The 288,358-nt window shown below is 42.9% G+C and overlaps 4 protein-coding genes and 3 pseudogenes across 4 annotated transcripts; 3 read left to right on the top strand and 4 right to left on the bottom strand.

The window, feature by feature from the left end:
* Positions 1 to 14,462: 14,462 nt before the first annotated feature.
* On the bottom strand, positions 14,463 to 16,859 carry LOC140197045 (alpha-1,4-N-acetylglucosaminyltransferase-like). Its single transcript, XM_072256975.1, has 2 exons — positions 16,851 to 16,859; positions 14,463 to 15,065 (listed from the first exon to the last, which is right to left on the bottom strand). The coding sequence occupies exons 1-2, from the start codon at positions 16,857 to 16,859 to the stop codon at positions 14,463 to 14,465; spliced, it is 612 nt and encodes a 203-aa protein (XP_072113076.1).
* Positions 16,860 to 25,952: 9,093 nt separating this feature from the next.
* Positions 25,953 to 76,155, bottom strand: LOC140197046 (alpha-1,4-N-acetylglucosaminyltransferase-like). The gene is given in 3 exon segments (XM_072256976.1): positions 25,953 to 26,555; positions 30,443 to 30,705; positions 76,092 to 76,155. Coding segments are annotated over 3 exon segments (930 nt in total).
* Positions 76,156 to 87,589: 11,434 nt separating this feature from the next.
* Positions 87,590 to 88,158, top strand: LOC140197047 (alpha-1,4-N-acetylglucosaminyltransferase-like; annotated as a pseudogene).
* Positions 88,159 to 91,942: 3,784 nt separating this feature from the next.
* On the top strand, positions 91,943 to 105,822 carry LOC140197048 (alpha-1,4-N-acetylglucosaminyltransferase-like; annotated as a pseudogene).
* A 42,453-nt stretch (positions 105,823 to 148,275) lies between these two features.
* LOC140197050 (alpha-1,4-N-acetylglucosaminyltransferase-like) lies at positions 148,276 to 237,850 on the top strand. The gene is made up of 5 exons (XM_072256977.1): positions 148,276 to 148,327; positions 176,628 to 176,902; positions 225,491 to 225,505; positions 236,917 to 237,186; positions 237,791 to 237,850. The coding sequence occupies exons 1-5, from the start codon at positions 148,276 to 148,278 to the stop codon at positions 237,848 to 237,850; spliced, it is 672 nt and encodes a 223-aa protein (XP_072113078.1).
* On the bottom strand, positions 187,406 to 211,449 carry LOC140196942 (alpha-1,4-N-acetylglucosaminyltransferase-like). Its single transcript, XM_072256887.1, has 3 exons — positions 211,380 to 211,449; positions 193,551 to 193,819; positions 187,406 to 188,008 (listed from the first exon to the last, which is right to left on the bottom strand). The coding sequence occupies exons 1-3, from the start codon at positions 211,447 to 211,449 to the stop codon at positions 187,406 to 187,408; spliced, it is 942 nt and encodes a 313-aa protein (XP_072112988.1).
* On the bottom strand, positions 212,738 to 213,308 carry LOC140196943 (alpha-1,4-N-acetylglucosaminyltransferase-like; annotated as a pseudogene).
* Positions 237,851 to 288,358: the final 50,508 nt, after the last annotated feature.

Here is a 288,358-nt window from a genome sequence, read left to right on the forward strand (position 1 = left end):
TTTATCTTTTTTGAATACATGGTTACGTATTTTAAATAAATCTAAGATGGCCGTCGTTAGTTCGGTGTTAACTATTGTTAGACATAATATGAAAATATTTGGAATTTGTTATTTATGTACCTTTCGTTATGTCTTTCTAGTGGTGGCAATGTATTACTTTGTAAGCAAGGGCTGCTAACTGCAGACAGGGGTCAAGGGACATTAGAGCAGCATGCCATTTGTCTATTGGGCGGTTTCCGGGCCTTTGGGGGAGGAAGGTGGGTCTATTAGATTAGTTTTTTTTTGACTGGGCAGTCCTGTGAGTTCTTTTTGTCAATTATCTCGTTTTTCTTTCTGATCGAGTCATGCTTTGTCCTTTCTTCAGATTTCGTTTGAGCCTACGTATTAGCTTACTTTATAAAAAATTTAAATTAAATTTTAAATATAGATTTTAATAAAATTAATATAATATCTTGGAATCTGAATGGTATGAGCCAACCTATTAAGTGCAGAAAGATTTTTAAGAAATTAAAAACACTTCATGCAGATATTATTTTTGTGCAGGAGACTCATATCAGTAGGCAGGATGAAAATCAATTTTTTTTTATTTTGGAAGGGACCCTTATTTCATTCTTTATCAGTAAGTAAAATAAGAGGGGTATCTATTTTTATTAATTCTAAAATCCCTTTTGTACATTTCAACATGGTTACTGATTTAATTGTTACTGGTCTGTTATGTGGACAAAATGTGGCTTTGGTGTGTGTTTATGAACCTAATATAGATAGCCCTGAATTTTTTAAGAAGCTATTTTGTGTTGCTGAATTTAAATGAATGTAAGTTGATTATGGGTAGTGACTGTTTGACAGATCATCCACAAATCTGTCGCTTCCTAATAAAGCTGTGGCTTGTATTAATCCTTTTTTTATTAGAATACGGTCTGGTCGACACTTGGAGATTTATGTACCCTAAGATAAGAATTTTTCTTTTTTTTCACATGTATACCATAAATACTCAAGAATTGATTATTTTTTGTTGGACACGCGTTTGGTGCACTCTGTTGCTGATCGTGCATATGATGTCATTGCATTGTCGGATCATGAAATTAACTTTGAAGTTTTCTGATAATATACTGAAAGTACCTCAGTGGAGATTTAATGCTACATTGCTACAAGATTCAATGTTTGCAAGTGTTATGAAAGAGAAAATTTCTCTATTTTTTGAATTAAATACAACTGAGGGAATGTCAACACACATCAAAGTTGCTGGTGAACGCAGCAGGCTAGGCAGCATCTCTTGGAAGAGGTGCAGTCGACGTTTCAGGCCGAGACCCTTCATCAGGACTAACTGAAGGAAGAGTGAGTAAGAGATTTGAAAGTTGGACGGGGAGGGGGAGATCCAAAATGATAGGAGAAGACAGGAGGGGGAGGGATGGAGCCAAGAGCTGGATAGGTAATTGGCAAAAGGGATACGAGAGGATCATGGGACAGGAGGTCCGGGAAGAAAGACAAGGGGGGGGACCCAGAGGATGGGCAAGAGGTATATTCAGAGGGACAGAGGGAGAAAAAGGAGAGTGAGAGAAAGAATGTGTGTATAAAAATAAATAACAGATGGGGTACGAGGGGGAGGTGGGGCATTAGCGGAAGTTAGAGAAGTCGATGTTCATGCCATCAGGTTGGAGGCTACCCAGACGGAATATAAGGTGTTGTTCCTCCAACCTGAGTGTGGCTTCATCTTTACAGTAGAGGAGGCCGTGGATAGACATGTCAGAATGGGAATGGGATGTGGAATTAAAATGTGTGGCCACTGGGAGATCCTGCTTTCTCTGGCGGACAGAGCATAGGTGTTCAGCAAAACGGTCTCCCAGTCTGCATCGGGTCTCGCCAATATATAAAAGGCCACATCGGGAGCACCGGACGCAGTATATCACCCCAACCGACTCACAGGTGAAGTGTCGCCTCACCTGGAAGGACTGTTTGGGGCCCTGAATGGTGGTAAGGGCGGAAGTGTAAGGGCATGTGTAGCACTTGTTCCGCTTACACGGCCTCCTCTACTCTAATCTATCCACGGCCTCCTCTACTCTAACGGCGCAGATTGGGAGACCGCTTTGTTGAACACCTACGCTCTGTCCGCCAGAGAAAGCAGGATCTCCCAGTGGCCACACATTTTAATTCCACATCCCATTCCCATTCTGACATGTCTATCTCCGGCCTCCTCTACTCTAAAGATGAAGCCACACTCAAGTTGGAGGAACAACACCTTATATTCTGTCTGGGTAGCCTCCAACCTGATGGCATGAACATCGACTTCTCTAACTTCCGCTAATGCCCCACCTCACCCTCGCACCCCATCTGTTACTTACTTTAATACACACATTCTTTCTCTCACTCTCCTTTTTCTCCCTCTGTCCCTCTGAATATACCCCTTGCCCATCCTCCGGGTTCCCCCCCCCCCACTTGTCTTTCTTCCCAGACCTCCTGTCCCATGATCCTCTCGTATCCCTTTTGCCAATCACCTGTCCAGCTCTTGGCTCCATCCCTCCCCCTCCTGTCTTCTCCTATCATTTTGGATCTCCCCCTCCCCCTCCAACTTTCAAATTTCTTACTCACTCTTCCTTCAGTTAGTCCTGACGAAGAGTCTCGGCCTGAAACCTCTTCCTAGAGATGCTGCCTGGCCTGCTGCGTTCACCAGCAACTTTGATGTGTGTTGCTTGAATTTCCAGCATCTGCAGAATTCCTGTTGTTTGGGGAAATGTCAAATTTAGTTATTTGGGACACGATGAAATCTTTTCTTAGGGGACAGATAATTTCATACTCAGTAGGTTTAAGAAGGAAAACTAATCACTTTTGGTGATTGCTAATAGGATTAAAGAAATAGACAAAGTTTATTCGGTAATGCCTAGTGAAGATCTCTATAAGGGAAGGGTGGAACTCCAAATACAGCATGATTTGCTTTTGACTTTTCCCATTGAGCAGCAACTTCTTAAATCTAAAAGCCAATTTTATATACATGGGAAGAGGTCAGACAAATTATTGGCTGGTCAATTAAAGGCAACTATGGCTAAAAGACAAATCCTGAAAATTTGAAGACCTGATAGAACTGAAATGGTAGATCTTTATGAAATTAATAAGGTATTTATGGATTTCTACTCTAACCTTTATAAATCTGAATTTTCAGAAAGTATTACTTTTATGAATAGATTTTTGCCAAAATTGAATAAACTTAAAATTTCTATCCAAGATATGAACACATTAGATGCACCTATTGAACAACAGGAAATAGTAAGGGCTATATCCTCTTCCCAAACAGTTAAGGTTCTGGGACCAGATGGATATACAATGGAATTTTATAAGACTTTCACTGAAATACTTACACCTTATGTATGTCAATTTTTCACTGATTCTATATCCTCTGAGAATCTCACAAAAACTTTTTATGAAGCATCAATCTCACTAATTCCTAAAAAAGAAAAAGATTTATCTGAATGCGCTTCCTATAGACCAATCTCTTCACTGAAAGTGGATTTTAAAATTCTTTCTAAGATTTTGGCTAATAGATTTGAGAGTATCTTACCTAGTGTGACAGGGTCCTAAATTACCCCTATGAACTGTGCTGAATACCCCTGTGAACTGTGCTTTTGAAAAGAGAGAGAGAGAAGTATTTAACACCAACATGTTGTTTTGAAAAGAGAGAGAGAAAGGAAGGACGAGAGAGAGAGAGAGAAAGAGAGACGAAGACTAACTTTTGGAATGTCACTTTAAGGCCCGAGAACAACTTTTGGATATCTGCTGAGTTGGAGAGCCGAGCAGCTCGTAAGTCACTATGGTAACCGAGGGTGGCGTTATTTGATGGTCAATAAGGTTATGATTTTTCAGCAACGTGTTTATACTTCCAAGGACATTTGCCTGCTCATACATTTCTTACACAGACAAAGGAAGGAGGAGTTATCTGAATGACAGTTGGTACTCAGTACGGTGAGATAAATAGGAGGTCAGATGATACAGACCTCAGACACATGTTTTGGACACTGAATGAGCTTTGTTGTGCCCGCAGAAAAAGTGGGTTTTTGGAGGTTTGATCAGGCAGATCGATCAGTGGCTCTTGCAGTGAGGAAAAGGGATTGACCGGTGGTGAGTTGTCTATGTGTCCAAACTTTGCCTGAGTTGATAGCTCCTCTACCATAGAAAAATGGTCCCCTTTGTTGTGGTCACAGTCGGTGGCTTTTAAAGGATATCGGAAGACAACGAGAAGATCGACGGTGTCAGCTCACCTGAAGACTCAAATCTCTCCATCTCTCTCGCTCTCCATCACTACACAATTCAAAACCATGAACTGAACTGAACTTTACACATCATCGTAAGACTGTATATTTTGACCCCTAGACTTGAAGAAGCTTGGTTTTCCATATATATTTCCACACTTACTGATTTACTTATTTATATATAATCATTGCTAACCTGTTTGATTTATCTACATTTATATTACTGTATTGCGTAGATACTGATAAATATTATTAGTTAATCGCAATACTGGACTCCAAAGTGTTTTCCATCTCTGCTGGTTCTTTAACCCATCACGGGGTACGTGACAAAATTGGGGCCTGTATCCAGGATATGAACAAATTGGTCTGGAGGCTTGTTTGAATTGATTGGGGAAAATCCCTTTTGATTTACTTGTGTGGATATACAGCAGAAATGGACGTTGGTGTTGAGAAGCTTCTGCTGGAACCAACTCCTGAAGTGTTGGATGGTGCTAAGAGGGTTGTGCTGTTGGGAATTTCTCAAAAGTTAAGACTAAAGGTGGCCACTAAGATGAGGAAAAAGCGAGTGGTGCTGCTAGAGCTGACAGTCCCATGGGAAGATAGCTTGGAAGAGGCCTTTGAAAGGAAGCTCTCCAAGTACACAGGACTGGTCAGCAACTGCCAGCAGGCTGGATGGAGAGCGAGGTGTCTCCCAGTGGAGGTTGGTTGTAGGGGATTTGTAGCCCATTCTTTAGTTAGAGCCTTCAGGATTTTGGGCATCGAGGGAGAGAGGAAGAGGAGAGCCATCCGCAGTACCACCGATGCGGCAGAGAGGGCCTCAAGATGGCTGTGGCTCAAAAGAGGGGAGCCATGGAGTCATAAGTAGCTAGCCACCTGGACACAAGCTGGGGTCTGATCAGCCCTGGCTGGGTCACCTGGAGGAGGTTGTATGATGTTGAAAGACCCGAAACACCCGATGATTCCAGGAACATCACTGAAGATGCGTCCAGAAGCATCAATAGATGTATGTATACAGCAGATGCAGATGATAATAGCCCAGCATTATATAGATAAGGGAACATTTGATAAGGAGGCGTTAGAGTTATTTGCTGAAGGTAAGGTACATACTGAGGCTGAGGTTCAGTGGAAATTGAAATTGAAATTAAAAGAGGTCGAGACTAAGGAAGCAGAAAGGCAGAGAATCCCTGAGGCTAGAGAAGCAGAAAGACAGGGACAGTTTATAAGGGAGATGTGGCATCTGAGAAGTTTAGTGTCAGACCCTGATGATTTTTACAGCTTGGAAGGGCTTGTTTTGTGTGATGAATTTAAAAGTTCTTTTTGATTTCAGAGAGTTAGGTCCTAAGTTAAAGGACAGGATCTCCAGGTTTGTGATTTCAGGACTGCCTCCTGTACCATGTGCTCGTGAGACTAGTAAAAGGAATATTGTACAATTTGACAGTTGGTGTTAGAGGGATGGCGTGAGATTTTTAGATCATTGGACTCTCTTCCAGGGAAGTTGGGTCCTCTAAGATGAGACAATTGGCATCTGAACTGGAGGGGGATTAATATCCAAGCGGGAATGTTTGCTAGTGCCGCATGGATGAATGAACTAGAGTGCCAGAATATATAGTTGAGAGCTTATGGAGACAGATGGTGTTAAGATATCAGGAAATGTCAGACATCAAAAAGTTGAGCATGGTGCAACTAATGTCCTGAGCTGCATGTATTTCAAAGGAAGACATTTTGTAGGAAAGGCAGAAGATCTCAGGGTGAGTATTGTGAGGGGATCCAGGAGTGCCCCTATTAATTCTTTGAAGAGAGACAGGGAGAAACATTCATCATTGATGATTTGTTTGGAAAGCAGACAGAGAGACGAAGATTAACAGTTGGACTGTCACTTTAAAGCATTGGAAGTAACTTTGGAGTTTTACTGAGTTTGGATTTGGAGACAGCACCGAGCAGCTTGAAAGTTGCTATGATGACCAAAGGCAGATTGTTGATGTTATTTTCAAGGACTTGTTGCCTGCTTGTGCATTTCTTCACAGACAAAGGAGGGAGGGACTCTTTGAATGACAGGTGATGCTCAGCCTGGTGAAATAAATAGGAGGTCAGATGATACAGACCTCAGACACATGATCTGGACACTGAATGAGCATTATTGTGCCTTCAGAGAAAGTGGGTTTTGGAGGATCGATCAGGTGGATCGAACCAAATTGCTATTCCAGGGGTGAAGAAGGGGTTGACTGGTGGGAAGTTGTCTATGTGTCCACCCTTGCCGGGGTGATAGCTCCACCACGGAAGACCGGTCCCCCTGGTTAAAGTCACAGTCGGTGACTTGTAAGGGATTTCGGAGGATGACGAGAAGATCGACGGCATCAGCTCACCTGAGGACTCAACTCTCTCTCTCTCTCTCTCTCTCTCCCCATCGCTATTCAACTAAATACCACGAACTGAACTTTACTCAACATCGTAAGACTGTATCTTTTAACCTCTAGACTTAAAGAAGCTTGGTTATCATACATATATATTCCACACTTACTTTTATATATAATCATTGCTAACCTGTTTGATTTATCTACATTTATATTACTGTATTGCATAGTTACTAATAAATATTAGTAGTTTATAGCAATACGAGACTCCAGAGTGGTTTCTATTTCTGCGGGTTTCTTAATCCCCGTCACGGGGTATGTGACAAAATTGGGGGCTCATCTGGGATATGAACAAATTGGTCAGGAGGCTGCTTTGAACTGATTGGGAAGAATTCCTTTGATTTGGTTGTGTGGAATATCAGCAGAAATGGATTTTGAAGTTAATAAGTTTTTGGCAGAACCAACCCCTGAGGCGTTGGAGAATACTAAGAGGGATTTGCTGTTGGGAATTGCTCAAAGGTTAAAACTAAGGATGACCACTAAAATGAGGGAAGTTCAGATACAGATGTTAATAGCCCAGCATTATGGCGCTAAGGGAATGTTTGATGAGGAGGCACTAGAGTTGTTCGTGGAAGGTGAACCTACTGAGGATGTGTTTCAGCTTCGGTTGGAAATATTAAAGAGGGAACATAAATTGAAATTAAAACAGCTCAAGAGATGAAGGGTCCAAGAGGCTAAAGAGGCAGAAAGACAGGGACAGCTCAAAAGGGAGAAATGGCAACGTGAAGATCACGTGGCAGAAAGGCAGAGACTGTTTAAATGGGAGAGGTTGCAGCAAAGAGGTTTAGTGTCGGACCCTGATGATTTTTACAGCTCGGAGGGGCTTGTTTTGTGTGATGAATTTAAAAGTTGTGTTCCTGATGAGGTAAGGACATACCCAGTGGCAGAGGATGCCCCTACCCTGCAGGGGTCTGTTAAGAAAGCAGGCGAAGAAGTTTTAACCCATGAGGTTGAGTTTACTCCAGAAAAGAGTTGGCCAGAGAATAGCTGGGAGGTTTGAGATGACCTTGAATTTGAACCTGGGACAAGCGATGACAGCCCAGAAGAGGCAGTTGTTCCGATTGAATGTGTTCAGGTTGTTGAAGTACCTGTGGGTTCACAGGATTCTGAACCTTATGTTGAGGCTCAGTTGAAGTCTGAGGTGCCCGACCTGGGTGAAAAGGAATGCAGTTTTAGTGTGTCAGATGATCTTGGTTCAGTGAGTAAGGGATTAACCTTGGTAACAGTGGAATATGAGGGTTCTCAGTCATTTGTAGTAGACTGTATTTTAAAAGCTGGTGAGGTCAATGTTGCTGGAAGTAATGGCAAAAGTGCTGTTCCTGGACTTTTGGATAACGTGATGGAAAAGGTTAGATTGGTTGCGTGACCTTTGACCCTGCTTGCAGGACAAAGGCCTGCTGAGAGTGGATATGCCGCTCTGTTGGATTTTGTTTGGATGTTTGGAAGTAAGCACCTGCAAGATCAAGCTGTTATTCAGAGTAATGTTGTGGAGAGGAAGAAGTGTTGTGGTTTTGGAGTGGAAGTTGCTATGGATACAAGTTGGTGTATAGGTCGTAATCAGCTGAGTAGTTTATTTGGTCTCTTTCATAATGTATACTTGATTCTGATCAACCTGATGATGGTACTGAGTTTGATAAACAATGGAGGCATGTTGACAGCTCTCCAAGATAAGAGTGTTTCAGCAATTCAGTTGATGAACAAAGTTGCTATTGAGACCTGTGATAGAAAAACCAAAGATTTAAATTATTATAGCAACACACATCAAAGTTACTGGTGAACACAGCAGGCCAAGCAGCATCTGTAGGAAGAGGTGCAGTCGACGTTTCAGGCCGAGACCCTTCGTCAGGACCCAATTTAAATTATTATGATGTGTCACAGGCTTTTCTACCTTCTAGATTTCAGCAGGACATAGAGGGAAATGCAATTGATAAGGGTAATGTGCATAAAAAAGTTTTGTCTTTGTTGAGAAAGAAATGTATTGAGGAACAGAAGCGAGATTCTGGAATAGTGACTTTAAGAGAGATGGCTCTCACAGGAGAGGAGGTTCAGAGAGAGTCAGTGGGATGTCACCTTAAAGATGGGATGTTGATGAGGAAGTGGAGACCAGCCACAGTGCCTGCGAGTCACTTGGTGGATCTGGAAGGTTACAAGGCTGAAATTTTAAACATGGCTTACAGTATGCCTTTAGGTGGGCGTCATTGTGTGAGAAATGAGGAAAACTGGAATGAGGGGGTTCCCCTCTTCTTGCTTAGTGGTGGAGTTTCGATTCAGAAGGCAGTGAAAGGTAATTTGTTGGAACCTGTGTTCAGTTACAAGCCAAAAGGACCTTTGACCCTACTCAGAGACCTCTGGAAGGGAATTAGTAAGCTTTGTGACTTTGCCAAGGAAAGTTTACAAAATGGTCGAGTCAAAATAAGACACTTGTTCACTAGAATTGCAGCTGGGAGAATTATTGTAGAACAAAATGGTGTCGTGAAACCTGATAATGGAATGGAAAGGCATGTTTGCCTACTGAATCTAGACTCACCAAAATGTCAGAATTCCATTGTTTTGGAAAATATTACTGATAAGGTCCACCAGTTGGACCTAAAACCGAAAAAACAAGTAAAAGGACTAACTGGTGTTTTGAAATGGTGCACAGGTGCAGTGCATCACGTCATTATGAATTTAGCCCAGCTTATGAAATGGCATCTTCACAGAGTGAACTTTGAGAAAAGTAAAATGGTTGAACAAGGAATTAGAAACAGCAAAAAACAAAGAAAGAGAATGGATGACTGTATAGATAGAGTGGGGAAGGCTAAATACCTTTTTAAGATGGACATGTTAAAAGGATACCGGGGTGTTCCTTTAACAGAGAGGGTTAAGAGATACCAGCATTTGTGACACCGTCTAGACTGTATGAATACAATGTTTTACACTTCGGGATGAAAAATGCTCTAGAAACATTTCAAAGAATAATCAATTCTGTGATTGGAGGGTTAGAAAGCACAGGGGTTTATATCAATGATCTAGTGGTCTGGAATGACACGTGGGAAGAGCATATTGCAGTTGCAGAAAAACGGTTTGACAGACTTTCCAAGGCCACTCTTACTGTGAACCTCACTAAAAGTGAGTTTGGCCATGCCACAGTTACATATCTGGGTTATGTGATGGGCCAAGGCCAACTGGCTCCTGGACAGGCCAAGCTTCAAGTGATTGCTGAAGTTCCTGTTCCAACTAGCAAGAAAGCTTTGAGAAGTTTTTTTAGGGATGGTGGGGTATTATAGAAAATTCTGTAAGAACTTTTCTGACATTGCTCTCCCCCTAACAGAGCTCTTAGGGAGACTGAAAGGTTTGCATGGAATGACCTTTGCCAGGAGGCATTTGAACGGTTGAAAACCATCCTGTGCTCAAAGCACCGGATTTCTCGAAGCCACAGATGCTAGTGATGAAGCTGCTGGGGCTGTACTATTACAGAAGGGTGCGGATGATATTGAACATCCAGTAGCTTATTTCTCAAAGGAATTTAATGTGCACCAGAAAAATTATTCCACAGTTGAAAAAGAGTTATTGGCACTTATTCTGGCCTTACAACACTTTGAGGTTTATATTTGTCCTGCTCAAAGACCTCTTGTGATTTGTACAGATCACAATCTGCTGGTATTTTTAAATAAAATGAAAAATAAATATAGAAGGTTGTTAAATTGGAGTCTAGTATTGCAGGAATTTCATTTGATAACCAAACATGTAAAAGGTACTGATAACATCATAGCTGATTGCTTATCCCGATGTTAAGTTGTAAACTGTAACCATTTTTGCTTTATTATCTGATGTTTTTTCCCTGTATTGTTTAAAACCCTGTGATGGACATTTTAAAAAAGTCATCTTCGACAATTTTTTTCCTGAGGAAGGGGAGTGCGAGGGGATCCAGGAGTGCCCCTATTAACTGTTTGAAGAGAGACAGAGAGAGACATTCATCATTGACGGTTTGTTTGGAAAGGAGAAAGAGAGAGAGAGACGAAGATTAACGGTTGGACTGTCACTTTAAGGCATTGGAAGTAACTTTGGATTTTTACTGAGTTTGGAGTTGGAGCCAGCACCAAGCAGCTCGAAAGTTGCTACGGTGACCAAAGGCGGATTGTTGATGTTACTTTCAAGGACTTCTTGCCTGCTTGTGCACTCCTTCACAGACAAAGGAGGGAGGGACTCTTTGAATGACAGGTGATGCTCAGCCTGGTGAAATAAATCAGATGATACAGACCTCAGACACATGATCTGGACACTGAATGAGCATTGTTGTGCCTTCAGAGAAAGTGGGTTTTGGAGGATCGATCAGGCGGATCGATCCAAATTGCTATTCCAGTTGGAAGGAGAAGGGGTTGACTGGTGGGGAGTTGTCTATGTGTCCACCCTTGCCGGGGTGATAGCTCCACCACAGAAGACCGGTCCCCCTGTTAAAGTCACAGTCGGTGACTTGTAAAGGATTTCGGAGGATGACGAGAAGGTCAACGGCATCAGCTCACCTGAAGACTCAACTCACTCTCTCTCTCTCTCTCTGTCTCTCTCTCTCTCTCTCTCTCTCCCCATCGCTATTCAACTAAATACCACGAACTGAACTGAACTGAACTTTACTCAACATCGTAAGACTGTATCTTTTTACCCCTGGACTTAAAGAAGCTTAGTTTTCATACATATATATTCCACACTTACTTTTATATATAATCATTGCCAACCTGTTTGATTTATCTTTGTTTATATTACTGTATTGCGTAGTTACTAATAAATAGTAGTAGTTTATAGCAATACGAGACTCCAAAGTGGTTTCTATTTCTGCTGGTTTCTTAATCCCCGTCATGGGGTACATGACAGGATCAACTCATGGAATTATGATATTGTAGCCATTGTGAGATCTGATTCTGGAGGGGCAAGATTGGCAGCTCAATATTCCAGGATTCTGTTGCTTTAGGTGTGATAGAGAGGGGTTGGATGGATTAAAGGATGAGTGGTGGTGTTAATAGTCAGCAAAATGTCACGACAGTACACAATCAGGTTAGATTCTATCTTGCCATGTATTGACTGAGTCCCTCATACTGTAAATGGACTAGATGGGATAGAGTGTGTCAAATGTGTTCAGGAAAGTTTCCTTAGTTAGTATGTAGAAAGTCCAGTGAGAGAGAGTGTGTGATACTTGATCCACTATTAAGGATGAGACAGAGCAGGTGACAGAAGTTTACATCTAGTGATCCTGACGGGAGGAGAGAGAGAGAGAGAGAGAGAGAGAGAGAGAGAGAGAGAGAGAGAGAGAGAGCAGCGTGCCGCGCGTGCGCAGCCCTCCGGTGAAAAATGATATCGTATCCATTAAATAGGGGCCGTGGACAATTCTGATTTGATGGAGGTGGACTTGAAAGCACAAAGGAATATCTGGACAAATTTCTGAAACGCTTGTCGCTGCTGTCATTACTGCGCGGTTGGGAATCTTCTGGAGGGAAGGCCTCAAAATCTCCGGCTTTGCCTGCTGTTGGCGACCAAGATTGAGCTCGAATCGTTCGGACAGATATGGTACTCAGTACTTGGTGTCGGAGAGCTGATTCGGAGGCTCGAAGTTTTCGGATGACTCAGGGGTGGATTGTGGTCGGGCATGGCAGGGAGAGTTCTTCTTCCTTCTCCTGTCTGTGTGAGATGTGGGACATTTGAGAGACTTCGAACTTTTTACTGTGCTCATGGACTTCTTCATCAAGTTATGGTGTTGTTGCACTGTGGTAACTATATGTTATAATTATGTTGTTTTGTCAGTTTTTTCTGTCTTGGTCTGTCCTGTGTTTTGTGATATAACACCGGAGGAAATAGTGTATCATTTCTTAATGCATGCATTACTAAATGACGATAAAAGAGGACTGCGTGTCTTCATAATCTAATTATAATGATCAAAGTAACAACGGAAAAAGATAGTTCTGATCAGTGGGTTGAAATGTCTAAATTGATGAAAAGCCAGCTTTGATGATATCCGAAAGGATCTTTAAGTGAGGATTAGGACAGACTGTTTTTTGGCAAATGTGTACTTGTTAAGTGAGAGGCCTTCAAAAGTGACATTTGAAAGTATAAAGTTTGTATGTGCCTCACAAGCCTGAATGAATTATTTGAGGATGTGACAAAACATTGATGAAGGCAGAGCAGTGGATGTGATGTATATAGATTTTAATAAGGACTTTGACAAGGTGTTCCATGGTAGGGTAATTCAGAAAATCAGAAGTAATGGCTTCAGAGAAAGCTGACTGTGTGGATTGAAAATTGGCTTGTGCAGAAAATGCGAAGGGCAGTGTTTGATGGAGCACAATCTGCCCCGTGTGTTCCACAGGGATCTTAGTGATTTTTATGAATGACTTGGGTAAGGATGTGAAAATGTGGGTTAGTGAATTTCCAGATGACATCATTAGCCCAGCAAGTCTGCACTTCCCTTCACCGTATTCCACCTGCCACTTCTTTGTCCATTCTCCTCAATCTTTCCAAGGCTTCTGCTTCCTCAACAGCTTCCTGACACAAACTTGGCAACAAACCCTTCATTTACATAATCCAGTTGATCAAAACATTAATTCAAAGCTAGCAGTTCCAAATCCAACTCTTACATACCACCACTCATCACTGGTAACTGTGTGAAGTCATTCATTTTGGGAGGACAAACTTGAAAAGCAGAACACAGGATTAATGGCAGTATTCCTGACAGTAAGGAAGAATAAAAGGAACTTGAGTTGTTAAGAAGGCGTATGGTGTGTTGGTCTTCATTATTTAGAGGTTGATTTCAAAAGCCAGGAGATAATGTTGCAGGTCTATTAAGGTCTGTTTTGCCAGCACTTGGAGTATTGTGTTCATTCCTGCTCGCCGCATTATCAGAAGGATATGAAAGCTTCAGGCAGGGTGGAGGGGACATTTACCACAATGATGCCAGGATTAGAAAAGATGTCTTATGAGGATAGGTTGAGTGAGTTAGAGCTCTTTTCTTTGAACAGATAGAGAATGAGAGGTGACTTGATAGAGTTGGACAAGAAAGTTAAGAGGCATAGATCAAGTAGACATCCAGAGACTTTTGCTCAGGGTCGATATGGCCAGTACAAGGGGGCATTTCTTTAATATATTGGGGGCAATTCAGAGGCAAGTTTTCTATATAGAAAGTGGCAGATGCATTGAACACACTGCAGGGTGTGATGGTAGAGGCAGATACATTAAGGACATTTAAGGGAATTTTAGATAGGCACGTGGAGGAAAGAAAAATGGACTATGTGAGAGGGAAGGGTTAGATTGTTCTTCAAGAAGGTTAAATGATTGAAACAACATTTGGGCCAAATGGCCTAAATTGTGTTCTATAGTTTTATTTCAATGTTCTATGTTCTAAATCAACAAGGTATGATATAATGTGACACCCTGATCCAACTAGGCCATGAGGAAACATGGAGGTGAACAAGGAAGACAGATATTACTGGAAGATCCACCAGAGGCTGTAGGAGATGATTAATGCTTGTATGGCAATTAAGTTGTACAATAATGTTACAAATTAAATTTAGAAGTTACATTAATCAAAAATTACAATCTATGGTAAAAATAAACAGATGTCCTACAGAAACTCACACTGGTTTTCAAATAGTTCAACAATATATAAGTAATCTTCATCAATGTCGCTGAGACTTTCACTGCAATCAGTACATCTGACCAGATGGTGTAGAGGACTTTGAATTACCCATTATTTTCACACACTGCATGCAAACTGCTATTCGAACAATCTGTCATGTTTGGAAAATCTGCTGTTAATTATGTCACTCATTGTGCAATATCAGGTCTTAAATCAGGATCTACTATTGCTGGATTGAATTAAGTTTTTGTATGTAGTTGGACAATGTAACTGGAAAAAATGTTCAAGTAATGATCCACTTCCAGCAACAACTTTGCTTTTCTTCTGTTTATTCATAAAGTTCCAGACATGCACACCATACGAATCTGAAAAGGCCCGTTCTATATGCTCTTTTTCCCAGTGAACATAATACCTCCCCCATGCTGGATATGGGATTGGATAGAAACGATTTGTGATCCATATAGAGATGCCATTGCACTCCTTGCCAATGAAGGTGGCTAGATTATTAATGTCACACCATCTCTTCAGCATACGGGTAATCAGTCGAGGACCCTGTTGACCCCAAAGATCTCCATTATAACGGGCCACAAAATCTTCCATGCAATTCCACAAAAAGGTATGGTGCTTATAACAGAAACCGAGTGCCGCATTATTGAGAGTTTCTGGGTTCTCCGGACATGTAAAGTTCGCAAACGGTATAGACCTCAGTGATATAATGTCAGTATCCAGGTAGATTCCTCCATATTTCCAGATCAACGCTAACCTGCAGCCATCAGCAAGTACGTGAGTCCAATACCTCTCCTTTTTTGGATTTACCTGTAGTATAAATGACAAGGAGAAGTTTCATGCATTAACCTAATTTCCTTTCCTGCTAAACATCATTTCTCTATCTCTACATCTATATGATCAGTGGGTCTTTGCATTAGTTCCAACTGAAATGTCTTGTGCTGTGCCCCTCCGTTTCCACATCTTGCAGTTTTTTTTCTGCACTGAGTAGCTCCTTACCTCGTGCTCATGGTCTCCACCGCCCTACACATACTCATGGCTTTTTCCAGCATCAAATCTTTGTCACGGAGCAAGCTTTCTCTGAGAACATCATCTGCCATTCCACAAACTATTTTGTCTCCAACTAGTGAGTCTCTCAACTCTCCAAACTCACGGGACTTACTCAGTGTGGGAAGCTCAGCTAAGTATTGGTCAAAGCTGACACCTTGCTTCTGTTCACAGAAAAATAACTTCTCATTCGAATGTGATGTTTTTACTTGGGACAAAATACTCCTTAAATTTTGTCATCAGAGTGTCCAATGTAAAGACTGTCCATCAATTTGAAAGATGTCGTAGATGTCCAAAGCACCTTCACCGATTACATGTCAAAAGATAGATGCTTTCCCCAATAACACTATTAAAATCATTTTTATTCTCACCACTGGCTATCGATGGATTATCCAAAACACTAAAATCAACAAAAATATTTGTTGCCTCTTGTCAATCTGGTTCAGCCTCATTGACAATTGATATGTTACCTCTATCTTGGAGCTCTGACCAGCGACCATTTAGCATTTGGGAATATTGACCAGTGACGATTCGTACATCAGAAGTTTGAGAGGAAGAGATTTCAACCAGGTCCACTGACCAAGTAGAAAAAGGCAGCAGTGGATCACCGCAGCTTATTTGAGCTCTGACCAGTGACCGATCAGTGTCTGGTATTGATTAGCAAGAGCAAATTAAAAGAATGCAGAAGCATGTGCAGCAGTCGTCTTTGGAGTGGATAGAGTTAGAGAAATCTTCAAGGCTTCAGTGAAGAGAGGCTTTAATCAGAGAAGGCAAAAATACAAAGCTCTAGGTAAAGTTTTTTTTTCCTTCCCTTCTTTACATCTGCTCAGTTAGAACAGTAGAGATACCAGGCAGGTTGTTGAATGCTTATCTTGCAGGATGTGAGAAAGCAGGGAGATCTCCAGTGTCCCTGACTACGACAACTGTGTGAAGTGTATCCAGCTGCAGCCTCTAAAAATCTGTGTTACCGAGTTCGAGCTGGAACTGGGTGAACGACAGATTTTTGGGAGGCTGAAGGCATGATAGATGGGACATATAGAGAGATAGTTATAACCAAAGTGCTTGGCACAGGAAACTGGGTAAGAGTTAGGAAGGGAAAATGAGTTAGGGAGCAGGGTACCCCTGTGGCCATCTAGCTCAACAACAGTTTATTAATTTGAATATTGTTCGGGGGGGGGGGGATGGCCTAACAGAGGAAAATCTCAGCAGTTTGGTCTATGGTATTGAGACTACATCAAAAGGGAAAAGGGAAGAAGAGGTGTGCTGTGGTAATAGGGGATTTATTAGTTAAGGGAATGGATAGGTGGCTCTGTTGGCGATAACAAGATTCCAGGATGGTACATTGCCTCCTGGGTGCCAGGGTCTGGAATATCTTGGGTTGAGTCCTCAGCATTCTTAAGTGGGAGGGTGAACACTCAGACAATGTGGTCCATGTAGGTACCAATGACATGGCTGGGACAAGTGATGAAGTTCTGCATAAAGAGTTCAGGACATTAGGTGGGAGCTTAAAGGGCAGGACCTCCATGGTTGTGACCTCAGAATTGTTACCTGTGCCATGTGCTAGTGAGGGAAGAACTAGGAAGGTTGTACAGTTGAACATGTGGCTGAGGAGTTGATGTAGTAGAGAGGACATAAAATATTTGGATCATTCGGCTCTCCTCCAGATAAGGGGGGACCTGTACAGAATGAACAGTTTGCACCTGAACTGGAGGGGCACTAATATCCTAGTATGAAGGTTTAAACTAGAGTTTCAGGGGGATGGGAATCAGAGTGTCAGAACAGTTAGTGGAGAGGTTGTGGAGACAGATGTTGGTAAGACCTCAGACAAAGTCAGGAATTAAAAGGTTGAGCATGATGCAACTGGCATCCTGAGATATGTATATTTCAGTTGTAGACAGGCAGGTAAGCTCAGAGCATGGATCAACCTGGAATTGTGACATTGCAGCCACTAGTGAGAATTGGCCTGCAGGAAGGGCAGAACTGGCAGTTCAATATTCTGGGGTTCCGGTTCCATTGACGGAGCAGGTGGGATTAAAGGAGGAGGGGTGTCATTAATAGTCAGGGAAAATGTCATGGCAGTGCTCTGTCAGGACAGACTGGAAAACTTGACTAGGGAGAACTAACCAACAAGAAAGGTCTGACCTCATTAATGGGGCCACTTTACAGACAACCCAACAGGCTGTAGGATTTCAGGGAAAAAATATGTAGAGATTGCGGACTGTTGCAAGAAGCATAAGGTGATTCCTAACTTTCCATGTATTGAGAGGGGCTTGCATATTGCAAAATGAGTAGATGAAATAAAATTTGTCACATGTGTTCAGGAAATTCTTCTCAATTAAAATGTAGAAGTCCAATGAGGGAGTGTGCAATACTTGATCTGCTACAGAGTAGGTGACAACAGTTTGTGCAGGGAAACACTTTGCATCTAGTGATTATAATGCCATTAGTTCCAAAGTAAATATGGAACAGCCACTAGGATCCTAAGACTTCAATGGACCCATCATTCCTGACAGACAAAAGAAATTTTATTCAGTTTTTGTTAATCAGTAGATAGAAAGTGGAGAGTGACTTTCATAATGTGTGACTTTTCCATGAACAGAGCTGCAAAAATATTAGTGAGTGAGATTATCCCCAGGTGGGCCATGCTGGTGCAGATTGACAGTGAGAATGGAACACATTTCCCTGTAAGATAATGAAAGGAACTTGTTAACTGTTGGGAGTCAGACAGGAGGACCAAATTCCCCATCAGCCCCAGAGCTCAGGAACTGGAGAGAAAGAACCGTACGGTAAAGCAGGTGCTTTACAACTCCAAAGGAAAGAATACTGTACTGAGTTAAATGTGAAGATAGAACATAGAAGGTACAGTACTGAAACAGGCCATTTGGCCTCAACCATCAGACACTTGAACAAAAGGGAATACCTACACTCACTTGCCCATCCATTGAGATTTTTCCCAACAATACACACAAAATGCTGGTGAACGCAGCAGGCCAGGTAGCATCTATAGGAAGAGGTACAGTCGATGTTTTGGGCCGAGACCCTTTGTCAGAACTAACTGAAAGAAGAGATAGTAAGAGATCTGAAAGTGGGAGGGGGAGTGGGAGATCGGAAATGATAGGAGAAGACAGGAGGGGGAAGGGATGGAGTTAAGAGCTGGAAAGTTGATTGGCAAAAGGGATACCAGGCTGGAGAAGGGAGAGGATCATGGGATGGGAGGCCTAGGGAGAAAGAAAGGGGGAGGGGAGCATCATAGGAAGATATAGTGAGAGGGACAGAGGGAGAAAAAAGAGAGCATTTTGTGTGTGTTGCTTGGATTTCCAGTATCTGCAGATTTCCTCATGTAGATGTTTCCCAATATCTGTTTCCCAGGGTAGAAATGTTCTCATACCAAATGGCATGCACTGAAGGTGAGAGGGGGTTGGTTCGAGGGGGATGTGACGGGTACAATTTTTATTCAGAGGGTGGTGGCTGCCTGGTATTTGTGAGGCAAATACATTGGAGGCTTTTAAGAGATGTTTGGATTGGCAATGGATGTGAGGAAGAAGGAAGGATATGGATATTGTGTCGATAGGGGTGTAGCCCCCTGGTAAGCCTCAGGCTCGCTCAGCTCAGTTTTGTCTAGGGGGAGCAGCCTTCGGCCCCGCCAAACTGGATAATCAAGTTTGTGTAGATTCTGTGTGATGTACCCCACCACACCAAATAACAGACAGTACACCAGATACGATTAAATGATTACACCTTATACATCTTACTGGAACTATGTAATTAATAGAGAGAAAATATAAAAGCAAAGCAAAAGGTGCCAAACTTATCAAAGTTTAACCTCTTCATGCACACAGTTGGAGCTCAGTTAATGGAGTCTTCTTTTCACCATTCGATCCCCTCCGACCTCCTCCACTCGCCGCCAGGGACCAACCACGGTGATCGACCAAACGCTCCACACGAGTATGTCTTTGTCTCCTCTCCTCGCCAAAGGCCCTGAGCCTCGGACTCCCACTCGGGGTCCGTCCCGCCACCCAGCTTACCTCATTGTGCCTCCTCTCTCTGTCCCCATCTCTGTCAGCCCCAAAGCCTGCGAAACAATAGCTTACAGACACACAAGAAAGAATAACATCTATCCTAATTGGTTAACAAATGAATACAATGCTCTTATCAGTAATATAACCCAAACAAGCCGCGAAAGAAAAGCACTTTCTCAGCAGTTAACAAAACAAAGAAGCCATTTTCATTAGCCTTAGCAGTAACATAAAAGAAGAAACCCCTTACAGGGGGACTAGTGTTTAGGTGGTTTTGATTTGCTTTTTAGTGAGTTCAGTTCTTGAACCTGCTGGAATTAAGAGAATTGTTGAAAAAAAGAGAGAGAACAACCAATTACAGACAGAGAACACCAATTTCTGAATGAAAATGTGCCACCATTCCCTGTTTTGGAGATCGGGTAATGGGCCAGGGGATTGATTGGAAATGATTGGGTCCCCTTTAGAAATGACATATGAAGGTTTATTTATAACTCTAACATGTTTGTTTAAAAGAAGCAACCGGAATGAGACTGAGACTTTGATTGTAGATTAAAGTGTATGATATGAAACACTAACCTGCACTTCTCGCTAACAGGATGTACCACTCCAAATATTAACAAATTAGTCCCGGCCATGCTCCATTTTCCCCGAGAACAAAGTTGATAAGCTGAACAACACTATAGGTTGCTATTCTTTCAATCCTACAAATGATGGGTGAAGGGCAGAGGATATTTTCTTGTAAACGTGGACAGAACACAGATCACACTTGTTGGGCAAGGCCTATAAGCTATGGATGGTCCAAGCAAAACTAAATTAACCATGTATATTGCATCTGTATACGAGTACATAAGGCAGCAACTTGCAGCAGATTGATGTTTTGAGCAATGGGCAGTCACTGATTGGGATTAATTGGCAGGAACAAATGAAAATAAAGCGGGGGAAGAGGAGTGGCCATCATTGGAATGGACAGTGTTTGAGTGGGGTTTTGAGGCTTTAGCTCTTTAAGGGCTCAACAAGGGGAGGTTTTAGTCAGAGAAAGTGAAAGGCTGCACATAGTTTTTTTAACCAAAGTTTATTTATTGTTTTGACTTCTTTATATTTGTTCAGTTAGTACAGTTGAGATCTCATTCAGGAGAGTTGAATGCTACTCTTATCGGATGTGGGTAGGCACTCGAGGGGGACTAATACCTGAGCGGGAAAGTTCGCTAGTGCTGCACGGGGGATGAGAACCAGAGCGCCAGAACAGAGGTAATGGAGACAGTTGGTGTTAAGACTTCAGAAAATGTCAAAAATCAAAAGGTTGAGCATGGTGCAACGAATGTCCTGAGCTGTGTATATTTCAATGGAAGACATTTTGTAGAAAAGGCAGAAGATCTCAAGGTGTGGATCAACACATGGAATTATGATATTGTAGCTATTGCGAAATTTGGATCAGGAGGGACAGGATTAGCGGCTCAATATTCCAGGGTTCCGTTGCTTTAGGTGTGACAGACAGTGGTCGGGTGGATTAAGGAAGAGGGGTGCTGTTAATAGTCAGAGAAAATGTCACACAATGCACAGTCAGGATAGATTCTATCTTTCCATTTATTGACTGGATGGGATAGAGTGTGTCAAATGAGTTCAGAAAGTTTCCTTAATTAATCCTAATGAGAGAGTATACGATACTTGATCCACTATTAAATATGAGAAAGGGCAGGTGACAGAGGTTTGTATAGGGAAACACTTCACATCTACTGATTATAATGATCAAAGAAAAAGATAGTTCTGATTCGTGGGTTGAAATTTCTAAATTGATGAAAACCCAGTTTTGATGATATCAGAAAGGATCTGGCAAGTGAGGATTGGGACAGGCTGTTTCCTAGCAAATGTGTACTTGTTAAGTGGGAGGCCTTCAAAAGTGACATTTGAGAGTATAAAGTTTGTATGTGCCTCACAAGCCTGAACAATTATTTGAGGATGTGTCAAACATTGATGAAGACAGAGCAGTGGATGTGATGTATATATATTTTAGTAAGGACCTTGACAAGGTGTTCCATGGTAGGCTCATTCAGAAAATCAGAAGTAATGGCTTCAGAGAAGCTGACTGTGTAGATTGAAAATTGGCTTGTGCACAGAATGCGAAGGGCAGTGGTTGATGGAGCACAATCTGCCCCGTGTGTTCCACAGGGATCTTGGTGATTTTTATGAATGACTTGGGTAAGGATGTGAAAATATGGGTTAGTGAATTTCCAGATGACATCATTAGCCCAGCAAGTCTGCACTTCCCTTCACCGTATTCCACCTGCCACTTCTTTGTCCATTCTCCTCAATCTTTCCAAGGCTTCTGCTTCCTCAACAGAACCTGTGCCACAAACTTGGCAACAAACCCTTCATTTACTTAATCCAGTTGATCAACACTTTAATTGAAAAGTAGCAGTTCCAAATCCCACTCTTACATACCACCACAACTCACTGACAGCCGTGTGAAGTGATTCAGTTTGGGAAGTCAAACTTGAAAAGGCAGAATACAGGATTAATGACAGGATTCCTAACAGTAAGGATGAACAAAAGGAGCTTGGGACCCAAGTCCATAGGTCCCTCAAAGTTGCATCACAGGTTGATCGTGTTGTCGAGAAGGCATATGGTGTATTGCCCTTCATTACTCATGGGTTAATTTCAAAAGCTCGGAGGTAATGTTGCAGGTCTGTAAAGGTCTGCTTTGCCAGCACTTGGAGTATTGTGTTCATTTCTGTTTGCCTCATTATTGGAAAGATATGAAAGCTTCAGGGAGTTTGGAGGTGAGATTCATCACAATGACGCCAGGATAGTTAAAAGATGTCTTATGGGAATAGCTTGAGTGAGTTAGGCCTTTTCTCTTTGGACAGAAGGAGAATGAGAATTGACTTGATAAGAGTCGTACAAGATGATAAGAGGCATCAATCAAATAGACAGCCAGGGACTTTTGCTCAGGGTGGACACGGCCAGTACAAGGGGACATAACTTTAACGTACTGGGCGGAAAGTATATGGTTGAAAGTTAGAGGCAGGTTCTCTATACAGAAAATGGCATATATATTGAACACACTGCTAGGTGTGGTGGTAGAGACAGATATATTAAGGATATTTAAGAGAATCTTAGTAGGCACATCAAGGAAAGAAAAATGAAGGACTATGTGGGAGGGAAGGGTTAAATTGTTCTTCAAGTAGGTTAAAGGATTACCATAGAACCATAGAACCATAGAAACTACAGCACAGAAACAGGCCCTTTGGCCCTTCTTGGCTGTGCCGAACTATTTTCTGCCTAGTCCCACTGACCTGCACACGGACCATATTCCTCCATACACCTCCCATCCATGTATCTGTCCAATTTATTCTTAAATGTTAAAAAAGAACCCGCATTTACCACCTCGTCTGGCAGCTCATTCCATACTCCCACCACTCTCTGTGTGAAGAAGCCCCCCCACTAATGTTCCCTTTAAACTTGTCCCCCCTCACCCTTAACCCGTGTCCTCTGGTTTTTTTCTCCCCTTGCCTCAGTGGAAAAAGCCTGCTTGCATTCACTCTATCTATACCCATCATAATTTTATATACCTCCATCAAATCTCCCCTCATTCTTCTACGCTCCAGGGAATAAAGTCCTAACCTATTCAACCTTTCTCTGTAACTGAGTTTCTGAAGTCCCGGCAACATCCTTGTAAACCTTCTCTGCACTCTTTCAACCTTATTTATATCCTTCCTGTAATTTGGTGACCAAAACTGAACACAATACTCCAGATTCGGCCTCACCAATGCTTTATACAACCTCATCATAACATTCCAGCTCTTATACTCAATACTTCGATTAATAAAGGCCAATGTACCAAAAGCTCTCTTTATGACCTTATCTACCTGTGACAACACTTTTAGAGAATTTTGTATCTGTATTCCCAGATCCCTCTGTTCCACTGCACTCCTCAGTGCCTTACCATTAACCCTGTATGTTCTACGTTGGTTTGTCCTTCAAACGTGCAATACCTCACACTTGTCAGTATTAAACTCCATCTGCCATTTTTCAGCCCATTTTTCCAGATGGTCCAAGTCCCTCTGCAGGCTCTGAAAACCTTCCTAACTGTCTACTACACCTCCAATCTTTGTATCATCAGCAAACTTGCTGATCCAATTTACCACATTATCATCCAGATCATTGATATAGATGACAAATAACAATCGACCCAGCACTGATCCCTGTGGCACACCACTAGTCATAGGCCTCCACTCAGAGAAGCAATTCTCTACCACCACTCTCTGGCTTCTTCCATTGAGCCAATGTCTAATCCAATTTACTACCTCTCCATGTATACCTAGCGACTGAATTTTCCTAACTAACCTCCCATGCGGACCTTGTCAAAGGCCTTACTGAAGTCCATGTAGACAATATCCACTGCCTTCCCTTCATCCACTTTCCTGGTAACCTCCTCGAAAAACTCGAACAGATTGGTCAAACATGACCTACCACTCACAAAGCCATGTTGACTCTCCCTAATAAGCCCCTGTCTCTCCAAATGCTTGTAGATTCTGTCTCTTAGTACTCCCTCCAATAACTTACCTACTACTGACGTTAAACTCACCGGCCTATAATTTCCCGGATTACTTTTCGATCCTTTTTTAAACAACGGAACAACATGAGCCACTCTCCAATCCTCCGGCACTTCACCTGTAGACAGTGACATTTTAAATATTTCTGCCAGAGCCCCCGCATTTTCAACACTAGTCTCCTTCAAGGTCCGAGGGAACACTCTGTCAGGTCCCGGGGATTTATCCACTTTAATTTTCCTCAAGGCAGCAAGCACCTCCTCCTTTTCAATCTGTACAGTTTCCATGGTCTCACTACTTGATTCCCTCAATTCTATAGATTTCATGCCAGCTTCCTTAGTAAATACAGACGCAAAAAACCTATTTAAGATCCCCCCCATTTCCTTTGGTTCCGCACAAAGCCGACCACTCTGATCTTCAAGAGGACCAATTTTATCCCTTACAATCCTTTTGTTCTTAATATACTTTTAAAAGTTCTTTGGATTATCCTTCACTTTGACTGCCAAGGCAACCTCATGTCTTCTTTTTGCCCTCCTGATTTCTTTCTTAAGTATTTTCTTGCACTTCTTATACTCCTCAAGCACCTGATTTACCCCCTGTTTCCTATACATTTCATACAACTCCCTCTTCTTCTTTATCAGAGTTGCAATATCCCTTGAGAACCAAGGTTCCTTATTCCTATTCAATTTGCCTTTAATCCTGACAGGAACATACAAACTCTACACTCTCAAAATTTCCCCTTTGAAGGCTTCCCACCTACCAATCACACCTTTGCCAGAGAACAACCTGTCCCAATCCATGCTTTTTAGATCCTTTCTCATTTCTTCAAATTTGGCCTTCTTCCAGTTCAGAACCTCAACCCTAGGACCAGATCTATCCTTGTCCATGATCAAGTTGAAACTAATGGTGTTATGATCACTGGAACCAAAGTGCTCCCCTACACAGACTTCTGTCACTTGTCCTAACTCGTTTCCTAACAGGAGATCCAATATTGCATCCCCTCTAGTTGGTCCCTCTATATATTGATTTAGAAAACTTTCCTGAACACATTTTACAAACTCTAAACCATCTAGACCCCTAACAGTATGGGAGTCCCAATCAATGTATGGAAAATTAAAATCCCCTACCACCACAACTTTATGTTTCCTGCAGTTGCCTGCTATCTCTCTGCAGATTTGCTCTTCCAAGTCTCGTTGACTATTGGGTGGTCTGTAATACAATCCCACTAATGTGGCCATACCTTTCCTGTTTCTCAGCTCCACCCATAAGGACTCAGTAGACAAGCCCTCTAATCTGTCCTGCCTGAGCACTGCTGTAATATTTTCCCTAACAAGCAATGCTACTCCCCCACATTTCATTCCTCTGCCTCGATCACATCTGAAACATCGGAACCCTGGAATATTAAGCTGCCAGTCCTGCCCCTCCTGTAGCCAAGTTTCACTAATTGCTACAACATCATAATTCCACGTGTCAATCCACGCCCTCAACTCATCCACCTTCCCCGTAATACTCCTAGCATTGAAATATATACACCTCAGAAGATTGGAACAACATTGGGGCCAAATGGCATATATTGTGCTGTATTGTTTTATTTCAATGTTCTATGTTCTAAATCGACAAGGTAAGATGCAATGTGATACCCTGATCCAATTAGGCCTTGAAGAAATGTGGAGGTGAACAAGGAAGACAGATATTACTGGAAGATCCACCAGAGCCCACGTGAGATGATCAATGATGATCATTCACGTGAGATGATCAATGCTTGTATGGCAACTAAATTCTACAATAATGTTAAAAATTAAAGTTAGAAATTACATTAATCAAAAGTTACAGCCTACATAAACATAAGATGGCCTACAAAAGCTCACACTGGCTTTCAAATTGGTCAACAAAATGTAAGGAATCTTTTTCAATGTCACTGAGACTTTCACTGCAATCAGTATCTCTGACCAGATGGTGTAGAGAACTTTGAATTTCTCATTATTTTCACACACTACATGCAAACTGCTCTTCGGACAATCTGTCAAGTTTGGAAAATCTGCCAAGTTAATTATGTCACTCATTGTGCAATATCAGGTCCTAAATCAGGATCTACTATTGCTGGATTGAATTAAGTTTTTGTATGTAGTTGGACAATGCAACTGGAAAAAATGTTCAAGTAATGATCCACTTCCAGCAACAACTTTGCTTTTCTTCTGTTTATTCATAAAGTTCCAGACGTGTACTCCATACGTATCTGAAAAGGCCCGTTCTGTATGCTCTTTTTTCCAGGGAGCAAAGTATCTCTGCCATGCTTGGTATGGGATTGGATAGAAACGATTTGTGATCTATATAGACATGCCATTGCATTCCTTGCCAATGAAGGCGGCTAGTTTATTAATATTGCACCATCTCTTCGGCACATGGGTAATCGGTTGAGGACCTTGGTGACCCCAAATAACTCCATTGTAATGGGCCACAAAATCTTCCATGCAATTCCACAAAAAGGTATGGTGTTTATAATGGAATCCGAGTGCTGCATTATTGAGAGTTTCTGTGCTCTGCGGACATGTAAAGTTAGCAAATCGTATAGATCTCAATGATATAATGTCAGTATCCAGGTAGATTCCTCCATATTTCCAGATCAACGCTAACCTGCAGCCATCAGCAAGTACGTGAGTCCAATACCTCTCCTTTTTTAGATTTACCTGTAGTATAAATGAGAAGGAAATGTCTCATGCAGTAACTTAATTTTCTTTCTTGCTAAACATCATCTCTCCATCTCTTTTTCTCTTCTTGATGCTAAAGACAGTTTTTTATCATAAGTGAAATACTACCATTGTCATACATAGTATGACCATGAGAGTACTGTTGGCCAGAAAGATCTACAAATCAATGAACAGAAATGAGGCAAGGATTATGGAAACAGACAGAGAAGATGTCTTTATTCTTGCCAAGTGGCTGCACAAAGAGACGCAGCCATTTTGTGAGATTGTCCTTGCAGCCACTATTTTGTGAACTGTTTTGTAAACTGGTTCTTTCTCATCAGAGCTTAAGCAGAGCAAATGAACGTGAACACAAGGAGTTTCTGCTAATGATCTGCAAAACCTGAGTTCATTCTCAGATAAAAGTCATTTATTATGTAAAGTGGCATGATTGCAGAAGGAAACTGTAAGCAGCCTTTGATTGGGTTGTCTGGATCCTAAGTTTGACTGATGTAGTTGGACACATTTGAACCAGTCTGAGTTGGAAAAAACAAAGTCACCTGAGGCACAAGGCTGAAGTGAGAGCAATAAAGCTAAACAGCTGTTGTCTTTGGTCACTCAAGGATGAGCTTCCAGCAATCAACATTTGGAGTTTAAATTCCGCCGCTGTCTGTAAGAAATTTGTATGCTCTCCCCCATGACCATTTACAGTTAGGGTCGGTGAGTTGTGGGCATGGTATGTTGGTCCCAGAAGCGTGGCAACCTTTGTAGGTGTTCCCCTACACAAATTTAATTAATTTGAATTGACACAATGATTTCACTGTATGTTTCAATTTGACAAATAAATCTAATCTTTATCTTTAAGTGCATCACTTGAATGTTTCAGGACTGAATTCCAGCTGCAGTCACTCTGCCAACTTTCCAACTGAGCTATAACTTGCTGTAGCCTCAGACAACCCTCCTCAGTATCACTGATATCCCTGACCACTCCAGTCTTATGTATCATACTGTTGATCTGATACTTACATCAAAGTCATTGCTGTTAATCAGCAGAAGTCCCAGAATCGATCCTTTTCACACACATCTTATCAGAGAAGCAACCCTCCACTTCTACCCTTTGCTTCCTAACACACAGCCAGTTGTAAATCCACTTTAGCACGAAGGACCTTCACCATCTGGGACATGCTTCCTTTTCCTCATTATTACCATCGGGGATAACAAGAGCATGAGGACCCAAAATCGATGTATTCAGAATATCTTCATTTCCTCTGCAATCAGATATCTTGCACTGTACTGCTGCCACAAAACAAATTTCACAACATACGTCAGTGATAATAAAGCTGATTCTCATTCTGACCTTCTCCCTGCTCCAATCTGAGGTTCCTACTTGCATTAAGACCACTACAGGAAAGTAAGGCCTTCCTTAAGAGGTAAGTAAAATGGGAACCACAAGAGTGCCGAGAGTCGACAGCACGTGGTGCTGTATAATACAGGCTGAACACCATTGACCGATCAGCTATAAAAAAGTATACAGAAGCCTAAAGTCCCACACTCAATGAGGCTTCTTCCCTGCATCATTAAATTTAATTGCGAATGATACTGGAATCGTTTTTTATTTGTGACATATACCATAAACAGAGAAAAGTAAACCTTGCATACTGTACATGAAGGTGAAAACATTATCAATGTACTGAGGTGTGTTCGTTGGCATCTGTCTGTCTCGAAGGACAACGGGTGATGATCCTCATCATCACAAGCCTGGACGAAGGTATGTAGATTCTGAGATGCCCAATCGTCAAAATCTCCCTCTCGGTCTCACCAGTGCAGACCAAAGGAAAGCTTATGAAGCAATATGATTGGCATCAGCTTGGCTGCAGGAGATTCCAGAAGGATGTTCAATGACAACCAGCTGCCTGAGGACCTCCACTCCAGCTTTTCTGTCTCGTTTACTCCTGTAGACTTTGTCTCTCCCAAGGTTGCCCACAAGACAGTGGGGCTTTTTACACATAGCTGGGGAAACTGAGACATATCAAGATAAAAGAATATCAATACAGAGTAAGGTGTAACAGCTACGGAGAAAGTGCAGTGCTGGGAAATTATAATGAGCAAGCTCATAACGAGGTAGTTTGTGAGGTCAAGACTCTAGCTTGTCATATGCAGGAAACTTTTAATAGTCTTATTGCAGTAGATAGAAGCTTGCACTGAGCCTGCTGGTTCAAGCTTTCATGGTTTATACCTTCTGCATGAGGAGAGAGGGTAGAATGGTGAATATTGGGCTGGCTGCTTTGATTATGCTAACTACTTTACTGAGACAGTGAGAAGTATAGCAATGTCCATGGAAGGGAAGCTGGTTTCCATAATGTGCTGAGCTGTGTCCACAACTCAGGCCAGTTTCCTGCGGTCATATCTACAGCTGTTTCCATGTGAAGCCTTTATGCATCTAGATAGAATGTTTTCTCTGGTGCATCAGTAGAAATTCATAATGGTTGATGGAGTATGCCAAATTTTAACAGCCTCTTCATATAGAGATTTCTGAGCTCTCTTGGTCATGGTGTCTACGTGGTTGGGTAGGACAGGCTATTGGAGATGTTCACTTGTAGGAACTTGAAGCTTTTAACACATCCAACCTCAGAAAAATGTTCCACAGATACATTAAACTCATTGTGGAAAGGACACGTTGCTGTTGGCAAAGTTTTTTTGTGAGATAAATTGGAATGACTGAGAAGATTTTCAGAAAAGATCACCTGAGATAAATGAAGAATTATGTGTAACTGTTAATGATCTGTCAAGAAAGGAGTTTGAAATGGTTGATGTTTCGGAGACTTAAATCAAATGGCTAAGGCAGCTGGACGTTACTTCCCGCCACTAATGGTGTCTTCGAGGGTTGACCCCTGAAGGCCAATGTTATTTTTTTAATTAATTATTCATCTTGTAATTGTTCTGCTTGCCTTGATCTTAAAAGCCTAGTTAAAAACTGAGTAAGAAAGGAAATTGAAAGATGGAAGGTAATCAAGATCAATTAACTTGCTTGGCCCTGCCCCTCTCTTTCCCCTCAGATCTACTCAGGTCCTCTCATACACACACACTAACTTCTTTCCAAATCATCTCCCATTCTCCATCTCTATATCACCCAGTTAATTTCTGCTCCCTCACCTCCTTCATCTGTCCATCACCTACACACTGGTTCCTTTACCCACCTCCATCCTACACATCGCCTCCCTTTCTTAACTATCTCTGTTACTATCCTCTAACATTTATTCCCACCAGTAATCTTTTTCCATCTCACAGCACCTTTACATAGAGGAAAAATTTCTGCTCTTTGGTCATGTGAGAAGGGAAATCATTATTTATAGAAGTTTCTTATCTATCTTCAATGTGCCCAATTACTCCTTCCAGGTCAAGCAACAAATTATCTGTATTTCTACCAATTTTAGTGCACTGCATCAGAATTCTTGTGCTTTCTACAATGGAGAATCTAAAGCCAGGTTAGGCAGGTGACTGTTACAGGTAAATCTGCCAGTCTGCAGTTGAGACCCAGAGTGTCCAGTTTAAATTTTTAGTCATTTATTTTTTCTCCTCTTCCTCTGTACAGCACAGCCTTGTCTCAAAATACACCCCCTTCCTTTCCCTTTGATGTCCATGAGCGTGTCTGCCCTCCCTCCAACATCTGGCCTGTAGTAATGTGCTCAGAAACAACACATTGGTACAAAAGTACACAATAGGTAAGCAATGCTTGTCGACGTGGCAATGCCTTTCACTGCATTCAGTATTTCTGATCTGGATATTGTATTTCCCAGCATTCCCACACACACACTACATTCATTTAAAAACACTTAATTTGTGTCAGACACTGAGTTTACCAAAATAAATCATATATTTCTGTTGATTACCTTTTGGTACCAGCCTTTCAATGGAGTGTCTTCAAACAGTTCAGCGCCATTCAAGGGTAGAATGGTGACATTCCTCACTGAGGAGAGCAAAGGGATTCCTTTGTACGCAGGCTGTGGATACTGGCTCAAGTTGCCACTGAATCCCTTCATGAAGTAATAGATTGGTTTGTCTGGGTTTCCTAGAGCTGCAGACTCCACTGAACACACCGCTAATGGTGTTGGCTCTACGTTGTCAGTCGACTCCACAAACACAATCCCAGGTTCTATGTTTGGGAATGGAGGATCCGAAACATTTATCCCAGAAGTGTTTTTCACTGGAGATATTCCAAAAATGTAACTTTGAATTAAATAGTAGCCATCCATATCCCAGCCCCTGTACAACGCACCTACAACTGCAAATAGTAAGACAAAAAAAATCCCTTCTGCCTGGACATCATGACGTGGAGCTGAGATGTTTTGCCAAGTGTCACTGCAAAACAAAGATGTATGTTCTGTTTTCAATATTGACCACATGAACTAAAATATATTTAGATGTATAAAAAAGGAACACAAATTAATCGCGTCATTAATGCCAGCAATTGTTCTTTAACAAAACACGTTAAAAAGAAACTGGAAAACAATGAATGTTCAGTATTTACTGTTCTGAAGTTATGGACCCAGTGACAAGGTTATCATGAAAGTTATCAGGAATAGGATTTGTAACATAAAAGTAGGCAATGCCAGAAACACCCAGCAGGTCACGCAACATCTGTGGAAACAGAGTTCAAGGTCCATGTTCAAAACTCTTTGTCAGAGATGCAGTGAGAAAAAAGAAATTAGTTTGAAGTTTCAGAAAGTGTAGGAGTGGGGTTCATGGATTGGAGAATGGAAACAACTTTCCTGAAAAAAATATGTGGGGCCAAGATATTGATCCTTCCTCTCTCACTCTGACCTACTCCTTCCAGAAACTGCAGCCTTCTTCTCACAAAGAATACCAATGAAATCATCCTTTTGCTGACAAGGTGCCTCAGTTCCAGTTCAGTGAACTGTTTGCTGATTTGCAGAAGCCAGGTGTCAGCTCTCAGACATTACACATCCATTGGATCATGACACAACCAAATCATCAATCCATTGTTCACAATCGCCAAGGACACTTCTCGCTTGCTCTCTCTCTATTTCTCGCTCTCCACTTTCTCCTCTCTCTCTCTCTCTTTCTCGTTCTTTGTGTGTGTGTGTGTGTGTGTGTGTGTGTGTGTGTTTGTGTGTGTGTGTCTGTGCATGTCCGTGTTTCTGTGTATGTGTGTGTGTGTGTGTGTGCGTGTGTGTGTGTGTGTATGCCTGTGTCAGTGTATGTTGTGTGTTTCTGTGTGTGTATGTGTGTGTGTGTGTATGCCCATGTTTCTGTACAAGTCCGTGTTTCTGTGTGTGTTGTAGCCGTGTCCATTATAAGATTGTAAATGTGATCTCTGATTCTGTCAGTGCATTAACTGTGATGAGTGCAATGACATTGTGGATTTTTCTTGAACTGCTCCCAGATGCAGGATGCATCACTGGCAGAGACTTCAACAGTCACTAATTGCCATCCTGTCTTGATCTCGAATCTGTTGATCGTGCTGACAGTCCACGTGCAGAGGAAATACCTTCTCATTTCAACTTTTCCAAGATGTCAGGAAAGTGTCTTAAAGACAACTCTTTTTCACAGTTAGCACTACACTGAAAATAACACACAAAATTCCAGCTGAGCCATGGCATAAGGGACAATTCTGCTGAAGATTTGCTGTCATGATGCCACAAATGGCTGGCATTGGGTCTCTATCCATCACCCCATGAGATTACCGAGGCGAAACATGATATTATGCTAGTGAGAACTCGAGTACCACTCCCTACCTGCACTGGCAAAAAATGACTTGTTAACTGTGAAGTGTGTGTTTGTTGCTTGAAAGGCAAAAGAGTGCAGATGATGAAAATCTGAAATAAATCATTGAACTCAGAGAAGATCAAAAATAGAGATGTTTCAAGTTGCAGAGCCGAGTGAGGGGTGGAGAGGACAAAGTGAGTGATAGTGATAGGGTGGAGACCAACAGAGACAGAGCTATATGAACCGTGGTAATGTGAGCCGAGAGGGTGTTGGTGGCTGGTTAATCACAGCTGATCTCAGTGAGGACGTGTAAGTAGAAGAAGAGGAGAGAGATGGGGAGAGAGGAAAGCGTGCAGGAACGAGGAGACACAGAACACAACAGTTACTGGAATCTGTCAGGAAAGACAATGTTGGAAATACCCTGTGTGTACGTCAGCAGTGAAGAGAGAGGATCTGAGTTAATGGACTGATGACCTTCCATCAGAAATGCCCAGCTCTGCCACAATTGGAAAACTGTTCAGTTGTAAATTTAATTCAGTGTTGCATCTTGCAGCCTATAATATGACTAATCAGAAGATTGTATGATGTTTCTGTTTTTTGAGCTAATTTTTCGGCTTCACTGCAAAATACAATGTGTTGAACTATGCACAGTTGGGGAGTCGTGACACTGTGGAGGAATGATCTCAAGAAATGAGATCAGTGACAATGGCCAAATGCTTAGTGGCGGGGTAATGGCCCAGAGGAGGTGTGTGGTGATGTCTCAGGGCTACCATTCAACTTCTGTAAATTCAAGGTTATCTTACCAAATAACAAATAGACCAGTAGAATTGATGATGATTTGGGGATTGGTCTTTTGCATCTTACTTTCATCCATCAAAGCTCACCGTCAGCTCAACCCTCATTCTCTGAGTAGAAATGTTACTCTGCTCAGTGGTTAACATTGAATTGAGAGAGGGTTTAGTCAGCAAGAGTAACTATTTCACATTGGTGGTCAGTATTAAATGGATCTATAAAGAATAAGAGGCCAGAAGGAATGAGATGAAGGTTCTGGAGGAAGGAAAAATTGTATGCAGAATATAGTAAACACTGGTGGCAAAGGAAATAGGTGTGGAGTGGGGTGCAGTGGGAGAAGAACTCAACACAAGTACGTCTTGGAGTTTATTGATATGAGGAACTTTGGGAAATGAAGCTGAAAACTCTGGTAAATTTTAAACATTAGAGAAAGTGAAAGATTAGAGGGTAGTGAAGTCGGAGCAAACAGGGAGACTGAGAGCAGTGACAGGGGTGGGCGAATGGGAGTCAGTGTTAACACAAGGTATCCAACTCCAGGAAGCTTATTTTGATTTGTAAACAGTTGTGAATTTTGGCATCTCAAATGAAGGAAGAAATGACTGACAGAGAATGGAATTGAGGACTTGCGCAACTCAGAGAGAGTGACAAAAAGTTTCAGAGAGAGGCCAAGGTCACAACATGGTCACGTTTGAGCCTTGGGACTCAACAGTGATTTTGGATGAGCAACTTTTCCCTCTGGTATCAGTTCTGGCCATTACAGGGTTGTAGATTTGTGCTTGTGGAAACATGGTCTTCAGCCCACCGAGTCCCCAGTCGGCTCATCATATTTACCCTCCTTCAGATAAATCAGCTGCAAATAACAAGCCCTCAACACTGGCACCATCTACATTGTTCACTCTCAGTCTCCAGCTGACCACATTCCTACACTCCTCCCCTTTCTATCCAATTTCAAACATTACTTACATACCCATGTGTTTGTTCTTCTAATGAAAATTACCTGTTGGAAAGATCAAATCTGTTGCATCTCCACAGCTGAATTGCAGCTAAAGCAAGCACCAGATTTCACTGATGTATCAATGCTGGCTTTATCTGTGATCTACAGCAGATATGACTGACGGTGGAGATCAAATTGATAACTCAAGGAATTTCTCACAGGCTCTATCATTGCCACAAACAGACAACAAAACAGTGAAATTGAAATATTGTACCCCAGAAGTTTCAGGCACAGTTTGGTATTAGTGAGTAAATAAGAGTTTTCATTTGTATTTCAAATCTTGACATGAAAGAGAATGTTGCAAATACACTGCGTGTATGGCAGCGGTGTAGATAGAGGATCTGAGTTAATATTATGCATGGATGATCTTTCATCAGAAATGCCCATCTCTGCCACAAAATGGAAAACTGTCTGACTGAAATCTTAATTCAATGTTGCATCAGTATTACTTCAATACTCCTGATCTTTCTAATTTCTTTAATACTTTTAATGAGAAACACAATGAAAGCAAAACCAAACAAGGAGACCGCTTTGCTGAACATCTACGCTCTGTCCGCCAGAGAAAGCAGGATCTCCCAGTGGCCACACATTTTAATTCCACATCCCATTCCCATTCTGACATGTCCATCCACGGCCTCCTCTACTGTAAAGATGAAGCCACACTCAGGTTGGAGGAACAACACCTTATATTCCGTCTGGGTAGCCTCCAACCTGATGGCATGAACATCGACTTCTCTAACTTCCGCTAAGGCCCCACCTCCCCCTCGTATCCCATCTGTTACCCATTTTTATGCACACATTCTTTCTCTCACTCTCCTTTTTCTCCCTCTGTCCCTCTGAATATACCTCTTGCCCATCCTCTGGGTCCACCCCGCCCCTGTCTTTCTTCCCGGACCTCCTGTCCCATGATCCTCTCGTATCCCCTTTTGCCTATCACCTGTCCAGCTCTTGGCTCCATCCCTCCCCCTCCTGTCTTCTCCTATCATTTTGGATTTCCCCCTCCCCCTCCAACTTTCAAATCCCTTACTCACTCTTCCTTCAGTTAGCCCTGACGAAGGGTCTCGGCCTGAAACGTCGACTGCACCTCTTCCAAGAGATGCTGCCTGGCCTGCTGCGTTCACCAGCAACTTTGATGTGTGTTGCTTTAATATACTAAACTTTTTTTTCTTAATGAAATGATTTTTTGTGCTTTTTGTTTTTGTGATGTCTGTGCATCAACACTCAAAATTGATATTTCACTGTTCCTGATTGCCAAAATGTTTTTGTTTGCCAAGTGTTGTGAAAACAGATCAGATAATCATTTAAATTTGAATCTATCCACAGATTTCTCACTAGTTGATGGTATCCAAAGAAATCATTGATGAGAAATGAAACACATTTTCCCAAAATTGAAACAAATCGCAACATAATTACAAAGAAAATACAGTAAAATTCATTGGCACCTACCTGTCTTAAATGGGATTCACTCACGCTGTTTTGTGCGAATGAAAGGGTGTTCTGCGAGTTGTTTGAATTTATACCTGAAGATTTGATCTTGTTTGTATACTTGACACACCCAGTGTGCTCTGCTTGGAACTCAAGTAAGGTGAAGCCAGCTAATGGTGGAAAGTGAAAATCATAAACAAAGCAACAGACACAAAATGCTGATATACTCAGCAGGTCAGTCTGTATCTATGGAAATGAATAAACAGTCGATGTTTCATCCTGAGACCCTTCTTCAGGACTGGAAAGGAAGGACGGAAGATACCAGAATAAAAAGGTGGGGGGAGGGGAATGAGACTAGCTAGAAGGTGATAGGCGAAACTAGGTAGGTAGGAATGACAAAGGGCTGGAAAGGAAGGAATCTGATATGATAGGAGAGAGGACCACAGGAGAAAAGGAAGGAGGATGTGACAGGCAGCTGAGAGAAGGAAAGAGGACGGAGTGGAGAATAGAAGAAGAGGAGAGGAGAGGAGGAGGGAATTTTTTTTTACCGGAAGAAGAAAATGATATTCATGCCATTGGGTTGGAGGCTATCCAGATGGAATATAAGGTGTTGCTAGCAGCTCAGACATTTCCAATCAACAGAATTTAATGAGAACTGGGAATGTGAAAATAGAAAACGGGAAAACAGAAACAGGATTTGGGAATGAGAAAGCAGAAAATGGCGATGCAAGACCAGTTACTCCTCTCCACAGATGCTGCCTGACACATTGGTTCCTGCAGTATTTAGTGTGTTTCCATAGTGATAAAAGGTCATTGATCAGAAACACTAACTCTGTTCCACTCTACACAAAAGCTGCCAAACCTGCTGAAGATTTCCAGCATTATCTCTTTTATTTCGGATTTCCTGCATTTCAAGTTTTTCAGGTTGATGATCACATATAGACTGTTTTTGAAAAATGCCAATCATTTGGGTAGATTGGAGCCGAGTGTTCGAGATGTTCATACCCCATCCCTTGAGTTTATTTATCTAGCCTTGTCTGGAACACGCAATCCAGGGTTTGATCCGAGCACCAAGATACTTTTCTATATGACCTGGACTATGATATTTCATCTCCATTAAAAATGACAGTATTAAATAGGGATGTTTTCACCTTGAATTCCATATAAAGTCCATCAGTCTTATTGAGATTAACCTCAAGGCCAGTCTTTGTACAGTTTTCCAAGACTGAGGATCCTGACCAAGCCCTTGTGAGAATCTCTTGGAGGTGCAACATCATCAGCAAAGGTTAGAGCTGTACATGACATATTGACAGCTAGATGGAACCAGACCCATCCCTATCTGATGAACATAAAAGAATGTCCAAAACTATGTTCAATAATATTGGGGAAAGTGGGTCTCCTTGATCTACTCACCTCAGAATAAGGATGGGTCAGTCCCAGCTTTGCCAATCTCAACAAGAAAACTGGAACCTGTATTTAGGTCTGTGATGAGGCCCACAAAATGGGACCAACCCCCATCTGGCCCAAAGCATTAATGATAAAGTTATGGCTGATGGAATCAAAAGCCTTCAAAAGGTCAATAAAAACTGCAGCTGGACTCTAATGGTTCCTCTTGGTCCGCTTCATTAAATTGCTTAAAGTAACAATATTTTCATTAAAGCTGGGTGTTGCTACAATGAATCCCTTCTGATGACAGTGAAGGACAACTGTGTCCGTCAAGCACTACATAGGTCAAAGGTACATTTATTGTCAGAGAAATGTATAGAATATACATCCTAAAATGCTTTTTCTTTGCAACCGTCCACGAAAAACAGAGGAATGCCCCAAAGGATATATGACAGTTAAATGTTAGAACCCCAAAGTACCCCCAGCTCCCCTCCCTCCACCGAAAGAAAAGCATCAGCACCCGTCACCGAACCCTCAAGCGTGAGCAAAGCAACAGCAAAGATGTCGACTTGCGGTCCTCCAAAGACTATTCATTCACCCGGTATTCGATGTACCACAGACTCTCTCTCTCCCTAATAAGGGAGAAAGAGATGTCTCCATTTCACAGCGAGAGGGGAGACATAATAAACAACTCACTGCTTTCCAACATTAAAAGTCCGTTGCGTTGCTTTTTCCGAGCTCTGTGCCCAAAGGTCTCGGGTCTCTGGGCACACAACCTTCGATCTTCTATCTTCCATGACACACTGATCTCCTGCTCAGACACTGACCTCTGATCCCCCCAACTCCAGAGCCACGAAATCTCGGAGGGCGAGTGGAGCTCTTACGCCGTACCCTTGGCGTGCCGAATAATGGCCAGTCGTGAAACCCCGAGAGCGGATCCCATTCCCACAAAGAACCATATGCAGCATGTAACTCCAGGTCTGGTCTTCAAAAGAACCCTGAAAGGGAAAAACAGAGATATTAAAAATGGACATAGAGCTGTTTCCGAAGATGCAAGCAAAGGAGTTGCCATTAGGCGCCATTGTCTCCCTCTAAGCTTGGCCAGAATCTTCAAGAATAATCTCAAAAGAATGGGACCACTTATTACTGGATGATGCCAGTTTTCAACAGATTTTAATTTTTCACTGAGTCGGACTTTGGAAGACGATCTTGCTCTATTTTATTCGGGTGGGTACACTCTCCATTTAAGTTCAAGAGGAAAACATCATAGATCATTGGTGCCCCCCTTCTGAACAACCCGAACAACCTGTATGGAAGTAATGGCATCTAACAGGTTAAAACCCAAAGCCTGATAAACACAAGGACTGAAGCCCCTCAAGTCTGCCTTATTGTTTGGTTTTGCAAAAATTGACATAAAATAACTTTCTAAATCTTCAGTCCCGATGGGACAGTCAATCTCTGTCAGAACTCTGATCAGTTCTCATGCCTTTCATTTCTCACATTTTTCTGGCACAAGTTCTCACATTTCTCTGGCACAATATTAAAAATAACCTTTCCCCTCAGCTTTTCATCTCTTAGAGTTTGAGTTCAGATTATTCTTCTTAATTATTTCTTTTTGTTCAGAACATTTGGGGCTTTTCCTCTGTCTTTAATTAAAATACCAGCAGCAAATTCTAAAATCTTAAAAATTCTGATCTTGGCGGCGACAAAACATGTGGATAGAAGGATTTGAACCTTGCCTAAAAGTTGTGAGTTTGAGATCCTTTCCCCACTAAAACTATTGAAATAATCATTATTATTACCATTGTCTATCGGCAGATTATCCAAAACACTAAAATCTACTAAAATATTTGTTGCCCCCTGTAAATGTGGTTCTGCCTCACTGACAGGTGATTTCTCATCGACATCTCACTGGCCTTCTGCTCACTGCGAAACTTTTCACTTAGTTGGATGTATTCCACATGTGAGAGGTTGAGAATGAGCACAATAACTAACCAGATTATGTTCTCAAGAAGTCAGAAGAATTGAAGATCATGTCTTTGATACAGATATTGTTCTCAAGTTGCTTAACAAGTCTGCTACATTATTGATGATTCCTCTGCAGGTCAAATTGAACCAAGGGTCAAAGTCAATAAATAATGATTTGGTCATTCAGGAGGGCAGGAAATTTCAATGGTTCAATGGTTCCATTTCATATCAGAGAATGTATACACTGTACAACCTGGAATTCTTACACTTCACAGACATCCATGAAATAGAAGGAAACCCCAAACAATGAATGAGAGAAGAATATAAGAACCCCAAAGTCTACCCCTCCCCATGCACAAGCAGAAGCAAAGCATAAACCCTCCTCACTACCCCTCCCCCCCACTTGTTCCAGCAGGCAGTCTCAGCCCCACCACCCACCATGCAGCCAATAGCAAAGTCCCCAGAAAGACCAGGATCAAGAGTCAATCAAAAACCACAGTTCATAACTCAGCACTTCGACATGCCACTGGCTTTCTCTCTCTTCCTAACAAGGGAGAGAAGGATATCACCCTTCCACAGTGAGAGGGGAGACCAGTAGCTCACTGTTTCAATGTTACTGTCCGCAGCATCATTTATTTGAGTTCACCAACTCAAGTGCCAGCAGAACTCCACCCCCTATCGCAAGAGAGAGACAACGGAAGATCGCTCAAGTGCAGAGGCCTCCGACAGCCACATCTGCTGTCTCAATGTTCTGATCTCCCATGACACTTCATTTCGCGTCTCCAGCATTGGATTGATTCGTCCACAGGGCCGTAGAACCGCACCCCACAGGCAAACATCTTCCAGGCAGCTCCTGGAGATATCAAAAATGCAGCAGCATGGTGAGCTCCAAGACCAGGAACATACCGCCATGAAGAACCACAGTTTGAACACATCAGTAGATTACAGACTCCAATAGAATCCCAGCCACCTTGACAAAGAAAGAAATGAAAATTGTTTAGCCGGATAATGGTAGATCTTTGGAATTACCTAACTTCTTAACTTCTACAGAAGCACAATTGAACCCATCCTGGCCAACTGTGCCACAGTGTGGTATGCCAGCTGCACAGCCGCTGAGCGACAAGACCTGCATCGCGTGGTGAAGGCGGCCCAGCGAATTGTCAGGATGGAGCTCCCAGGACTGGACACCATCTATTCCAGCAGACTCAGGAGGAAAGCAATCAGCATAACCAGAGACACCATGCACCCTGGCCACTCCCTGCTTGACCCACTGCCGTCCAGCAAAAGGCTCAGGACACTAAAAGCCAGAACAAATAGACTGAGGAACAGCTTCTATCCCAGAGCTGTGGCCTCCATCACACCACTCCCACAGAACAATGACTGAAGCTGTGAGCACACAGACGCACACACAAGGACTCAGATACTTGCACTAACGGCACTTTGTGCATCACTGTGATATTCTGGTGCGGCTGAAACTTATTTTCTGCCTCTTGTCTATTTAATATTGTTTTTCTATTACTGTCTTGTTTTTATCTACCACTTTATTTAATTGCCTGAGAGGAAGCCAAACAGAGTTTCATTGTACCTATGTATAATGACAATAAAGATCATTCAATTCAATTTAGTTCTTGTTCTGAACATCTTCAAGACATTTGTTAGATTGACACATCCTTAGCAAGCGGATTGTACAGGAGAGTAAGATTAGTTAAAGTCAGCCACGATCCCATTGAGAACAAGGGGCTGAATGTTGTATTCCTGCAATTTGTTATGATCATTTGTCTTTTTATTTACTCTCTTAAAGGATAGACGTTAAGTGAAGCCAGTAGAAATCTACCAGAAATCCAGATACAGTATATGGAAGGTAATCTTAAGAGTGAAAAAGAAATTCCAAGTTAAGTTAAACAGAATTGGATGCACATCAGCTCTAGTTGGGTTTGCAGGCCATTACCTCCTACAAGACAAAACATAACATCGTAAATGATGTGTTGCTTCACTCCCAGATGAAGCAGTGCCTTTTTAGCATGCTTAAAAAGCGAGAATAAAACTGCTCCTGTGAGAATCCCTGGAACATCTGGTGACCTTGTGATATCTATTTCAGAAGCCAACAGCAGAACATCTTTTTGTAAGGTGTCAGCCCATATGGTGTATCTGGTATGGCACTGAAAGCTTGTGCCAACCATCTGGCGGGAGCGTTCAAGGGCGTTCTCAACCTCTCTCTGCGACAGTTGGAGTTTCCTACCTGCTTCGAAAAGGTGCTAATCATGCCAGTGCCCAAGAAGAGCAGGGTGAGGTAACCCAGTGACTATCACCCACTTGAACTCACATCCAATGTGATGAAGTGACTTGAGAGGGTGATCATGGCTAGAATTAACTCCTGTCTAAGCAAGGACCTGGACCCACTGTAATTTGACTACTGCCACAATAGTTCTACAGCAGGTACAATCTCATTGGCTCTCTATTCAGCTTTGGAGTACCGAGACAACAGCAATACCTACATCAGGCTGCTGTTTATTGATTACCCCTCAGCTTTCAACAGCATCATCCCCTCAGCACTAACCAACAAACTTCAAAACCTGGGCCCGTTTACTTCTGTCTGCAGCTGAATCCTTGCCTCCTCATTGGGAGACCGTAGTTGGAGCAGATTGGAAGTAACATCTCTTCACTGTCGATCATCATCAGTGCACCTCAAAGATGTGTGTTTAGCCTGCTGCTCAACTCTGTCTACACCCATGACTGTGAGGCTAGGCACAGGTCAAACACTATCTATAAATTTTCCAATGATGATACAGCTGTTGATGGCAGAATCTCAGATGGTTTAATATCACCAGCATACATCATGAAATTTGTTAACTTAGCAGTAGTAGTATAATGCAATGCATGATAAAATAGAAAAATAAATAAGTCAATTACAGTAAGTATATATATGTATACTAAATAGTTAAATTAAAAATAGTACTAAAAACAGAAATAATTTTTAAAAAGTGAAGTAGTGCTCATGGCTTCAATGTCCATTTAGGAATTGGATAACAGAGGGGACAAAGCTGTTCCTGAATTGCTGAGTGTGCCTCTTTCCTGATGGTAACAATGAGAAGAGGGCATGCCCTGAGTGATGATGGCCCTTAATAATGGACACTGCCTTTCTGAGGTACCACTCCTTGAAGATGTCCTGGATAATACGGAGGCTGGCACTCGTGGTGGAGCTGACTAATTTTACAACTTTCTGTAGCTTCTTTCAATCTTGTGCACTGTCCACCCCCATCCCCCCCGTACCAGACAGTGATACAGCCTGTCAGCAAGCTCTCCACGTAGGAGTTTTTGAGTGTTTTCGGGGACAAACCAAATCTCCTCAAACTCCTAATGAAATACAGCCGCTGTCTTGCTTTCTTTATAGCTGCATCAGTACGTTGGAACCAGGTTAGATGCTCAGAGGTAATGACACCAGGAACTTGAAATTGTTCACTCTCTCCACTTCTGATCTCTCTATGAGAATTGGTTTATGTTCCCTTATCTTACCCACCTACTCAGGAAGCGAGCCGAATGAGTCATAAATGTAAAGTCTTTCTTCTTGCACCTTTACGACATATTTAATGGCTCTATGTATCTATTTATCACTTCACTAGCACATTGCATGGTAGGAACCCTGAGCTTACAACCCTGCTATTTATCTTTTTACCTAGCTCCCAAAAATCATTTTGCAGAACCCATCCATACTCCTGTCTATGTCATTAACACCTAAAGGGACCTCAGCTCCCAGGTGCTCTCCCTCTTTTCTCAGAATGTTCTCTAGCCGCTGTGTGACCTGACACCAGGGAGGCAACACACCATTCTGGCATCTCGACTGAAATCCCCTGATTGGCAATTATGCACAGGCTTCCGAGTTGTATACTGGATGTAGCGGACGTTATACCCCAGGAGACAGAAAAGGCATATAGGAAAGCAATGTCACAGTGATCTTGGGGAACTTCAATACACAGGTAGATCAGTAACAGAAATCCTGCAGCACAATACTGGCCCTTCGGCCCACAAAGCTGTGCTATCCGGTCTGGAGCAGAACACAGGAAAACAAACTTGTGGGATGGGATGGCTTTTCAGAGCAGCTTGTGGTAGAGCCCAGTAGGGAACAAACATTTCTGGATTTGGTGTTGTAAAATAAGACAGACACGAATAGGAAGATTCAGGTAAATGAAATGTCTCATCCTGTTTATCATCCATATCCTTCCATTCCTTTCATGTTCTCTACTTATCCAAAATCCTCTTCAACTCTATTGAATTGCTGGTTTCATTACTAACCCTGGCAACCCCTTCCAGACACCTCCCACTCTCTATGTAAACAACTTGCCCCCACATCCCCTTAAATTTCTCCCATTTGACCTTAAAAGTACGTCTTCTGGTGTTTGAAATTTCTACCACTCGGGAAGAGTTTGGACTTCTACTCTAGCTCTATATCTCTTAAGTTTAAAAACCTCATTCAGATTTCCACTTAGCCTTAATGTTTCCAGGAAAACAACACAAATTGTCCAATTTCTCCTTATACAGTATAATGCCATCCGATTCCCTCTCATCCAGGCAGCATCCTGTCAACCTCTTCGGAGCCATTTCCACAATCTCCACATCCTTCCTATAATGGAGTAACCAGATCTGTACACAATACTCCAAGTGGGGTATGACTACAATTTATAAAGCTGCAGCGTGACTTCTTTACTTTTATACGCAACACCCTGACAATGAAGATAAGCATGCCTTACTCTTCTTTACTGCTTTATCTGTTTTCTAGCCCAGGTTAACCTAATAATATCTTGAATTCAAAATCTGAAGTAAGTACAAAGTAAAATTTATTATCAGAGTACATACACATCACCACATAAAACCCTGAGATTCTTTTTCTGCAGGCATACTTAGCACAGTAACTGTAAACATGACGAACAGTGAACTGTAGACAAACTGTGCAAATGCAGATATAAATAAATGGCAATTAATAATAAGCAAGAAATAACAATATAACGGAGTGTCTAAATGAGTGTAGTTCAAGGGACTGGTGGTTGAGGGGTAGTAACTACTCTTGAACCTGGTGGTGCAAGTCCAGCAGCTTTTGTACCTTCTACCTGATTGCAGCAAGGAGAAAAGTGCATGGCCTGTGTGGTGAGGATCTTTGATGATGGATGCTGCTTTCCTACGGCAATGTTTCATGTTGATGTGCTCGGCAGCTGGGAGGGTTTTACCTGTGATGTACTGGGCTGAATCCATTACCTTTCGTAGGATTTTCCGCTCAAAGGCCATTGGCGTTCCCATACCAGACCGTAATGCAGCCAGTCAGCACACTTTCCAGCACACATATATAGGTTTTTCATGACATGCCAAACCTCCCAAGGAAGTAGAGGTGCTGTCGTGCTTTCTTTGCAAATTTATTTATATGATGGGTCCAGGACAAGTCCTCTGAAATAGAGACACCCAGGAATTTAAAATTACTGACCCTCTCCACCTCTGATCCTCTGATGATTCCTGGCTCATGGACCTCTGGTTTCTTCTGAGGTCTACGACAGTTATTGACATTGAGTGGGAGATTATTGTTATTACATCACTCAGACAAGTTTTCAATCTCCTTCCTGTATTTTGATTCATCACCCCCCTTGATACAACCCACAACAGTGGTGTTGACAGCAAACTTGTATATGGTGTTGACAGCAAACTTGTATATGGTGTTGGAACTGTACTTAGTCATAATGTCATAGGTGTAAAGTGAGTAGAGCAGGGGGTAAGTACACATCTCGATTCTGAAATGGTTCCACAAGATGGGAAAATTGCAAATGTCACTCCACTCTTCAAGAAGGGAGAGAGGCAGAAGAAAGTAACTATAGGCCAGTTAGTCTGACCTTGGTGGTTGGGAAGATGTTGGAGTCGATTACTAAGGATGAGATCTTAGGGTACTTAGAGGCACACAATAAAATAGGCTGAAGTCAGCGTGGTTTTCTCATCTGTTATAATTCTTTGAAGAAATTACAAGCAGGGTAGACAAAGAAGTATCAGTTGATGTTGTGTACATGAATTTTCAAAAGGCCATTGACATGGTGTCACACATGAGGCTTCTTAAAAAGCTGCGAGCCCATGGTATTACAGGAAAGATTCTGAGATGGATAAAGCAGTGGCTGATTGGCAGGAGGTAAAGAGTGGGGATAAAGGGAGCTTTTTCTGGGTTGGCTGCCAGTGATTAGTGGTGTTCCGCAGGGGTCTGTGTCGGGACCAATTCTTTTTACATTACATATCAATAATTTGGATGATATAATGGACGGCTTTGTTGCAAAGTTTGGAAATGATATGAACATAGATGAATGGGCATGTAGTTTTTGAGGAAGTAGAGAGGCTGCAGAAGAACTTAGAATGGGCAAAGAAATGGCAGATGGAATCCAGTTTAGGGAAATGTATGGTCATGCACTTAGGTAGAAGAAATAAAAGGGGTATTTTCTAAATGGAGAGAAAATACAAAAAACTGAGGCAGAATAGGACATGGGCGTCCTTGTCCAGGGTTCCCTTAAGATTAATGTGCAGGCTGAGTTTGTGGTGAGGAAGGCAAATGCAATATTGGCATTCATTTCATGAGGACTAGAATATAAAAGCAAAAATGTAATGTAGAGACTTTATGAAACATTAGTGAGGCCTCAATTGGAGTATTGTGAACGGCTTTGGTTCTTAGAAAGGATGTGCTGAAACTGGAGAGGGCTCAAAGGAAGTTCACAAAAATTATTGCAGGACTGGATGGCTTGTCATATGAAAAGCGTTTGACGGCTCTGGGCCTGTATTCACTAGAATTCAGAAGAATGAGGGGCGAGCTCATTGAAACCTATCAAATGATGAGCTGCCTGAATAGAGTGGATGTGGAGAGGATGTTTGCTATGGTAAGACATTTTAAGACTAGAGGACACAGCCTCAGAACAGAAGACTGTACATTTAGAATGGAGATGAGGAGTTTTGTAGATATCTATGTTCTATTAATGAGAACGTGGAAAGTTGGATAACTTCAGTATAATTCTCAACAGCATTCATGAGGAAGAATGCTCCCTCGTGTTTGTTCTGTAGGACACAGATGCTGACTAAACAAAAATATCAACAGTAATAATTTTTCACAGGTTGTTGTAGTCCATAAAGTCTTTTCAACCTCTGACACATCATGCAATAACTGTACTGGTTCATCATTATCATTTGGAAAGTATTGTCGGTCTGATTACACTGGGGTGCTGTGTGACCATAAAGATCTGCTGTTGCTGCCTCATCAATGGAGTCAGCTTGTCTGTTCCACCCTACCCATTAGTGCAGATAAATAGATTGATACTTCATAGATCCCAAAGGAAATTGCAGTGCTGCAGTGACATTACAAGTGCACAGATATACAAATATTAGAAGAGCAGTAAGAAAGAATAAAAAATAAGTTGCCTCAGTCTAACAGGAGGGGCTCAACACTTCCCCAGCTATAGGTTGACTCATTAAAGAGCTTAATGGCCGAGATTAAGAATGACCTCATGTCGCTCTTTGAATCAGTGCAGTTGTCTTAGCCTATTACGAAAAGTGCTCCTCTGTTCAGCCAAGGTAGCATGCTGAGGATGAGAATTGCCAGGATTGTCCAGAATTCCCAGGGTTTTCTGTTTGAGCTGCATTTTATAACAGCAATTGCAGTAAGAATTGAGAAGCATGAAAACGTTCATATTTAGTTCACTGAGTTTCATCAGAGCTCACAAGAGGTGAAAAAGCCATGTAGTTTTCTGAATTGTCCGTTATTATATGTTACTCCTATGGCAGAACAAGATTCAGTGCACTGGCTGCAGGGATGCTGGCTTTTGTTACGGCCAAGAGGTTCAGCTGCTTGAGCAGAACAAGAGAGAAGCTAGCTCTGCCACTTCAGCTGTTATATGATGTGCAGACACTGCATATCCACTGAAATTTTCCACTAATTTTTTTTCCAGTACCAGATAGGAAAGAAAAGCTGTCAAAGAAAAATTACATGTGGGCTTACATCAAGTGGCATTTTACAACAAGCAGAATTAAAATCATACAATTTCTTAAGTTTAGTTTGGGAATAGATTATTTAAACTCTGTAATCTATGGTGCTGGTGGTGGTGAAGGTGGATACTGTTATCAAAGTTGCTTTGACCCGAGGGCATCTTCGAGCCCAGTGGCCAGGCTGTCTGCAAACGATAATATGCCCTTCGTGGACATCCCCATGTTTACCCCTGCAGTGTTCACTGCCCATTTCTGTGTTTGTCAGGATGAAAGAACTGTATTTTGAATTTATTTCACATTTAGAATAATATTATCTGAACAACTATGTTGTTCAAAATAAAAGCTACTAGTCACAGGTGGGTCACATGACTGATATGTGTATAAAGCAGGTAATGTTAAAAGTTGAAGTTTACCATGAAATTTTAAGCAAAAGGTAATGATCAGCCAAATTGTGGTCACTGTAAATTTTGTTAAATATAAAACAAATATATAAACTAAAATAATATTCATATTGTATAGGAGAGCTGTCACAATACCATTAAAACAATGTACAATATTGCCCAGGGGCTATGTGGAGCAGTGTGGAAGTCTCACACAATTATTGTTCCCATTCCCCTTAATATCTTGATGTTGTAATTATTTTTGCAATATTGTAAAGCATTCTCAATTTCACTTAAATCTCATCTCACGCAAATAACAATATATTTAATCTAGGTTGTTTTACATTTATTAAGGCATGGTCCTAGCTTCTAGTTAATCCAGATACTTTTAAAAATATTTATGCCCTCTGCTACATATTCATTAACATCCTTGTCTTCTGTCTGACACACAATTTTTATGCCAATCTCTGATTTTTTACAAATCTCATCTTGCTGTTTTTACATTTCACCTCTACATTGAACAATCACAGGTCACCCTGCGGTCTTCGAACATTTTCCTTTCTCTAACAATATGTCTGCAGATATTCACCTTACCTATTCCACCATACACACAACACCTCCATTCTATTCGCCAAAAGTAGAAGCTCCTGGTAACCAAACAGTTTAATTCCGATGTGACATGTCAGTGAATGGCTTCCTCTTGTGTTACAATGATGCCACCTGCAGGATAGAGGAGCAACACCTGATATTCTGCCTGTGTAGCCTCTAACCTGATAGCATGAATATCAATTTATCCTTTTGGTAAAAACAAATTTCTCTCCTCCTCCCCTCTTCTTCTGTTCTGCTCCTCTGGCCTCTTATCTCTTCTCACCTGCATATCACTTTCCCCTGGCTCCACTTTCTTTCTTTCTTTTTCAATCTTTTTATTAATTTCAAAACAGAAACAAAACATAGCAATAACACAAATAGTAGGAGATATATTGTTACGCTTAAAAAAGTAATTGCAAAACGAAATAGTGTAAATTAACAAAGCTCCCAATCATATAGAACTAACAACGGATAATACAAAGAAAAAAAAATACTGGAAAAAAAACATGAAAAAGAAAAAAAAACAAAACAAAAAAAAACCCCATCCCCAAAGAAAAGCAGAATTAATCAACTAAACTAAAAGACTTGGGCAAAACTAACCACTTAAAAATGGGAAAGAAGAAAACCTTAGTGTCGACGACTCCATTCCTCTCAACCAACAGTACAGAAAGATAAAACAAGTTTGGAAATGATCAAATTACATCAAATGAAAATGCTGAATGAATGGCCTCCAAGTTTTTTCAAACTTAATGAAAGGGTCATAAACCGCACTTCTAATTTTCTCCAAATTCAAACATGCCATAGTTTGTGAAAACCAATGAAATACAGTAGGAGGGTTAATCTCTTTCCAATTCAACAAAATGGATCTTCTAGCCATTAAAGTAAGAAATGCAATCATCCTACGTGATGAAGAGGTTAAATTATTTAAATCCATCATTGGTAATCCAAAGATAGCAGTAATTGGATGAGGTTGTAAGTCTATATTCAAGACAGTTGAAATAATATCAAAAGTATATTTCCAATATTTTTCCAACAAAGGACATGACCAAAATATGTGGCTCCACTTTCTCCCATGGTTCACTCTCCTCTCCTATCAGATTCCTTCATTTCCACCCCTTTACCTTTCTATGCACCTGGCTCCACCTATTCTCTTCCTCCTCCCTTTTCTTTTTCCTTTCCAGTCCTGAGAAGTGTCTTGGCCTGAAATATCAACTGTTTATTCATTTCCATAGATGTTGCCTGACCTGCAGAGTTCCTCCTGCATTTTGTGTGTGTTGCTTTAGATTACCAGTATCTGCAGAATTTCTCCTGTATACAATATACTCTCAAAACATTTAATGCTTTCTGGTCCATCATGTACAAACAGCCGTGTTAGCAGAGTCCTTTCGAGGTCTGGGGCAGAGGACTTTCATGTTAACATTCAGACACACACATTCAGGGTACGCGCGTGCATGCATGCGCTCACACCCACACACACACACACACACACACACACACACACACACACACACACACGCACAGACACACACACCTTGGAATTCCTTTACTTTAATAACACACCTACCAAATTTTCCTATGCTTCATATGGGATTCCAACCCTGCTACCAGCAACACCATATACAGGAATCCTACCTGGGCCTACGGCAGTACCACGCCTGGGATTTCCACCCGACGCCCAGGAACACCTCATGCAAGACTCCAAACTAGCACTCAGATACCTCATCTCTTTTTTAATGCTGCAGATTTCCTCTGTCGGTGACTAAGGTGGTGTAACTTGACGTCTCCTCACAGGGGTAAATTTGTGTACCACCAGCAGACTCAGTCCCTTGCTCAAATATATAAGCAGTCTAGGATTTCGGGCAATCAGTTATGGGGCTGAATTCCTTTCTCCCAATTAGCAAAGCCAAAGGTTAGCCATCTCTGTAGAACCTCCAACTGTCAAAGTAACTGCTGCTGCTGATAGTAAGATAAAATAATTGAGCGCAGAGCACACGGAGTCTTGTGACTCCAGTAGACTTTTTATTTACTTGTGTACAAGGAGAACAGCATGACCCCTGTCACCCACACTGTTCTGAAGACTGAACAGAAGTCTGCTATTTTTATACAGAATTGGCTTATCAGTTACAGATGCTGATCATTGTAAATTATATATGTTTGAATTTCTTACTCGCAAGATCAATTTCCTTTCACAATAGAGATGTTAAAGTGAATTGAAATAGTGGGATAGAAGCTGAACTTGAACCTGTGGTTTTGGTCTCCAGCTATTGTATCTCCTGCCCAAGGGGAGAAGAGAGAATGACTGGGTTGGGAGGAGTCCTTTGTAACGCTCAATACTTTCCTGTGGTAGTAGGAAGTTTGGACAGACTCAGTGGAGGGGAAGCTGGTTTTCATGATCGTCTGGGCTAACTCGCTGCAATTTCTTGCGGTCATGGGCAGAGTTGTTTCCATACCAAGCTGTCGTACAACCGGAATGAATGCTTTCCATGGAGCATCGATTAAAAACTCTGAGAGTCACGGGGATATGCTAAAATTCTTAGCCTTGTGAGGAAGTAGAGGTGCAGGTGTGCTTTTGTGAACATGGTATCCATCTAACTGGGCCAGGACAAGTTTTTGCTGATATTTTGAGATGGTATTGGGGTTGCTGATGGTGAAGTTCTAAACTCAAATGAACATAAGCTCTATCAAATATAAATAGTGATATGTACCCTCACTAAAAGATTTGGGAAGCATGTGTCTACTTTCTGTCTGTCTGTAATGCATTTTATGTTACACAATTATTATAGGTAATCTATCACATGGTTTGAGTGCGATAGAAGGAAATGAGAACAATGACATATTCATGCTTTGTCTTTAGTTCTATTTGGTCCAGTTGAGAGTTAGTGCAGTCAGGATAATATTTTTATGTTGATCGCTATCAGTAGTTCAGCTATCTTCTCTATTACACTATTAAAAATGCTAGATTGGGACCACATCGTTATTAGACCACCTCTTTCTCTTTTTAGTTTTGTTGTACTTTTATCGCTACAAGTTTATTCATTTTTGCTGGCTTCCAAATAAAGGATTGAATCTACTCTTTTGAATTTTGGAACTTTGTTATTGTGGATAGAGCATCTACAGTGTCAACCCCTGAGTTTCGTGTCTGAGCAGTTTTGCATCATTTCAAGTAGCCGCTACATTTTCTCAACAGAATAAATAGCTATGCCAAATGAACACCAGTCTGCAGCCTCAGACCTGATGGTGAAATTGTAATCGTGACTCTGGGAAGCCAGAGCAGCTTGTGGCGAGTAAACGAGCTTTTGTTGACTCGTGCTGTGTGTTTGTGACTTGAACACTTCTTTGAATGGTTAGTGCCACTGGGCCATTGGGAACCGTTTGCCTGAGGGCTCATCACTTTGTTTTATCGAAGTGCTGAAATATTCCAGTTACCAATGTTTGAATTTGAAGGCTGTTTGCTCAGTCTCTGGCTTAAGTGCTGTGGATACATGGACAATTTATTTATTGACTACGCTTATTAAGTCAAATATCACTGGTACATTCTGCAAATGTGCTGCAGGTGAACAAACAGTTAATTGCAAGTTGTGCAATAAGGATAAAATAGCATGAGTGAATTAAAGCATGAAGTAGACCCTTATATCAAGGGCAAGAAAAGAGGGATTAAACTTACTTTGAAAACTTTAGCAGGTAGAATTGAAAATCTTCAAAAGGAAAATAAGACAAATATGAGCAAAATTAAAACTTTAATACCACAATTTAAGGATCTCATGGGGATGAGAGACTTTTCCTTTCAAGAACAATCTTATTTGGAAGATTTGACTAGCCTCTGTTAAGCTGATGCTCAGCAACATCACATGTTGTTGTCACTACTTCCCAAGTTTGAGCAGGAAAAACCGATCCAGTGTTTTTCAAATATAAGACGCCTTTAGGGTGCATTCATAGGGGATGTTAAACAATGGTTAGCTCAGACAAGTTATATTGAAGGTCATGTTGCTGTAACAAATGAAAATGTTTCTCAAACTGCAAGGCATGTTTTGACAACTCATACAGCAGCAGAGGATTAAAAGGATGATGTGAAACCAAATGACATTTTGTCAAATGTTAGTGCTCCAAGTCCTGCTGCAGGTAGAGCATCTTCTGTAGTCATCTGCACACATTAAAACCGAGGTTGATTTAGCTGAATTAGTCACAAGTCAGCAATTATTGAAGGACAAGTATGTGCTCGAAGAGCTATATATCAAGGAACAGCTACAGCAAAGGAAAGAGCAGTTTGAGTTGCAGGAAGAGATTGACGCATAGATGGCCAAAGTTAATGTGATACGGATTTCAAGTGTGGCGAGATCTAAAAGTGCTCCAACAAGACAGTCCTATGGTATGAGTTCCAGTATTGATAAGGCACAGAGAAAAACAAAAACATTCAATCTCAGTGTTAATTCATTTGTTCCTCAGATGTCTATGAAACATGAGTAATACCCCCAGGAGATAGCTCAGGGTGTTCACTCTCATGCAGGATGCTCTCTGAACCTATTTCGTGTCCAGCAGCTCAAAGTGCTCACTGTGGCATTAGCTTGCAACATGGAAACACTCTTGTTTTATACAGTACAGATCAAAATAATACTATTGATATCATGAGGATGCAAAATGAACTAATAAGCTTATTGAACAGGTGAGAAGACAGCTGAAACGTTTCAACTCAAGCAAGGCTGCAGGACCGGATGGTGTCAGTACCAGGGTGCTCAAAGTTTGTGCTCCTCAGCTATGTGGAGTACTTCGCCATTTATTCAACCTGAGCCTGAGGCTCCGGAGTGTTCCTGTACTGTGGAAGACGTCCTGCCTCATCCCTATGCTGAAGACGCCACGCCCCAGTGGCCTCAATGACTACAGACTGGTGGCATTGACCTCCCACATCATGAAGACCTTGGAGGGACTTGTTCTGGAGCTGCTCCAGCCTGTGGTCAGGCCACATTTAGATCCCCTCCAGTTCGCCTACCAGCCCCGACTAGGAGTTGAGGATGCCATCGTCTACCTGCCGAACCGTGTCTACGCCCACCTGGACAAGCCAGCGAGCACTGTGAGGGTCATGTTTTTTGACTTCTCCGGTGCGTTCAACACCATCTGCCCTGCTCTGCTGGGGGAGAAGCTGACAGCGATGCAGGTGGATGCTTCCCTGGTATCATGGATTCTTGATTATCTGACAGGCAGACCACAGTACGTGTGCTTGCAACACTGTTTGTCCGACAGAGTGATCAGCAGCACTGGGGCTCCACAGGGGACTGTCTTGTCTCCCTTTCTCTTCACCATTTACACCTCAGACTTCAACTACTGCACGGAGTCTTGTCATCTTCAGAAGTTTTCCGATGACTCTGCCATAGTTGGATGCATCAGCAAGGGAGATGAGGTTGAGTACAGGGTATGGTAGGAAACTTTGTCACATGGTGTGAGAAGAATTATCTGCAGCTTAATGTGAAAAAGACTAAGGAGCTGGTGGTAGACCTGAGGAGAGCTAAGGTACCTGCTTCCATCCAGGGGGTCAGTGTGGACATGGTGGAGGATTACAAATACCTGGGGTCATGAATTGGCAATAAACTGGATTGGTCTAAGAACACTGAGGCTGTCTACAAGAAGGGTCAGAACCGCCTCTATTTCCTGAGGAGACTGAGGTCCTGTAACATCTGTCGGACGATGCTGAGGATGCTCTACGAGTCTGTGGTGGCCAGTGCTATCATGTTTGTTGTTGTGTGCTGGGGCAGCAGGCTGAGGGTAGCAGACACCAACAGAATCAACAAACTCATTTGTAAGGCCAGTGATGCTGTAGGGATGGAACTGGACTCTCTCATGGTCGTGTCTGAAAAGAAGATGCTGTCTAAGTTGCATGTCATCTTGGTCAATGTCTCCCATCCACTACATAATGTACTGGGCGGGCTGGCAGAAAGTACTCCTGAGACTCATTCCTCCGAGATGCGGCACAGAGCGTCATAGGAAGTCATTCCTGCCTGTGGCCATCAAACTTTACAACTCCTCCCTTGGAGGGTCAGACACCCTGAGCCGATAGGCTGGTCCTGGACTTATTTCATAATTTACTGGCATAATTTACATATTACTATTTAACTATTTATTACTATTTCTATTACTATTCTATTACTATTTACTAATAGTAATATTACTATTACTATTTCTATTACTATTTATTATTTATGGTGCAACTGTAACGAAAACCAATTTCCCCCAGGATCAATAAAGTATGACTATGACTATGACTCTGACTATGAATATGATACAACAATGCAATAAGCCAAAGTGTGAACAAAACACAACTCTAAGCTGAAAGAAGCATCTTTGACACCACTGTGACTACTGTGAGAAGTAAAGTTAAAATTTAACCTGGAATTGATGGAAGAGAAATAGTCTCATCAGCCAAAGGGTTTCCTCTGTTCTGTGAGGGTGAACACACATTGGATTTGTGCCTTCAGTTGGACAAAAGAGCTCATAGAGAGAAGATTGTCTTCCTAAAGAGAAATAGTATCTGTCCTGATGAAGGGTCTTGGCCTGAAACGTCGACTGTACCTCTTCCTAGAGATGCTGCCTGGCCTGCTGCGTTCACCAGCAACTTTGATGTGTGTTGCTTGAATTTCCAGCATCTGCAGAATTCCTGTTGTTTTAGTATCTGCATTGAGTGTTTGTGCACAGGACACAAAAGCAAGTACTGCAGGAAGCGTCTTTATGCACTTTTTCCACTTCGCGGCAGAAATGGTTAATCCTCAAATGGTGAAAGTCCTCAATTATTCAGTGCAATCTCAGTTTTACTCATCACTCCAATGCTGGCTGGTGTTTTGAATTTTCTAACTGTTGTTTTTCACATCGGCTGTATCTCACAGATCTTCCAATTATTTTCTCCTCTCCTCGGTCCTTATCGAACTTTATTTCAGCAATCATTAATTGGCATTTACATTCTCGCTCAGCAGGCAACATCTCCTTTTATGTCACGCAGTCTCACTTGGTCTCCATTCTGTTGTAGAAGTGAGTAGTAGACTTAGAGCAGGGAGTAATGTATTCTTGGCTCACAGCACTACAGAGATGTGGGGGATGTGCATGTAATAGAGAGATAAATTGGGTCAGGTGAGGTGGTGTGGACACACATTTGGTACAAGGCAGTGAAAATCTGTCACAGGCTCAATGGGCCTGAGCCACAAACTGCAGGCTGAAGTGAACGATAGTGAACTCATACCTTGCTACTAGGCTAGAAACAGCTTCATAAAACTCCAGGAAAGAAGCTTGCCATTGTACATATAAGGTAAAGGCAGAACTGCACACAGATCACAAGGCACGTATGTACACTGCACAAAGCTTACTTCATCCTACGTAAACACGGTGCATAGGGATAGTTGGGATGCGGGGGGGAGGATGTAATAAAAAGTTTGGATTAGGGATCATTTATTCCAGGATGTGTTATCCCTGTTGATGCCAGCTTGTAATAAAGAGGAAATTTGTCTAAAACACACAAAGTGATGGAGGAACTTAGAAGGTCAGGCAGCAGCTAGGGAGAGGAATAGTTGATTTTTTGGGCTCAGAATCTTCATCGGGATTAGAAAGGACAGGGGAAGAAGTGAGATGGGGATAAGAAGGAATTCAAGCTGAAAGTTATTAGGAGAGACCAGTTGTGAATAGGGGGTTGGTAAATGAAGTATTAAGCTGGAGGTGATCGGTGGAAGAGGTAAAGGGCTGAAGAAGGAATTTACTAGGAGTGAACAGGGAACCATGAAGAAAGCAAAGGAGGAAGGGCACCAGTGGGTGATGGGCAGTGCAGGAGAAGGGGTGAGAAAGGTGAAAGGGAGAGGAGAGAGAAATTTCTGGAAGTTGGAGAAATCAATGTTCATGTCACCAGGTTGGAGGCTACCAAGATGAAATTTGAACTGTAACACCTCGAAGCTGAGAGTGACCTCAATATGACTACAGAAAATGTCACAGCCTGACATGGCGGAATGGGAATGCAAAGTTAAATTGAAATGGGTGTCACAGGGAAATCCCTCTTTTTGCAGCTTATCGGAATCTGAAACAGAATCAGGTTTATTATTGCCGGCATGTGTTGTGAACTTTGTTAACTTAGTGGCAGCAGTACAATGCAATACATAATAATACAGAAAAAATAAACCGATTATGGTAAGTATATATATGTATATTAAATAGTTAAATTAAAAATAGTGCAAAAACAGAAATGATATAAAAATAGTGAGTTAGTGTTCGTGGGTTCAATGTCCATTTAGAAATCAGATGGCAGAGGGGAAGAAGCTGTTCCTGAATCACTGAGTGTGTTCCTTCAGGCTTCTGTACCTCCTTCCTGACGGTAACAATGAGAAGCGGGCACGTCCTGGGTGATGGGGTTCCTTAATAATAGATGCAGCCTTTCTGAGGCACCGCTCCTTGAAGATGTCTTGGATACCACTATGGACTTGTAGTGAAAGTGCCCAGTCTCTGTCATGTCTCACTAATGTAGAGGAGACTGCACTGGGAATTCTGGATACAGTGGATGACCTCAACAGATTTGCAGGTGAAGTGTCACTTCACCTGAAAGGACTGTTTGGGCCCTAGAATGATGTTGATGGCAGATGTGTATGGGCAGGTGTAGCACCTGTCCCACTTACAGGTACAAGTGCCAGGGTGGAGGTCAATGGGGAGGGATGAGTGAACAAGGGACTCATGTAGACTGCGATCCCTGTGGAAATTGGAGTATGTGGGAGTGGGAAGGTGGTGAGAAAAGATATGCGTAGAGGTAGGATACCATGTGGAGAATGATGTGTTGAGTACAGAGTCTAATGGGGCGATAGGTACATACAAAGGGATCCTCTCCCTTTTATGGCAGCATTAAAATAGGGGGAGGGCAGATGTGCAAGAAATAGAGGAGTTGCAGGTGAGGACGGCCGTGATGATGGTGAAAGAGAAAGCCCATTCTTTGAAGAGGACATCTCAGATGTTGTAGAGTGGAAAGCTTCATCCTGGGCACAGATACGACTATACCTTCATCAATGTGTTTAGTCACGTCCTCAGAAAATTCAATCAGGCTCTTAAGGCATGACCTGCCTTTGACAAAACCCTGCTGACTATTCCTAATCATATTATGCCTCTCCAAATGTTCATAAATCCTGCCTCTCAGGATCTTCTTCACCAACTTACCAACCACTGAAGTAAGGCTCCCTGGTCTATAATTTCCTGAGCTATCTCTCCTCCCTTTATTGTATAATGGAACAACATTCGCAACCCTCCAATCCTCCGGAACCTCTCCCGTCCCCATTGGATGCAAAGATCATCACCAGAGGCTCAGCAAACTCCTCCCTCGCCTCCCACAGTAGCCTGGGGTACAACTCGTCCAGTCCTGGTGACTTATCCAAATTGATATTTTCCAAAAGCTCCAGCACAACCTCTTTCTTAATACCTATATGCTCAAACTTTTCAATCCGATGTAAGTCATCCCTACAATCACCAAGATCCTTTTTCATAGTTCTTATGTTCCTAAGTTTTTATTGAATACTGAAACAACGAATCTCCTCCAGATCCATACACACTTTTCCACTGTCATAATTGATTGGTCCTATTTTCTCACATCTTATCCTCTTGCTCTTCACTTACTTGTAGAATGCCTTATGGTTTTCCTTAATCCTGTCTGCCATGGTCTTCTCATGGCCCCTTCTGGTTCACCTAATTTCTTTCTCAAGCCCCTTCCTGCTAGCCTTATAAGCTTCTGGATCTCTATCATTATCTAGTTTTTTGAACCTTTCATAAACTCTTCTTTTCTTCTTGACTAGATTTACAACAGCCTTTGTGCACCACGGTTAATGTACCTTACCATCCTTTCCCTGTCTCATTGAAATGTACCTATGCAGAATTCCATGCATATATCGCCTGAACATTTGCCACCTTTCTTCTGTACATTTCCCTGAGAACATCTGTTCCCATTTTATGCATCCAAGTTCTTGCCTGATAGCCTCATATTTCTCCTTACTCCAATTAAACACTTTCCTAACTTATCTGTTCCAATCCCTCTCCAATGTTATGGTAAAGGAGATTGAATTGCGATCGTTATCTCCAAAATGCTCTCCCGTTGAGAGATCTGACACCTGACCAGGTTCATTTCCCAATACCAGATCAAGTACAGCTTCACCTCTTGTAGGCTTATCTAAGCATTGTGTCAAGAAACCTTCTTGAACACACCTAACAAACCCTACCCCATCGAAACCCTTTTCTCAAGCGACATGCAGAAATTAAAATCTCCCACCACAACAACCCTGTTATTATTACACTTTTCCAGAATCTGTCTCCCTATGTGCTCCTCGATGTCCCTATTACTATTGGGTGGTCTATAAAAAAAAAACAGCAGAGTTATTGACCCCTTCCTGTTCCTAACTTCCACCCACAGAGACTCCGTAGACAATCCCTCCTTTTCTGCAGCTGTGACACTATTTCTGATCAATAGTGCCACACCCCCACATCTATTGCCTCCCTCCCTGTCCTTTCTGAAACATCTAAAGCCTGGCACTCAGAGTAACCATTCCTGCCCCAGAGACATCCAGGTTTCTGTAATGGGCACAACATCATAGCTGCAAGTACTGATCCACGCTCTAAGCTCATCCGTTTTGTTCATAATACTCCTTGCATTAAAAAAGACAATCTCAAACCATCGGTCTGAACACATCCCTTCTCTATCACCTGCCTATCCTCCCTCTTGCACTGTCTCCAAGCTGTTTCTGTTCGTGAGCCAACCGCCTCTTCCTCTGCCTTTTCAGTTTGGTTCCCACCCCCAGCAATCCTAGTTTACACTCTCCCCAGTAGTCTTTGCAAACCTTCCCACCAGGATATTGGTCCCCCTTGGATTCAAGTGCAACCCATCCTTTTTGTACAAGTCACTCCTGCCCCAAAATAGGTCCCTATGATCCAGAAATCTGAATCCCTGCCTCCTGCTCCAATCCCTCAGCCACACATTTATCCTCCACCTCATTCTATGCCTATACTCACTGTCATGTGGTACAGGTAGTAATCCCGAGATGACTACCTTTGAGGACCTGCTTCTCAACTTCCTTCCTAACTCCCTGTAGTCTGCTTTCAGGACCTCCTCCCTTTTCCCATCTATTTTGTTGGTACCAATATGTACCACGACATCTGGCTGTTCTCCTTCCCACTTCAGGATATCGTGGACATGATCAGAAACATCTTGGACCTTGGCACCTGGGTGGCAAACTACCATCCGTGCTTCTTTCTTGCATCCACAGAATCGCCTGTCTGACGCCCTAACTATAGAGTCCCCTATCACAGCTGCCATCCTCTTCCTTTCCGTACCCTTCTGAGCCGCAGGGCCAGATTCTGTGCCAGAGGTGTGGCCACTGTTGCTTCCCCCAATTAGGTCATTCCTCCACCAACAGTACTCAAACAGGAGTACTTATTGCTAAGGGGGACAGCCACGCAAGACTCTCTAGTATCCCGCTAGCCAGGCGTCAGAGAACATTTCAGGAGTGCAGTGTTATGTGTCTTACTGGGGCTGCACGAGGACATACCCGATCAAAACTTTTCCATGGACGGCTTCCAGACCGTTCAGGCTGACCGGAAGTGCACTGAGAGCGGTAAGTGTAAATGAGTTGGGGGCTTACTGTTCTGGTTAACAATGGATGGTGCAATCCTGGTCATACTACGATCGAGGAACGTGTTTGTAGACTGGATATTGAACTTTTTGCTGTTGGTCTCCGGCCATATTCCACCGAGATACAACACTGGGCGCCACAGGAGGTTGTTCCTGCCTGTGGCCATCAAACTTTGCAGCTCCTCCCATGGAGTGTCAGACACCCTGAGCCAATAGGCTGGTCCTGGACTTATTTCCATCTGGCATAGTTTGCATATTGTTGTTTGATTGTTTGTGGTTTTTGTATTGCTATATTTATGCTCTATTCTTGGTTGGTGCAGCTGTAACAAAACCCAATTTCCCTCGGGATCAATAAAGTATATCTATCTATCTATCTATCTAGTACCCTTCCATCTCCTGACTGTTACTCACTTATCTGTCTCCTGAGGCCCCAGTATGACTACTTGGCTCTAGCTCCTCTCTATCAGCTCCTCACTTTCCCTGATTGACAAAGGTCATTGAGCTGCAGCTCCAGTTCCCTAATCCGGTCCCTAAGGAGCTATAGTTCAACACAACTGGCGCAGATGTGGTTGTCCAGGAGGCTGGGAGTCTCCCGGACTTCCCACATCTGACACTCAGTACAGAACACTGGCCTCACATGCACACATGAAGTTCTTTGAGAGGGTGGTCATGGCTAGAATCAATTCCTGCCTTAGCAAGGACCTGGACCCATTGCATTTGGCCTGTCACCACAAAAGGTCTACAGTGGATGGGATTGCATTGGCTTGAATCACCTGGATGATACTAATACTTTCATCAGGCTGCTGTTTATTGAGTACAGCTCACCATTTAACACAATCATTCCTACAGTTCTGATCAAAAAACTCCAAAACCTGGGCCTGGATCCTGGATTTCCTCTCCAGAAGGTCACAGTCTGTGTGGATCAGAAATAACATCTCCACCTCACTGATAATTATCATAGTGTACCTCAAGGGTGTGTGCTTAGTCCACTGCTCCAGAACGAAGGAGATGTCCTCCTTCCTACAACGTCAATGCTGTCATCAACAGCATCTCTTCCATTTCATGCACATCTTCTGTTACCCCATCCTCCCGCCACACTACCAGGGATACGGTTCCTCTTGTCATCAGCTGCCACCCCACCAGCCTCCGCATCCAGCACATAATTCTCCGGAACTTCTGCCACCTCCAATGGCACCCCACCACCAAGCACATCTTTCTCTCCCCTCACTTTCTGCTTTCTGCAGGGACCAATCCCTATGCTACTTCCTTGTCCATTCGTCCCTCCCCACTGAATATTGATTTCTTGAACTACCAACAGTGCCCCCTCCCCCCACTTCCCTTTATCATTCCCTATCCCCTTTATCACCTTATCTCCTTGCCTGCCCATTGCCTCACTCTGGTGCTTCTCCCCCACTTTCTTTCTTCCATGGCCTTCTGTTCTCTCCTATTGGATTTCCCCTTCTCCAGCCCTGTATCTCTTTGAATAATCAATTTCCCAGCTCTTTACTTCATCTCTCACCTATCACCTTGTGTTTCTCTCTCCCCTCCCCCCAGCTTTTAAATCTACTGCTCAATTTTTTCTTCCTCTTGGCCTGAAACATCAACTGTACTTTTTTCCACAGATGCTGCCTGGCCTTCTGAGTTCCTCCAGCAAATTTTGTGTGTAAAACAGATACTGCACAAATAGTCCAGGTCAGTCAGTACCTGTAGACGGAGTAATAGGGAGCTGAGGGTCCAAGTCGAAAGGTATTTGTAAGAATTGGCGAAGAGAGAAAAGAAATTAGTTTTCCTTTCAAAGAAAATATCAAAATGGCTAATATCTTGGCTCCACCTAATCAGAGATTGATTGAAACCTTCTGAATGTTGAAAAGCATAATGTGAACATACGGATAATATTTCCACTGGTGGGAGAGTCTAGGACCGGAGGACACAACATCAGGATAGAAAAGGCCCTTTGAAACAGAGATGAAGAGGAATATCTTAGCCAGAAACAGGATGGTGAATCCGTGGAATTCATTGCTACAGGTGGCTGTGGAGGTTAAGTCATTATCTATATCTGAAACTGTGGTTGATAGGTTTTTGATTAGTCAGGGTGTTAGAGGTTAGGAGGAGAAGTGTAGGGGTGAGAGGGAAAATAAATCAACCATGATCTAATGGCAGAACAGAGTTGATGGGTTGAATACTCTAATCCTGCCCGACCTGGACTGTTTGTGGAGTGTTTATAGTGGTGTGGACTTTGGTTGTATGGCATCAACTCACAGCTTTCACTGGACATTTTAAAATAGCATACAATTTATGCTTAAATTATTTTTTCCTGTCAATATTGTGTCTGATGCTACAGTATATGCCTATACTGCTGCAAACAAATATTTCACTGCAATCTGTTCAGAAATATGTACGTGTGCACATGACAATAAACTTGATTTTGAGGGAAGAGCGGAAACGTGGAGTGCAGGGTAGACGGGGTAGGTTTGGTGGTGTTGGTGAAGGAACTGTAAGCAGGGAGAGGTCAAGAACATTGCTGATCACATTTTCTCATAAGGCACATCTCAGCTTTGCTACTCAACAGTGAATTCAACAATTTTAGGTGCTCAGTCATTCATAGTGTTTCAGAGATGTTAATTCTGATACAAGACTATAAAATTAATTCGTTGTTTCAATTTCCGCAGCAATGTGTGCTTTGTACCTCACAGCTTCAGTTTTGTGTTTTCCCCTTACACTCCTCTCCCTCGATTTACTCCTCCTCCAGACAGATTCATTATGATAAACAAGCCCTGACTCCTGGATTAATGTATGTTGTTCAGTCTCTCTGTCTCCACTGAATTGCAAACATTCCATTAATTCTTTCCACCCTCCTAATTCACAGCAATTTCAACATTTCCAGGTTCAGAAGTGTTGCTTCCAAGTCAAACAGAATGGCAAAGTTTCGTGTGAAATCTGCGCTGAGATCAGCAATGATCCTGTTTTAACTAAGGGCAGAAATGAACTGGAGAACTTGCAGAATTCAGCAAAGGGAATATCATTGGAACAATCTAGGCAACAAAAGAGTGAAAACCCAAAATATTTTTCAGCAGCAGTTTTACATTCAGTTTGTTGTCAGTGAAGAAATCAGACCTCTCTGTCTTTCGCAATCATTGGTGCTGAATCAAGTGTCAGCCTTAGCTCAGTCTTTCGTGCTCTCAACTCTTGAGTTAGAGGACAAAGTTTGCTCCTGGCACTTTAAAGTTTCCATGCCACCGCAAGGGACCATACTCAGAGCAGTCCTCTGCTTGCTATCACTTGGGACATTGTAAAATCATGGAAAAGACAATTTTCTTTCCTCCTCACTTCTTGCTTTTGATGGTGTCTGTCAGTGAAAGGCATCAAAGGCAGTTGGTACTTGCTTTTTATCCTTGATTCATGCCTAATAGTTTTCTCCTGATCTGCCTCTCCTCAACTGATTGATATTCACTTGGCAGATCAGATGGGGGAAAGAATTATCTCTGAGATTAAAAGACCTCACAGTGTTTTACTCCCATTCAGCTATATGAAATTGAATGAGTTACATTTTTAACAGTTGTTTATATGTAATATTATTTCAGTATTTCTGATCCTGTTGATTTACTTTTAGTGATAAACATACTTGGAGAGAAAAAAACAAAGCTATTTCCATTTTATGTACACCCTCTAGCTGACAGCATCAAAACAAATCAAGGTCTGACAAATAAAACATATTTTTCCAAATAATATGAAAACCACAACATAATTACAAAGGGTTGTGTTAAAAAATCAATGCTACTCACCTGAAGTATTTGGCTGAATCTGTGATGCAATTCTGTGAGTCTATTCTAGGGTGTGGTTGTATGTTCAAGATGGGGTAACAAATTTACACATTAAACTTACATTTACACATTAAACTGTGAATTTATTCTCCATACATACTAAACAGTGAATTTATTCTCCAAGCACCAGGGTGCAATGCTACCAGGAAGGACTGTATAACAATAAGCAGTCACATAAGGCGACAATCATAAAAGGTTAATAGTGAAACGAAGCTGGTGAGGAAGGAATAAAATAAGCTGATGGAAGAGCAGTAACCTCCAACACTAACTCTATTTCCCTCTCTGTGGCAGTTGTCTGACTTGCTGAGGATTTCTAGCACTTTTAATTTTAAATTGGGATTTCTGGTGTCTGCATTTCTTAATGCATTTCAAAAAATGGAGATATCACAAGTTCAAAAAGGCCAAAGACAGGAATAAGCAAAAGGATGTGATCCCCTGGAACCAAGAGTGATTCAAAGTTAGAAGAGAGGATCATTGAGAAAGGAATTAGTAATCATTTGTGAAGTACAAAAAATGAAAATCAAAATATGCAGATGCTGTAAGACTGAAACCGAATAGTTAGACTCCATCTGTTGAAAGAGAAACACTCAACACCACTTGTGATTCAGACAACATAGAATATCGATCATTACAGCGCAATGTTGGGCTGACATTGGTGCTTTTCACAAATTGGTTAACGTATTGAAGCTGAGCTTAACTACATAGTTTTGAGAAGTAAAAGACTGACTGAGGCCTGCTGATAAATGTGGTGAACATCGAGCTGTAGTCAATGAACAGCAGACTGATGTACTTTCATCCGGATGTTCCAGAACAGAGTAGAGTAACAGTAAAATTGTGTCTGATATTAACCTGTTGTGGTGATAGGCAATTGAAGTGAATCAAGTCTGGAGCTGATTAGTGCTATAACCAACCTCTTAAAGCCCTTGATTACAGTAGATGTGCTGTACCGTGCAAAAGCCTTAAGCACATGGATATAGCTAGGGTGCCTGAATGTTTTGCAAGTACTATATTTGTTAATATGGAGCAGGGATCGAGTTTGTAAATCTGGAGCAAACAATGAGACATGGATAGGATGGTACGGTACAGGAACCGTGGTGTACGAAGGCTGTTGAAAATCTTGTCAAGAAGAAAAGCAAAGCTTACGAAAGGTTCAAAAAACTAGGTAATGATAGAGATCTAGAAAATTATAAGGCTAGCAGGAAGGAGCTTAAGAATGAAATCAGGAGAGCCAGAATGGGCCATGAGAAGGCCTTGGCGAGCAGGATTAAGGAAAACCCCAACGCATTCTAGAAGTATATGAAGAGCAAGAGGATAAGACATGAGAGAATAGGACCAATCAAGTGTGACAGTGGGGAAGTGTGTATGGAACTGGAGGAGACAGCAGAGGTACTTAATGAGTACTTTGCTTCAGTATTCACTACAGAAAAGGATCTTGGCAATTGTAGGGATGACTTACAGCTGACTGAAAAACTTAAGCATGTACATATTAAAGAAGAGGATGTGATGGAGCTTTTGGAAAGCATCCAGTTGAATAAGTCACCGGGACCGGATGAGATGTACCCCAGGCTACTGTAGGAGGAAAGGAAGGAGATTGCTGAAACTCTGGCGATGATCTTTGCATCATCAATAGGGACGGGAGAGGTACTGGAGGATTGGAGGTTTACGGATGGTGTTCGCTTATTCAAGAGAAGGAGTAGAGATAGCCCAGGAAGGTTATAGACCAGTAAGTCTTACTTCAGTGGTAGGTAAGTTGATGGAAAAGATCCTGAGAGGCAGGATTTGTGAACATTTGGAGAGGCATAAAATGATTAGGAATAGTCAGCATGGCTTTGTCAAGGGCAGGTCATGCCTTACAAGACTGACTGAATTTTTTGAGGATGTGACTAAACACGTTGATGAAGGTAGAGCAGTAGATGTAGTGTATATAGATTTCAGCAAGGCATTTGATAAGGTACCCCATGCAAGGCTTATTGAGAAAATAAGGAGGCATGGGATCCAAGGGAACATTGCTTTGTGGATCCAGAATTGGCTTTCCCACAGAAGGCAAAGAGTGGTTGTAGATGGGTCATATTCAACACAGAGGTCAGTGACTAGTAGTGTGCCTCAGGAATCTGTTCTGGGACCCTTTTTCTTTGTGAATTTTGTAAATGATCTTGATGAGGAAGTGGAGGGATGGGTTAGTAAATTTGCTGGTGACACAAAATTGGGGGTGATTTGGATAGTATGGACGGCTGTCAGACGTTACAGTGGGACATTGATAGGCTGCAAAGCTGGGCTGAGAAGTGGCAATACACATAAAAGTTGCTGGTGAACGTAGCAGGCCAGGCAACATCTCTAGGAAGAGGTACAGTCGACGTTTCGGGCCGAGATCTTTCGTCAGGACTAACTGAGAGAACAGCTAGTAAGAGATTTGAAAATGGGAGAGAGAGGGGGAGATCTGAAATGATAGGAGAAGACAGGAGGGGGAGTGATGGAGCCAAGAGCTGGACAGTTGATTGGCAAAAGGGATATGAGAGGATCATGGGACAGGAGGCCTAGGAAGAAAGAAAAGGGGGAGGGGATTCCAGCCCGAAATGTCGACTGTACCTCTTCCTAGAGATGCTGCCTGGCCTGCTGCGTTCACCAGCAACTTTTATGTGTATTGCTTGAATCTCCAGCATCTGCAGATTTCCACGTGTCTGAGAAGTGGCGGATGGAGTTCAACCCAGATAAGTGTCCGGGGGTTCATTTTGGTAGGACAAATATGATAGAAGTATATAGTATTAATGGCAAGACTCTTGAGTATGTGGAGGATCAGAGGGATCTTGGGGTCGTCATCCAAAGGGCACTCAAAGTGTCTACGCAGGTTGACTCTGTAGTTAAGAAGGCATACGGTGCATTGGCCTTCATCAATCATTAATTGAGGAGGCGACAGGTAATGTTGCAGCTATATAGGATCCTGGTCAGACCCCACTTGGAGAACTGTGCTCAGTTCTGGTCACCTCACTACAGGAAAAATGTGGAAACCGTAGAAAGTGTGCAGAGGAGATTTACAAGGATGTTGCCTGGATTGGGTAACAGGCCTTACGAGAATAGGTTGAGTGAATGAATACTTATGGTGAATACTGAAGCAAAGTATTCATGAAGTATTCATCCTTCTTGGAATGACGGAAGATGAGAGGTTACCTGATAGAGGCATATAAGATGATGAAAGACATTTATCGTGTGGATAGTCAGAGAGTTTTTCCCAGGGCTGAGATGGCTAACACAAGAGGGCACAGTATTAAGGTGCTTGGAAGTAGGTACAGAGGAGATGTCAGGGGTAAGTTTTTTTACACAGAGAGTGGTGAGTGCATGGAATGGGCTGTCGGTGATGGTGGTGGAGGTGGATATGATAGGGTCTTTTAAGAGACACCTGGATAGGTACATTGAGCTTAGTAAAATAAAGGGCTATGTAACCTTAGAAAATTTCTAAATAAATACATGCTCAGCACAGCACTGTGAGCCGAAGGGCCTGTATTGTGCTGTAGGTTTTCTATGTTTCTATGTTTGAAAGGAATCAATGAAAGACCGCACCAACTTGGGTGTCTAATTCATGTGCAAGAGACAACAAGTGGGGCAAATAAAAAAAGAAAGGAATAATAAGAATAAATAAATAAGCAATAGATATCGAGAATGTGGAATGAAGAGTACTTGAAAATGAGCTGATAGGTCATGGGAAATTACATTGATGGAACAAGTGAAGTTGAGTGAAATATTTCCGTTTGGTTGAAGGGCCTGATGGATGAGGGGTAATAACTTTCCTGACCTGGTGGTGTAAATTCTGAGGCTCCTGGACCTTTGTCCTGATGACAGCAACAAGAAGATAGCATAACCTAGCTGGTGGGAATCTGTGATGATGGAGGCTGCTTTCCTGCAAAAACACTTTGTGTAGATATGCTCAATGGAGGGGTGATCTTTCCCCATGATGGACTGGGCCATAGCCACTGCTTTTTTAGTAGGATTTTCCATTCAAGGGCATTGGTGTTTCCATACCAGGCTGTGATACAACCAGTGAATATGCTCTCCACTACATGTTTATAGAAATTTGTCAAAGTTTTAGATGTCATGTGAAGCTTCACAAGCTCCTAAGGAAGTAAAGATACTGCCATTCTTTCCTCATAATTATAATTATGTGCTTGGTCCAGGACAGGTCCTTTGAAAGAATAACACAGAGGAATTTAAAGTTGCTGACCGTCACCATCTCTGATGAGGACTGGCTCGTGGACCTCTGGTTTCCTCCTACTGAAGTCAATAATCAGCTGCTAAGACTTGCTGACATCAAGAAAGAGATTGTTGTTTTGGCACGATTCACCCAGGTTTTACATTCGTCTCCTCTATGGTGATTCCTGACCACCTTCGATTCAGCTTACAGCAGTGGTGACATCAGCAAAGTTAACTATGGCATTGGGGCTCTCTCTCTCACTCTCACGTTCTCTCTCTCTCTCTCTCTCTCATGCTCTCTCTCTCGTGGTCGCTCTCACTCTCTCGCGCCCTCTCGCTCTCAAAAAAATTGGTTTCCAGGACATTGTATATAATTTTCGGGCATCAGGGAGCCACTATTAATATGCGGGAGACTCCTGGAACTTCCAGGAGAGGTGGGATGTCTATATATATTAATGATCTGGATGACGGGGTGGTAAATTGGATTAGTAAGTAATAGTGAGAGTTCGGCATGGACTAGAAGGGCTGAGATGGCCTGTTTCCGTGCTGTAATTGTAATATGGTTAAATAGTTATAAGGATGCATTGAGGACATGGTCTTGAAGCTAATTGATTATCTTTGAGTGGATAACAGTATTGAATGCTGAGCTGTTGACCATAAGGAGCATTCTGATTCAAAGGATTCAAAGGTTCATTTATTATCAAAGTATACAACTCTGAGATTCTTCTGCAGAAATCAAGAAAGAAAATGACATCACAATCATCAACCCCCAAAGCCCCTCCACATGAAACAGAAAAAGGTCATTAACCCCCAATCCACCCCTGCACAAAAAAAACTAAAAGGGCAAAAAACACAAAATATAAAAAACTATAAGACTGAAAAGAAGTCCACAGACCATAGCCCAAATCGATATCCATATGCAAAACACAGAAGACCTTGGTAACATTCTCCAGGGACAATGACAGGCCACACATGCTCCCCTGTCCAGCAGCAGAGTGATCCCACCAGCAATCAGAAGGCAGGCAGCAGGTGCTCACCTTCCACATTCACCTCGATGTCTCAATCTCCCTCGTTGCTTTAATTGGCAAACAGTGGAAGCTTTCATTGACAAAATAGAGTTGAACATTGGAGCTGAAGTATCCTGGCCTCAAGGGCTGTGCTCTCTGCCTTACAGAATCCTCTTAGAGTCAGCAAATTGCTGGATCACCTAACTGGTCTCCAAACAGCAAATCACAGGCTCCAACAGTTCCAGGAACATATTCAGGATGAAAAGTCAATGTAAAAAACACAAAAGAAGTGAAACAGATAGTATTGTGGTCTATCCAGAAGATGTCGACCATGGGAGCGTTGTCAACAGGTGCCATCTTGACAGAATGTATGCATTGTGGCTGCCCAGATGTTCCAGTGTTGAGTGACGAGCCAATGAGGTGGCATCTGTTGTGGGCCTATTGTGCAGGTAGGCAAATTAGAGAGTAACCTGCAGGAGCTGATGTGTTTCATTACCATGGAAATAAGTGCTACTGGACGATAGTCATTGAGGCAGGTTACCACATTCGCTAGCACTGGTGTAATTGAAGCCCGCTTGACTCAAGCGAGTACCTCAGACTGCCAAAGCGAGAGGTTAAAGATCTCAGTAAACAATCAAACCAGTTGTTCAGCACAGCTCTTTAGTATTTGATAAGGTGCCTCATTTGGGCCGTGTTCTTTTCTTGGGTTCATTGTCCTGAAGGCTGCTCACCTGTCAGCCTTAGAGACAGAAATCACAGAAGTCACAGATCATCAGGGGCTGTGGCAGTTTGTGATGGTTCCTCCATGTTTTGATGGTCAAAGTGATCCTAGAAGGCGTTGAGCTCATCTGGAAGTGAAGTCCTTGAATAACTCTGACCTGGCCCTCAGCAGATTGCAGATCTCTTAGTTTATCCAGGGCTTCTGGTTGGAAAGACTCTGAATGATTTTATCGGGACAAACTTATTTACAACTGTTTTAATAACATCCATAACAATCATGAACTAGATAGGGTGGATGTGGAGAGGATGGTTCCTATGGTAGGGGTATCCAGAACTAGAGGTCACAGCCTTAAAAATGAGGGTGCCCCTTTACAATAGACGTAAAGAGCCAGAAAGTAGTAAATCTGCAGGAAGCTCTGCCATAGACTGTGGTAGAGGCCAAGTACATACATATATTTAAGGAAGAAGTTGATCGTTTTCCAATCGGTCAGGGTATCTAAGGATATGGCGAGAAGGCTGGTGTATGGGATTGAGTGGGATCCGGGATCAGCCATGATGCAATAGTGGAGCGGACTTGATGGGCTGAATGGCCTAATTCTTCTCCTATGTCTTATGATCTAATCGTCTTATGGTGCCTTCAGGCAGATCCACAGATGAGTCCTTGAACATGGCCCATTCTGACAACTTGAAGCAATCCAGTAGCTGCTCTTCTGCCACCCACAGCCACTCCTTTGTTGTCCTAATCTCCGAAGGTTTGCTATTTAGCCTCAGCCTGTATGTAAGTAGGAGAAGAACAGTCAAGGGATCAGATTTACCAAATTGCAGTCTGGGTATGAAACAGAGCTATTCCTACTTTTGACAAAACCATCATATCCGAGCACCACTGAGAGTTTATCATGAAACACACACCCCCAGCTTTTGGCTTTTCCAAATCAGCAGCTTGGTCCATCCTGTGAATCAATATGCTTTGGGACTGATTGCTGTATCTGGTGTGCTGGGAGGAATTTATGTCTCATTCAAACACAGAACACAATGATCTCTCATTTCGCTGCAATACCGCGATCTTTTGTTAGGTACTCAATTTTGTTCTTAAGCAACTGCAAATCTGCTAACAAGATGCTGGGTAGAGGGTATCTCATTTCTCTGTGTTTCAGTCTGGCTAGGAGTTCCCATCCCCCACCCACTGCCTTGCTTCCGGAAATGGTGATGAACTTTCACCTGCTTAAAGGTGCCATACTTGGTTCCTTGAAAGTTAAGTCTGCCAAGTCCTTCATGAGATCATGAAATCTGTAAGTCATCAAGTAGATTTAGAAGCACATTGCTTAATGGGAAATTTCATGCTGCAGGTTGCAGTGAGAGTAATTCAAAAGAGGTATATTTAGAAGTACTATACGTAGTCCGCAGAATGTCTTCAAGGTTCATGCGCACCGTCTTTCCAGATAGAGTTTTATATTTGATATAAATACAATTTAAATTATTCTAACATTAAGCTAAAATACACAAATAGAGGATGAATATTTAAGATCAGAAATAAATTTTGTCCTTCAGGGACCAAAGCTTGAAGACATTTCATTGGTGGTGAGTAGTAAGACAAGTCTCTTCCTGAGCTGTTCGTTATAATTTTACCTATTATTAACCCTTTTAACCTCTTTACTTCATAGATCCTTGGCAATATCACTCAAATCTTTAATTACAACTTGAGAAGTTTTCAAAGATGCATGATGAGAGGGTTATGGAGACCTATGGTCCGGGTGCAGGTAGATGGGTCGAGGCAGAAAATAGGTCATCACAGACTAGATGGGCTGAAAGGCCTGCTATGCTGCTGTTCCCTAAGACTCCATGACTCAAAAAAAAACAATGTTCCAGATTTCCAGTTGTTCTAATCTATTTCCCAAAAGTATCTCTTTCAATTTAAGTACACAATCGGCATCATTTTTCTCCAAACTGTGAACAGATAATTGGCAATTTGTTTATTAATGTCACTCATGATATCATGAACAGTTTTGTTTTCAGGCCCTCCATACAAATCATTCTATATGTACTATATTCAGGTAGTCAAAAGGAAAGCAGCAACACTATATAGTGTTACAGTTACAGTGAACGTACAAAGCAGGTTGACAGATGAAGTGAAGGCCATTATAAGATAGACTGAGTGATCAAGTGCTCATCTTTTTGTATAATAAGTCTTTTGAAGAGTTTTATACCAACAGAATGGAAGCTGTCCTTGAGCCTGGTGGATGCATGTTTAACAGTTTTTGAGTCTTCTACCCAATTGAAGGTGGAAGAAGAGAGGTTGACCAGGATGGGATGGGTCCTTGGTTATGTAGACTGCTTTCCCCAAGCCTGTGTGGAATGTGGGCCCATCTGTCTCTTTGTCTGTCTCTATCTCTCTCTCTATTGCTTTGCTCAAAAATTCAGAACAAGATTTATCTACTCTTATTATTGGCAACTAGTAATTGGTTCCTTGTTGTCACCTGTACTGAAAGACAGTGAAAAACTTTGTTTTGAATACAATCCATACAGATAATTTCAAGCCATAAATACATTGTGTATTACAAAGGGAGATGCAAGAACAGCTTGTTGGAAGTTCTGTTTCGGTTTCAGTTTCAGAAAGGATGCAGGAAGGTAGACAGTAACGTGCAAAGACAAAACGAAGTACACTGTGAGGTCAAGCTTACATCTTTATTGAACAAAAAGCCTATTTATGAATCCTATAATAGCAGGATAGAGGCTGTCCTTAAGCCTGTTGGTGTGTGGTTTCAAACTTTTGTATCTTCTGCTCAATCAAAAGGGAGAAGAGAAATTGACTCCGGTGGGAGGTGTCTTTGATTATATTGGTGTTTTCCTTGAGGCTGAGAAAAGTGTAGGTAGAGTCATAGAGTTATAGAGAACTAAAGCACAGAAACAGGCCTCTTCGGCCCATCAAGTCCATGCTGACCCATTATTCTGCCGAAACCCATCAACCTACACCTGGACCATCGCCATCCACAACCTTCCCATCATTGTACTAATGAAAACTTCCCTTAAATATTGATGTTGAGCCCTGATCTACCACTAGTACTGGCAGCTATTTCCACACTGTCATCAATCTCATGTCCCCATTAAACATTTTACCTTTCAACCTCAACCTATAACTTACAGTTTGTAGACTCACTCAACTTTTGTGGAAAAAGTTCACTTGTATTTGTCGTATCTATACCCCTCATAATCTTGTATACCTCTATGAAATCTCCATTCATTCTCCTATGCATCAGGCAATAAAGTCCCAACCCATTCAACCTTTCCCAATAGTTCAGGTTATCAACTCCCAGCTACATCACTGTAAATTTTATCTGTACTCTTTCAATCTGATTTGCATCTTTCCTGTAGGTGGGTGATCAAAACTACACACAATACTCCAGATTATGCCTCATCAACATCTTATACAACATTAACATTTCATCCGTCTCCTCTACTCAGTACTTATATTTATTGAGGCCAAGGTACCAATAGCTCTCTTCATGACCCAGTAGACCACTTTTACTTTCACTTATGGATCTGTACTCTCATGTCCCTCAGTTCTACTGTACTCTTCAATCTCCTACATTCACAATGCAAATCTAAGCCTGGTTTGTCCTCCAAAAGTGCAACACCACACACTTGTCTGCATTTAATTCCATCTGCCATTTTTATCAATTCATTTTCCAACTGGTCTGGATCCCACTGCAAGCTTTGACAGTCGTCCTCACTGTCCAGATCACACACCCAGTCTTGGTGTTATATGCATATTTGTTGGTCTGGTGTACCACATAATCATTCAGATCATTGCTATAGATGACAAACACCCACAGATGCAGTACTGATCTCTAGTCACAGGCCTCCAGTCAGAGAGGCAACCATCTACTACCATTCTCTGGCTTTTGAGAAGCCAATGTTAAATCCAGTTTACTACCTCACCTTGAACTCTGAGTGACTGAGCCTTATTGACTAATCTCCCATGGAGGATTTTGACAAATGCCTTACTAATATCCATGTAGTCAACACCTGCTGCTTTCTTTCATCAGCTTTCCTGGTAACGTCATGAAAAATTCTATCAAATTGGTTAGGCATGATCTACAATACATCACACAAAGCCATATTGACGATCTCTTATCAGTCCTTTTCTAAACAAAGTCTTATATATTAAGTCCTTTAGGATACCTTCCAACAACATACTCACTTCTGACGTCAGGCTTAACAGCCTTTAATTTCCTGACTTTTTCTTAGAGCCATTCTTGATCAACAGAACTACTTTAGTTATCCTCCAATCCTCCAGCACCCCAGCTATCACAAAGGAAGTTTTAAATACCTGTGACAGGGCCTCTGCAAATTCCACACCAGCCTTCTACAAATTCAGAGGAAGCCCCTTGGCAGGCCTTGGGAATTTATCCATGCTCGGTTGCCTCAAGACAGCAGGAAACTCCTCCTCTGTAATCAGTATAGGATCCAAGACCTTGCTGCTGCTTTGCCTCATTTCTCCATTTCATGTCTGTCTCCAGAGTAAATACGGATGCAAAATATCCATCTAACATGTCTCCTATCTCATTTGTCTTCATGCATAGATGACCAAGCTGATCTACAAGAGGATCAATTTTGTGATTTGATATCATTTTGCTTTTAACCTAACTGTAGAAGGCTTTAGGATACTCTTTCACAGTGTTTGCTAGAGCCCTCCTGATTTCCTGCTTAATTACTCTCTTGGATTCCTTATATTCTTTCTTGGATTCCTTATATTCTTCAAGTACCTCACTTATACATTGCTGTTTATCCCTGCAATACACCTCCTTGAAATTCAAGTTTAACCACACCTGAATACCCATGAGTACAACCAAACAAAACAATGTTTCCCTGGGGCCAAGGTGCAAAACACAGTATCAACAATCACACAGGAAGCACAGATAAAATAGAGAGCACCGATGAGATATCAGTAAAATACAGTTACACACAAAAAAAGCCCATGTCCCTGAGTCCACGAATGTTGCAGCAGTCTGCAGTTGAACAGAACACATCTTGTCCACTGCCAGGTGAATGCTAGGGGTGGGGGAGCAACATGACTCCAGCTTGGATACTGTGCCACATTGTTCCCGGCACTCTGATTGAGTGCACCAACTCCAATGCCTCTCTCCTGGACAGCTGTAAACAGTTGACAACGAGGCTTGACACCTAGTCATTGCTATGACCAAGACCAAACACCTCTCTTGTGGTCTGCCCCTGTAATCTGTCAATAAATCACTGAATTGATTTTGCAGCATTCCCCATTAACGATGTCCAACAGGATCTTGCAATCACAAGAAAAGTGACAGAGATGTTCACTTGCTGTTAGACTGCACACCACCTTCATACTTCAACTTCTCCAGAAGTCTCTTGACCCAGGCAGCAGCACAATCCACACCCTCAGTTTCTCTGACAATGAGCAACTTGCTGATGGGGTGGATCTGCAGTACTTTACATTCCTAATGTCTAGCAAGGTCTTGAGATTGTAAAAAATGTTTACAGAAGATAATATTATTTTTGATTGGGTGAGTAGAAGCCACTGCGTCCAAATGCGCCGGAGTCTTACTCAAAGGGAAATTAACCAGGCCTTCCATATCTCTTGAAAACTAAGATTCCCTAAATCTGTTAGCCTTGCCTTTAACCTGAGAAAAAATCCTTGGATAGAAGTCAGTTTCTGTAATGGATTGAACAGTGTTCACAACCCTGCATTTTATTATGGTCTTTAGCAATGCAGTTGCCATACCAGGGTGATGTATCTGGGTAGGATGCTTCATGTGATGCATCTGTTAAAAGTTGTGAAGGTCAATGAGGATGTGATGAATTTCCATAGCCTTCTGTAGATTATAGGTGTTGTTACACTTTCTAGGGCCAGAGCATTTACAGGATTGTACCAGGACAAGCTATTTGTGATTTTACATTGAGGAACTTGAAGCTCTGGACCATGTCCAGCTCAGCCCCATTAATACTTACAGGGACATGCATTCCACCTCAAGTCAATAATCAGTTTTTTTGTTTTGCTGACAATGAGGGAAATACTTTGAAATGACACCATGCAATGAGACTTTATTTTACTCATTAGACGTCTGTGGAAGGGATTGCTTCTGTGACTATTGACAATTAAAGACTTAGATGTGAATATCGGAGGTGTGGTTCATATGTTTGCAACTGATATGAGAATGGGTGGTGTGAGTGATGTGGAGAGGGGCTGTCTAAGGCTACAGCAACTGGTAGATCAGTTGGAAAGTTGGACAGAGCTATTGTAGATGGAATTTATTGCTGACAAGTGTGAGCTGATGCATTTCTGGGAGGTTAATCAGGACTGGGCATGTACAGTTAATGGTAGGGCACTTGAAAGGGTTGATGAACACAGGTACCTTTGGGTAGTGTCCTCAGCTCCTAACAGCTGCAGAACAGAGTGATGGAGAACATAAGGTGAAAGTAAATAGATGAAGAACTGATATTCTCAGTGTCCTATGGAGCACATATCTGGAAGACTGCATGCAATCTAGCCACCACATGACCAGGAAATATGTGATGGTGCTGGTGAGAAGATAGAGGGGATCCATCTGTTTGGATTAGAGTATTTTTGTGATCATCAGAGATTAAAAAGGCTGTTTTACTTTCCCTGAAATTGATTATGTGAATAGGAATCTCATGGATTTATACAAAATCGCAGAGTTGGACTGCACTCTATTAGTGACTGGGATTCATGAGAAAGAGCAAATGAAAATAAGGAAGAGGCAAGTGGAGTGGCCTTTGTGTGAGTGGGCCAATGTTTGAGTGGCTTTGGCTCATCAGGCTTGGCCAAAGTAAGTTTCTTCTTCTTGTTTATTCTCCATTCCTCATTTGTTGGGGCACAGTAAGTGCAGTGACATTTCTCCGGGAACTGTGTTATCTTCTTTCTGTGCAATGTGTGGGATTTCTGGAATACCTCCAGGCTCCCGGATAACCACATCTACATCAGCTGCACTGAGCTGCAGTTCCTCAGAGAACATGTTAAAGAACTGGAGCTGTATCTCAATGATAATTAGCTTATATGGGAGACTGAGGAAGTGATAAATAGGAGCTACAGGGAGATTGTCACCCCCAGATTGCAGGAGGCAGTTAACTATTTGACTGTCAGAAGAAAGAAGGGAAATGGACAGTTGTGCAGAATACCACTGTGGCCGCTCCACTCAATAATAAATGCAATGTTTTGGACATTGTTATGGGTGAACAACCTGCTGGGAGAGCCACAGTGAACGGGTCTCTGGCACTGAGTCTGGTGCTGTAGCTCTGAAAAGAAAACCAATGAAGAGGACTGCAGTAGTGAGAGGAGATTCCATAATTAGAGGAACAGGGATGAGATTCTATGGACACGATGGAGACAACAAGACGATAAAACCATGAGACATGGGAGCAGAATTAGGCTATTCAGCCCAATGCTCTGCCACTCCACCATGGCTGATCGTGGATCCCACTCAACCCCATACACCTGCCTTCTCGCCATATCCTTTGGTGCCCTGACCGATCTGGAAAATATCAACTTCTGCTTTAAATATACCCATGGACATCCTCCACTGCAGTCTGTGGCAGAGCATTCCACAGATTCATGACTCTCTGGTCAGAAAAATTCCTCCTTACCTCTGTTCTAAAAGGTCACCCCTCAGTTTTGAAGCTGTGCCCTTGAGTTCTGGATGCCTCCACCATCGTAAACATCCTCTCCACATCCACCATATCCAGTCCTTTCAACTTTCCATTGGATTCTTGAGATCTCCCTCGCAATCTCCTAAATTCCAGTAAGTAGAGGCTCACAGTTGCCAAACGCTCCTCATATGTTAACCCCTTCATTCCCAGAATAATTTTCATGAACCTCCTCTGGACTCTCTCCAAGGACAACACACCCTTTCTGAGATATGGGGCTCAGAACTGTTGACAACACTTCAACTGTGGTCTGACTAGAGTCTTATAAAGCCTCAGCATTATATCCTACCTTTATATTCTGTTCCCATTGAAACAAATGCCAACAGCGTATTTGCCTTCTTTACCACAGATTCAACCTGTAAAAGAATCCTTCTGAGAGTCTTGCACAAGGACTGTCAAGTCCCTCTGCACCTCTGACGTTTGAATCTTCTCCCCATTTAGGTCACAGTTTGCACTATTTTTCCTTTTACCAAAATGCATTATCATACATTTCCCAACACTCTATTCCATCTGCCAATATTTTGCCCATTCTTCCAATTCAACTAAGTCCTGCTGCAATCATATTGCTTCCTCAGCACTACCTACACCTCCACCTATTGCTGTATCATCCTCAGACTTTGCCACAAATCCATCAATTCCACTATCCAAATCATTGACAAACTGTAAAAAGTGGTGGTCCCAATACTGACTCCCGGGGAACACCAGTAGTCACTGGCAGCCAACCAGAAAAGGCCCCTTTATTCCCACTCGCCATAACACCATAGCTTCCCTGTAACACCATAGGATTTTATCTTGTTAAGCAGCCTCATGTGTGGCAACTCATCAAATGCCTTCTGAAAATCAAAGTAAATGACATTCATTGCCTTTCTTTTGTCCTCCTGCTTGTTGCTTCCTTGAAGAACACTAAGAGATATATCAGGCAAGATTTCCCTTGACAGAAACCATGCTGTCTTTGACTAATTTTATCATTGGTCTCCAAGTACCTTGAAATCTTCTCCTTATAATAGACTCCAACACTTTCTCAACCACTAAGGATAGGCTAATTAGCCTATAATTTCTTTTCTTTTGTCTTCCTCCCTTATTAAAGAGTGGAGTGATGTTTGCAATATTCTACTCTTCCAGGACCATGCCAGAATCAAGAGATTCTTGAAAGATCATAACCAACGCATCCGTTATCTCTTCAGCAACCCCACTCAGGACCCTGGGATGTTGTCCATCTGGTCCAGATGACTTACCCACCCTAAGACCTCTGAGTTTGCCTAGCACTTTTCCTTTGTAATAGCAATGGCACTCACGCCTGCTCTCCGATACTTACGGACCTCTGCCATACTGCTGGTGTCTTCCACAGTGAAGTCTGTTGAAAAGTACTTATTAAGTTCATCTGCCATTTCGTTATCCCCCATTACTACCTCACTAGCATCATTTTCTAGTGGTCCAATGTCAACTCTCACTTCCCTTTTACTCTTTATATAACTGAAAAAAAATTTAGCATCCTGCTTTATATTATTGGCTAGTTTGCCCTGAATGTTTCATCTTTTCCCCTCTTGTCACTTTTTAGTTGCCTTTTGTTGGATTTTGAAAGCTTCCCAATCATCCAACTTCCCGTTCACTTTTGCTACCTTATATGCCATTTCCTTGGCTTTTATGTAGTCCTTAACTTCCCTTGTCTGCCATGGTTGCCTACCCCTACCATTTGAGAACATTTCTGTGGGACTTATCTATCCTGTGGCTTTTGAACTATTCCCAAAAACTTCAGCCATCTCTGCTCTGCCATCATCCTACCAGTATCCTCCAATCCACCTGGGCAAGCCCCTCTCTCATACCTCTGTAATTCCCTTTATTGCATTGTGATACTGATACATGTGAGTTATGCTTCTCCCTCTCAAACTGCAGTATGAATTCAAACATAATATGATCACTGCCTCTTAAGGGTTCCTTTATATAAAGCTCCCTAATAAGATCTGGGTTATTTCACAACTCCCAATTTAAGATAACCATTCCTTGAGTCGGCTCAAGCACAGGCTGATGTAAAAATCCATCTTGTAGGCATTCAAAAAAGCCCTTCTTATGATTCAACACCAACCTGATTACAATTGTGTCATTCCCCTTATTACCTGCCTTTTTCGGCTCCCTTTTCAATCTCAACCCCCCATCGTGGCTACTATTTGGAGGCCTATATATGATTCCCATAATGCTTTTTCACTCTTGCAGTTTTTTAACTCTACCCACAAAAGATTCAACATTTTTGGATTCTACGTCACCTTTTTCTTACCAACAGAGACACACCGCTACATTTGCCTTCTTGCCTGTCCTTTCAATACAAAGTGTTACATCCCTTACCAACAGAGCCACACCACTGCCTGTGCCTTCCTTCCTGTCCTTTCAATATAAAGATCAAGCTGCCAGCTGTGGCCTTCTTTCAGTCACGACTCAGTGATGCTCACAACTTCATACTGACCAATCTGTAATTGCACCATGAGTTCATCCACCTTATTCCACTTATTTCAGTAACACGAGTCAAAAAGGGTCCCTACCTGAAGCATTGAGGCTTTATTCTTTTCCGTAGATGATGCCTGACCTGCTAAGTTCCTCCAGCATTTTATGTTTGTTACATTTATTTAATGTGATAACCGATTTCAATCCATGCTGACACACTTCATCCAGTACTTTGAACTCTAAATTTATGGACCAGTCTTCATGTGACAGGTCACCCTGCCAAATTTAAATACACTGCATCTGCAGAATCATGTGGATTAGCCTTCAATATGAATGACCTACTGAGTTCCTCCAGCATTTTGTGTGTGCTACCTCCTGTAGTTCCATATTGTCTTCAGTTTTAAAATAAATAAGTCATTTTGGCTGATTTCTAAAATCTGTAGCACCAATATGAAAGTACAAAGACAGGATCAAGAGTAGGACATCTGGAGCTGGGAGAACATGAAAGTGTCATGTTCTGTGGATGTATCAGTGATGTAGCTAGAAGGAAGGATGAGGTCCTGCAGGTCAAGTACAAGGAGCTATGTAAGAGATTAAAATGCAGAATCTCACCTATGTAATAATTCTGGGCTACAACCACAGAAACTGTCAATGGATGTCTAGCTGAAGAGATGCTGTAGATCAGCCATCCCCAACCACCGGGCTGTGGACCGGTACCGGGTCGCAAAACATGTGCTACCGAGCCGCGAGGAAACCTTTCCTCATTCCCCGTCAAGCCCACTGTTGAGCCATTACGCATGCGAGGTCATTACCCGTGCGTCATCCATGTCAGCGCGGGAAGGAGATCAATTCCTTGAGCTTTCAAATGACGGCAGGCTGAAAAGTATGTTTGACGTAACATCTCTGCCAGCATTCTGGATCAAAGTCAAGGCTAAATATCCTGAGATAGGCACGAAAGCACCGAAAACGTTGCTTCCATTTCCAACATCATATTGCTGTGAAGCGGGGTTTTCTGCAATGAATGCAACAAAAACTAAATTGCGGAATAGACTGGATATAAGGAACCCTCTGCGAGTATCGCTGTCTCCCATCACCCCTCGATAGGACCGTCTCGTTGCAGGGAAACAAGCCCATGGCTCCCACTGATTCAGCGATATTGGTGTGTTGCAATAATTTTATATGTTCATACAAGGAAAATATGCTCTGTATGTTTAATATCCAAACGTTACTTAAAATGTTATGACGTTATTGACTTATAAGTGACGTATATAACCATATAACAATTACAGCATGGAAACAGGCGATCTCCGCTCTTCTAGTCCGTGCCGAACGCTACTCTCACCTAGTCCCACCGACCTGCACTCAGCCCATAACCCTCTATTCCTTTCCTGTCCATTACCTATCCAATTTTTCTTTAAATGATAATATCGAATCTGCTTCTGCCACTTCTACTGGAAGTTTGTTCAACGCTTACTTCAAGCTCCCCTGTCCTCCCCTGATAATTGACTTATCACTATATTCATGCGAGGAAAATATGCGCTGTGTGTTTAATATTAAATTCGTTAGATAAACCCTTTTAGAAATGAAATTGAGTGTATTAGCCACTTATCACCAATATTCCGGTCGTGATTAACACCACCCCCGCCCCCCCCCGAACAGAATCGCCAAAAATGATTTACAGAAAAAAAGCGGCAGGTAGACGCATGCGCACTGCTGCCCGTGCACAGCTTCATGGTCATTGTAGTCTTTCTCGGGGTAAACATAACGTATTTGACTGCTACTTTTGTCCGTTGGCAATCAACCTCCCCCTCCACCAACCTAGTCGGCCGGACCGCAAGAATATTGTCAATATTAAACCGGTCCGCAGTGCAAAAAAGGTTGGGGACCCCTGCTGTAGATGAAAGGGCTTTAGACTATTGGGTCATTGGGATTTGTTCAATTGGTGATGTAATCTGTGGAAAATTGTTTTCCTTGTGGAGAAGTTGCTAGTGCTTTTGAGGAGATTTAAATTGGTGGGCTCATGTGAAAAGATCAGCAGTTTGAGATAGCACTTGCTAGTGAATCTAGAAGGCAGAGAGATAGGTTTGTAAACCAAAGCAAGCAAAGCTCTTACCTCAAAGTAAAGAGTGTTTAATAGTTCATTTGTTAACCCAGTGAGTGCAGGCTGTACAGGTGCTGAATTAAGATGCAGGTGAGCTCTCTATCTGGGACTTGAACTATCATGAAGTGGAACGGTGGCTCATTGTCCCCAACTTCAGCATTTGCAAATGAGGTAGACAAGAGATTGCTGAAAAGATGAACAAATGAAGCTCTGTGGATTGAACTGATAAACAAGAAAAGAAGGGTCTTTGTATTGCATGATGATCAAATCAAAGGGAAAATCTGTACCTCCTACCTCATGGTAACAGTGAGAAAAGGGCATGTCCTGGGTGGTGGAAGTCCTTAACAATAGACAACATAGAAACATAGAAACATAGAAAATAGGTGCAGGAGTAGGCCATTTGGCCCTTCGAGCCTGCACCGCCATTTATTATGATCATCGCATATCATCCAACTCAGACCCCTGCACCAGCCTTCTCTCCATACCCCCTGATCCCCGTAGCCACAAGGGCCATATCTAACTCCCTCTTAAATATAGCCAACGAACTGGCCTCAACCGTTTCCTGTGGCAGAGAATTCCACAGATTCACCACTCTCTGTGTGAAGAAGTTTTTCCTAATCTCGGTCCTAAAAGGCTTCCCCTTTATCCTCAAACTGTGACCCCTCGTTCTGGACTTCCCCAACATCGGGAACAATCTTCCTTCATCTAGCCTGTCCAATCCCTTTAGGATTTTACACGTTTCAATCCGATCCCCCCTCAATCTTCTAAATTCCAACGAGTACAAGCCCAGTTCATCCAGTCTTTCTTCATATGAAAGTCCTGCCATCCCAGGAATCAATCTGGTGAACCTTCTTTGTACTCCCTCTATGGCAAGGATGTCTTTCCTCAGATTAGGGGACCAAAACTGCATACAATACTCCAGGTGTGGTCTCACCAAGGCCTTGTACAACTGCAGTAGTACCTCCCTGCTCCTGTACTCGAATCCTCTCGCTATAAATGCCAGCATACCATTCGCCTTTTTCACCGCCTGCTGTACCTGCATGCCCACTTTCAATGACTGGTGTATAATGACACCCAGGTCTCGTTGCACCTCCCCTTTTCCTAATCGGCCACCATTCAGATAATAATCTGTTTTCCTATTTTTGCCACCAAAGTGGATAACTTCACATTTATCCACATTAAATTGTGTCTGCCATGAATTTGCTCACTCACCCAACCTATCCAAGTCACCCTGCATCCTCTTAGCATCCTCCTCACAGCTAACACTGCAACCCAGCTTCGTGTCATCCGCAAACTTGGAGATGCTGCATTTAATTCCCTCATCCAAGTCATTAATTTATATTGTAAACAACTGGGGTCCCAGCACTGAGCCTTGCGGTACCCCACTAGTCACCGCCTGCCATTCTGAAAAGGTCCAGTTTATTCCCATTCTTTGCTTCCTGTCTGCTAACCAATTCTCTATCCACATCAATACCTTACCCCCAATACCGTGTGCTTTAAGTTTGCACACTAATCTCCTGTGTGGGACCTTATCAAAAGCCTTTTGAAAATCCAAATATACCACATCCACTGGTTCTCCCCTATCCACTCTACTAGTTACATCCTCAAAAAATTCTATGAGATTCGTCAGACATGATTTTCCTTTCACAAATCCATGCTGACGTTGTCCGATGATTTCACCGCTTTCCAAATGTGCTGTTATCACATCTTTGATAACTGACTCCAGCAGTTTCCCCACCACCGACGTTAGGCTAACTGGTCTATAATTCCCCGGTTTCTCTCTCCCTCCTTTTTTAAAAAGTGGGGTTACATTAACCACCCTCCAATCCTCAGGAACTAGTCCAGAATCTAACGAGTTTTGAAAAATTATCACTAATGCATTCACTATTTCTTGGGCCACTTCCTTAAGCACTCTGGGATGCAGACCATCTGGCCCTGGGGATTTATCTGCCTTTAATTCCTTCAATTTACCCAACACCACTTCCCTACTAACATGTATTTCGCTCAGTTCCTCCATCTCACTGGACCCTCTGTCCCCTACTATTTCTGGAAGATTATTTATGTCCTCCTTAGTGAAGACAGAACCAAAGTAATTATTCAATTGGTCTGCCATGTCCTTGCTCCCCATAATCAATCCACCTGTTTCTGTCTGTAGGGGACCTACATTTGTCTTTACCAGTCTTTTCCTTTTACATATCTATAAAAGCTTTTACAGTCAGTTTTTATGTTCCCTGCCAGTTTTCTCTCATAATTTTTTTTCCCCTTCCTAATTAAGTCCTTTGTCCTCCTCTGCTGAACTCTGAATTTCTCCCAGTCCTCAGGTGAGCCACTTTTTCTGGCTAATTTGTATGCTTCTTCTTTGGAATTGATACTATCCCTAATTTCTCTTGTCAGCCACGGGTGCACTACCTTCCTTGATTTATTCTTTTGCCAAACTGGGATGAACAATTGTTGTAGTTCATCCATGCGATCCTTAAATGCTTGCCATTGCATATCCACCGTCAATCCTTTAAGTGTCATTTGCCAGTCTATCTTAGCTAATTCATGTCTCATACCTTCAAAGTTACCTCTCTTTAAGTTCAGAATCTTTGTTTCTGAATTAACTATGTCACTCTCCATCTTAATGAAGAATTCCACCATATTATGGTCGCTCTTACCCAAGGGGCCTCTCACGACAAGATTGCTAATTAACCCTTCCTCATTGCTCAATACCCAGTCTAGAATAACCTGCTCTCTAGTTGGTTCCTCGACATGTTGGTTCAAAAAACCATCCCGTATACATTCCAAGAAATCCTCTTCCTCAGCACCTTTACCAATTTGGTTCACCCAATCTACATGTAGATTGAAGTCACCCATTATAACTGCTGTTCCTTTATTGCACACATTTCTAATTTCCTGTTTAATACCATCTCCGACCTCACGACTACTGTTAGGTGGCCTGTACACAACTCCCACCAGCGTCTTCTGCCCCTTAGTGTTACGCAGCTCTACCCATATCGATTCCACATCTTCCCGTCTTATGTCCTTCCTTTCTATTGCGTTAATCTTATCTTTAACCCCACCCCACGCCACCCCACCTCCTTTTCTTTCATGTCTATCCCTCCTGAATATTGAATATCCCTGAACGTTGAGCTCCCATCCTTGGTCACCCTGGAGCCATGTCTCTGTGATCCCAACTATATCATAATCATTAATAACAATCTGCACTTTCAATTCATCCACCTTGTTACAAATGCTCCTTGCATTGACACACAAAGCCTTCAGGTGCTCTTTTACAACTCTCATAGCCCTTATACAATTATGCTGAAAAGTGGCCCTTTTTGATGCTTGCCCTGGATTTGTCGGCCTGCCACTTTTACTTTTCTCCTTACTACTTTTTGCTTCTACCCTCACTTTACACCCCTCTGTCTCTCTGCACTGGTTCCCATCCCCCTGTTGTGAACTAACCTCCTCTCGCCTAGCCTCTTTAATTTGACTCCCACCCCCCAACCATTCTAGTTTAAAGTCACCTCAGTAGCCCTCGCTAATCTCCCTGCCAGGATATTAGTCCCCCCAGGATTCAAGTGTAACCCGTCCTTTTTGTACAGGTCACGCCTGCACCAAAAGAGGTCCCAATGATCCAAAAACTTGAATCCCTGCCTCCTGCTCCAATCCCTCAGCCACGCATTTATCCTCCACCTCATCGCATTCCTACTCTCACTGTCGTGTGGCACAGGCAGTAATCCCGAGATTACTACCTTTGCAGTCCTTTTTCTCAACTCCCTTCTTAGCTCCCTATATCCTCCTTTCAGGACCTCTTCCCTTTTCCTACCTATGTCATTGGTACCTATATGTACCACGACCTCTGGCTCCTCACCCTCCCACTTCAGGATATCTTGAACACGATCAGAAATATCCCGGACCCTGGCACCAGGGAGGCAAACTACCATCCGGGTCTCTGAACTGCATCCACAGAATCGCCTATCTGACTCCCTTACTATCGAGTCCCCTATCACAACTGCCCTCCTCTTCCTTGCCCTACCCTTCTGAGCTACAGGGCCAGACTCAGTGCCGGAGGCACGGCCACTGTCGCTTCCCCCGGGTAAGCTGTCCCCCCCCAACAGTACTCAAACAGGAGTACCTATTGTTAAGGGGCACAGCCACCGGGGTGCTCTCTATTACCTGACCTTTCCCCTTCCCCCTCCTAACCGTGACCCACTTGTCTGCCTCCCGTGGCCCCGGCGAGACCACCTGCCTGCAACTCCTCTCTATCACCTCCTCACTCTCCCTGACCAGACGAAGGTCATCGAGCTGCAGCTCCAGTTCCGTAACGCGGTCCCTTAGGAGCTGCATCTCGATGCACTTGGCGCAGATGTAGACATCCGGGAGGCTTGGAGACTCCAGGGCCTCCCACATCCCACACCGAGAACAGCAAACTGCCCTCACACTCATACTGCCCCTCTCCTCAAATAACAACAGAAAATGAATACCAAACCCTCTTCGACTCGCCCGTTTCCGCCTAAGCCCGTTGAGCCGAAGCCCTTAAGCCTTCACTCTGCTCCCGGCTCACTCCGCAGCCCGCAAACTCCGCTGCCCGCTGTATGAGGCTCTGTTCCTTTTAAATCTGCCGCGCTGCACTGCCGGACGTCACACGCCTGCGCAGTCCCGCCTCTCTGAACGCCGTTGGAGAAAAAAAAACGAAAATTTCAAAAATATCTTTCTCCGCACTCCCGCTCCAACTCTCAGACTTCCTTCTTCGGATCAAACCCGAAGCAGGATTTCTGCCCTTTTAAATCTGCCGCGCTGCACTGCGAAAAATACTCTGCAGTTGCTGGTGTCAAAGCAACATGCACAACTGTTCATTTCCACGGATGCTGCCCGACCTGCTGAGTTCCTCCAGCGTGTTGTGCGTGTTGCCTTAATAATGGACGCTGCCTTTCCGAGACACCGCTCCTTGAAGATGTCCTGGGTACTTTGTAGGCTAGTACCCAAGATGGAGCTGACTAAATTTACAACCCTCTGCAGTTTCTTTCGTTGCTGTGCAGTAGCCCCCCCCCCGCCCCCCATACCAGAGAGTGATGCAGCCTGTCAGAATGCTCTCCATGTTACATTTATAGAAGTGTTTGAGGGTATTTGTTGACATACCAAATCTCTTCAAACTCCTAATAAAGTATAGCTGCTGTCTTGCCTTCTTTATATCTACATTGATATGTTGGGACCAGGTTAGATCCTCAGAGATCTTGACATCCAGGAATTTGAAACTTCTCACCCTCTCCACTTCTGATCTCTCTATGAGGATTGGTATGTGTTCCTTCGTCTTACCCTTCCTGAGGTCCATAATCAGCTCTTACTGACGTTGACTGCCAGGTTGTTGCAGCATCACCACTAGCAGTATGCCAGAAGTTTGAAGGCTGCAGAAGTTAGGAATTTCTTTCTTCCTGGCTGTAGGGGCAGAGTCATTGGGCATATTTAAGGCAGGGGTTGATTGGTTCTTGAATAGTCAGGGCATGAAGGGGTATGGGGAGAAGGCAGCAGATTGGGGCTGAGAGGGAAATGGAACAGTCATGATAAAATCGTGGAGCAGACTTGATGAGTCAAATGGCCCAGTTCTGCTCTATATCTTACAGTCTTATGCTCTAAAATTATGACAGAGATGGGTATGGCAGATCACAAATATTCCTTTCCTATCATGGTATCATCAAGTTTACATAGAGTACATACTTTAAGGTCAGAGTCTGGCTGCAATATGGAATGAGAAAATATTGTAGGCAGGTACTCTCATGTCAAGAGAAACACTTGATTTGCCAAAGGATAGAATACTAAGGACCTAATGCAGATAACATGAATAGGAAAGGTTTAGGTGAGATTGGCATGTTGGTTAGCATGGACAGATGATTCTGAAGGAACTCTTCCTGTGCTGTCTTTGACTCAATTGGGAAGATTAGAAATGAGTGCAGTATTCGGTGGATGTGACAGGCTGAAGGGCTTGTTCCTCTCTGTGCAACCTAAACTCCATCTAGATGTGTGGAGTGACATTTCACGTGCTCCTCAAAGTATCTGTTATAGTGTCCTTGTGTAATGGCTGTAGACACTGCAGACTGGGCTCCCCATCAAAAAGTTTTTAACACCAAGAAATGGTGCAAAGATGAAAGACAGAAGAAGAGATGCTTTGAAAGAATAGAAATTAAGGTAATTGATAAAACTTTTCCTTGTTCTATATATGACATATACTTGGTAATGGATGTAGGTGAGCATTGTTCTGGAAATATGGGTGCATCTTCCAGGATACTAACATTATATCACTAGGGGCTATGTCTTTTGATAATTTGACTTGTTTACAGAGCATAACAACAGTCATTAATGAGGTAATGGGTTTCCATCACAAGAACCGTTCTGTTTGTGTAGAATTGTATAGAACATTTTGTAGCCCATTTACATTGGACATGTTGAGATTTAACAAGGTCCTCAACTGATTGAGTGTTTACCGAAGAGATGAGGCAACACTAATGAGTGTGCTCATTGACAAGGAATGCAATGGCATCTCTTTGTGGATTAGAGTTTGGCTCCATCTCGCCCCACATTCAGCTGAGGAAAGGCACTTTGCTCTCTGCAGAAAGGAAGATATAGAACTGGTCTTCTCAGATCCATATAGAGCACCTGTCTGGAACTTTAAGAATTCTGGTGAGAAACGTGAGTTATGGCAGGAAGTGGATCACTAATTGAACATTATTTCCAGTTGTACACCACAGACCAGGATTCAGCAGATTATGAATTTTGTACATGTGACAATAAAAACTAATACCAATTTTCCTGTCATATGTCAAATGATTTTTTTCATTCACAACCCATTGCTGCTGCTTATTATCAGGAATGATTTGGAATAACACACAAAGTCTCAGCACAGCTGAAATGTGTTCTTCTTCTCAGGGCTGTTTCTCAAACTGTCTAGTACAAAATGTTTCCAATGGATGTCCAGTAAGATCAGGTGCTATTTGTACTATTTAATGAAGAGCAACTTTTGAGGCTCAAGCAATTCTCAAGAAAAAGAAGTAAGTTGCTCAATGCTGAGGTCAGAACAGAGAACATGGAAAATTACAGCATAGGAACAGGCCCTTCGGCCCACAGTGTCTATGCTAACTATGAAATCCCATCAGTGTACACATGGTCTATATCCCTCTGTTCTCTCTGTTTATTGACTACCTAAATGCTTTTGAATCATTGGTATCGTATCAGCATCTATCACTTCCACAGGCAGTGCTTTCCTAGCACCTACCACTCTCTGTGTAAAGACCTTGTCTTGTTCGTCTCTTTTCTGATTTCACCCCTCAACTTAAAGATATTCCCACTTGTATTTGACACTTTCAATCTGGGTAAAAAGCCTCTGAACACCTCCCCTACCTATGACCCTCAGAACTCATGCGTGTGATTTCAATCGGACTGATAGGCTAATTTATGTCCCCAGGTTAGTGGGAAAATCTCAGTGAAGCCTCCATACATTTGTACCTCAATCCATTAATTACAAATTGTCCTGGACAAACTAATGCAGTTGGCATTTACTTTCATCATCATTCTTCATGTGTCTGATGTATTTCAACACATGATCAATGATCTATATTGATGAAGATTGCGCGCTGTCTATAGAATCAATAAACTTTCTTCTCTGCTTGGCCTGCTGAGTTCCTCCAGAATTTAGAGTGTGAAATTTTATTCTTTGTTACTGAAGCTAAATTCAAGAGAGGAATGGAGTAGATGATGGAGGCTTTGCCTTAAGTGGCTGAAAACACAGCCGGGCTGTGAGGTGGATTGGTGAGCTGCCTCAGTCATCAGAAGCTTCCAGCTCAGAGAATGCTGAGTGCTGAAGATCTGTACAGACAAATGGCTGGTGTTTTCAAGGGCATCGTACACCTCGCATCTGTGGTCTGAACTCCCCACATGCTTCAAAGTGGCTCCAATTGTAATGTGCTCAAGAAGGGTATGGTGACCTGCCTGAGAAACGGCCATCTGTCAGCACTTACATCCACCATAACAAGTTCTTCAAGAAGTTGGTTATTGTGCTGGATCCTCTTCATTTGCCGATCAGCATAACAGGTCAACACCAGATGTTGTTTCACTGGTTCTCCACTGTACGTCTAGGTAACAGAACGTCAGGCTGCTAATCATCGACAACACTCAGAATCCACCACATTCATCAGAAGATCTCCATCAGTACAGATCATTGACAATATTTCCTCCTCACTGATCATCAACACAAGTGCACTTCATGCTTAGACCCTGCTCTTCTCTTTACACACACTACACGTTCAACAATATTTACAAATTTGCCAACAACACCAGTGTTGTCTGAATCACAAGACTTTTGAGTGTTTCCCTTTTAACCAATGGTCCCTCACTTGTTGAGTTGTTCCAGAATTTTCTGCATTTATTTCAGTTTAACAGCATCTGCAGGTTTTGATTTTCATTTTTTTTCTTCACTTATAATTACTAATTCCTTTCACTCTGATCCCTGCCTTTTGCCATTGAATCACTCCTGGTTCCATAGGATCACATCATTTTGTGTCTTACTGTCCCTAATCTTTGCTCCCCACCTCTGGGTCCATTTTAAAATTGTGATATCTCCACCTATCGAATAACAGATGTCAGAAATTTCAAATTTAAAACTGAAAGTACTAAAAATCCTCACTGATCAGATAACTTCCTCAGAGAGAAAACTAGAGCTAGTGTTGGAAGTCATTAATCTTCACCAGTATATTTTGTTTTCATATTACGAGCATTTTTGTGTTTTTATTGTCTGGAAGTATTACTTCCTGATCTGATAATTATTTCCAATGCTGAGTTTTCGTTTAACCATTAACTTTTTTTTGATTATCACTTTATGTGACTGCAAATTGTTACATAGTGTTTCGTGGTGGTATTACACTGAGGTGCTTTGTAATATGTTCAAAATTCAGAACACTAAATGAATAACCCTCCTTTAGAACATACAACCAGACTCAAAGAATGGACTCACAGACAACATTACAGATTCAGTCACGTTACTACAGGTGGGTAGCAATAGTTTTTAAAATCTATCCCCAGTCATCATGAAGTGGTTTTCATATTATCTTGGGTAAATGTATTTTATTTATCATAATATTTTGATGCCATCAACTAGAGAGTGAATACAAAATGGACATAGCTTTAGATTTGTTTCTTCAAGTGCGTTTATAATTAAAAATGTGAAGGAAATCAACAGGATCAGAAACACCAAAACAATATTACATGTTAAACGGCAATTTATAACACTCATGTAACTTTTCATAGCTGAATAGGTTTAGAACATTGTGAGTCAATTTTATTTTGGAGATAATTTACTCCATGTCTGATCTAAAGGTTTTATATTACTCAGTTGAGTGGAGCAGATCAGGACTGGGTGCTGGTGTAACAAATGTCAGCCACCAGTCAGGGATAAGAAACAGGTACCATCTGAATTTCACAAATTTCACGATATATGGTGGTGATATTAAACCTGATTCTGATTCTGACGTCTCTCACAGAGACACCATCAAAGGTGAGGAGTGAGAAGAAAAGCTTTTTTTATTGTACCTTCCTAATCTCATGGCGTCCCAGGTGACTGCAGGCAGTAGACGTCTTTGAGGTCTGTCCGTGGCAGTGGCATGGAAGCAAAGTAAAGTCCAACAAATAAACTTTGTCCTTCCAACTCATGTGTTGAGAGTATAAAGGACTGACCAGAGCCCAGAACTTGATTCAGCACCAACAATTGTCAAAGACCGAGAGATCTGATTTTCTCACTGGCAATAAACTGAATGTGAAATGGTTGCCAGGAAACATTTCCTTTTTCTCTGTTTTGTTGTCTAGATTGATCCAGGAATATTCCCTTTGCTGAATTCAGGCAGCATCTGTGAAAAGAGGAACAAGGAATTAACGTTATAGCCTTGTACCAGAATTAGTCCACCCTGATACAAAATCAAAGACAAAATCAAAGGTCCTGAAATTGTTGAGTAGCAAAGGCTGAAATGTCCCTTTTGAAAAAAATGAGGCCTGGCATGCTCTTGACCTCTTTCTGCTTCATCAACAACTGCACCAAACCTGCCCTGTCTACCCTGCACTCCACCTATCTCCTCTTCCTTCAAAGCCAAGTTTATAGGACTGTATGACTGTTTAATTGCTCTTGGTCTCAATTAAGAGATTATAACACAAATCAGGATCATTGTGTTTGTTTTGAACATCAGAAAAAGATTCTTGCTTATGTAAGTCAATTCAATTGCTCCAACCAGTCTTGTCATATCAAGTACAAGTTGTTTCAATGTCTATGCAAATGCTCCCATGTCAGTTCTTGGGAATAACCTGCCAGCCTTCTTGTTGCCGGCAGTGAACATTTTAAATACTATGGGCAATGATTTAAAAAAAACTTGTATCTCTTATTCACAGGACTCTTTGAAAGAACATCTCAACCCCACACCATGATCTCTATGCAGAAGGGGTGTCTCCTTGTCTTAATATTTGCAGTTGTATGTGTACTGTACAGATACTGGGAATTGGACAAATATTATTTCATTCAAAGCTACTTCTTCAGAATAGCCCATATGAAAAACAATTTTGGTACAAAAGTTTCTGATCCTGCATCCCCAGACAACAAACCCGGAATTATAACTGACAATGTAGAGCCGACACCATTAGTGGTGTGTTCAGTGGAATCTGCTGCTCTAAGAAACCCAGACAAACCAATCTATTACTTCATGAAGGGATTCAGTGGCAACTTGAGCCAGTGTCCACAGCCTGAGTACAAAGGCATCCCTTTGCTCTCCTCAGTGAGGAATGTCACCATTCTACCCTTGAATGTCACTGAAGTGTTTGAAGAGTCTCCTTTGAAAGGCTGGTATCAAAAGGTAAGCAATGACAAGATATCATTTCATTTCATTAATTAAGTTGTTCTACTCATTATTTTTTCACAATAGCACCATTCACAGTAGCACCACTGCCGGCCCACCAACTAGACAGTGTCGTGGTTAAGGGTCGAAACACTCTGTGAAGGTTGGGAACCACCTGATGACATCTGCTCCTGGCTGAAGGCTACGGTTACCTTGTAAGGTATCTGGAGAATGCACCCTAATAGGTGTATGTAACAAGTAATCTCTGGTTTGTACCAGTGGCTTCCAGAAAAGACTGGCTGGCAACCGAGGAAGGTCGGTTACGCTGGAGAGAAAGCTGACCTCCAGGAAAGACTGGCACGGGCACACAAGGCTAGCACCCTTGTGGGCAGCACTCAAGCTACGATTGAACAGGAAGAGCAATACCTCCAGAGTCTCCTGAGAGTGGGGGAGGATGAGAGACTCAATGGGATGGTCATACCGGCAATGGCCAGGACAGGAAACATGACGACAGGAAGCTAAAGCAAACAACACTGACTGGAGAGGAATTCACGGTAAGATGTCATTGCAGGAAAATCTTCAAAAACATCAGAGGGCTCAAGATACACCAGAGCAGGTCTAGATGTGGATCAATGGTGACCCAAGTGCAGCGCACAGACTTAGTGTCCGGTGAGACGAAGGAGAATTCCAGCCAGGAAGCACCCCACAGAACTGAAGATCTCTCCGCACTTGAGTTACCTCAGTACCGAACAACAGACCAAGTGAGTTCCTGTTTGGCTACCCTAATCCATTTGTCAAGGAAAGACAGGATCAAATGACCTAGATCGACAGACAACGTCGCCTGGATGCAGTTCGATGATGATCTAGACGGCATCCTGGAAGTTGACTTAGCAGGTCCAGTACACAGAAAGATCGATTTACTCACAGCCATAGCATACAATCTAGCTAAAGAATGATTTGGCATAACAGAGCGGAGAAGCCAGCCCTAGTTACTGCAGCAACTAAATAGGAGGGAAAGGGAGGTTCGTTGCTTGAGAGGCAAATTAAAGGCACTCAACAGGAGGTTTAAAACCAGCTCAGTGGCTCAAATAGAAGGTATCAATGACTTAACCAGAATGCTGCGGGAAAAGCTGTGCAAACTCCGGAGGGCGGAACATCTGCGACAGCAAAGAAGGAAGAAAGAGAAAAGGCGAGTGCGGTTTGTGAGAGATCCATTCAGCTTCACCAGGACTCTTCTCGGCCAACAAAGATCTGGTATACTATCCAGCTCGAAGCCAGAGGTAGAGGAGTTCCTGCGGGAGCACACAGTGACCCACGGAGGGGTCAGGGACTAGGAACCAATCGGGCTGTGCGTAGACCGGAAAAACCATCAATTGAGCTGAATGTGAAGGAGCCTACATGGCAGGAAATCCAGGACATCATTGGGAAAGCTAAAGCATCAGCTGCCCCAGGCCCAAGCGGCATACCTTATAAGGTGTATAAGAAATGCCCAAAGTTTCTTCGGAGGCTGTGGAAGGTCATGAGAAAGATCTGGACCAAAGGTACTATTCCAACAAGTTGGAAATTGGCAGAGGGATGCTTTATTCCAAAGGAAGAGGATTCTTCCACAATTGCCCAGTTTAGAACAAATTCTCTCCTGGATGTGGAATGTAAGGTTTTCTTTTCTGTGCTCGCAAGAAGGCTGACTTCTTACACGACGCAGAACCGCTATATCAACACATCCATCCAGAAAGGCGGTATTCCAGGCTTTTCAGTGTGTCTGGAACACACCTCAATGATTAGCCATTTGATTCGTAAGGCCAAGCAGAAAGAAGGCTACCTAACAGTTGTCTGGTTAGATCTTGCAAATGCCTACGGGTCTATTCCACATGACCTCATCCTAGAAGGATTCGACCACTACTACATCCCCGTGGCTATTCGAGACATGATCATCAGCTACCTAGGAGGATTCAAACTCAGATTTACATCAGCCCATTTCACAGCTAGTTGGCAGGACCTCCTGAAGGGGATTCCAACAGGGTGCACCATCTCCCCCATCCTATTTATTATGGGAATGAACCTCCTAATATCGGCAACAGAAGATGTAACCCGTGGCTTGACGCTGGAGTCAGGCATTGTTCAGCCGGCTCTACGAGGATTCATGGACGACATCACTATAACAACTGTGTCACATGCCCAAGCAAGATGGGTATTGGAAACCCTGGACAATGTAGCCACTTGGGCGAGGATGTCCGTCAAGGCCGAGAACTCCGGGTGTATGGTGATCAGAAAGGGCAAAGTTACTAACAAGTTTAGCCTCAAAGCTCAGGGTGAGGTCATCCCTTCCTTCGAAGATAACCCGATAAAATGCTTGGGGAAGTGGTTTAATGTGTCACTGACAGATGGGGCCAATGTCACCAATACTGTGAAGCAGACAGACGAATGGCTGAAGAAGATTGACAAATCCGAACTTCCTGGTAAATTCAAGACCTGGCTGTACCAATACGGCCTTCTGCCCAGGCTTCTCTGGCTCTTCACACTTTATGGAGACTGGAGCCCTTCTGTATTTCCTTCCTCTTGTGATCCGTGTATGACACTCTTCCTTCCCCATTACATCTGTACACATGGGGGATGAGAGAGGACCCAAACTGTAAACTCTGTGGTCAAAAGGGGACACTGGTTCATATACTGTCTGGGTGTAAAACAGCTCTAACTCAAAGACGGTATAGGTGGCACCATGATAAGGTGCTTCTGGTTCTTGCTGACACACTAGAGCGGGAGAGATGCAAGAAGAGGACGGCTGGCACAGATTTGAGGAAGGCCATCACCTTCATCAAAGAGGGAGCTAGGCCTTTCGTAACCAAACAACCAAAGCCCAATCTGCTGCTAACGGCCAGGTCCTGGGAGATGAGGGTCAATGTGGGAAAGAGGCTGCAGTTCCCGGATGTGGTGCACGCAACCCTACACCCAGACATTGTACTGTGGTCAACTGAAGATCTGAAAATAATTCTGGTTGAGTTGACTGTGCCGTGAGAGGAGGGATGGGAAGAGGTCCCCAAGAAAAAGGCCTTGAAGTACCAGCCCTTAGTGCAGGAATGTAAAGACAAAGGATGGCAGGCATGGTTGTTCCCTGTGGAGATCGGCTGCAGAATCCAGCCAAATCAGCATGGCGGTTGTTGTCAGCTCTGGGCCTGGATGAAAGGAGCAAAAAACAAGCAGCTTGTAGGATGGGGGAAGAGGCAGATGGGTATTGGAAACCCTGGACAATGTAGCCACATGTTGGATTTGAAGTAGGCAAGAGGAGGAAAGCTGGAAGCCAGGAGCAGATGGGCAGTGATTTGGCCACCACTGTCGGCCCACCAACTGGAGAGTGTCGTGGTTAAGGGTCGAAACGCTCTGTGAGGGTTGGGAACCACCTGATGACATCTGCTCCTGACTGAAGGCTACGGTTAACTTGTAAAGTATCTGGAGAATGCACCCTAACAGGTGTATGTAACAAGTATCTGTGGAAATTATGAGAAATGCAATGTTCTCGACATCACCTGGTCAGAAATACAGAGGCCTGGAAGTCTCAGGTACATCGATAAAGAACACATATCTTTTTGTTGACTATTTTGAAAACTGTTGTTAGTTTACTTCAGGCTTTATGTTTACCAAAGAACTTAATAATTAAATTAAAATTCAATCGGTATAGATATATATATATATATGTATGTATATTAAGAATTATTCATCTCCAGTGATCTCTGGTGGATCCTTCAGGAATGTCTGCCTTCCTCGTTCTCTTCCACCTTTCCTGAAGGCTTGGTTAGATTGGGAGGTTTGAACGTATTTAGTTTGTTAATTTAATTGGCCAGTCACATTCTGGTCATGCAATGGCACCTCTACGCTTTCTTTATTTTTGGTATTTTCATTCTATACCTCAGTGCATCTCAGTTCCCTTTCACACCTGGTGATTTAGCACTGCTTCCTTCAGCAAGGCGGGTCGAATGGGAGATGGATTAAATCTGGTAGCTGCCGTTTGGCCCTGAAGGAAACACTGCCAATAGTGGAAAACTGAACATACAACAGGAGTGGAGGGGTGGGAATGAGGGGAATGTTTGTAATTGAGAGGAGACAGAGAGACTGAACAACGTACATGGTGCTAGCAGTGAGGGCTTGTTAATCATAATGAATCTGTCTGGAGGAGGAGTAAACAGAGCCAGATGAGTGAAGATGGGAAGAGATGAGAACACAACAGTGAAACCGTGAGACAGTCTAATCAGCAGCAGGAGCAGCCACGGCGACGAGGTTTCTCACAGGTTGGCAATGCTTGTTTAAATGTACAGAAGGGACAATTAGGGCAGCATTTGTTAGGGTGGTGATTGTTGGGAATTGGCCAGTGGTAAGAGTAGATGTGTCAGGCTTTGGCTCAAAGGATGTTTTGGCTTGAAAAAGGCATTGGCTCTGGTTACGCTCCTGTGACGGTTCCTTTTTTTTCTCTCCTACTCTACCTAATGTGGTAAATGGCTGCTGTGTGTTCCTTGTGCCGGAGGTTGGAGTTCTGGGAGACCCAAGGTCTGTAGAGACCCGAAGTGCATTCGGCTGCAACTCCTTAAAGATGTGTTAGGGATCTGGAGCAGCAGCTGGATGACCTTCAGCTTGTATGGGAGGGTGAGGATAGTGGATAAGAGTTACAGGGAAGTAGTCACCCCAAAGTTGCAGGCGATGAGTAGCTGGGTGACTGTCTGGAGAAATGGAAACGTGAATAGGAGAACTCCTGTGGCCATTCCTCTCAATAATAAGAATACCGTTTCGGACACTGTTGTGGGGGATGACCTTCAAGGGGAGTGTCATGGAGGCTGGATTACTGGCACTGAGCATAGGTTCTTGGTGCAGAAGGGCAAGAGGGAGAAGAGGGGAGCGGTAGTGATAGTCAGGGGAACAGATAGGGGATTCTGTGGATGTGAATGGGATATCCGGGTGGTATGTTGCCTCCCAGGTGCCAGGGTCAGGGACGCCTAGGATCGCATCCACAACATTTTGGAGAGAGAGGGAGAGCAGCCAGATGTCTTGGTACAAATTGGTACCAAAAACATAGGAAGGAATTGCAGAGGTCTTGAAAAGAGAATTTAGGGAGCTAGGTAGAAAACTGAGAAGCAGGACCTCCCGGGTAGTAATTTCTGGATTGCTGCTTGTGCCACAAGCCATTGAGGGTAGAAACAGGATGATTCGGCAAAAGAATGCGTGGCTGAGAATCTGGTGCAGGGGACAGGGCTTCAGGTGCTCGGATCATTGGGATCTCTTCTGGGGGAGGTATGACCTGTACAAAAGGGATGGGTTGCACCTGAACTCAAGGGGGACCAATGTTCTGTTGGCAGGTTTGTTAGAGCTGTTGGGGAAGGTTTCAACTTACTTGGCAGTGGGATGAGAACTGGAGTGAAGGGACTTGGGATAGGACGGAAGGTATAAAAAGCAAAGATAGCATACAGACAGACTGTCAGGAAGGACAGGCAGGCAGAACATAATTGCAGCCAGCAGGGTAAGTATCAGTGCATTAGGGATACAGAATCAAAAAGGGTAGTCAATGCAGCACACAAAGTGTTATATCTCAATGCACAGTGTATAAGAAATAAGGTGAATGAACTTGTAGCACTATTACAGATTGTCAGATTTGCCCATCACTGAATCGTGGCTGAAGGATGGTTGTATTAGGGAGCTGAATATCCAAGGTTACACATTGTATCAGAGGGATAGGAAGGTAGACAGAGGGGGTGGTGTGGCTCTGCTTGTAAGGAATGGCATCAAAGCAGTAGAAAGATGGTACAGAGGATTGGAAGATGTTGAATCCTTGTGGGTTGAGTTAAGAAACTGCAAGGGAAAAAGGACCCTGATGGCAGTTATATCACAGATTACATTGGGAAGTAGAAAAGGCACGTGAAAGGGCAATGTTATGCTAGACATAGGAGATTTTAAAGTGCAGGTTGATTGGCAAAAGTAGGTTGGAAATGGATCCCAAGTAAGTGAGTTTGTTGAATGCCTATGAGACGGCTTTTTCAAGCAGTTTGTTGTTGAGGCTACTAGGGGATTAGCTATACTGTATTGGGTGTTATATATTGAGCCGGAGGTGATTAGGGAGATAGAGGTAAAGAAACCCTTAGGAGGCAGTGATCACAATTTGACTGAGCTCAACTTGAAGTTTGATAGGGAGAAAGTAAACTCTGATTAAGGTATTTCAGTGGAGTAAGGGAAATTACAGTGGAATGAGAGAGGAGTTGGCCAAAGTAAATTGGAAGGAGATGCTGGCAGGGATGACAGCAGAGCAGCAATGCTATGAGTTTCTAAGAAAAAATGAGGAAGGTGCAGGATTGATGTATGAAGTGCCTACAATAATTCCAAAGGACTGAAGTAGGGTAAATACTGAGAGGCTTTTATTTGCAGTAAAACGTGACTTCCATGCTGAGTGTTTGCCCCTGGTCTGAGGGGTAGGAGCAGGGTGAAATCGCCTTTATTCAGAGCTCTGTGGGAGGAGCCACAGGAGCAGTCAGCAGAGGGGCTTGGGCATGTCCAGACAGTTAACCCAGTTACAACATGTATGTATGATTTACCACAATGTATTCCAAAAACAAAGAAATATTCAAATGGCAAAATAGTACAACTGTAGCTGACAAGGGAAGTCAAAGCTAGTGTAAAAGCAAAAGAGAGGGCATACAGCAAAGCAAAAATTAATGGAAAGGGAAACTTTTAAACCCTATGGAGATCAACTGAAAGAATCATTAGGAGGGAAAAGATGAAATATGGAAGCTAGCTAGCAAATAATATCGAAGTGGATTGGACGTTCGATGATGGATTGTAAAAGCTTTTCCAAGTTTGTAAAAAATAAAAGAGAGATGAGAATGGATATAGGACCACTAGAAAATGAGGCCTCTCCAAAATGTGTAACCTTGGATACTCAGTTCCCACTCAGTGCAAATGACAATCCACTCTTTAAGAAAGGAGGAAGGCAGCAGAAAGGAAATTATAGACCAATTAATCTGACCGCAGTGGTTGGAAAGATGTTGAAGTCAATTGTTAAAAATGAGGTTATGGAGTACTTGGTGACACAGGACAAGAAAGGAGAAAGTCAGTATGGCTTCCTTAAGGGAAAGTCTTGCCTGACAAACCTGTTAGAATTCTTTGAGGAGATTACACATGGAATTGATAACGGAGATGCAGTGGATGTTGTACATTTGGACTTTAGGAAGGTGTTGACAAGGTGCCACACATGAGACTGCTTACCAAGTTAAGAGCCTGTGGTATTACAGGAAAGTTAATATCATGGTTAGAGCATTGGCTGATTGGTAGGAGGCAGCGAGTGGGAATAGAAAGTATACTTTTCTGGTTGGCTGCTGGTGACCAGTGGTGTTCTGCTGGGGTCAGTGATGGAATTGTTTCTTTTTATGCTGTATATCAATGATTTAAATGATGAAATAGATGGCTTTTTTGCCAAGTTTGCAAATGACATGAAGATTGGTGGAGGGGCAGATAGTATTGAGGAAACAGGTAAGCTACAGAAGGACTTAGACAGATTAGGAGAATGAGCAAGGAAATAGCAAATAAAATACAATGTTGGAAAATGCATGATCATGTACTTTGGTGGTAGAAATAAATGTGGGACTATTTTCTAAATGGAGAGAAAAATCAAAAATCTGAGATGCAAAGTGACTTGGGAGTCCTTGTGCAGAACACTCGAAAGGTTAACTTGCAGGTAGGGTCGGTAGTGAGGAAGGCAAATGTAGCGTCAGGATTCATTTCAAGAGGTCTAGAACACAAGAGCAGAGATGTGATGCTGAGGCTTTATAAGGCACTGGTGAGGCCTCACCTTGAGTATTGTGAACAGTTTTGGGCTCTTCCTCTAAGAAAAGATGTGCTGGCATTGAAGAGGGTTCAGAGGAAGTTCACATGGATAATTCCAGGAATGAAAGGGTTATCATATGAGTAACATTTGATGGCTCTGGGTCTGTACTCACTGGAATTTAGATGGATGGGAGGGTCAGATTGAAACCTTACTCATATGATAACCCTTTCATTCCTGGAACCATGGCTGGTCTATTTCCCTCTCAATCCCTTTCTTCTGCCCTCTTTGTGTAACATTTGATGCCTTCACTAATCAAGAACCTTTACTGATTAATCACCGGTTTAAATGTACCCAATTACTTGGCCTGCACAGCCAGCTGTGGCAATAAATTGCACAGATTCACCTCCCCTTGGTTTTTAATTGCTTTTCATCTCTGTTCTAAAGGGTCTCCTTCTATTCTGGCATTGTGCCCTCAGGCCCTAGACTTTGCCCTGTTGGAAGCTGCTTCCCACATACACTCTATCTCTGCCTTTTAATATTCAAATTCAATGTCAATGTAAATTTATTATCAAAGTATGTATATGTCACCATATATTACCAGGAGATTGTTTTTATTGCAGGCATTTACAGGAAAATAATTCCATGGGACTGACTTTGAGCCAAAGTAGACTTTACTCTGTTGCATTTTCTTTCATAGCTGATGGCTGCCACATAATTGGCCTCTTTCTCTATCTCAACATATGATTGTACCTACTTTTCTGACACTATTCCATCTAATTTGGTCCTCCAAACCTCTCACGTCTCTTCTGGTCATGAGTTTATTGGGATGTAACCTGTTGATGAAGCCACTGTATTCCTTGTTATCATCAGTACATAAGGCAAAACCACCTGCCCTGTTGTTCCATGTTGTTGCATCATTTTGGCCATATTTTTTAATGTTCATTTTGTCCTTTCCACAATTCCACTAGACTGTGGTTTATAGGGTACAGCAATTTGAATACCACAAACTTCCCTTCATGATGTACTACTCCATCCTTACCATGTACATCTTTGTGTTCCTTATACGTTTCTCACCCTGCTCCTTCTATTACTCTTTTAATTTTTTTATCTTCTGCTCCTCAGTTAAATCCATGACCTTAAACTGTTGTTCCTTCTGTCTTCCCATCTCTGCAGCTTCCATTCCTGCCCATTGGACTCATTGGAATTCAAAAAGATAAGGAGAGATTTCATTGAAACCTTTCAAATGTTGACAGGCCAAGACAGAGAAGATGTGGAAAGGATGTTTTCTCTGGTGGGAGAGTCTTGGACAAGAGGGCACAGTTTCAGGATAGAGGGGCACCCTTTCAAAATAGAGATGTGGCAAAATTTCTTTAGCCAAAAGGTGGTGAATTTGTGGAATTTGTTGCCATATGCAGCTGAGGAGGCCAGGTCTTTAGGTGTATTTAAGGCAGAGATTGATAAGTTCTTGATTGGGATTGGAGATGGCATCAAAAGATATGGGGAGAGTGCCAGGATTTGGGGTTGAGGAGGATAGAAAAAAAGGGACAGGCCAGGATTGAATTGTGGAGCAGACTCGATGGGCCAGGTGACCTAGTTCTGCTCCTATATCTTATGGTCCAAAATCCATGACCTTCAACTGTTGTTCCTTCTGTCTTCCCATCTCTGCAGCTTCCATCCTTGCCCGTTAAAAGCTTTGCTTTGCTAACTCATCAGCATTCCTATTCCCTGCAGGGAACAATTTTGAGTGGGCTTTCATCTTTATGACTTCCTATTCTTCCTCCTTTTTGTTGTCATATTCTGACACCCATGTGGTCCTCCAGTACAATAAAGATTATTTGCAAGGAAGGTAGAAATTTTAATACCCTTTACAGCTACATCTCAACCCTGCAGGCCAAGGCTGACTAACCAAAAATCCAGCAGTAGCTGGATAAATACTGAAATGCTGTTTGGACCAGCTGCATGTTTAAATTGAACTTTCATACACACTTTACAAAACAAACACTGTTTATTTCAAAACCATTTTTACAAGAGATCACAATTTCAAAAGTCTTGAGCAACATTTTTTAATGTTCTGTAAATTGGTGCAGTTTTGTTAAGAACAGCAACTTTTAGAACTGCTCCCCAAATATTCCAATCTTCCTAAAATGTAAAATTCAAACTTCACATTTAACTGTCCACCAATGAGCAATGTACCTGAATGCCCATTTCCCTTTGAAATGTGATAATCTCATATTTGAAATAGAAATGCACACATTTCCAACTGAACCCAGATTACATATGTCCAGTGTGGAATCCAGGTTCCCCTAAAATCAATTCCATGGAAAACAAATAACGAAACACCAATCAAAACCAATACAAGACAAAACACAAAAATCCATGCATGCACTGTTCTTCCTTCAGAAACTTCTGTAAAACAGTTAATTCTCACTATGAAAAACTTTTACACATTTTCCAAGGAACCAAGGAGAAGAAAAAAAAACTGGCTGGTGGGGGCCCCCAACACATTAACACATTGATGCAATCTCTTAACAACCTAATCTTTCTCTTTCTCTCTCTTCCCCCCTGTCTCCCTCTGCCTCTGCCTTTCCCTCTCCCCTCTCTCTCTCTTTCTCCCTCTTTACCCCCTCTCCCTCTCCTCCTCCTTCTCTCTCTGTCTCTCTCTCTCTCACACACATAGTCATCCTTTCAAGTTCACTCTCATGTGCCCATATTTTACAAAATTAAAATGTACAAACCATTCCAGAAAATCTCTTTTCCGAAGATTTAAACCCTTGCCAAAATATTGAGGAAGTGCATTACTTTAAGACTTTAAAACAAAGAAATGTTGGAAGTTATTCATCATGCACAAGTAAACAGCACTTAACAAGTTTAAAGCATGAAATTCCCACATTAACCAAAATTCCAACAAATTCTGACCCTACTGTAATCCAAATCTCTGATTTTTGTTTGGATTTAAATTAGATGAACTGTCCACTGTACATTTCTGCGCATAATGACCCATATGATCACATATGAAACAGCAGATTTGAGTGTTGTACTGCCCCTGACAACAGCTTCCCTGTTTGGGCGAAAGTGCATTCCAGCTCTGAGTTACTTCCCATTTACGATCTCTCTGCTGGCTTCTGTACTGACCCACAATTGCCCACACTATATCCCGTGTATCTTGTCGAGGGGAAAACATTTTAGCTGCCTCTGGATTATGCTGCAAGTTAAAATCTTACTTCGGCTTCCTACTCTAGTTTTGCAGATTACCTGAGACATCATTGTGTCAATTTTAAAACATAGAAAGTCAAACAACTTGAGCTCACAAAATGGAGGATGCAAAACAGTTCCACAAAATGGCAGCCTCCATCTCCAAACACATGGCAAGAACAAAGGCATTTGGACCATTTGTTTCCACTGTCCTTGATCCGTTCGAATTCACTATTTTGCAGGCTATAGCTCTTTCTGCCCAACACAACCAATGTGCACAGGAGGGTAAATTATGCAAATAAAAATAGTGAGAACATGATTTGTAGACTCCTTGAAAGTGAGTTTGTAGGTTGTGGAATCAGTTAAGCAATAAGGTGAATGAAGTGATCCACACTGTTTCAGGAGCTAGGGTAATAACTGTTCCTGGACATGGTAGTGTGGGACCTAAGGCTACTGCATAGGCTGCCCGATGGTAACACTGAGAAAAGTGCATGACCTGGATGGTGGACATTCTTGATGATGGATGCTGCTTTCTTGTGTCAGCACTGTTTGTAAGTTTACTGGGTGATGAGGGGAGCTTTGTCTGTGATCTATTAGGCTGTATCCAACACTTACTGTAGACTTTTCTATTCTTGAGAATTGGTGTTTCCATAGCTGACTGTGGCGTAACCAGTCAGGACTCTCTCCAATATGCGGGTAGGGAGGTTTGTCAAGGGTTTAGATGATGTGTTGAATCTGTCAAACTTCCAAAAGAGTAGAGGCGCTCTTGTGAGAGCTGGTTAGTGATAACTGGAAGCAGGTGAGAAGGGGTTGATTGGTTGATGGTGGTGAGTACAGATGGGAAGTGTGAACACAGAATCAGAATCAGTTAACAGCTTATGACGATAGGTTCTTGGCTCTCCAGCAAGCATCTAAAGTTCTGTGTAGCTCACACGGTGGGAACCTCCAGATGTCTGAATTACCCTTCTTACAGTGCAATTAACATTGTGGTGGACTGTGAATTGGCAACAATCTTTCTGAGGCAGAAAAATGTGACCAGATTCAGCAATCCAAATCAGCATTCACAGGGGATATTGTCAGTCTGTGTGTATACTCATGTCCAAATCTAGTGTGAATGGTGCGTACTGTAGACAGTTGAAGTTCTGAGGCTGAAATTTGACATGACGAAGATATCCAAAATAATAAGGGAGATAGAGAGGGCAGATAGTAAAAAAAATACATAAAATAAACTGGTATTATCTGTAGGAAATGTGTAAGTTTAAGTTTAGAGTGTGGTTGCAATCCGGAATAAGGAAGTAATGGAGGTTAATATCTCATAATATTTAAGAAGTGTCTAGACAAACTCTTGAATTGTCAAGATGGAGAAAGCTACAGAGCAAATGCAAATAACTTGGACAGGAAAAACAGGGAGGATCCCTGGAGGAGTCCATGACATAAAAAAAAGTTGGGAACCCCTGGCAGAGGGATATGGGCTAAATGCAGGCAAATGGGATGAGGTCAGTTCAGCAGATATGGGATAAAGCACCTGTTTATGTGTAGTAAAACTGTTTAATTCTAGACTGTATGACTCCAAATGGGATTAGTATAGATTGAGTGCAGTGAGCTGGTGGATGAGATGTGCTGAATGACTTGTTTCTATCTTTACAATTCTAGAACTTTCTTTTTCAGTGATTAATGAGGGTGACAGGTTATATTTCTTTCCTGAGGAGTGGAACCACCAAATTAATCTGGATTGAGGGACAGGTCTGGAGGATTTTTACATGGGTCTCTGGATAGAACATTCCTTTTCTGCAGTGTGGGATTGTGTGGAGCAAACATTTCACATACCCCCTCAGAGTACTGGTTGTAGTGTTTTTGTGTGATGCTGGCAGCCACTGCACACTGGGCTCTCTGACTGAACTGTTTTTAGCTTCATTAAGACACAGGGAGTCTGGACAAGAGATGTTTTAAAAGAATAAAAATTAACATTACAAATCAAAATTTTCTTTTTTCATTATACCACAGGTAAAACCAGAAAAGGAGAAGTATTGGACACATGTGCTTGCTGATGGCTGTAGATTGGCACTGCTCTGGAAATATGGGGGAATCTACCTGGATACTGACATTATATCACTGAGGTCTATGCCGTTTGCTAACTTTACATGTCCGCAGAGCACAGGAACTGTCAATAATGTGGCACTCGGTTTCCATCACTTTGTGGAATTGCATGGAAGATTTTGTAACCCATCACAATGGAAGTGTTTGGGGTCAACAGGGTCCTCAACTGATTACGCGTGTGCTGAAGAGATGGTGCAATACTAGTAAACTAGCCACCTTCATTGGTAAGGAATGCAATGGCATCTCTCTATGGATCACAAATGGTTTCTATCCAATCCCATATCCAGAATGGGAGAGGTGCTATGTTCACTGGGAAAAAGAGCATATAGAACGGGGCTTCTCAGCTACATATGGAGCACATGTCTGGAGTTATATGAATTCCAGAAAGAAAAAAAAAAGTATTGTTGCTGGAAGTGGACCATTAATAGAATATTTTTTCCAACTGCATTGTCCAATTATATACAAAAATTTAATTAAATCCAGAAATAGTACAATGTCATTTAGGACCTGATATTGTACAATAATTGACAAATGAAGTAGACACATTTCCCAAAATTTCACTTTATAACTTATAAGAAAATCCTTTGAGCATAACTATAATCCATGATACAATTATTGTCATACATAGTCTTCAAAGAACAGCTCATCCAAACTAGATAGCATGCAGTTCAGTTGTCGAATATCAATCAGACAGAAATGCCAATATCCCAGTGCAGGTCTGTGTAATGCAATCTTAAATTGGGGCAGATGGCAGTGACCATGCTGGAGGTGTCCCATATTTAACTCAACACAGAGCAGAAAGCAGCAGTATTTGACAAGACATTCATGTGAATTAGTTGAAAGATAAAAACTTTGAGAAAATCAGGCACTGTGTTTTACTGCATTTAGATTCGTCATAATGTTAATTAGATTAGATTAGATTAGATTATGAGGACACGCAGTCCTCTTTTATTGTCATTTAGTAATGCATGCATTAAGAAATGATACAATGTTTTTCCAGAATGATAACACGGAAACACATGACAAACTGACTTAAAAACTTACAATGACCACATAATTATAACATATAGTTACAACAGTGCAAAACAATACCGTAATTTGATAAGAACAGACCATGGCATGGTAAAAGTCTCAAAGCCTCTCGAAAGTCCCATCATCTTGCGCAGACGGTAAACCTCTAGCTTGCCAATGCAGCATACTGGAAGCCTCCGACCACAGCCCGAAAACTCCGAGCCTCCGACCAGCTCTCTGACACCGAGCACCGAGCACCATCTCTGCCGAGTGCTTCGACCCCGGCCCCGGCAACAGGCAATAGGCAAAGCTGAGGATTTGGGGTCTTCATCTCCAGAGATTCTCAATCGCACAGTAGCAGCGACAGTGAAGCAGGCATTTCAGAAGTTACTCCAGGTGTTCCTCCGTGCTTCTCACGGCTGCCTCCATCAAATCTGGATTGTACACAGCCCCGTAGTTGACATATAATCGATATAATTCGGAACGGTCGCGCGCGCTGCGTCGCGTTACTATCTTCTCCTCCTTCATTTTTTTTGTATTTGGAAGAAAAATAATTCTGATTGTGTGCTGACAGATCTGAGAGTGGCCAAGCACATAGAAAGATGCACATGAAGAGCATTCCAATATTACAATGGTTGAATGTTTCAATTTACTATCGGAGAATGTACATTATACAGCATACAACCTGAAATCCTCCCCTCAGCAAAAGCATCAGCCCCCCCCCACTCACACCACCCACCATGCATTGGCAAGCTCCCAGATACCATGATCTAGAGCCCATCAAAAACTAGTGTCCACTCCAACTCTTTGACATCTCAACAGGCCATCTCTCTCACTAACGAGGGAGAGGGAGAGATATCACTCCTACCACAGTGACAGGGGAGGCCAACTCAATGTTACGATCTGCAGCGTTGCTTATTTCAGTTCCCCCAACTCAAGAATCATCAAACTCTCTCTCAAGCCAGAACTTACTAATAGGGACAAATTATAAAATAAGATTCTCTACATTGGAAATAAATATTTTTGTGGAGGAAAAAGATGATTAAAAAAGTGATCATTTTTAACTTTGCGATGTGGGGACATAATTTGAGAAGACAAAGAACACCAAGTCACTGGCTTCCAGTTCACTTCAAATTGCTTGGCAATCTCCAGATCTGAATGCCTATTGGTGAGTCATACAGAATTTCAACATTAACAGGATAAAGTGACTTTAATTTTTGTCTATTTTGTCCATTACTGCTCAGTTTATGTTTGATACTTAAACCAGAGTTAAGATCACCAATCACATTTGGTAAGGCGACTCGTACAGGAAGTGTAACAGTTCATGTCATTGCTGTAAATCTGGAACTTTTGCAGTTTCGATACATTTAGAAGAGTTAATATGCATGTGGAAACCTGCAATGGAAAATTGTAAAATCAAAATCAACTGGCAAGTAATATCTAATAACAACAATACTAATATAGAGACTTTGAAGTATTTTGGTGTTCACTCCAACAAACAATGGAGTCGACATCTCCTTCCACTAGTCAAGGTGTGGAAACAGGCCAGTCACAGCTGTGTTTTCACCCAGTTAGCGATTGGTCATTGAGTGCAGCTCCAGTTCCCTAACACGGTGTGTAAGGAGCTGCAGCTGTGTGTATTTCAAGCAGACATACAGCAGCTATTAGGGTGACTGGAAATCTCCCAGATCTTGCACATCTGGCATTGAGAACACACCACGAACCCTGGGTTCATTGTCACAACTCTAGCTCAGCACTAATAGACAAAGACAGAAATAAACTTTGCATAAGCTTAGCGTAGCCTACAGCTCTTCTTGCCAAAGCCTCAAGTACTCCATCTAATTTGATACACTCACACAGTGGCTGTTCCATCCAAACTCAGTGAATAGTTTTGAAAGGCCTCCTGCATGCTCACTCCCCACAAACAAGCAGCAGTTCGAGATATCTCAAGCCTACAGTAAAGTTCTGAAAGGTCCCGCTCCACAAACATGCAAATGCTCACTATATCTCACACCCACTGAAAAGTTCCAAAATGGCCCACTGGCTTTTCATATTCTTTGCTCACTCTCAAACAAGTGAGTGCCAAAAATCACCATGGATCCCCACCATCCAGTCCATGCTCCCTTTTCACTCTTACAGAGCATGAAGTCCCACTTCACCTGATTTAGGAGCATCCACATTTCTATACCTTTCATTTCTTGAACCAAGCAGACAACCCGAATCCTGCCTCAGTGATGGGGAGTACAGATCACTTCTTGCACTCCATAGACCTGTTTTTAGTTGAACATTTTTACCAATTTATGTAAATTTGAGAGCGTAGGAGAGGAGAAGGTGGCGGTGCAATGCAGCGCACGCGGCCACTCTGGTGAATGATATCTGTAATCTGTCAAGTAGGGTACCATGCACAATTCTGATTTGATGGAGACAGATGTGAGAGTACGAAGGAACATCTGGAGAAACTTCTGAAATGCCGGCTTCGCTGCTGCTGTTACTGTGTGGTCTGGAATCTCCAGAGGAGAAGGCCCCAAATCCTCGGCTTTGCTTGTTTTGGTGGCCCGGGCGAGGTTGAAGTTGCTCGGCAGAGGATGGCGCTCGGGAGGCTGTATCAGAGGGGCTGGTCAGAGGACCGAAGTTTTTGGATGGACGGACTCAGTGTTGGCTGTGGTCGGGTGCTTCCAATGCATCGGCAGTTGTTGGTGCCTGGAGGTTAATGGCAGGAAGTTTCTCCCTTTTGCTGCCTGCTATCGGGGTCTATCGGGAGTCGATGGGGACTTTGAAACTTTTTTTTTACCATGCCCATGATCTGCTCTTCATCAAATTATGGTATAGCTTTTCACTGCTGTAACCATATGTTATAATTATGTGTTCTGTCAGTGTCTGGTTTGTCCTGTTTTTCTGTGATATCACTCTGGAGGAACAACGTACCATTTCTTAATGCATGTATGCATTTCTAAATGACAATAAACGAGGACTGAGTGTTCTCATAATCTAAAAAAAAATATGCTTTAACTGCTATCAAAATCTATGCTTCTGTGAGCAAGTTTTTCATTACATCTGCATTTCAATGTACCTGTACAGTGAAGTGCATTTTAAGCACTGCTTGATTTGACTTGACTTTAGTGTCTTCAACCGTTCAGTGGGATTTAATGATAGAATAGTGACATTCCTGGATGAGGAGAGCAAAGAAATGTCTCTGTACTCAGGCTGTGGATACTGGCTCAGGTTGCCACTAAATCCCTTCATGAAGTAATAGATTGGTTTGTCTGGGTTTTGGAGAGTAGCAGACTCCACTGAACAATGTTGTCATCTCTATGTTACTTCACTCCACAAACATGATATTGAATGTTTTTGAAACCTTTGTACCAGTTGTTAATATTACCTGGGGCAGTTTCTAGATATTGCTGTTATTGGGTTGATAGTGTTTGTAGTATATGTCCTGACTGTCAATGTGAGATGACCAAATCACACCCTGCTTCCTGCACCCATGCAGAACACGTCAACCTCATCAACTTTGCCTCCAACTTCCATCCTGCCTTCAAATTTACCTGGTCCATTTCTGACACCTCCCTTTCCCTTCCCAATCTTTCCGTCTCTGGAAACAGCTTATCTTCTGATGTCTGTTATAAACCTACTGACTCTCACAGCTACCTGGACTATATCTCTTCCCACCTTGGTACTTGTAGAAATGCCATCCTCAATGCCTCCGTCTCTGCTGCATCTGCTCTCAGGATGAAGCATTCCTTTGCAGAACAAAGGAGATGTCTTCCTTCTTTAGGGAAGGGGTCTTCCATTCATCCACCATCGATGCTGCCATCAACCACATCTCTCCCATTCAGTGCATGACTACCTTCACTCCATCCTCCCACCACCCCATAAGGGATAAGGTTCCTCATGTCCTCATCTACGACCCCACAAGCTTCCATGTCCAGTGCATAATTCTTCCCAATGTCCGCCATCTTCAATGGGATCTGTCACGTACCCCGTGACGGGAATAAAGAACCAGCAGAGATGGAAAACACTTTGGAGTCCAATATTGCTATAAACTAATAATATTTATTAGTAACTATGCCATACAGTAATATAAATGTAGATAAGTCAAACAGGTTAGCAATGATTATATATAAAGGTAAGTGTGGAATATATATGTATGAAAACTAAGCTTCTTTAAGTCTAGGGGTAAAAAGATACAGTCTTACGATGTTGAGTAAAGTTCAGTTCAGTTCAGTTCGTGGTATTTAGTTGAGTAGTGATGGAGAGAGAGAGAGAGAGAGAGAGAGAGAGAGAGAGAGAGTTGAGTCTTCAGGTGAGCTGATGCCGTTGATCTTCTCGTCATCCTCCGAAATCCTTTACAAGTCACCGACTATGACTTTAACCGGGGGACCGGTTTCCCTGTGGTGGAGCTATCACCCCGGCAAGGGTGGACACATAGTCAACTCCCCACCAGTCAACCCCTTCTCCTTCCAACTGGAATAGCAATTTGGTTCGATCCACCTGATCGATCCTCCAAAACCCACTTTCTCTGAAGGCACAACAATGCTCATTCAGTGTCCAGATCATGTGTCTGAGGTCTGTATCATCTGACCTCCCATTTATTTCACCAGGCTGAGCATCACCTGTCATTCAAAGAGTCCCTCCCTCCTTTGTCTGTGAAGAAATGCACAAGCAGGCAAGAAGTCCTTGAAGAAATATCAACAACCTGCTAAAAATCATAACATCAAGTGTCCATTAAATAACACCGCCTTCGGTCACCGTAGCAACTTACGAGCTGCTCGGTGCTGTCTCCAACTCCAAACTCAGTAAAAATCCAAAGTTACTTCCAATGCCTTAAGGTGACAGTCCACCCGTTAATCTTTGTCTCTCTCTCTCTCTCCCTCTTTACAAAAGCAATTTATCGGTGGTAAATAACTCTCTCTCTGTCTCTCTCCAAACAGTTAATAGGGGCACTTCGGGATCCCCTCGCACTCCCCTTCCTCAGGGAAAAAAAATTGTCGAAGACGATTTTTTTTAAATGTCCATCACAGGGTTTTAAACAATACAGGGAAAAACATCAGATGACAAAGCAAAAATGGTTACAGTTTTCAACTTAATACCTGGATAACTAATCAGCTATAACATTGTCAATACCTTTCACATGTTTGATTTTTAACTCACCTTCCTGCAATATCGGACTCCAATTTAACAGCCTTCTATTCTTATCCTTCATCTTAGTTAGAAACGTCAACGGATTATAACCCATGTAAACCACAAGTGGTCTCTGAGCAACAGAAAGGTTTTGAGGTCTCTGATCATAGGCCTCAAAATGCTGTAAAGCCAGAATAAGGGCTAGTAATTCCTTTTCAACAGTTGAATAATTTTTCTGGTGTACATTAAACTTCTTTGAGAAATAAGCTACTGGATGTTCAATGTCATCCACTCCCTTCTGTAACAGTACTGCCCCAGCAGCTTCATCACTGATACCGGTTGTTATAGAAAATGGCTTTGAAAAGCCAGGTGCTTCGAGCACAGGATGATAACACAGGATGGTTTCCAGATGTTCAAATGCCCCCTGGCAAAGGTCACTCCACTCAAATCTTTCACTCTTCCCCAGGAGTTTTGTTAGGGGGAGAGCAATGTCAGCAAAGTTCGTACAGAATTTTCTATAATACCCAACCATCCCTAAAAACCTTCTCAAAGCTTTCTTGTTGGTCAGAACAGGAACTTCAGTAATAGCTTGAACTTTGGCCTGTCCAGGAGCCAGTTGGCCTTGGCCCACCACATAACCCAGATATGTAACTGTGGCATGGCCAAACTCACTTTTAGTGAGGTTCACAGTAAGAGTGGCCTTGGAAGGTCTGTCAAATAGTTTTTCTACAACCGCCATATGCTCTTCCCATGTGTCATTCCAGACCAGTAAATCATTGATATGAGCTCCTGTGCTTCCTAACCCTCTAATCACCAAATTGATTATTCTTTGAAATGTTTCTAGAGGATTTTTCATCCCGAAGTGTAAAACATTGTATTCATACAGTCTAGACGGTGTCACAAATGCTGGTATCTCTTAACCCTCTCTGTTAAAGGAACACCCCGGTATCCTTTTAACAAGTCCATCTTAAAAAGGTATTTAGCTTTCCCCACTCTATCTATACAGTCATCCATTCTCTTTCTTTGTTCTTTCTTGTTTCTAATTTCTTCTTAAACCATTTTACTTTCCTCAAAGCTCACTTTGTGAAGATACCATTTCATAAGCTGGGTTAAATTCATAATGACATCATGCACTGCACCTGTGCACCATGGTCCAAATGGTGGACCTTATCAGTAATATTTTTCAAAACAATGGAATTCTGACATTTTGGTGAGTCTAGATTCAGTGGGCAAACATGCCTTTCCGTTCTATTATCAGATTTCACGACTCCATTTTGTAATACAACCATTCTCCCAGTTGCAATTCTAGTAAACAAGTGTCTTATTTTGACTCGACCATTTTGTAAACTTCCCTTGGCAAAGTCACAAAGCCTATTACATCCCTTCCAGAGTTCTCTGAGTAGGGTCAAAGGTCCTTTTGGCCTGTAACTGAACACAGGTTCCAACAAATTACCCTTCACTGCCTTCTGAATCGAATCTCCACCACTAAATAAGAAGAGGGGAACCCCTCGTTCCAATTTTCCTCATTTCTCACACAAAGATATCCACCTAAAGGCATACTGTAAGCCAAGTTTAAAATTTCAGCCTTGTAACCTTCCAGAACCACCACGTGACTTGCAGGCACTGTGGCTGGTCTCCACCTCCTCATCAACCCCCCATCTTTAAGGTGACATCCCACTGACTCTCTCTGAACCTCCTCTCCTGTGAGAGCTATCTCCCTTAAAGTCACCATTCCAGAATCTCGCTTCTGTTCCTCTGTAAAATCCTTCCTCGATAAAGACAAACCTTTCTTATACACTTTACTCTGATCAGCTATACTACCCTCTAATTCCTGCTGAAATCTGGAAGGTAGAAAAGTCTGTAACACATCATAATTTAAACCTTTGGTCTTGCTATAGGCCTCCGCAGCAGCTTTGCTCATTTGCTGAATTGCTGAAACACTTTTATCTTGGAGAGCTGTCAACATGCCTCCATTGTTTATTAAACTCAGTACCATCATCAGGCTGATCAGAATCATGTATACATTATGAAAGAGACCAAATAAACTATCCATCTGATTACCACCTATACTTCGACTTGTACCCATAGCAACTCCCACTCCAAAACCACAACATGTATCTCTCCTTCATAACATCATTCTGAGGAACAGCACGATCTTGCAGGTGCTTACTTCCAAATGTCCAAACAAAATCCAACAAACTAGTGCATCCTGTCTCAGCAGGCCTTTGTCCTGCAAGCAGGGTCAAAGGTCGTGCAACCAATCCAACCTTTTCCAGCACTTTATCCAAAAGTTCAGGAACAGCACTTTTCCCAATACTTCCAGCAACATTAACCTCACCAGCTTTTAAAACACGGTCTACTACAAATGACTGAGAACCTTCACATTCCACTGGTACCAAGGTTAACCCCTTACTCACTGAAGCACCTTCAATTACTCCAAAAGACTGAGGTTTGGTAAAATACTGAAAGGCTTTTATTCGCTGTACAATACGACCTCCACAGTGAGTGTCTGCCCCCGGACTGAGGGGGAGGGGCAAGGCGAACACCTTTATACAGGACTCTGTGGGAGGAGCCACAGGGGCAGTTAGCAGAAGGTAGTGTCCAGACAGGTAACCCAGTTACAACATATATACTTGGTTTACCACATTCACCCTCCTTTTTTTTAAAAAGAGTCCCGCGGGGTGAAGTGACTGACAATATTTACAAGAAGTATATTTACAGGTCAAGTCTATCAGGCGGTCGAGTCCGTCGCTGTGATCTACGTAGCACCGGCGGTGATTGCACCGGCGATGGTCGTTGTGCTGGCTCCGGCCTGACTTGAGGTGTCAGCACGTTAGGCGTCAGTAATCCCTCGTGCGTGTGTATCGCGCCCGGTATGGGAGTATCGTGTGGTGTCTGTGTAGGGTTTGGGGTGCACGCTGTCTCGTAGGTACATACATTGGTGGGTACGGGGTCAATAGGCACCACGGAGTGTTCAAGGTAGGGGCCCGGAGCCCCTGCGGGTGTCAGGTCGCGGATGGAGACCGTGTCCTCCCGCCCATCAGGTAAAACCACGTAGGCATACTGGGGGTTCGCATGAAGTAAGTGAACTCTCTCGACTATCGGGGAGTATTTATTGCTCCTCGCATGTTTCCGGAGCAGCACTGGCCCCGGGGACGTCAGCCAAGATGGTAGGGTGGTTCCAGTGGTCGATTTTCTGGGAAAAGAAAAGAGCCGCTCATGAGGGGTGGCATTGGTGGACGTGCATAACAGGGAGTCGATGGAGTGGAGTGCCTCGGGAAGGACCTCCTGCCAGCGGGAGACCGGCATTCCCTTTGACCTGAGGGCTAAGAGTGTGGCTTTCCACACCGTGCCATTCTCCTTCTCTACCTGTCCATTCCCCCGGGGATTATAGCTCGTGGTCCTACTAGTTGCAATTCCCCTAGCCAGTAGATATTGGCGCAGCTCGTCGCTCATAAACGAAGACCTTCTGTCACTGTGGTGGATATAGCATGGGTATCTGAACAGAGTGAAGAGCTTGCGCAGGGCTTTTATAACTGACGTGGTAGTGGTGTCGGGGCAGGGGATGGCGAAGGGGAACCGCGAGTACTTGTCAATTACGTTAAGAAAGTACACATTGCGGTCAGTGGAGGGAAGGGGGCCCTTAAAGTCAACACTCAGTCGCTCAAAGGGGCGGGTGGCCTTGATGAGTGGTGTCTTTTCGGGTCGGTAGAAGTGCGGTTTGCACTCTGCACAGACTTGGCAGTCCCTGGTCATCATCCTGATCTCCTCAAGGGAGTAAGGCAGGTTCCGGGCTTTCACGAAGTGAAAAAGCCGGGTGACTCCCGGGTGGCAAAGGTCTACATGTAGGGCGTATAGCCGGTCGATCTGCGCACTGGCACATGTTCCCCGGGATAGGGCATCGGAGGGCTCATTGAGCTTCCCAGGCCTGTACATGATGTCATAGTTGTAGGTGGAGAGTTCGATTCTCCACCTCGGAATTTTATCATTTTTGATCTTGCTCCGCTGCTGATTATTAAACATGAATGCGACTGAGCGCTGGTCAGTTAGCAGGGTGAACCTTTTGCCGGCAAGATAGTGCCTCCAGTGCCTTATAGCTTCCACTATGGCCTGGGCCTCTTTCTCTACCGCAGAGTGCCAAATTTCAGGGCCTTGAAGGGTATGGGAGAAGAACGCCACTGGTCTTCCTGCCTGGTTGAGGGTAGCAGCCAGCGCAAAGTCGGAGGCGTCACTCTCTATTTGGAAGGGAATGACCTCATCCACCGCATGCATTGCTGCTTTGGCAATATCCCCTTTTATGCGGTTGAAGGCCGTGTGGGCCTGGGCAGAGAGGGGGAAGGTGGTGGACTTGACCGGGGGCGGGCCTTGTCTGCATAGTTAGAGACCCATTGGGCGTAATATGAAAAGAAGCCCAGGCACCTTTTGAGGGCTCTGAGGGTATTGGGAAGAGGGAGTTCCAACAAGGGGCGCATACGGTCGGGGTCAGGGCCGATGACTCCATTCTCCACGACACACCCAAGGATAGCAAGTCTGGTGCTCCCAAATACACACTTGTCCTTGTTATAGGTGAGGTTGAAAGATTTGGTCGCTTGGAGAAATTTTTGGAGGTTATTGTCGTGATCCTGCTGGTCGTGACCGCAGATGGTGACGTTATCCAGATGTGGGAACGTGGCCTTCAGTTGGCACTGGTCCACCATCCGGTCCATTGCCCTCTGGAAGACAGATACACCATTCGTGACACTGAAGGGGACGTGCAGGAAGTGATAAAGCCTGCCATCCACCTCGAATGTAGTGTAAGGGCGGTCCTCCCATCGGATGGGGAGCTGATGGTAAGCGGATTTTAGGTCTATGGTCGAGTACACCTTGTACTGTGCTATCTGATTGACCATATCCGCGATGCAGGGTAGAGGGTACGCGTCGAGCTGCGTGAACCTATTGATGGTCTGGCTATAGTCCACGACCATCCTATTCTTCTCCCCGTTCCGAACAACAACCACCTGCACCCTCCAAAGACTTGTGCTTGCCTCAATGAACCCCTCCCTGAGCAGCCGCTGCACCTCCGACTTAATGAAAGGTCTGTCCCCCGCGCTGTACCTCCTGCTTTTAGTTGCCACGGGTTTACAGTCGGGGGTCAAGTTGGCGAACAGCGGTGGGGGAGGGATCCTGAGGGTGGAGAGTCCGCAAGTGGTGTCGGTAGTGTGGCAGTTGGCATGGTGTTGGGTGGGATGTGTGGGTCGGTGTGTGTGTGTGGTCAGTAGCAGGGTATGTGACATATCTCTACAAGACAGGGGATTTATGACAGTAATTGGTGGGAGGGGCCCATCATACTTCATGGTCACGCTTTTCAGGTGGCTCTGGAAGTCCAACCCCAACAGCACAGGGGCACACAGTTGAGGCAAGACCAGTAACTTAAAGTCCCGATATTCTGTGCCCTGCACTACTAGTGTTGCTACACAACCCCCCCGGATGTCTGTTGTATGCGACCCGGAGGCCATGGTGACCCTCCGACTTACCGGCCGTATCATGAGTCCACAATGCTGCATCGTGGCTGGGTGGATAAAACTCTCCGTGCTGCCTGTGTCAAACAGGCAGCTTGTCCTGTGCCCCTCCACCACGATGTCCATCATTGACGTTGCGAGCTGGTGGGGAGCGCTTTGGTTGAGGGTCACAGAAGCCAGGGTGGGGTCGCTGTCTTGGTCCGGCGTGGTGGGGTGCCCTGTGAGCACCCATTGGTCGTAGGCGGTGGGAAGTGGCGCTGACCAAGATGGCTGCCCCCATGTCTCGCACGTGGTGGTGACGTGCAGGGAAGATGGCGGTAGGCAAGATGGCGACCCCACATCTCGCACGTAGTGGCAGTGTGCAGGGAAGATGGCGGCAGGGAAGATGGCGGCAGGGAAGATGGCGGCCCCTATGTCTCACACATGGTGGCAGTGTGCAGGGAAGATGGCGACCCCCACATCTCACCCGCGGCGCTGCCCGATCCCGCTCGCGGTTTTGACTTACAGACCTTGGCGAAGTGGTCCTTCTTTCCGCAGCTGGAACAGGTAGCTTGTCGGGCCGGGCAGCGTTTCCGGGGGTGCTTCTCCAGTCCGCAGAAGTAGCACTTCGTGGACTCACGACTGGCGGCAGCCGAGGTCGATTCGCCGGCAGGTTGCAGGGTCTGCGGCACCCACGAGGCCATCGGGGGAACGCGTGCCTGGAGAGCCTCAGAGTTATGCAGAGCGGCCTCCAACGTATCAGCCAGCTCCATCACCGAATTTAGGGTAAGATCGGCTTTTTCCAGCAGCCGCTGGCGCATGTAAACTGACCTGGTCCCCGTGACAAAGGCGTCTCTCACTAGGAGTTCTGCATGCTGCGTCGCCATCAGCTCCTGGCAATTGCAGGCTCGCACGAGTGTCTGTAGGGCCTGGACGAACTCAGCACTCGATTCCCCGGGGCGTTGTTGCCGTGTCGCTAAATGGTGCCGAGCATAGACGCTGTTTATCGGCCGCAGGTATTGTCTTTTGAGTGTGTTCATTGCACCGTCATAGTTCGGCTGGTCTCTGATCAGCGAATAGACCCGCGGACTGACCCTGGAGAGTAGAACTCTGCGCTTCGCTACGGGGTCGGTCGCTTTAATCTCCTCTAGATACGCTTCGAAGCAGGCCAGCCAGAGTTCGAAAGCGTTTCCAGCTTCAGGTGTTTGCGGATTGAGGTCTAATTTTTCTGGTCTCAGGGCCTGTTCCATGTTTTAAAATGTACTGCGAATAAAATTGAAGCACCTTCAATTACTCCAAAAGACTGAGGTTTGGTAAAATACTGAAAGGCTTTTATTCGCTGTACAATACTACCTCCACAGTGAGTGTCTGCCCCCGGACTGAGGGGGAGGGGCAAGGCAAACATCTATATACAGGAATCTGGGAGGAGCCACAGGGGCAGTCAGCAGAGGGGTGTGTCCAGACAGGTAACCCAGTTACAACATATATACATGGTTTACCACACTCACTGAACCAAATCCATCTGACTCAAAAAAATTGCATTGCTTTTCAACCAAGTCAGACACCTCAGATCTTAACTGAGTTTCAACATAAGGTTCAGAATCCTGTGAACCCACAGGTACTTCAACAACCTGAACACAGGCAATCGGAACAACTGCCTCTTCTGGGCTGTCATCACTGGTCCCAGGTTCAAATTCAAGGTCACCTCGAACCTCCCAGCTACTCTCTGGCAAACTCTCTTCTGGAGTAAACTCAACCTCGTGGGTTAAAACTTCTTCGTCTGCTTTCTTATCAAACCCCTTCAGGGTAGGGGCATCCTCTGCCACTGGGTATGCCCTTACCTCATCAGGAACACAACTTTTAAATTCATCACACAAAACTAGCCCTTCCAACCTGTAAAAATCATCAGGGTCCGACTCTAAACCTCCTTGCTGCAACCTCTCCCATTTAAACAGTCTCTGCCTTTCTGCCACATGATCTCCACACTGCCATTTCTCCCTCTCAAGCTGTCTCTGTCTTTCTGCCTCTTCTCTCTGTTTAGCTGCCTTTTAGTTAGTTAGTTAGTTAGTCATACTTTATTGATCCCGGGGGAAATTGGTTTTCGTTACAGTTGCACCATAAATAATAAATAGTAATAGAACCATGAATAGTTAAATAGTAATATGTAAATTATGCCAGTAAATTATGAAATAAGTCCAGGACCAGCCTATTGGCTCAGGGTGTCTGACCCTCCAAGGGAGGAGTTGTAAAGTTTGATGGCCACAGGCAGGAATGACTTCCTATGACACTTTGTGTTGCATCTCGGTGGAATAAGTCTCTGGCTGAATGTACTCCTGTGCCCACCCAGTACATTATGTAGTGGATGGGAGACATTGATCAAGATGGCATGCAACTTAGACAACATCCTCTTTTCAGACACCACCGTGAGAGGGTCCAGTTCCATCCCCACAACATCACTGGCCTTACGAATGAGTTTGTTGACTCTGTTGGTGTCTGCTACCCTCAGCCTGCTGCCCCAGCACACAACAGCAAACATGATAGCACTGGCCACCACAGACTCATAGAACATCCTCAGCATCGTCCAGCAGATGTTAAAGGACCTCAGACTCCTCTGTAAATAGAGACGGCTCTGACCCTTCTTGTAGACAGCCTCAGTGTTCTTTGACCAGTCCAGTTTATTGTCAATTCGTATCCCCAGGTATTTGTAATCCTCCACCATGTCCACACTGACCCCCTGGATGGAAACAGGGGTCACCGGTACCTTAGCTCTCCTCAGGTCTACCACCAGCTCCTTAGTCTTTTTCACATTAAGCTGAAGATAATTCTGCTCACACCATGTGACAAAGTTTCCTACCGTTGCCCTGTACTCAGCCTCATCTCCCTTGCTGATGCATCCAACTATGGATTCTCTCTGTCTTGCTGCTTCTTCTCTCCGTTTCTCTGCCTCTCTGGCCTCTCTCTCGAGCTGTTTTAATTTCAATTCATGCTCCCTCCTTAACATTTCCAACTGAAGCAGAAACACATCCTCAGTAGATTCACCTTCCATGAACAACTCTAACGCCTCCTCATCAAATGTTCCCTTATCTATATAATATTCAACTATTTTCCTTTGAATTTCTACTTTCATCATACCTCTCTTTACCTCAATTTACAATTCTTTAGCAATGTCCCACAACTCATACTTTTTAGCTAACTGCAAAGTCACCAGGTCTGGTGATTTCAAAAAGTCTCTAACATTCATTTCTGCTATTTTTCCACACAACCAAATCAAAAGGGATTCTCCCCAATCAAATCAAACCAGCGTCCCGACCAAATTGTTCATATCGCAGACGCAGGCCCCAATTATTGTCACGTACCCTGTGACGGGAATAAAGAACCAGCAGAGATGGAAAACACTTTGGAGTCCAGTATTGCTATAAACTAATAATATTTATCAGTAACTATGCCATACAGTAATATAAATGTAGATAAGTCAAACAGGTTAGCAATGATTATATATAAAGGTAAGTGTGGAATATATATGTATGAAAACTAAGCTTCTTTAAGTCTAGGGGTAAAAAGATACAGTCTTACGATGTTGAGTAAAGTTCAGTTCAGTTCACTTCGTGGTATTAAGTTGAGTAGTGATGGAGAGAGAGAGAGAGAGAGACAGAGAGAGACAGAGAGAGAGAGAGAGTGAGTTGAGTCTTCAGGTGAGCTGATGCCGTCGATCTTCTCGTCGTCCTCCGAAATCCTTTACAAGTCACCGACTGTGACTTTAACCGGGGGACCGGTTTTCCTGTGGTGGAGCTATCACCCCGGCAAGGGTGGACACATAGACAACTCCCCACCAGTCAATCCCTGCTTTACCGTTGGAATAACAATTTGGATTGATCCGCCTGATCGATCCTCCAAAACCCACTTTCTCTGAAGGCACAACAATGCTCATTCAGTGTCCAGATCATGTGTCTGAGGTCTGTATCATCTGACCTCCCATTTATTTCACCAGGCTGAGCATCACCTGTCATTCAAAGAGTCCCTCCCTCCTTTGTCTGTAAAGGAGTGCACAAGCAGGCAAGAAGTCCTTGAAGAAATATCAACAACCCGCTAAAAATCATAACGTCGAGTGTCCGTTAAATAACACCGCCTTCAGTCACCATAGCAACTTACGAGCTACTCGATGCTGTCTCCAACTCCAAACTCAGTAAAAATCCAAAGTTACTTCCAATGCCTTAAGGTTGCAGTCCAACCGTTAATCTTTCTCTCTCTCTCTCTCTTTTCAAAAGCAACATATCGGTGGTAAGTAACTCTCTCTCTGTCTCTCTTCAAACAGTTAATAGGGGCACTCCGGGATCCCCTCACAGATCCCACAACCAAGCACATCTTTCCCACCCCTCCCGAACTTTCTACATTCTGCAGAGATCACTGCCTACCCGATTCCCTTCTCCATTTGTTTCTCCCCACTGGTCTTCCTGACACTTATCCCTTGCAAGCAGAACAAGTGCTACACTTGCCCCTACACCTCCTCCCTCACTGCCATTCAGGGCCACAAACAGTCCTTCCAGGTGAGGCAATACTTCACCCGTGAGTCTCTTTGGGGTCACCTACCGTATCCAGTGCTTGCAGTGAGGCCTCCAGAGAGACCCGGCATAGATTGGGAGACCGTTTCACCGAGTCCACCAGAAAAGGTGGGATCTCCCAGTGGCCACCCATTTTAATTCCACTTCCCATTCCCATTCCATCAGGTTGGAGGCTACCCAGATGGTATATAAGCTGTTGCTCCTTCAACCTTAGTGTGGCCTCATCGCGACAGTAGAAGAGGCCGGAGACCGACATATAAATATTAAATTAAATAAGAAGTGCAAAAAGAGAGTTTTAAATACTGAGGTAGTGTTCATGGGTTCATTGTCCGTTAAGAAATCTGATGATGGATGGGAGGAAGTTGTTCCTGAAACATTGAGTGTGTGTCTTCAGACACCTGTACCTCCTCTTTGATGGTAGCAATGAGAAGAGGACATGTCGTGGTGATGAAGGGTTAGTACAGATGGTCAAACAAATTGACGTGGATGTAGATCTTGTTCTTGTGCTGTATATTTCCATAAGTATATAGTAAACATAATACTAGAAGAAATAGTCCTGTCTGACTCAACAACATACTGTATGTCCTTGGTTTTTAAGTGTGAACAGCCATCCCTCCATTGCCTTAAAGAGAACGTAGAAACTAGATTTTTGAGAGAGAGCACATAAAGACATCTGAGTGTCAAAACTAAGAACATTGGTCACAGTCATATCTTGATACTTGGCAGAGTATGCCAGATCGCTTTAGGAGGTTGAGGAAAATGTGCCTATGCGGTACTGTGTTTCAGATTCTTTGGAATTGGAACTGGAATTGGAATTGGTTTATTATTGTCACATATACTGAGGTACAATGGAACACTTGTCTTGAACACTGTTAGATCATAAGATATAGGAGCAGAAGTAGGCCATTCGGCCCAGCAAGTCTGTTCAGCCATTCAATCATGGGCTGATCCAATTCTTCCAGTCATCCCCACTACCCTGCCTTCACCCCATACCCTTTGATGCCCTGGCTAATAGAGAACCTATCTATCTCTGTCTTAAATACACCCAATGACTTGCCCTCTACAGCCACCTGTGGCAGCAAATTCCACAGATCTATCACCTTCTGTCTAAAATAATTTCTCCGCATCTCAGTTCTAAATGGACGCCCTTCAATCCTGAAGTTGTGCCCTCTTGTCCTAGAATCTCCTACCATGGGAAATGACTTTGCCATTTCTAATCTGTTCAGGCCTTTTAACATTCGGAATGCTTCTGTGAGATCCCCCTTCATTCACCTGAAATCCAGGGAATACAGCCCAAGAGCTGTGAGACATTCTTCACATGGTAACCCTCTCTGTTAGTTAATATTTTAAAGGACAAATAATTGTTGCATCAAAACTAGTTCTGCAAGTAATTTCTATCCTATTTTGTCTTCCCAAAGTGCAACACTTCACACTTGGCTGCATTAAATTTCATCTACCATTTTACAGTCTATTTTCCCAGCTGGTCTGTATTCCACTGCAAGCTTTGATAGCCTTCCTCGCTGTAAACTATGATCACTTCCCCACCCCCCCACCCCAAATGTTGGTGGCATCCACAAATTTGCTGATTCAGTTTACCACATCATCATCCTGATTATTGTTATCTCCCTTGGAGAGATGGAGAGATTGGGAGAATGGGCAAAGAAGTGACAAATGAAATACAATGTTGGAAAGTGTATGGTTATGCACTTTGGTAAAAGAAATAAATGGGCAGACTATTATTTAAATGGGGAGAGAATTCAAAGTTTTGAGATGCAATGGGACTTGGGAATCCTGGTGCAGGATACCCTTAAGTTTAATCTTCAGGTTGAGTCGGTGGTGAAGAAGGCAAATGCAAGGTTGGCATTCATTTCTAGAGGAATAGAGTATAGGAGCAAGGATGTGAATTTGAGGCTCTATAAGGCACTGGTAAGACCTCACTTGGAATACTGTGTGCAGTTTTGGGCTCCATATTTAAGAAAGGTTGTGCTGACGTTGGAGAGGGTTCAGAGAAGATTCACTAGAATGATTCCAGGAATGAGAGGGTTAATATATGAGGAACGTTTGACCACTCTTGGACTGTACTCCTTAGAGTTTAGAAAAATGAGGGGGGACCTCATAGAAACATTTTGAATGTTGAAAGGCACGGACAGAGTGGATGTGGCAAAGTTGTTTCCCATGATGGGGGAGTCTAGTACAAGAGGGCATGACTTAAGGATTGAAGGGTGCCCATTCAGAACAGAGATGCGAAGAAATTTTTTTAGCCAGAGGTTGGTGAATCTGTGGAATTTGTTGCCACGGGCAGCAGTGGAGGTCAAGTCATTGGGTGTATTTCAGGCAGAGATTGATAGGTACCTGAGTAGCCAGGGCATCAAAGGTTATGGTGAGAAGGTGGTGGAGAGGGAGTAAATGGGAGAATAGCTAAGCTCATGATAAAATGGCGGAGCAGACTCGATGGGCCGAATGGCCGACCTCTGCTCCTTTGTCTTGTGGTCTTATAGTCTTATGATATAGATGATAAAGAACAATGGACCTAACACCGATCCCTGTGGCACACACTGCTCACAGTTCCTAATTCCATCTGCTGACCCATGCTCTAACAGCCTTTCCTACAATACAACCTGCATTGATGTGAACAGAACTGAGAACATTATTCCTGCCGTGCTTAGTCTTTCTTTTCCTGTCTTGGTATGTAGACTTAACAACTTTTTCTCTGGCTCCCTGGATTCCAACCCCCTGCAACTTTAGTTTAATCAGCAGCACTAAAGGCCCCCACCCCAATGCAGCAGTCACAAACCTTCCCACAGGGATATTTCTCTAACCAATTCAACCTTTTTTGCTGAGTGTTTCTGGCATTCTGTGTGCATTTATTTATCAACTCTATTTTGTCTCCTTGTACTCAGTTCAAATTTTTCATGACATTTTTATCATGGGCTCTTTAATTACAGATCCTGATAACTTCAGTGCACTAAACGTTAGACATCCATAATTTTTCAATTTCTCTTTCTCAACCTTGATTATTTGCTGCCATCAATGATTGATTATCTTGTGGTCCTTTATTTTATAAAACTAGATATATTCTAATTCATAGAGCATCGTGGAAATATAGAAACCTATAGCACAAAAACAGGCTATTTGGCTCAGCTAGTGCCTCATTTCAACTGCCTCATCGCTTCATACCCGAGCAAACGTGGAACTCTCCAAACATCTCGAAAATGTCGAAGCCAAAATTGCACCTAGCAATTGCACTGGCAGCTCATTCCACACTCTCAGCCCTCTGTGAGTGTAGAAGCTTCCCCTCATGTTCCCCTTAAATATTTCTCCTTTCATCCTTATCCTGTGACCTCTTGTTGTAGTCTTAGCCAACCTCACAAGAAAAGCCTATATTTACTCTATCTATACCCCTCATAATTTTGTATATCTGTTTCAGATCTCACCACAATCTTCTGTGTTGTTGGGAATAAAGTTCTAACCTATTCAATCTTTCCTTGTAACTCAGCTCCTCCAGTCCCAGCAACATCCTTGTAAATTAGTTCTCACTGATTCAACCTATTTTTCTCAGTGTTTCTGTCATTGTGTGCATTGATGTCACAAATCCATTTTGACTCTTTGTGATCAGCTCAAAGTTTTCATAATTTTCTATCTCGGGGTCTTCAGTTACAGATCTGAATAACTACAGCACAGTAAATGTTAGACATCCATAATTTTCCAATTTCTCTTTCTCCACCTCAGGAATCTGATGATGGAGGGAAGAAGCTGTTCCTAATTCGATGGGTATGTATTTCAAGAGTTCAAAAGTACATTCATTATTAAAGTATGTATACGTTATACAAGCTTGAGATTCATCTCTGTACAGGCAGCCACAAAACAAAGAAACCCAAATGAACCCATCGAAAAGTAGACAGTCAAACATCCAATGTGCAGAGGTAAAAAAAAAGTGCAAGCCATAAAAGGAAGCAAATAGCATTCAGAACAAGAGTCTATCAATAAACATGAAGCCTGAGTGATGGGAGCAGGCCACAAACTCAGCCTCTGTTCAGCACAGAGCTGAATAAATGTCACAGAGCCCTCAGACACAGAGCGTGGAGCAGTCGGAGTAGGGCACAACATGAGCCTCGGTTCCATGCAGAGCCAATGAAATGTCCCAGAGCCCTCAGTTATGGAGCCCAGAGCAGCCAGAGCAGGCTATAGGCTATAGTTTCAGCTCAGCTCAGCTCAGAGCTGAGTAAACGTCACACAGGGTCCTCAGTCATGGAGCCCAGAACAGGCCATAGCCTCAGTCTCAGCTCAGCACAGAGTCAAATAAACACCGTGGAACAGTATTCAGAGACCAATAGCTTTTGTTATAGCTGGTGCATAAATAGTTCACAGCTTGTATTTATTTACAATTAGTATCATCTGCTGTTGATTCTCGGCACTCTTGCAGTTTACATTTTACTTTCCTCTTATTAGTTTTCTCATTTTCTTCCAACAAACCCTTTTATTACCCCTTCCCATGATCAATTTGCAACAGCCCATTGATTCCTTTTGGTATTTTGCTGGAGAAACACTGAACTCGAAATCCATTGCATATCTATTTGCTAGGATATAGAAACCCTGTCTGGTAGTTAAAACTACATCAAAACTACAGTGGTGCTAGACAGTTTGTGAACCCTGTAGAATTTTCTCCAATTCTGCATAAATATGGCCTAAAATATGATCCGATCTTCACATAAGTCCAAAAGTAGATAAAAAAGAACCCAACTGAATAAATAGCACAAAAAACATGATACTTGCTCATTTATTTATTGAGAATAGTGACCCAATATTATATGTATTTGCTGGAAAAAGTATGTGAACCTTTGCTTTCAGTACCTGGTGTGGAACCCTTTGTTTGTCAACTTCAACCAAACATTTCCAATAACTGTTGATCAGTCCTGCATGTTAGCTTGGAGGAATTTTGCATCATTCCTCCTTACAAAACTGCTTCAACTTGGATGTTACTGGGTTCCCTTGCATGAACTGCTTGCTTCAGGTCCTTCCACAACATTTCTATAGGATTAAAGTCAGGACTCGGTCATTCCAAAACACGAATGTTCTTCTTTTTAAACCATTCTGTTGTTGATTTACTCTTGCCTCTTAGACCATTGTCTTGTTGCACTATCCAACTTGTATTAAACTTAGATGATGGACTGCTACCCTGACATTCTCCTGAAAATATCTTGATATAATTTCATTGATTGAAAGACTCGACGGGCCAGATGACCTAGTTCTGCTCCTATGTCTTGTGGTCTTATGGTCTATTGTTTTGAATTCATTGTTCGCTCAATGATTGCAAGCTGTCCAGGCCCTGAGGCAGCAAAGCAGCACCAAAGCGTGATGCTCCTTCCACCATGCTTCACAGTTGGGATGAGGTTTTGGTGTTGGTGTGCAGTGCCCTTTTGCCTCCAAACATAGCAATGTGCATTTCTGCCATAAAGTTCAACTTCTGTCTCACCTGTCCACAGAACTTTGTCCCAGAAGCATTCTTTAACATCCAGGTGGTCTTTTGCAAACTAGAGACATGTAGCAATGTTTTGTTTTGGAAAGCAGTGGTTCCCTCTGTGGTGTCCTTCCATGAACACCATTCTTGCTCACTGTTTTTCTTATAGTGGACACATAAACAGAGACGAGAGCAAGTTCAAGAGGTTTCTGTAGGTCTTTTGCTTTTACCCTTGGGTTCTTTTTCACCTCCTTCAGCATTGCACATTGTGCTCTTGGTATGAGCTTTGCAGGATGTCCACTCCTCGGGAGTGTAGCTACAGTACTGCGTTTTCTCCATTTGTAGACAATTTCTCTTACTGTGGACTGATGAACACTCAGGTCTTTAGAAATGCTTTTGTATCCTTTTCCAGCTTCATGCATCTCTACAATTCTTCTTCTAATGTCCTCTGAAAGTTGTTTTGATCGAGGCATGGTGCACATAGACAGATCTTCCTTGAGAAAAGCAGGCTCTGTCAGTAACCCGAGTTTGTATGTCTTTTTTATTGGACAAGGCACATCTACAACGCTTATCTCCAATCTCATCTCATTGATCGGAACACCTGACTCCAAATAGCTTTTGTAGAGGAATTACCCCAGAGGTTCACATGCTCTTTTGAACAAATACACGTAATACTGGATCATTTTGCTCAATAAATGAACAAGTGCAATATTTTTTGTGTTATTTATTTAATTGGGTTCTCTTTATCTAGTCTTAGGACTTAAGTGAAGATCTGATTTTAGGTCATATTTAGGCAGAAATAGAGAAAATTCTACAGAGTTCACAAACTTTCTAGCAGCACTGTTGCTTTCCCAAGGAATTCATGATGAGCAAGTCAAAAGCTGTGAACAACATGCTCAACAGCCTCAGACTGTGCAGACTCAAATATCACATTTCACTGTATGTTTCATGTACATGTGAGAATTAAATTTAATATTTTCTTTATTTTTGGCACATTGGCCTTCATAAATCAGAGCAGAGTGCAGGAGTTGGGATGTTATGTTGAAGTTGTACAAGTCGTTGGTGAAGCCAAATTTGGAGTATTATGTGCATTTCTGGTCACCTACCTGCAGCAACAAAGACAGGTGTGAAAAAAGGGCCCAAAGGATCACTGGGGACCTGGGCCACCCCAACCACAATCTATCCTAGCTGCTACCATCTGGGAAACAGTACCGCAGCATAAAAGCAAGGACTATCAGGCTCCGGGACAGCTTCTTCCACCGGGGCATCAGACTGATTAACTCACGCTGATTTGAGTGTATTTCTATGCTACATTGACTGTTCTATTTATTATAAATTATTATAAATTACTATGATTGCACATTTAGATGGAGACGCTATGTAAAGATTTGTACTCCTCATGTATGTGAAGGAAGTCCCAGATGAGAGAATTGTCCAGAATATCCAGGCTAAACCCAAGAATGTTCCTCAGGCCATACCCCTCCCAATCCAGGAAATACTGGACCCTGGCCCACACCCAGCAAGATGCTGAGAGGCTCCACACTGAATAGACCAGGGACCTGTCCATCGAAGAGGGAGGAAGGGGTTAGGGCATGACTGGAGCATTAGGGGATGTAATGGCTGGTTTGAGCTGAGAAGCATGGAACACCGATTGAATCTTCACTGATGATGGTTGGCGCAATCTGTATGAAACCTTGTTGTTAGCTTTCTCCACTACGAATAGTCTCATATAGTCTTGGGCAAATTTGAGGCTTTGGACGTTCAAGGGAAGATCCTGAGATTCTAGCCAAGCTACCTCCCCTGGCTTGAGAGTTTCTTCACCTGTAGGAGGAGCTGAGCAGCCTGCCTGGTATGTTGTTTCCGAGTGCACAGCAGAAAACCTAGCACATCTCTATGTGCACTTGTAACATTGATTCAGTAGCAGGAGACCCATGTCAGTCTCTTGGTCAGTGGATAGTTATACAAAAGTACAACTGGGATAGTCATGGCAGATAGCAAAAATTCCTCTCCTATGTTGGGGATGTTTAAGACAATGGTACATAGTTTTAAGGTTAGAAGATACTTTCATTCTGGAATGAGAAGGTATTGTAGGCAGGTGTTCTCACAATGTTTAAGAGGCAACTAGACAGATGAATTGCCGAATTATTGAAGGTTGTGGAGCTAATGCAAATAATATGGATAGGAAAGGTTCAGAAGAATATGGTACAAATACAGGCAAATGGGAGAAGGTCGGATTGGCATGTTGGTCAGCATGGACAAAGTGGTTTAAAGTGGTTTCTGCGCTGTACAACTCCAAGAGTCTTTGACTCAAATGGGAAGAGCATAAAGGTGTGTGTAGGCTTTTGCAAATAATAATGACAGAGGCATTTGATGTCTAAGACGAACCATAACAACTCACCTATTATACTCCAAACACTGAACACAAAGCATGCTAAGTGTACTTTATGTAATTAGATCATCGTATCAGACCAGCCTCTTAAAGTGAACCCCAATTCAATGTCAGTGCCAAACCATTTAAACTGCCTTCTCCCATTGACCTGCAGCAGGACCATAGCCAATCATACCCCTACCATCCAAACATCTATAAAATTTCTCAAACGTTGATATCGAGCTCACATGCACCACTTGTGCTGGCAGCTTGTTCCACACTCTCACTGTCCTCTGAATGAAGAAGTTTCCCCTCATGTTCCCATAGAACCATAGAATATTACAGCACAGAAACAGGCCTTTTGGCCCTTCTTGGCTGTGCCAAACCATTTTTCTGCCTAGTCCCACTGACCTGCATCTGGACCATATCCCTCCATACACCTCTCATCCATGTACCTGTCCAAGTTTTCCTTAAATGTTAAAAGTGAGCCTGCATTTACCACTTCATCTGGAAGCTCATTCCACACTCCCACTGCTCTCTGTGTGAAGAAGCCCCCCCCCCAATGTTCCCTTTAAACTTTTCCCCCTTCACCCTTAACCCATGTCCTCTTTTTTTTCTCCCCTAGCCTCAGTGGAAAAAGCCTGATTGCATTCACTCTATCTATACCCATCATAATTTTATATAGCTCTATCAAATTTCCCCTCATTCTTCTACACTCCAGGAAATAAAATCCTAACCCAGCGGTCCCCAACTACCGGGCCGCAAAGCATGCGCTACCGGACCGCGAGGAAACGATGTGATTTGGCGATAGGAGTCAGCTGCACCTTTCCTCATTCCCTGTCACGCCCACTGTTGAGCTATTACGCATGCGAGGTCATTACCCGCACGTCATCCATGTCAGCGTGGGAAGAAGATCAACTCCTCGAGCTTGCCAATGACGGCGGGCTGAAAAGTATGTTTGACATAACATCTCTGCCGGCATTATGGATCAAAGTCAAGGCTAAATATCCTGAGCTAGCCACGAAAGCACTGAAAACATTGCTTCCATTTCCAACATATCTCTGCAATGAATGCAACGAAAACAAATCAGGGTGGAAAAATCCTTAGGGCATGACAATTGTTCCCTCGGACCCTATGTGAGGCAAGTACACAAAATCCAGGGGCCCTAACAGTGACATTTCATTTCTCCCTAGTGACAGGACAGGTACCAAAGAATTGGAGGATAACTGATGTTGTTCTGCAATTTGAGAAAGGCTGTCAAAATAGACTAGGAAATTATAAGCCAGTGACCCTGACATCAGCAGTGGGAAAGTTATTGGAAAGTATTCTAAGGGTCCGTATATATTTGGATAGACAGGGACTAATTAGGGATAGTCGGCATGTGTTTGCATATCCTTCTCAGTTTATAATTTTTTCCAAATTCAGCATTCTTTAATAAATCAGAAATTCTCTGTGAGCTTTGAATCCGTGTTACGAACTATTTGTGCAAATGTAAACACGTATCATTGAAAATAACATAAACTGTGTTTGAACTACTTTGTTAGCTGGAAGTAGCTCCTCCTTGGTAGGGAATGGAAACCACCACTCAAATAGTGGGTATTGCCAGCGAAACCTCGCCATAGAGACTGCACAGGGAAGTGAGCTCATCTTTGAAAAATAGGTTAATTCAGCAAAAGCTTCCTATACACATCTAACAGGTCACCTCTCATCCTCTATCACTCCAAGGAGAAAAAGCCAAGTTCACTCAACCTATTCTCGTAAGGGATGTGCCCCAATCCTTGTAAATCGCCTCTGCACCCTTTTTATAGTTCCCAGGTCCTTCGCTTAATGAGGTGACCAGAACTGAGGACAGTACTTCAAGTGGGGTCTGACCAGGGTCCTATATAGCTGCAACATTATCTCTTAGCTCTTGAACTTAATCCTATGATTGATGAAGGTCAATGCACTGTATGTCTTCTTAACCACACAGTCAACCTGCGTAGCAGCTTTGAGTGTCCTATGGACATGGATGCCAAGGTCTCCCTGATCCTCCACACTGCCAACAGTCTTACCATTAGTACTATTTTCTGCCATCATATTTGACTGACCAAAATGAACCACCTCACGCTTATCTGGGTTGAACTCCATCTGCTACGTCTCAGCCCAGTTTTGCATCCTATTGATGTCCTGCTGTAACCTCTGACAGCCCTCCACACTATCCACAACACCCCCAACCTTTTTGTCATCAGCCAATTTACCAACACATCCCTCCACTTCCACATCTAGGTCATTTATAAAAATCATTAATAGTAGGGGTCCCAGAACAGATCCCTGAGGCACATCACTGGTCACCAACCTCCATACAGAGTATGGCCCATCTACAACCACTCTTTGCTTTTTGTGGGCAAGTCAGTTCTGGATCCACAAAGCAAGGTCTCCTTGGATCCCATGCCGCCTTACTTTCTCAATAAGCCTTGCATGGGGTACCTTATCAAATGCCTTGCTGAAATTCATATACACTACACCTACTGCTCTACCTCCATCAGCTTGTTTAGTCACATCCTCAAAAAATTCATTCAGGCTCGTAAGGCACGACCTGCCTTTGAAAAAGCCATGCTGACTATTCCTAATCATATCATGCCTCTCCAAATGTTCATAAATCCTGCTTCTCAGGATCTTCTCCATCAACATACCAAACCAAATAAAGGAGAAGAATTAAGTGATTTGGCCCATTGAGCCTGCACCATCATTCAATTGTAACAGCCTTTGCCCCACTGACTCCCGTTGCCTAGGGTGAATAGCCGTCGACCCCGCTAAACAGTGCAAATGCTTTGGTGTGGATAAAGTGTGAGTCACCCAATGATCAGCCACGACACAAATGTGAAACAATATACAAAGTGCGAGTAAAAGAATTATACTTTATAGCAAATTTTGGTGATGGGTTGGTAGCAACAACTAAAAGAAAAGGCACCACTTAAATAACTTATCAGTCTTGTGCACATAATATTTTAATACATTGGAGCTCATGCCTCCGATTCCATCCACAATGTCCTTCCGAGACTCCGGCCACCCTCCGAACCCCCAAGGTCCGGTATCCGCCGCCCTGGAACCACTGTCAATTCCTCACACGTCCGTCCTCTCTGCTTGCCTCCCGAAAAAGCCCGTGCTCCTCAACTCAACACACATACACAAGATAACAGAACATGACTTCTGTTGGCTAACAAATGAATACAGCTTCCATTATCACATTGTATAACCCAAACATTGCTGTCACAGAGAACCCCTTGCTCAGCAGTTAACAGTACAAGAAGCCATTTTAATATAACACCTCAGAGAAACCATTTTGGTAATAAACGATTAACAGTTAACAGTCCGTCTATTATTACTGAGAACCCTACACAATCATGGCTGATTCATTATCCCTCCCAACCCCATTCTGCTGCCCTCTCTGCATAACCCCAAAAGAGTGATAGCTCCCTTCCTGTTTCTGTCTTCCACCCACACAGATTCAGGAGACAGTTTCTTCAGTTGTGATACTATTGCTGATTAACAATGTCTCTACACACCTTTTTTACTTCCCTTCCCATTCTTTTCAAATCATACTGCATTGAACCCGAATATCCAGAGTCGATTCTAGTTACCATACTCCTGACAAACTGCCCACAAGGATATTGGTTCTCCTTTGAGTTCAGGTGTAACTCACCCTTTTTGTTCAGGTCATACCCTCCCCAGAAGACATCCCAATTTTCCGATCTGTTCTGTTAACTATTGGAAGCCCTATCACCACTGCTCTCTTCTACTCCCCCACCCCCCACCCTTCCCTTCAAAGCTGCAGAGCCAGGCTCAGTGAGAGACCTGTTTGTCGAGACTTCCCTCCAGTAGGTCACCTCCCCCCCCATCCCACCCCCCTCCCCCCGAACAGTGTCCAAACTGATATATACCTGCTATTGGAGGGGAATGGCCATGTGTGCACGGCACTGCCTGCCCATTCCCTTTCCCTTGTCTGAAGTCACTCAGGTACCTGCCTCCTGCAACTTAGGAGCAACTACCTCCCTGTAGCTTCTATCTATCACATCCTCATTCTCCAGACTGAGCCTTAGGTAAACCAGCTGTAACTCAAGTTCTCTAACATGGTCTGTAAGGATTTGCAGTTGGATTTAGGCAGATAGAGTTATCAGAGTGACTGGAGTTCATCCAGATATCCCACATCTGGCATGACGAACACATCACTGATTCTGGATCCATTCTGACAGGTCCCGCTCACTTTTTAAATCTCGTGCTCATTCTCCACAATCAGGAAAGGATATGCACCATTGCAGAGAGTCCAGAGGACATTCACGAGAGTAATTCTGGGCGTGAAATGCTTAGTGTATGAGAGTGTTATATCTCTCTGAGCCTGTGCTCACAGAGCTTTAGAAGAATGAGAAGAGATCTCATTGAAACCAGTTGAGCATTGAAAGGCCTGGAACGAGTAGATGTAGAGAGGATATTTCCTGTAGTTGTCAAGTCTGGTACCAGAGGACACAGCCTCAGAATACAAGAACATCCCTTTAGAATACAGATGAGGAGGAATTTTGTTAGCCAGGTCCAGCAGCATCTATGAATGGACAAGGGATGATGAAGGGAGCAATCCCTGTGGAACGCAATGAATGGGAGGAGATAAAGTTGTATTTGGTGGTAGGATCCCTTTAAGGATGATGGATATTTCGGAGAATGAGTTGGATGCAGAAGCTTCACCAATCACCTTATAACTTCTGCCCACCTTTTTTATTCTGGTGTCTCCCTCTTCCTTTCCAGTCCTGATGAAGGTTCTTGGCTGAAATGTCACCTGTTTATTCATTTCTATGGATGCTGCCTGACCATTTGGGTTCCTTCCAGCATTTTGTGTGTGTTGCTCTGGATCAGACTTAAATAGTTGACGTTTTGGGCTGAAATTCTTCATCAGGAGTCCAGATGAAGGGTCTTGGCCTGAAACATTGGCTGTTTATTTATTCCCATAGATACTGTCTGACCTGCTGAGATCCTCCAGCAGGGAGCAATCCTGCTCAATATATGTTGCTCTGGATCTCCAGCATCTGTAGAATCTCTTGTATTTAAGGCCTAAACAGTCCCTTCACCACCACCCCCCACCCCCACCATCACAATCCTCCAACTGGAGGAACTGGTTCTCAACTTCAATAATTAATCATTCAGCTTCCACCTCTTCTTCCAAATATCAGTTGTAGCCATGGACACATGCCTGGGACCCAGCTATGATTGCCTTTTCATTGACTATGTTGAACAGTCCATGTTCCAAGGATACAACAATAATACTCTCCAAATCTTTCTACTCTACATCAATGTCTGCATGTGGGCTGCTTCCTGCACCCATGCCGAGTTCATCAACACCTTCAGTTTTGCCTTCGACTTTCTCCCGGCCCTTAAATTCACTTGGTCCATCTATGGCCTCTCTTCCCTTTCTTATCTCTTTGCCTCCACATCAGAGTTATACTATCTACTGATATTTTTATGAAACCTACTGACTCTCACATCTGTCTCGTCTAAACCTCTTCTCACCCTATCGCTTGTAAAAATGCTATTCCACTTTCTCAATTCTTCTGTCTCTGTGGTATCTGTGCCCAGGATGAAGCTTTCCACTCTACAACATCTGAGATGTCCTCTTCAAAGAATGGGCTTTCTCTTTCACCATCATCACGGCCGTCCTCACCTGCAACTCCTCTATTTCTTGCACATCTGCCCTCCCCCTATTTTAATGCTGCCATAAAAGGGAGAGGATCCCTTTGTATGTACCTATCACCCCATTAGACTCTGTACTCAACACATCATTCTCCACATGGTATCCTACCTCTACGCACATTCTTTCTCATCACCTTCCCACTCCCACATACTCCAATTTCCACAGGGATCGCAGTCTGCATGAGTCCCTTGTTCACTCATCCCTCCCCAGTGACCTCCATCCTGGCACTTGTACCTGTAAGTGGGACAGGTGCTACACCTGCCCATACACATCTGCCATCAACATCATTCTGGGATCCAAACAGTCCTTCCAGGTGAAGTGATACTTCACCTACAAATCTGCTGGGGTCATCCACTGTATCCAGAATTCCCAGTGCAGTCTCCTCTACATTAGTGAGACATGACAGAGGCTGGGCACTTTCACTACAAGTCCATAGTGGTATCCAAGGCATCTTCAAGGAATGGTGCCTCAGAAAGGCTGCATCTATCATTAAGGAACCCCATCACCCAGGACGTGCCCTCTTCTCATTGTTACCGTCAGGAAGGAGGTACAGAAGTCTGAAGGAACACACTCAGTGATTCAGGAACAGCTTCTTCCCCTCTGCCATCTGATTTCTAAATGGACATTGAACCCACGAACACTATCTCACTATTTTTATATCATTTCTGTTTTTGCACTCTTAATTTAGCTATTTAATATATATATATATATATATATATATGTATATATATATATTATATATACCTACCATAATCGGTTTATTTTTTCTATATTATTATGTATTGCATTGTACTGCTGCCGCTGAGTTAACAAAGTTCATAACACATGCCGGTGATAATAAACCTGATTCTGTTTCAGATTCCAACATGCTGCAAAAAGAAGGATTTCCCTGTGACACTCATTTCAATTCAACTTTGCTTTCCCATTCTGACATGTCAGTCTGTGACCTTTTCTGGGGTCATGTTGAGGCCACTCTCAGCTTCGGGGTGTTACAGATCAAATTTCATCTTGGTAGCTTCCAACCTAATGACATGAACATTGGTTTCTCCAACTTCCAGAAATTTCTCTCTCCTCTCCCTTTCACCCTTCTCACCCCTTCTCCTGCACTGCCCATCACCCACTGGTGCCCTTCCTCCTTTGCTTTCTTCATGGTTCCCTGTTCACTCCTAGTAAATTCCTTCTTCAGCCCTTTACCTCTTCCACCGATCACCTCCAGCTTAATACTTCATTTGCCATCTGCCCCCCCCCCACCAATTGACAGCTGGTCTCTCCTATTAACTTCCAGCTTGAATTCCTTCTCATCCCCACCTCACTTCTTCCCCTGTCCTTTCTAGTCCTGATGAAGATTCTCAGCCCAAAACATCAACTATTCCTCTCCATAGCTGCTGCCTGACCTTCTAAGTTCCTCCATCACTTTGTGTGCGTTAGACAAATTTCCTCTTTGTTACAAGCAGGTATCGACAGGGGTCACACATCCTGGAACAAATGATCCCCAATCCAAACTTTTTATTACATCCTCCCCCGCTCATCCCAACTAACCCTATACACCGTGTTTACATAGCATGAAATAACCTTTGTGCAGTGCACATACGTGCCATGTGAGCTGTGCAGTTCTGCCTTTACCTTATATGTACAATGGCAAGCTTCTTTCCTGGAGTTTTATGAAGCTGTTTCTAGCCTAGTAGCAAGGTATGAGTTCACTATAGTTCACTTCAGCCTGCAGTTTGTGGCTCAGGCCCATTGAGCCTGTGACAGATTTTCACTGCCTGATGCCAGTGGTGTTAACCCCCACACCCAATTTATCTCTCTGGTACATGGACATCCCCCCACATCTCTGTCATGCTGTGAGCCAAGAATACATTACTCCCTGCTCTAAGTCTACTACTCACTTCTACAACAGAATGGAGACCAAGTGAGACTGCGTGACATAAAAGGAGATGTTGCCTGCTGAGTGAGAATGTAAATGCCAATTAATGATTGCTGAAATAAAGTTCGGTAAGGACCGAGGAGAGCGGAAAATAATTGTAAGCACTGTGAGATATAGCTGATGTAAAAGACAACAGTTAAATAATTCAAAACACCAGCCAGCATTGGAGTGAAGAGTAAAGCTGAGATTGCACTAAATAATTGAGGACTTCCACCATTTGAGGATTAACCATTTCTGCCGTGAAGTGGAAAGAACGGTTATTTACAATTGTGAACTGTGTGTTGATTATGAAGGGCTATAACGTGTCTAGTCAGGGGATAGAGTACTTTTCCTCAAGCTTGCTGTAGATGTAAAGTTTTGGAGTGACCTATCTAAGATTTATAAAATTATTGGGTTATCGATAAGACAAATATTCAGAGACTTTTTCCCAGGGCAGGAAGTCTTGAACTGGAGGGCATATTTTTAAGGTGTGAGAGGAGAAGTTTAAAGGATAGCCGAGGGGTAAGTTTTCACACAAGTTATCTGGAACAAGCTTCTAGAGAATGTGGAAAGGCAAATACAGTTGCAATATTTAAAAGGTAATTGGACAGGTACTTGGATATAAGCCAAAATGCAGGTAAATGTTATAGAAACATAGAAACATAGAAAATAGGTGCAGGAGTAGGCCATTCGGCCCTTCGAGCCTGCACCGCCATTTATTATGATCATGGCTGATAATCCAACTCAGAACCCTGCACCAGCCTTCCCTCCATACCCTCTGATCCCCGTAGCCACAAGGGCCGTATCTAACTCCCTCTTGAATATAGTCAATGAACTGGCCTCAACTGTTTCCTGTGGCAGAGAATTCCACAGATTCACCACTCTCTGTGTGAAGAAGTTTTTCCTAATCTCGGTCCTAAAAGGCTTCCCCTTTATCCTCAAACTGTGACCCCTCATTCTGGACTTCCCCAACATCAGGAACAATCTTCCTGCATCTAGCCTGTCCAATCCCTTTAGGATTTTATATGTTTCAATCAGATCCCCCCTCAATCTTCTAAATTCCAACGAGTACAAGCCCAGTTCATCCAGTCTTCCTTCATATGAAAGTCCTGCCATCCCAGGAATCAATCTGGTGAACCTTCTTTGTACTCCCTCTATGGCAAGGATGTCTTTCCTCAGATTAGGGGACCAAAACTGCACACAATACTCCAGGTGTGGTCTCACCAAGGCCTTGTACAACTGCAGTAGTACCTCCCTGCTCCTGTTCTCGAATCCTCTCGCTATAAATGCCAGCATACCATTCGCCTTTTTCACCGCCTGCTGTACATGCATGCCCACTTTCAGTGACTGGTGTATAATGACACCCAGGTCTCGTTGCACCTCCCCTTTTCCTAATCGGCCACCATTCAGATAATAATCTGTTTTCCTATTTTTGCCACCAAAGTGGATAACTTCACATTTATCCACATTAAATTGCATCTGCCATGAATTTGCCCACTCACCCAACCTATCCAAGTCACCCTGCATCCTCTTAGCATCCTCCTCACAGCTAACACTGCAGCCCAGCTTCGTGTCATCCGCAAACTTGGAGATGCTGCATTTAATTCCCTCATCCAAGTCATTAGTATATATTGTAAACAACTGGGGTCCCAGCACTGAGCCTTGCGGTACCCCACTAGTCACTGCCTGCCATTCTGAAAAGGTCTAGTTTATTCCCACTCTTTGCTTCCTGTCTGCTAACCAATTCTCTATCCACATCAATACCTTACCCCCAATACCGTGTGCTTTAAGTTTGCACACTAATCTCCTGTGTGGGACCTTGTCAAAAGCCTTTTGAAAATCCAAATATACCACATCCACTGGTTCTCCCCTATCCACTCTACTAGTTACATCCTCAAAAAATTCTATGAGATTCGTCAGAAATGATTTTCCTGTCACAAATCCATGCTGACTTTGTCCGATGATTTCACCGCTTTCCAAATGTGCTGTTATCACATCTTTGATAACTGACTCCAGCAGTTTCCCCACCACCGACGTTAGGCTAACCGGTCTATAATTCCCCGGTTTCTCTCTCCCTCCTTTTTTAAAAAGTGGTGTTACATTAGCCACCCTCCAATCCTCAGGAACTAGTCCAGAATCTAACGAGTTTTGAAAAATTATCACTAATGCATCCACTATTTCTTGGGCTACTTCCTTAAGCACTGTGGGATGCAGACCATCAGGCCCTGGGGATTTATCTGCCTTTAATTCCTTCAATTTACCTAACACCACTTCCCTACTAACATGTATTTCGCTCAGTTCCTCCATCTCACTAGACCCTCTGTCCCCTACTATTTCTGGAAGATTATTTATGTCCTCCTTAGTGAAGACAGAACCAAAGTAATTATTCAATTGGTCTGCCATGTCCTTGCTCCCCATAATCAATTCACCTGTTTCTGTCTGTAGGGGACCTACATTTGTCTTTACCAGTCTTTTCCTTTTTACATATCTATAAAAGCTTTTACAGTGAGTTTTTATGTTTCCTGCCAGTTTTCTCTCATAATCTTTTTTCCCCTTCCTAATTAAGCCCTTTGTCCTCCTCTGCTGAACTCTGAATTTCTCCCAGTCCTCAGGTGAGCCACTTTTTCTGGCTAATTTGTATGCTTCTTCTTTGGAATTGATAATATCCCTAATTTCTCTTGTCAGCCACGGGTGCACTACCTTCCTTGATTTATTCTTTTGCCAAACTGGGATGAACAATTGTTGTAGTTCATCCATGCAATCCTTAAATGCTTGCCATTGCATATCCACCGTCAATCCTTTAAGTGTCATTTGCCAGTCTATCTTAGCTAATTCACGTCTCATACCTTCAAAGTTACCCCTCTTTAAGTTCAGAACCTTTGTTTCTGAATTAACTGTGTCACTCTCCATCTTAATGAAGAATTCCACCATATTATGGTCGTTCTTACCCAAGGGGCCTCTCACGACAAGATTGCTAATTAACCCTTCCTCATTGCTCAAAACCCAGTCTAGAATAGCCTGCTCTCTAGTTGTTTCCTCGATATGTTGGTTCAAAAAACCATCCCGCATACATTCCAAGAAATCCTCTTCATCAGCACCTTTACCAATTTGGTTCACCCAATCTACATGTAGATTGAAATCACCCAGTATAACTGCTGTTCCTTTATTGCACACATTTCTAATTTCCTGTTTAATACCATCTCTGACCTCGCTACTACTGTTAGGTGGCCTGTACACAATTCCCACCAGCGTTTTCTGCCCCTTATTGTTATGCAGCTCTACCCATATCGATTCCACATCTTCCTGGTTTATGTCCTTCCTTTCTATTGCGTTAATCTCATCTTTAACCAGCAACGCCACCCCACCTCCCCTTCCTTCATGTCTATCCCTGAATATTGAATATCCCTGAACGTTGAGCTCCCGTCCTTGGTCACCCTGGAGCCATGTCTCTGTGATCCCAACTATATCATAATCATTAATAACAATCTGCACTTTCAATTCATCCACCTTGTTACAAATGCTCCTTGCATTGACACACAAAGCCTTCAGGTGCTCTTTTACAACTCTCTTAGCCCTTGTACAATTATGTTGAAAAGTGGCCCTTTTTGATGCTTGTCCTGGATTTGTCAGCCTGCTACTTTTACTTTTCTCCTTACTACTTTTTGCTTCTACCCTCACTTTACACCCCTCTGTCTCTCTGCACTGGTTCCCATCCCCCTGTTGTGAACTAACCTCCTCTCGCCTAGCCTCCTTAATTTGATTCCCACCCCCCAACCATTCTAGTTTAAAGTCACCTCAGTAGCCCTTGCTAATCTCCCTGCCAGGATATTGGTCCCCCTAGGATTCAAGTGTAACCCGTCCTTTTTGTACAGATCACGCCTGCGCCAAAAGAGGTCCCAATGATCCAAAAACTTGAATCCCTGCCTCCTGCTCCAATCCCTCAGCCACGCATTTATCCTCCACCTCATCGCATTCCTACTCTCACTGTCGCGTGGCACAGGCAGTAATCCCGAGATTACTACCTTTGCGGTCCTTTTTCTCAACTCCCTTCCTAGCTCCCTATATTCTCCTTTCAGGACCTCTTCCCTTAGTATGGACAGGCAGTATACCAGCATGAAGAAGTTGAGCTCAGATAGCTTCTGTGCTGAGGGATTCTGTCATTTTATACAATTGCAGCTCTTCTGATAAGTGTTTAATAGTTTGTGTTGGGTTTCTCTAGTGCAGAGCAGATTATATCATCAGAGGTACACTGAACTGAGAAAATAAAAGTGAGTCACTACCTCACTTGGAAAGATTGTTTGGCTGTCTAGAGATATAAGAAGATTAAACATTCCAAGATGTCCAACTGCCTGTGATTGGAGAAGAAAGGCTATGATAGATGGACTGAACATTGCATGTGCCCTGTTCTTTTGCTGAGAAGTATCTGACACCCACTTCTCTCTATCCATTCCCACATCCTGAACTGTATTTTCATAGTTTCTTAGACATAGAGGCCATTCTGTCTGATGGGGTCTGTACCAGCTCACTGAAAAATCCCATTATCCCAAAACCTATTCTCACCACATCCCCATCAACTGCCCCAGATCCTACCACTCACCAGACACTAGGCACAATTTTCAGTGGCCAACCTGCATATCTCTGGGCTCAAGGAGGAAACTGGAGTAGCTGGAGGAAAGGGACACCAGCTGTTATTGAGCCCATTTGTTTACAAGCAGGTGTTCCATGTGTCTGCGTTCACCTCCTTTCTTCATGTCCTGTTTCTTTAGTTTATAAATATTGCTCTCAATAAATATTGGCAAGAAATAATGAACTAAGCTCCTCAGTCATCATATTGAGTTCCAGTAAATATTCTGACTAATGCAAACATCTCTAACTGGTACTTTCTTACATTCTACTTGGTCTTGTTTCAAAATTCAACCTTTGTGGATAAATTTAAGAGTTTTATTGGAACAAATTATTGGAACACAACTTCCACATAACCCTATATTATTTTTATTAGGTGACTTTGAAGGGATAAAACCGAAACTTAAATTGAATAAATATCAGAAAGAATTTATAAAATTTGCATTGACAGTAGCCAAAAAGGCTATTGCAGTTACTTGGAAATTGGATTTGTATTTAAGTATGGATCATTGGAATAATGAGATCTTTAGCTGTATTCCACTTGAAAAAATTACTTATAATTTAAGGAATAAATATGATACATTTTTGGTATTTGGCACCCTTATTTACAAAAGATAGTATTCTATATATAGGTGCTCCGATGATAAAGATGTTGGTCCTCTGGGGAAAGAAACAAATACATATATTAAATTTATTTATCAGCGAGGAGAGGCGAAGAGGACGATGTGTGGGAAACGCTCTGGTAGACCCCCGTGGTTGGTCCCATTCCGAGGGTCATGGAGTTCAGAGGAAATCGAATGGTGGATCAGGGATATTGCGTGAGCTCCAGCGTTGTGCATGAACTGTATAATCCCTATTCTTGGTGCCTGTTTTATTTTATATTTTTGTTTCTCTACTAATCCCATAGTTACAGTAAAATTTATAAAGTGTAATTGTTTAAACATACATTGCGTACTGCCTGATGTTTTACGTTGTGGGTTTTGCAGGGGTGCATTACGTAGCATCTACACAAACGTGAGACACAGTTTGGCGGGCAGAAGGCGGTTAGTGAGGATACCTATGGCTATTTATAATTGATGGAGCTTATGTTCATTTGAGTTTAGAACTTCACCATCAGCAACCCCAATATCATCTCAAAATATCAGCAAAAAACTTGTCCTGGCCTAACTAGGTAGATACCATGTTCACAAAAGCACACCTGCACCTCTACTTCCTCACAAGGCTAAGAATTTTAGCATATCCCCGTGACTCTCAGAGTTTTTAATCGATGCTCCATGGAAAGCATTCATTCTGGTTGTACGACAGCTTGGTATGGAAACAACTCAGCCCATGACCGCAAGAAATTGCAGCGAGTTAGCCCAGACGATCATGAAAACCAGCTTCCCCTCCACTGAGTCTGTCCAAACTTCCTACTACCACAGGAAAGTATTGAGCGTTACAAAGGACTCCTCCCAACCCAGTCATTCTCTCTTCTCCCCTTGGGCAGGAGATACAATAGCTTGAGACCATAACCACAGGTTCAAGTTCAGCTTCTATCCCACTATTTCAATTCACTTTAACACCTCAGTTGTGAAAGGCAAATTATCTTGCGAGTAAGAAATTCAAACATATATAATTTACGATGATCAGCATCTGTAACTGATAAGCCAATTCTGTATAAAAATAGCAGACTTCTGTTCAGTCTTCAGAACCGTGTGAGTGACAGGGGTCATGCTGTTCTCCTTGTGCACAAGTAAATAAAAAGTCTATTGGAGTCACAAGACTCCGTGTGCTCTGCGCTCAATTATTTTATCTTATTATCAGCGGCAGCAGTTACTTTGACAGCTGGAGGTTCTACAGAGATGGCTAACCTTTGGCTTTGTTAATTGGGAGAAAGGAATTCAGCCCCGTAACTGATTGCCCGAAATCCTAGACTGCTTATATATTTGAGCAAGGGACTGAGTCTGCTGGTGGTACACAAATTTACCCCTGTGAGGAGACGTCAAGTTACACCACCTTAGTCACCGACAGAGGAAATCTGCAGCATTAAAAAAAGATGAGGTATCTAAGTGCTAGTTTGGAGTCTTGCATGAGGTGTTCCTGGGCGTTGGGTGGAAATCCCAGACGTGGTGCTGCCACGGGCCCAGTTTGGATTCCTGTATATGGTGTTGCTGGTGGCAGGGTTGGAATCCCATATGAAACACAGGAAAATTTAGTAAGTGTGTTATTAAAGTAAAGGAATTCCAAAGTGTGTGTCTGTGTGTGTGTGTCTGTGTGTGTGTGTGTGTGTGTGTGTGTGTGTGTGTGTGTGTGTCTCTCTGAATATTAACATGAAAGTCCTCTGCCTCGGACCTCAAAAGGACTGTGCTAATGTGCCCGTTTGTTCATGATGGACCAGAAAGCATTAAATGTATTGAGAAGTATATTGTATACAGGGGAAATTCTGCAGATACTGGTAATCTAAAGCAACACACACAAAATGCAGGAGGAACTTTGCAGGTCAGGCAACATCTATGGAAATGAATAAACAGTTGATATTTCAGGCCAAGGCACTTCTCAGGACTGGAAAGGAAAAAGAGAAGGGAGGAGGAAGAGAATAGGTGGAGCCAGGTGCGTAGGAAAGGTAAAGGTGTGGAAATGAAGGAATCTGATAGGAGAGGAGAGTGAACCATGGGAGAAAGGGGAGCCAGGGGAAAGTGATATGCAGGTGAGAAGAGATAAGAGGCCAGAGGAGAAGAACAGAAGAAGAGGGGAGGAGGAGAGAAATTTGTTTTTACCGAAAGGATAAATTGATATTCATGCTATCAGGTTTTTTGCCACACAAGCAGAATATCAGGTGTTGCTCCTGTATCCTGCAGGTGGTATCATTGTAACACAACAGGAAGCCATGCACTGACGTGTCGGAAATAAAATGCTTGGTTATCAGGAGCTTCTGGTTTTGGTGAATAGAGTGGAGGTGCTGTATGTATTTTGGAATAGACAAGGTGAGTGTCTGCAGACATGTTGTTAGAGAAAGGAAAATGTTCGAAGACCGCAGGGTGACCTGTGATTGTTCAATGTAGAGGTGAAATGTAAAAACAGCAAGATGAGATTCATAAAAAATCAGAGATTGGCATAAGTATTGTGTGTCAGACAGAAGACAAGGATGTTAATGAATATGTAGGAGTGCGCATAAATATTTTCAAAAGTATCTGGATTAACTACAAGCTGGGACCCCACCTTAATAAATGCAATACAACCTAGATTAAATATATTGTTATTTGCGTGAGATGAGAGAGTTAAGTGAAATTGAGAATACTTTACAATATTGCAAAAATACTTACAACATCAAGATATTAAGGGGAATGGGAACAATAATTGTGTGAGAGTTCCACACTGCTCCACATAGCCTCTGGGCAATATGGTACATTGTTCTAAAGGTATTGTGACAGCTCTCCTATACAATATGAATATTATTTTAATTTATAGCTTTGTTTTATTTTTAACAAAATTTACAGTGACCACAATCCGGCTGATCATTACTCTTTGCTTAAAATTTCATGGTAAACTTCAACTTTAAACATTACCTGCTTTATACACATATTGGTCATGTGACCCACCTGTGAGTAGTAGCTTTCATTTTGAGCAGCATAGTCATTCAGATAATATTATTCTACATGTGAAATAAATTCAAAATACAGTTCTTTCATCCCGACAAACACGGAAATGGGCAGTGAACACTGCAGGGTTAAACATGGGGATTGTCCACGAAGGGCATATTATCGTTTGCAGACAGCCTGGCCACTGGGCTCGAAGATGCCCTCGGGTCAAAGCAACTTTGATAACAGTATCCACCTCCACCACCACCAGCACCATAGATTACAGAGTTTAAATAATCCATTCCCAAACTAAACTTAAGAAATTGTATGATTTTAATTCTGCTTGTTGTAAAATGCCATTTGATGTAAGCCCACATGTTTTTCTTTGACGGCTTTTCTTTCCTATCTGGTACTAGAAATAAATTAGTGGAAAATGTCAGTGGATATGCAGTGTCTGCAAGTCATATAACAGCTGAGGTAGCACAACTAGCTTCCCTCTTGTTCTGCTCAAGCAGCTGAACCTCTTGGCTGTAACAAAAGCCAGCATCCTTGCAGCCAGTGCACTGAATCTTGTTATGCCTTAGAAGTAGCATATAACGATGGACAATTAAGAAAACTGCATGGCTTTTTCACCTCTTGTGAACTCCGATAGAACACAGTGAACTAAATATGAACTTTTCATGCTTCTGAATCCTTACTGCAATTGTTGTTATAAAATGCAGCTCATACAGAAAATATTGGGAATTCTGGACAATCCTGGCAATTCTCATCCTCAGCATACCACCTTGGCCGAACAGAGGAGCACTTTTGGTAATAGGCTAAGACAACTGCACTGATTCAAAGAGCAACATGATGTCATTCTTCATCTTGGCCATTTGTCTCTTTAATGAGTCAACCTATAGCTGGGGAAGTGTTGAGCCCCTCCTGTTAGACTGAGGCAACTTATATTTTATTCTTTCTTACTGCTCTTCTAATATTTGTATATATGTTCACTTGTAATGTCACTGCAGCACTGTAATTTCCTTTGGGATCTATGAAGTATCAATCTATTTATCTGCACTAATGGGTAGGGTGGAACAGACAAGCTGACTCCATTGATGAGGCAGCAACAGCAGATCTTTATGGTCACACAGCACCCCAGTGTAATCAGACCGACAATACTTTCCAAATGATAATGATGAACCAGTACAGTTATTGCATGATGTGTCAGAGGTTGAAAGGACTTTATGGACTACAACAACCTGTGAAAAATTATTACTGTAGTTATTTTTGTTTAGTCCACATCAGTGTCCTACAGAGCATTCTTCCTCATGAATGCTGTTGAGAAGTACACGGAAGTTATTCAGCTTTCCACGTTCTCATTGATAGAAACTACAAAACACCTCATCTCCGTTCTAAATGTACAGTCCTCTGTTCTGAGGCTGTGTCCTCGAGTGTTAAAATTTCTTAGCATAGGAAACATCCTCTCCACATCCACTCTATTCAGGCATTTCATTTTTTTGTAGCGGTGTGCTACACACAGCTCTAGAATAACCACACAGAGTCAGTGAGTTGGAGTTGCGATAAAGAGATTTATTGAAACTTCGCGGCCTGCTTTAAAGCCTTCCGGTTCCCGCCCTCCCTGGGCGGGACTGCTGTGGGGAATGCATTTTCCCAGACCCTTTCCGCGTGCGGGATTTTCCCCCTGCTGGTGAAGATGGCCTGGCGTCCTTTTTGGTGCCGGCCCTCTGCCTGCGCGCATTGTTTCATGAGCCGGTTCGTGTGTGCTAGAAAGTGGGTGGCCACATAACCCCCCCTCCAAGAACCGGCAATACCTCCCCCAAAGTCCACAGTCTGAATCGGCCTCTGTTTGGGAGGTCTGCCCCTGCGCGGCGGTGCCTGAGCCTGGACCGGCTGTGCCAAGTCCACATGGGCCGGTTTGAGTCGGTCCACCGTGAAAACCTCCTCTCTCCCCCCGATGTCCAGCACGAACGTGGACCCGTTTTGTTCCTGATCACCTTAAACGGCCCCTCTTAGGGCCACTGTAGCTGTGACCGGTGTCCGCCCCGTCGTACAAAAAGAAACTTACAGTTCTGCAGGTCTTTGGGTACGCAGGTCGGGCTCTGTCCATGCTGTGAAGTGGGGATGGGGGCCAGGTTACCGAGCCTCTCACGTAGTCTGTCCAGGACTGCTGTGGGTTCTTCCTCTTGCCCCCTTGGGGCTGGTATGAACTCGCCTGGGACGACAAGGGGTGCGCCGTACACCAACTCGGCCGATGAGGTGTGCAGATCCTCCTTGGGCGCCGTGCGGATTCCGAGCAGGACCCAGGGAAGTTTGTCCACCCAGTTAGGCCCTTCCAGGCGGGCCATGAGAGCTGACTTCAGGTGATGGTGGAAACGCTCCACGAGTCCGTTCGACTGTGGGTGGTAGGCAATTGTGTGGTGTAGCTGTGATCCTAAAAGGCTGGCCATGGCCGACCACAGACTGGAGGAGAACTGGGCACCCCTGTCGGAGGTAATGTGGGCCGGTACCCCGAAGCGGGCTACCCAGGTTGCGATCAGTGCTCGGGTGCAGGATTCAGAGGTGGTGTTGGTGAGCGGGACTGCCTCTGGCCATCTGGTGAACCGGTCTATCATAGTTAGGAGGTACCGCGCTCCTCGTGACACTGGCAGGGGCCCCACGATATCCACATGGATGTGGTCGAACCTCCGGTGGGTGGGTTCGAACCGCTGAGGCGGAGCCTTGGTATGCTGCTGCACCTTGGCCGTTTGGCACTGCATGCACGTTTGGGCCCATTCACTGACCTGTTTACGCAGCCCATGCCACACGAACCTGTTGGCGACCAGCCAGACGGTTGTCCTGATGGAGGGGTGCGCTAAGTTGTGAATGGATTTGAAAACCCGCCGGCACCAGGCTACTGGGACGACGGGGCGGGGTTGGCCGGTAGCTACGTCACACAGTAGGGTCCTCTCACCTGGGGCCTACGGCGAGGTCTTGCAGCTGTAAACCGGAGACTGCAGTCCTGTAACTGGGGATCTCAGCGTCTGCCTGCTGTGCCTCTGCCAGTGCTGCATAGTCCACCCCCTGGGACAGGGCCTGTATGGTCGGTCTGGATAGTGCGTCTGCCATGACGTTGTCCTTTCCCGAGACATGCTGGATGTCCATCGTGTACTCAGAAATATAGGACGGATGTCGCTGCTGGCAGGACGACCAGGGGTTGGACATCTTCGTGAACGCAAAGGTAAGCAGTTTGTGGTCTGTAAGCGCGGTGAAGGGCCTATCTTCTAAGAAGTACCTGAAATGTCGGATTGCCAGGTATAGTGCCAATAGCTCCCGGTCGAAAGCACTGTATTTGAGTTCGGGTGGTCATAGGTGTTTGCTGAAGAATGCCAGGGGTCGCCAGCGACCCTCAATGAGTTGCTCTAGCACTCCACTGACTGCTGTGTTGGATGTGTCCACCGTGAGGGCAGTAGGAACGTCCGTTCTGGGGTGCACTAGCATCGTGGCGTTTGCCAAGGCTTCTTTGGTTTTAACGAAAGCGGCTGCGGCCTCTTTGTCCCAGGTAATGTCCTTGCCCTTACCCGACATCAGAGTGAACGGGGGCGCATGGTTCAGGTTGCTGAGGGGAGGAAACGGTGGTAGAAATTCACCATACCCACGAATTCCTGCAGGCCTTTGATTGTGTTGCGTTGGGGGAAATGGCGGACCGCGTTTACCTTGGCGGGCAGAGGGGTTGCCCCGTCTTTAGTAATCCTGTAGTCCAGGAAGTCGATGGTGTCGAGTCCGAACTGGCATTTGGCCGGGCTGATTGTAAGGCCAAATTCACTCAGGCGGGAGTAGAGCTGGCGGAGGTGGGACAGATGCTCTTGATGACTACTGCTGGCTATGAGGATGTTGTCCAAATAGATGAATGCAAAGTCCAGGTCACGTCCCACAGCGTCCATTAGCCGCTGGAACATCTGTGCGGCATTCTTTAGACTGAACGGCATTCGGAGGAATTTGAGAAGTCCAAACGGGGTGATGAGTGCTGTTTTGGGGATGTCGTCTGGATGTACCGGGATTTGATGGTATCCCCGGACGAGGTCTACCTTGGAAAAGATCCTTGCGCCGTGTAGGTTTGCTGCGAAGTCTTGAATGTGCGGCACAGGGTAGCGGTCTGGCGTTGTAGCCTCGTTCAGTCTGCAGTAGTCACCGCATGGCCTCCAGCCCCCCGTTGCCTTGGGCACCATGTGCAGTGGGGAGGCTCATGGGCCGTCGGACCATCGTATGATCCCCAATTCCTCCATCTTCTTGAACTCCTCCTTCGCCAGTCGGAGCTTGTCTGGGGGAAACCTTCGAGCACGGGTGTGGAGGGGTGGTCCCTGGGTCGAGATGTGGTGCTGTACTCGGTGTCTGGGCATGGCTGCCGTGAACTGCGGTGTCAGTACTGATGGGAAATCTGCAGGACCCTGGTGAATTCATCGTTGGACAGCGTGATGGAGTCCAGGTGTGGGGCTGGCAACTTTGCTTCACCCAGGGAGAACGTTTGAAAAGTCTTGGCGTGGACTAATCGCTTCCCTTGCAGGTCGACCAGCAGGCTGTGGGCTCGCAGAAAATCCGCCCCCAGGAGTGGTTGGGTCACGGCGGCCAGTGTGAAGTCCCGCGTGAACCGGCTGGAGCTGAACTGTAGCCGCACCGTGCGGGTGCCGTAGGTTCGTATTGTGCTGACATTTGCGGCCCACAAGGTGGGTCCTGGTTCTCTGTTGCGGGTGTCATAACTCGTTGGAGGTAAAACGCTGATCTCCGCTCCGGTGTCAACCAAAAATCGGCGTCCCGACTGCTTGTCCCAGACGTACAGGAGGCTGTCCTGATGGCCAGCCGCCGTTGCGATTGGCGGCGGCTGGGCCTTGGCGTTTCCCGGGAACTTGCAGGGTGATCTACAGCGGCGGGCCTCTGTGCCCCACCCCTCGTGGTAGAAGTACCATTGTTCACTGAGCTCTGCTGCCAGGCCTGGTCTGGTCTGTCATTGAGCACGCGGTTGGTGATCTGTGCGACGGATGCCCCTCTCTCCTTCTTGGCATCCCACAGCACGTCTGCCCGGGCCGCCACCTCCCGGGGGTCGCTGACATCTGTGTCGGACAGCAGCAGGTGTATGTCCTCGGGCAGTTGCTCTAGGATCGTCTGCTCAAACATAAGGCAGGGTTTGTGTCCTTCAGCCAGGGCCAGCATTTCGTTCATTAATGCTGACGGCGGCCTGTCTCCCAAACCATCCAGGTGCATTAAGCGGCGTGCTCGTTCGCGCCGTGAGAGTCCGAAAGTCCTTATGAGCAGGGCTTTGAATGCTGTGTATTAGTCGTTCTCCGGGGGCGACTGTATAAACTCCTCAACTTGTGCAGCTGTCTCCTGGTCGAGAGAGCTCAGCATGTGGTAGTAGCGAGTGGACTCCGAGGTTATCTGCCGAATGTGGAATTGTGCTTCTGCCTGTTCAAACCACAGACAGGGTCTCAGCTGCCAAAAGCTTGGCAGTTGTAACGAAACTGCGTGAACAGATGCGGCGTCGGTCATCTCTGGCCCAAATATCGTTTCCCGGGAATTTCACCAAATATAGCGGTGTGCTACACACAGCGCTAGAATAACCACATGGAGTCGGTGAGTTGGAGTTGCGAATAAAGAGATTTATTCAAACTTTGCGGCCTGCTTTAAAGCCTTCCCGTTCCCGCCCTCCCTGGGTGGGACTGCTGTGGGGACTGCATATTCCCAGACCCTTTCTGCGCGTGGGATTTTCCCCCTGCTGGTGAAGGTGGCCTGGCGCCCTTTTTGGGGCCGGCCCTCTGCCTGCGTGCGCTGTTGTGAGCCGGTTCGTGGGTGCCAGAAAGTGGGTTGCACAATTTGATAGGTTTCAATGAGGTAACCCCTCATTCTTCCGAATTCTAGTGAATTCAGGCCCAGAGCCATCAAACGCTCTTCATATGACAAGCCATTCAGTCCTGGAGTAGTTTTTGTGAACCTCCTTTGAGCCCTCTCCAATTTCGGCATATCCTTTCTAAGGGGCCCAAAACGGTTCACAATACTCCAATTGAGGCCTCACCAATGCTTTATAAAGTCTCTACATTACATCTTTGCTTCTATATTCTAGTCCTCATGAAATGAATGCCAATATTGCATTTGCTTTCCTCACCACAAACTCAGCCTGCACATTAATCTTCGGGGAATCCTGCATAAGGACGCACAAGTCCTATTCTGCCCCAGATTTTTGTATTTTCTCTCCATTTAGAAAATAGTAAACCATTTCATTTCTTCTATCTAAGTGCATAACTTTACACTTCCCTAAACTGGATTCCATCTGCCACTTCTTTGCCCATTCTAAGTTCTTCTGTACCCTTTCTACTTCCTCAAAAACTACATGCCCATTCATCTATGTTCATATCATTTCCAAACTTTGCAACAAAGCCGTCCATTACATCATCCAAATTATTGATATATGATGTAAAAGAATTGGTCCCGACACAGACCGTGTGGAACACCACTAGTCACTGGCAGCCAACCCAGAAAAGACTCCCTTTATCCCCACTCTTTGCCTCCTGCCAATCAGCTACTGCTTTATCCATGCCGGAATATTTCCAGTAATACCACGAGCTCGTAACATTTTAAGAAGCCTCATGTGTGGCACCATGTCAATGGCCTTCTGAAAATTCAAGTACACAACATCAACTGATTCTCCTTTGTCTATCCTACTTCTAACTTCTTCAAAATCAAATATGGAAGAAGATGGCGGAACGACGACTGCGTGCGCGGCCTCTCTGGTGATGAATATCTGTTATCTGTCAAGTAGGGGGCCGTGCACAATCCTGATTTGATGGAGACAGACGTGAGTGCATAGCGAAACATCCGGAAAACTTCTGAAATGTCTGCTTTGCTACCGCTGCTACTGTGTGGTAACCGGAATCTCTGGAGCTGAGGGCCTCGAAATCCTCAGCTTTGTGTGTTTCAGCAGCCGGGGAGAGCTCGGAGGCGCTCGGCAGAGGATGGCGCTCGGGAGGCTGTATCGGAGAGGCTGCTCAGAAGCTCGGAGTTTTCGGACGGATGGACTCAGGGTCAGCTGTGTCGGCTGCTTCCAAGGTATCGGCAAGTTGACGGTGCCTGGAGGCTTATGGCAGGGAGTTTCTCCCTTTTTCCGCCGCTATCGGGGACTCGGGAGTTGATCGACTCGGGGACTTTGAGACTACATTTTTTACTGTGCCTTTGGACTGTTCTTCATCAAATTATGGTATTGCTTTGCACTGCTGCAGCTATATGGTATAATTATATGGTTTTGTCAGTGTTAGTCTTTGGTCTATCTTGTTTTCTGTGATATCACACTGGAGAAACATTGTATCATTTCTTAATGCATGTACGCATTTCTAAATGACAATAAAAAAGGACTGAGTGTTCTCATCATCTAAAAAAAAGAATTATAACAGATGAGAAAACCACGCTGACTTCAGCCTATTTTATTGTGTGCCTCTAAGTACCCTAAGATCTCATCCTTAATAATTGACTCCAACATCTTCCCATCCACTGAGGCCAGACTAACCGGCCTATAGTTTCTTTCTTCTGCCTCTATCCCTTCTTGAAGAGTGGACATTTGCAATTTTCCCGTCTTGTGGAACCATTTCAGAATCGAGATGTGTACTTACCCCCTGCTCTACTCACTTTACACCTATGGCTTTATAACTAAGTACAGTTCCAACACCATATATAAGTTTGCTGGCAACACCACTGTTGTGGGCTGTATCAAAGGGGGTGATAAATCAAAATACAGGAGGGAGATTGAAAACTTGTCTGAGTGATGTAATAACAACAACCTCCCACTCAATGTCAATAACTGTTGTAGACATCAGGAGAGGAAAACCAGAGGTCCATGAGCCAGGAATTATCAGAGGATCAGAGGTGGAGAGGGTCAGTAACTTTAAATGCCTGGGTGTCTCTATTTCAGAGAACTTGTCCTGGACCCATCATATAAATAAATTTGCAAAGAAAGCACAACAGCTCCTCTACTTCCTTGGGAGGTTTGGCATGTCATAAAAAATCTGAGTGGTGTGTGGTGGAAAGTGTGCTGACTGGCTGCATTACGGTCTGGTATGGGAACGCCAATGCCTTTGAGCGGAAAATCCTACAAAAGGTAATGGATTCAGCCCAGTACATCACAGGTAAAACCCTCCCAGCTGCCGAGCACATCGACATGAAACATTGCCGTAGGAAAGCAGCATCCATCATCAAAGATCCTCACCACACAGGCCATGCACTTTTCTCCTTGCTGCAATCAGGTAGAAGGTACAAAAGCTGCCGGACTTGCACCACCAGGTTCAAGAGTAGTTACTACCCCTCAACCACCAGTCCCTTGAACTACACTCATTTAGACACTCCGTTATATTGTTATTTCTTGCTTATTATTAATTGCCATTTATTTATATCTGCATTTGCACAGTTTGTCTACAGTTCACTGTTCCTCATGTTTACAGTTACTGTGCTAAGTATGCCTGCAGAAAAAGAATCTCAGGGTTTTATGTGGTGATGTGTATGTACTCTGATAATAAATTTTACTTCGAACTTACTTCAGATTTTGAATTCAAGATATTATTAGGTTAATCTGGGCTAGGAAACAGAAAATATTGCACAGCAACAGTTTCACATTCATTTTGTTGTCAGTAAGAAAATCACGTTCCTCAATCTTTGGTAGTTGTTGGTACAAATTAAGTATCAGCCTTCACTCAGTCCTTCGTACTCTCAACATTGTGAGAGGGACAGAGTTTGTTCTGCAACCTTATTCTACATTCGTGCAGTTATTAAGGACCATATTTCACAACAGCTCACTACTGCAATCACTTGGGATATCTGAGATCAAAGAATATATAACCTAAATCAAATTCCTTTCTTCTCACTCCTTGCCTTTGAAAATGATTATCTGTGGATGAGTGTTCCTAACAATAGACACGCTGTAGTGATAAGGGATTCATTAGTTAGGGGAATAGCCAGGAGGTTCTGTGGGCAAGAACAAGCTTCCCAATAGTACGTTGCCTCCCAGGGGCCAGGGTCTGGGATAGTTCAGATCACATCCTCAGCATTTTTAAGTGGGAGGGTGAACAGCCAGGAGTTGTGGTCCATGTGGGTACCAATGACATGAGTTGGACGAGTGACGAGGTTCTGCATAGGGAGTTCAGGGAGTTAGGTGCTAAGTTAAAGGGCAGGACCTCTAGGGTTGTGATCTCAGGATTGCTTCCTGTGCCACATGCTAGTGAGTCCAGAACTAGTAAGATTATACAGTTTAATATGTGGCTAAAGTGTTGGCGTAGGAAGGAGGGCATAATGTTTTTGGATTATTGGACTCTCTTTCAAGGTAAGTGGGACCTGTAGAGCAGGTGCAGTGTGCACCTGAACCGTAGGGGGACTAATATTCCTGGAGGTGGAACTTTTAGAGTGCCTACAAGATGTCTGTTTAGACCAGCTCGTCATTAAACCTACTGGGGGATCAGTTTTATGCATTGGCTGTCGTGTAAAGAACCAGAATTGATTAGAGAGCGTAAGGTACAAGATTCCTTGGGGCAGGTGGTCACAATATGATTGCATTCACCTTGAAATTTGAGAAGGAGAAGATAAAGTTAGATGTATCAGTATTACAGTGGAGTAAAGGGAATTACAGAGGCATGAGAGAGGAGTTGGCCGGAATTAATTGGAAAGGAACAGTGGAAGGGATTATGGCAGAGCACCAATGGCTGGAATTTCTGAAAGTAATTCAGAAGTCACGGGATATATACATCCCAAAGAGGAAGAAGTATTCTAAAGGAAGGATGACATAACCATGGCGAACAAAAGAAGTCAAGGCCAACATAAAAGGCAAAGAAAGGGTACATAATAGAGTTAAAATTAGTGGGAAGTTAGAGGATTGAGAAGCATTTAAAAACCAACAGAAGGCCACAGAAAAGTAATCAAGAAGGTAAAAATGGAAGTAAGCTAGCCAATATTATTAAAGAGGATACCAAAAGTTTCTTCAATACATAAAGTGTAAAAGAGAGGAGGGAGTGGATATCAGACCACTGGAAAACAATGGTAGAGAGGTAGTAATGGGGGAATGGAAGACAAATCGGTCTTCACTGTGGAAGACACTAGCAGTATGGCAAAAATTCTACATGTCAGGGGGGATAAAGAGTGTGAAGTTACCATTACTAAAGAAGAGGTTCTTGGGAAACTGAAAGGTCTGAAGGTAGATAGGTCACCTGGACAAGATGGTGTACACCCCAGGACTCTGAAAGAGGTGGCTAAAGAGGGGGCAAACACATGTTCCCATTTGCACAAGTACATGTATGCACAGGTGTAATGAAAATCTTACCTGCTGCTACATCACAGCACGTTGTATTAGCAACACAATATTGACAATTAAAACATAAATTATACACAATTTTATAAGAAAAACACACAAGCAGAACAAAAAAATTCTAAGTGGTTGAAGAGGTCATAGTGTTGCTACACTGAGGTAGGATTGTGCAGGTTGTTTTAAGAAGCAAATGGATGGAGGTACACAGCTACAGTATTCTTGAACTTGGTGCTGAGGTTTCTGTACCTCCCACTGAATGTACCTCCGTGGCTTCTATATCTCCAATATGAAGATGGCATGGCCTGGATGTGCAGATCTCTGATGATCAAAACGACTTTCTTGCTTGAAATATTGTGGAATATTGGTAGCTCAGGTTGGCTATGAGGAAGTTTGGTTTCTAATGAGGAAGTTTGGTTTCTATGAGGAAGTTTGGTTTCTTGCTTGAAATATTGTGGAATATTACTTTATACCTTATACTTTATACTATATTGTCGCCAAACAATTGATACTAGAACGTACAATCATCACAGTGATATTTGATTCTGTGCTTCCCGCTCCCTAGATTACAAATATTAAATATTAAAAATAGTAAAAATTAGCAAATATTAAAAATTTAAATTATAAATCATAAACAGAAAATAGAAAAATGGAAAGTAAGGTAATGCAAAAAAACCGAGAGGCAGATCCGGATATTTGGAGGGTACGGCCCAGATCCGGGTCAGGATCCGTTCAGCAGTCTTATCACAGTTGGAAAGAAGCTGTTCCCAAAACTGGCCGTATGAGTCTTCAAGCTCCTGAGCCTTCTTCCGGAGGGAAGAGGGACGAAAAGTGTGTTGGCTGGGTGGGTCGTGTCCTTGATTATCCTGGCAGCACTGCTCCGACAGCGTGCGGTGTAAAGTGAGTCCAAGGACGGAAGATTGGTTTGTGTGATGTGCTGCGCTGTGTTCACAATCTTCTGCAGCTTCTTTCGGTCTTGGACAGGATAACTTCCATATCAGGTTGTGATGCACCCTAGAAGAATGCTTTCTACAGTGCATCTATAAAAATTAGTGAGGGTTTTAGGGGACAGGGCAAATTTCTTTAGTTTTCTAAGGAAGTAAAGGCGCTGGTGGGCCTTCTTGGCAGTGAACTCTGCTTGGTTGGACCAAGTCAGGTCATTTGTGATATTGACCCCGAGGAACTTAAAGCTTTTGACCTGTTCCACTTGCGCACCACCGATGTAAATTGGGTTGTGCGGTACGCTACTCCTTCTGAAGTCAACAACCCATTCCTTCGTCTAGCTGACATTGAGGGACAAGGTTATTGAATATTGGTAGCTCAGGTTGGCTATGAGGAATTTTGGTTTCTAATTTGGCCAGACTTGGTAAAATGTTTGCAGACGTTTCGACTCCGGTCAAGAAGCCATCATCAGTAGGCAGATGAGGGTGTTGTCCCCTCAGAATGCCAGCTTATATACTCCACTTGGGTCCAAATGGATATTGATTAGACGTTGTGACCTGAGTGGCTGGTTCTTGCTGCAGCACCTCATGTAGATTCAAAGATCCAAAGTACATTTATTATCAAAGCATGTGTGCAGTATACAACCCTGATATTCATCCTCCCCACAACAGCCAAGAAACAAAGAACCATGGAACCAACTTGTTCAAAGTAAAACATCAACTCCCTCTCCCCCCACATGCTAAAACATAAATTGTGGAAACCACAACAAGAATGGTGGGGAAGGGTATGACAGTGATGTGTTGTTCAGTCCAGGGCACTTTGGAGCTTCTTATATTCCTGGATGTTAAAAATGCCACACAAGACCATAATACAACTCATCAGGATACTTTTGAGAGTACATCCGTGGAATACAGAACCTTCTCAACTTCTACAGACACTGACACTGATGTGCCATCCTTATGAAGTGATAATGGCAGAGTGGATCGGGGGAAGGATGGATTGGATAAAGAATCTCTGATCGGGTGGAGCCAAGATAGTGACGGTCTATGTCTATCTGCCTGTAATGTTGCTGCAGGTAAGAGATTCAAGTTATCTGTACACATATGTACATTACTGTGTAAAAGTCTTAGGCACATATATATTTCTTGGGAGTCTGAGAACTTTGCAGAGTATTGTATTTGTCCAAGTGGAGCAAAGAGCGAGTTTGTAAATCTGGTGGGAGCAAAGGATATTGGGAATGGCGAGCGTGGACCACTGCAGGAGGATTGTGGGGCAGGGGGCAGAGAAGGAGTGCCAGGGGTTGGGGGTGGCACATGTGCAGACACATCCAGCCCTGAGACACCAAGCAAGGTCATTTGATTCCAAACAATTGGTTTAATGATCATTATAGAATGTCTCTCTGGCGCTTTGCCTTCCCTCCCCGACCCGACCCCTTTTCCCAATCATGATTCCCCTCTCTTTCACCCCCACCCCCACTCTCATCCACAATAGAGGTCATTGTTGGAATCAGGTTTATCATCATTCACATATGTCAGGAAATTTGCTTTGTTTTACTGCAGCAGCACAGTACGATCTTTAAAATTACGAGAGCAGCGTGCAAAAGTCTTCGGCACATACATGTAGCTACTGTGCTTATGTACGTGTACATATAACTCTGAATATAGGATTATTTGGTGGAGTTGTCTGGGAATGTGAAGCTGATGCCATAGATGGTTAGTTCACTGGAGTCAACTGCTCTCCTTCATCCAGACAAACCAATCTGTAACATTATGAAACGATTCAGTGGCAACTTGAAGCAGAATCCAGAGCCTGGATCCCTTTGCTCTCCACAGTGTAGCATTCTCCCTTAAGTCCTCTGAACTGTTCAAAGTCAGTTCTTCAAAAAGTGGTATGATTGACCTCATTAACCTTTTGTAAATGGCACTATCCATATCGTGTGTCTGTGGAAATGATGAGAAATGCAATGCTCTCTACGTCACATCTACATCTACATCACTGCACTGATTGCAGTGTGAGTCTCAGCCGTATTGACAAAGCTTGCTTACCTTTTTGTTGACTTTAAAAAAACTGTGAATTTTCTAGGGACCTTTCTTATACTGTAGGGCTTAATAAGATGTAACTTTTGATTACTGCAGCTTCAAAATTTAATCAATTTTTTAATGTTATTATAGAATTCAGTTGGTTTTCATGCAAGATCAAAATCTCTTTTGATCTCTGGTGGATCCTCGATGAATGTCCGTCTTTCGCATTCACCTCCATTTTCTCTCAAGGCTTAGTTGTCCTAATTAGAAATTCATTGATTTAATCAGCCCATTGCATCCTGGTCTGCATTTTCTCATCTTCTGGGATCTTTTACGCATGGACTTATTATTCTATACCTTGTAGACAAACAAAAATTAACATGAAGTTCAGGGTTACCGTCAGAACAAACTTTCCCTTTATTAAAAGCTGGCATCATCAGGGGAGTCACCTGTTCTGGAACCAATGGTCCCCAATCTGAAGTTTTCACTTTACATAGACTATTTCTTGTCTACACTCCCCCCAATATCAACCCTGCATGTGCTGTGTATACACAGTGTGAGGTGCGCCTTTTGCAGTGTAATTCTTCAGTAAATATGTGATATATGAGTCATGAGAAGCTCAGATTATAACATACATGTACAAAGGCAAATATTTGCCCAGGGGTGTATGGATTTTTTTTCAGCTGATTCAGAGCATGTTTATGAAAGGTTACTTTCGGCAACAGTTTATGGTTGGGCCAGTTTGAACCTGTTATAGACTTCTTCAGCTAGAGGCAACCCTGAATATCTCTCTGCTACATGATCATCCAAGATAGAGCCAAGAATACTCTGTTCCTTACTGTGCATTTGCTGTCTCCTCCTATATTCCCTGTTTCAGCTGTGACTTAACCAATATAATGGCTACGGCTGCTTATTTAAACTTGGCTTTCTGTTAGATCAGGACACCGGGAGGCTCTTGGTTCAGATCTAATTCTCCCTTACAGTAGGCAACATCAGGGTGGTTTATTTCTCACAGAACACTCACATCCTCTTTACCGTGCCAAGCCCATTTCTATTTGAACTAGCATTTTAATTATTAATTAATTGATAATAAGGACTCTAACCTATTATACCTATTCCTTTAAAAACAAAACCTAACTAACAAAGCTGGCACTAATTGTACTACCATTAAGATAAGGGTAATAATTCCAACCCAAGGGCAGATGTAGACATTTAATCTACATCACCTTTTTGCTATTGTAATATTCCAAAAGAACCCAGTCATATTTTGTCTTCTTAAAACTTATGTATACTTTATTTTCACTCTCTGGCTAAATGTAGTAGCTCTCAGATCATCCAAAGGTTCCCTTATATTATCAACCTTGTCTTTACTCTTCAATGGAAAATGCCAATCCTAAACTTTATTTAAATGGTCTTTGAACAACTCACACATATCAAACATGAATATATGACTACAGCAATCCCCAAAAATTGCTGCTATTTTATTCTGGGGTAAATTACCCTCCCCTTAGCTTCCCACAAGATCCAAATTTTATTGGTAATCATAACTAATGAGCTGTGGTTGTTATTCTCACAATGTTCATCTGTCACCTGGCCCAACTCATTTACCAAACCAGGTCTAGTATGTTCTCTCCTCTGGATGGCTTCTCCACATATTGTTTCAAGAAACCCATTTGGATGCATTGTAGAAATCCCACCCTTTCTAAGCTTCTTGTATTAAGGAGGTTCCAAACAACACTGGGAAAGTTAAAGCCCCTCATTATGACAATTCTCTTATTTCTGCACCTCTCTATAATGTGTCTACACAGCTGGGCTTGGACAGATGAGAAGAATGGGCAAAGAAATAGTGGATGGAATACAGTGCAGGGAGGTTTATGGACATGCACTTTGCCCATAATACTTAGGAGTAGAATGAGGCATTTAATTGTTGGTTTTCCCATTACATTTGAACCATCCCCCGCCCCCCGCCCCCACAAGTAAGGACTCACCAGTGTTTTTTAAAGCTTCAATATTACATCCTTGCTTTTACAAAGTATATTCTAGTCCGCATGAAATGAATGCTACCATCGCACCTGCCTTCCTTACCACAGACGCGACCTGAAGCTTTAGGGAATCCTGCACAAGGACTCCCAAGTCCCCTTGCACCTCCGTTTATTGCATTTCTCTCCATTTAGAAATTAGTCAATCCTTTAATTTCTTCTACCAACATGCATGGACATACACTTTTTAAAACTGTATTCTATGTGCCATTTCTTTGCCCATTTTCCTAATCTGTCCTTCTAGAGCCTCTCTACTTCCTCAAAGCTACCTGCCCATCTAACTACCTTCATATTGTCTGCAAGCTTTGCAACAATGCCATCAGTTCCATTATCCAAATTGCTGACGTATAACGTAAAAAGAATTGGTCCCAACACAGACCCTAGTGGAACTCTACTGGTCACCTGCAGCCAATCAGAAAAGGCTCCCTTTATTCCCGCCCTTTGCCTACTGCCAGTCATCCACTGCTTTGTCCATGCTCGAATCCTTCCTGGAATACCATGAGCTCCTAGCTTGCTAATCAGCCTCATGTGTAGCATCTCGTCAAACCCTTCTGAAAACCCAAGTACACAACTTCAACCAATTCTCCTTTGTCTATCCTGCTTGTTGTGAGCAGAACAGGAGAAAAGGCCACAGATGCGTGTTCCTGAGGGAAGTAAGGATCCTGGAACCTTATGAGGAGATGATAAATATTGTTATAGAGAGGATGGGAACACACCAAAGAAGAACACGAGGAAAGTATCAGCTCCTATGGCTACTTTCCCAAGTGAAATGTGGTCTGCTGCATTGACCTTGACATTAAGTCCCTAACTGGATATTGACCCAACAGCTTAGACAATGGAGTAATGTCACACTACCTGACTGCCTCCTTAGAGCCTTAAGCAAAGCAAGCCAGTTACATCAGATTTGTCACGATTCCTAAGGTAAATGCATCAACAGTACTTAGCAAATGCCCCACAGCTCTGTTCTATACCAAGCTCACAAATTTAACCTGAACAGGGCGTAACATAACTATCCGAACACTGACACATCCAATATCAATCAATGTGAGAACATTGACAGTTCCAAGGTCAGAAACATTTACGATGATCAACTTTCTCAGTGTAAGATGTGACAACGATGAGATTCGGAGACAGTTTGTGGCTACAGCCTGTGGCCATCCCCTCAATAGCAAATACTCCTTTTTGAGTACTGTTGGGGGGGCGATGGAAGCAACCGTGACCGTGCCTCTGGCCCTAAGTCTGGCCTTGTGGCACAGAAGGGTAGGGAACTGAAGAGGATAGCAGCAATGATAGAGGACTCCATAGATAGACAATTCTGTGGACACAAAAGAGAAACACAGATAGTAGTTTCCCTCCCAGGTGTAAGTTCCAGGATGTTTCTGAATGCACCCACCATCTCCTGAAAAGGGAGGGTGAGCAACCAGAAGTCATTGTACATATTGGTACCAACGACATATGTAGAAAAATGGAGGAGATCCTGAAAACAAATACAGGGAGTTAGGAAGGAAGCTGAGAAGCAGGACCTCAAGTGTAGTCATCTCAGGATTGCTGCTTGTGCCATGCAACAGTAAGGATAGGAATACAATGAGGTAGCAGATAAATGTGTGGCTGAAGAATTAGATCTGGGGGCAGGGATTCAGATTTCTGGATAATTGGGACCTCTTCTGGGGCAGGTAGGACCTGTACAAAAGGGACAGGTTGCATTTGAATCCAAGGGGGGCCAATATTCTTGCAGGCAGTTTTCCTGGAGCTGTTGAGAGTGTTTAAATTAATATGAGAGGGGGATTGGAAACAGTATGATTGAGTTGAGGATGATCCAGCTGGTTTGCAAGTAGATGATTGGTGTAACGTGAATGTAAGGAAGGACAAGTCAATGACAGGGTACAAATGCAGACAGAGCAAAGAGTTGACTTGTCCCACAGAGTCAAAATTCAAACATGTGAAGAACGCAGAACTGAAGGTGCTGTATTTAAATGAGTGTAGCATTTGGAAAAAGGTGGACAAACTTGTGGCGCAGTTTGTAATTAGTCAGTAAGATATCTGAAAGAAGGTCATAGTTGGGAGTTTAACATCAAAGGATATACTTTGTGACAAAAGCAGAGGTAGGAAGGCATGGTGTCGCTCTGTTGGTAAGACATGGAATCACATCTTTAGAAAGAGGTGACATAGGGTCAGAGAATGTTGACTCTTTGTGCGTGGAGTTAAGAATCTGCAAGTGTAAAAAATCATTATGGGAATTGTATATAGGTGTCCAAATAGTAGCCAAGATGTGGGGTTGAGATTGCAAAGCAAGCTGGAAAAGGCACGTAATAAGGGTAATGACACAATTGTAAAGAGGGACTTCAATATGCAAGGGGAATTGGGAATATCAGGTTGGTGTCCAACAGCAAGAGGAGGAATTTATTAAATGCCTATGAGATGGCTTTTTATAGCAACTTGTGAATGATCTACAAGGAGAAAGGCTATCTTAGATTGGGTGTTGTGTAATAACCCAGATCTTATGAGGGAGCTTAACATAAAGGAACCCTTAGGAAGCAGTGACTATAATATGATTGAATCCGTACTGCAATTTGAGAGAGAGGAGAATAACTCACACGTATCAGTATCACAATAAAATAAAGGGAATTTCAGAGGCATGAGAGAAGAGTTTGCTCAGGTGGATTGGAGGACAATACTGTGTGGAGGGAGGGATGATGACAGAGCAGAAGCAGCTACAGTTTCTGGGATAATTCACAATGTGCAGGATAGATACGTCCCACAGAAGAAGTTCTCAAGTGGCAGGTGTAGGCAACAAGGGAAGTTAAGGACTGCATAAAAGCCAAGGAAAGGACATATAAGTTAACAAAAAGTGAGTGGGAAATTGAGTGATTGGGAAACTTTTCAAATCCAACAAAAGGCAACTGAAAAGCAATAAGAAGGGAAAAGAATGAAATATGAGGGAAAACTAGCCAATAATATAAAGCAGGATACTAAAATGAGTAAAAGGGAGGTGAGAGTTGATATTGGATCACTGGAAAATGATGCTGGTGAGGGAGTAATGGGGGACAAAGAAACAGCTGATAAACAATGGATATTTTGTATTAGTCTTCACTGGGAAGACACTGGCAGTGTGCAAGAGGTCGATGAGTGTCAGGGAGCAGGAGTGAGTGTCATTGCTATTACAAAGGAAAATGTGCTTGGCAAACTCAAAGGTCTTAAGGTGGATCAGGACTTCTCCTGGAGTCCTGAGAGAAGTTGCTGAAGAGATAATGGATGCATTGATCATGATCTTTCAAGAATCACTTAATTCTGGCATGGTCCCGGAGGACTGGAAAATTGCAAATGTCACTCCACTCTTTAAGAAGGGAGGAAGGCAAAAGAAAAGAAATTATAGGCCAGTTAGCCTATCCTCAGTGGTTGGGAAAGTATTGGATTCGATTATTAAGGTTGAGGTTTCGGAGTACTTGGAGACTAATGGTAAAATAATTCCAAGTCAGCACAGTTTCTGTAAAGGGAAATCTTGCCTGACAAATGTGTTAGATACCTTCGCGGAAGTAACCAGCAGGGTGGACGAAAGAGAGGCAGTGGATGTCATTTACTTGCAATTTCTTATGGTGGGGATACCCAGAACCAGAGGGCACAGCCTCAAAATTGAGGGGTGACCGTTTAGAACAGAGGTAAGGAGGGATTTTTTTAGGCAGAGAGTAGTGAATCTGTGGAATGCTCTGCCACAAATTGCAGTGGAGGCCAAGCCCGTGTGTATATTTAAAGCAGAAGTTGATAGTTTCCTGATTGGTCAGAGCATCGAAGGATATGGCAAGAAGGCAGGTGTATGGGTTTGAGGGGGACTTTAGATCAGCCACAACGGAATGGCGGAGCAGACTCGATGGGCTGAATGGCATAACTATGCCCCTGTGTCTTATGGTTTTATGCAGTTACTCCACATTCCATCCCTCCATGCTGACTGCTAAATGCTGGTAGAGGAAGGCAAAGAGTTAATAAACAAATGTTCAGAAGAGAACAAACACAGATGTAACCATGCGAGGGAAGCGAGGTAACATTACAAGCATAGACGGCACTTGAATAGACACGAAGTAGCCTCGGAGAGCAAAGAACATACAACAGTGTAGTTTAGTAAAGGTCATTCAACCCACAATATTGTGCTGACTTTTTAACCTACCCTAAGAGCTATAGTTCCTTACTTACCACCCCAGAAGCCTTAAGATTGCAGAAGATCATTCTCCACAACTTCCACAATCTTCAATGGGATCCTACTACCATATATCATACCCTACCCCTTACTCTCCATGTTCCAAAGGGATTTCTCTCTCCATGATTCCCTTGTCTATTCATCCAGAATGGCATTTATCTCAGCAAGTGCCCGTTCATTCCTTCCTCACCACCATTCTAGGCCCCAAACAGTCCTCACAGAAGTGGTAATACTTCACTCATGAGTTTATTGGGATCATCGACTTCATCTGGTGTCCCCAGTGCCTCCTCCTCCACTTCAGGGAGACCTGACAAAGATTGAGGGATCACTTTACAAAGAACCTCTGCAATGTCTATCAAGTCAAATCTCATCCTCCTTTGCTCTAAAGAGAAAAGCCCTAACTTGTTCAACCTCCCTTCTTTAAAAAAACTCTCCAATCCAGACAACTTCCTGGTAAAATTCCTCTGAAGCCTACATAAAGTGCTTAAATCCTTTCTATAATGAGGCAACCAGAACTGAACACTATATTCCAAGTGTGGGCTGACCAAAGCTTTATGGAGCTGCAGCATTACAATATGGCTCTTGAATTCAATTCTCCAATTAATGAAGGCCAACACACGGTATGTATTCCTAACCACCCTGTTAAATTGCACGTCAACTTTGAGTGATCTATGGTTGGAGACTCCAAAATCCCTCTGTTCCTCTATACTGCTAAAATTCCTGCCAATACCCCTCTATTCTGTCTTCAGATTCAATCTCCAAGGTGCATCACATCACACTTTTCTGGATTGAACTCTATCAGCCACTTCTCAACCGAGCTCTGCATCCTATGAATATCCCATTGTAACCTCTGACAACCTTCTGCAGTATCTACAACACCACTAACCTTCATATCTCCTGTAGAAAAACAGGCGGGTAAGAACAAATGAAATGAAATTGCAATCACAAAACTGAGACATAAGGAATCAGAAACAAGAGAAAATCTGCAGATGCTGAAAAATCTGAGCAACGCACACAAAATGCTGAAGGAACACAGCAGGCCAGGCAGCATCAATGGAAAAGAGTAAACTGTCGAAGTTTTGGGACAAAATCTTTCAGCAGAACTGGAGAAAAAACCTGAGGAGTAGATTTAAAAGGTGGGGAAGGGGAGACAGAAACATATAGTGATAGGTGAAACCAGGAGGGGGAGTGATGAAGTAAAGAGCTGGGAAGTTGATTAGTGAAAGAGACAGAAGTCCATGGAAGAAAGAATAGAGGGGAGGCGGTAAGGAGATAAGGTGAGAGATGGAAAAGGGATGGAAAATGGTGAAGGGTGGGGTTGGGGCATTACTGGAAGTTTGAGAAATCGATGTTCATGCCATCAGGTTGGAGGCTACCCAAACGGAATATAAGGTGTTGTTCCTCCAACCTGAGTCTGGCCTCATCATAACAGTGGAGGAGGCCATTGATGGACATATCGGAATGGGAATGGGAAGTGGAATTAAAATGGGTGGCCACTGGGAGATCCTATTTTTTCTTGCAGACAGAGTGTAGATTTTTTCTTGCGGACAGAGTGTAGGGGTTTGGACAGTAGTCTCCCAACCTACGTCGAGTCTCGCAGACACACAGGAGGCCACATCGGGAGCACCGGACACAGTATATGACCCCCACAGACTCTCAGGTGCAGTGTCGCCTCACCTGGAAGGACTGTTTAGGGTCCTAAATGGTAGTGAGGGAGGAGGTGTAGGGGCAGGTGTAGCACTTCTTCTGCTTGCAACTGAGTGCCAGGAGGGAGATCAGTGAGGTGGGAGTCACGTAGGGAAAGCAGAAAGTTGCGGGGAGGTAAAGATGTCCTTGGTGGTGGGATCCCATTGGAGGTGGCAGAAGTTTGGGAGAATTATGTGTTGGATGTGGAGACTGTTGGAGTGGTAGGTGATGACAAGAGGACACAGAGTGGCAGGAGGATGGGGTAAGATCAGACTATGTGAAATGGAAGAGATGCAGTTGAGGGCATCGTTGATGATGGGGGAAGGGAATCAGATCATATTGTGGAATTGTGTGGGAAAAAAATTTACAACAATTTCACGGACAGAATTAGCCTGGTGGTTTAAACCATTTAAAAAAAAACATGTCCGGAAGGCAAGATCTCAAAAGAAACAAGAGACAGACAAAAAAGACATGAATATGGCAAAATGATGAAGTTCCTGGATGCTGATTTACCGCTGGTAGTCTACACATAGCATTAGTCTCGTAGCATCAGCATTCGTGATAAAGGTGCTCAATGAGTTTAAAGCAGTGGAGGTTATCAACATGAACATTGGTACGGCTTTTGACGAAGTCCCTCATGGTCGGTTGATTCAGAAGATAAGATACCTGGGATCCAGAGTAAATTGCACCTTTGCGTTCAGAGCTGGTTTGGCCACAGTGGAAAGTTCGTAGGGGTGGAAGTTTGCTTTTCTGGCTGGAAGTCAGCAACCAGTGGTGTTCTACAAGGATTCTGTTCTCATGATAATTATCAGTGATTTGGATGAAAATGTAAATGAATGGATTTGGAAATCTGGGATTGCATCAAGGTGACATTGTGGTCAGGTAAAGGACTATCAGATAATATAACAGAATATATATCAGTTATAGTTATGGGCAGAGAAGTGGCAGATGAGTTTAATCCCAATCAATATGAAGTGTTGTACTTTGGAAGATCAAATGAAAGGAGAAAGCATACACTTACTGGTAGACCCCTTAATAGCACTGAAGCACAGAAGGATCTTAGGGGCTCATTGAACGTGAGTACAAAAGTGGATAAAACAGTAAAGGAGAGTAAGGCATGCTTATCTTCATTGTCAGGGTGTTGCGTATAAAAGTAAAGAAGTCATGCTGCAGCTTTATAAATTGTAGTCATACCCCACTTGGAGTATTGTGTACAGATCTGGTTACTGCATTATAGGAAGGATGTGGAGATTGTGGAAATGGCTCCGAAGAGGTTGACAGGATGCTGCCTGGATGAGAGGGAATCGGATGGCATTATACTGTATAAGGAGAAATTGGACAATTTGTGTTGTTTTCCTGGAAACATTAAGGCTAAGTGGAAATCTGAATGAGGTTTTTAAACTTAAGAGATATAGAGCTAGAGTAGAAGTCCAAACTCTTCCCGAGTGGTAGAAATTTCAAACACCAGAAGACGTACTTTTAAGGTCAAATGGGAGAAATTTAAGGGGATGTGGGGGCAAGTTGTTTACATAGAGAGTGGGAGGTGTCTGGAAGGGGTTGCCAGGGTTAGTAATGAAACCAGCAATTCAATAGAGTTGAAGAGGATTTTGGATAAGTAGAGAACATGAAAGGAATGGAAGGATATGGATGATAAACAGGATGAGACATTTCCTTGACCTGAATCTTCTTATTCGTGTCTGTCTTATTTTACACCAAATCCAGAAATGTTTGTTCCCTACTGGGCTCTACCACAAGCTGCTCTGAAAAGCCATCCCATCCCACAAGTTTGTTTTCCTGTGTTCTGCTCCAGACCGGATAGCACAGCTTTGTGGGCCGAAGGGCCAGTATTGTGCTGCAGGATTTCTGTTACTGATCTACCTGTGTATTGAAGTTCCCCAAGATCACTGTGACATTGCTTTCCTATATGCCTTTTCTGTCTCCTGGGGTATAACGTCCGCTACATCCAGTATACAACTAGGAAGCCTGTGCATAATTGCCAATCAGGGGATTTCAGTCGAGATGCCAGAATGGTGTGTTGCCTCCCTGGTGTCAGGTCACACAGCGGCTAGTGAACATTCTGAGAAAAGAGGGAGAGCACCTGGGAGCTGAGGTCCCTTTAGGTGTTAATGACATAGACAGGAGTATGGATGGGTTCTGCAAAATGATTTTTGGGAGCTAGGTAAAAAGATAAATAAAGCGGTAGATAAAAACAAGACAGTAATAGAAAAACAGTATTAAATAGACAAGAGGCAGAAAATAAGTTTCAGCCGCACCAGAATATCACAGTGATGCACAAAGTGCCGTTAGTGCAAGTATCTGAGTCCTTGTGTGTGCGTCTGTGTGCTCACAGTTTCAGTCATTGTTCTGTGCGAGTGGTGTGATGGAGGCCACAGCTCTGGGATAGAAGCTGTTCCTCAGTCTATTTGTTCTGGCTTTCAGTGTCCTGAACCTTTTGCTGGACGTCAGCGGGTCCAACAGGGAGTGGCCGGGGTGTGTGGTGTCTCTGGTTATGCTGATTGCTTTCCTCCTGAGTCTGCTGGAATAGATGGTGTCCAGTCCTGGGAGCTCCATCCTGACAATTCGCTGGGCCACCTTCACCACGCGATGCAGGTCTTGTCACTCAGCGGCTGTGCAGCTGGCATACCACACTGTGGCACAGTTGGTCAGGATGGGTTCAATTGTGCTTCTGTAGAAGTTAAGAAGTTAGGTAATTCCAAAGATCTACCATTATCCGGCTAAACAATTTTCATTTCTTTCCTTGTCAAGGTGGCTGGGATTCTATTGGAGTCTGTAATCTACTGATGAGTTCAAACTGTGCTTCTTCATGGCGGTATGTTCCTGGTCTTGGAGCTCACCATGCTGCTGCATTTTTGATATCTCCAGGAGCTGCCTGGAAGATGTTTGCCTGTGGGGTGCGGTTCTACGGCCCTGTGGACGAATCAACCCAATGCTGGAGACGCCGAATGAAGTGTCATGGGAGATCAGAACATTGAGACAGCAGATGCGGCTGTCGGAGGCCTCTGCACTTGAGCGATCTTCCGTTGTCTCTCTCTTGCGATAGGGGGTGGAGTTCTGCTGGCACTTGAGTTGGTGAACTCAAATAAATGATGCTGCGGACAGTAACATTGAAACAGTGAGCTGCTGGTCTCCCCTCTCACTGTGGAAGGGTGATATCCTTCTCTCCCTTGTTAGGAAGAGAGAGAAAGCCAGTGGCATGTCGAAGTGCTGAGTTATGAACTGTGGTTTTTGATTGACTCTCAATCCTGGTCTTTCTGGGGACTTTGCTATTGGCTGCATGGTGGATTTTGGGGCTGAGACTGCCTGCTGGAGCAAGTGGGGGAAGGGGTAGTGAGGAGGGTTTATGCTTTGCTTCTGCTTGCGCATGGGGAGGGGTAGACTTTGGGGTTCTTATGTTCTTCTCTCATTCGTTGTTTGGGGCTTCCTTCTATTTCATGGATGTCTGTGAAGTGTAAGAATTCCAGGTTGTACAGTGTATACATTCTCTGATATGAAATGGAACCATTGAACCATTGAAATTTCCTGCCCTCCTGAATGACCACATCATTATTTGTTGACTTTGACCCTTGGCTCAATTTGACCCGCAGAGGAATCATCAATAATGTAGCAGACTTGTTAAGCAACTTGAGAACAATATCTGTATCAAAGACATCAACTTCAATTCTTCTAACTTCTTGAGAACATAATCTGGTTAGTTATTGTGCTCATTCTCAACCTCTCACGTGTGGAACACATCCAATTAAGTGAAAAGTTTCACAGTGAGCAGAAGGCCAGTGAGATGTCGGTGAGAAATCACCTGTCAGTGAGGCAGAACCACATTTACAGGGGGCAACAAATATTTCAGTAGATTTTAGTGCTTTGGATAATCTGCCAATGGACAGTGGTAATAATAATGATTATTTTAATAGTTTTATTCGGAAAAGGATCTCAAACTTGTAACTTTTAGACGAGGTTCAAATCCTTCTAGTCACGGGTGTTGTGGCTGCCAAGATCAGGAATTTTAAGATTTTAGAATTTGTTACTGGTATTTTAATTAAAGATAGAGGAAAAGCTCCAGATGTTCTGAACAAAAAGAAATAATGAAGAAGAATAATCTGAACTCAAACACTAAGAGATGATAAGCTGAGAGGAAAGGTTATTTTTGATATTGTGCCAGAGAAATGTAAATGAAAGACGAGAGAACTTAACAGAGTTCTGACAGAGATTTACTGTCCCATTGGGACTAAAGGTTTAGAAGGTTATTTTATGTCTATTTTTTACAAAACCAAACAATAAGGCAGACTTGAGGGGCTTCAGTCCTTGTGTTGATCAGGCTTTGGATTTTAACCTGTTAGATGCCATTACTTCCATACAGGTTGTTGGGTTTGTTCAGAAGGGGGGGCACCAATGATCTATGATGTTTTCCTCTTGGACTTAAATGGAGAGTGTACCCACTCGAATAAAATAGAGCAACATTTTCTTCCAAAGTCCGACTCAGTGAAAAATTAAAATCTGTCGAAAACTAGCATCCTGTAATAAGTGGTCCCATTCTTTTGAGATTATCCTTGAAGATTCTGGCCAAGCTTAGAAGGAGACAATGGCGCCTAATGGCAACTCCTTTGCTTGCATCTTCGGAAACAGCTCTATGTCCATCTTTAATATCTCTGTTTTTCCCTTTCAGGGTTCTTTTGAAGACCCTGACCTAGAGTTACATGCTGAATACGGTTCTTTGCGGGAATGGGATCCGCTCTCGGGGTTTCACGACTGGCCATTATTCAGCACGCCAAGGGTACGGCCTAAGAGCTTCACTCGCCTTCCGAGATTTCGTGGCTCTGGAGATTGGGGGGATCAGAGGTCAATGTCTGAGCAGGAGATCAGTGTGTCATGGAAGATAGAAGATCTAAGGCTGTGTGCCCAGAGACCCGAGACCTTTGGGCACAGAGCTCAGAAAAAGCAACGCAACGGACTTTTAATGTTGGAAAGCAGTGAGTTGTTTATTATGTCTCCCCTGTCGCTGTGAAATGGAGACATCTCTTTCTCCCTTATTAGGGAGAGAGAGAGTCTGTGGTACATCGAATACCGGGTGAATGAATAGTCTTTGGAGGACTGCAAGTTGACATCTTTGCTGTTGCTTTGCTCACGCTTGAGGGTTCGGTGACGGGTGCTGATGCTTTTCTTTCGGTGGAGGGAGGGCAGCTGGGGCTACTTTGGGGTTCTAACATTTAACTGTCATACATTCTTTGGGACATTCCTCTGTTTTTCGTGGATGGTTGCAAAGAAAAAGCATTTTAGGATGTATATTCTATACATTTCTCTGACATTAAATGTACCTTTGACCTATGTAGTGTTTGACGGACACAGTTGTCCTTCACTGTCATCAGAAGGGATTCATTCCAGCAACACCCAGCTTTAATGAAAATATTGTTCCTTTAAGCAATTTAATGAAGCAGACCAAGAGGAACCATTAGACTCCAGCTGCAGTTTTTATTGACCTTCTGAAGGCTTCTGATTCCATCAGCCGTAACTTTATCATTAATGCTTCGGGCCGGATGGGGGTTGGTGCCACTTTGTGGGCCTCATCACAGACCTAAATACAGGTGCACACGAGGAATTCTGCAGATGCAGGAAATTCAAGCAATACACATCAAAGTCGCTGGTGAACGCAGCAGGCCAGGCAGCATCTCTAGGAAGAGTTATGCTCTGTCCACCAGAGATCATTTCGCTGAACACCTACGCTCTGTCTGCCAGAGAAAGCAGGATCTCCCAGTAGCCACACATTTTAATTCCACGTCCCATTCCCATTCTGATATGTCTATCCACGGCCTCCTCTACTGTAAAGATGAAGCCACACTCAGGTTGGAGGAACAACACCTTAATTTCCGTCTGGGTAGCATCCAACCTGATGACATGAACATTGACTTCTCAAACTTCCGCTAATGCCCCACCTCCCCCTCGTACCCTATCCGTTATTTATTTATATACACATATTCTTTTTCTCTCTCTCCTTTTTCTCCCTCTGTCAATCTCACTATACCCCTTGTCCATCCTCTGAGTTCCCCCCCGCCCCCTTTTCTTTCTCCCTAGGCCTCCTGTCCCATGATCCTCTGATATCCCTTTTGCCTATCACCTGTCCAGCTCTTGGCTCCATCCCTCCCCCTCCTGTCTTCTCCTATCATTTTGGATCTCCCCCTCCCCCTCCCACTTTCAAATCTCTTACTAGCTCTTCTTTCAGTTAGTCCTGATGAAGGGTCTCGGCCCGAAACGTCGACTGTACCTCTTCCTAGAGATGCTGCGTGGCCTACATACAGGTTCCAGTTTTCTTGTTGAGATTGGCAAAGCTGGGACTGACCAATCCTTATTCTAAGGTGAGTAGATCAAGGAGACCCACTTTCCCCAATATTATTGAACATAGTTTTGGACATTCTTTTATGTTCATCAGATAGGGATGGGTCTGGTTCCATCTAGCTGTCAATATGTCATGTACAGCTCTAGCCTTTGCTGATGATGTTGCACCTCCAAGAGATTCTCACAAGGGCTTGGTCAGGATCCTCAAAGTCTTGGAAAACTGTACGAAGACTGGCCGTGAGGTTAATCTCAACAAGACTGATGGATTTTATATGGAATTCAAAGTAAAAATATCCTTATTTAATACTGTCAATAATCATTTTTAATGGAGATGAGATATCGTAGTCCAGGTCACATAGAAAAGTATCTTGGTGCTCGGATCAAACCCTGGATTGCGTGTTCCAGACAAGACTAGATAAATAACCTCAAGGGATGGGGTATGAACATCTCGAGCACTCGGCTCCAATCTACCCAAATGATTGGTATTTTTCAAAAGCAGTGCATATGTGATTATCAAAGTGAAAAACTTGAAATGCAATAAATCTGAAATAAAAGAGATAATGCTGGAAATCTTCAGCAGGTTTGGCAGCTTTTGTGGAGAGTGGAACAGAGTTAGTGTTTCTGATCAATGACCTTTCATCACTATGACAACGCACACAAAATACTGCAGGAACCAGTGTGTCAGGCAGCATCTATGGAGCGGAGTAACCAGTCTTGCATCACAATTTTCTGCTTTCTCATTCCCAAATCCTGTTTCTGTTTTCCCATTTTCTATTTTCACATTCCCAGTTCTCATTAAATTCTGTTGATTGGAAATGTTGTCTGAGCTGCTAGCAACACCTTATATTCCATCTGGGTAGCCTCCAACCCAATGGCATGAATATCATCTTCTTCTTCTGGTAAAAAAAAAAATCCCTCCACCTCTCTCCTTCTTCTATTCTCCACTCTGTCCCCTTTCCTCCTCTCAGCTGCCTATAACCTCTTCCTTCCTTTTCTCCTGTGGTCCTCTCTCCTATCACATCAGATTCCTTCCTTTCCAGCCCTTTGTCATTCCTACCTGCCTAGTTTTGCCTATTACATTCCAGCTAGCCTCATTCCCCTCCCCCCACCTTTTTATTCCAGTATCTTCGGCCCTTCCTTGCCAGTCCTGAAGAAGGGCCTCAGGCTGAAACATCAACAGTTTTTTTTTCATTTCCATAGATACTGCCTGACCTGCTGAGTATATCAGCATTTTGTGTCTGCTGCTTTGTTTATGATTGTCATCTTCCACCATTTACTGGTTTCACCTCACCTGAGTTACAACAGAGCACACTGGGTGTGTCAAATTTGCAATGCAAACAAGATCAAACTTCAGGTATAAATTCAAACAACTCCCAGAACACTTTTTCATCACACAAAGTGTTGTGAGTGAATCCCATTTAAGACAGGTAGATGCCAACGAATTTTAACGTTTTTTCTTTGAAATTATGTTGGGATTTGTTTCAATTTTGGGAAAATGTGTTTCATTTCTCATCACTGATCCCTTTGGATACCATCAAGCAGTGAGTAGTCTGTGGATAGATTCAAATCTAAATGATTATTTGACCTGTTTTCACAACACTTCGCAAACAAAAACATTTTGGCAATCAGGAACAGTAAAATATCAATTTTGAGTGTTGATGCCCAGACATCACAAAAACAAAAAGCACAGAAAAAAACATCTCATTAAGAAAAAAATTTCATTATATTAATATAATTCAGACGTAGCTATGGTTTTCCTTTCACGGTGTTTCTCATTAAAAGTATTAAATAAATTAGAAAGATCAGGAGTATTGAAATAATATTGATGCAACATTGAATTAAAATTTCAGTCGAACAGTTTTGTGTTTTGTGGCAGAGATTGGCATTTCTGATGAAAAATCATCCGCCCATAATATTAACTCAGATCCTCTCCCTACACTGCTGCCGTACACACAGTGTATTTGCAACATTCCCTTACATTCTCTTTCCTGACACATTCCAGTAACTGTGGTGTTCTGTGTCTCCTCGTTCCTGCACACTTTCCCCTCTTCCCATCCTCTCTCCTCTTCTTCTATTTACACGTCCTCACAGAGATCAACTGTGATTAACCAGCCACCAACACCCCCTCAGCTCACACCGCCACGGTTCATGTAGCTCTGTCTCTGTTGGTCTCCACCCTATCACTGTCACTCACTTTGTCTTCTCCACTCCTCACTCAACTCTGCAACTTGAAACATCTCTGTTTTTGATCTTCTCTGAGTTCAGTGATGCTTCTTTGAATTGGATCATCAATTTCTGGTTTCCTCTCTACTTGTACTGCCTGACCCATGTTCCCCTGGTACATTATGATTTATTTCAGATTTTCATCATCTGCACTCTTTTGCCTTTCAAGCACCAAACACACTCCTCACAGTTAACAAGTCATTTCTTGCCAGTGCAGGTTGGGAGTGGTACTCGAGTTCTCACCAGCATAATGTCACGTTTTGCCTTGGTAATCTCATGGGGTGATGGATAGAGACCCAATGCCAGCCATTTGTGGCATTATGACAGCAAATCTTCAGCAGAATTGTCCCTTATGTCATGGCTCAGCTAGAATTTTGTGTGTTATTTTCAGTGTAGTGCTAACTGTGAGAAAGGGTTGTCCTTAAGACAGTTTCCTATCACATTGGAAAAGTTGAAATGAGAAGGTATTTCCTCTGCACGTGGACTGTCAGCACGATCAACAGATTCGAGATCAGGACAGGACGGCAATTAGTGGCTGTTGAAGTCTCTGCCAGTGATGCATCCTGCATGTGGGAGCAGTTCAAGAAAAATCCACAATGTCATTGCACTCATCACAGTTAATGCACTGACAGAATCAGAGATCACATTTACAATCTTATAATGGACACGGCTACAACACACACAGAAACACGGACTTGCACAGAAACATGGACATACACACACACACCCACACACACACACACACAACATACACAACATACACAGGCACAGGCATACACACACACACACACGCACACACACACACACACACACACACACACACACACACACACACACACACACAAAGAACGAGAAAGAGAGAGAGAGAGAGGAGAAAGTGGAGAGCGAGAAATAGAGAGAGAGCAAGCGAGAAGTGTCCTTGGCGATTGTGAACAATGGATTGATGATTTGGTTGTGTCATGATCCAATGGATGTGTAATGTCTGAGAGCTGACACCTGGCTTCTGCAAATCAGCAAACAGTTCACTGAACTGGAACTGAGGCACCTTATCAGCAAAAGGATGATTTCATTGGTATTCTTTGTGAGAGGAAGACTGCAGTTTCTGGAAGGAGTAGGTCAAAGTGAGAGAGGAAGGATCAATATCTTGGCCCCACATATTTTTTTCAGGAAAGTTGTTTCCATTCTCCAATCCATGAACCCCACTCCTGCACTTTCTGAAACTTCAAACTAATTTCTTTTTTCTCACTGAATCTCTGACAAAGATTTTTCAACATGGAACTTGAACTCTGTTTCCACAGATGCCGCGTGACCTGCTGGGTGTTTCTGGCATTGCCTACTTTTATATTACAAATCCTATTTCTGATAACTTTCATGATAACCTTGTCACTGGGTCCATAACTTCAGAACAGTAAATACTGAGCATTCATTATTTTCCAGTTTCTTTTTAACATGTTTTGTTAAAGAAAAATTGCTGGCATTAATAATGGGATTTATTTGTGTTTCTTTTTTATACATCTAAATATATTTTAGTTCATGTGGTCAATATTGAAAACAGAACATACATCTTTGTTTTGCAGTAACTTTTGACAAAACATCTCAGCTCCACACCATGATGTCCTGGCAGAAAAGATGTTTCTTTGTCTTACTATTTGCAGTTGTAGGTGCGTTGTACAGGGGCTGGGATATGGATGGCTACTATTTCATTCAAGGTTACATTTTTGGAATATCTCCAGTGAAAAACAATTCTGGGATAAATGTTTCTGATCCTCCAGTCCCAAGCATAAAACCTGGGATTGTGTTTGTGGAGTCGACTGACAACGTAGAGCCAACACCATTAGTGGTGTGTTCAGTGGAGTCTGCAGCTCTAGGAAACCCAGACAAACCAATCTATTACTTCATGAAGGGATTCAGTGGCAACTTGAGCCAGTATCCACAGCCTGCATACAAAGGAATCCCTTTGCTCTCCTCAGTGAGGAATATCACCATTCTACCCTTGAATGTCACTGAACTGTTTGAAGACACTCCATTGAAAGGCTGGTACCAAAAGGTAATCAACAGAAATATATGATTTATATTGGTAAGCTCAGTGTTTGACACAAATTAAGTGTTTTTAAATGAATGTAGTGTATCTGTGGGAATGCTGGGAAATACAATATCCAGATCAGAAATACTGAATGCAGTGAAAGGCATTGCCATATCAACAAACATTTCCTTCCTTATTGTGTACTTTTGTACCAGTGTGTTGTTTCTGAGCACGTTACTACAGGCCAGATGTTGGAGGCAGGGCAGACACGCTCATGGACACCAAAGGAAGGTGGTGTATTTTGAGACAAGGCAGTGCTGTACAGAGGAAGGGGACTAAAAATAAGTGACTAAAAATTTAAACTGGACACTCTGGGTCTCAACTGCAGACTGAACAGAAATACCTGTACAACAGTCACCTGCCTAACCTGGCTTTGGATTCTCCAGTGTAGAAAGCACAAGAATCCTGATGCAGTGCACTAAAATTGGTAGAAGTACAGATAATTTGTTGTTTGACCTGGAAGGAGTAATTGGGCACATTGAAGATAGATAAGGAACTTCTATAATTAATGATTTCCCTTCTCACATGACCAAAGTGCAGACATTTTTCCTCTATGTACATGCAAAGGTGCTGTGAGATGGCAAATGATTACTGGTGGGAATAGGTGTTAGAGGATAGTAACAGAGATAGGTAAAAAAGGGAGGCGATGCGCAGAAACAAATAAATGATGGACAGTGAATAGACGTGACTTGTGGCGTGAAGGTGGGTAAACGACCCAGTGTGTAGGTGATGGGCAGATGAAGGAGGTGAGAGAGTGGACATTAACTGGGTGACATTGAGATGGAGAGCGGGAGATGGTTTGGAATGAAGTTGGTGTGTGAGAGGGCCTGAGTAGGTCAGGAGGGGAGAGAGAGTGATGGGGCCAAGCAAGTTAATTAATCCTTATTAGCTTCCAAATTTCAGTTTCCTTTCTTACTCAGTTTTCAACTTGGGTCTTAAGATCAAGGCAAGCAGAACAATTACATGATGAATATTTAATAAAAAAAATAACATTGGCCTTCAGGGGTCAACCCTCGAAGACACCATTAGTGGCGGGAAATAACGTCCATCTGCCTTAGCCATTTGGTTTAAGTCTCCCAAACATCAACCATTTCAAACTCCTTTCTTCACAGTTCATTAACAATTACACATAATTCTTCATTTATCTCAGGTGATCTTTTCTGAAAATCTTCCAAGTCATTCCACTTCATCTCACAAAAAAACTTTGCCAACAGCAACATGTCCTTTCCCCAATGAGTTTAATGTATCTGTGGAACATTTTGCTGAGGTTGTTAAAAGCCTCAAGTTCCTACAAGTGAACATCTCCAATAGCCTGTCCTACCCAACCACATAGACACCATGACCAAGAGAGCCCAGCAATGTCTATATGAAGAAGCTGTTAAAATTTGGCATACCCCATCAACTGTTATGAATTTCTACTGCTGCATCAGAGAAAACATTCTATCAAGATGCATAATGGCTTCACATGGAAACAGCTTTACGTGTGACTGCAAGAAACTGCAAGGAGTTGTGGACACAGCTCAGCACATTATGGAAACCAGCCTCCCTTCCATGGACATTGCTATACTTCTCACTGCCTCAGTAAAGTAGTTAGCATAATCAAAGCAGCCAGCCCAATATTCACCATTCTACCCTCTCTCCTCATGCAGAAGGTATAAACCATGAAGGCTTGAACCAGCAGGCTGAGTGCAAAATTCTATATACTGCAATAAGACTATTAAAAGTTTCCTACATATGACAAGCTAGAGTCTTGACCTCACAAACTACCTCGTTATGATCTTGCTCATTATAATTTCCCAGTACTGCACATTCTCTGTAGCTGTTACACCTTACTCTGTATTGATATTCTTTTACCTTGATATACCTCAATTTCCCCAGCTATGGGTAATTAGCCCCATTGCTTCTGGGCAGCCTCAGGGGAGACAAAGTCTACAGGAGTAAACGAGACAGAAAAGCTGGAGTGGAGGTCCTCAGGCAGCTGGATGTCATTGAACATCCTTCCGGAAGCTCCTGCAGCCAAGCTGATGCCAATCATATTGCTTCATAAGCTTTCCTTTGGACTGCACTGGTGAGGCCGAGAGGGAGATCTTGACGACTGGGCATCTCAGAATCTACATACTTTCATCCAGGCTTGTGATGATGAGGATCATCACCCATTGTCCTTCGAGACAGACAGATGCCAACAAACACGCCTCAATACACTGATAATATTTTCACCTTTATGTACAGTATACAAGACAGCCTCTTCTCTGTTTATGGTATAAATCACAAATAAAAACCAATTCCAGTACCATTAGCAATTAAATTTAATGATGCAGGGAAGAAGCTTTATTGAGTGTGGGACTTCAGGTGTCTGTACGTTGTTTTATCGCTGATTGGTCAATGGTTTTCAGCCTGCATTTGTCAGACAGAGGTGGCTAGGAACGGACCCGAGTGCAAGACACAGACACTGAGGTACTAGGGATAGGACGAGGATACATGGTGAGGGGCAAGGACATGGATACAAAAACCGGGAACCTGGAACAGGACTGGACAAGAGAGCTAGGAGCCTGGGCTTGGACTCCGAGCCAGAGACTGGACAAGGACCCAGTACCTAGGTCTTGCCTCTGGCTCAGTTCCCAGAACTAGGCAAGGATGAGGCTTGGCTGGCAGGCAGGACGAGGCTGGAGTCTTAAGGCTTGAGGCTAGAGGCTAGAGGCGAAGCTTGGCAGGAGGCTGGAGGCTAGGGTCTTCTCCTGGGCAGGGCGCGGATCACTATCCGACGGAGGTAAGGGACAGGAAGGGACAGGACCAACCGCAGGTAACGGCAAGACGGCCTGGCTTACCCGACGGAGGCAAGGGTTAGGAAGGGAGCTAGGTACGGGGTGGCATCAGGACAAGACTGCAGGCGAGACGAGCCGAGAGTTACCAGCAAGACCAGGCAAGGCTTCAGGCACTGAAAGGCGAAACGAGAACTTCAGGCAAGGCGAGAGTTACCGGCAAAATAAGGCAAGGCTTCAGGCAATGCAAGGCGAAACGAGAACTTCAGGTGAGACGAGAGTTACTGGCAGGGCTTCAGACGAGGAAACAGAAGGCAGAGGAAGGGATACAAGGAGTAAGGACAAGAACAATCCAGCAGCCATACCCTGGTCTCTGAAGGTATTTATGCAGCCAGACCCCACGAGCATCAGCTGCCTCAATTAGAGCTCAACAAGAACAGAAACAGGGTAGACAGGAAAACCTGGAGCAAGAGTCGATGGACCGGACCGTGAACCTGAATACGGACTTCACGGACCGGACCATGACAGTATTATACAGTATCACGTGCTGTCAACTCTCGGCACTCTCGTGGTTCCCATTTTACTTACCTCTTAAGGAAGGACTTACTTTCCTGTAGTGGTCTTAATGCAGGTAGGAACCTCAAATTGGAGCAGGGAGAGGGTCAGAATGAGAATCAGCTTTATTATCACTGACGTATGTTGTGAAATTTGTTTTGTGGCAACAGTACAGTGCAAGATATCTGATGGCAGAAGAAATGAAGATATTCCAAATACATTGATTTGGGGTCCTCCAGTTCGTGTTATCCCCGATGGTAATAATGAGGAAAAGAAGCATATCCCAGATGGTGAAGGTCCTTCGAGCTAAAGTGGATTTACAACTGGCTGTGTGTTAGGAAGCAAAGGGTAGAAGTGGAGGGTTGCTTCTCTGATTAGATGTGTGTGAAAAGGATTGATTCTGGGACTTCTGCTGATTAACATCAATGACTTTAATATAAATATCAGATCAACAGTATGATACGTAAGACTGGAGTGGTTAGGGATATCAGTGATACTGAGGAGGGTTGTCTGAGGCTACAGCAAGTTTTAAATCAGTTGGAAAGTTGGCAGAGTGACTGCAGCTGGAATTCAATCCAGAAACATTCAAGTGATTCACTTAAAGATAAAGATTAGATTTATTTGTCAAATTGAAACATACAGTGACATCATTGTGTCAATTCAAATTAACGAGATTTGTGTAGGGGGAAGCCTACAAAGGTTGCCACGCTTCTGGGACCAACATACCATGCCCACAACTCACTGACCCTAACTCTAAATGGTCCTGGGGGAGAGCATACAAATTTCTTGCAGACAGCAGCAGAATTTAAACTCCAAATGTTGATTGCAGGAAGCTCATCCTTGAGTGACCAAAGACAACAGCTGTATTGCTTTATTGCTCTCACTTCAGCCTTGTGCAACTACATGCAAAAACTTAATTCAATCCAGCAACAGTAGATCCTAATATTTAGGACCTGATATTGCACAATGAGTGACATAATTAACTTGGCAGATTTTCCAAACTTGATAGATTGTCCAAATGGCAGTTTGCATGTAGTGTGTGAAAATAATGAGAAATTCAAAGTTCTCTACACCATCTGGTCAGAGATACTGAGTGCAGTGAAAGTCCTAGTGACATTGATAGAGATTCCTTACATTGTGTTGACCAATTTGAAAGCCAGTGTGAATTTTTGTAGGCCATCGTATTTTTATGTAGGCTGTAACTTTTGATTAATGTAATTTCTAACTTTAATTTTTAACATTAATGTAGAATTTAGTTGCCATACAAGCATTGATCATCTCATGTGATTGATCATCTCACGTGGCCTCTGGTGGATCTTCCAGTAATATCTGTCTTCCTTGTTCACCTCCACGTTTCTTCAAGGCCTAATTGGATCAAGGTGTCACATTGCATCTTACCTTGTCAATTTAGAACATAGAACATTGAAATAAAACAATACAGCACAATATATGCCATTTGGCCCCAATGTTGTTCCAATCCTTTAACCTACTTGAAGAACAATTTAACCCTTCCCTCCCACATAGTCCTTCGTTTTTCTTTCCTCCATTCGCCTATCTAAGATTCTCTTAAATATCCTTAAAAAATCAGCCTCCACCACCACACCTAGCAATATGTCCAATATATATGCCATTTTCTGCATAGAGAACCTGCCTCTAACTTTCCACCATATACTTTCCTCCCAGTATGTTAAAGTTATGTCCCCTTGTACTGGCCATGTCCACCCTGAGCAAAAGTCCCTGGCTGTCTATTTGATTGATGCCTCTTATCATCTTGTACGACTCTTATCAAGTCAATTCTCATTCTCCTTCTGTCCAAAGAGAAAAGGCCTAACTCACTCAAGCTATTCCCATAAGACATCTTTTAACAATCCTGGCGTCATTGTGATGAATTTCACCTCCAAACTCCCTGAAGCTTTCATATCTTTCCAATAATGAGGCAAACAGAAATGAACACAATACTCCACGTGCTGGCAAAGCAGACCTTTACAGACCTGCAACATTACCTCCCAACTTTTGAAATTAACCCATGAGTAATGAAGAGCAATACACCATACGCCTTCTCGACAACACGATCAACCTGTGATGCAACTTTGAGGGATCTATGGACTTGGGTCCCAAGTTCCTTTTGTTCATCCTCACTGTTAGGAATCCTGTCATTAATCCTGTATTCTGCCTTTTCAAGTTTGAGTTCCCAAACTGAATCTCTTCACACGGTTGTCAGTGAGTCGTGGTGGTATGTAAGAGTTGGATTTGGAACTGCTACTTTTCAATGAATGTGTTGATCAACTGGATTAAGTAAATGAAGGGTTTGTTGCCAAGTTTGTGGCACAGGTTCTGTTGAGGAAGCAGAAGCCTTGGATAGATTGAGGAGAAGGGACAAAGAAGTGGCAGGTGGAATATGGTGAAGGGAAGTGCAGACTTGCTGGGCTAATGATGTCATCTGGAAATTCACTAACCCACATTTTCACATCCTTATCCAAGTCATTCATAAAAATCACCAAGATCCCTGTGGAACACATGGGGCAGATTGTGCTCCATCAACCACTGCCCTTCGCATTTTCTGCACAAGCCAATTTTCAATCCACTCAGTCAGCTTTCTCTGAAGCCATTACTTCTGATTTTCTGAATTACCCTACCATGGAACACCTTGTCAAGGTCCTTACTAAAATATATATACATCACACCCACTGCTCTGCCTTCATCAATGTTTGTCACATCCTCAAATAATTCAATCAGGCATGTGAGGCACATACAAATTTTATACTCTCAAATGTCACTTTTGAAGGCCTCCCAATTAACAAGTACACATTTGCCAGAAAACAGCCTGTCCCAATCCTCACTCTTCAGATCCTTTCTGATATCATTAAAACTGGTTCTTCATCAATTTAGAAATCTCAACCCACGAATCAGAACTATCTTTGTCTTTAATCATTATAATCAATAGATGTAAAGTATTTCCCTAGTCAGGGAAAATGTCTAAAGTAAAGACTTTCATTATGGAAGTCACTGCCCAGTTTCTATCAACTGATTAACAATAACTAAATAAAACTTCTTTTGTCTGTCAGGAATGATGCGTCCATTGCAGTCTCAGGATCCTAGTGGCTGTTCCATATTTACTTTGGAACTAATGACATTATAATCACTAGATGCAAAGTGTTTCCCTGCACAAACTTTTGTCACCTACTCTGTAGCAGATCAAGTACTGCACACTCCCTCATTGGACTTCTACACTTTAATTGAGAAGAATTTCCTGAACACATGTGACAAATTTTATTTCATCTACTCATTTTACAAAATGGAAGCCCCTGTCACTACATGGAAAGTTAGGAATCACCTAGTATAACAACCTTATGCTTCTTACAACAGTCTGCAATCTCTACATATTTGTTCCTTGAAATCCTACGGCCTGTTGGGTTGTCTGTAAAGTGGCCCCATTAATGAGGTCAGACCTTTCTTGTTTGTCAGTTCCCTCTATAACAGCTCACTAGTCAAGTTCTACAGTCTGTCCTGACAGAGCACTGCCATGACATTTTCTGAGTGTGGCTTCATCTTTACAGTAGAGGAGGCCGTGGATAGACATGTCAGAATGGGAATGGGATGTGGAATTAAAATGTGTGGCCACTGGGAGATCCTGCTTTCCCTGGCGGACAGAGCGTAGATGTTCAGCAAAGCGGTCTCTCAGTCTGCGTCGGGTCTCGCCAATATATAAAAGGCCACATCGGGAGCACCGGACACAGTATATCACCCCAGTCGACTCACAGGTGAAGTGTTGCCTCACCTGGAAGGACTGTGTATCCACGGCCTCCTCTACTGTAAAGATGAAGCCACACTCAGGTTGGAGGAACAACACCTTATATTCCGTCTGGGTAGCCTCCAACCTGATGGCATGAACGTCGACTTCTCTAACTTCCGCTAAGGCCCCATCTCCCCCTCGTACCCCATCTGTTACTTATTTTTATGCACACATTCTTTCTCTCACTCTCCTTTTCCTCCCTCTGTCCCTCTGAATATACCTCTTGCCCATCCTCTGGGTCCCCCCCCCCGCCCTTGTCTTTCTTCCCGGACCTCCTGTCCCATGATCCTCTCGTATCCCCTTTGCCAATCACCTGTCCAGCTCTTGGCTCCATCCCTCCCCCTCCTGTCTTCTCCTATCATTTTGGATCTCCCCCTCCCCCTCCAACTTTCAAATCCCTTACTCACTCTTCCTTCAGTTAGTCCTGACGAAGGGTCTCGGCCTGAAACGTCGACTGCACCTGTTCCTACAGATGCTGCCTGGCCTGTTGCGTTCACCAGCAACTTTGATGTGTGTTGCTTGAATTTCCAGCATCTGCAGAATTCCTGTTGTTTCCATCTATTACTTCATGAAGGGGTTCAATGGCAACTTGAACAGGTATCTACAGCCTGAACAAAGAGGCATCTCTTTGCTCTCCTCAGCAAGGAATATCATTATTCTATCATTAAATCCCACTGAACGCTTTGAAGACACTAAAGTCAAGTCAAATCAAACAGTGTTTAAAATGCACTTCACTGCACAAGTACATTGAAATGCAGATGTAATGAAAAACTTGCTCACAGAAGCATAGATTTTGATAGCAGTTAGAGCATAAATTTACATAAATTGGTAAAATAATTCAACTAAATATAGGTCTACAGAGTGTAAGAAGCAGTCTGTAGTACCCACCACTGAGGCAGGGTTCGGGCTGTCTGCTTGGTTCAAGAAATGAAAGGTATAGAAATGTGGATGCTCCTAAATCAGGTGAAGTGGGACTTCATGCTCTGTAAGAGTGAAAAGGGAGCATGGACTGGATGGTGGGGATCCATGGTGATTTTTGGCACTCACTTGTTTGAGAGTGAGCACAAAATTTGAAAGGCCAGAGGGCAATTTTGGAACTTTTCAGTGGGCGTGAGATACGGTGAGCAGTCGCATGTTTGTGGAGAGTGAGTGAGAGATTTAGGACCCAAGAGAGATGTTTTAGAACTTTACTGTAGGCTTGAGATACCTTGAGCTGCTGCTTGTTTGTGGGGAGTGAGCATGCAGGAGGCCTTTCAAAACTATTCACTGAGTTTGGATGGAACAGCCACTGTGTGAGTGTATCAAATTAGATGGAGTACTTGAGGCTTTGGCAAGAAGAGCTGTAGGCTACGCTAAGCTTATGCAAAGTTTATTTCTGTCTTTGTCTATTAGTGCTGAGCTAGAGTTGTGACAATGAACCCAGGGTTCGTGGTGTGTTCTCAATGCCAGATGTGCAAGATCTGGGAGATTTCCAGTCACCCTAATAGCTGCTGTATGTCTGCTTGAAATACACACAGCTGCAGCTCCTTACACACCGTGTTAGGGAACTGGAGCTGCACTCAATGACCAATGGCTAACTGGGTGAAAACACAGCTGTGACTGGCCTGTTTCCACACTTTGACGAGTGGAAGGAGATGTCGACTCCATTGTTTGTTGGAGTGAACACCAAAGTACTTCAAATCTTCATATCATGGCGAGCATATTGTCCGTAATGACAGACGAAGAAGCTCGTAGAACTTAAAAAAATATTTTATTGCGATAAACACAAAGCAGACCGGGCACCATGACCCGGAGAGTGAACCCAGCCTATCTCATACAGCAGAGGAGCTGACCATGACACACTCCGGTTACAGTTAGAGTGACCCACAAATACCACAAGAAATAACCATATAACCCAAACTAAAATGTAACCATAAATTAACTGGAATTTCCCACCGTGATCCCACAAAAGCATTTTAGTACAAAAACACTAAACACTGCTAGTTATAAGAAATGCTGTCATCCATGCCACCCCCACCTCCTTCCACCCCTGAGCGTCACAATATTATTATAGTTGTTATCAGACATTACTTGATAGTTGATTTTACAATTTTCCATTACAAGTTTCCAGCTGTCACATTAACTCTTTTAAATTTATATGAAACTGAAAAGTTCCAGATTTGCAGCAATGACATGAACTGTTACACTTACTGTGAGAGATTATTGGTAAGTTTCATTATCAGGCATAAACAACCAGTAATGGACAAAAAAGACTGAAGTCACTTTATCCTGTTACTGTTGAAATTCTGTGTGACTGTCACCAATAGATATTCATATCTGGAGATTGCCAAGCAACTTGAAGTGAACTGGAAGCCAGTGACTTGATATTCTTCGTCCTCTCTAATCATGTCCCCAGATAGCAAAATTAAAAATGAGCACTTTTTTAATCAGACCTTTCCTCCACAAAAATATTTATTTCTAATGCAGAAAACTTAATTTTATAATTTGTCCCTATTAGTAAGTTCTGGCTTGAGAGAGAGTTTGATGATTCTTGAGTTGGGGGAACTGAAATAAGCAATGCTGCAGATCGTAACATTGAGTTGGCCTCCCCTTTCAGTGTGGCAAGGGTGATATCTCTCCCTCTCCCTCGTTAGAGAGGGAGATGACCTGTTGAGATGTCAAAGTGTTGAAGTGGACAGTAAGTTTTGATAGGCTCCAGATCATGGTCTCTGGGAGCTTGCCATTGCATCGTGGGTGGTTTGAGTGGGGTGGGGGGCTGATGCTTTTGCTGCAGTGGGGGGGTGGGGAGGATTTCAGGTTGTATATTGTATAAAGTACATTCTCTGATATTAAATTGCCATTCAACCTTTGAAATATAGTCATGTTCTTTATGGGATTCTTCCAATGTTCTTGGCCACTCTCAAATCTGTCAGCAAACGGGCAAAATTATTATCCTTCCAAATACAAAACCAATTAACATTATGACAAATCTAAATGCAGCAAAACACAGTGCCTGATTTTCTACAAGTTTTTGTCTTTCAACTAATTCACGTGAATATTTTGTCAAACACTGCTGCTTTCTGCTCTGTGTTGAGTTAAATGTGGGACACCTCCAGCATGGTCACTGCCATCTGTCCCCAATGCAAGATTGCATTACACAGACCTGCATTGGGATATTGGCATTTCTGTCTGATTGATATTCGACAACTGAACTGCATGGTATCTAGTTTGGATGAGCTGTTCTTTGAAGAATAGGTATGGCAGTAAATGTAACATGGATTACAATTATGTTCAAAGGATTTTCTGATAAATTATAAAATTAAATTTTTGGAAATGTGTCTGCTTCATTTTGTCAATCATTGTACAATATCAAGTCCTATATCACACTGTACTATTTCTGGATTGAATTAAATTTTTGTATGTAATTGGACAATGCAGTTGGAAAAAATGTTCAATTAATGATCCACTTCCAGCCACAATACCTCTTTTCTTCTGTTTATTCATATAATTCCAGACATGTGCTCCATATGTATCTGAGAAGGCCCGTTCTATATGCTCTTTTTCCCAGTGAACATAGTACCTCCCCCATGCTGGATATGGGACTGGATAGAAACGATTTGTGATCCATAGAGAGATGCCATTGCATTCCTTGCCAATGAAGGTGGCTAGTTTACTAGTATTGCACCATCTCTTCAGCACACGCGTAATCAGTCCAGGACCCTGTTGACCCCAAACAGCTCCATTGTAATGGGCCACAAACTCTTCCATGCAATTCCATAAAAAAGTATGATGCTTACGATGGAAACCGATTGCCCCATTACTAACTGTTCCTGTGCTGTCTGGACATGTAAAATTAGCAAACGGCATAGACCTCAGTGATATAATGTCAGTATCCAGGTAGATTCCCCCATATTTCCAGAGCAGTGCCAATCTGCAGCCATCAGCAAGCACATGCGTCCAATACTTCTCCTTTTCTGGTTTTACCTGTGGTATAATGGATAAAGAAATTTTAGATTTATTATGTTAAACAGTATTCTTTCAAAAACACCTCTTGTCCAGACTCTGTGTGTCTTAATGAAGCTAAAGACAGTTCAGTCAGAGAGCCCAGTGTGCAGTGGCTGCCAGCATCACACAAAAACACTACAACCAGTATTCTGAGGAGTACATGAAATGTTCACTCCACACAATCCCACACTGCAGAAAAGGAATGTTCCATCCAAACTCCCATGTAAAAATCCTCCAGACCTGTCCCTCAATCCAGATTAATTCGGTGGTTCCACTCCTTGGGAAAGGAATTTAACCTGTAACCTGAGAAAGAAAGCTGTAGGTTTATAGAGGTGGAAGCAAGTCATTCAGTACATCTCACCCACCAGCTCACTGCACTCATTTGTACTAATCCCATTTGGAGTCATACAGTCCAGAGTTACGCAGTTTTACAACACGTAAACAGGTCCTTTAGCCCATATCTGCCTAACTCACCTTATCTCATTTGCATGCATTTAGCCCATATCCCTCTACCAGGGGTTCCCCAACCTTTTTATGTCATGGACCTTTTCATGGATCCCTTATTGGTAACCCCTGCCTTTCCTGTCCAAGTTGCCTGCTGTAGCCTTCTCTATCTTGACAATTCAAGAGCTTGTCTAGACATTTCTTAATATTATAAGAGTACTCGTCTCCATTACTTTCCTATTCCAGATTGCAACCACACTCTAAACTTAAACTTATGCATTTCCTTTGGCTAATACCAATTTATTTTATGTATTTTTTTACTATCTTCCCTCTCTATCTCCCTTATTATTTTGGATATCTTTATCACATCACATTTCAGCCTCAGATTTTGAACTGTCTGCAGTACACACCTCTCTCCTGGGCATGACGATAAACTACATTTGGCTGTGGAGCATTTGCTTTGTGTAATGAGGTTACCATTAACCACTGCTACCTCCAGGTCACCCTTAGGCAAGGTGTAGCACCTGTTATCCTTCCTGCTTGGGTTACAGTGAAGCCACGGAATGCAGGTGGTGGATGAAGCAGGAGGCAAGTTGTGAGTATCACAATCAATAGTTCCTGCTTCTCAGACACTGAGCAGTAGGTCCTTTTAATAGGGCAACCTTCAGGGTTGCCCATCTTGTAAAGACACTGCATTGGAAGCAAGCAAGGGGAAGCTACTTCTTGTATTTTATCCCTAGTACAACCATAGTTAATACATACACAAACGTAAAAGACAACAGCGTAAATGGAAGCCCACTTCCAAATAGTGTGGACACCTCGCTCCATACGGGATATCACGTAAACAGACAGGTAAGCCTGGATCGTCATAACGCTACTGTCTGCAAGAACAAGAGACAGCGAATTGCCACTTGGAATGTTCGAACCCTGCACCAAGCTGGTAAGCTAGAAAACGTAAAATTAGAAGTGAAGAGGCTAGAAGTCAGCATCCTAGGCCTAAATGAAATAAGATGGAAAGGCACTGGAGTATTCCAATCAGACGACTACAAGATGATATACTCTGGTGGAGATGAACATGAAAAGGGTGTTGCAATCATCTTAGACAAAGAAACATCCAAGAGCCTGCTAGGATACTGGCCTGTCTCAGACAGAATGATGCTAATCAAACTAAAAGGACAACAAAACAACATCTCTATCATCCAAGTATATACACCCACAATGGCAAGCTCAGAGGAAGAAATTGATGCCTTCTCCCACTCCCTAGACAGAGCACGAGAAGAATGCAAATCACAAGAAGCCATCATAGTCATGGGCGACTTCAATGCAAAAGTTGGTGAGGGAGGAGAAGACCATATTGTTGGAGACCAGGGATTGGGAGAAAGAAATAAAAGAGGAGAAAGCTTATATCCTGGTGTAAAACAAACAATCTGATAATCACCAGCACTTGCTTTAAACAACATCCAAGAAGGAAATGGACATGGAGAAGCCCAGATGGGAACAACAAAAATCAAATCGACTACATAACAATTGTTACGTACCCCGTAACTGGGTTGCCAAACCAGCAGAAATGGATCACTCAGTTGGAGTCTGGATTACTAGAACTAAGAAAGTTTTATTAAAGAAACAAGCAACACAGTAATCGAAAGGATAATAAATGCAACAGTTCAGCAATGATAAACACACATGTGCACAGAATTAAGATAACAGCATCAATCAAGCTCTATCGTTGTCTAGGGGTAAATGACCAATTTCAAAGTGACACAAAGTTCAGTCCAATTTAGTTCAGTTCGCAGTAATCATTGCCATGGCGATGGACAACGTGGGGGGAGGGAGAGAGAGAACGAGAACGACTGATCATTCAGAACGGCTTCCACTCACAGACCGGCGATATTGCTCACAAGCAGCTTTCAGGCGGGTCCTTTGTGATGTCACCTGAGGTCACCGACTGTGACCCCTCCTCCAAATGCGGTCGATCCTCTGCAGTGAACCCGGCACCCAAGCGAGGGCGGACACACACTGGGTTCCTGCTGATCGTACCTTTCCACCCTGTGCGTTTAAGGTCCGGTACTTCCCACCGACTCGTGAGAGGCGCACCGCTTCCAGGGTCTCGTTACCTCGAGTGTCGTGTGTGTCCTGCCTTAGCGAACCTGTCCCTTTTTATCCCCCTGCTGGGGTGTCACCTGTCCATCATTTCAAACAGTTCAGGGTTCAAAGGGGGAGCCGCTCTAGACAGCTCTCTTTCTCCCGTCCCTTCATTACACATCTCCAGATGCTGTTTCATTGTGTTCCTTATCTCTCCCTCCCCTGAGGACAGGTGGCAGACCAACGGCTGATGCCACTGATGCTAGCCCAGGCCAGCAAGCATCTTAATTTATGTGTATTCGCGTCACACTTCCCCTCTTTAAGGATTTTTACCGGGGTAAAAATTACAAACATGAGTACATTATTTGATACACACAAATATACATCTTTATCAGCTATCTGGCTAATACAGCAAATTTGCAGTTGTCAACACCTGACAGACAGTCAGTAATCACATTTTCCGTCCCTTTTATATGTGTTATTAATAATCCCTTAGACCAGGCTCCAACTCAGCAAACTTCATAGTGGCAAAAAACACTGATGAATTGCGATCAATTGCCTAATAGCACTGACAAATCTAAAAAAAACATTGGAACTGTTTGATCCCAGAGATCCTGCATGTACTTAGGAAAATTATTAGATCCAATTTGATCACTATTAGATCACTATTCCATCTAATTTGGGTTCTGACAAGTCTAATCCTAACAAGTCCTCCAAATCTCTCATGTGTCAAAAAAGTGGGTACAATCATATGTAGAGCTAGAGAAAGAGGCCAATTATGTGACAGCCCATCATCTATAAAAGAAAAAGCAACAGAATAAAACTTACTTTGACTCTGAGGTAATTCCAGAGAGTGAAAACCCTTTCAAATAAGACTTTTACATTGGCTTTGGCCATGTTTGGCTTCATCGGGAAAGCTTCGACCCACTTGGTGAAAGACTCTACCAAGCCAAGACACCTGCATCCTCGGTGAGTAGCAATGGTCTAATGTAATATATTTGCAGGTTAGTCCAAGGTCCCTCGACTGTTATGGTAGGTCAGAGGTCTCCTTTTTTACATTTCTATCAGGATTGTATTGTGCACAAATCAAGCAATTCTTGAGATCGTGCTCCATGCTGTAGCACATCCTAGGCCACCAACACATCTCCTTTATCTTTTCCAGGGTGTTATTGGCTTCCTGGTTCTCAAATTGATCATGGTACTAATGGATCATTTGATTTCTTCCTCCTTTTGGCATCACAAACTTCTCTTCATATAGGATGACTCATCCTTAACATGTACATCCTTGTGCTCCTTATACATTTCTGACCCTGCTCCTTCTATTAATATTTTTAATTTTTTTAAATCTTTCTTCTGCTCCTCAGTTAAAATTGTTCAACAAGGCAAAAATCAGTGAATAGATAGAGTATTAGGAAGTGTTTAAAAACTTGCAGAGAACAACTAAAAAAATCATTAGAAGGGAAAAGATGAAATATGAAAGGAAGCTAACAAATAATATCAAAGTGGACAGTATAAGTTTTTTCAAGAATGTTAAGAATAAAAGAGAAATGAGAGTGGATAGAGGACTACTGGAGAATGAGGCAGGAGAAGTAATAACAAGGGACGAGGAAATGGCTGATGAACTAAATGAGTGACATGGGAGCATTACCAGGATTCCGGGCGGCACCTAATTAATTAGCATGTTTATTTGGGCTTTTTTCTTAAAGATGTAGTGTGTGCATCCTGGCTACCACTGGACCCCTGCGTGCTTCGTGGCAATATATCGGTCGGTGGCCTGGAGGGTGGGGGCCACTGCACCAGCCGACCTGCGACGACTCAGTCTAACATACTATCATCAGTGTGCCAGATCCCTGTCTTCCAGATTCCCGTAAGTGATTCTACACTGTACATACATTATTTCTACTTTATATGGGCTATGTATTTTTACGTGTCATTTGGTATGATTTGGCAGCTTCATAGCTTAAAGGTTACTGGAGAGCACTTGCGCCGTGTTTTTGCCGACAGCAGTTGCGTGAGATTTTCTGCCGACGGCGCTTGCTTGAGATTTTTGCTACGGAGAACAGTTCAGTAATGATTGTGGAAAAGTATTTCTACTTTATTTAGGCTGTATATTTATCATATCATTCCTGCTTTTACTATATGTTACTGTTATTTTAGGTTTTATGTGTTATTTGGCATGATTTGGTAGGTTATTTTTGGGTCTGCGAACGCTCACAAAATTTTCCCATATAAATAAGTGGTAATTGCTTCTTCGCTTTACGACATTTCGGCTTACGAACCGTTTCATAGGAACACTCTACCTTCGGATGGCGGGGGAAAATTGTAACCCTTACGTTCCCGAAGTCATCCTTGTGAATCTCCTCCTAAACGTCTCCAATGCCAGCACAACTTTCCTTCGATGAGGAGCCCAAAACTATTCACAATACTCAAGGTGAGGACTTGCCAGTGCCTTATAAATCCTCAGCATCAAATCTCTGCTCTGAGATGCACTGAGGTAAAGTGTAGAATGAAAAATGAAAATACCAAAAACAAAAGAGCGTAGAAATGGCATTGGATGACCAGGATGCGTCTGGCCAATTAAGTTACTAAAAATAAATACATTGAAACCTCCCAATTTAAGTAGGTCTTCAGGAAAGGTGGAAAAGAACGAGGAAGGCAGTAATTGGTAAAGGATTCACCAGAGATCACCGGAGATGAATAATTCTTAATATATATCTACACCAATTGAATTTTAGTTTAATTGTTAAGTTCTATGGTAAACATAAAGCCCGAAGTAAATTAACAACAGTTTTCAAAAGAGTCAACAAAAAGACATGTGTTCTTTATCAATGCACATGAGACTTTCAGGCCTCTGTATTTCTGACTAGGTGATGTCGAGAACATTGCATTTCTCATAATTTTCACAGACACACTGCAATAATGGTGCTATTGTGAAAAAGTAATTTGAGTCAAAGAATTAATTTACTAAATGAAATGATATCTTGCCATTGGTTACCTTTTGATACCAGCCCTTCAATGGAGTCCCTTCGAACAGTTCAATGACATTCAAGGGTAGAATGGTGACATTCCTCACTGAGGAGAGCAAAGGGATCCCTTTGTACTCAGGCTGTGGATACTGGTTCAAGTTGCCACTGAATCCCTTCATGAAGTAATAGGTTGGTTTGTCTGGGTTTCTTAGAGCAGCAGATTCCACTGAACACACCACTAATGGTGTTGGCTCTACGTTGTCAGTCGACTCCACAAACATAATCTCGGGTTTCTTGTCTGGGGATGCAGGTTCAGAAACTTTTGTACCAGAATTGTTTTTCATCTGGATTATTCTGAAGAAGTAGCTTTGAATGAAATAATATCTGTCCATATCCCAATATCTGTACAGTACACATACAACTGTCAATATTAAGACAAGAAGATACCCCTTCTGCATGGAGATCATGGTGTGGAGTTGAGATGTTCTTTCAAAGAGACCTGTGAATAAAAGATACAAATTATTTTGAAGCATTGCCCATATTATTTAAAATGTTCACTGCCAGCAGCAAGAAGGCTGGCTGTCGATTCCCAAGAACTGACATGGAAGCATTTGCTGTAGATGATGAAACAGCTTGTATTTGATACGTCCAGACTGGTTGGAGCAATTGAATTGATTTAATAAGCAAGAATCTTTTTTTGATGTTCAAAACAAACAAACAAACAGAAAGACAATGATCCTGTAATTGTCATAGTCTGGTCCGTGAAGTCCGTATTCCGGTTCACAGTCCGGTCCATCAACCCTTGCTCCAAGTTTTCTTACCTACCCTGTTTCTGTCCTTGTTGAGCTCTAATTGAGGCAGCTGATGCTCGTTGGGGCTGGCTGCATAAATACCTTCAGAGACCAGGGCGTGGTTGCTGGATTGTTCTTGTCCTTACTCCTTGTATCCCTTCCCCTGCCTTCTGTTTCCTCGCATGAAGCCCTGCCTTGTCTTGTCGGTAACTCTCACCTCACCTGAAGTTCTCGTCTTGCCTTGCTTTGCCAGTAGCCTTGCCTTGTCTTGCTGTCTGGTCCTGGAGCCACCCGGTACCTAGTTCCTTTCCTGTCCCTTGCCTCCGCCTAGGTAAGCAAGGACCTCTTGTCGTTACCTGGGGTTGGTTCTGTCCCTTCCTGTCCTTTGCCTCCGCCCAGGTAAGCCAGGCTGTCTTGCCATTAACTGGGGTTGGTTCTGTACCTTCCTGTCCTTTGCCTCCGCCCAGGTAAGCAAGGACCTCTTGCCGTTACCTGGGGTTGGTTCTGTCCCTTCCTGTCCTTTGCCTCCGCCCAGGTAAGCCAGGCCGTCTTGCCATTACCTGGGGTTGGTTCTGTCACTTCCTGTCCCTTGCCTCTGTCGGGTGGTGATCCGCGCCCTGCCAGGGAGGAACCTGCCCAGCCTTGCCTCAAGTCTCCAGCCTCCAGCCTCCAGCCCCGCCTCAAGTCTCAAATCTCAGGCCTCTAGAATCCAGCCTCGCCTCGCCTCACGCCTCCAGCCTCCAGCCTCGCCTCGCCTCAAGTCTCCAGCCTCCTGCCAAGCCTCACCTCTAGTCTCAAGTCTCCATCCTCCAGCCTCCAGCCTCGCCTCTAGTCTCAAGTCTCCAGCCTCCTGCCAAGCCTCGCCTCCAGTCTGAAATCTCCAGCCTCCTGCCAAACCTCGCCTCATCTCTGGCCTAGCTTCAAGCCTGTAGATTTCTGCCTCGTCCTTGCCTAGTTCAGGGGTCCGAGCCAGAGGCAAGACCCAGGTACTGTGTCCTTGTCCAATCTCTGGCTCGGAGTCCATGCCCAGGCTCCTAGCCCTCTTGTTCTGTCCTGTTCCAGGTTCCTGGTTTTCCTGTCCATGTCCTTGCCATCGCCCTATATCCTAGTCCTGTCCCTAGTACTTCAGTGTCTGTGTCTTGCACTTGGGTCTGTTCCCATTGCCCCTATGACAGAATGATCCAGCCAACCATGGACCCAGTGACACAGACACTGTTGTTTTCCTCTTGCCACCCGGGATTCCTTTCTGTTACATACACTCCCACACGCCCGGGTCGTCCATAGTCCGGAAACGCTTTTTGGTCGCCTGGAGGCTCCCGTTGGCGGTGGGGGTTGGGGGAATGGAGCAGGTGTACTGTCATAGTCCGGTCCGTTAAGTCCGTATTCCGGTTCACAGTCCGGTCCATCGACCGTTGCTCCAGGTTTTCCTATCTGCCCAGTTTCTCACCGTGTTGAGCTAATTGAGTCAGCTGATGCTCGTTGGGGCTGGCTCCAGAGACCAGGGCGTAGTGGCTGGATTGTTCTTGTCCTTACTCCTTGTATCCCTTCCCCTGCCTTCTGTTTCCTCGCCTGAAGCCCTGTCTTGTCTTGCCGGTAACTCTCGCCTCGCCTGAAGTTCTGTCTCGCCTTGCTTTCAATGAAACCCTGCCTTGTCTTGCCGGTAACGCTCGCCTCACCTGAAGTTCTCGTCTTGCCTTGTTTTGCCAGTAGCCTTGCCTTGTCTTGCTGTCTGGTCCTGGAGCCACCCTGTACCTCGCTCCCTTCCTGTCTCTTGCCTCTGCCCAGGTAAGCCAGGCCGTCTTGCCATTACCTGGGGTTGGTTCTGTCCCTACCTGTCCCTTGCCTCTGTCAGGTGTTAATCCGTGCCCTGCCCAGGTGGTCTGCACCCTGCCCAGGAGGAGCCTGACAAGCCTCGCCTCAAGTCTCCAGCCTCCAGCCTCGCCATAAGTCTCCAGCCTCCAGCCTCGCCTCGCCTCACCTCAAGCCTCCAGTCTCTAGCCTCCAGCCTCGCCTCGCCTCATCTCAAGCCTCAAGCCTTCAGACTCGCCTTGCCTCAAGACTGCAGCCTCCAGCCTTGCCTCGCCTCAAGGCTCCAGCCGCCAGTCTCCAGCCTCCAGCCTCACCTCGCCTCAAGTCTCCAGCCTCCAGCCTTGCCACAAGTCTCCAGCCTCCAGCTTCCAGCCTCGCCTACCTCAAGCCTCCAGCCTCACCTCGCCTCAAGTCTCCAGCCTCCAGCCTTGCCACAAGTCTCCAGCCTCCAGCTTCCAGCCTCGCCTACCTCAAGCCTCCAGCCTCACCTCCCCTCAAGTCTCCAGCCTCCAGCCTTGCCACAAGTCTCCAGCCTCCAGCTTCCAGCCTCGCCTACCTCAAGCCTCCAGTCTCCAGCCTCGCCTCAAGTCTCCAGCCTCCAGCCTCACTTCGCCTCACCTCAAGCCTCCAGCCTCCAGACTCACCTCACCTCAAGTCTGCAGCCTCCAGCCTTGCCTCGCCTCAAGGCTCCAGCCACCAGCCTCCAGCCTCGCCTCGCCTCACCTCAAGTCTCCAGCCTCCAGCCTCACCTCGCCTCACCTGGAGCCTCAAGTCTGCAACCTCCAGCCTTGCCTCACCTCGCCTCAAGATTCCAGCCTCCAGCCTCGTCCCAAGTCTCCTGCCTCCAGCCTCGCCTCACCTCATGTCTCCAGCCTCCAGCCTCCAGCCTCAACTCGCCTCGTCTCCAGCCTCCAGCCTCGCCTCGCCTCAAGTCTGCAGCCTCCAACCTCGCCTCACCTCATGTCTCCAGCCTCCAGCCTCCAGCCTCAACTCGCCTCAAGTCTCCAGCCTTCAGCCTCGCCTCAAGTCTGCAGCCTCCAGCCTCACCTCGCCTCAAGGCTGCAGCTTCCAGCCTCGCCTCGCCTCAAGGCTGCAGCTTCCAGCCTCACCTCGCCTCAAGTCTGCAGCCTCCAGCCTCACCTCGCCTCAAGGCTGCAGCTTCCAGCCTCGCCTCGCCTCGCCTCAGGTCTCCAGCCTCCGGCCTCGCCTCGCTTCAAGTCTCCAGCCTCCAGCCTCGCCTCGCCTCAAGCCTCAAGTCTCCAGCCTCCAGTCTCACCTCGCCTCGTCTCCAGCCTCCATCCTTGCCTCGCCTCAAGTCTCCAGCCACCAGCCTCACCTCGCCTCAAGGCTGCAGCTTCCAGCCTCGCCTCGCCTCGCCTCAGGTCTCCAGCCTCCGGCCTCGCCTCGCTTCAAGTCTCCAGCCTCCAGCCTCCAGCCACGCCTCGCCTCAAGTCTCCAGCCTCCAGCCACGCCTCGCCTCAAGTCTGCAGCTTCCAGCCTCGCCTCGCCTCGCCTCAGGTCTCCAGCCTCCAGCCTCGCCTCGCCTCAAGTCTCCAGCCTCCAGCCTCCAGCCTCGTCTCGCCTCGCCTCAAGTCTCCAGCCTCCAGCCTCGCCTCGCCTCACCTCAAGTCTCCAGCCTCCAGCCGCGCCTCACCTCAAGTCTCCAGCCTCCAGCCTCCAGCCTCAACTCGCATCAAGTCTCTAGCCTCCAACCTCGCCTCGCCTCAAGATTCCAGCCTCCAGCCTCGCCTCGCCTGAAGACTGCAGCCTCCAGCCTTGCCTCACCTCAAGTCTCCAGCCACCAGCCTCAACTCGCATCAAGTCTCCAGCTTCCAGCCTCGCCTTACCTCGCCTCAAGTCTCCATCCTCCAGCCTCGCCTTACCTCGCCTCAAGTCTCCAGCCTCCAGCCTCGCCTCACCTCGGCTCGCCTCAAGTCTCCAGCCTCCAGCCTCACCTCGCCTCACCTCAGGACTCCAGCCTCACCTCAAGTCTCCAGCCTCCAGTCTCGCCTCACCTCACCTTAAGCCTCCAACCTCCAGATTCGCCTCGCCTCAAGACTGCAGCCTCCAGACTTGCCTCACCTCGTCTCCAGCCACCAGCCTCTAGCCTTGAGCCTCACCTCACCTCAAGTCTCCAGCCTCCAGCCTCGCCTCGCCTCAAGTCTCCAGCCTCCAGCGTCGCCTCGCCTCAGCTCAAGCCTCCAGCTGCCAGCCTCGCATCAAGTCTCTAGCCACCAGCCTCCAGCCTTGCCTCGCCTCAGGTCTCCAGCCTCCAGCCTCGCCTCGCTTCAAGTCTCCAGCCTCACCTCGCCTCGTCTCCAGCCTCCATCCTCGCCTCGCTTCAAGTCACCAGCCTCCAGCCTCGCCTCGCCTCAAGTCTCCAGCCTCCAGCCTCCAGCCTCGTCTCGCCTCACCTCAAGTCTCCAGCTTCCAGCCTCGCCTCGCCACTCCTCAAGTCTCCAGCCTCCAGCCTCGCCTCGCCTCGCCTCAAGATTCCAGCCTCCAGCCTCACCTCGCCTCGCCTCAAGTTTCCAGCCTCCAGCCTCGCCTCGCCACTCCTCAAGTCTCCAGCCTCCAACCTCACCTCGCCTCAAGATTCCAGCCTCCAGCCTCACCTCAAGTCTCCAGCCTCCAGCCACACCTCGCCTCAAGTCTCCAGCCACCAGCCTCCAGCCTCCAGCCTCAACTCGCATCAAGTCTCCAGCCTCCAACCTCACCTCACCTCAAGACTGCAGCCTCCAGCCTTGCCTCACCTCAAGTCTCCAGCCACCAGCCTCAACTCGCATCAAGGCTGCAGCTTCCAGCCTCGCCTCGCCTCAGGTCTCCAGCCTCCAGCCTCGCCTCGCTTCAAGTCTCCAGCCTCCAGCCTCGCCTCGCCTCAAGCCTCAAGTCTCCAGCCTCCAGTCTCGCCTCGCCTCGTCTCCAGCCTCCATCCTTGCCTCGCCTCAAGTCTCCAGCCACCAGCCACACCTCGCCTCAAGTCTGCAGCTTCCAGCCTCGCCTCGCCTCGCCTCAGGTCTCCAGCCTCCAGCCTCGCCTCGCCTCAAGTCTCCAGCCTCCAGCATCCAGCCTCGTCTCGCCTCGCCTCAAGTCTCCAGCCTCCAGCCTCGCCTCGCCTCACCTCAAGTCTCCAGCCTCCAGCCACGCCTCACCTCGTCTCCAGCCACCAGCCTCCAGCCTCCAGCCTCAACTCGCATCAAGTCTCTAGCCTCCAACCTCGCCTCGCCTCAAGATTCCAGCCTCCAGCCTCGCCTCGCCTGAAGACTGCAGCCTCCAGCCTTGCCTCACCTCAAGTCTCCAGCCACCAGCCTCAACTCGCATCAAGTCTCCAGCTTCCAGCCTCGCCTCACCTCAAGTCTCCATCCTCCAGCCTCGCCTCGCCTCGTCTCCAGCCTCCAGCCTCGCCTCGCCTCGTCTCCAGCCTCCAGCCTCGCCTCACCTCAAGTCTCCAGCCTCCAGCCTCGCCTCACCTCCAGCCTCCAGCCTCACCTCGGCTCGCCTCAAGTCTCCAGCCTCCAGCCTCACCTCGCCTCACCTCAGGACTCCAGCCTCGCCTCAAGTCTCCAGCCTCCAGCCTCACCTTGCCTCACCTCAGGACTCCAGCCTCACCTCAAGTCTCCAGCCTCCAGTCTCGCCTCACCTCACCTTAAGCCTCCAACCTCCAGATTCGCCTCGCCTCAAGACTGCAGCCTCCAGACTTGCCTCGCCTCGTCTCCAGCCACCAGCCTCTAGCCTCGAGCCTCACCTCGCCTCAAGTCTCCAGCCTCCAGCCTCGCCTCGCCTCAAGTCTCCAGCCTCCAGCCTCGCCTCGCCTCGCCTCAAGTCCCCAGCCTCCAGCCTCGCCTCGCCTCACCTCAAGCCTCCAGCCTACAGACTCGACTTACCTGAAGCCTCCAGCCTCGAGACTCGCCTCGCCTCAAGACTGCAGCCTCCAGCCTTGCCTCGCCTCAAGTCTCCAGCCTCAACGCGCATCAAGTCTCCAACCTTCAGCCTCGCCTCAAGCCTGAAGCCTCCAGCTTCCAGCCTCCAGCCTCGCCTCACCTCAATCCTCCAGCCTCCAGACTCGCCTCGCCTCGTCTCCAGCCACCAGCCTCCAGCCTTGAGCCTCACCTCACCTCAAGTCACCAGCCTCCAGCCTCGCCTCGCCTCAAGTCTCCAGCCTCCAGCCTCCAGCCTCGTCTCGCCTCTCCTCAAGTCTCCAGCTTCCAGCCTCGCCTCGCCACTCCTCAAGTCTCCAGCCTCCAGCCTCGCCTTGCCTCGCCTCAAGATTCCAGCCTCCAGCCTCACCTCGCCTCACCTCAAGTCTCCAGCCTCCAGCCTCGCCTCGCCACTCCTCAAGTCTCCAGCCTCCAGCCTCACCTCGCCTCAAGATTCCAGCCTCCAGCCTCACCTCAAGTCTCCAGCCTCCAGCCACGCCTCGCCTCAAGTCTCCAGCCTCCAACCTCGCCTCACCTCAAGACTGCAGCCTCCAGCCTTGCCTCACCTCAAGTCTCCAGCCACCAGCCTCAACTCGCATCAATTCTCCAGCCTTCAGCGTCACCTCAAGCCTGAAGCCTCCAGCTTCCAGCCTCGCCTCGCCTCGCCTCGCCTCAAGTCTCCATCCTCCAGCCTCGCCTCGCCTCATCTCCAGCCTCCAGCCTCGCCTCGCCTCGTCTCCAGCCTCCAGCCTCGCCACAAGTCTCCAGCCTCCAGCGTCCAGACTCGCCTCGCTTCAGGACTGCAGCCTCCAGACTTGCCTCGCCTTGTCTCCAGCCACCAGCCTCCAGCCTCCAGCCTCACCTCGCCTCGCCTCAAGTCTCCATCCTCCAGCCTCGCCTCGCCTCGTCTCCAGCCTCCAGCCTCGCCTCACCTCAAGTCTCCAGCCTCCAGCCTCCAGCCTCCAGCCTCCAGACTCGCCTCGCCTCAAGACTGCAGCCTCCAGACTTGCCTCGCCTCGTCTCCAGCCACCAGCCTCCAGCCTCCAGCCTCGCCTCGCCTCGCCTCAAGTCTCCATCCTCCAGCCTCGCCTCGCCTCATCTCCAGCCTCGCCTCGCCTCGCCTCGCCTCAAGTCTCCAGCCTCCAGCCTCGCCTCGCCTCAAGTCTCCAGCCTCCAGTCTCACCTCGTCTCAGGTCTCCAGCCTCCAGCCTCGCCTCACCTCGCCTGAAGTCTCCAGCCTCCAGCCTTGCCTCAAGTCTACAGCCTCCAGCCTCACCTCGCCTCACCTCAAGCCTCCCGCCTCCAGACTCGCCTTGCCTCAAAACTGCAGCCTCCAGCCTCACCTCGCCTCAAGTCTCCAGCCTCCAGCCGCGCCTCGCCGCTCCTCAAGTCTCCAGCCTCCAGCCTCGCCTCGCCTCGTCTCAAGATTCCAGCCTCCAGCCTCGCCTCAAGTCTCCAGCCACCAGCCTCCAGCCTCCAGCCTCAACTCGCTTTAAGTCTCCAGCCTCCAGCCTCGCCTCGCCTCGCCTCGCCTCAAGAATCCAGCCTCCAGCCTCGCCTTAAGTCTCCAGCCTCCAGCCTTGCCTCACCTCAAGTCTCCAGCCTCCAGCCTCGCCTCAAGTCTCCAGTCTCCAGCCTCACCTCAAGACTGCAGCCTCCAGCCTTGCCTCACCTCATCTCCAGCCACCAGCTTCCAGCCTCGCCTCGCCTCGCCTCAAGCCTCCAGCCTCCAGCCTCGCCTCAAGTCTCCAGCCTCCAGCCTCGCCTCTAGTCTTAAGTCTCCAGCCTCCTGCCAAGCCTCGCCTCGTCACTTGCCTAGCTTCAAGCCTGTAGATTTCGGCCCGTCCTGCCTGTCTGCCAAGCCTCATCCTTGCCTAGTTCTAGGGTCCGAGCCGGAGGCAAGACCCAGATACTGGGTCCTTGTCCAGTCTCTGGCTCTGAGTCCAAACCCGGGCTCCGAACTCTCTTGTTCAGTCCTGTTCCAGCTTCCTAGTTTTCCTGTCCATGTCCTTGCCATCGCCCTGTATCCTAGTCCTGTCCCTAGTGCCTCAGTGTCTGTGTCTTGCACTTGGGTCCGTTCCCAGCCACCGCTCTTATGACAGTAATGTGTTATAATCTTTTAATTGAGACCAATAGCAATTGAACAGTCACCTAGTCTTAAAACATCAAAGTTGCTGGTGAATGCAGCAGGCCAGGCAGCATCTCTAGGAGGAGGTACAGTCGGCATTTCAGGCCGAGACCCTTCGTCAGGACTAACTGAAGGAAGAGTGTGTAAGGGATTTGAAAGTGAGAGGGGGAGGGGTGATCCAAAATGATAGGAGAAGACAGGAGGGGGAGGGATAGAGCCAAAAGCTGGACAGGTGATTGGCAAAAGGGATAAGAGGGGATCATGGGACAGGAGGCCCAGGGAGCCAGAGGATGGGCAAGGGGTGTAGTCAGAGGGACAGAGGGAGAAAAAAGAGAGTGAGAGAAAGAATGTGCGTATATAAATAACAGATGGGGTACAAGGGGGAGGTGGGGCATTAGCAGAAGTTAAAGAAGTCAATGTTCATGCCATCAGGTTGGAGGCTACCCAGACGGAATATAAGGTGTTGTTCCTCCAACCTGAGTATGGCTTCATCTTTACAGTAGAGGAGGCCGTGGATAGACATGTCAGAATGGGAATGGGATGTGGAATTAAAATGTGTGGCCACTGGGAGATCCTGCTTTCTCTGGCGGACAGAGCGTAGGTGTTCAGCAAAATGATCTCCCAGTCTGCGTTGGGTCTCGCCAATATATAAAAGGCCACGTCAGGAGCACCGGACGCAGTATATCACCCCAGCTGACTCACAGGTGAAGTGTTGCCTCACCTGGAAGGACTGTCTGGGGACTGACTGGTGGCTGACATTTGTTACCAGCGCCCAGTCCTGATCTTTCCAACTCAGCTGAGTAATATAAAACCTTTAGATTAGTTATGAAGTAAATTATCTCTGAAATAAACTTGGCTCACAATGTTCTAATCTTATTCAGCTGTATGAAGTCACATGAGTGTTTTAAACTGTTGTTTAACATATAATATTGTTTTAGTATTTCTGATCCACGCACCGGTCGTGCATGCAGTCTGTTACAGCCATTCCGATCAGTATTCTTACTTTTTCCTTCTTACTTTTCAACTTACTTTATTTTTTGTATTTTTTTCACGGTAACACGTCAAAGCTGTACCCTCTCTAACATGCTGGTAGAGAGGGTTTTATTTGGGTTTTTACCGCTGGAAATAGTTACATTCCGACACGTCTCATTAGCGGGGCAGAAGCATGGTTGCATTGTTTATTCCAGGGACCAGCTGCTTGTGCTTATGTCGGCCGGTTTAGCGAGCAGAGCAGCGGACACCCCTGCTGAAATCTGGAGGAAAACACACAGAGGATGCAGAGGGAGATCACAAAGGCGAGGAAAGAGGACCGGGTCGAGACAATAGAGACTTATGGAGAAGAGGAGTTCGGTGGGTAATAAAATGGACGAGCTCACGGTGCTAGCCAGGCGTCAGAGAACATTTCGGGAGTGCAGTATGATGTGTTTCACTGGAACGGGGCTGCACGAGGACATACCCGATCAAAACTTTTCCATGGATGGCTTCCAGACTGTTCGGGCTGACCAGAAGTGCACTGAAAGCGGTAAGCGTAAGGGAGTTGGGTGCTTACAGTTACAACAACAGATGGTGCAATCTGGGTCATATTACGATCGAGGAACGCGTTTGTAGACTGGATATTGAACTTTTTACTGTTGGTCTTTGGCTATATTCCACCAGGATACAACACTGGGCAGCACGGGAGGTCGTTCCTGCCTGTGGCCATCGAACTTGCAGCTCCTTCCAAGGGGGGTCAGACACCCTGCTCCAATAAACTGGTCCTGGACTTATTTTCCATCTGGCATAGTTTTCATTTTGTTCTTTGATTGAATGTTGTTTTTGTATTGCTATATTTATGCTCTATTCTTGGTTGGTGCGGCAGTAACGAAACCCAATTTCCCTCGGGATCAATAAAGTATATCTATCTATCTGTCTATCTATCTATCTATCTATTTCCTTCACACTTTTAATGGTAAACACACTTGAAGAAACAAATCTAAAACTATGTCCATTTTGCATTCACCCTCTAGATGTAGACATCAAAATATTATGACAAATAAAACACATTTACCCAAGGTAATATGAAAACCATATTACGATGACAAGGGATAGATTTTAATAATTATTGTTACTCACCTGTAGTAATATGGCTGAATCTGTAATGTTGCTCTGTGAGTCTATTCTTTGTGTCTCGTTTTATGTTCTAAAGGAGGATTATCAATTTATTGTTCTGAACGTTGAACTTATTACAACATACTTCGGTGTCATACCACCAGGAAATACTACGTAGTGATTTGAAGTCATATAAAGTAATAATCAGAAAAAGTTAATGATTGGATGAAAACTCAGCATTGGAAATAATTATCAGATCAGGAAATAATCTTTCCAGACAATATAACTGCAAAAGAATTGGCAATATGAAAACAAAATATACTGAGGAAAGATTAGTGACTTGCAACATCAAATCTAGTTTTCACTCCGAGGAAGTTATCTGATTGATGATAATTTTTAGTATTTTCAGTTTTAAGTTTAATTTTCTGACATCTGCTATTTAATAGGTGGAGATATCAAAATTTTAAAATGGGCTTAGAGGTGGGGAGCAAAGACTAGGGACAGTAAGACACAAAAGGATGTGATCCTATGGAACCTGGATTGATTCAATGTTAAAAAGGAGAGATCACAGTGAAAGGACTTGGTAATTAGAATTGAAGAAAGAAAATGAAAATCAAAACCTGCAGATGCTGTCAAACTGAAATAAAAGTAGAAAATGCTGGAACAACTCAACAAGTGAGGGACCATTGATTGAAAGAGAAAGACTCAAAACCACTCGTGATTCAGACAACACTGGTGTTGTTGGCAAATTTGGAAATGTTGTTGAACGTGTAGTGTGTGTAAAGAGAAGAGCAGGGTCTAAGCATGAAGTGCACTTGTGTTGATGATCAGTGAGGAGGAACTATTGTCAATGATCTGTACTGATGGAGATCTTCTGATGAATGTGGTGGATTCTGAGTGTTGTCAATGATTAGCAGCCTGACGTTCTGTTACCTAGACGTACAGTGGAGAATCAGTGAAACAACATCTGGTGTTGACCTGTTATGCTGATCGGCAAATGAAGAGGATCCAGCACAATAACCAACTTCTTGAAGAACTTGTTATGGTGGATGTAAGTGCTGATAGATGGCCGTTTCTCAGGCAGGTCACCATACCCTTCTTGAGCACAGTACAATTGGAGCCACTTTGAAGCATGTGGGGAGTTCAGACCACAGATGCGAAGTGTGCGATGCCCTTGAAAACACCAGCCATTGGTCTGTACAGATCTTCAGCACTCAACATTCTCTGAGCTGGAAGCTTCTGACGACTGAGGCAGCTCACCAATCCACCTCACAACCCGGCTGTGTTTTCAGCCACTTAAGGCAAAACCTCCATCATCTACTCCATTACTTTCTTAAATTTAGCTTCAGTAACAAAGAATAAAGCTTCACACACTAAATTCTGGAGGAACTCAGCAGGCCAGGCCAGGAAGTTTATTGATTCTATAGACAGCGCGCAATCTTCATCAGTATAGATCATTGATCATTGATCATGTATGATACATCCTACACACGAAGAATGATGATGAAACATAGAAACAAAGAAAATAGGTGCAGGAGTAGGCCATTCGGCCCTTCGAGCCTACACCGCCATTCAATGTGATCATGGCTGATCATCCAACTCAGAACCCTGTACCAGCCTTCCCTCCATACTCCCTGATCCCTTTAGCCACAAGGGTCATATCAAACTCCCTCTTAAATATAGCCAATGAACTGGCCTCAACTGTTTCCTGTGATAGAGAATTCCACAGATTCACCACTCTCTGTGTGAAGAAGTTTTTCCTAATCTCGGTCCTAAAAGGCTTCCCCTTTATCCTCAAACTGTGACCCCTCATTCTGGACTTCCCCAACATCGGGAGTAATCTTCCTGCATCTAGCCTGTCCAATCCCTTTAGGATCTCATACGTTTCAATAAGATCCCCACTCAATCTTCTAAATTCCAACGAATATAAGCCTAGTCGATCCAGTCTTTCATCATATGAAAGTCCTGCCATCCCAGAAATCAATCTGGTGAACCTCCTTTGTAATGCCTCTATGGCAAGGATGTCTCTCCTCAGATTAGGGGACCAAAACTGCACACAATACTCCAGGTGTGGTCTCACCAAGGCCTTGTACAACTGTAGTAGTACCTCCCTGCTCCTTTACTCGAATCCTCTTGCTTTGAATGCCAGCATACCATTTGCCTTTTTCACCACCTGCTGTATCTGCATGCCCACTTTCAATGACTGGTGTATAATGACACCCAAGTCTCATTGCACCTCCCCTTTTCCGAATCGGCCACCATTCAAATAATAATCTATTTTCCTGTTTTTGCCACCAAAGTGGATAACCTCACATTTATCAACATTAAATTGTATCTGCCATGAATTTGCCCACTCACCTAACCTATTCAAGTCACCCTGCATCCTCTTAGCATCCTCCTCACAGCTAACACTGCCGCCCAGCTTCGTGTCATCTGCAAACTTGGAGATGCTGCATTTAATTCCCTCATCTAGGTCATTAATATATATTGTAAACAACTGGGGTCCCAGCACTGAGCTTTGCAGTACCCCACTAGTCACTGCCTGCCATTCTGAAAAGGTCCCGTTTATTCCCACTCTTTGCTTCCTGTCTGCCAACCAATTCTCTATCCACATCAATACCTTACCCCCAATACCGTGTGCTTTAAGTTTGCACACTAATCTCCTGTGTGGGACCTTGTCAAAAGCCTTTTGAAAATCCAAATATACCACATCCACTGGTTCTCCCCTATCCACTCTACTAGTTACATCCTCAAAAAATTCTATGAGATTGGTCAGACATGATTTTCCTTTCACAAATCCATGCTGACTTTGTCCGATGATTTCACCGCTTTCCAAATGTACTGTTATCACATGTTTGATAACTGACTCTAGCATTTTCCCCACCACCGATGTTAGGCTAACCAGTCTATAATTCCCTGGTTTCTCTCTCCCTCCTTTTCTAAAAAGTGGGGTTACATTAGCCACCCTCCAATCCTCAGGAACTAGTCCAGAATCTAAAGAGTTTTGAAAAATTATCACTAATGCATCCAATATTTCTTGGGCTACTTCCTTAAGCACTCTGGGATGTAGACTATCTGGCCCTGGGGATTTATCTGCCTTTAATCCCTTCAATTTACCTAACACCACTTCCCTACTAACATGTATTTCCCTCAGTTCCTCCATCTCATTGGACCCTCTGTCCCCTAATATTTTCGGAAGATTATTTATGTCCTCCTTAGTGAAGACAGAACCAAAGTAATTATTCAATTGGTCTGCCATGTCCTTGCTCCCCATAATCAATTCACCTGTTTCTGTCTGTAGGGGACCTACATTTGTCTTAACCAATCTTTTTCTTTTCACATATCTATAAAAGCTTTTACAGTCAGTTTTTATGTTTCCTGCCAATTTTCTCTCAAAATCTTTTTTTTCCCTTTCCTAATTAAGCCCTTTGTCCTCCTCTGCTGAACTCTGAATTTCTCCCAGTCCTCAGGTGAGCCACTTTTTCTGGCTAATTTGTATGCTTCTTCTTTGGAATTGATACTATCCCTAATTTCCCAAGTCAGCCACGGGTGCACTACCTTCCTTGATTTATTCTTTTGCCAAACTGGGATGAACAATTGTTGTAGTTCATCCATGCGATCTTTAAATGCTTGCCATTGCAAATCCACCGTCAACCCTTTAAGTGTCATTTGCCAGTCTATCTTAGCTAATTCACATCTCATACCTTCAAAGTTACCCTTCTTTGAGTACAGAACCTTTGTTTCTGAATTAACTATGTCACTCTCCATCTTAATGAAGAATTCCACCATATTATGGTCATTATTACCCAAGGGGCCTCTTACGACAAGATTGCTAATTAACTCTTCCTCATTGCTCAATACCCAGTCTAGAATAGACTGCTCTCTAGTTGGTTCTTCGACATGTTGGTCCAAAAAACCATCCCACATACCATAGAAACCATAGAAACCATAGAAACTACAGCATAGAAGCAGGCCCTTTGGCCCTCCTTGGCTGTGCCGACCCATTTTCTGCCTCGTCCCACTGACCTGCACATGGACCATATCCTTCCTTACACTTTCCATTCATGTATCTGTCCAATTTATTCTTAAATGTTAAAAAAGAACCCGCATTTACCACCTCGTCTGGCAGCTCATTCCATACTCCCACCACTCTCTGTGTGAAGAGGCCCCCCCAATGTTCCCTTTAAACTTTTCCCCCCTCACCCTTAACCTATGTCCTCTGTTTTTTTCTCCCCTTGCCTCAGTGGAAAAAGCCTGCTTGCATTCACTCTATCTATACCCATCATAATTTTATATACCTCTATCAAATCTCCCCTCATTCTTCTACGCTCCAGGGAATTAAGTCCTAACCTATTCAACCTTTCTCTGTAACTGAGTTTCTCAAGTCCCGGCAACATCCTTGTAAACCTTCTCTGCACTCTTTCAACCTTATTTATATCCTTCCTGTAATTTGGTGACCAAAACTGAACACAATACTCCAGATTTGGCCTCACCAATGCCTTATACAACCTCATCATAACATTCCAGCTCTTATACTCAATACTTCGATTAATAAAGGCCAATGTACCAAAAGCTCTCTTTACGACCTTATCTACCTGTGACGACACTTTTAGGGAATTTTGTATCTGTATTCCCAGATCCCTCTGTTCCACTGCACTCCTCAGTGCCTTACCATTAACCCTGTATGTTCTACGTTGGTTTGTCCTTCCAACGTGCAATACCTCACACTTGTCAGTATTAAACTCCATCTGTCATTTTTCAGCCCATTTTTCCAGCTGGTCCAAGTCCCCCTGCAGGCTCTGAAAACCTTCCTCACTGTCTACTACACCTCCAATCTTTGTATCATCAGCAAATTTGCTGATCCAATTTACCACATTATCATCCAGATCATTGATATAGATGACAAATAACAATGGACCCAGCACTGATCCCTATGGCACACCACTAGTCACAGGCCTCCACTCGGAGAAGTAATTCTCTACTACCACTCTTTGGCTTCTTCCATTGAGCCAATGTCTAATCCAATTTACCACCTCTCCATGTATACCTAGCGACTGAATTTTCCTAACTAACCTCCCATGCGGGACCTTGTCAAAGGCCTTACTGAAGTCCATGTAGACAATATCCACTGCTTTCCCTTCATCCACTTTCCTGGTAACCTCCTCAAAAAACTCCAACAGATTGGTCAAACATGACCTACGATGCACAAAGCCACGTTGACTCTCCCTAATAAGCCCCCGTCTATCCAAATGCTTGTAGATTCTGTCTCTTAGTACTCCCTCCAATAATTTACCTACTACTGACGTTAAACTCACCGGCCTATAATTTCCTGGATTACTTTTCGATCCTTTTTTAAACAACGGAACAACATGAGCCACTCTCCAATCCTCCGGCACTTCACCCGTAGACAGCGACATTTTAAATATTTCTGCCAGGGCCCCCTCAATTTCAACACTAGTCTCCTTCAAGGTCCGAGGGAACAGTCTGTCAGGTCCCGGGGATTTACCCACTTTAATTTTCCTCAAGACAGCAAGCACCTCCTCCTTTTCAATCTGGACAGTTTCCATGGTCTCACTACTTGATTCCCTCAATTCCATAGATTTCATGCCAGCTTCCTTAGTAAATATAGACGCAAAAAACCTATTTAAGAAATCCTACATTCCAAGAAATCCTCTTCCTCAGCACCCTTGCCAATTTGGTTCACCCAATCTATTTGTAGATTGAAGTCACACATTATAACTGCTGTTCCTTTATTGCTCGCATTTCTAATTTCCTGTTTAATACCATCCCCAACCTCACTACTACTGTTAGGTGGCCTGTACACAACTCCCACCAGTGTTTTCTGCCCCTTAGTGTTATGCAGCTCTATCCATATCGATTCCACATCCTCCCAGCTAATGTCCTTCCTTTCTATTGCGTTAATCTTCTCTCTAACCAGCAATGCTACCCCACCTCCTTTTCTTTCATGTCTATCCCTCCTGAATATTGAATATCCCTGAATGTTGAGCTCCCATCCTTGGTCACCCTGGAGCCAAGTCTCTGTGATCCCAACTATATCATATTCATTAATAACAATCTGCACTTTTAATTCATCCACCTTGTTACGAATGCTCCTTGCATTGACACACAAAGCCTTCAGGCGCTCTTTTACAACTCTCTTAGCCCTTATACAATTATGTTGAAAAGTGGCCCTTTTTGATTTTTGCCCTGGATTTGTCGGCCTGCCACTTTTACTTTTCACCTTACTACTTTTTGCTTCTACCCTCATTTTACACCCCTCTGTCTCTCTGCACTTGTTCTCATCCCCCTGTTGTGAGATAACCTCCTCTCTCCTAGTATCTTTAATTTGATTCCCACCTCCCAACCATTCTAGTTTAAAGTCACCTCAGTAGCCCTCGCAAATCTCCCCGCCAGGATATTGGTCCCCCTAGGATTCAAGTGTAACCCGTCCTTTTTGTACAGATCACGCCTGCGCCAAAAGAGGTCCCAATGATCCAAAAACTTGAATCCCTGCCCCCTGCTCCAATCCCTCAGCCATGCATTTATCCTCCACCTCATTGCATTCCTACTCTCACTGTCGCGTGGCACAGGCAGTAATCCCGAGATTACTACCTTTGCAGTCCTTTTTCTCAACTCCCTTCCTAACTCCCTATATTCTCCTTTCAGAATCTCTTCCCTTTACCTGTATGTACCACGACCTCTGGCTGCTCACCCTCCCACTTCAGGATATCTTGGACGTGATATCAGAAATATCCCGGACCCTGGCACCAGGGAGGCAAACTACCATCCGGGTTTCTTGACTGCATCCACAGAATCACCCATCTGACCTCCTTACTACCGAGTCCCCTATTACAACTGCCCTCCTCTTCCTTTCCCTACCCTTCTGAGCTATGGGGCCTGACTCAGTGCCAGAGACACGGCCACTGTCGCTTCCCCCGGGTAAGCTGTCCCCCCACCCCCCAGCAGTACTCAAACAGAAGTACCTATTGTCAAGAGGCACAGCCACTGGGGTACTCTCTATTACCTGACTCTTCCCCTTCCCCCTCCTAACCGTGACCCACTTGTCTGCCTCCTGTGGCCCCGGTGTGACCACCTGCCTGTAACTCCTCTCTATCAACTGCTCACTCTCCTTGACCAGACGAAGGTCATCGAGCTGCAGCTCCAGTTCCCCAACGCGTTTCTTTAGGAGCCGCATCTCGGCGCACCTGGCACAGATGTGGACGGCCGGGAGGCTTGGAGACTCCAGGGCCTCCCACATCCAGCACCGAGAACAACAAACTGCCCTCACACTCATACTGCCCCTCTCCTCAAATAACAACAAAAAATGAATACTAACCCTTCCTTGCCTCGCCCGTTTCCGCCTAAGCCCGTTGAGCCGAGACTCTTAAGCCTTCACTCTGCTCCCGGCTCACTCCGCCGCCCGCAAACTACGCTGCCCGCTGTATGAGGCTGTGTTCTTTTTAAATCTTCCGCGCTTCACTGCCCAACATCACACGCCTGCGCAGTTCCGCCTCTCTGAACGCCGATGGAAAAAAAAACTGAAAAATTCAAAAATGGCTTCCTCTGCACTCCCGCTCCGATTCTCAGACTTCCTTCTCCGAATGAAAGTAAATGTCAACTGCATTAGTTTGTGCAGGACAATTTGTAATTAATGCATTGAAGTACAAATGTAAGAAGACTCCACTGAGATTTTCCACAAGCTGAAATGCTTTGTCACACAAACATCTTGTCAGAAATTAGCCTATCATTCTGATTTAAGTCACACAGTTGAATTCTGAGAGTTTTAGAAAGGGTAGGTGGTAAGAGTCTTTTTCCTAGGTTAGAAATAAGCAGCAGCAATGGGCTGTGAATGAAAAAAAAAATCAATAAACATATGACAGGAAAATTGGTATTGTTTTTTATTGTCATGTACACAATTCATAATCTGCTGCATCCTAGTCTGTGGTGTTTGAGACACAGAAATTACAGGTACTTTCTCTAGAGGGCAATCACCAATGCAAAGAGACAATTCCTGACTAATGATGCTTCCAATATGATTGCCCATTCTCTACTATCTCAGTAAAAATACAGAATTATCGTTCTTCGAACTACAAAAACAGTCAACGTTTTGATAAATATAAATGTGGTAATTTTGAATCCCTGTTTATCTCAAAGTTTTTCTCATTCAATATTTTTCACCTGTAATACCTGTCAGATGTTCCATGGTGAGTTAACTGTGGAGCACGACTGCCTGGTTTCTGCCAAGGTACATCACAGAAACTTGGAGTTGGAAATGTGTGCTAGATTCTGATGTTGATTTCAGTGAATCCAGATACTTGATAGATTGACTATTGTTAAAATCAGAGTTTCCAGATTGGAATAGTAGTCTGTAGATAAATTATAAAAATGAATGCATTGTGGATTGCATTGTGGTCTAAGAAGCTTTAGACTAATTTTGGAAAACCTGCATCTTAATTTTGTTCCTTATTGTGCAATATCATATCCTAAATCACTCTGATTTTATTTTTGGATTGAATAAATTTTTTGTATCTATTTGCAAGATACAACTGAAAATAATGTTCAATTAGTGATCCACTTCCAGTCATAATTTACGTTTCATACCAGGATTTATAAAGTTCCAGACAGGTGATCTATTTGGAGTTGAAAAGACCAGAAGATCTTCCTTCTTGCAGAGAGCAAAGTGCCTTTCCTCAGCTGAAAGTGGGGCAGGATGGAACCAAACTGTAATCCACAAAGAGATGCTATTGCATTCCTTGTCAATGAGCATTCAGTGTGTTATCAGTGTTGCCCCATCTCTTTGGTAAACGCGTAATTAGTTGAGGACCTTTTTGAAATCAATCTTGTCAAATGTAATGGGCCACAAAATGTTCTATATAATTCTACAAAAACAGAATGGTTCTTCTGATGGAAAGCCATTACGTCATTACTGACTATTGTTATGCTCCGGAAGCAAGTCAAATTATCAAAAGACATTGCCCTCAGTGATATAATGTTAGTATCCAGGAAGATGCACCCATATTTCCAGAACAATGCTCATCTACATCCATTACCAAGTATATGTCATATATAGGAAAAGGAAATGTTTAATTAATTACCTTAATTTCTATTCTTTCAAAGCATCTCTTCTCCATTCTTTCATCTTTGCACCATTTCCTGCCACTAAAAACCTTTTGATAGTGGAGCCCAGTTTGCAGTGGCCACAGCCATTACACAAGGACACTATAACAGATACTTTGAGGAGCTCGTGAAATGTTACCCCACACATCTAGATGGAGTTTAAGTTGCACAGAGAGAAACAAGTCCTTCAGCCTGTCACATCCATCAAATATTGCACTCATTTCTAATCTTCCCAATTGAGTCAAAGACTCTTAGAGTTGTACAACACAGGAAGAGTTCCTTCAGAACCATCTGTCTATGCCAACCAACATGTCAATCTCACCTTCTCACATTTGGCTCCATTTGTTCCATATTGTAAACTTCAATCATGTTATCTGCATTAGGTCCATAGTATTCTATTCCTTTGCAAATCAAGTGTTTCTCTCGATGTGAGAGTACCTGCTTCCAATACTTTGTCATTTCATATTGCAACCACACTGTAATACCTCTTTCAGAACCCTGGTGTGTAAACAAACCATCAGGTCCAGATGACTATCAACCTTCAGACCTTTCAATTTCCCAAGCACTTTCTCCCTAGTAATGTCAATTTCTCACCAGCACCATCACATAATTCCTGTAGTGTAGTAGCTAGAATTGCATGCAGTCTTCCAGGTATGTGCTCCATAAGACACTGAGAATATCAGTTCTTCCTCCATTTATTTTCACCTTATGTTCTTTATCACTCTGTTCTGCAGCTATTAGGATCTGAGGACATTACCCAAATATGCCTGTGTTCATCAACCCTTTCCACCACCCTACCATTAACTGTACAAGCCCAGTCCTGATTAACCTCCCAGAAATGCATCAGTTCACACTTGTCAGGATTAAATTCTATCTACAATAACTCTGTCCAACTTTCCAACTGAGCTACCAGTTGCTGTAGCCTTAGACAACCCTCCTCTACATCACTCACACCACCCATTCTCATATCAATTGCAGACATATGAACCATACCTCCAATATTCACATCTATGTCTTTAATTGTCAAAGGTCCCAGAAGCAATCTTTTTCACAGACTTCAAATCAGTAAAATAATCCTCCACTATGACCTTCTGGTTCACCTAGTGCAGTCAGTTTTAAAGCCACTTTGCTATTTGCCTCAATCCCATGGGCTTGTATATTTTGAACCAGTCCTCCACACAGGACTTTGTCAGAAGCCTCAAATAAAGATCATGTAGACAAAATCTACCACAATGTGATCTTTTATCTCTTCAATCAGATTTATCAAATTAGCAAGATAGGATTTCCTGTGAACAAAGTCATACTCACTATCTCCAATCACTCTGACCTACCCAAGCATGCAGGTAGATCTCATGCTTAGAATTGTCTTCCGATAGTTAGTCTATCCTGGATATGTGACTTTGTTGTCTGGCAGTGTAAAATACACTATCATGTCCCCACTATGTGATTTATATTACTGAACTGTGTCAGGCAAAGGAAGTGGAGATGGAAAACTCAGATAAGCAATGATATTCTCTCCCCCATGACTAAATTTCAGGAAGTTTTTCTCAGTGACCAGGAGGCACCAGTGCACTGCACCTTCCAGCTCCCTCAGCTTCCAGCATTGACCTCAATGATCAGAACATCACACAGATCAATTATAGAAACCAACTTCTCCACCAAGGATTTCTTCTCAGATTAAAGGCAAGGCTAACAGATTTAGGGAATCTTAGTTTTCAAGAGATATTGAAGGCCTGGTTAATTTCCCAATGAGTAAGATGCCAGTGCATTTGGACACAGTGGCTTCTACTGGCCCAAACAAACATGTTATTATCTTTTGTAAACATATATTTTTACAATTGCAAGACCTTTTTGGACATGAAGAACTTAAAGTACTGCAGGTCTATCCCATCAGTGAGTTGCTCATTGGTAGATAAACTGAAGGAGCTGCACTCGGTGTGGATTCTGCTGCTGCCTGCATCACAGAGAAGCGTCTGAGGAGTTGTAGTATGAAGGCGGTGTGCAGTCTAACTGCGACTGATTCTCTTCGTCGCTTTTCTTGTGATTGCAAGATCCTGTTGGACATTGTTAATGTGGAATGCTGCAAATCCAATTCACAGGTTACAGGGGCAGACCACGGGAGAGATGTGTGGTCTTGGTCAAAGCGAGGACTCGGTGTGAAGCCTTGTGGTCATCTGCTTACAGCTGCTCCAGAGGGAGGCATTGGAGTTGGTGCACTCATTTGGAGTGTCAGGAACAATGTGGCACAGTATCCAAGCTGGAGCAAGTGCTGCCCACCACCACCCCCCAGTGTTCGCTTGGCAGTAGACAAGACGTATTATGTCAAATCTAGACTGCCGCAACATTCATGGACTCAGACTCTTGGACTATATATTTTTTGTGAATATAGTTTAAAGATATCTTACATGTCCATTCTGTCTTATATGGGCTTGCTGTGTAGGACTGTTGATACTGCGTTTTGCACCTTGACCACAGAGTAACACAGTTTTGTTAGGCTGAACTCATGGGTATTCATGTGTGGGTAAACTTGAATTTCAAGGAGGTGTATAGCAGGTATAGACAGCAATGTAGAAGTGAGGTATGTGAGGAGCATAAGGAATTCAAGAGAATAATTAAGCGGGAAATTAGCAGGGCTAAAAAAAATGAGATTGCTCTAGCAAACAATGTGAACAATTATCCTAAAGGCTTCTACAGATATGTTAAGAGCAAAATGATACCAAGTCACAAAACTGATCCTCTTGCAGATCATCTTGGTCATCTATGCATGGAGAAAAGTGAAATGGGAAACATGTCAGATGGACTTGTTGCATCTGTATTTACTCTGGAGACAGACAGAGAATACAGAAGTGAGGAAAAGCAGCAACGAGGTCTTGGACCCTATACTGATTACAGAGGAGAAGTTTCCTGGGGTCTTGAGGCAAACTAGCATGGATAAATCCCCAGGGCCTGCCAGGGTGCTTCCTATGGCTTTGTGGAAGGCTGGTGTAAGCCTTGCAAAGGCCCTATCACAGGTATTTAAAACCTCATTTGCCACAGTTGGGGTGCTGGAGGATTGGTGGATAGCTAATGTAACTCTGTTGTTGAAGAATGGCTGTAAGAGTAAGTCAGGAAATTCAAGGTCATTGAGCCTGACGTCAGAAGTGAGTATGTTGTTGGAAGGTATTCTACAGGAGTGAATATATAGTAGTTGGATAGAAAGGGACTGATTAGAAATAGTCACTAGGAAGTTGTGTGATGTAGATCATGCCTAACCAATTTGATGGAACTTTTCATGGATGTTACCAGGAAAGTTGATGAAAGAAATGCAGCAGGTGTAAGGCATTTGTCAAGGTCCCGCATGGGAGATTAGTCAATAAAGTTCAGTTGCTTAGTGTTCAAGATGAGGTAGTAAACTGGATTCAACGTTGGCTTCACAGGAGAAGCCAGAGAGTGCTAGTAGATGGTTGCCTCTCTGACTGGAAGCCTGTGACTAGAGATCAGTACTGCATCTGTTGGTGTTTGTCATCTACAGCAATGATCTGAATGATTATGTGGTACACCAGACCAACAAATATGCATATAACACCAAGACTGGGTGTGTGATCTGGACAGTGAGGAGGACTATCAAAGATGGCAGTGGGATCTAGACCAGTTGGAAAATGGATTGATAAATGGCAGATGGAATTAAAATCCTGACAAGTGTGTGGTATTGAACTTTTGGAGGCCAAACCAGGCTTGGATTTACATTGTGAACATCGAGGATTGAAGAGTACAGTAGGACTGAGGGACATGAGATTACAGATCCATAAGTAAAAGTGGTATCACAGGTATACAGGATCATGAAGAGAGCTATTGGCACCTTGGCCTTCATAAATCAAAGTATTGAGTAGAGGAGATGGATGAAATGCTGATGATATATAAGATAAGACTTTTGTAGAGATTGAATAAAAAGCCACTAAATTGCAGCTAATTAAGTAAAGTAGGGATGATGCAGGATCTGGTGATGTGCTGTGGCTGCATGATGTGGGAGCTGGTGGACCCCATTGTGGTTTCTGGTGACCACATCTGCAGCAAGTGTTAGCTGCTCGAGAAACTCAGGCTCAAAGTTGATGACCTGGAATCTGAATTTCAAACACTGCGGCACATCAAGCAGGGGGAGAGTTACCTGGATTTTTTGTTTTAGGAAGTAGTCGCACCCTTTAGATTAGTTGCCTCAAATTCGGTCTGTGGTCAGGGACAAGGGGGTGTGACTGCGAGTGGGACAGGTAGTGGAATCCAAGCATCAGTACTGAAGAAGCCTCAACCCTTGAGCTTGTCCAACAGGTCTGAGATTCTTGCTCCCAGTGTGGATGAGCGTGGGGGCTGTAGGAAGGATAAGCAACCGCACTGTGGCACCGTAGTTCGGCAGCTATTAAAGAGGTGCGAGAGAAGAGAAATGTAGTGGTAATTGGGGATAGTATAGTCAGGGGAATAGACAGAGTTCTCTGCCGTGAGGATAGAGCATCATGAAGGCTGTCTTACCTGCCTGGTGCCCGGGTTCGGGACATCTTATCTGACCTGCAGTGGGAGGGGTAAGTTCCAGTTATCGTGGTCTACGTAGGTATCAGCGACATAGTTTCTGCTGAGGGAATTTGAGCAGCTATGGACTAAATTAAAAAAGCAGAACCAAAAGGTGGTAATCTCTGGATTACTACCTAAACCAGATGAAAATTGGAATAGGGTCAAGAAGATTAAAGAGTTAAGTGCATGGCTCAAGGATTGGTGTGGGAGAAGTGGATTTGAATTCATGGGAATTTGGCACCAATATTGGGGAAGGAGGGAGTTGTACCAACGGTACAACTTTAGTCACCTGAACTGTGGTAGGACCTGGATCCTAACGAATCGCATAACTAAGGCTTTGGATAGGACTTTAAACTAAATAGTAGTGGGTGTGTGGGTTCAACAGATTTAAGAAGTACAGATAAAAAAAAAGAAAAATGTGGGTAAAGATAAAGAAAAGGCAAAAAATAAATAAGAGAAAATTAAGAGTGGAGTGGAGAAAAGTCAAGTGCAAAAGAGTAAAAGGTAGGATTTTAAAAGTACAATGAGTGTAAGTTCATGTTACCTGAATGCCTGTTGTATTCTTGTGGACTTGTGGTATAAATCAGTACAAAGGGGTATGATATAGTGACTGTTACAGAGATGTGGTTGCAGGGTGGAGAGAATTGGAAATTAAATATCCAAGGATATCAGGTAATACGGAAGGATAGGCAGGAAGGTAAAGAAGGTGAGAGACAATATAAGATCTAAGGAGCAGAATATTGAATCCATCTGGGTAGAGATTAGGAATAGTAAAGGGAAAAAAATCACTGGTGGGAGTTGTCTATAGGCCACCAAATAATAACATTACAGTGGCGCAGACAATAAATTTTGAAAGATTAATAAAAAGATTTAAAAAGGAAAAATGGGTCAAAGTATTAATTTACTTAGTTTTAACGTGAAAGGCCTAAATCACCCCGTGAAAAGAAATAAGATCTTTGCCTATATTAAAAAACTTAAGGTATCAATTGTTTTTCTTCAAGAAACCCATGTACGTAAGTTTGACAATTCACGCCTTTTTAATCGCTGGAGAGAGTCCATTTCCATTCCTCGTTTCAGGCCAAAGCCAGAGGAGTTTTGATCCTTATAGATAATAGAGTTCCTTTTGTTCAACATTAAGTAATTTCTGATACTGATGGGCATTTTGTTATAGTATCAGGGAAACTAAATAACAAACTAATGGTATTTGCAAATGTGTATGCTCCGAATATAGATGACCCAGGTTTCTTTGAGCGTTTTTTTTTTCATTTTTGCCAGATCTAAGTCTGTACTTATTGGTGATGGGTGGAGACTCTAATTGTTGCTTAGATCGTTCATCTTCTAAACTAATGATACCAAATAAATCAGCCATGTTTATTAAATATTTTTTAATGAAATGCGGTACTGTTGATGCTTGGCGTTTTTTTCGTCCAGTACAAAGGAATATTCGTTTTTCTCTCATGTCCATTATACATATTCCAGGATTGATTTTTTTTTTTGTTGATAGCCAAATGATTCCATCAGTTCGATCCTGTGAATATGAAGAGATTGCTGTCTCAGATCATGCTCCTGTGCTCCTATCTTTAAATCTCCCTGGTCTTCTTCAAACAAATAGGTTTTTAGCAAATTAATTTAGCTTTGTTATCTGATAAAGATTTTTTAAAGCTTGTGGAGAGACAAATTACTCTTTTTTTTGAAAAGAATATGTTAGAGGAGACTTCTAGTCTTATCAGATGGGATGCCTTTAAGGTGTATATTAGAGGACAGATTATTTCTTATACTGCAAGTATTAAAAAAAAGCTAATAAAGAGAGAAGTGATTTAACTAGTCAGCTGAAACAATTAGACCAAGAGTATGCCTTGGCTCCAGAACCTGCCTTACATAAATGCTGGTTGAAATAAAAACTAAATATGAAGTCCTTTTAACTTATCCAATTGAAACCCAACTCCTAAAAGACAAGAGTCAATTTTATATTCAGGGAGATAAAATGGGTAAATTATTGGCTGATCAAATTAAAACCTTTACAGCTAAACAGCAGAATAAAGAAATATGCAAAGCTAATGCTGATAGGACAACTGATTATATAGAAATAAATTGCACTTTTAGAGAATTTTATTCTAAACTCTATAGTTCTGAATCTTCTAAGGATAATATTGCAATGAACAATTTTTTAGACCAACTAAACATTCCTACAATTTCTGCCAACAACAACAAGTTGTTGGAACAACCTATATCTTTTGAGGAAATTGTTGAGGCTGTGCGCTCATTACATTTGAGGAAAGCTCTGGGTCCAGATGGATTTTCTGGAGAGTTTTACAAGATTTTTTCCTCACTGCTTATAGATTAGTTATGTTCAGTTTTTTCGGATGGGGCAGACTTCCTCAATCTTTTTATGAGACCAATTTCTTTATTTAATGTTGATACTAAAATCCTATCTAAAGTTTTGGCCCATAGGATTGAAAATATTTTACCATCTGTCATTTCCGATAACGAAAATGGATTTATCAAAAATTGATATTCTCACTTTAATATTTGTTGGTTATTAAATGTTATTTATTCTCCTTCTAACATGATATCAGAATGTGTCATATCCTTATATGCTGAGAAAGCTTTCGACAGAGTTGAATGGAATTATTTATTTAAAAATTTAGAAAAATTCAATTTTGGACCCATTTTCATTCAATGGATTAAATTACTTTATTTAGCTCCTTCTGCTAGGGTTATCACTAATTCTCATAATTCCAAACCATTTAAGCTTCAACCTGGCACTAGACAAGGTTGTCCATTGAGCCCTTTGTTTTTTGATCTGGCCTTAGAACCTTTAGCCATTGGCTTTTGAGAATCTAATGATATCACCGGTATTTTAAGGAGAGACACAATTCACAAAGTCTCACTGTGCGCTGATGATCTGCTGCTATTTATTTCTAATGTTGAAACTTTGCTACCCCATGCGCTTTCTTTACTCTCTTGTTTTAGCCAGTTCTCAGGTTATAAATTAAACCTACATAAAAGTGAACTTTTCTCTTTGAATAATTTAATACCAAAAAATTCTAACCCTCCTTTTAAAATTGTAAGAAACCAATTTACCTACTTAGGTATAACAATTACTAAAAACTATAAGCATCTATTTAAAGAAAATTTTCTTACTCTATTGAATCACGTAAAAAGGATACTATCAAATTGGTCGCCTCTTTCGTTATCACTGGTTGGCCAAATTAACTCTATTAAAATGAATATATTACCTAAATTTATATATCTTTTTCAGGCATTGCCTGATTTTATTCCTAAATCTTTCTTTGATTCTCTTGACTCTATTATATCTTCTTATATATGGAAGAATAAGCGTTCTAGATTAATAAAATTCATCTTCAGAAAGATAAAAAGAATGGAGGATTAGCCTTACCAAACTTTAGATTTTATTATTGGGCAGTTAATATAAGAAATCTTACATTTTGGTTATATTATATTAATTGTGAGGATTGCCCGATGTGGGTTTTTTTTAGAAGCTAACTCTGTTAATAAATTTTCTATTATATCTCTTCTTGGATTCTCACTTCCTTTGACTTTGAGTAAGTTAACTGATAATCTGGTAGTTAAACACACTATGAGTATTTGGATACAGTTCCGAAAATACCTTGGCTTATTGAGATTTTCTCTTTGGAGTCCCATTTTTTCTAAATATTTTTTAAACCCCCCATGATTGATGTGACTTTTAAAGAAAGGGATAGATTAGGTACTAAATACTTTCAGGACTTGTTTGTAGAAGGAAGTCTCTTTTCATTTGAACAACTGTCAACTAAATATCGTTACCCACAACTCTTTTTGTCGATACCTACAAATAAGAGATATTTTACAGTCTCAAATAAGTACATTTCCTAAAAATCCTGATAAGAATCTATTAGATGCTATTTTTAAGTTGAAACCTTTTTATAATGGATCTATATCTAATATATATATAATATGCTGTTGGGAATGAGAAGTGTTCCTTTAGATAAAATTAAAAATCTTTGGGAACAGGATTTACAGACTTCAGTTTCTGAGGAAACTTGGAATCAAATTTTTAAATTGGTTAACACTTCATCGTTATGTGCCCGCCACTCTCTTCTACAATTTAAAGTGGTCCATAGGGCCCATATGACCAAAGATAAGTTGTCTCATTTTTATTTATATATATCTTCGTATTGTGATAAATGTAATAATGGAGAAGCTTCACTCATTCATATGTTTTGGACATGTCCTAGTCTTGGAAAATATTGGAAAGAAGTATTTCAAACTTTCTCGATACTTTTCAAAGTAAACTTTAAGCCTAATCCTTTGACTGCTTTATTTGGTATTGTAGGAGGAAAGGATATTATTTTGGTGTCATCTGACTTGCAAATTTTGGCTTTTATTTATCTTATGGCCAGAAGGACGCTCTTGCTAAAATGGAAAGACGTGGCCCCTCCTATTCATGCTCAATGGTTACGTGATGTGATGTAATCTTTAAATTTAGAGAAGATTCAATGTTCAATCTCTGAATCTAGCCAAGACTTTCAAACATAGTGGGGACCATTTTGAATTATTTTCAAAACCTTTGATTTGCTGTTAAAGCACAGATGATGACTAATCATTTTTTTTTCCTTTTTTTTTCTTTACTAATCAGCTTCGGTCTTGGTAGTGGGTTGGATTTTTTTACATAATAAAATCACTAAATTTCAATGTTACAAACTAATTAATCTGTATGAATATAGGGTAAGGAGTCTTTATATGCGATTTAGTATAATGTATTGATTTTTTTTCTTGTACTCTGTATTTACAATTAATTTAAAAAATATTGGAAAGAACACAAAATAATTGATGGACCAGTTCCTGGCACTGTGCAGACACATGCAATCCAGCCTGTTATTCCATCAATTGAACACTGGGGCAGCCTCAAAAGGAGAGGCCAGTCCCCGATCGAGCTTGGACACAGCACTGCCCTACCTCTGGCATCACCTCTCCTGGGCTGCAGCAACAGGCAAGCCCGCGGCTTGAGATCTAGTTCTCACCATAACCAAGGCCATATAGCTCTCTCTCAAATGTCACACCACAAAACAAGGGAAACAGGCCCGTGGCATCTTATTTTATCAATTTGCAACAGGGTCCTCTGATCACAGGAGAAACATCCTAGACAATCATCCATGGTTACACTCACGCTGCCTTCGCGCATCAGTTCTGATGCCTTCGACGTCTTCCTGCTGCAGGCAGAAACACGGTCTGCACCCCGTCCAGCACCTCCGCCAACGAGCAGCTCTCTGATGGGGTAGACCTGTAGTATCTGAATTTCTTGGAGTCTAGCATTGTCTTGCTATTGTAAAAAAGACACCTAAAAAAGGAAAAATATCTTTGATTGGCCCCCAAGAGGCTGCTGCATCCTATCCAAACATGCCCCCATCTTATTGGATTTTGTCACTGAAAAAGTTCCGTTGTGGATGCCATATCACTGGCTGTATATTTATCTCTGGATCATCAGGAAACAGACACTTATATCAGACTCTTATTTATTGACTTTCAATTTGCCATTAATTGTAAACAAGATTAATCTCCAGTCTCCTCAGCCAAGGATTTTGCATCTCCCCCTGCAAGTAGATTCTTAACTTCCTCAGCAACCGACCACAATCAGTTAGAATAGGCAGCAGGACCTCTATGATAATTATCCTCAACACTCCTGCTGCATAGGTCTGTGACGTCAGCTCCCAGCTTGACCCATTGTACACACTCAGCACTATGACCAGATTCCCCATGCTATGTCCCCACTTGTAATTTTATAGATGATAACTCTGTAGTGACGCTTGAGTAGATCACAGCAGGCAGTGGAAGATATGCAACTAGCAAAATTCAAAGTGAAAATAATGTGGCAATGTCAGGAAAAGTTATGAATTTGATAGCACTAATTAAGGTTAGGATTTGTATATTGAGAGGTTGGAACTGTATTGTAACGCAAACAATGTGGATGAGCAAAAGAAAGCCCCCATGCTTCTTAGCTTAATGGGTACAGGAACATACAGTATCTTACACAACTTAGTAACCCTTGAAAAGCCAGCAAGTAAGACATTCAATGAAACTTCCACAATTTTACAAAATCGCTTGAACCTCAACCATTGGTAATAGCTGGGAGATTTAGATTTCACAAAAGGAACCTGTCAGAAGTTAAAATCCTTTCTGAATACAATGCAGAACTGCACCAACTTTTTCAGTACTGTAACTTTAGAGGTGGAGTTTCTGATGCATTAAGGGACAGGCTTGTCTGTGGCATCTATAGTCAAAGCACTCAAAAGAGGCTACTGTCAGAAAGAGACCTAACCATTGAATGGGCATTGACCATTGCGATATCATTAAAGACTGCAGCAAAGGATTCAACAGAACCACAGAAAAAGAGGTTAGAATGTGAAATGCACAAAATATCCTTGAATGATGCAAAAAGCCAAAAAAGCTATCAATGTGGCAAATCCTCCCATTATGCAAATAGCTGTTGGTTCAAGGAAAAGGTGTGCAGGAAGTGACACAGACAAGGTCACATAGAAAGAGTTTGCAAGTCAGAAAAAAAAAACACAACCATGAATAGAATACATTTTTGCATCTTTGGCAGGTGGGGAGAGGTTTTCAAAGATTGACTTGTCACAAGCCTATCTGCAAATGGAGAATGACAAGTTAAGCAGGAAGCTCCTCACAATCAACTCTCACAAGGGACTGTTCCAGTATAATTCTCTTGTATTTGGCATCACATCAACTCCAGCAATTTGGTAAAGAGCAATGGACCAAGTGCTCCAAGACGTCCCAGGAACACAATGTTACCTTGATGACATCATCGTGACTGGCAAAAATGATGAAGAGCACCTCCAGAACCTTGGTAAAGTCCTTACAAGGCTGAGTGAGTATGGTCTGCTCGTAAAGAGAGAGATATGTCAGTTTTTCAAGAACAAAATTTCATATTGTGGACATGTCATTGGCAAGCTCGGCTAACATAAGTCACAAGACATGACTGAAGCAATGCTACAGGCACCCAAACTGGAAAATGTGTCACAACTCAGGTCATATTTGGGCCTTGTAAACTACTACCTCCAGTTTCTCCCAAACATTGCTATAGTGCTGCATCCATTGAATGCACTGTTGCAGACAGGAGCAAAGTGGGAATCGTCAGAAGATGTGAAAGAGCTTTCAAGGAAACAGACTAATGACATCCGATGTTGTCTCCTTATGGCATTGGAGTCATTTTATCGCTCACTGATATGAATCTGAGAGCCTGATTGTGCTTGCTTCAAGATTACTGACAAGCACCAATCACAACTACGCACAGATTGACCAAGAAGCTTGTGGTCTAGTATGGGGAATAAAGGAGTTCCACCACTACCTCTACTGACAGGATTTTATACTAGTGATGGATCACCAGCTCCTTGTGTCCATTTTCAATCCCAGAAAAGGAATTCCAGTGATGACTGCTACCCAATTACATTATTGAGCACTGCTCCTGGGAGCCCACTCTTATGAAGTGGAGTTCAAGGGTACCAAACAACACAGCAACGCTGACGGTTTGTCACATCTCCTGCTACTGGCAACTGAAGAAGAAAAGTCCTCATAATGTGACCTAACAGAAGTGTTCCACAGATCATTGGTGGACCAGTTGCCAGGAACAAATTCGGAAATGTAAACAAAAACGAGGAACAACCCGATGTTGTCCATAGTCTATGACATAGTCTAAGCAAAGATGGCCAGCCCATGGTAACCCTATGTTTCCAGAGTTCTCAGTGAAATGAGACTAACTGTTGGTATGTAAAAGAACGCTGATGTGTGGATCTCATGTTGTTGTTCCCTCTAAACTGTGCAGCAGAGTGTTAGAGAAACTGCATGAAGAACACCTGTGGACATTCAAGATGAAGAGTCTCACTTGGAGCAACATGTAGTGGCCAAGAATAGATAAACAAAATGAACACTTCGCCAAAAGCCGTTCAGGTTGCCACAAATTTCAAAATGTACCCCAATAGGTACTGTTACACCCATGGGAAGTGGCCACCATCACTATAGCAAAGAGTACAAGTTGATTTTCTGGGCCATTCATGGACTCCATGTTTCTGATTGCTGTAGATGCTCATTTGAAGTGGCTAGAGGTTATATCAATGCAGTCAACCATCTCAGCAAAGGCTGACTCGGCTATGAGAACTATCTTTGCCAGAAATGGCTTACCAGATCAAGTTGTGAGTGACAACAGACTACAATATACATAGAAGAATTCTGAGTTTCATGACGAAAAATGGCATCAGACGTTTCAAGTCAGCTCCTCACCACCCAGCAACAAAAGGGTTTGCTGGAAGGTTTATCCAAACCTTCAAGAAGTTCATTATGGACAAGGAGGACACTTCTCCACAGGACATAGTGGACAACTTCTTTCTTGTGTATCAGAACTCTGTCATACAATGACAAACTAAACACCTGCAATGCCTTTCATGAACAGGAATCTGAGATCTCACATTGACCTCCTGAAACCAGACCTATGGAGGGAAGTGCCGAATGAATAGTTCAACTAGTTGCCAAGTGAATCAGCAAAGAGCTTCAAAGGAAATCCTAGCTCATGATTACAGAGAAGACAAGTGGACACCGAGTCGGACAACTACAAGAACCAGACCACTGATGTACACAGTGGATGTGCTGCAATGGCCGAGGCGAACCCAATCGCAGGACACAGGCACGGAGATTGAGTTAGGATGCAGACGTGGGTGTAAGCGTTGAACGGCAAACAGGAGGGAGTACAGGAATGCAGGAGACAGGTAGAACTAATCTTGACATGGAGTGTAGAAAGGGAAGCGGCAGACAAAACTTTTCTTAGCACGGAGAGACGGAGTTACACAGGTAAACCTCGGTGCTGATGTAAAACTTAAAAGACTTATCTTGACACGGAGAGACTGAGTTTCACAGCTAATTCTCGGTACTGAAGCAAAACTTAGAACACACAGTCCTAGGTGGCTGGAAAACGTTAATTACCACACAGGCAAAACCAATGATCTGGAAACTAGTGGGTGCAAAACCGGGGTTCTTATGCTGCAGGTCTTGATGAAAACCAGGTGTGTCGTCATCAAAGGGAATTAGGAGAAAATGGAGAATTAACGCTTGGGACGGTGACAGGATATTGGAGATCAGACATGAAGAGATCATGTGGACTAGATACCGGATGCTCAACCGAAGAACACACCTAAGTTGATTGCATCAGACAAGACAGACGCATTACATTCACTGGACTTACTTCCCAGTGATGATCACGTCGCTGACATCCACTTGACACCAGCAACTGAGAATGTTGTCTTAGACAAGACATCTAACAAACCTAATGTCACTCCACATGTCCAGAGGCACTAACCTGAAAGAAACAGAGCGCCACCCAGAAGACTGAACCTTTAGAACTATGAAGCTAGTTAGGACTGTTATTGTAAAAGCATATTTATTTAGAATATGGGTTTATGAATGGGAAATTTAATGTTTTGTACATATACAGTTTTATGTTGCATTCACTTAAAGGGGGAAAAAGGGTAATGAGTGGACCTATTTCTCTTAGAGCAATGACTCCCATGAGCCCTATGCATTGCTCTGTTATCTATGCATGCACATTGCCATCCGTCTCTCCAGTTAAAGCCATCTCCTGTGAACGTGTTTTTATTTAACCGATATGTAGTTGCACAGACACGACAAAAATAGGTGAGTCTTGTAAAAAATCAGAGAATGTGAGCAAAAGTTAAAGGAAAATACACAGAAAGAATAGACAAGGATAATAGTGTCTGCTTCAGTATTTGAAAAGAAACAATTAGCACCAGAGTCCCAGAATGAACTAAATTCATCTGTATGAGAGGGAGGGAGGAGAAGATGGCGGCGCGACGCAGCTCGTAGTGGCCACTCCGGTGGTGATATCTGTTATCCGTCAAGTGGGGTGCCGTGCACAATCTTGATTTGATGGATACAGATGTGAGAGCACGGAGGAACATCTGGTGAAACTTCTGAAATGCCTGCTTCACTGCCACTGCTACTGTGTGATCCAGAATCTCTGGAGTCCTCGGCTTTGCTTGTTGCTCGGCGGCCAGGGTGGGGTTGAAGCGCTCAGCAGAGGTTGGTGCTCGGTGCTCAGTGTCAGAGGGCTGGTCGGAGGCTTGAAGTTTTCAGACGGACTCAGAGTCGGCTGCTTCCAATGCATCGGCAAGTTTGCGGCACTTGGAGGTTCATGCCAGGGAGAGTTTCTCCCTTCTACCGTCTGCGTGAGATGATGGGGCTATCGGGACTTGAGACTTTTTTTTACTGTGCCCATGGTCTGCTCTTTATCAAATTACGGTATTGCTTTGCACTGTTGTAACTATATGTTATAATTATGTGGTTTTGTCAGTTTTAGTCTTGGTTTGTCCTGTATTTCTGTGATATCTTTCTGGAGGAACATTGTATTATTTTTTAATGCATGCATTTCAAAATGACAATAAACGAGGACTGAGTGTCCTCATAATCTAATCTAATTCTGTACCTTTGCCAGGAACAGTTTCAAAAGAGCCCACGTGTAACACCTGCGTAGCATCGGTCTTATTGTGTGTGACTAGTCATTACACTCTTTGAAAAAATCAAATTACACTAGGAGCTCGTAGGCCATCAGAAGATTCTAGGTATCAGAAGGAGGCAGTGAATAGAAACCACACACTTCTGGAGATAAGTTTTGTTTATAAGGAAAGAATAATATGTACAAAATATTCACATGAGCAAGAACAATTAAGTTTAAGTTCCAAATCTTAGATATCAAACCAAAGCAAATTCCCTTTCAATTAAAATCAGTGAGATTCCTTTATTACTCTAATCATTCTAACTAATTATATCCAGTGTTATTCCCTATTTAAAAGTTTACAGACTGAACTTTTCTTTTTACTTAACTCTAGTTAGTTAGAAAACCAAAAATAATTCCTATTCTCAAGTATTATAGTTAGCTTCAGTTTCAGTTCCAGGCAGTATATCTACAAGCTTAAATTCAAATTCAAAAATTATATATACACAGAATAACTCCGTTCATGACAGTTCTCCAATATCACCACTCTTAAACAAAGTAAGTTTCATTCAGTAACTTATCAAAGTCTTTGCAAACATAATCATTTCTTGCAGAAAATCAAATTTGGATTCTTTGAATGAAATATAAACTTACATATCCAATTGTATTAAATCCTCTGCGTCATCACACATTTCGTTCCCCCACTGGTTCTTCACCTTGGGTGGCTCGCCATCTTGTTTCTTAGTTCATTGGAATGAAATTGGTTATCATCCACAGAAAGTCAATTCCCAAACTTGTACAAAAACTTGACCAAATCCCTTGGTATGATTCTACAGAACTAATTCCCAACTACACGGTAGGGATTTTGCACACTGGTCTCTGCCGATATTGTCTCATTATAGCTGCAGCATGTTATAGCCGTAACTTCAATAAATCCGTTATTGATATTGTCTCTCCTCCAAGGTTTTCACCCTGACATTTTTTAAGTTAGTAGGGTGAAGATGCTCATTACTAATTTCACTCTTCACAGTTCATGTCTTCAACTTCTAATCGTTTCTGAGTTTCATGCCTTGTTGATCCTGTGTCCAACCTGCTCCGCCCTCACATAGAGTTTTTTTTTCAAATTCTCTTCTTTTTTTAAATCGGTAAGCCTCATTTTCATCCCTCCGCAGTGAGAACTTTCTAATATTACAAATTCGGGTTTAATTAACCTGGTTTACACATGCAATGACACCTCTTGAGTACTCAGTGAGATCGGTGTCAGTCAGCGCCCTGCGGTGGTTCCCAAAGGTACAACAGGAGACAGAGGGGTGCAGAGGGAATAAACAAAATGTTAGTTTAAGTATACCTTTAACTAATCTAGCAAGAGCTCTAGAAAATATTTCCCTTGTACTGTAGACTGGCATAAAAATTGGGTGTCGAACAGAAGACAAGGATGTTAGTATATATGAAGGAGTGCGTGTAAATGTATTCACAAGTATCTGGAGTAACTAAAAGCAGGGACCCCACCTCAACAACCTAGATTAAATATATTGTTATTTGTGTGAGATGAAAGAGTTAAGTAAAATTGAGAATGCTTTACAATATTGCAAAAATTACAACATCAAGGGATTAAAGATATTAAGGGAATGGGAACAATAATTGTGTGAGACTTCCGCACTGCTCCACATAGCCTCTGGACAATATTGTACATTGTTATAATGGCATTGTGATAGCTCTCCTATACAATATAAATATTTTTTAAATTTATAGCTTTGCTTTGTATTTGATAAAATTGACAGTGATCAAATTTTGGCTGTTCATGACCAGATTGACTTTTGCTTAAAATTTCACTTTAAACTTTGGCTTTTGACATTACCTGCTTGCAGCACATATCGGTCATGTGACCCACCTGTGACCAAGTAGCTTTTATTTTGAACAGCATAGTTGTTTAGATATTATTCTAAATGTGAAATAAATTCAAAATACAGTTCTTTCATCCCGACAAACACGGAAATGGGCAGTGAACACTGCAGGGTTAAACATGGTGATGTCCTCGAGGGGCATATTATCGTTTGCAGACAGCCTGGCCACTGGGCTCGAAGATGCCCTCGGGCCAAGGCAACTTTGATAACAGTTTTCACCTTCACCGCCAGACGTGTTTTAGACTACATAGTTCAAGTTATCCATTCCTGAACTATGATTATGATTATGAGGACATGCAGTCCCCTTTTATTGTCATTAAGTAATGCATGCATTAAGAAATGATAAAATGTTTTTCCAGAATGATATCACGAAAAACACATGACAAACTGACTTAAAAACTAACAAAAACCACATAGTTATAACATATAGTTACAACAGTGCAAAGCAATATCCATTCCTGAACTAATCTTAACAAATGGCATGATTTTAATTCTGCTTGGTGTAAAATGCCATTTGATGTAAGCGTGCATGTAATTTTTCTTTGATGGTTTTTCTTTCCGATCAGATACTGGAAAAAAATTAGTGGAAAATTTCAGTGGATATGCAGTGTCTGCACATCATATAACAGCTGAGGTGGCACAACTAGCTTCCCTCTTGTTCTGCTCAAGCAGCTGAACCTCTTGGCTGTATCAAAAGCCAGGATCCTTGCAGCCAGTGCACTGAACCTTGTTCTGCCTTAGGAGTAGCATTTAACGATGGACAACAACTACGTGGCTTTTTCACCACTTCTGAACTCCGATAAAACACGGTGAACTAAATGTGAACTTATTCCTGCTTTTCAATTCTGACTGCATTTGCTTTTATAAACTATACGGCTCATACTAACGGGATGAATGAAGTAACTGGAGGGAACAGTTGAGCTGACTCCTTTGCTGAGGCAGCAACAGCAGATCTTTATGATCACACAGCACTCCAGTGTGGTCAGACCGACAATACTTTCCAAATTACATTGATGAACCAGTACAATTGCAGCATGATGTGTCTGAGGCTGAAAGGATTTCATGGACTAAAGCAATCTGTGCAGAACTATAAAGGACAATGGGTATAATTGAAAATGAGAGATTCTCAAACACAGCAAAAAAAGTAGCAGCACATGTATAATTTACCAGAGACATAATCTTGAAAGACACTCTTGCTGACACCATTGCTGGATCCTACCTCAGGAAGTTATTTGTGCTCCTAAATGTATGAATTATGATTATGCACCTGATATTACATTGTTGTCCACAACTCAGGGAAAAGATGCTGTAAATTGTATGATGAGAATTTATTCCCAAGTTTGGGATCCCTGAGAAAAACCTCATGAAAATAACCCTCACTTTACAGGGAAAGTTAAACAGAAACTAACAAGAGCCTTATCGTGTAAGTATCATTTCATGTGTCTATACCACTGTCAATCTTACGGAGTAGCTGAAACGCAGAACGGGGCTCTGAAAAACAGGTTAGCTAAATTGCACAATGAGATCAAGTTAAAGTAGCTAGAGCTGCTTTCACTGGCCCTCATGTCAATGCACCATGTTTCAAACTGCTTAACAGGCCTATCTCCAAATGAGATAGTTTTGGGGCATCCCATGCTCTTGCTAGTTGCACCTCCCTTTTTAATTAAACAGATGGATATCCATATAATGAGCAGAAACATGTTGCATCATTGTGAAGGACTAACATAAGATTTTCAACATTTCCATCAACAGGTCCTTAAAGCCCAGAAGATTGTCCTAGCTACAGGGTGTCAGATCTACCAGACGGGAGATCAGGTACTAGTGAGAGCCTACTGACGAAAGAACTGCCTGCAGCTCCATGGTAAGATCTATTCAATGCTGATCACATATACCGCTTTGAAGGTCCAAGGAATGCCAACATGGACACGTCTCACATGTTAAGCCAGTGGTGTCACCTGACCAGGGAACAGTTGGCTAGATGAACGTTGATGATGAAGACTGGCAGACTGAACTCTTGACCTTTGCTATTTTCCACCTGAAGTAATCACTGTGGATGATAAGTTTTGTATACTCTGGACATCTATTTTCTACCTAAATGCAGAAGTATCCCATCAGACTGATACTCCTAACATTTTTCCTCACCTTAAGTTATAAATATGCATCACAAATTAACAAGTCACATTGTTGGATGTGCTCCAGAGAGCACCCCTACATATGGAAGGTGGATTGTCAAAGCACTTATACCCCTGAATCATAGTAAATTTGACAAATAAACTGAAGCTGTAAAGGGAGCAGGGACTGCTCTTCCCATAGAAATAACTCTTGCCAATGCAACTGTTTCAAGGGTTGGTGCCAACCTGCCTATGTTGGAGGGCATAACCCCTGTGCTGAAGCTGCTTAATGGGGACAGTGGTGAAGCATGTGACTGTAACCAGCACAGGATGGGACTAGACTTAGGAAACAGTATGTGAAACACCTATACCACTCGTAACCCTCCAAATCCTGTTAATGGTACTTACCGGGTGTGTGGCCGCCACTGACTGTCAGGAGTACCCTAAAAAAAATTCACTCTTTGCCCTGAATCAAAACCGTGGAGTGGTTGTCTATATCTGGCCTATGTAGTGCCATATACATACCACTTAGCACACACTCTCCACATCCCACTGTATGTGGCTGCCATCGAAGAAACATTACAGAAAATAAGCGTTTCTGGATTATCGCATCCCCGTTCAGGCCACCTGCCAGACTTCTTCGCGAGACCATCAAAATGGCCTCTGTGCCAGAGAAATTGAATAATGATATAGCCTTTATGCTACATGACACGAGTTAGGCCAGCTATGACATCACGGCTGAAATAATGGCAATCCTTACTGTGAGACTTCAAGATCAATCGGCATTGGACATTCTGTTGGCCAGAAATGGGGGTGCTTCTGCTATCATTGGCCAGGAGAATTGCATGTACATCTCTGATATGTCTGAGAAGATCACCAATTAAGCTGTGGACATGCAAGTCGAAGCTGATGAGGTCATAGCAATTGGGAAAGAGCTGCACAAGACACCATCTTTATCTTGGAAACCCTTTAGCTGGCAACAGGAGCCATATTCATGTTAGTTCTCATATTCCTTTCCGTCTCTTATTTGAAATTAGTTTATGGAATGTTAGCTTAGTGAGCAGCTACCTCCCTCATGGTACAACAGCTAGGCACCTCTGACAAGACTCTCACAGAGTGTCAGAGACTCTGTGCAATTTAAATTCAGTAAGATATACGTTACCCTCTACAGGACAAAAGGAAGGAGTGTAGAAGTTGCAGTAAGGCAAAGGTAGTCCAGAGCAGTTATAGTTAAGCAAGACCTTTGAAGTGAAGCCACTGGACACAGCTCTGATTATTACAGTCCAGATAGATTGTGGCAGCATTGTAAGGTTGAAACAGTTTCGCGAGTCTGGCAAGTGAGACTGGAAATGCACTGACTTTGAATGGTTATATTAATCATTTATTCACAAACAGTAAAAATTCGACTAAACAATCATATCTCTAAGTTACAGACACTACGAAGCCGAATACTCAAAAACCATACGCACATTGAACGAGCATACTCAGTTAAACATGTGCACAGAGCGTTCCTTCCCAATCATCTTGCCTTAAACAAAGGAAGAAGACAACAAGCCCCTCCCATGTGCTAGTTTACATAGCCAGGATATTTGAAGCTGGACACCAGGCAGATATCCAATGTGAAAAGCAGCTGCACCTTTTAAACTAACTAATCACTATGGAAGCCACTTTCGACAATCAGAATAAGGCATGATCCCGCAGGACAAGTGTGTACTCAAGCCAAACCAGTGATAGACGGTGAAAAGATGTGACCTGCGGGGTGGAGGTGGGTAAAGGACCCAGTGTGTAGGTGATGGGCAGATGAAGGAGGTGAGGGAGTAGAAATTAACTGGGCGATATAAAGGTGGAGAATGGGAGATGATTTGGAAAGAAGTTGGTGTGTGAGAGGGCCTGAGTAGGTCAGGAGGGGAGAGAGAGAGGGACGGGGCCGAGCAAATTAATTGATCATGATTAGCTTCCAGCTTTCAGTTTCCTTTCTTACTCAGTTTTCAACTAGGGTTTTAAGATCAAGGCAAGCAGTACAATTACAAATGAATAATGAATAACAAAAATAACATTGGCCTTCAGGGATCAACCCTTGAAGATACTCCATCAGTGGTGGGAAGTAATGTTTATCTCTACCTTAGCTATTTGGTATAATTCTCCCAAACATCAACTGTTTCAACTTCCTTTCTTCACAGATCATTAACAATTGCACATAATTCTTCAATTATCTCAGGTGATCTTTTCTGAATTTCTTCTAAGTTATTCCACTTTATCTCAAAAAAACACGTTGCCAACAGCAACTCATCCTTTCCCCAATGAGTTTAATGTATCTGTGGAACATTTTGCTGAGGTTGGATGTGTTAAAAGCTTCAAGTTCCTACAAGTGAACATCTCCAACAGCCTGTCCTACCCAACCACGTAGACACTATGTCCAAGAGAGCTCAACAATGTCTATATGAAAAGGTTGTTGAAACCACCAGGCTCAGGGCAAACCTCTATCTACTGCAATAAGACTATTAAAAGTTTCCTACATATGACAAGCTAGAGTCTTGACCTCACAATCTACCCCATTATGATCTTGCTCATTATAATTTCCCAGCACTGCACTTTCTCCATAGCTGTTACACTTTATTCTGTGTTGATATTCTTTTACCTTGATATACCTCAATTTCCCCAGCTATGGGTAAATAGCCCCACTGCTTGTGGGCAGCCTCAGGAGAGACAAAGTCTACAGGAGTAAACGAGACGGAAAATCCAGAATGGAGTCCCTATGGAGGCTGGACATCATTGAACATCCTTCCGGCAGCTCCTGCAGCCAAGCTGATGCCAAACATATTGCTTCATAAACTTTCCTTTGGACTGCACTGGTGAGGCCGAGAGGGAGATCTTGAAGACTGGGCATCTCAGAATCTCCGTACCTTCTGTCCAGGCTTGTGATGATGAGGATCATCACCCATTGTCCTTCGAGACAGATGGATGCCAACGAACACACACAGTATGCAAGACAGCCTTTTCTCTGTTGGTGGTATATGTCACAAATAAAAACCAATTCCAGTACCACTAGCAATTAAATTTAATGATGCAGGGAAGAAGCTTCAATGAGTGTGGGACTTTAGGCTTCTATATGTTGTTTTATAGCTAACTGGTCAATGGTGTAGAGCCTGTATTATACATTACCACGTGCTGTCGACTCTCAGCACTCCTGTGGTTCCCATTTCACTTTCCTCTTCAGGAAGGCCTTACTTTCCTCTTGTGGTCTTAATGCAGGTGGGAATCTCAGATTGGAGCAGGGAGAGAATCAGAATGAGAATCAGCTTTATTATCACTGACGTATGTTGTGAAATTTGTTTTGTGGCAACAGTACAGTGCAAGATATCTGATGGCAGAGGAAATGAAGGTATTCCGAATATATTGATTTTGGATCCTCAAGATATTGTACCTCATTTATCCCCGATGGTAATAATGAGGAAAAGAAGAATGTCCCAGTTGGTGAGGGTCCTTTGTGGATTTACATTTGGCTGTGTGATAGGAAGCGAAGGGTAGAAGTGGAGGATTGCTTCTCTGATCAGATGTGTGTGAAAAGGATCAATTCTGGGACTTCTGCTGAATAACTTCAATGACTTTGATGTGAATATCAGATCAACAGTATGATTCTTAAGTTTACAGTTGTCAGTGATGTCAGTGACACTGAGGAGGTTGTCTAAGGCTACAGCAAGTTGTAGATCAGTTGGAAAGTTGGCAGAGTGACTGCAGTTGGAATTCAATCCTGAAGCATTCAAGTGATGCTCTTAAAGATAAAGATTAGATTTACTTGTGAAATTGAAACATAGAGTGAAATGATTGTGTCAAATCAAATTAATGAGATTTGTGTAGGGGGAAGCCTGCAAAGGTTTCCACACTTCTGGGACTAACATACCGTGCCCACAACTCACTGGCCCTAACTGTAATTTGTCATGGGAACTACATCAGTCAAACACATGGTCTAGACAACCAGATCATAGGCTGTTTGCAGTTTTCTTCTGCAATTATGCTATTTTACATAATAAATGACTTCATATCTGAGAATGGACTCAGGTATTGCAGGTTATTAACATAAGCTCGTTGTGTCCATGGTGATTTGCTCTGTTTAATCCCTCCCTGAGAAAGAACCAGTATACCACATTTCACAAAATAGTGGCTGCAAGGGCAGTCTCACAAAATGGCTGCCTCCTTTTGTGCAACCACATGACAAGAACAAAGACATCTTCTCTGCCTGTTTCCACAATCTTTGCCTCATTTCTGTTCACTGATTTGCAGATCTTTCTGGCTATCAGTACCCTCACAGTCTTATACAAAGTTATGACAGAAATAGTATTTCATTTATAATAAACAACTGTCTTTAGCATCAGGAAGAGAAAAAGAGATGGAAAAATTATGTTTTGAAAGAAAGGAAATTAAGATAATGAATGAAACTTTCTTAGTCATTTATTCTGCGGGTAAATCCAAAAAAGGAGAGGTATTGGACTCATGTAGTTGCTCATGGCTGCAGGTTAGCGTTGATCTGGAAATATGGAGGAATATACCTCGATACTGACATTATATCACTGAGGTCTATGCCGTTTGCTAACTTTACATGTCCAGAAAGCACAGAAACTGTCAGTAATGGGGCACTCAGTTTCCATTATAAGCATCGTACCTTCTTGTGGAATTGCATGGAAGACTTCATGGATCATTACAATGGGCATATTTGGGGTCAACAGGGTCCTCGACTGATTACACATGTGCCGAAGAGATGGTGCAATATTAATAATCTAGCCACCTTCATTGGCAAGGAATGCAATGGCTTCTCTATATGGATTACAAATCGTTTCTATCCAATCCAATATCAAGCATGGGAGAGGTACTTTGCTCCCTGGAAAAAAGAGCATATAGAACGGTCCATTCAGATGCGTATGGAGCACGTCTGGAAATTTATGAATAAACACAAGAAAAGCAAAATTGTTGCTGGAAGTGGATCATTACTTGAACATTCTTTCCAGTTGCATTGTCCAACTACATACAAAAATTTAATTCCATCCAGCAATAGTAAATCCTGCTTCAGGACCTGTTATTGTACAATGAGTGACATAATTAAATTGACAGATTTTCCAAATAGCACTTTGTATGCAGTGTATGAAAATAATAGGAAATTCAAAGTTCTCTACACTATCTGGTCAGAGGTACTGAGTGCAGTGAAAGTCTCAGCCACATTGATAAAGATTACTTACATTTTGTTGACCTATTTGAAAATCGGTGTGTAGTTTTGTTGGTCAACTATTTTTTTTACTGTAGCTTGTAACTTTTGATTAATGTAACTTTTAACTTTAATTTTTAACATGTTTGTAGAATTTAATTGCCATACAAGCATCCATCATCTTCTGCGGCCTCCGGTGGATCATCCAGTGATCTCTGTCTTCCTTGTTCATCTCCACGTTTCCTCAAGGCTGAGATGGATCAGGATATCTCTTCCAATCCTGATTCCATCATGGTAAATTTCCCCTCCACCCTCCTTGAAGCTTCCATGATCACAGTACTCCAAGTGTTGGCTGAACAGACTTTTATGGACCTGCAACATTACCTCCCGGCTTTTGAAATCAACCCCAGACTAATGAAGACCAAGACACCATATGCCTTCTCAACAACAAGAGAGGAGGAAGGGGTGAAGGGAGATTTGAGGATTGGGAAGATATGTGGTTTGGGCAAGTGGGGGAGAGATGGTTGGCAGTCCAAGCTGAATCTGTTGAAAAACAAGTTCAATTCATTGGCCCTATCCAGGCAGCCCTCGATCTTCCTTTCATTAAACAGCTAATTGTCAGTGCTGAAGCAAAACTTAGAACACACAGTCCTAATCAGTGAAGGTGCTTTAGACACCTACGACAGCTTTCAAATTGATGGACAACCCTTATATTGGACACTCTGTTGACAAAGTTTAAGGAGTATTTTGTCCCAAGTAAAAAACATCACATTTGAATGAGATTAAGTTATTTTCCTGTGAACAGAAGCAAGGTGTCAGCTTTGACCAATACTTAGCTGAGCTTCACACTTTGAGTGAGTCCCGTGAGTTTGGAGAGTTGAGAGACTCACTAACTTAAGACAAAGTAGTTTGTGGAATCACATTTTTTATAGAATAGTACAGCACAGTACAGGCCCTTCGGCTAACAATGTTGTGCCGACCCTCAAACCCTGCCTCCCATATAAGCCCCCACCTTAGATTCCTCCATATACCTGACTAGTAGTCTCTTAAACTTCACGAGTGCATCTGCCTCCACCACTGACTCAGGCAGTGCATTCCACGCACCAACCACTCTCTGAGTAAAAAACCTTCCTCTAATATCCCCCTTGAACTTCCCACCCCTTACCTTAAAGCCATGTCCTCTTGTATTGAGCAGTGGTGCCCTGGGGAAGAGGTGCTGGCTATCCACTCTATCTATTCCTCTTATTATCTTGTACACCTCTATCATGTCTCTCCTCATCCTGCTTCTCTCCAAAGAGTAAAGCCCTAGCTCCCTTTATCTCTGATCATAATCCATGCTCGCTAAACCAGACAGCATCCTGGTAAATCTCCTCTGTACCCTTTCCAATGCTTCCACATCCGTCCTATAGTGAGGTGACCAGAACTGGACACAATACTCCAAGTGTAGCTTAACCAGAGTTTTATAGAGTTGCATCATTACATCGCGACTCTTAAACTTTATCCCTCGACTTATGAAAGCTAACACCCCATAAGCTTTCTTAACTACCCTATCCACCTGTGAGGCAACTTTCAGGGATCTGTGGACATGTACCCCGAGATCCCTCTGCTCCTCCACACTACCAAGTATCCTGCCATTTACTTTGTAATCTGCCTTGGAGTTCGTCCTTCCAAAGTGTACCACCTCACACTTCTCCGGGTTAAACTCCATCTGCCACTTCTCAGCCCACTTCTGCATCCTATCAATGTCTCTCTGCAATCTTTGACAATCCTCTACACTATCTACAACACCACCAACCTTTGTGTCGTCTGCAAACTTGCCAACCCACCCTTCTACCCCCACATCCAGGTCGTTAATAAATATCACGAAAAGTAGAGGTCCCAGAACAGATCCTTGTGGGACACCACTAGTCACAATGCTCCAACCTGAATGTACTCCCTCCACCACCACCCTCTGCCTTCTGCAGGCAAGCCAATTCTGAATCCACCTGACCTAACTTCCCTGGATCCCATGCCTTCTAACTTTCTGAATAAGCCTACCGTGTGGAACCTTGTCAAATGCCCTACTAAAATCCATATAGATCACATCCACTGCACTACCCTCATCTATATGCCTGGTCACCTCCTCAAAGAACTCTATCAGGCTTGTTAGACATGATCTGCCCTTCACAAAGTCATGCTGACTGTCCCTGATCAGACCATGATTCTCTTAAATGCCTATAGATCCTATCTCTAAGAATCTTTTCCAACATCTTTTCCACCACAGACATAAGGCTCACTGGTCTATAATTACCCGGACTATCCCTGCTACCTTTTTTGAACAAGGGAACAACATTCGCCTCCCTCCAATCCTCCGGTACCATTCCCGTGAACAACGAGGACATAAAGATCCTAGCCAGAGGCTCAGCAATCTCTTCTCTCGCCTCGTGGAGCAGCCTGGGGAATATTCCGTCAGGCCCCGTGGACCTATCTGTCCTAATGTATTTTAACAACTCCAACACCTCCTCTCCCTTAATATCAGCATGCTCCAGAACATCAACCTCATTCATATTGTCCTCACCATCATCAAGTTCCCTCTCATTGGTGAATACCGAAGAGAAGTATTCATTGAGGACCTCGCTCATTTCCACAGCCTCCAGGCACATCTTCCCACCGTTATCTCTAATCAGTCCTACCTTCACTCCTGTCATCCTTTTTTTCTTCACATAATTGAAGAATGCCTTGGGGTTTTACTTTACCCTACTTGCCAAGGCCTTCTCATGCCACCTTCTTGCTCTTCTCAACCCCTTCTTAAGCTCCTTTCTTGCTACCCTATATTCCTCAATAGACCCATCTGATCCTTGCTTCCTAAACCTCATGTATGCTGCCTTCTTCCTCCTGACTAGATTTTCCACCTCACTTGTCACCCATGGTTCCTTCACCCTACCATTCTTTATCTTCCTCACCGGGACAAATTTATCCCTTATATCCCACAAGAGATCGCTAAACATTGACCACATGTCCATAGTACATTTCCCTGCAAAAGCATCATCCCAATTCACATCCGCAAGTTCTAGCCTTATAGCCTCATAATTTGCCTTTCCCCAATTAGAAATTTTCCTGTCCTCTTTGATTCTATCCTTTTCAGTTTGAACTTGTGCAAAGACTCACTGATCAGATGGATGCAGTCCAAAGCTCCGTTATGAGGCATAGGGAGCGAATTATGGTCTTACAGAAGGAACAAGAACAGAAACGAAAGATAGGATCTTGGCAGAAGGATGTTAAAGAAATAAACTTGTAAATCAGAGATCTCAAAAAGACACCAGTATTAATGTTACAAGTCAAAGCAAGACAGTTGTAGAAACAAATAGCAGCCCAAAAGGGATTATTAAGCCGCCACAGAGATGGATTGAGAGTGCTTGAGTAACTGGGGGACTGTATATTCTCGTTATAATTGAAGGCTATGTCAATATCTTCATTGCAAGACATTATTGTGTCTTGCAGCTTTGTGAGGACATTCTATTGTGTTTGTTCTCCTTAAAGGAGAAAAATGTATTGTTATGTGTGCACATAATAAAGAACTTCAGTTCCTAGTGTGCAATGCAGGTGGTTCACCCGGAACTAGATGTGATGCTGGTGAACGGATGACAGACTCTCTTGGTGGGCTGGAGGGTCCAGAGTAAAATATGGTCTAGCCGAAGCCATTCTGTAAATAAGTAATCTGTTAGTTTTTTACCTACATAAGTTTGTCTTTATTAAGAACAAACATAACAATAATCATCAATATTTCAGACGCACCATGATTTTGTGGCTCTGCTCATCAATACCTGTCAACCAGATGCATTATTAGCTAGTTTGCCCTCATAATTCACCTTTTACCTTCTCATAGCTTTTTCAGTTGCCTTTTTTGGATTTTAAAATCTTCCCAATCATCCAAATTCTTACTCACTTTTGCTACGTTATATGCTCTTTCCTTGGCTTTTATGCAGTCCTTAACTTCCCTTGTCAGCCGCAGTTGCTGACCCCTGCTGTTTGAGAACTTCTTCTTCTGTGGGACATATCTATCCTGCGCCTTGTGAACTATTCTCAAAAACTTCAGCCATCTCTGCTCTGCCATCATCTCCACCAGTACCCTACTTTAATCCACCTGGGCAAGCTCCTCCCTTGTGCCTCTGTAATTCCCTTTATTCCATTGTGATACTCATACATGTGACTTATGCTTCACCCTCTCAAATTGGAGTATTAAATCAATCGTATTATAACCATTTTGCTGCTTAGGGTTTCTTTACATTAAGCTCCCCAAGATTTATGTTGCTACGCAACACCCAATCTAATATAGCTTTTCTCCAAGTAGACTCAAGCACATGCTGCTCTAAAAGGCCATCTTGTTGGCATTCAACAAATTCCCTCTCTTGCAATCTGACACCAACCTGATTTTCCTAATCCTCTTCCATATTGAAGTCCCCCATTACAATTGTGTCATTAAACTTATTACACGCCTTTTCCAGCTCCCTTGGCAATCATAACCCCACAGCTTGGCTACTATTGGAGGCCCATATATGATTCCTATAATATTTTTCTTTACCTTTGCACTTTCTTAACTCTACTCAAAAAGATTCAACATTCTCCGCATTTGGTAGGAAAGATTTTCTGTGACAATCCTTTTGACAGCTGAGCTGATGGAGCCTGTTTGAAATGGTGCTCTGCTGCTTATTTAGTAGGTTGTGGAGAGCATGTGCCAGGTTGTCCATGACGTATAACAGAATGATTAGTGACCTTCTGTCCACCACTAACTCAAAAGAGTCTCGGTTGTTACTAAGGACCCATTCAGCCATTTTGATGTGGTTATTTAGCCTTTTTGTATATCCAGCAAACTGCACTCACGACAGACTAGTTAAAGAACTCCAACATCCTGCTGCGCACATCAACTGATTTCAATTTCCTTAGAAAATAGAATCTACTCATCCCCTTGTTGTAAACAGCCTTGGTGTTGGCAATCCAGTCAGGTCTGTGGTTGGGTTGAGAACCCAAGTGTTTGCATTCCCACCACCACAACGTCTTCTCCCAGAATGTGTACAGGACTCGTCACAGTCCTCTTCCCTCTCAAATCAATCACCATCTTCCTGGTTTTGGCCACACTCAGGAGCAGGTGATTCCTCCTGCACCACTTCATAGACTTTCCACCAGTCCTTTGAACTCTGACTTCTGCCCCTCTCTGATACACCCAACCATGGCAGAGTTATCAGAGAACTTCTGAAAGTGGGAAGACTCAGACTTGTACTGAAAGTCTGGTTTGTACAGAGTGAACGGAAACAGAGACAGACGGTCCCTTGTGGCAGTCCAGTGCCACTCACCACTATTTCAGACAGAGAACTCCTGAACCGTACAAACTGGAATTTATGTGATAGATTGTCAGTTCTGCAGGAGATAGTGAACTTGTTTATGCCCATCTTTTGTGGCCTCTCACTCAGAAGAAGTAACTTGATTGTATTGAGGGCACTGGAGAAATCAAAAAATGTGGTTCTCACAATGCCTCCTGCATCATCCAGGTGGGAGTGAGTTCTCTGCAAAAGGTGGATGGTGGCATCATCCACTCCCACCTGAGGTTGGTAGGCAAACTGTAGAGGGTCCAACAAAGATCACACATGAGGTCCAAGGTAGGTCAGGACCAACCTCCCCATCAACTTTCTCACGAGATGTGGTTGCAATTGGTCTGTAGTTATTATGTTCAGATGGAGTCACCTTCTTGAGTACAGGAACCTTCCATAGCAGCAAGTCTTCCAGAGTACTGGTATCCTTTCCTGACTCAGACTCAGATTGTAAAAGTGCTGAAAAAAACCAGACAGCTGGCTCGCACAGGCCTTCTGTACCCTGGGGCTTATACCATCCAGTCCAGTAGCCTTGTCATGTTGTCGTCTCTCCAGCTGACTCTTAACCTGACCTGCAGTCAAAGTCAGGCGGGGGAGGATGGTCATCCCCGTGGAGGCAGGATACTCAAAGTTGGAGGTTTTGAACATAAGCACTCACCAGAGGTCTGCAGGGAGCGCTCATGGAGTGAGGTCGTTTCTTTGGCTTCGCTCCATCCCCGTTATTCTTTTCAACCTATGATCTCCTTGATCGAATCAACTTTAAGTACACCAGGAGATTTATTTTATTTTCTCGATTTACTGATTAATTGATTTCCTTTTGTCAACTGCAAATCTCGAGTTTAGAGAAATGAGTATGAGATCTAGAACCAAAAATGGGAAAGACGCTGATGGGAACGGAGCAAAGAAGAAAGGTGATTCTAAACAAACGGAATTAACTTACGAAGTTATGGAGGAAATGTTTGAGCAGTAGCAGATAAAGTTGTCTGATAGTTTATCGGCTCAATTTAAACAACATCGCCAAAGCCTCAATGAAGATTTAAAATCAATCACGGACTCTTTGAAATCCCTGGATTCTGATGTTCAGAAACACGATGCCAAAATTTCTGAACTGGATACTAAATCTCAGAAGACGGATACAAAAGTCGAGATCTTAGAGAAGAATCTAGCTTCAACTACTAAACAACTCCAACAACTTAAATCCAAAGTTATTGATCTCGAGAATCGATCGAGAAGACAAAACTTACATTTAATCGGTTTACCCGAGGATGTTGAGGCTGGAGATCCTGCAATATTCTTTGCTCAACTTTTAAAGAATTTGTTCGGTTCAGTTTTTCCGAATGATCCTCCATTACTCGACCGCGCCCATCGTATACCGTGGACAAAGTCGGCAGCGATTGCTTCTAAACCCAGACCAGTTATTCTCCGTTTCCATTATGTCAATGTTAAAGAACAACTTCTCCAGACTGCTCGTCGACAAGGGATGATCAACTATCGCCAGCATTCCTTCAGGATAGTTCAAGATTACAGTCCTGAAGTGATGAAGGAACGACTGACTTTTAAACCTCTAATGTCGGAACACTATCAAAAAAATCTCAAACCGGCACTACTGTATCCTGCACGACTCAGAATCTCTCTTCCTGATGGAAATCGTCGTGTCTGCCATTCTACAACTGCCGCTCGGAGCTTTTTGGATGATAACTTCCCATCTGATACAGACACCCTCTCTTAATCTGTGTCGGGTGCTTCCAGCACCAATTTTTTTTTCTTCTGGTGTTTATTTTTATAAAATGAACCTCTTATTATCGCGCAATGAAGGTTTATTTTGTCTAAGATTTTTGTTCTATGTTTACTACTATAGTTGTTATTCTATAACTTATATAGAATATTTATCTTCTGTAAATTAACATCAGTTTTCTTTTAGTTGACCTTTTGTTTTAACTTTTCCTTTTTCGCTATTATTTATGATATGATTCGACGATCATTTTTAGTTATATGTTTCCTACTTTTGGTTTTCGCATAATCAAAATGGCGACTTGTCTTTCTTTTTGTTTAACCTCCTTTATTTCTTTTTCGGGACGCCATGTTCTTATGCTTCTTCTTCCCATAATCCTCCTTTCATTTTGGAAGCGATTTTTTATTTATTTGTTTATAACTAATTATATGTACTGACTGTTTTTTCATTTATATATTTTACTAATTTTTATTATGTAGATTAATTATTATGCTGGTTATTTTTTACATGTATCAGTTTCTGGGAGGTCATCTATTTAACATATATTTTTGGAGTTGCCCCCTGCAGAAATGGGATTAGAATTAGTTTTAGTTAGAGCTTCCTTCAGCCATTTCTGGCTTAGTTCGGGGTTCTTGGGGATGGGAAGGTAGGGTAGTCTTTCTCTTTTTAAATTTTTTCTATTGGGCTGTTTCAGAACTACAAAGATGTCCGCAGTGTCGAGATTTCCGGTTCCTCTCTAATCATGTATTCCTCTCCCTGTTTTATGAGCTCACATTATGGTTAACCCCTTTCTCACCAAAGGGTTAACTCTTAATTATGGCTCATACTATTAATTTTGCTTCTTGGAATACAAATGGTTTAAACCATCCAATAAAATGGAAAAAGGTTTTCAAAGTGTTCCAAAGACTGAATGCTCATATTATTTTTGCAAAGAGACTCATGTAAGGAAAGAGGATAATCAATGCTTCTTTAAGTTTTGGAAAAATCAACAATACCACTCAAATGCTCAAGCCAAAATTAAAGGCGTTTCAATTTTTATTGATCCTTCAATTACATTTATTCATCAAGACATTATTTTGGATCCTAATGGCAGATTTCTGTTAATTACTGGGGTATTTTTTAATAAAAAGGTCGCTATGGTGAATGTTTATGCTCTGAATGTGGATTACCCTGAATTTTTTAAACACCTATTCACTTCCTTTCCTAACTTAAACGAGTATATGTTGATAATGAGTGGTGATTTTAATTTATGTCTGAATCCCATGTTGGACAGATCCATAGCTAGTCCGGCTTTACCGAATAAGTCGGCTACTATTATTAATTCTTTTATGTTGGATTCTAGGATTTTAGAAATTTGGAGATTTCTACATCCAAGTGACAAGGAATTCTCCTTTTTTTCACATGTTCATCGTTCTTTTTCCCGAATTGATTATTTTTTGATTGACTCCCGTTTGATTCCATATGTACTTGATTGTAATTATGACAGTATTGTTATTTCAGATCATGCTCTACTGAAACTTTCCATCAAGTTAATGGACACTTCCTGTACTAGCCGACAATGGCGATTTAACCCTATTTTGCTTCAAGATCAAGATTTTGTCAAATTTATAAAGGAGCAGATTGATTTCTTTTTTTCAACTAATACTACAGACGAAGTTTCCAATGGAACTGTTTGGGACGCCTTTAAAGCTTATATTCGTGGTCAGATCATTTCCTATCCGGCTGGTTTGAAAAAACGTGTTAACAATGAAATACTTTTGTTGGTTGATGAAATTAAAGAAGTCGATAAACAATATGCTATTTCTCCCAGTAGGGAGCTGTACAAACACAGAGTTGAACTCCAATTGGAACATAGCTTATTATTAACATCCTCCATCAAAAATCAATTAATGAGAACTAGAAGTGATTTTTATATTCATACCCTCGGGTAAATTACTGACTAACCATTTGAAATTTGATTCGGTTAAACATCAAATTACTAAGATTCGTAAACAGGATGATACTTTCACAGTGGATCATGCTGGGATAAATCAAACCTTTCAAGAATTCTATACCTCTTTATATCACTCTGATTTTCCTCATGATTCTAATTTCATGCATGACTTTTTAAGTAAATTGAGTTTTCCAAAATTATCACCCAAAGAGTCCCTATCATTAGAAACTTCCATTTCAGAGAAAGAAGTAATAACTGCAATCTCATCTTTGAATTCCGGTAAAGCACCCGGTCCGGATGGGTTTACTGTGGAATTTTAAAAAATTTTTTCCTCCATTCTTTCCTCTAAGTTGTCTAGATTATTCAAGGAAGCAATCAGTTTAGGTAAATTACCACAATCGTTTTACGAAGCCTCTATTTCCTTAATTCTTAAAAAGAATAAAGATCCTACTGATTGTGCATCATACAGACCGATATCTCTTCTGAATGTAGACTAAAATTTTTTCAAAAATTCTAGCAACTAGATTGGAGAAGGTGTTACCTCAAATTATTTCTATGGATCAAACCGGATTTATTAAGAATCACTATTCATCCTTTAATATTAGGAGGTTAATGAATATTGTTTATACCCCCTCATTTACCACCCCCGAATGTATTATCTCTTTAGATGCTGAGAAAGCTTTTGACAGAGTCGAATGGCCTTATTTATTTAATGTTCTTGAGAAACTTAATTTTAATTTGACATTTATATCTTGGATTAAATTGTTATATTACTCCCTGGTAGCCTCGGTTTGTACAAATAATAATAGATCTCCCTTTTTTCGTCTTTTTCGTGGCACTAGGCAAGGTTGCCCTCTTAGTCCTTTGCTATTCGATATTGCTCTTGAACCTTTAGCAACTGCTACTCGTAACTCGCCAAATATTGTTGGTATTACCCGTGGAAACGAAATACATAAGTTATCGTTATATGCAGATGATTTGCTGTTATACATCTCTAACCCGGAGAAGTCAATTCCTGCTATCTTAGATTTGTTAGCTCAATTTAGTAACTTCTCTGGTTACAAATTGAATCTTAATAAGAGTGAATTATTCCCTTTAAATAAGCATGTACCTATTTATGGACATTTACCATTTAAACTGGTTACTGATTCATTTATATATTTAGGGATAACAATTACGAAAAAATATAAAGATTTACTTAAAGCTAATTTTTTACCTTTAATTGATCAGATTAAACTGTTATTTACCAAATGGTCGCCAATCTCTTTGTCTTTGATTGGTCGGATTAATGCTATTAAGATGATCATTTTGCCTAAATTTTTGTATATATTCCAATCAGTTCCAATTTTCATCCCAAAATCTTTTTTTGATAATGTAGATTCAAAATTTCCTCATATATTTGGCAGAATAAAAATCCTAGGTTAGGTAAAAGGTATTTACAGAAGTCTAAAAAGGAGGGGGGGCTTGCCCTCCCGAATTTTAGATTTTATTATTGGGCAATTAATATTCGATATTTAAAATTTTGGTTACGAGATCTGGACGTATCTTTAAATCCTCACTGGGTAAATCTTGAATCTAATTCATTACAAGGGCTTTCTTTGGGTTCAGTTTTAGGAACTTCACTTCCTTTTACTTCTTTTAAATTATATAAACAAATGAATAACCCGCTAGTTAAGCATACTTTACGTATATGGTTTCAATTCCGAAGATTTTTTGGGTTTAATCAATTTATCCTAGCAAGCCCCATCTTGTCAAACTTTCTTTTTCAACCTTCCATGATGGATCAAGCTTACTCTGATTGGAAAACCAAAGGTATAATATCTTTTTGTGATTTATTTATGGATAATTGTTTTATGTCTTTTGATCAACTTTCTAATAAATATAACTTACTCAGATCTCACTTTTTTAGATATTTACAGATTAGGAACTTTTTAATTACTGTTTCCCCTAATTTCCCATATCCATATCCAACGGATATTTTGGAAAAAATTTAAGATTTAAATCTCTCTCAGAAAAGTGTTGTAGCAATCATACATAATATAATTTTGAATTTATGTCCTGATGCCTCTAATAAAATTAAAGCTGACTGGGAAAGAGAACTTGAGACTAATATACCGACTGAAAAATGGGAAAAAATTCTTCAGTTGGTGAATTCATCCTCTGTATGTGCTAAGCATAGGTTAATACAGTTCAAAGTAGTACACAGGGCTCATATGTCCAAAGATAAACTATCTCGCTATTACTCTTATATTAATCCAATATGTGACAGATGTCATTTCGAGATAGCTTCTCTAACCCACATGTTTTGGTCATGTCCCCTGTTGCAGAAATATTGGAAAGATATTTTTGATATTATTTCAACGGTTTTAAATATAGACTTACAACCGCATCCAATTACTGCTATTTTTGGACTACCAATGATAGATTTAAATAATTTAACCTCTTCATCACGAAGGATGATTGCATTTCTTACTTTAATGGCTAGAAGGTCTATTTTGTTGAATTGAAAAGAGATTAACCCTCCTAAGGTATTTCATTGGTTTTCACAAACTATGCTGTGTTTGAATTTGGAGAAAATTAGAAGTGCAGTTTATGACCCTTCCATTAAGCTTGAAAAAACTTGGAGGCCATTCATTCAGCATTTTCATTTGATGTAATATGTTTATTTCCAAACTTGTTTTATTTCTCTGTATTGGTGTTGGAGGGGAATGGAGTCGTCGGCACTAAGGTTTTCGTCTTTTTCATTTTTAAGTTCTTAGATTTGCCCAAGTCTTTTAGTTTAGTTGATTAATTTTGTTTTTCTTTTGGGATGGAATTTTTTTTTTTGGTTTTGTTTTTTTTTCTTTTTCATGATTTTTTTTAGTTTTTTTTTGATTTGTATTATCTGTTGTTAGTTTTACATGATTGGGAGCTTTGTCAAATTTCAATATTGGACTTTACGATTACTGTTTGCAAGTGTAACAATTTATCTCCTATTATTTGTATCATTGCTATGTTTTGTTTATATATTCTGAAATTAATAAAAAGATTGAAAAAGAAAGCACTCACCAGAGAGGAGGAAGGGGTGAAGGGAGATTTGGGGATTGGGAAGATGTGTGGGTTGGACAAGTAGGGGAGAGATGGTAGGAGGTCCAAGTTGAACCTGTTGAAAAACAAGTTCAATTCATTGGCCCTATCCAGGCAGCCCTCCTTTCGTTAAACATTATGCCAGTGATCTGCTTCATGCCCGACCCCACATCCCTTATGCTATTGTGCTGGAGATTGTATTCCAGCTTCCTCTTTGCACTCCCTTGGCCTTACCCTCAGTTCACTCTACTCGCCTCAGTGCTTGTCTCCTTCAAACCTAAATACGTCCTTCTTCATAATCAAAAGTTCCTTCAGGACAAAGGTGATCCAGGGCTTGTTATTGGGGAAATAGCATACCGTCCTGGTTGGAATGATGGTGCTCTCACAGAATTTGATAGAGTCTGTGATGCAATCAGTCATTCTGTTAATGTCGTCCCTGTTTGGCTCATACAAACACATATGACCATTCTCTCAAAGCATTCCTGCAGTGCCCCATTAACATCTTGACTCCACCTCCTTACAATCCTCGTTGGCACAGGCTGCTGCTTCGAGATGGCCTTGGTTTTGTATGGGATGGCTTTCACAGTGTTTCCTATTGAAAGTATTAGTGAAATTAGAATGGTCAGGAGTAGTGAAATAATATTGATGTATGTTACTTCTGTTGGAGAAAATATGCAAATGCCAAAACTTTTCCATATTGCTCTGAAAGTGTGGTTACTGATGGATGGAGGGAAACAGAAAATAAGGATCCTGAAACAAATTTTCTCTTTCCTTCTCAGAAGTGGAGAGCATGTCAGCTGTCCTTACTCACACACTTGATTCAACATCAGCAGTGTCAAAGAATGAGAAGTCCCATTTCCTCACTACCAGCAAACTGAATGTGGAATTGTTGATGTGAAATATTTCATGTTTTCTCAATTTTGTTGCCCACTTTGATCTGGTGAGTTTTACTTTGCTGAATTCCCAAGGTTCTTGATTTTATAACCATTCTTGATCACAAGTAGACCATGAATAATTATCAGTGCATTTTTAGATTAAAACCAGCTTTGGCTAATTTGTTGCAGTGCAGCTAAAGTGTGCGAAGCAGAGGGTGGATGAGGGATACAGCCTGCTCAAACCTGCACACACCAAACTTTCATGGAAATGGTTCAAAGGCCAAACAATATTTACTTGAGACACTGATCCTTTTCACTCCCTGATACGAGAACATCACTGATGTCAGCACCAAAGCAGATTCTTCTCTGAGATTGTTGTGTTCACTTCAGAGTGATCACTTCAGAAAGTAAGTCCATGCATTCTCTTGATTTTTTTTTTCTGTATTATGTTTCCTTTGGATTTACATGCTGGTTCTCTTGTCATTTCAGGAAAATATATTCGGTCACATCCATGCCTTTTTCATACTGGAGAGGGATCCATAGAAAAATATAACTTAGACATAGCTTTGGTTTTGTTTGGTATTGCTCTCACAGTGTTTCTCATTAAATGTATTAAAGAAATTAGAATGGTTAGAAGTCCTGAAATAATATTGATCTATGTTGAAAAAGAGAAATAGCAAAAAAAAATCATGCAACTAAGCAGGTTTTGGAACTATGGACACTGGTTTCCTCACTAGTAAAAAACTGTGCTGGAAACTAATGTGGTGCAGGATTTCAGCAGGCCAGGCAGCATCAATGGAAAAGAGTAAACACCCGCTGTGTCAGGCTGAGCCCCTTCGTCAAGATGAAGGGTACTTTTGAAGGGTATTTTCCTGAAACATCGACTGTTTAGTCTTTTCCATAGATGCTGCTTGGTCTGCTGAGTTCCTCCAGCATTTTGTGTGTGTTGCTTGGATTTCCAGCATCGGCAGATTTTCTCTTGTTTGTGCAGTGCAGTATTTTCTGTTTTCCTTATTTTACTGTCCAGCTTGACCTGATGAGGGTCCCTCTGCCAGATTCTGCGAGTTTTCCATTTTATCTCCGCTCTTTGTCACATGTGCATCACAGTTGAAGCCAGCAATGAAAGCAGATTTCCTGGTTTATTTGCATTTCTTCTATGGGAGCAGTATCAGATTTGAGATATCCTGCAGATAACCTTTATTCGAACAATGAAATGTTTGAAATTGTTTGAAAAGTGATTATTATTTGCATCTGATCTGTCTGGAGCAGGGCAAGTGTGATGAGGTGAATGGGGACGGGAGAGGGAAACACAATACTGGAGTGTTGGGACACAATTTACAATCGTTACTGAAAAAGCCCGTCAAGTCGAACAGCATCTGTGGTGCGAGTAGCTGAGATCACTCGGACATCATGGCGGCAAATCTATTAGAGAAGCTTTCTCACAACTTTGGCGTATGAACACTATGTGTTGTTTATGTGGAGTTTGCATACTCTCACTGTGAATTTGTGAATCTCCCTGGCTGCTCCATTTTCTTCCACATTTCATAAAACCTGCTGGTTGTTTAGTTAATTGTCTGCAATTAATTGCTCCAAGTGTATAAGTGAAGGTAGTAATTGACGGGAATATGAGGAGTGAGGGAATAGGACTTGATTAGTGTAGAATCAGTGGAAATGGGTGCTTGATAGTCAGTGTTGACTTGGTGGGCTGAAGGACATGTTTCCAATTGTATGACTCCCTACTGGCCAGAAAGATACCAGTGGAAAATGCCTCTCTCTGCAGCAGCTCCATCATTCTCTCTCAAAGTTGCCCTGGTCCACAATTCCACTTCCTCTCTCAGCACATTCAGTGATTCCTTTCTTCCTTCATCTTCGTCATCAAAATTCACAACAGTTCATGAATCCTAATACACTTCAGGCCATTTGTTCTGTTGTGTTTACACTGGCAGAACGACACCAGAGTACTTGGTTTCATTTTCTAATGTTCCTCATATCAATAAGGTCCAAGACTTGCATAGTGTTGAAGACTTCTACCACTACACCGAACAGTGCACTTATTTCTTTAACCAACAGTATTTCAACATTCTGTATACATTTTACAACCTCCAACATCTTTATTCCATTCCTTCTGGCCTTATCCTTTGCAGATCTTTTCAATACTGACCACCACTGCAATATTATTACACTCTCTGACTAAACCCTCCCTTAATTCAATGTTAAACACTGAGCGAACTAAAATTACTGCTCTGAAGATGAGTATGGAGCTGACGGAGGGCTTTGCAAAATACCAATCTCAATATCAGCATCAAACCTTCTGTGATGTTTGCTCCTTGTGTTGTTTGGTGAGATTACTTTGATCTCACAGAAGCTGAATGGTAGCTCTGAGACATCACCACACTTTACCTCTGGGTCATTACCCCACGAGTGAGTATTTGACCATTGTTACTGATCTCATTCCTTGAGATCTTTCCTCTACAGCGTCATGACTCCCCACTTGTGCACAGCTCAGTACATTGCATTTTCGAGTGATCCCAAAAATTAGCTCAAAAACAAAGAAAAATGCTGCCATCAATTGGTTAGTCATATTATAGTAGTTACATGAATAAAGTCACTGGAGAGAAGTACTGTAATGATGAAGCAGCCTCTTTATTCATCAATTTGTGGTACAGCTGGCATTAGATGGAGACCCTTTCGGAGGTAAAAGTGCTGTTTGACCCAGCACTACCCAAAATTTAGATGTGCTAAATATCAAAGAAAGAAAGATACAAGATGATTCAATCAAATCCATAGTTTCAATACTTCTTTTGACCCACATGTAACATTTTCAATTGCATCAACCTTTCCACCATCACATCCAAAATATGTGTTAATTACTGTCATGTCCATGCAATGGGACGTTCAATAGCTTTGTGCATATGTAAACAGTTTTTATGTGCCTGTTTCCTAGTCTGTCTGGTCTGCACTTTACTGTTCTGAGTTACATTTTAAATTTAATCTACAATGCCGATTCAGATTTGAAGGACGGTCACTAAAGTCAATCTGTATTTTGCAATATTTCCTAAGCACAAAATACACCCTAACAATAGTCTGCAATGTGTAACTCTGAATTAAAATTACAGCTAAACAGTTTTCCAATTGTGGCAGAGCTGGGCATTTCTGATGAAAGGTCATCAGTCCATAGCATTAACTCAGGTTCTCTCTCTACACTGCTGCCGTACACACAGGGTATTTCCAACGTTTTCTTTCCTGTCAGATTCCAGTGATGTTCTGTGTCTCCTCATTCCTGCACTGTCTTTCCCCTCTCCCCATCCCCTCCCCTCTCCTTCTATTTACACATCCTCACAGAGATCAACAGGAATTCTGCAGATGCTGGAAATTCAAGCAACACACATCAAAGTTGCTGGTGAACGCAGCAGGCCAGGCAGCATCCCTAGGAAGAGGTACAGTTGACGTTTCAGGCCGAGACCCTTCGTCAGGACTAACTGAAGGAAGAGTGAGTAAGGGATTTGAAAGTTGGAGGGGAGGGGGAGATCCAAAATGATAGGAGAAGACAGGAGGGGGAGGGATAGAGCCAAGAGCTGGACAGATGATAGGCAAAAGGGGATACGAGAGGATCATGGGACAGGAGGTCCGGGAAGAAAGAAAGGGGAGGGGGGACCCAGAGGATGGGCAAGAGGTATATTCAGAGGGACAGAGGGAGAAAAAGGAGAGTGAGAGAAAGAATGTGTGCATAAAAATGAGTAACAGATGGGGTACGAGGGGGAGGTGGGGCCTTAGCGGAAGTTAGAGAAGTCGATGTTCATGCCATCAGGTTGGAGGCTACCCAGACGGAATATAAGGTGTTGTTCCTCCAACCTGAGTGTGGCTTCATCTTTACAGTAGAGGAGGCCGTGGATGGACATGTCAGAATGGGAATGGGATGTGGAATTAAAATGTGTGGCCACTGGGAGATCCTGCTTTCTCTGGCGGACAGAGCGTAGATGTTCAGCAAAGCGGTCTCCCAGTCTGCGTTGGGTCTCGTCAATATATAAAAGGCCACATCGGGAGCACCGGACGCAGTATATCACCCCAGCTGACTCACGGGTGAAGTGTTGCCTCACCTGGAAGGACTGTTTGGGGCCCTGAATGGTGGTAAGGGAGGAAGTGTAAGGGCATGTGTAGCACTTGTTCCACTTACACGGATAAGTGCCAGGAGGGAGATCAGTGAGGAGGGATGGGGGGGACGAATGGACAAGGGAGTTGTGTAAGGAGCGATCCCTGCGGAACGCAGAGAGAGGGGGGGAGGGAAAGATGTGCTTAGTGGTGGGATCCCGTTGGAGGTGGCGGAAGTTACGGAGAATAATATGTTGGACCCGGAGGCTGGTGGGGTGGTAGGTGAGGACCAGGGGAACCCTATTCCTAGTGGGGTGGCGGAAGGATGGAGTGAGAGCAGATGTACGTGAAATGGGGGAGATGCATTTAAGAGCAGAGTTGATAGTGGAGGAAGGGAAGCCCCTTTCTTTAAAAAAGGAAGACATCTCCCTCGTCCTAGAACGAAAAGCCTCATCCTGAGAGCAGATGTGGCAGAGACGGAGGAATTGCGAGAAGGGGATGGCGTTTTTGCAAGAGACAGGGTGAGAAGAGGAATAGTCCAGATAGCTGTGAGAGTCAGTCGGCTTATAGTAGACATCAGTGGATAAGCTGTCTCCAGAGACAGAGACAGAAAGATCTAGAAAGGGGAGAGAGGTGTCGGAAATGGACCAGGTAAACTTGAGGGCAGGGTGAAAGTTGGAGGCAAAGTTAGTAAAGTCAACGAGTTCTGCATGAGTGCAGGAAGCAGCGCCAATGCAGTCATCGATGTAGCTACAACTCACACCGCCATGGTTCATGTAGCTCTGTCTCTGTTGGTCTCCACCTTATCACTGTCACTCACTTTGTCCTCTCCACCCCTCTCTCGGCTCTGCAACTTGAAACATCTCTGTTTTTGATCTTCTCTGAGTTTGATGATTTCGTGATTAGGCAGCACATCGCACTCTCCCAGTAATGAGGGTTTTAACATTGAGACAAATTGTACAATTACAAGATGAATAATTAATGACAGAAATAATATTGGCCTTCAGGGATCAATCCTCAAAGATACCTAATCATCGGTGGGAAGTAACGTTGAACTCTGCCTTATGAAAGCATGAAGCCATGAACCTCCAGGATCTGTGACAACTTCTGCCCACTGCATTAAGACTAATAAATGGTTCTTCCATATGATAAGCTAGAACTTTGACCTCACAATCTACCTTGTTATGATCTTTCTCTTTATAATTTACCTGCACTGCACTTTCTCTGTAGTTGCTACACTTTATTCTACCTTGTTATTATTTTAATGTGTTCAACCTCAATGCATTAATAATGTTATCAACTTTATAGGTACAGTATAGGTACCCCCACCTAGGTTACTCAGACCACATCTCTGTTATGCTAATACCAGCATACAGACTGCTCGTCAGGCGCTCCAGACCAGTTCAGGAGCAGATGAAAATCTGGCCAGCAGGAACCATCTCTGCTCTTCAAGACTGCTCTGAGCACACTGACTGGACATGTTCAGGAAGGCTGCAGCCGATGGCGACCTATGTTCCTTCTAAGCTGTGCATGTGTGCGTGCGCACACATGTTTTTCAACCAACGCACAAAGGAAATTAATGTGTGCACAAAAGGTTAGCTACCTAAAATAATGTACCATTTGTAGTATTAATAATTATTGAAAATAATCTTTTAGCTAAATGTTTCTGTTAACTAGTTAGGTGGTTTTTCAAATACCACAATGCACGTCACTAATTTACATCACCTAACTCTTCCCGTTCCGGTTTTTACAGCTGCATCACGGCGACAGCCATCTTTGGCGGACAGTGTTCATATCGTAAAATTTACAACGGTCTGATTCAAATCCTGTAGATAGCTTACTAAGTTTTTTTTGAAAAAGATCAGTCAAATGACCCTGTAGCTAAATACTATCACAAGAAATTAATAAATATCACATACAAAGTAGTTTTACAGGTTTTAAGTGATGTCTTTGATGAACTGGCTGCACTATGCAAGATTCGGGAAAAGAGTGGCCTGACATTGACTGATTCAGTTCATTTTGCGTGAGGCAAAATTAACAATATAATAAAGCTGTATCTGGGAGACAATGTTTTGTGGAGTGACAAAGTTAAAGTTTTGTTAAGCCAACAACGTGAAGAAAACGTCACAGTAGATTCAAGTTCACAGTTGACTTCTATAAATAGTCTTTTTGTTCATTTAGAAGCAAGATTTCCTGAAGATTAGGTACAAGAATAGTCAGCTTTTGATTTCTCCAGAATTGCAGATTGTGACTTCGCATTTGGCGACGAACAAGTTAATGCCTTATGTCTAAAATATCATGATTTTCTAGCTGAAAATACTGTAATAGTTAGGTAGTTTAACAATTTCAAATTCTATATGCAAGAAAAAATTAAATCCAAACTGATTTCAAACTTTGCTCAAATGGTGGCATTTGTACTTCAAAATGAACAGTTTTGCAACCTTGCACAGTTGATGGACTTTGGGGGAACTTTTCTTGCATCTAGTGCTGACTGTGACCAAGGTTTTAGCCTAATGAATCAACTCAGAAATAAGCTGATAAACCGTTTAGGTGAATGTTATTTGGATACGTTAATGAGAATCAAAAGCTAACAATTGGATGGAAGTTCTATTAGTCTAGATAGAGTTTACAAAGAATGGGTAAATGCCAAAGACAGGAGAGAGAAAAAATAACTGAGTGACTTAAATATGTATGTTATTTTGTTGTTATTCTGTGCAGTTTTATGTCAAATATTTTGTAAACCTACATAAACTGTGCCATGTGTGCATTCAGTGCGCACATACTTTTGTCACAGGAAAAACATTTGCACAACGTAAGATTTTTGCGCACACTGACTACTGAAAATTAGAGGGAATATTGATGGCAACTCCACCAACTTAGAGGAGTACATGGCATCAGTGACTAGCTACATCAGCAAGTGCATTGATGATGTCATTGTGGCCAAGGCCATCACTGCACACGCTAACCAGAAGCCATGGATGACCGCAGAGGTGCGTGCGCTGCTGAGGACCCGTGACTCTGCCTTCAGAGCAGGCGACAAGGCAGCCCTAACAACAGTGAGGGCCAAACTGTCCTGGGCCATCAGACAGTCAAAGCGTGCACACGCCCAGCGAATCCACAGCCACTTCCAGGAAAGCTGCGACAGGCGGTGCACGTGAAAAGGCATTCAGAACATCACCAACTACAAGACAACATCACCTGCCTGTGCTGGTGATGCCTCCTCCCAGATGCATTGAACAACTTCTACGCTCGTTTTGAGGCGGAAAATAATGTGGTGGCGAGGAAGATCACCCCTCCCCTAAGCAACCAGATGCTGTGTCTTACCGTGGCCGATGTGAGGAGAACCCTGTGCAGGGTCAACCCACGGAAGGCTGCTGGACCAGATAATATTCCTGGCAGAGTGCTTAGAGGATGTGCAGACCAGCTAGCTGAGATTCTCACTGACATCTTCAACATCTCCCTGAGCAGCGCCGTCGTTCCTACGTGCTTCAAGGCCACCACCATTGTCCCTGTGCCGAAGTAGTCTTTAGTGCCCTGCCTCAACGACTACCATCCCGTCGCACTCACATCCATCATCAGGAAGTGTTTCGAGAGGCTTGTCATGATTCATATCAAGACCCTGCTGCCCCCCTCACTGGACCCCCTGCAGTTCGCGTACCGTCCCAACCGTTCAACAGACGACGTCATTGCCATCACCCTCCACCTGGCCCTAACCCGCCTGGACAAAAAAGACGCGTACATTCGAATGCTGTTCATAGACTTCATTTCAGCATTCAACACAATCATTCCTCAAAACTGATTGGAAAGCTGAGCCTACCAGGCCTGAACACCTCCCTCTGCAGCTAGATCCTAGACTTCCTGACTGGGAGACCTCAGTCAGTCCGGATCGGAAGCAGCATCTCCAACACCATCACACTGAGCATGGGGGCCCCCCAGGGCTGTGTGCTCAGTCCACTGCTGTTCACTCTGCTGACCCACAACTGTGCTGCAATACACAGCTCGAACCACATCATCAAGTTCGCCGATGACACGACCATGGTGGGTCTCATCAGCAAGAACGATGAGTCAGCATATAGAAAGGAGGTGCAGCGACTAATGGACTGGTGCAGCGGCTAACAGACTGGTGCAGAGCCGACAACCTGTCTCTGAATGTGAACAAAACAGAAGAGATGGTTGTTGACTTCGGGAGGACACGGAACGACCATTCTCCGCTGAACATTGATAATTCTTCAGTAGAGATCATTAAGAGCACCAAATTTCTTGGTGTTCACCAGGCAGAGAATCTCACCTGGTCCCTCAACACCAGCTCCATAGCAAAGAAAGCCCAGCAGCATCTCTACTTTCGCCAAAGACTGAGAAAAATCCAGCTCCCACCCCCCATCCTCACCACATTCTGCAGAGGTTGTACTGAGAGCATCCTGAGCAGCTGTATCACGGCCTGGTTCAGAGATTGCATCGTCTCGGATCGCAAGACCCTGCAGCGGATAGTGAGGTCAGCTGAGAAGATCATCAGGGTTTCTCTTCCCACCATTACAGACGTCTATACCACACCCTGCTTCTCAAGGCAAACAGCGTTATGAAGGACCCCACGCACCCCTCATACGAACTCTTCTCCCTCCTGCTATCTGGCAAAAGGCACCGAAGTATTTGGGCTCTCACGATCAGACTAAGTAACAGTTTCTTCCCCCAAGCCATCAGACTCCTCAATACCCAGAGCCTGGACTGACACCAACCTACTGCCCTCTACTGTGCACATTGTCTTGTTTATTATTTATTGTAATGCTTGCACTGATTTGTGCACTTTATGCAGTCCAGGTTAGGTCTGTAGTCTAGTGTAGTTTTTGTGTTGTTTCACGTAGTTCAGCGTAGCTTTTGTATTGTTCATGTAGCAGCATGGTCCTGAAGAACGTTGTCTCGTTTTTACTGTGTACGGTACCAGCAGTTATGGTGGAAATGACAATAAAAAGTGACTTGAGTTGACTTGATACAAGACAACCTTTTCACTGTAACATGGAATATAGAACATTACAGCACGAGGACAGGCTATTCGGCCCACAATGTTGGCTGAACCAGCTAAAGCAAATCAAAAACACGAATCCCTCCTGCTGACACAATGTCCATATTCCTCCATCTTCCTTACATCAATACGTCTGTCCAAACTTTTCTTAAAAGCCTCTGGAGCATTTGACTCTACCACCAGTGCATTCCAGGCATCCATGAATCTGTGAGTAAAAAACTTACCCCTCACATCCCCTTGAACCTACCCTCTCTCATCTTCAGTGCATGCCCTCTGATATTAGACATTTCAACCCTGGTGAAGAGATAATCCCTGTCTACTCTGTAAGAATAGAAAAACAACTCCTGTACCGATACCAATTAAGTTTAAAGCATAAAAGAACATTCTTACTTTGTGCACGATAGTGAGTTAACGAGTAGTGTGAGTTCATTATGAGGCCCATTTTATACTGACATTTTTCTACAAGTGGGTTGGTAAAATTTATATCATCCCAATAAACAAATTCCAGAGGATTTACACATCCCGTTGCTTCCATTACTGAATACCCTAGTTCCATTCCTATTGTTTCAACATCCAAGAAGTTAACTACATGCAATCCTCTTCCAACAACTCCGAAGAAAGTGTCCATTAAGTTTACTTTATCTTTTCCATGGAGAACGTTGTCTCAGAATCAGAATCAGCCAGGCTTATCATCACTGCCTTGCATAATGGGAAATTTGGGTTTTGTTTTATCCGCATTGTCGTACAAAACATAAAATAACTGTAAATTGCAGAATAAATGAATGGAGCAAAGTAAAGGAATAGTGAGGTAGTGTTGATGAGCTTCATGATGGAAGGAAGAAGCTTCGTTGAGTGTGGGACTTTAGGCTCCTGCACATTTTCTATAGCTGATTGGTCAATGGTGTTCAACCTGTATTATACAGTGTCTTCCATTGTAATCACATGCTGCCGACTCTCGGCACTCTTGTGGTTCCCATTTTACTTTCCTCTTAAGGAAAGCCTTTCTTTCCTGTCGGCTCTATGACTCTAATAGCCTAATAAAAGCAATGCATAAGATTCCCAACCTATCTCCCAAAAGTACCAATTTCAAATTCTTAATTCTCATCAGCAAATGTTCCCAAAATTTATTATCACTGACATATTTTGTGAGGTTTGTTTTGTGGCAGTGGTCCAGTGCAAGATATCTGATAGCAGAGGAAAAGGAAATATTCTTAATACATTGATTTTGGGTCCTCATGTTCTTGTATCTCATTTATTCCTGAAGGTAATAATGAGGAAAAGAAGCATGTCCCAGATGGTGAGGGTACTTAGTGCTAAAGTGGACTTACAATTGTCTGCATTATGGGAAGCAGAAGGTAGAAGCGGAGGATTACTCTTCTGATTGGAAATGTGTTAGAAGGATCGCTTCTGGGACTTCTGCTGACTTTGAAACGTCGACTGCACCTCTTCCTATAGATGCTGCCTGGCCTGCTGTATTCACCAGCATTTTTTGTGTGTGTTGTCAGTAATGGACCAATGGGTTTCCAGCAGAAGCACCATACCTTTTTGTGGAATTGCAAGGAAGATTTTGTGACCAATTATATTGGACGTGTTTGGGGCCAGCAAGGTCCTTGACTGATTTCCCGTGTGCTGAAGAGATGATGCAATACTAGTAAACTAGCTACCTTCATTGGCGAGGAATGCAATGGGATGTCTATATGGATCACATATCGTTTCTATCCAGTCCTATATATAGAATGAGAGAGGCACTTTGTTTCCTGGGAAAAAAGAGCATATAGAACAGGCCTTCTCAGATACGTACGGAGCACAGTATGGAACTTTGTGAATAAACACAATAAAAGAAAAGTTGTTTCTGAAAGTGGATCATTACTTGAACATTTTTCCAGTTGCATTGTCCAACTACATACAAAAAATTAATTCAATCCAGCAATAATACAGCATAACTTCGGACCCGCTATTGCACGAGGAGTGACAAAATTAAATTAACAGATTTCCAAGCTTACTGTCTAAAACTACATAAAATTCTTTTGCCCACAATTGCAATCTAGAATGCATTCATTATGAAATGTGGAATTCTGACCAATGATCCAATCTGTTCCAATACCCCTCTCTTCAATGTAATTGCTATCAAAATTGAAATCCAATTTCCAATCCCAGGTTTACATGTTGTAACTTGACAATGAGAGTATTTGCCAGTGACCATGAAGCAGCTGCTCCACAGTCAGCTCACTGTAGAACGACAAAGCAGAAACATTTGACAAGCCTTTTAGGTGACAAATGTTTAATATTTTTGTATACGGAAGAATGATTATTCTGCATTATTAGAGATTGGCCAATTGCAGAGGAAATTGTCTATGAGTAATTTACATAATTCAAGGAATGATAGCTAAAAACGAGCTAGCAAGGCAAATGAGATTATTTCTGTGCAAAAGAAAATATCGATGCTGAGGAAATTGCTGGAGAAACCGAATTGACTCTTGGATGCAGGGAAATGATTGAAAAGCATGAGTACCATAAAGTCAGAAACACATAGGCTTACAGTTCACGTTGTACTGCATGAAAAGCTCCAGATATGAGTGTATATCAGTGACTGTCACACAGATGCTCTTGAGATCTTCATTTGACAATGGCAGACAATGGACAATGGAATGGTGAAACTATAATGCACTCTCAAATGTCATTTTGTGCATTAAGACATTCAGTTTGTAGTCCTCAGCAGATCATGTACATTGTAAATGTGACAAGAAAATCCAGTGCAACTTTTCCTGCTATTCTGCATTCTGTATTCTACACAATAAACTGCTTATCTGAGAATAAACTTGGGTGTAGTAGATCACAAAATGGTAGCCTCTATTCTTTCAAGTACATGGCAAGAATAAAGACATCTGGTTTTTCTACTTTTGGGGAACACACTGCAGATACAATAGGGTCTTTAACAGACTCTTAGATAGGTACATGGAGCTTAGAAAATTAGAGGCCTAAGCAGTCGGGAAATTCTAGACAGTTTTTCGAGTAGGCTACATGGCTGGCACAACATTGTGGGCTGAAGGGCCTGTAATGTGCTGTAGGTTTCTATGTTCTTTCAATGTTTATATGTTTCAGTGACTACAGTACTGTGGTGCCTTGGGGGTGTGGTCAACAGCCTGCCCCAGCATTCCTCGTAACCAACACTATTTATTGTTCCTGTGATTATGGTGGGATGTTCAAGTTCATTTATTGTTACATTTTAGCTCAGATTATACAGGTTATATAGTTATTCGCTTGTGTGTTCGTGGGTCACCCTGACTGTAACCGTGTGTGTGTAATAATCACCTCCCCGTCTGAATGTGACTGAGTTGGTTCTCTCCCTAGGTCCTAGTGCCCGGTTCGATTTTGTGCTTGTCACAAAAAAAACAGCAGTTGAACTAAATGAGCTTCTCTTCTCAGTCATCATGGGCCAAATGTTCGCCACAGTACATTTATTGTCAAGGAACGTGTCAATTTGGCAACCTTGAGATTTGTTTGCTCACAGGTAGCCACAAAGCAAGGAACCCAAGACACAATTAAAGAGGGCAAAAAAGAATAAATATAAAAATAAAAGACCAACACCCAATGCTCAAGAAAGAAAATAACACAAATCATACAAACAATTGAAGCAAACAACATCATTCCGAACCAAAATTGAGTTCTCAGATCCAAACCCCAGAGCAGCCTGCAGTAGGCCCGAAGCCTTGCTTATCAATTCATCATGTTAGCAGGCACAGAGCACAGCAGCCAGGGCAGTCTTCATAGCCTCAGTGTCAATGAGAGTGGGGTGACCATCGCGGAGAATGAGTGAAAATGGCTCTTGCTTTGGATCCCAAAACCCTGCCTTTTCAGTCTATCTGCACTGGTGTTTAAATTAACACAACAACAGAACAGCGAAAGGCACCAGCACCCTGGAGCGAGGACTGAGCATCCCGGAGAGTGAGTGAAATTAGCTGTTGTCTCCGATCTGGGTCAGCATTTAAATTGTCTAATCTTTATTGACTACATTGGATAATAGCATAAATAGGTGAATTAGTAAGTAAAATCCAAATTCCTTTTTGGTATTTCCCAACATTATGAACCAAAATATTTAACTGATGAATGCTGGAAAAGCTCCTGGAGGCTTGTTTCACACCTGTAGGAACTTGGGGTGATGTTGTTGAGCAATACTTGCACACGTTTATATCTTCATACCAGAATAATTTGTTCTTCTAATACCAGTGCCACTCCCTTTGTATCTGTCTAAGTCTCATCACCTAACAAGGGACTAGTAACAGTGGCAGTACAATGGTTGTGGTATCAGTTGTTGCCAACTCCACCATGGGGTTAAGATGCATACGGAAGATCTTGGGGATCTGGAGCAATGGAATTTTTGGCCACCAATACAGATTCTTCAACTGTTCCATTGTTCTATCTGCTCCATGATGCCCAAAAATGTCAAGGTAGCAATACATAATCTGGTTTCTTTCACCTTCTATTACCACAAATTTGCAATCTCATTCCATACCTGTATTCCTGGGTGTTCCCCATAGTCTTCAGAATTCTGTCATCCCTGTGCCTTTGCTAACTCCTGATTCTGTTGCTGTATCTTGACTAAGTCTGTAGGTGTACAGTTTGCTGTTTCCTGTGTCATCATTCTCTCCATATCTTGATTCCATTTCACCTTGCATCTTGCTTCTAGTTTGGCTAACTCATCAGCCTTCCTGTTCCCTTGTGGGGATGTCTTGAAGTGAGCTTCACCCTGTTTACTCCATTAGTGTTTTCTCTTGCCTTCTCAAACATATATTTCAACAATGGTGCAAATCATATTGGTTTACCATCTGCTGAGACATAGCCTCTAGCTTTCCACAATGGTAAATATTCTGTCAAACTATTTCAAACATACATACTATCTGAGTATACGATTGCTCCTGAATGATATCTGTCTGGATGGCTGACAACAAGAGCTATAGCAGCAAGCTCTGTCACTTGATCACAGGTTGTTTTCAGCAACTTGATTGCAACACTTTTGATCTCTACTCCTGTCTCATCCTTTACATATACACCACATCCTGTAAGCCTCTCTCCATCCTGAACTGATGATCATCCTTCAACAAAGATCCATAAAGAGGAATTGCCTGGTCACATGATTTTAACTTTCCACATATTGATTGGGACTCCCATACTGTTAGGGGTCTAGATGGGTTAGAGTTTGTAAAATGTGTTCAGGAAAGTTTTCTAAATCAATATATAGAGGGACCAACTAGAGGGGATGCAATATAAGATCTCCTATTAGGAAACGAGTTAGGACAAGTGACGGAAGTGTGTGTAGGGGAGCACTGTGGTTCCAGTGATCATAACACCATTACTTTCAATTTGATCATGGATAAAGATAGATCTGGTCTTAGGGTTGAGGTTCTAAACTGGAAGAAGTCCAAATTTGAAGAAATGGGAAAGGATCTGAAAAGGGTGGATTGGGACAGGTTGTTCTCTGGCAAGGATGTGATCGGTAAGTGGGAAGCCTTTAGAGAAATTTTGAGAGTGAGGAGTTTGTATGCTCCTGCCAGGATTAAAGGCAAAGTGAATAGGAGTAAGGAACCTTGGTTCTCAAGGGATATTGCAACTCTGATAAAGAAGAAGAGAGAGTTGTATGAAATGTATCAGAAACAGGGAGTAAATAAGGTGCTTGAGGAGTATAAAAGGTGCAAGAAAATACTTAAGAAGGAAATCAGGAAGGCTAAAAGAAGGCATGAGGTTGCCTTGGCAGTCAAAGTGAAGGATAATCCAAAGAGCTTTTATAGGTATATTAAGAGTAAAAGGATTGTAAGGGATAAAATTGGTCCTCTTGAATATTAGGGTGGTCGGCTCTGTTCAGACCAAAAGAAATGGGGGAGATCTTAAATGGTGTTTTTGTGTCTTTATTTACTAAGGAAACTGGCATGAAGCCTATGGAATTAAGGGAAACAAGTAGTGAGATCATGGAAACTGTACAGATCGAAAATGAGGAGGTGCTTGCTATCTTGAGGCAAATTAAAGTGGATAAATCCCCAGGACCTGACAGGGTATTCCCTCAGACCTTGATGGAGACAAGTGTTGAAATTGCAGGGCCCTTGGCAGATATATTTAAAATGTCGGTGTCTACGGGTGAGGTGCTGGAGGATTGGAGAATGGCTCATGTTGTTCCGTTGTTTAAAAAAGGATCAAAAAGTAATCCAGGAAATTATAGGCCGGTAAGTTTAATGTCGGTAGTGGATAAATTATTGGAGAGAGTACCAACAGACAGAATCTACAAGCATTTGGATAGACAGGGACTTATTAGGGAGAGTCAACATGGCTTTGTGCATGGTAGGTCATGTTTGACCAATCTATTGGAGTTTTTCGAGGAGGTTACCAGGAAAGTGGATGAAGGGAAGGCAGGGGATGTTGTCTACAGGGACTTTAGTAAGACCTTTGACAAAGTCCCGTATGAGAGGTTAGTTAGGAAAATTCAGTCGCTTGGTATACATGGAGAGGTGGTAAATTGGATTAGACATTGGCTCAATGGAAGAAGCCAAAGAGTGATAGTAGAGGATTGCTTCTCAGAGTGGAAGCCTGTGACTAGTGGTGTGCCACAGGGATCAGTGCTGGGTCCATTGTTATTTGTCATCTATATCAATGATCTGGATGATAACGTGGTAAAGTGGATCAGCAAATTTGCTGATGATACAAAGATTGGAGGTGTAGTAGACAGTGAGGAAGGTTTTCAGAGCCTGCAGAGGGATTTGGACCAGCTGGAAAAATGATCTGAAAAATGGCAGATGAGGTTTAATACTGACAAGTGTGAGGTATTTCACTTTGGAAGGACAAACCAACATAGAACATACAGGGTAAATGGTAAGGCACTGAGGAGTGCAGTGGAATAGAGGGATCTGGGAATACAGATACAACATTCCCTAAAAGTGACGTCACAGGTAGATAGGGTCGTAAAGAGAGCTTTTGGTACATTGGCCTTTATTAATCAAAGTATTGAGTATAAGAGCTGGAATGTTATGATGAGGTTGTATAAGGCATTGGTGAGGCCGAATCTGGAGTATTGTGTTCACTTTTGGTCACCAAATTACAGGAAGGATATTAATAAGTTTGAAAGAGTGCAGAGAAGGTTTACAAGGATGTTGCCGGGACTTGGGAAACTCAGTTACAGAGAAAGGTTGAATAGGTTAGGACTTTATTCCCTAGAGTGTAGAAGAATGAGGGGAGATTTGATAGAGGTCTATAAAATTATGATGGGTATAGATAGAGTGAATGCAAGCAGGCTTTTTCCACTGAGGCAAGGGGAGGAAAAAACCAGAGGACTTGGGTTAAGGGTGAGGGGGGAAAAGTTTAAAGGGATCATTAGCGGGGGCTTCTTCACACAGAGAGTGGTGGGAGTGTGGAATGAGCTGCCAGCCAAGGTGGTAAATACGGGTTCTTTTTTAACATTTAAGAATAAATAGGACAGGTACATGGATGGGAGGTGTATGGAGGGATATGGTCCATGTGCAAGTCAGTGGGACGAGGCAGAAAATGGTTCGGCACAGCCAAGAAGGGCCAAAAGGCCTGTTTCTGTGCTGTAGTTTTTCTGTGGTTTCTATGGTTTCTAGTAACAGCAAAATGTGACTTTAATTTTTGTCCATTACTGCTCAGTTTATGTTTGATATTTAAACTGAGAGTTAAGATCACCAATCACATTTGGTAAGGCATCTCTTACATGAAGTGTAACAGTTCATGTCATTGCTGCTAATCTGGAATCTTTGCAGTTACTATACATTTGGAAGAGTTAATATGGCATCTTGAAACAGTAATGGAAAATTGTAAAATCAAAATCAGCTAGCAAATAATATCTAATAGCAACAACAATAATATAAAGACTTCAAAGTATTTTGTGTTCACTCCAATAAACTATGGAGTTGACATCTCCTTCCACTAGTCAAAGTGTGGAAGCAGGCCAGCCACAGCTGTGCTTTCACCCAGTTAGCCATTGGTCACTGAGCTGCAGCTCCAGTTCCCTAACACGGTGTGTAAGGAGCTGCAGCTGTGTGTACTTCAAGCAAATATACAGCAGCTATTAGGATGATAGAACAAATTATTATTATTATTATTATTATTAATAATAATATTAGTGGTAGTAGTAATAGAACAAATTATTACCCTTGAAGATTATGGAATTGAAAAACTTATCGATGTAATCAATGACATTTATGAGATTGGAATAATACCAGAAGAGATGAAAAAAATCAGTATTTATCACTCTTCCTAAGAAAGCTGGAGCAATAGAATGTGAATTCCATAGGACCATAAGTTTAATGAGTCATATCACCAAAATACTTCTACGAATTTTGATCACAAAAGTCAAAAGTAAGATACAAGCTGAAATAGGCAAAGAAAAATGTGGTTTTGTGAAAGACAAAGGTACAAGAAATGCAATATTGATGTTAAGAACACTATCAGAATGAGCTACTTAAGTGCAAAAAGATTTATGAAGGCTACTTGGATATTTCATTAAGAGACTAATAAAAGAAGATAAGGAGGTTTGTTCATTATTGCATATTATATGTTTTTTTGGAAAGAAGATCTATGGTTCAAGTGTGACTGTTTAAATGGTTACTCAAACATTCGAGTGAGAAAAGATGATAAAGGAACTTGTTTATTTAACCTAATATTTGGTTTGATTTTTTTTGTTTCTTTCTTAATTAACTAATTTGTAGTTTTTCCTACTAATGGGGCTTCTTTATATATTTATTTATTTATTTTTTATTTAGGGGAGGGTTCAATTACTTATGATATTACTAATTGGTATTTTTGAAAATTTAGTTGGGTTAAATATGCTATTATATTTTTTCTGCTTTATTACAGCGTCTTATTACCAAAATAATGGTCTACTTCTGCACCTATTGTATATTGTCTATTATTGCAAAACTCTGACCTTGTCAGTTTCATTGAAACCCAGATAAAAGAATTTTTTTTCTTTTTAATGATATAAGGGGTACATCCAATTTAATTATATGGGATACATTTAAAACATTTTTACGTGGTCAGATAATTTCTTATTCAGCTAAGCTTAAAATACAGACTAAGCAGAATTAGATAAGATTTCAAAACAAATTAAAGACTTAGATAATATTTATGCAATTTCCCCTAATATTGATTTATTCAAACAATGAGTGGAACTCCAATCACAATATAACCTATTATTAACTCATCCCATTGAAAGCTAATTGCTTAAATTAAAGAACCAATTTTATATGTTTGGAGATAAAAATAATAAACTGCTTACATCTCAATTAAAAACGGCAAGAGACAAAAAGCAAATTTTGAAAATTCGTAGGAAATTTGATACCCTGGCTTGGGAATATGAGGAAATTAATAAGATTTTTCAAGGTTTTTATACTGAACATTATAAATATCAATGTTCAGTAGATTCTTCTGAAATGAATGCTTTCTTACGAAAGATTGCTTTTCCTAAAATTTCTGTTGAGGATCAAAAACTATTGATGTCGCAATTTACGGAAGCTGAAATTCATTAGCTACTTTTTCACTGCAATCTGGTAAGGCCCCTGGACTTGATGGCTATCCTGTAGAATTTTATAAAAAATTTGAAAAATTGCTTTCTCCGTATATGTTGGAAATGTTTAAGGATTCTTTTGTGAAAGGTGATTTACCCTTTATTTTCTGTGAGGCTTCTATTTCTTTAATTTTTAGAAAGAATAAAGATCCTATTGATTTTCCCTCATACATACCTATTTCATTATTGAGTGTCGATGCTAAGATTCTGTCAAAGATAATGACCAATCGGTTGGAGAATATTTTGGGTAAAATTATTTTTAAAGGTCAAACAGGCTTTATAAAGGGTGGTTATTCTTTTTAAAATGTTTGGAGACTACTTAACATTATATATTCATTCTCTTTTAAAATTCCACAATACGTCGTTTCTTTGGATGCTGAAAATGCATTTGATCGAGTCGAATAGAAATATTTATTTAATGTTTTAGAGACATTTGGCTTTGGTGTTAATTTTAATAATTGGATTAGAATGATATATAAAGTGTCACATGCCTCAAGGAGATCTGTGATTTTTTTTGTGAGAATGATGTAATGGTCTTTTGGAGGTCACCTGATGTAATTTTCCTACCGATGTGATGTCACATGATGACATGTGTACCACGGGTATATAAGGGTAGACCCCAGATGACGCAGTTAGTTTTTAGTTTGTAGATTTCCAGGTAGAACGTGCTGTGTCTCCTTTTCTGTCGCGTGTTTGTTTTTGTGACACGGTTTCATTTTTGAAACAGTTGTGTATTCTGTTGCAAGATACAATATTACTGGACTGGAAATTTTTGGCTAGGTATGCTGATTTACCCTATTCCAGCAGTAGACAGGAGAGTGAAGAATTTATCGAAGTATAGGACCGAAGGATTGAGAGGAGTCGGCATCGTTTGGCAGTTTAAAAAAGGATCGACCTTATTGAGTCTTCGTTGAAGGAGTAGTGACCTGCATTAGAGATGACTCTTGCCAAAAGAGGAAAGAGCTCATGCAAAGGTTTGCTCTCTCTGAAAGAAATTAGAAAAGAGAAGGCTGGAAATATCAATAACTGTGGCGCTTCTCTTCCTGACGACCTTAACGTATTCTACGCAAGATTCGAACAGAAGAGGAGCATCCTGCTCCCTCTGGATGAACCAGACCCGGTGGCATCGAGATTCATCGTCACCGAGGAGGACGTTAGAAGGGCGCTCCTGAACATAAATCCAAGAAAGGTGACGGGCCTAGATGGCATCCCGGGACGAATTCTCCGGGCTTGTGCAAGCAAGCTAGCTAGAGTGTTTGCTGATATCTTCAACTGCTCCTTGCTTCAGTCTAAGATCCTCTCATATTTTAAGAAGGCAACGATAATCCCAGTGCCGATGAAGAGCAAGGTGGCATGCCTGAATGACTATTGACCTGTGGCTCTGACATCAATTGCTATGAAATGCTTCGAGAGATTGGTTAGGGCACACATCCATCACAGCCTACCGGTCAACATCGACGCTTTGCAACTCGCCTACCGGAGCAACAGGTCAACGGCAGATGCCATCTCTCTGGCCCTACGTTCCTCCTTAGAACACCTGGAGAATAAAGACGCATACGTAAGGCTCCTTTTCATTGACTACAGCTCTGCCTTTAACACCATCATTCCAAATAAACTGATTCCTAAACTCTGGAACCTGGGCCTTAGCACTCAGATCTGCAGCTGGATCTTCAACTTCCTCACAGACAGGACCAGGCTGTAAAAATAGGGGACAAGCTCTCCTCTACAATCACTCTGAGCACCGGTGCCCCACAAGGCTGTGTACTCAGCCCCCTGCTTTACTCACTGTACACCCATGATCGTGTAGCCAAGTTTCCATTGAACTCAATATATAAGTTTGCTGATGACACAACAATTGTAGGCCGTATCTCGGGTAATGATGAGTTTGAGTACAGAGAGGAAATTAAGAACCTGGTGGCATGGTGCGAAGATGATAGCCTATCACTCAACGTCAGCAAGGTGAAGGAATTGGTTGTTGACTTCAGAAGGAGTAGTGGACCGCACGACCCAATTTACATCGGTAGTGCGCAAGTGGAACAGGTCAAAAGCTTTAAGTTCCTCAGGGTCAATATCACAAATGACCTGACTTGGTCCAACCAAGCAGAGTTCACTGCCAAGAAGGCCGACCAGCGCCTTTACTTCCCTAGAAAACTAAAGAAATTTGGCCTGTCCCCTAAAACCCTCAATAATTTTTATAGATGCACCGTAGAAAGCATTCTTCCAGGGTGCATCAAAACCTGATATGGAAGTTGTCCTGTCCAAGACCGAAAGAAGCTGCAGAAGATCATGAGCACAGCACAGCACATCGCACAAAGCAATCTTCCGTCCGTAGACTCACCACAGCACACGCTGTCAGAGCAGTGCTGCCAGGATAATCAAGGACACAACCCACCCAGCCAACAGACTTTTTGTCCCTCTTCCCTCCGGGAGAAGGTTCAGGAGCTTGAAGACTCGTATGGCCAGATTTGGGAACAGCTTCTTTCCAACTGTGATAAGACTGCTGAACGGATCCTGATCCGCATCTGGGCCATAACCTCCAAATATCCGGACCTGCCCCTCGGTTTCTTTGCACTACCTTACATCCCATTTTTCTATTTTCTATTTATGATTTATAATTTAAATTTTTAATATTTACTAATTTTAACTATTTTTAATATGTTTAATATTTAATATTTGTAATCCAGGGAGTGTGAAGCGCAGATTCAAATATTGCTGTGATGATTGTACATTCTAGTACTAGTTGTTTGGTGACAATGAAATATAAAGTATAAATTAAGGTCAGTTGTTTTAAACTGTTTATTTACTGCATCATGAGTCCTTTGGACAGAACCAGCAGGAAAGTCACATGTATGGAGAAATCCTTCTCCAGAGAAGTCTCTCCCAATTGAACGTATAAATCTGCTGGACTTTCAAAGTCACCATTTTAAGAACTATATCTGACTTTATCGCTTTAAGAACTGTTTTCACATTTAAAGCTTTAAGAACCAGTGCCGAGTGATAATTTTTTGAACAGCTGCATAGTGGTTAACTTCCGGTTAGGATTTTTGTTTGTTTTTTCCTTATCATTTATCCGTGTTTAATAAATGTTTGGTTGTTTTTATATAACCTGTCTCGCTTGATATTCATTGTTGCCGGTTATGTAACATAATCTTTGGGGGCTCATCCGGGATGTTCCGATTTTGAGTTTAAGACCATAAGACCATAAGACCATAAGACAAAGGAGCAGAAGTAGGCCATTCGGCCCATCGAGTCTGCTCAGCCATTTTATCATGAGCTGATCCATTTTATCCTATTTAGTCCCACTGCCCCGCCTTCTCACCATAACCTTTGATGCCCTGGCTACTCAGATACCTATCAATCTCTGCCTTAAAGACACCCAATGACTTGGCCTCCACTGCTGCCCGTGGCAACAAATTCCATAGATTCACCACCCTCTGACTAAAAAAATTTTTTCGCATTTCTGTTCTGAAAGGGCGCCCTTCAATCCTGAAGTCATGCCCTCTCGTACTACATTCCCCCATCATGGGAAACAACTTTGCCACATCCACTCTGTCCAGGTCTTTTTAACATTCGAAATGTTTCTATGAGGTCTCCCCTCATTCTTCTAAACTCCAAGGAATACAGTCCAAGAGCGGACAAGCGTTCCTCATATTTTAACCCTCTCATTCCCAGAATCATTCTAGTGAATCTTCTCTGTACCCTCTCCAATGTCAGCACATCCTTTCTTAAATAAGGAGACCAAAACTGCCCACAGTACTCCAAGTGAGGTCTCACCAGCGCCTTATAGAGTCTCAACATCACATCCCTGCTCCTATACTCTATTCCTCTAGAAATGAATGCCAACATTGCATTGGCCTTCTTCACTACCGACTCAACCTGGAGGTTAACTTTAAGGGAATCCTGTACGAGGACTCCCAAGTCCCGTTGCATCTCAGAACTTTGAATTCTTTTCCCATTTAAATAATAGTCTGCCCATTTATTTTTTCTGCCAAAGTGCATAACCATACACTTTCCAACATTGTACTTCATTTGCCACTTCTCTGCCCATTCTTCCAATCTATCCAAGTCTCTCTGCAGACTCTCCATTTTCTCAGCACTACCGGCCCCTCCACCTATCTTCGTATCGTCAGCAAACTTAGCCACAAAGCCATCTATTCCATAATCCAAATCGTTGATGTACAATTTAAAAAGAAGCGGCCCCAACACTGATCCCTGTGGAACACCACTGGTAACCGGCAGCCAACCAGAATAGGATCCCATTATTCCCACTCTCTGTTTCCTGCCAATCAGCCAACGCTCTATCCATGTATGTAACTTTCCTGTAATTCCATGGGCTCTTGTCTTGTTAAGCAACCTCATGTGTGGCACCTTGTCAAAGGCCTTCTGAAAATCCAAATATACAACATCCACTGCATCTCCCTTGTCTAGCCTACTGGTAATTTCCTCAAAAAATTGTAATAGGTTTGTCAGGCAGGATTTTTCTTTAAGGAATCCATGCTAAGTTCTGCCTATCTTGTCATATGCCTCCAGGTACTCTGTAACCTCATCCTTGACAATCGACTCCAACAACTTCCCAACCACTGACGTCAAGCTAACAGGTCTATAATTTCCTTTTTGCTTCCTTGCCTCCTTCTTAAATAGCGGAGTGACATTTGCAATCTTCCAGTCCTCCGGAACCATGCTAGAATCTATCGACTTTTGAAAGATCATCGCTAATGCCTCCGCTATCTCCACAGCTACTTCCTTCAGAACACGAGGGTGCATTCTATCTGGTCCGGGAGATTTATCGACCTTTAGCCTATTCAGCTTCCTGACTACTTTCTCTGTCGTAATTGTGACTGCACACACTTCTCTTCTCTGCCCCCCTTGAGTGTCCGGTATCCTGCTGTCTTCCTCAGTGAAGACTGATGCAAACTACTTGTTCAGTTCCTCTGCCATCTCCTCATCTCCCATTACAATTTCTCCAGTATCATTTTCTATCGGTCCTATATCTACTCTCACCTGTCTTTTACTCTTTATATACTTGAAAAAGCTTTTAGTATCCTCTTCGATATTATTTGCTAGTTTCCTTTCATAGTTAATCTTTTGTCTCTTAATGACCTTCTTGGTTTCCTTTTGTAAGGTTTTAAAGACTTCCCAATCCTCTGTCTTCCTACTAATTTTTGCTTCCTTGTATGCCCTCTCCTTAGCTTTAACTTTGGCTTTGACTTCTCTTGTCAACCACAGTTGCATCCTTTTTCCACTCGAAAATTTCTTCTTTTTTGGAATATACCTGTCTTGCACATTCCTCATTTCTCGCATAAACTCCAGCCACTGCTGCTCTGCCGTCTTTCCCGCCAGTGTCTCTTTCCAGTCAACTTTGGCCAGGGCCTCTCTCATGCCACTGTAGTTTCCTTTACTCCACTGAAACACCGACACATCAGATTTCGGCTTCTCTTTTTCTAATTTCACAGTGAACTCAATCATGTTATGATCACTGCCTCCTAAGGGTTCCTTCACCTCAATCTCTCCAATCACCTCCGGTTCAATACCCAATCCAGTACAGCCGATCCCTTAGTGAGCTCAACAACAAGCTGTTCTAAAAAGCCACCTTGCAGACATTCTACAAATTCTCTCTCTTAAACACAAGTTTAAGTGTTGGTAATTACCGTTTTGTTTTGGAAAAGAGAAATATCCGATTTTTTTTGGTTTGATTGGTGTGTGTTGTATTCAGCGACAATGGATATTGATGGTTTAATGGAGATGCCTGACTTGGGGTCTTTAGTGAATGCGAGAAAACCTGAGGTATTGGAGATTGCTAGGAAGTTGGATATTAAAGGAATTATGAAAAATTCCACCAAAGCTTTCATACAAAGAAAAATTGCTGAACATTATATTAATTTGAAATTGTTTGATGAGGAGGTGTTAGATAAGTTTCCAATGAGTAATCTGGAAATGCAGTTACAATTCGAAGCTGATTTGGAAAAGAGACGGTTAGAAGCTGTAAATAAACAGAAGGAATTCGAGGCTAGGGAGGCTATTAAAATAAGGGAATTTGAAGAAAGAGAGCTAATAAAAAAAGGGAATTTGAAGAAAAAGAAGCTGAAAACCAGAGGAAATTTGAGCTGGAGATGCGAAAATTAAAGTCTGGGAATCAGTCTTCTGGTTCTACGAAACAGTTTATTGCTAGTCGTGAGGTTATTTTGGCTCCTCCATTTAAGGAAGCTGAAGTGGACAAATAATTCCAGCATTTTGAAACTGTTGCTCTGAGTTTAAAGTGGCCGAAAGACCAATGGCCAGTGATGTTACAAAGTGTAATTAAAGGCAAAGCACAACAAGTTCATACAGCTTTAAATGTTGATCAAGCACTGAATTATGATATTGTTAAGCAGCATATATTCAAGGCATATGCGATGGTTCCGTAAGCGTATAGAGAAAGATACAGAAATTTGAAGAAATCTGCGGAAAAAACCTATGTGGAATTTGCCTATGAGATATCTGTGTGTTTTGAGAGATAGGTTTCCTCTAAAAATGTGAATGGGGAGTATAATAAATTAAAAGAGTTGGTTTTGCAGGAGTAATTTAAAAGGAGCATTCCTGTTGAAGTGAGAACACACTTAAATGAACGGGGCACTGCTATATTGCAGGAGATTGCTAAATTAGCTAATGAGTATGTTTTAATTCGCAAGAATAAATTTTCTCCAGGTAAAATTTTTAAAAGGAAAAATAGCACAGAGAGTCAAGGTAAACCAGAAATTAAACCTGAAGTTAGTGAGAAAAGTAAGGATGAAGGGAGACATGTGAAGGAAAGACATTTTGGTATTATTTGTAATTATTGTAAGAAACCTGGACATGTAGTAGCTAATTGCTTTCGATTGAAAAGGAAAGAGAAAGAACTAGTCCCAGATGCGTGTGTGCAGAATATTGAAAAACTTGTGAAGCCACAGGGTTCAGAAAATATTAATAAAGATGTGTCAGAGTCTGACCAAGTTAAGAGGGGATATGAAACTTTTATAACAGAAGGATTTGTATCCTTGAAAGAAGGATCCAATTCAGTATCAATAAGAATACTTAGAGATACTGGAGCTTCTCAATCACTAATATTAGACAGTGTGCTAAAGTTTAGTGATGAGTCTGACATTGGTAAGGTAAATTATATAAGAGGAGTTGGGGGTGTCCTTATGCCAGTATATTTACATAAATTTAAGGTCAGGATTCATTACAGTGATGGTTAAAGTAGGACTACAATCCAGTTTACCTGTGAATGATGTTTCTCTTTTGTTAGGGAATGACTTAGCAGGTGGACAAGTTTTTCCTGAAGTGCATTTGACAATAAATTCAAATTCTGAGGATCCACAGAGGGATTCTAACACAGATTCTTCCTGTGTTGTAACAAGAGCTATGGCTAAAAAGACTGATGTACAGGATGAGGTTGTTACCCATGACAGTTCAAATCAAGATTCCAATTTTGAGGAAGTATCAGAAGCTTTCTTACCTACATTATTTGATCAGGATTTTGGGGGTAAGTCTGACCAGAAAGGTTTGTCTTTATCTCAGAAGGAGATGATAGCAGAGCAGGGTAGAGATCCTGAGATAGTTAAATTAAAAGAACAAGCTCTTCCAGTTAGTGAAATTGAAAAAGTACCAGTTGGATATTATTTTGAAAAGGGGGTATTAATGAGAAAGTGGAGATCAGCTACAATTCCTGCTAGTGAGGAATGGGAAGTTAACCATCAGTTAGTAGTTCCTAAAATTTACCGAAATGAGATTTTGACTATGGCTCATAATATTCCTTTGGGTGGTCATTTAGGTGTAAAGAAAACTATGAACAAAGTTTCTAAACATTTTTATTGGCCTAGTTTAAGACAAGATGTGGCGTCATTTTGTAGAACGTGTCATACATGTCAAATTGCGGGTAAACCTAATCAGGTTACTCCAGTGGCCCCACTGCATCCAATTCCAGTATTCGGTGAGCCGTTCTCAAAAATCATTGTAGACTGTGTAGGTCCTTTGCCAAAAACTAAAACTGGACATCAATATTTATTAACTATTATGTGCACAGCGTCTAGGTTTCCAGAGGCAATACCTCTTTGAAATATAACAGCCAAAGCTGTGACAGAGGCTCTTATAAAATATTTTACTTATTTTGGGTTGCCGAAGGAAATACAATCGGATCAAGGTAGTAATTTTATGTCTGGGTTGTTTCAGCAGATAGTTTATAAACTGGGAGCAAAGCAGATTATTTCATCAGCCTATCATCCAGAATCACAAGGAGCCTTGGAGAGATTTCGTTCCACACTAAAATCTATGATTAGGACATATTGTGTGGAAAATGAAAAGGACTGGGATGAAGGTATACATTTACTACTTTTTGAAGTAAGGGAGGCAGTACAGGAATCATTAGGTTTTAGTCCTTTTGAACTTGTGTTTGGACATAGAGTTCGAGGACCTTTGGCCTTGTTGAAGGAACAGTGGATTAATAAAGAAGTACACACTAATTTGCTAGATTATGTTTTAAAATTTAAATAAAGATTGTATAAAGCTTGTAGCTTGGCCAAGGAAAATTTAAAGTTAACTCAAATGAAGATGAAGACTTGGTACGATAAGGAAGCTAGGAGGACATCATTTAAGCCTGCAGATAAGGTGTTGGTTCTTTTCCTAGTGCAAATGAACCCATTACAAGCCAAATTTCATGGTCCTTATGAGATTAAGTCTAAGGTAAATGATATAGATTACGTGGTAAAAACCCAGATCAGAGAAAGACGACACAGCTGTGTCATATAAATATGATGAAACCGTATTATGAGAGAGAAGCTGATACTATGACTGTTGTGATCAATAATGACTCTGATCTTGATAAAAACTTAATGGAGGATTCATCTGAAACTCATTTTAAACCCATCTTACTTCAGCCAGGTTACCAAATTCGAAAATTCTAGAAAATATTGATGAAAAATTAGCTCATTTACAGCCGGGACAGAGAGAGCAGATGAAACAGTTAATTTTTAAATATAAAGATTTATTTCCAGACGTCCCCAGAAGAACCACTGTAGCTACGCATGATGTAGATATTGGAGATGCAAAACCCATAAAACAGCAATCTGTACCAAATGAACAGGGAAAAATCTGAACTTGCTGAATAAGAAATTAAGTATATTTTAGAGAATGATATTATTAGATATTCTAATTCAAATTGGAGTTCACGTGTGTTATGGTGCCTAAGCCAGACGATAGTATTAAGTTCTGTACGGATTACAGAAAGGTGAATGCTCTGACAAAAACTGATGCGTATCCAATCCCTAGAGTAGATGATTGTGTGGATAAAGTTGGACAGGCCAAATTCCTTAAAAAATTGATTTGTTAAAAGGTTATTGGTGTGTTCCATTGACGGATAGAGGCAGAGAGATTTCAGCATTTGTAACCCCATCTGGGTTATATGAATATAATGTTCTTCCATTTGGGATGAAGAATGCACCAGGTAATTTTCAGAGGATGATTAATAGTGTGATTCAGGGATTAAAAGATACAGATGCCTAATTTGATGATTTAGTTACAGGAAATAGTACGTGGAAAGCATATATTACTGCGGTGGAGAAACTATTTGAGAGACTTTCAAAAGCTAACTTGACTATTAACTTAGCTAGAAGTGAATTTGGTCATGCCACAGTGACTTACCTTGGTTATGTTGTGGGTCAGGGGAAATTAGCACCTGTTCAAGCAAAAGTTCAGGCAATTTTAGAAGTACCCAAAACTGGTAGAAAAACTCTCAGAAGGTTCTTGGGTATACATAGAAACATGGAAACATACATAGAAAATAGGTGCAGGAGTAGGCCATTCGGCCCTTCGAGCCTGCACCGCCATTTATTATGATCATGGCTGATCATCCAACTCAGAACCCCGCACCAGCCTTCCCTCCATACCCTCTGATCCCCGTAGCCACAAGGGCCATATCTAACTCCCTCTTAAATATAGCCAATGAACTGGCCTCAACTATTTCCTGTGGCAGAGAATTCCACAGATTCACCACTCTCTGTGTGAAGAAGTTTTTCCTAATCTCGGTCCTAAAAGGCTTCCCCTTTATCCTCAAACTGTGGCCCCTCGTTCTGGACTTCCCCAACATCGGGAGTAATCTTCCTGCATCTAGCCTGTCCAATCCCTTTAGGATCTTATACGTTTCAATCAGATCCCCCCTCAATCTTCTAAATTCCAACGAGTACAAGCCCAGTTCATCCAGTCTTTCTTCATATGAAAGTCCTGCCATCCCAGGAATCAATCTGGTGAACCTTCTTTGTACTCCCTCTATGGCAAGGATGTCTTTCCTCAGATTAGGGGACCAAAACTGCACACAATACTGCAGGTGTGGTCTCACCAAGGCCTTGTACAACTGCAGTAGTACCTCCCTGCTCCTGTACTCGAATCCTCTCGCTATAAATGCCAGCATACCATTCGCCTTTTTCACCGCCTGCTGTACCTGCATGCCCACTTTTGTATGGTAGGATATTACAGAAAATTTTGTAAGGATTTTGCAAACATTTCTCTTCCATTAACTAATCTCTTGAAGAAAAATGAAAAGTTTGTTTAGACAGAGTCTTGTCAGGAGGCATTTGATAAATTGAAAACTATAATATGTAGTCAACCTGTACTAAATCTCCTGACTTTGAAAAACCATTTTCGTTAGCTGTAGATGCTAATGATGAAGCTGTAGGAGCAGTGTTACTTCAAAAAGATGGTGATGATGAAGTTGATCGTCCAGTAGCTTATATTTCTAAGAAATTTAATACCCATCAAGGAAATTATTCAACAATAGGGAAAGAATTATTATCTCTTGTTTTGGCTTTACAACATTTTGAAGTGTACGTTGGTACTACTCATAAACCACTCACAGTTTATACTGATCACAATCCGTTAGTATTTTTGAGTAAGATGAAAAACAAAAATAGAAGATTATTAAATTAGAGTCTAATGTTACAGGAGTACAATATCTTGATCACTCATATTAAGGCTAAAGATAATGTGATCGCTGATTGTTTATCTAGATGTTATGTGTACAATGAAAATTTGTTTTTTTTGGAGTGGTATTTTTACATTTGTAACACTCCTACTGTATATTAGTTTGTAAAGTGCTGAAAGATGAGACTGTATATATTGTGTATGTTGTAAATTATATACCTCTATTTTTTTGTATAAATTGTTAATTGTTAATTTTTTTTTCTTTAGAGACCAATTCTTTTTAGAGGGAGGTGTTACATGCCTTGAGGAGAGCTGTGATTTTATTTTGTGAGAATGATGTAATGGTCTTTTGGAGGTCACCTGATGTAATTTTCCTACCGATGTGAGGTCACGTGATGACATGTGTACCACGGGTATATAAGGGTAGACCCCAGATGACGCAGTTAGTTTTTAGTTTGTAGATTTCCAGGTAGAATGTGCTGTGTCTCCGTTTCTGTTGCATGTTTGTTTTTGTGACTCAGTTTCATTTTTGAAACAGCTGTGCATTCTGTTGCAAGATACAATATTATTGGACTGGAAATTTTTGGCTAGATGAGCTGATTTACCCTATTCCAGCAGTAGAAGGGAGAGTGAAGACTTTATCGAAGTACAGGGCCGAAGGATTGAGAGGAGTCGGCATCGTTCGGTAGCTTAATAAAGGATCGACCTTATTGAGTCTTCGTTGAAGGAGTAGCGACCTGCATTAAGATAACTCTTGCCAAAAGAGCAAAGAGTTCATGCAAAGGTTTGCTCTCTGTAAAAGAAATTAAGGTCAGTTGTTTTAAACTGCTTAGTAGTAGTAGTAGTAGTAGTCATACTTTATTGATCCTGGGGGGAAATGGTTTTCGTTACAATTGCACCAAAAATAATAAATAGTAATAGAAACATAAATAGTTAAATAGTAATATGTAAATTATGAAATAAGTCCAGGACCAGCCTATTAGCTCAGGGTGTCTGACCCTCCAAGGGAGGAGTTGTAAAGTTTGATGGCCACAGGCAGGAATGACTTCCTATGACACTCCGTGCTGCATCTCGGAGGAATGAGTCTCTGGCTGAATGTACTCCTGTGCCCACCCAGTACATTATGTAGTGGATGGGAGACATTGTCTAAGATGACATGCAATTTAGACAGGATCCTCTTTTCAGACACCACCATGAGAGCTTCCAGTTCCATCCCCACAACATTACTGGCCCTTACGGATGAGTTTGCTGATTCTGCTGGTGTCTGCTACCCTCAGCCTGCTGCCCCAGCACACAACAGCAAACGTGATAGCACTGACCACCACAGACTCGTAGAACATCCTCAGCATTGTCTGGCAGATATTAAAGGACCTCAGTCTCGTCAGGAAATAGAGATGGCTCTGACCCTTCTTGTAGACAGCCTCAGTGTTCTTTGACCAGTCCAGTTTATTGTCAATTCGTATCCCCAGGTATTTGTAATCCTCCACCATGTCCACACTGACCCCCTGGGTGGAAACAGGGGTCACCGGTACCTCAGCTCTCCTCAGGTCTATCACCAGCTCCTTAGTCTTTTTCACATTAAGCTGCAGATAATTCTACTCACACTATGTGACAAAGTTTCCTACCGTAGCCCTGTACTCAGCCTCATCTCCCTTGCTGATGCATCCAACTATGGCAGAGTCATCAGAAAACTTCTGAAGATGACAAGACTCTGTGCAGTAGTTGAAGTCCGAGGTGTAAATAGTGAAGAGAAAGGGAGACAAGGCAGTCCCCTGTGGATCCCCAGTGCTGCTGATCACTCTGTCGGACACACAGTGTTGCAAGCACACGTACTGTGGTCTGCCAGTCAGGTAATCAAGAATCCATGATACCAGGGAAGCATCCACCTGCATCGCTGTCAGCTTCTCCCCCAGCAGAGCAGGGCGGATGGTGTTGAACGCACTGGAGAAGTCAAAAAACATGACCCTCACAGTGCTCCTGGCTTGTCCAGGTGGGCGTAGACATGGTTCAGCAGGTAGACGATGGCATCCTCTACTCCTAGTTGGGGCTGGTAGGTGAACTGGAGGGGATTTAAGTGTGGCCTGACCATAGGACGGAGCAGCTCCAGAACAAGTCTCTCCAGGGTCTTCATGATGTGGGAGGTCAATGCCACCGGTCTGTAGTCATTGAGGCCACTGGGGCGCAGCGTCTTTGGCATAGGGACGAGGCAGGACATCTTCCACAGCACAGGAACCCTCCGGAACCTCAGGCTCAGGTTCAAGACATGGCGAAGTACTCCACATAGCTGAGGGGCACAGGCTTTGAGCACCCTGGTACTGACACCATCCGGTCTTGCAGCCTTGCTTGGGTTGAGACGTTTCAGCTGTCTTCTCACCTGTTAAGCTGTGAAGCCCACCGTGGTGGTTTCGTGTGGGGAAGAGATATCATCATGAGAGCAGGGTGGGGGACTGTGAGGAGGGGTAGCAGGGGATAGTGGAATATGTGTTGGTTGGGGGCCAACAACTGATGGCTCATGGGGGATGGGCAGGGGCCACAATGTCAAATCTGTTAAAGCACAGGTTAAGTTCGTTGGCCCTGTCCACACTGCCTTCAGCTCCTCTGTTGCTAGTTTGCCGGAACCCAGTGATGGTCCTCATCCCCCTCCAGATCTCTCTCATGTTGTTCTGCTGGAGTTTCCACTTAAGCTTCCTCCTGTACCTGTCTTTAGCCTCCCTGATTCTGGCTTTCAGGTCCCTCTGTATTGTCCTCAGCTCCTCCCTATTTCCATCTCTAAACGCCCTCTTTTTAGCGTTCAGGATGTTCTTAATGTCTTCTGCCATCCATGGCTTGTTACTTGAATAACAAAGGACAGTTCTTGTCGGAACATTGCAGTCCACACAGAAGCTGATGTAATCAGTGATGCACTCTGTGAGCCCATCAATATCCTCTCCATATGGCTCACAGAGTGCCTGCCAGTCTGTCACCTCAAAGCAACCCTGGAGCACCTCATAAGCCTCCTCCGACCATTTTCTTCTTTATGCAGTTTATTTACTGCATCGTGAATCCTTTGGACAGAACCAGCAGGAAAGTCATGTCTATGTGTCATGGTCCGTTCTGTAAAGTCCATATTCCGGTTCACGGTCCGGTCCATCGACCCTTGCTCCAGGTTTTCCTGTCTACCCTGTTTCTGTTCTTGTTGAACTCTAATTGAGGCAGCTGATGCTCGTTGGGGCTGGCTGCATAAATAGCTCCAGAGACCAGGGTGTGGCTGCTGGATTGTTCTTGTCCTTACTCCTTGTATCCCTTCCTCTGCCTTCTGTTTCCTCGCCTGAAGCCCTGCCTTGTCTTTCCGGTAACTCTCGCCTCACCTGAAGTTCTCGTCTCGCCTTGCTTTGCCAGCAGCCTTGCCTTGCCTTGCCGGTAACTCTTGCCTCACCTGTAGTTCTCGTCTCACCTTGCATTGCCTGAAGCCTTGCCTTGTCTTGCTGGTAACTCTCGTCTCGTCTCGCCTGCAGTCTTGTCCTGGAGCCACCCTGTACCTAGCTCCATTCCAGTCCCTTGCCTCCGCCCAGGTAAGGCAGGCCGTCTTGCCGTTACCTGTGGTTGGTTCTGTCCCTTCCTGTCCCTTGCCTCCATCAGGTAAGCCAGGCCGTCTTGCCATTACCTGCGGTTCGTTCTGTTCCTTCTTGTTCCATGCCTCCGTCGGGTGGTGATCCGCGCCCCGCCCAGGAGTACCGCGCCCTGCCCAGGTGAACCGCACCCTGCCCAGGAGGAGCCTGCCTAGCCTCAAGCCTGAAGACTCCAGCCTCGTCCTGCCTGCCTGCCACGCCTCATCCTTGCCTAGTTCTGGGGTCTGAGCCAGAGGCAAGACGCAGGTATTGGGTCCTTGTCCAGTCTCTGGCTCGGAGTCCAAGCCCGGGTTTCTAGCTCTCTTGTCAAGTCCTGTTCTGGGTTCCCTGTTTTCGTGTCCATGTCCTTGCCTGTATCCTAGTCCTGTCCCTAGTACTTCAGTGTCTGTGTCTTGCACTTGGGTCCGTTCCCAGCCATCCCCCTATGACACTATGAAGAAATCCTTCTCCAGAGAAGTCTCTCCCAATTGAACGTATAAATCTGTTGGACTTTCGAAGCTTCCATTTTAAGAACTACAACTGACTTTATCGCTTTAAGAACTGTTTTGGCATTTAAAGCTTGAAGAACCAGTACCAAATGAACAGCTGCATAGTGGTTAAATTCCGGTTAAGGTTTTCGTTTGTTTCTTCCTTATCATCTATCCGTGTTTAATAAATGTTTGGTTGTTTTCATATAACCTGTCTCGATTGATATTCATTGTTGCCGGTTACGTAAAAAAAGCTCCTCTTACTACTGCTATTACTAATAATTGTAGGTCTCCTTTTTTTCAGCTTTCACGGGGGACAAGGCAAGGCTGTCCATTAAGTCTTTTGTTATTTAATTTAATATTAGAACCCCTTGCTACTGCTCTTCGTGAAGCTAAAAATATTAATGGGATTTTTGTGAATGAGACCATTCATAAGGTTTCTCTTTACGCTGACGATTCATTGATTTATTTATCTAATCCTGAGGAATCTATTCCTGTCTTGCTAAAATTATTCAATGAATTTGGAGGTTTTTCAGGATATAAAATAAATTTTAGTAAAAGGGAATTGTTTCCTTTAAATGAATCTGTTTCTATATATGATAATACTCCTTTCAAAGTCACAGATTCTTTTAGATATTTAGGTGTTGTAATCACTGAAAAATATAAGGATCTTTATAAAGCCAATTTTGTTCCCTTGGTAGACTCTATGAAGTACTTATTTAGTAGTTGGCGTCCACTTACATTTTCACTTGTCGGTCGCATCCATATAGTCAAAATGACGATTTTATCAAAATTTTTATATTTATTTCAGAATATCCCTGTTTTTTTGACTAAGAAGTTTTTTGATCGGATTGATTCTATTATTTTATCTTTTATTTGGAATAATAAAAGACCAGGAATTAGTAAATGTCACTTACAAAAGTTGAAAAAGGATGGAGGTCTTGCTTTGCCTAATTTAAGAATGTATTACTGGGCTGTAAATGTGCGATACATGTCCTTTTGATTATATTGGGTGGATAAGAATGATCGGCCAATTTGGGTAGACCTGGAATTGAAAGCTGTGAAACAGTTTTATTTAACCTGATTATTGGGAGCTGCTTTACCTATACAAGTAGTTAAAATTGCTAATTTAAACTTCTACCCTGCGATTAACATAGAAAATAGAATAGTACAGCACATTACAGGCCCTTCGGCCCACAATATTGTGCTGACCCTCAAACCCTGCCTCCCATATAACCCCCTACCTTAAATTCCTCCATATACCTGTCTAGTAGTCTCTTAAACTTCACTAGTGTATCCACCTCCACCACTGACTCAGGCAGTGCATTCCATGCACCAACCACTCTCTGAGTAAAAAAACTTGCTCTAATATCCCCCTTGAACTTCCCACCCCTTACCTTAAAGCCATGTCCTCTTGTATTGAGCGGTGGTGCCCTGGGGAAGAGGAGCTGGCTATCCACCCTATCTATTCCTCTTATTATCTTGTACACCTCTATCATGTCTCCTCTCATCCTCCTTCTCTCCAAAGAGTAAAGCACTAACCTCCTTAATCTCTGATCATAATGCATACTCTCTAAACCAGGCAGTATCCTGGTAAATCTCCTCTGTACCCTTTCCAATGCTTCTACATCCTTCCTATAGTGAGGCGACCAGAACTGGACATAGTACTCCAAGTATGGCTTAACCAGAGTTTTATAGAGCTGCATCGTTACCCCGCAGCTCTTAAACTCTATCCCTCGACTTACGAAAGCTAACACCCCGTCAGCTTTCTTAACTACCCTATCTACCTGTGAGGCAACTTTCAAGGATCTGTGGACATGTAACCCCAGATCTCTCTGCTCCTCCACACTACCGAGTATCCTGCCATGTTCTTTGTACTCTGCCTTGGAATTTGTCCTTCCAAAGTGTACCACCTCACACTTCTCTGGGTTGAACTCCATCTGCCACTTCTCAGTCCACTTCTGCATCCTATCAATGTCTCTCTGCAATCTTTGACAATCCGCTACACTACCTACAACACCACCAACCTTTGTGTCGTCTGCAAACTTGAGAACCCACCCTTCTACCCCAACATCCAGGTCATTAATAAAAATCACGAAAAGTAGAGGTCCCAGAACAGATACTTGCGGGACACCACTAGTCACAATCCTCCAATCTGAATGTATTCCCTACACCACGACCCTCTGCCTTCTGCAGGCAAGCCAATTCTGAATCCACCTGGCTAAACTTCCCTGAATCCCATGCCTTCTGACCTTCTGAATAAGCCTACCGTGTGGAACCTTATCAAATGCCTTACTAAAATCCATGCAGATCACATCCACTGCACTACCCTCATCTATATGCCTGGTCACCTCCCCAAATAACTCTATCAGGCTTGTTAGACACGATCTGCCCTTCACAAAGCCATGCTGACTATCCCTGATCAGACCATGATTCTCTAAATGCCCATAGATCCTATCTCTAAGAATCTTTTCCAACAGCTTCCCACCACAGACATAAGGCTCACTAGTCTATAATTACCAGTAATTTGAAAAGAAAGATTGAGCATTCTTTACAAATTTGGCTCCAGTTCCGAATTTTTTTAATCTTAAAAAATTTAAACTTTGTAGTTTAATTTATAGAAATTTCTTTTTTAAGCCTTCTTTGAGTGATCCAAGTTTTTTACTTTGGAAAAATAAAGGTATTAATTCTTTTCAGGATTTTTTAAAGAAGATAGATTGATGTCTTCTGAACAATTATTTGATGAATATTCTCTTTCATACTCACACTTTTTACAATACCTCAAGTTAGACATTTCTTACAAAAATATTTAAGTAATTTTCCTTACATATTAGATGCTGACTTGTTAGATACTATTATGAGTACGAACCCTTTGATGAAGAGGTCTATTAGAAGAATTTATAATTTATTATTGCAATGGGATAAGCGTCCTTTATTCAAGATTAAACAAGATTGGGAAAAGGAACTCAATTTGACTTTTATGATGGAGGATTGGAAGCGGATTCTGAAGCTGGTTAACTCTTTTGGATAATAATAATATAAAGATTTGAAAAGAAAGATTTGCTTGTTTGTTTTATCGACTACATAAAAGCATTTGATAAAGTGCAGCACAATAAGTTATTTGAAATATTACATAAAACTCTAGATCTAGATTCGAAAGACCTCCGCCTAATCAGAAATCTGTACTGGGAACAAACTGCCGCTGTAAGAATAGATGGAGAAGTGAGTCAGTTTACGAAAATCAAGAGAGGCGTTAGACAAGGGTGTGTTTTCTCCTCTGATTTATCTAATGTGCACAGTGAAACAATATTACAAAAAATAAGAGCTATCTTGGGAATCAAATTTGGCAGTGAAAACATCAATAATTTCAGATATGCCAATGACATTGTGTTAATTGCAAGTACGGAGGAAGAACTACAAAACTTAATTGATATAATTGTTGAAGAAAGTGCAAAAATGGGTCTACCTATCAATTGCAAAAGGACAGAATGTATGGTGATATCCGAAAAGAAGGAGAATCCTATTTGCAGGCTGAGAATAAATGTGGAAGACATAAAACAAGTAAAGAACTTTTACTACTTAGAAAGCTGGGTGACAACAGATGGCAGGTGTGACTTGGACATCAAGAGAAGAATAGGGATGGCAAAAGACACCTTTAGGAGAATGAAGAGTATACTGACCAATACTAAACTAGGCATGACAACCCGCCTCAGAGTACTGAAGTGTTATGTTTATCCAGTTATGTTATATGGCTCAGAATGTCAGACAATATCTAGTAACATGAGGAAGCGAATTGTAGCAGCAGAGATGTGATTTTTGAGGAGGATGCAAAGAATATCATGGACGAAACGAATATCTAACGAGGATGTCACAAACTGGGCATGGCACCTGATGATGATGATGATTAGGGTGACTGGAAATCTCCCAGATCTCCCACATCTGGCATTAAGAACACACCTCTAACACTGGATCCATTGTCGCAACTCTAGCTCAGCACTAATAGACAAAGACAGAAATAAACTTTGCATAATCTTACCATAGCTGACACCCCTTCTCTCCAAAGCTTCAAGTACTGCATCTTATTTCATGGTCTC

Source organism: Mobula birostris, chromosome 4, assembly GCF_030028105.1.
Source record: "Mobula birostris isolate sMobBir1 chromosome 4, sMobBir1.hap1, whole genome shotgun sequence".
Taxonomy (NCBI): domain Eukaryota; kingdom Metazoa; phylum Chordata; class Chondrichthyes; order Myliobatiformes; family Myliobatidae; genus Mobula; species Mobula birostris.

Coding starts and splice junctions, on each gene's coding strand:
- LOC140197050 (XM_072256977.1), top strand. CDS start 148,276: ATGTCGCTGCTGGCAGGACGACCAGGGGTTGGACATCTTCGTGAACGC. Junction 148,328..176,627: donor ACATCTTCGTGAACGCAAAG/GTAAGCAGTTTG, acceptor CTGATCCTCCAG/TCCCAAGCATAAAACCTGGG. Junction 237,187..237,790: donor GTCCTCGACTGATTACACAT/GTGCCGAAGAGA, acceptor ACATGTTTGTAG/AATTTAATTGCCATACAAGC.
- LOC140196942 (XM_072256887.1), bottom strand. CDS start 211,449: ATGCGGCTCCTAAAGAAACGCGTTGGGGAACTGGAGCTGCAGCTCGAT. Junction 193,820..211,379: donor CCTTCGTCTGGTCAAGGAGA/GTGAGCAGTTGA, acceptor CTGCATCCCCAG/ACAAGAAACCCGAGATTATG. Junction 188,009..193,550: donor TGAAGGGCTGGTATCAAAAG/GTAACCAATGGC, acceptor ATTATACCACAG/GTAAAACCAGAAAAGGAGAA.